Source organism: Fistularia commersonii, chromosome 20 (assembly GCF_037954325.1).
Source record: "Fistularia commersonii isolate RoL2024-O1a breed Wild chromosome 20, RoL_Fcom_v1.0, whole genome shotgun sequence".
In the NCBI taxonomy this organism is placed as follows: domain Eukaryota; kingdom Metazoa; phylum Chordata; class Actinopteri; order Syngnathiformes; family Fistulariidae; genus Fistularia; species Fistularia commersonii.
Window position 1 is genome coordinate 11,976,860 of NC_141303.1, and position 237,949 is coordinate 12,214,808.

General features: G+C 39.5%; 2 protein-coding genes across 11 annotated transcripts; one reads left to right on the top strand and one right to left on the bottom strand.

Annotated features, from left to right (window-relative positions):
- The first annotated feature begins 10,874 nt into the window (after nt 1-10,874).
- On the top strand, nt 10,875-101,649 carry dlgap2b (discs, large (Drosophila) homolog-associated protein 2b). 3 transcript variants are annotated; one of them, XM_086167535.1, is made up of 14 exons: nt 10,883-11,244; nt 18,769-18,814; nt 46,171-47,324; nt 56,038-56,258; nt 61,578-61,734; nt 62,998-63,217; nt 71,610-71,654; nt 77,410-77,466; nt 85,161-85,522; nt 86,292-86,377; nt 86,519-86,925; nt 87,864-87,955; nt 89,306-89,458; nt 93,619-101,649. In XM_086167535.1, the coding sequence occupies exons 3-14, from the start codon at nt 46,242-46,244 to the stop codon at nt 93,832-93,834; spliced, it is 3,099 nt and encodes a 1,032-aa protein (XP_086023661.1). In that variant the 5' UTR covers nt 10,883-11,244; nt 18,769-18,814; nt 46,171-46,241; the 3' UTR covers nt 93,835-101,649. The 3 variants fall into 3 exon arrangements, with proteins under 3 accessions (XP_086023660.1, XP_086023662.1, XP_086023661.1); XM_086167534.1 differs by lacking the exon at nt 18,769-18,814 and having other exon boundaries at nt 10,875-11,244; XM_086167536.1 differs by lacking the exons at nt 18,769-18,814; nt 77,410-77,466; nt 85,161-85,522; ... (3 more) ...; nt 89,306-89,458; nt 93,619-101,649 and having other exon boundaries at nt 10,875-11,244; nt 66,327-74,332.
- A 650-nt stretch (nt 101,650-102,299) lies between these two features.
- ptprk (protein tyrosine phosphatase receptor type K) lies at nt 102,300-214,226 on the bottom strand. Of its 8 annotated transcripts, XM_086166863.1 has the most exons (41): nt 213,911-214,226; nt 207,964-207,987; nt 170,925-171,047; nt 165,425-165,585; nt 164,276-164,327; nt 164,131-164,189; nt 158,162-158,243; nt 156,701-156,816; nt 155,437-155,611; nt 147,690-147,802; nt 147,364-147,544; nt 136,008-136,190; nt 135,607-135,726; nt 135,137-135,246; nt 134,832-135,033; nt 134,564-134,669; nt 134,252-134,324; nt 133,903-134,025; nt 132,704-132,778; nt 132,329-132,365; nt 123,635-123,770; nt 120,745-120,774; nt 118,094-118,254; nt 117,534-117,569; nt 115,020-115,207; nt 114,552-114,639; nt 114,019-114,164; nt 112,333-112,350; nt 111,742-111,778; nt 111,567-111,664; nt 111,069-111,185; nt 110,777-110,931; nt 110,518-110,653; nt 109,550-109,699; nt 108,886-109,059; nt 107,294-107,311; nt 106,563-106,694; nt 106,328-106,453; nt 105,665-105,828; nt 105,286-105,421; nt 102,300-105,180 (listed from the first exon to the last, which is right to left on the bottom strand). In XM_086166863.1, exons 1-41 carry the CDS (start codon nt 213,987-213,989, stop codon nt 105,127-105,129), a joined length of 4,494 nt encoding a protein of 1,497 aa, XP_086022989.1. In that variant the 5' UTR covers nt 213,990-214,226; the 3' UTR covers nt 102,300-105,126. The 8 variants fall into 8 exon arrangements, with proteins under 8 accessions (XP_086022989.1, XP_086022991.1, XP_086022990.1 ...); XM_086166865.1 differs by lacking the exon at nt 112,333-112,350 and having other exon boundaries at nt 114,088-114,164; XM_086166864.1 differs by lacking the exon at nt 107,294-107,311 and having other exon boundaries at nt 114,088-114,164.
- Nucleotides 214,227-237,949: the final 23,723 nt, after the last annotated feature.

The window sequence follows — 237,949 nt, forward strand, 5'->3', positions numbered from 1 at the left end:
ATGATGTAAAAATGATGTAGTTCAAATCCATCGTATATTATTTCTAATGTGCATATCCATCTATATAATATGATCATAGAATCCTATCTGAAAAATCACCTAAATTATTATTAACATAATATACCATGTGTATATTGTTGATTTATTTATAATACCTGTACCTGCTGCTCTTTTTCTCTGTGGTGATTAAGTGATTCCAGATGACTGGACAACTGCGGCAAATGCGATCAGGGAAACAGCTGGGGGAGAATTTGGTGTATCATCTGGAAGGATAATAGATAATGGGACCTTTTTGTGGGATGGGGAAGTGCAGGAGTGTATACAGAGAAGGAGGTTAGCTAAGAAGGAGTGTTACACTGAGAGTAGAGATGAGAATAGTAAGATGCAGCTCGAAGTGTAGGTACAGGTGGAAGGCCAAACAAAGGGCATGTGATGACTCGTATGCTAGGTTGGACATCAGAGAATGATTTTTACATGCTAGTGAAGCTGAGATATGAGTGATCGGAAGGACATGCAGCAGATTCAGGTGATTAAGGATGGAGGGGAAAATGTATCGACGGGTGCCGGAGGTGTGATGGGATGGGAAGGTGGAAAGAATACTTTTAATTGAATCCTCAAAAAACTGATGAATGTTGAAAATGAGAAAGAAGGAAGAGTAGATAAGGTGAACATTGTGAACCACGAGGTATCAGGAATGAATAAAGGTGGAGGGTGTTTAGGAGGAGTCGAAAAGCAGTCGGTCCTGATGATATACCTGTCGGGAATTAGAAGTGTCTAGGAGAGGCAGCAGTAAAGTCTCTTTTTTTAATAGATTGTTCAACAGGACCTAGGGAGGGAAATGATGCTTGAGGAATGGAGAAGTGTGTTTGTGTCTATTTTTAAGAATAAGAGAGATGTGCAGAATTGCGGTAACTATACAGAAATAAAGTTGATGATCCATACAACGAAGTTATAGGAAAGAGTAGTGGAAGCTGGACTAAGTGACCATTTGTGAGCAGCAGTATAGTTTAATGCCAGAGAGAGTACAACAGATGCAGTATTTGCTTTGGAAGTGTCAACTGGGAAGTACAGAGAAGGTCAGAGGGAGGTGCATTGTATCTTTGTAGCTCTTTAAAAAAAGCATAGGGAGAGAGGAACTGTCGTACTGTATGAAGAATTCTGGAGTGGCATAGAAACATATTAGCAGCACATGTATGAGAGTTGTGAGACAGTGGAGGTGTGACAGAGGAGTTCAGGGTGGAGGAAGGACTCCCCTTTTTTGTTTGCAGTGGTGATGGACAGGCTGATAGATGATAAGATGATATTAGACAGGAATCAATGTGGACTATGATGTTTGCAGATGACAGTGTGATCTGTCGTAAGAACACGCAGAGGAAAACGTAGAGAGCTTGAGGTATGCCCGGGAAAGGAGGGGAATAAAGATAAACTGCAATAATAAAAATAGTAAAGAAAGTGTGTTTGTGTGAAAGAGAGGGACCCAGGTAGAATGGTGAGGCGACAGGGAGGCTCTACAAGAGATAAAGAAGGTGGAGCATTCCAAGTACTTGTGCTCAACAGTCAAGAGTAATGGAGATTGTTGAAAAGATGCAAAGAAATGTCAGCAAGCAGGTTGGAATGGATGGGAAAAAGTGTCATTTGTGATGTGCAATGAGTATTAGGATAAGAGGAAAAGTGTACGCGACAGTGCTGAGACCAGCACTGAAGACATGAAGTAGGGCCAAAGGTAACAGATATAATGATATTATGTTCTCTTGGGAGTGACAAGGATGGATAGGATTAGGAATGAGTCCACAAGGACAGCATATGTTAGGTGTTTTGGAGATAAAACCAGAGAGATCAGATGGTTTGGACATGTAAAGAGGAGAGATAGTGAATATATTGGTAGGAGAACTGAAATTTCCTCACTGTGGGATGATTAAGGGAATATTCTGATCTAACGCTGGAAGTTGGATGTGCCAGGCAGGAAAACTAGAGGAAGACAAAAAAGAGGATTTATGGATGGAGTGAAAAAGGACATGATGTTAGTTGGTTTGAGAAAAGAAGATGCAGATGAGAGGGTCGGATGATTTGCTATGGGAACAGACGAGAGGAAAAGAAGAAAAAACAGATCAAATTACTCGGCAGTTATCTGTAAAGTTTACAGCAATGAAACCTTTTATTTGTTATTTTTTATTCAATATTCACTCACTAAGAAATAATGAGATATCGAGATCGGCACAATAGTGTATTCAAATTATATATTTTGACCCCAAATAATGAAAACTGTTGAAAGACTGGGTAGATCTCAACGAAATGTAATTTTTCAGCACCATGGACAGCGACACGGTTACACTGTCGACCTCTAGTGTCTAACATCCACAGCAGCAGGGAAAATTCGGGTATGGAAAGATTCCTGACCTGTATTTGTAACTAATACAACAAATTGAGATATTAACCTTCCTCCTGTGTTAGTTTTCTAGAAGCATCCCCGGTGTTAATGGGTCGGTTTCGACCCGTGTCTTAAATCAGCTTTAAAATACACTAAAAATGAAAACTCCAATTTTTTTTCTCATCTCTTGGTTACCTTGTTAGGCTTCCTTATCCATGAAAATATTGGTCTTCAATATTTTTGTTGTGGTTCTCTGGGCCTTTTTATTGTTATTAGTATACCGCTAGATTTCAATAAAAAAAGGAAAAATTAACCTCAAGAGAATAATAATAATAAATTAAAGGATGTTGTGTTACCAGAATATTGGTCAGGGGTATAGAACACATCTCTGAAACGAATTTGTGGATTTATATTTTTCATTTTAAAATTAATCACTATAGTAACATCTATGGTGTTATGGGCCATTTTCGACCCATGTATATTTTCTTCAAGAAAATGCAAAAAAACAAAAAAAAAAATGTCAGCAATAGAACTTTAAAAGAATTTGGTGGAAAAACAATGCTGTTTGAGATATAAAATTAAAAGAAAAAGGTGTTATGATACATTGTAGTAGCTGTCTCTTTAAAACTATTAACAATCTGTAATTGCACACCAGTATAATAAAATGTTTTAAGAGTAAGCATCCTTTTTGTGTGTTTTTGGTGAAAACTTTTCACAAAAATGCTCCACATTTAGCATGTTTGATTCATGGACTTGCGAAGATTTTTTCCTCATGTATGCGAAATAGGTTATTGTGATAGTTAAGAACAGCTTGCGCTGTTTGTTTGACCTCACACAGACGCATCTTGACATCGAAAACATTCACTTTGTTTGGTTGGGATACAGCAGTGTAGACAATGGCAGTGTTTCATGCGTTGTATCCACAGTGACCCCCACACCTGACTGCGGAATACTTTAATCTCAGCAATAAATCCCATCACTAATCTGACTCTCTTTTATTACCGTATAATTATCTTAAGGCTCTATTAACCATCCTGAGGCTCTGGTCTTGTGGTCTTGACCTCACTGATAATGGTGCCCTTTGAAAAGTTATTAAAAGAACTCATGAAAATGACTAAAAAAAAAGGCTTTCGGGATTTTCAGTTAGAAGCACATGTTAGGTAGTGTTTGGTAAGATGCACAATTCAGAATTTAAAAGTTGACCTCCTGGGACAGAAGATTTGTTTCCCGATATGTCGGAATGGACAGACTGTGACTAATTCACTCCGAGTGTGTCCACCCCTCTCGCACACATTTATAGGCTAATTGGTCTTACAAAAAATTATTATTTTTTTTTTTTTCGGGAATGAAGGGATTTAGACCTGAGGAGATCTAGAACAGATTAGTTGGGATTTTTTTTTTTTTTTTTAATGCCATTACACATTTATTTAATACATATTTCTTGAGGGTCCAATCAGTCCGATTGCATGGTTCACATGCAATTGTCACATTGTGCCACATGTGTTGTGTGATGACAGTGAGAAAGCTTTTTTCAAGAATATCCATGTCTTGACCTGTTGCATTCCCTTGTTCAGATTATTTTGATTTCCTTGTCCTTCCTGTTTTATTTAATTAAACCTTGTTCTATCTTGTTACAGATTCCCATTTCCTGTTGAGTTCCCCTCATGTGTGATCAGCCGCTCCCACACTGATGTTCTTCATGGGTGCCAACTTATCTCCTCTTTCTCCTTTCCCTAGTGGGTGAGCTCTTGTTTTTGCCACTGGAGATCGATACGTGGTCCAGGTCCAATTAGGAGCAGCCGGGACCTTTTATTGACTCTCATCAGGGTAAAATTTACTTCAGCTTTACATTGAGTTTGGTGTTTGTTGCTGAGGATGTGTGCACCTGTGACAAGAGCTTCTGGAATTGATGCCTTCAGTCATGAGCTTTTTCTGTGCTACTTTGAATTTATTTTCACAATTTAAGATACAACATTATAACATAGTCTCTCCCGCCTCCCTGTATATGTATGTATATACTTATATTTGTGTGTATATATAAGAACACAGACAGAAACATGCAGTATATACTATTTTTTTTCATCTAAATTGGCCTCCAGTTTCTTTGCATGATAACTTTGTGATGTTTCAATCAATAACTGATCAATATGCTGTCAGTCAGGATCCCTGTGATCATTCAGCTCCCATTAACAGCGACGGCCTCAAATGAAGTGTTAGAAGAATGAAAACAACTACCTTTACCCCTTTTTACGTTTCAAATACATTTTGAAGTGTTTTAGTTGTAAAGGAGCATTTTACAAGTACTTCTTCAAGTATTTGTAAAACATTTATGCGGGGTTAAGTTTCTAGTAGGGCATATTTAGAATATATGACTTCATTCTCACTGTGGCGCGTCTATACTTCATTTGCAATTCGCATCCACTCATTTCTTGCGTGACGTCGCGCAAGTTATGTGTTTCCTGTGATTTTATGTGCACAAGTATTCCAGTGTTGTCGCAGACTTTGAAAAATGGCGTCTGATATAGACTCCCTTTGTAGGTGGAGCAGAGCGGACAAACATCAGGGCTCAGTAGCATGAAGTCCGCCGCCGCATCCGGACTTGCGTTGCGCAGGAAAACACACGCACGTCTCCCTCACCATGGCGAACTACAGCCGCTCCTCAGCGCAGGGACAAAGCGATGAATATTTCCACGGACACCGGGGAACGTGGTCGCCTTACACCCGCTCCTTTCTCGGTTGGATGAAGAAGAAGTGACCTCTTGAGACGGAAGATGTCAGCCCTGAAGAAGGTAGGAAAACGGTGTTGTTTGTGCGTGATAAGACCAATACGCGGGGTCGTGGAAGGGACGGGGGGAGAGGGAGGGGGATGTTTACGCATGAATTGGGGTCCGTGGAGAATGGAGAACGATTAACTGCCTGCACACACAAAGTTGTGCAAAGCATGAATCCATCACTCAGAGGGGGTTTGTTTCTAGGCTGATGTGAGTGCGGGGGGATGGGGGTGGGATGTATGAGGTGTATGCGGGGAGGAAGACTCGTGTTTTCACCCACTCTCTTCTCTTTCAAGTTTTCTTTTGGTTGAAATGTCCACATGTTACCACCATGCCCTCACTCACCCCTCCCATTCAGCCAGTGTGAGTGTGACTCAGCTGCATTGTATTATATCTACCATCCATCTTTTCCTCCTTCCGTCACAGGTGTTACCATGGCTCCTACAGACTCACTGCTGCCTTTTCTTTGAGAAGGACTCAGGTAAGAGGTGGGAGGGGGTGTTTTCGTTCTTGTGTGACTGAGCACGGAGGCTGGACAATAGCGTGGATTCTGCGGGGATGGCGGTGGCGGTTGTTGCAAAGGTTGGGACTCAAGTCATATCTGAGTCATGAATTTAATCCGATGAAACAGCGTCACACAATTGTGTATTATTGCCACTTCGAGCACTTTATTTGTGATTAGAACTTGGGAAAATCACACTCCCTTCCCCTTCTGCTTTTGCCCGTCTTGATTTAGGACACGAAGGTCCAAGACTTGGGATAAGCAAAACAATAACATTGTCCGACCTCTAGTTGCATCCTTGTGGGAATGAGGATAATTGGCGGCAGCAGGATGTAAAAACAAGGCTCGTGATCCATTTTTCTTTGTTTTTTGTTCCGATAAAGTTGACACAACTGACACATTCACCACCTTCAACGACACCCGAATCTATAGTTCATGAAGTACATGGAGTTTAGGGGGTTTCTTTTACCTGACTACTGTGACCTGTCCATCACTTACTGGAATGACAGTCCTCTTGTCAACAGGCCAAATATTTCCCATATTCTAATAATATGCTAGTATATCTCTCGAAATACGGCTCATTTTGAAGCCCTACTTTGTAATGCTAAAACAACATCACTTGGATCTTTGAATTGAACCAATATTTTAGTGACCTGCTCCTACGCCATGCTGATTTGTGGACAGTTTTCTTGACTCATTGAGACTCCAACACATACAAACAGAACTTTACCCTTCAAAACATTTCTCAAGCTACTCCACGTGTCTCCAAGATTTACAGTAGACAGTAATAAAGACAGTAGTAATTAATTGAGGGATATTAGTGAGCATTTAAAAGGATATTTTTGTAGATTATTTGGATCCAGTATGATAAATTCTCACTTGTATGCACCATATTTGGATGCATCCATCGTTAGATTCCAACAAATCCCCTGAGTCTAGTTACTAAACACAGTTACTAAAAAAAACAAAGCCTGGCAGGTTTTGAAAATGTATTTGCCTAAATTTATGACTTGATGTCTTTGAATTTGATCGCTATTTAATATTTATACATATTTAATGAACTAGCAAACGCTTGGGTATTTACACCCCCAGCATACACAAAGTACCATTGGCATTCATTTGAAGCTGTGTATGTTTATCTGTCTTCTTATCATTTCGGAGCCTTTTTTCTTCTCGAGGAAAATATATCTGGCTCTTGATGTAGACAAATTGGAAAGTTAATTTCAATGACAAAGAAAGAATAGTGTTAAATATTTCAGGGATATAGAGAGAGCGAGAGAGATCTCAGGTGGTGATCATTCTCCCCTTGTTTGTTAGTATGATTGATATTTTTCACAAAACACACAGATCTCACTTTAGTATACAGCTTCAGATCCCTAGTATTCATTTACCTGGTTATGAAGCAAATATTCTCAAAATATTTCCAAATGACATATCTATTAAAAAAAAAGCATATTCTCTGAGATTATAGAGTTGCTTAGACCATTTAGTAAATCACAGTTGCGAAATTTTGACACTACAAATCAAAGAATTCAATAGAATGTATTTGTCACCTTCAGTCCCATCCATTGATTTATTCTTTTGTCATGTAAATATACCAAATTTATTCTCATGACTTTGTGTCTTGGAGCATGCAAACCATCTACTTGACAATCTCTGAAACTGTCACAAATTTTCCGCACAAATCTTTCGGAAACCTAGAATTTAAATTTATAATTGAGTCCTCATTTTTATAGGTAATGAGACACATAAAACAAATAGGTCAAATTTATTTTGAACAAATCTCAAGAAAAAAACAAAATAATATTCTGTCATCAGACAATCACACAGCTGTCACTTTGATTTTTGAATTTTTAGATAATAACAAATAGTTTGCTGTAGTTCGCCTATGGCAAGGTTGATGAGGTATTACTTGCTCTTATTAAGTGTTGCTCATCCTCAGCACCTTATATTGATAACGTAGATGGATCCCCCGGTTAACCGCTATGCTAGAACTACAATCGTACGTATTATCGTCTTTTTAATCACATTAGAAAAAACCTTTCAAGCATTGCAAATAAGCTGACAGTGGTGTTTCTGCTCAACTACACACATCATAGATCATCAGGGAGTTAACCGTGTATAAGAACCCTGTGATTTTACAGCCTTTGTCAGCAAAAAGTCTCCTGGTGAATTGAGTATGGACGCAGGAAGATCTCACATTGTTTGATGTGCATAACCTCAAGAATTTGAGATTTTTCTTCTTCATCAGCCATCCCAGAACCTTCTCTTGATCTTTCTTGCTCATCATTTTCTCAAGGTTGAGGCAAGTGTGTGTGAAGTGGGTCGGTTTTTGAGGTGCACTAAGCGAGTCCAAATATTGGTAACGCTTTAGAAATTAATGTGATGTAGGTTTCTCTTATTTCCAAGGCAGTTTAATCTAGAACATATTTAAAGATAGTTATGTAAATGATGTATTGTTCATGCAGCACAAGAGCCTGACTTCAAACCACTAGGTGGAACTGTTTGCTTTCATAACATGTACCCTTATGTGAAACAGACTCCACATCAGTATTTATATTGGGCAGCTGTGGGTGGTGACATTTTAATTGTGGCCATCTGATTTTCACTTATCACTGTTGAATGCAGCTAAATTTGGAAGTGCTAAGCATACAGGTGGTATTGGAGTCTGAATACATTGTCTTTAAATACTGCCTTTCTTCAAATTTACTTGAAATGAAGAAAAAGGGAAAGCCTCCAGTTTGAAGTTGAAGTTTCCAGAATTAGCATTATCATCTCAGTTCTGATTTAAACACAATGGACACTTAACTTATTGCAGTCTCGCCATTAAAATGGCTAAATAGTGTAAGTAAATAAAACACAGTTTATGAATTATGTTTTCAACTTAAACTATTGAAGGTGTTTTGTGTAGATTTAGTTATTCTGTGCGATAGTGTGAGTGTATATGTGTGTGTGCGTGTGTCTTTGTGTATTCATTTATACACATTTATACACACACACACACACACACACACACACACACACACACACGCACACATACACAAACAAACAAGCCAACACTGTGGGACAGCTGATTGGGATAAAGTAAATTTTAAATAAGGAAGTTTGTTTGGCAAGCAGTAACAGGACATTTTTCAGTTGGCAAGAATACTGGCCGTGCTTTTAGCAAAGACTCTAGTCTCTAGCTACTTTACATTCCCTTCTATAATAGTTTTTTCCGTTGCAAAAGGCAACTTGAAATCCTTTTGTTAATTTTCGTCCTTTCATGTCATCCCTATGTACTTATTTTCATGAGCTGGTAAGCCCTTTCGTGACAAGACTAACTCTTCTGATGTGCTTTTGGGATCGAGTACTCGTTAATTTATTTTTTATTTTTTGTAAAAAAATAGCTATTTTCAGTTCTATTCTAGTGTTAAGGGGAGTGTTGTTTTTTTCTTGTTGACAATAAAGTCAGCACAAAAGCATTGCAAACATATATTCTGTGCCAGAATAACAACTTCAAATATCCACTGGCCTTTAGGACTTAGTAATAATGAATATAATGGCCAACTCTTCCAACTACTCTTTTTTACAAATTCCACTATATATGAGAAAGCAAATATTGTTTTCCCCTCAAGAAGTTGACTGCTGGAGATAAAATGACTCCTTCTTCACTAAAAGTCCATTAAGGTGTTTTGACCTAGAGGCTTAAAGTTGGCTCATCAAGCATGCTTGTGTGTGTGTGTGTGTGTGTGTGTGTGTGTGTGTGTGTGTGTGTGTTTGTGTGTGTGTGTATGTGTGTGTGTGCATTTGAGATGCACATATATATTAAAAAGTCCCGAAGATCTGTCAAGAAGTAGGATATAGATATCAATGCAGCACCAGTAGTGTGTGTGTGTGTGTGTGTGTGTGTGTATGTGTGTGTGTGTGTGTGTGTGTGTGTGTGTGCGAGCCCGCACGCCTGTGTGTGTTTCATGACATTTCGATGTAGCTAAGATATTGAAGATATCAGAAATGTACACAACCAGAGATATACCAACTGGGGCATTTTGGCAAATGAATATTTCTGCTTTTGATACTTTTGCCATTTTGTTTGTTTATTTATGTACAAAATTACGAGATACATTGATCAATATCGGAATTTGTTTTCCTCCAATTGGTATAGGTTGTTGCCCCAAAGACCCAGTATTGATCAGGATAGAGATGAATGAGTGCTGGTGAACTTCTAGTACTTTCCAAAGACGCGGCTTGAAAATGGGTATGAACAAACCCGGAGAAATGACTCATCATATCCTTTCATTTTTAAAATGATCAAGGCATCTACATTTGACCTCATCACATCTGTTTGCATTGGCTGTGTGTTGTTTCATTCTATTCACATAACCTATTGCTGATAGGACTTTTCCATTAAGAGAAATAGCAGTCCCATTTCTGTTGAGTTGTACCTATACTTCAACAGCATACCAATAAGGTGTACACATGGCCTGAAATCAATGTGGTCCTTCCCAGAATGGTATTTATTCTGGCCTGAGATTGTCTCTCAACCTGTGCTGTAGGACAGAGAAGACGCTGGTGAAGGAGGGAGGACGTGAGGGGAATGTGAGGGCAGTCAGACGTGAAGTTCTTTCTTTCGATGGTTCGAGTCTGGCAAACAAACATCGGTGGTGGAAAGAAAATGTTCGGACATTAAAATGCCATTTGTTGTTACTATATCATATTAGGCCCCTGTCCCTGTGCGTTCCGGTCAACTCGCAGGGGCTACGAGCCTTTTAGACACCTGCACATGGCCCGAGAAACGTGTACGAACCCAGTGACGTCAACGGGGTCTTGACAAGACCAAGAAACATCTCCCTCCCTCCGGGTGGGTGATGTCATCGCAGGGAGCGTGTGAGGTTGGCTGAGGCTTTATTGAGTTTGACGTTTTATTACAGAGAGCGCCAGACATATGACCACATGCGTCGACCAATGCAGGGATGGAGATCGAGAAAACGGTGAGAAAATAATCTGGGGGCACCTGTGTGACTCATAATAAGTCACCCACCTAAGGAGGGAGGAGGCATGTGAGGCAAATAAACAGAGAGACCAGGAGGGAAAGAGCGACAGCATGAGTGTGCATGCTGATGGGGAGAGGAGTGCGTGGTGCAACAGAGCTGCAGGATCCTGAATCCAGCAGATGGAGACTCCGTGTCCTTGTTTTGCGGCGTTCTGTGGGAGCCTGTGGAACATGCAGCTCGCGCCGCTGCCTTGCACTGCTGCAGTGGAGGAGTAAATGCGGAGCCCAACACTGCTCCAGGTGATCCACAGCAACCCAGCCCGGCAGACTGCTCCCTCCTCTGCCTTCCCTCTCCTCCTCCTCCTCCTCTTTTTCTCCCATCTCCTCCTCCTCCTCCTCTACCTCCTTCACCTCCTCTTCCTCTTCCTCTTCTTCCTCTGTCATTGCTCAGTTCCTGTGAGGGCTTTGAAAGAAAATAAACACAGGAAAGGAACATAAAATAGAAGAGAGATCCTACTCCACCAATCTCTGACGTGAAACACCACTGCATGACTATCCGCCACTTCCCTGTCATCGTGTGAAGACGCACCGCATGTGCTCCAATGTCTCCAGAACATAGACTCGCTGCAAGGTAAGAAGATCTCTCCGGAAAAAAACCCCCAATGTCTTTTGTCATTTTTTTTTTTTTTTTTTTACAAATCAACTTGTTTTCAATGCAGTCGAGTGTGCGTGAATTTAACAGGTAGATCAGAAGTTGCAACAGAAGATTAGGTAAGTCCCCGGAATGCATAGGAAATAAAAATAACCTTCCTGAGATCGAGCCTATGCTCTGTTTGAAAATTACATCTGTGTTCGGTTTTAAAGGAAAGGCACCTTTTCTCGCTCATTCACGGTGATATATGCAGGTGTGTGTTCATATGGTGTGTGTATGTGTTCATATGGTGTGTGTAACAGAATCCAGCTGGGTGGGAGGGATTGCTACTCATCCAGGCTTCTCGATGGGCAACAAGGGGATTTTTATCTTCACAATGTGGCCAAACAGCTTTTCATCGATCTTCTTACTGCCACTGATGCTGGCTTTAGAACAACTGACAGACTGTATGATTTAATGATTCCAGTAATTAATCATTATGTAATCATTTCCTATCTATTCAATTTGGCTGAAGAGGGAGAACAAACCCCTCTCGATTTTTTTTTTTTTTTTGTGCCTCAGTTTGTCATAGAATAGGAGGAATTTAAGATGTAAATGATGGGAGAAGAGAGCGGGGGGTTTAGGGTAACAACGGTGGATGGATGGGGACAGGGGGGAAATGGGGCAAGAGGAGTCCATCACTCTGAAAACCTGCTGGCGGACAGCTGAACAGTGCAAACCCTCAATCTCTCCTTCACATGTCTGACTCCAAGCCTGAACCCGCAAGTGACTCAATGAAGGTTCGGCACTCTAACCACACACACACACACACACACACACACACACACACTTACTTGCTGGTGCTGCAGTGATATTGAAATCCTGCATTCTTGATGGATCTTCAGGGGTTTTTGATATCTGTGAAATTCACGTCAGAGCGACAGCCTATGACAGTTTCATGCACTTGAATTATGCAACGGCAAGAAAAAAAAAAAAAGGACAGGCGTGAGTCATAAACCAAATTTTACCCACAGTGTGTGGAGGTTCAAGCTCATTCATGTCTTTAGATCATGTGGCATGCCCAGTTAATTTGTTTTAGGCATAGTTGTATTCAGTAGGTGATTTGTGGTTTCTCCCATAATGAGCTGCATTAATCCATGTGTCATGACATATTCAGGCACTGGCACACTTAAAGCCAAAACTATCTGTGAACCATCAAAGCATTTGACATAACATCATGCTCCATCTCATAAAATACCCCACACATACAGGCGTAGGCACATACATATTTGCGCACACATGGACAACCCCATCCAGCTGTGTGGACTGAATCAGGCTGCTCATATGTATAGCAAGGTGGAGAGTGAGGCGATTGTCATGCAGAGGAGAATCTCAGAAGGGATGTCCAAGGGTCTTTGGATCTCATGGCTGGATTTGTGTCATTTTGATCTAAAAGGCGATGGACACACATTCTACACACCTAATTTAGTTTATTACCTGCAAGAAGCTTGCATGGTTCAACAAGAATAAGCACCCCTTGGAGGCAAAGAGGTGTATTACACACAGCCACACATACATCTGATGATTGTGATGATACTAACTACATCTTTTTGCTTGAGTAGTTGGTTTGTTGCGTAGGTAGCGATCTACTTAATAGATCTATCTCATTGGTTGTATGAATGTAACAAGGGATATTGTGTTAACATGCCATCTGTAGTTATAAGATTATCATGGGAAACGTAATGTTAATAGTTCAATAAAACCAGCCAATTTCAAAGCAATCTGTTTTATCCGATTAGTGAAATTATTGTACATGCTCTACCAGTGTCTCACAATGAAAAGTGTGACTCCTTGATAAAGCACAGCAAATATTCACTACAATTGCCCTAGTCTGCCTAATTGTGTTGCAATACAGAGCTCAGTGTTGAGAGTTAATTTTGTACGTCCATAAAGACTGGATGTCTTATTTAAGTGACGGTCGAGGTATTGAAATTGTGCTTTAAGTGACCAAAAAAGCAGCTACCATTTTGTGTTGGATGTATGCTGATTAGGAGAAGGGGTTATTTCAACAGGTGGTAAAACATGGGCCATTGCAAAAATGTAAAATGTGTAGAGTGTAACTCTAAGGCTTTGTAAATTTGCAGAAATGCATGTTGATTTACATCGATGCTTGTTTTTTCTTACCCTGTCTTATCCCCAGCAGTTCTGCTAAAGTATTTTTGAGGACTGAGTTGTCGCCAGTCACTCAAAGCTGCAGAGGTTGGATGACCTCTCATTTGTGTTTACACCTGCGATAGGGTGGTTCGCTAATGGAGGCATTCTTCATTATAATGTTGGTTACGCTGCAAGGACACTACAGATTATAGTCTTACAATCATTGGCAAATATTTCTGTTGGTTGCATTCTCCGTGAAGCTATGCTACATGCAAGGTTCACCTTACTCAACAATGTGTTTCACCCAAGGTATTCTTGTCCTCAGTCTATACTGTTGCTTTGCTGATGCATTGACCCAAGAACTCCTGCAGTGCTAATTGCAGTTTCATCCAATCTCTATTACATTACAGTTTCCTGTTCACTGTGGGTGAAAAAAAAAAAGAAATTATTTAGTCGACTTTGCAACAATACCATGTTAGGTACTGAGCAAAGCTGTGTGGGTGGGTGTATGAGTGAGTGGAGGGGTGAGAGCTTTCAGGGGAGTGAGCTGAATATTGGCAGCCGGAAGGATGATTGATATCTTATTGTGTAGCACAGACATGTGTAAACACATATTCTCCATGTCTTCTTTGACCCAAGCAACTGGGAATGTCAGAGGATTCAGAGGGAAATGATATTCCAATTTCATTTCAGAAATTGTGTTCCTAGACCTCGTGATAATTTATAACAGAAAGCACCTGCGTGAATACGAGGTATCAAATATGATGTATCATATCAGTTATCGCTCACACTGGGGTTTCGCCTTGAATTTTTCTGCAGTGTCCTACCGAGGAGAAGCAAGCTCTAAATATTATGCGGATGCAACGTCTTGGAGCTTTTGATCTGCATTAAATGTAGCTTTACCCTCCCTCAAACATGTAAGACTAAAAAAAATATTTAGTGACAAAATACAAAATATCACAGTTTACTTTCAACTCTGGATCTGAAGGATACAAGACAAATTTTATCTCATGATTTGAAATAAAAAATTCAAGATTGCTTTTTGATTGAATGTGATTTTATAATAATTCCAGTTGCTCGTTGGAACTCAAAAATGCTACCTGAGCAAACATGAATATTATACACTTGCCCAATTAGTCCAGGAAGCCTGTTGGAGCGCTTCGACTGCATTCAGGAAATCCCCCCAACCCAGGTGTGTGTGTGTGTGTGTGTGTGTGTGTGTGTGTGTGTGTGTGTGAGTATTGTTTTGATTTTAGAGGAAAAAGCTGTTGCAATTAATAATGGAATCAACTGCCTGCTGTGTGGTGTGGTTTGGTTTCCCTAATGAGGACTGGATTCATCCTCAGTCTCTGACAGTGTGCTGAGCAGGATATGCTGCTCTCCAGCTTGTTTCCATGGAGATGTTCAGGAGCTGTAACGTTTTTTTTTCCCCCCCCTTCTGCTGTACATTCCACCAAACAGTGCTGCTTCATGAGAGGGAAGTGGGCCAGTGTGTGTTTGTGTCTGTGTGTGGGAGAGATGTAACGGAGTGTTAGAAGGAGCACATATTGATGGATTTTCTCATGCTATCAGTAGCATTAAGCTCTGTGACAGTGAATCTGCGGGTATCTTGTACAGTGTGTTTCTGCATTTTCTCTTTTTTTTTTTTTTTTACCAGGCAAGTTGTATCTGCTGATTTGGAAGCCATGCTGTTGAAATCCTGTTCATGTGTATGACTGAAAGCTGAATCATTAGACATTTTTGGTCACTGACAAGCAGTCAGTGTGAAAGTGTGGAGGATCAGGAGTCAGGGGGAACTGTGAAGAGAGAGCAACCTGAGAAGAAAGATGTGTGACAAGAGGAGGGTAAAAGAGTGAAGGAGGTCAGCAAAAAAGCCAGATAAATAAAAGGGTCGGGTCCAAACAATTTAACGTCACTGGAAAAAAAATGCAATGGGTTGTGCGTTCCTGCGCGTACGAAGTATGGTTTTAGGCGAGCAAGACAGACTACAGGGTTTCTTGTTTGCAAGGTGACAAAGGTGACAAGTGCTTCGTGGCCAGACAAAGAGGCCACCACAGGGGAAAAAGAGGGTCTAAAATAGCCGTGAAAAGAATCTTTCTGTCTTGGCAGAATGATGCACTGTAGATCTTAACAGGGAGTCCGTGCTGTATGGAGGTCAGGGCAATCCTTGAAGCGAAAAGCAGGATCGCCGGTAGGGTGAGTTAAGACGATTGAAAAGATTCGGTGGCCAGGCAGTGCTTTAACTGGAGATTTTCCATTTCTTTAACAGGGACTAAAAAAATCAGAAGGCCATCAGATCACAGCACTGGAGGCCATCCATTGTTAACAGCTGTGCCCCTCGTGCAAAAGTAGTGTATGCTGTGGGATTTCCTCCTGGTGAAGTGAGCGTTTTCAGGATCAGGAAATCCCATGATCACAGGATTGCCAAGATTTGATCACTTCCCCGGGAGAAATGTTCCCCCAATACAAAGCTCTGGCTGAAGGGCTAATTCCAGTCACCAATGTAGCCGTGAAGTCTAAAATCAGCCTTTAGAACAAAATAAACCGAGGTCACAGTAGCTAGTGTCAGTTCACACGGATGCGATGTCTGCTTTTTGCGGTATTAATATCATTGATTATTCCAATCTGATGGACAGAGAGACTACGTGTGATAAATCCATTCAGAGAAGCCTTTCTGTTGACCAGGGTTAGTTGAGAAAATATGCCAATTTGGATAAAAAAGAGAAGAACATTTTCTCAACGAAAGGCCCATTTGATGAAATAGAAAAAGTAATGGGTGGAAATTTGTAGATCACACAAAATAGAACCATTTTCCAATTCCCTGGCCCCAGATCCTGCAGATATCCAGGGTGGGTTTAAAGTGCCACTGGTTACATTTCCGCACAAGGTTGAGCTGCAAGTAACGGCACGATACTGTAAAAATTCTGGGTGTAAAAAGTAAGTGTTACCTTGAATTCGGTGAATTGATTTTCCTATGGGGCGGCACGGTGGCGCAGTGGTTAGCACGTCGGCCTCGCAGCACGAAGGACCCCGCTTCAATTCCGACAAGGGGGCCTTTCTGTGTGGAGTTTCTCCGGGTTCTCCAATTTCCTCCCGCAGTCTAAATACATGCAGAAGGTAAATCGGGAAAAATGAGTGAATGATAATGAATGAAATGAGTCTGTATATGTGGCCCCGCGATTGACTGGTGACCAGTCCAGGGTGCACCCCGCCTCTCGCCCAATGACAGCTGTGATAGGCTCCAGCATCCTCCGTGACCCTGAGTTCAGAATAAGCGGCAGGCGATAGATGCATGGATTTTCCTATGACGTCATGCATCGACAGAATAAAGTGTGACTAAATATTATTTATTACTTATTATTGTGCTATTATTATTTATTTATCTATTTGCAATCAGACCTGAAACTAGGTACATCTTGTTGTTTTGCCATTTACATACTTTTGGTATCATTGTTGCTGATTTATGTAATTTGATTGCCACAACAGTTTTCATTTTTCAACAGTTTTCATTTGCTCCGGCTGGATGATCACACACACACACACACACATACACACACACACACACACACACAAGCGCACATACAAGCTGTGAATCCACTGGAGGAATTGCTGCAGTGGTTTGATGGGCGATAACACAGACTTTGCACCAGGGAGCTGGTTGGTTAAAGAGCGTTTAATGTCTGATCTGACTTATTCTGACATTTGCTTTCAAACACACCCCATCTGGGTAAAGCCGAGATAATTTCAGGTTTGCAATGGATGTTAGACAAGGGGCTGTTCCTTTTTCTTGGTTGACATGAAAATGTTAAGGGTGCCTAGAATTTTTGGATGCTGATACTGATAAGTCTTACTGAGAACGACAGTTACTAGTAATTTTATTGATATTGCTCGTAATATTCATAATTCAACAACAGTGTTTCAGGATTTCATTTCACGTGCTTGCTGAAGTTAAATCCTTACACTCTGTTTTACCGAAACAGTACTGTTGCTTTAAAATGTGTGTAGAATTTACTGATCTCTCGGTTCCGCTTATTCATAGTTGCAAATAAAGGCCGCTATATGTCAACTTTGGAAATCACAAACTTCATTCTTCTCATCTGCATATCCAATCAAATGCATTTGACCAGACCGTTGGCGTGTCGCGATAAAAACATAACTGTCAAGTCTCTGTATGATATTCGATGAAATGTGAAGAATGATACAAAATTCAGACACACTTAAATATTGATATAAGAGAAAGTTGGGGAGGATTTTTGAAAACTGGCAGCAGTGAACAAGCTCAGATGCAAAGCCTGGTACTTTTTGCGTTTCACACCAAACAAGCTTAATCACGATAAACCTATTAGACACACAGCGGGTAATGGACTTGGATGAGTGGATAAGGGGTGGAACATGTCACTATAAACATTCACAACTGACAGATTGACCTACTATGCTTTATTCATAGGTATTACACCAGAAGATATGTACAATTTCAGAGCTGATACCTGGGATTTTTCATCAATGTGATTAAAGTTAATTCATTTTCCTGCCAATCCCTTTCAAACCATTTTTTCCCCTCATATTTCACTGCCAAATATTTTGACTAACTGTGCATAGAGTAACATTTTAAAATTTTCCCCTAAAAGCTTAATTAGAGCAGATAATGTGGAAAAAAGCCTGCATAACATCAAAGAGAGCAGGCCATTAAAAAGCTATGAGGTTGACTGCAGTGTACTAAGATTGTTAGTGCAGCTTCATATTTTGGGGGATTTTACACCTACCTTGTTTGTTTAGCTGGGACCACAACATCAGGTAACTCTAATCCCAGTGCAAACCAAATAGATTACTAGAGGTGCTCCCAGACCGGCTCAAACTAGACCTTGATGTGGTTTGTTTGCAGCGATATAATTTATTTGGGTGCTTTCGGACTATTGGGCTAATTATAAGAAGACTCAGGCAGGGCTATGGTCAGAGATTAATCAATAAGGGGAAAAGAAACAACCTGAAGAGAAGTGAAAACAAGCACAAGCGTGGAGGAGGGAACATAATATCTAATTTGGTCAGACTAAGACAAATCTTCTTGAAAACACCGTCTCTGCTGGAATTTAGACCTTTATGAAAGACCAATGAGTACTGCACCTGACATATTGGTGTTTGCAAGATGATAAGGCAAAGAAATAAATATGGTCATTCTATTGTCTGCATTAAAATAGATAGGCCGTTTAAATCAGTCAGTCATGTCTTTGGATAAGTAACTGTGCAGGTGTATATGAGATTTAGATTTTCTGTGGAAAGTTGTTTATTTTTATTGAAAAATTGCATTTTGTAAACCAAAACCAAAATTCTATACATAAAAATATGCTAACTTTAACCTTCCCTTCCCCCTAGCTGTATCTGGCCTGATGCTTCCTGCAGGAGGTGAAAATTCAGTAAAGTAAGTTGGACAAATGTGTCTGCGCCTCTCGAGCTTCAACAAATAAGCACAAAGTCTAAAAAAAAATTAAATTTCTATTTAAAAAATAGAAATTCCTCTTGTTATTTTAGGTAATTAATTGAGTTTGAGGCACTTTTCATTAGCATCACAAGATCCTGCAAGAAGGATAATATTTCCGAATTTGTTACATTTAACAGTGGCTATTTACATTAAATATTTTGGATTTAAATTTAGATATTACATTTTCATATTAAATCTTTGAAGAGATATTATGAAATTTCCCTCCGGCATCTTATACATGGACATGTGTGCCTTCATACACATTTTTTCACAATGGAAATTTGTACCAAAGAAAATGAGCACATCAGCATTAACTTCCATGACCTATGTCGTGTAATCGGTGTGCTGCCATGCATGAAATGAGTGTGTGTTCTTGCCCTGCAGCATCTACAGTGAATATCTCCGAGCGGGATAGGGGTTGAGATTTGTGCAGGGCAAGTCTGCTGAGAAGCATGTCGATAGCAGGCGGCGTTGACCATCATACCATGTAGGAAACTCAGCTCAGTATGGATCAGACCAGGAGAGGGGTTGTGTATGCGTGCGTGTGTGTTAGTGTGTAAACCATGGTACCTGCCGTGTGTTAATAACCAGAGTGTTCTGACTCACATAGGGTGGTGATACTTGGCAGGTGGTACATGTCCACACAGGGAAAACAGAGTGCTAATACTAATTTACTGAACGAGAGTCCAGTCAGGCAAGGGCATTGCATGGTGCAGTGCTTAGCTGCTCCCCCCCACTCATATTTTATTTATCCTGGGTATTTTCATCATCAGTGTAAACATGCAAAACAAACTAAACATGTCAGGCAAAAAGATACCCCCGAAAGTGCAAGAGTATCTATGCATTTCTGAAATGACAGTTGGCTTGGCTTTCAATTTTGACGCTTGCTGCTTTGGAGGATTGTATCAGGAAAATGCTGCTCCGCATTCTCCCACGAGGCTCCCATAGTGCCGTGTTCATGTCTACAGTGCTGCTGACTTCCTTTGTATTTGATTTCAAATAAAAACTTCCCATTCTTCAACTTTCAACTTCCAGATCACTTGGCAAGTGCCCATCTAGCCTTTAATTGGAAGCCTCTGCCCACTTGGAAAGAGCCTATGTAAGATTTTTGGAGTTGACTAGCATGCTGCTGGCAGGCGTAAGCTTGGCCTGGCCTGGACAGCAAACCTGTGGTTCACCAGCATGACTTCAACATGGAAGCTGACTATGTATCACCATTTACCAGGATCACTGAAAACTCACTACAGGCATTGAGCAAATTGGTGGAATAAAAAGGGTTGAAGTAGCTGTTACTGCTGCTTGGAAGAAGTTTGACAACAACAGATAAAGCATGTCACACCAAAAATCATGCAAAGAACAGGTTTCTTTCATATTTTGTGAACGACACACAGCAATTAAGGACCCGGATTGTTAGCAGCTCTGGCATTTGCTAATCATTTAATTGTGTGGGAAGAGATAGGTATGTTTGTCACTAGCGAAACACAAGCGGCTTAACGCTGGTGGGTTATACTCTGGGATGTCACAGCATGCAGAAAGAACTCAGAAAACACCCTGCAGGTGATAATTTGATGAGAGATGATGATTTCACTGATCCTAAGTTGCTTTTATTATTATTATTGCTTTAACATACCAGGGAGCATGTGTGTGATAAAAGCATTCAGCCCCTAATTCTCACAGTAATTCTTACAGAATGCTGAGGAAGCTGTGAAGGTTTAGTCATAGCATATCTATTCTTGGGACACACACTTTTAATGTCAGTTGGATGCTGGGTGAGTGTGTGGACTCTGTGGCGTCATGTATGCTGAAAGGGGTGGGGGCTGGTGAAATGATACACTTGCTCTACAAAAAATTATTTCCTCGGCCCAGTTAATGTAAAATTCAAGCTTTCTGGTGTCTTGAATCAACACACCATCAAGTGTTTTGATGCACAATCGCGGCATCCCGTGATTCTGTTTCGGGTTTTCACGTGTAACCAAGTTGGAAGGCGTCACACCTAGACGGTTAATCACACCCAGAGCCCTGCTGGTGTTGTCACTCTCTCTTATCAACCAGGAGTGAAACAAAGGGACTTTGTGCTGTTTCTGGTGAAGACAAGCTTATGGTGTGCGACAGGAAATTGTTGAAATTTCAACCCTTATTAATTTTATGATATTAATTCACAGAGGTAATAATCATTAAAGTTATGTTCTCATGGTGCCTCTAGATGACAAGTTAACTGATAACCGGTGTCCGACCCTGAACAGCAAATGTAGTAAATTCTACAGCGGTCCATTCGCTAGTTATTTGGATGCACAGCAAAGTACACCAACAACCTTGTTATGTTGGATTCTCTCTCTGGGGAACAGGAACGTCTGGATAAAATGACATTACAGTCCAACCCAACATTTGCCAAGATTTTATCTGGACTAAATTCGAAGAAGGATGAATCAGCTTTATGACGTTGTTTAAAGTAGGACTGGGTGATGTGCATGAAAACAGAGAAAACAATCTTATGATCCTGACATACATCACAATATTTGCCAAATCAAGTAGCAAATAATTGGGAATAATTTAATTACGCATCTTACTGACATTCAAAGCCATTTCAGACACATTTTCACCATATTCATAGTTGATTGATTTTTATTAGTTTTGGCTTTAGTTAATTCTTAAATATTTCTTATTTTTTCCACCAGCAAGTGGCTATGGTAAGCAATAAAAAGGCCTGAGAAATAAATAACCGAAAAAGTCCCATACATTATCACAATATGTGTTGGTTTACACGTCTAAAATAGTTGTATATAAATTTATCGATTGTTATAATTTTTTATAGTTTTTCAGGTTATTGTGCGCCACTGACCAATGAGACCTGCCACCCATACGTCCATCATCTACCGCTTATCCTGCACTTAGGGTCGCAGGGGTGCTGGAGCCTATTATCGCCAGTTGATCGCAGGGCCACATACAGAAACAAACAAACAAATTCACTCTCTCATTCACAAGTTTTTCCTATTAATCTTCTACATTCTTTTGGACTGTAGGTGCAAAGCCGAGATCCCAGGTGAACACGCAAACGTCACACACAAAGGCCCCCCTGTGGGAATCGAACTAGGGTCCCTCTTGCTGTAACCCAGCAGTCGGCTCGCCAGATATATGTGGCTCTTCCGGTGACGGCATATGGCTCCTAGACAATTTTGAGTTGAAAAAAAAACCAGTTTGGAACTGATTTTAAAATATACTTCATACTGTGTCATTTTACAGTAAGCAGAAATTAGATTTGAAGATAAATTTCACGGGTCAGCCGTTGGTCGGGTTGGGAACCGATGGCTTCCGAGCACGTTCAGGTCAATGTAAAGGGGAAAAAATCAATTTTATCAGATAGCCAACTAGTTAATTCTTGTAACGGAAAAGATGGCGAAAAGAAAAAAAGACAATGATTACCGTTCAGTCCAGGCTGCGTCGACAGAGGAATTTGCATTTGGATCTGCGGTATGTCTAATATGCAATGATAAAATTGCATTGATGAAACGGTCAAATGTAAAGCGGCACTTAGAACAAATTCATGCAGCACCAGAGGTCGCATTAAAAGTAAGACATATTTAGTTTATTATACGTTAAAATTACTATATGTCTCTCAATGAAATATATGCCACTGGCATATACCTGACATAACCCTTAAATACACTTGATGCAATTTTTTTACAGATCTTATGTACAAAGTTACAACCTTGCCAACATAATTGGAACAGAAAAGAAAGCATTTTCTGTCCACAGAGCAAATAAAAATATGACCAAAAACCCTTTAGACTTGGGGAAATCAAGACCACTACTCGTAAAATCAGCATGAAATTCATAGGCTGATTCAAAGGGGAAATGGAAGTACATACTCTCCAGTGCTCTATTTCTAGTAATTAACTGCTTACAAGAAGAACATTTCCAAGCTAGCTTGGTATTTATTTGTTAAAGGGGAAATTACACTCTAAAGGCAGATGATCCCTCATAAATTTGTTTGAGCTGCAATTTAATTTTGTCTACATTTACTGTAGCATATTACATTTTTTCCAAAACCTCTTTACCAAATACTTTTTATCCCGTATCCAGGAGAAAACATTTAAGTGAATGCTTTAACTCCTCAGCGGAACTGGATTCGTTTTCAGGTTGATAATGTATGCCTCTGGACTATTATTAATTCAATCCCTGCTGCGCCAAACGCTTCACAACAGTCAAACACCTCAGCCTGAAACTGGGACAACCACTCGCTATTTTGTCGGCAGACGGGCACAATAAGAAATTTCTATGTGAAGCACACAGTTTGTTCTTGTGTTATGTACCTCGGCAGACGTTGGAATATCAGACTGTTTTCGACAAATCCCCCTTGAGCGGGAACGCCACATTGGACCTTGTTTTTCGCAGGACAACCGAATGGATGAAACAAAGGAAGGCTACGTGAAGGTTTATTTTGTTGGAAATGACGTGTACTAGCACTAGACTGTCGCATCTAAAAACACCTCTCCATGCAGAGAGAAAGGATTTATGACAGTTGTCAGGTCTCCCCTTCAGTGCAACAGCCTGCCCTTTCAATATGAAGGAAAGGCAGCCCAGTGTCTTTATACAAGCGAGCATGTATCATCAGTTTTATTTTTTGGTTGGGGCCCAAAAATCATGACCGCAGTTCGGGGTTAAAAAGTAAACCTACTCCTGGATCAAGACATCCAGCCTCTTATTCATTCCAGGAAATCAACAAATTCTAGTTCTAGTCACTGGTTTCAATTGGCCTGGGAAATTCACCTTTTAAGAAGTATGCTGTTCCCTTTTGAGTCGGAGTGTGGAGCTGCTTAGTACTTGAACACATAAGTATGATGAAATCCAGAAATCCGGTACCCCAGTCTTCATATTTGGAGATTTTTAGTTTTATTTTCTCTTCAGAGGATATCTTCTATCATCTGCTAAAACCATTGCAGCATCTCATTCTAAGGAAATCATTTTTTTTTCCCCTAAAACACTTTGCTGGTTAAAATTACACTAGAAATTACACAGAATGCTTTTAGGCTCAATGTTAAGGAAGAGACTTGATATGTTCATAAGTGATAAGTCAGCAGAATTTCAATTTGTTTAGACGAAAGGAAAATAGAATAACATGTAACAGTGAACAAGACCACTTTTTGGCTTTGTTCGATGTCTCAGGATTTAAAGTTAATCAAATAAGCATCTTTATGGCAAAGAGCACATTCCATGTTTTATAACTGTTGACAATTATCGTTTTATTTTAGTTTTATTTTATTAAATGCTGTTGTTATAACATTTAAACAATTAGAACAATGGAATACTTGTAATAACAAGAAATTATGACAAAATAACATGTTCTCATTTCCTTAGACCAAATTGCCTTTTTTGGCTGCAGAAAAGAAATATACCTTATCATCATTTCTACTCTTTTAAATTATTTTGCTTTTTCTGAGGAAGAAAAATGGAAAATGTCCAACATGTCAGTTGACGTATATAATCATAGGAACATGTAAAGCTGTGAAATCCTTTTAAAGGTACGACCTGTAGAATCGTTCATCCATTACCACTCGCTCACCCCCTGCTGATCACAGGGGCAACATTTAGAGACCTTCACCCACTCACTCTCTCATTCACTCCTATGGATAATTTGGAGTCTGGCTCCAACCTACTGATCGTTTTTACATCATCGGAGAAAGCTGGTGGAAAGTACCTGAAAAATCCACAGTAAAAGGCCTCAGCAGTCTGGCAAATTCAAAAACAGAAGTTTCCTGTTGTACTTGCAGGCTCCTCCCTACCATCTTGGCTGAATGTTGACAGAAGCCATGGAGAATGTCAGTTATACTCTGTCAGACACTGGCTATCTCCTGGGTCTCTTATTTTTGATTGTTTTCTGCTTTTTTGTGCTCGGGACAATTCCAGTAAATAAGAGGAAAAATAACTCGATATTTTTAACGGCCAAAACTTAATTTTCAGCAAAGGCCGAAATGATTCTCGAAATAATGAATCACCTCCTTGGACCTTTTTTTCAAAGAGGATGTAAAACAAAATAAAAGAACAGAATTGTTTTCTCAGAGTTTACGGACAACAATGCAAATTCAATTCAATTGAAAGTTTATTGTCATATGTAGAGTGTGTAAACGTGTTTCCACATATAAAGAAATTCTTACTTTACTAGACAAAGCATGCAAATTATGTAAATTGAAAAAAAAAAAGAATCAAGACTATGTTCTTTTAAATAAATTAACTGCATCAAAGAACGTCAAAGAGGTACAGAGAAAAGACATGATTTATGTCTTTCTATGCACCTTTTCACGTAATTGCTGTGAATTTGATACTTATTGATAATCACATAGATATAACACAGACAAATCCTGTTTTGTTTTGCCTCTCACCTGACTATGACGGTGGTATTGACGGATTATTACAAAATTATCATTGCACTATTATTTAAGATAGACTTATTTTCTTATTTGGAGGACAATGTTTTTACAGAGAACACGCAAGCAGAGAGATTGTAGATTAACAATGAAAGAAGATTATATTCACCTCGTTGCCTTCAGTCAGGTAGAGTTTGCCGATTTTGAAGTGTCATTATTAGATTAGTGATTATGAAACTCACTGAATAGAGGATCTACAAAGAGTGGTTAGTATTGGGCTGAAACATAATATTTAAACATCAACATCAAGAAGTCTCAGAATGAAGATGTGATCATATCTGGATGTGGTCATATCTGGAAGGAGGAGAAATTGTGTGAGAACAAGAGAAACTAGTTTCTGGACACTGGTGAAGAATTGAGCAAACAGAGCTTGAAGTCACTGGCGGCATCACAAACATTTGATGCATTAAATGTATTATTCATACAGAGTGGTTAGTGGATGGATGCATGTGGAAGGACAGTGTATGGCATTCTGTTTGTCTGCCTTTTGCAGCTGCCCTAATAACATTGTTTAACTTTTTAAAATGTTTTTCCATCTAATAGAATGCTGGATTTTTTTTTTTCAAATTTTGTGTTAAACGCTAAAACAAATGGATGTCTCATCTCCAGGCTAGCTAAATATATATATATATATATTAACAAATCTCTGCCAGTAAAATGATATGAAGGTGTAAGTGTCATTAGAGCACAAACCACAAAAACATAAAATGCCCCAAATATTCCAGATATTTCAACGCTGCTCAAGTCACTCGATATGGTTGCGTTAATAGTAAATCAGTTCATCTTTGTGACAAATAAGTTCATTGTTTGCCTTGATTGTCTGCAACATTGCTGTTGTGACACCCAGACACAGCGTGCAGCAAAGATGGACAGACTTTTTTGCCCTTAAACAGCAGGCAGGTGGAGATTCTAGCTGCAACAGAAATATTTTCATCTGCAACAGCACAACAAATCAAAGACTCACATATTTAATTTATATCCGTGTCAAAATCAATTGCTCTGTGTGATTGCTCATGTTGGCATGCATCTGATGGATTTCTTAGTAAGACATGAAACATATCTGTCTGAATAACTTCATGAAGCAGTAGATGATTTGAGGATGTATTTGCATGTCTTCAACATGCCAACAGGATGAATTAATACATATTTAATTAGTCGAGGACTGTCATTTTAACCTATCACACATCCACAGTTTGTTTAATAAATATGTTGACATTTTTTAGGATTTCTTTGTCTCAAAGATTCAAAATTATAACAGCACCATATGATGGAGCAACAACTAACCCCACCAATAAGATTTACACTTCCTGCGGTTTTTCCGATACAACTGTCTCTAAACTCACATACCTACACACTAAGACCCCCGCCTGCTTTGACTCCCCTGCTCTTCCATCCATTACTCTCTCTCTAAATGTGAAGCATCCTTTCCTCATGCTCGCTGTTCACCAAGATCAGCTAAGTGCTGGTTTGAGATTAATACATGGGAGGCACACTCTGCCAGATGATGTAATAATCATGGTGGTTTGCTGTTGCCTAGATACGGGAGACAGTAGAGGAAACATTCAGCCAGGTCTTGTTGTCTCGGTCACCCTCAGGAACATTTGTATTAATCAGATGTGCTCCAGAAAAAAGCTGCTGAATCCAGTTTTAAGTGATACATACTGCTTTTAAATTTAACTTTGAAAGTCTTGTGTTGTATCTTGAAATTTAAGTAAAGATGACACTCATTAGTTGTTTCTAATTTTTGCATTCTTTAAAAATATTGCAATGTATCTTTCCTTCAACCTCTTGCAAAACACTAAGATTGGGTGAGGGATTCATTTTTTCACTGTATTCCTCTGCTCCAGTCAGCCAGCTGGGTTCAAGTAGTGCAGCTAGATGGGAAAACCCCACAGCCTGCTGAGATGCAGGTCACTGTGTATGTGTGTGTGTGTGCGTGCGTTTGAGTGTGCATGCATTTCTGTGTGTGTGAGTGCTTATGTGTGTGCGCATGCAAAAGTGAGTCAAGAAGGTGGTTACTCCGAAGACTATGCTTCTGTAACAGCCAAGCCAAATTAAGCCTGCAGGTTGCTATAGCAATCAAGTCTTCAACGCTGAATCTGTCCGTTCATTTATACTTGCATTAAATTTTAAAGGGGGGGCTCGTTATAGAGATTTCCCAGCTAACCAGATAAGGAAAGATTATCAAAATCTGATCCTTTTCTCGCTGTACTCAACTGTGTTTTATCCTCCTCAGCCTGATAGTGATGCTGCACTGCTCCCCTTCTCAACAGCACACAATGCAGCATTTTGCCAAGGATTAGGGCCATGAGCGTTTACTCCCACAGGTTATACAACTGTTATTTTGCTCTCCTGACTACTAAACTTGACACATCCTTAAAATATCACATTCTGCACGTTGATAGTACCGGTACTTACCTTTCTACCATTGATTTTAAGTTGCCAAGTCAAATGCGTTTAGGATGCATGCCCGAATGTGGCGGACATTATCTTGACTTTTGACCATCTTCAGTAACAGTCAGTGACATATCCCTTCATCAAATGAATGTGTTGGTCACTGACAGACTTTTTGAACATATTGTTCAGATGGTTGCATTTTCTCACAGAGGACAGGCATCTATTTTTTTCTGGATAAGTAATCATAGGCCATCACTTTGACACCATCTGCTGCTCTGGTGTAAGAGCTCTCTCAGAGCCTGGCCGTGACCTTGGGTGGCAGCCGACTGTCATGGACACTGACTGCCAGCTGTCCATTGATTTTGGACGAATGCTGTGATGAGTCAGTTCCCGCCTGTGCAGCGTCTAAGGTAGACCTAGTTGCTAGATTGGCTATTCATGATTTTCAGTGCAAAAAAATGGTCAGTTCCAGTGGTTTCTGGCTCATTAGGCATTGGTCGACACAGAACAGGGGATGGAGGAGCTCAGCTCTTTGAAAATGCACGGTTGAGGGCTTAGTATTCTGAATTTCCAATGGACTTTAAAAATGTAGCCATTTTCAGCGTGACAGCAGCCTTACATTTTTAACCCTGCCCTGTTAGCAGCAGTCACACTGTTTTTCACTATTTGGTGCCTGTTTTTATTAGCTCCCAAATAGAAATGGCTGAATTGTTCTCACTCCCGAACCTACGTCAGATACTGACACGTCAGGCATACCCATTCTCGTCATTTTTCGCCAAACCTGGAGAAGCATCTATTTCGGATGCAGCATCTGTGGAGGAATGAGATTTCTCATTTAGACATTTAGAACAGAAAGATGAGGAAAATACAAACACAAATACATTTGTAGAAAAGTATATATACTTTTATTTAAGTTCTATTGAGAGCTTTGACACCAAGTACAGTGAAATCATTTGAATCTATAGAATGAGAGATATTATCATAGGAGGAATAAACAATTAGGGTCTACAATGAAACAAGATATTACGGTAATATATTAATATATATAATATATTAAGATATATATTATCATATTACATTCTTATTAATTGTTATTATTGAGGGTAAATTATCCAGGCAGGAAATATAATTGGTAGCGTTTCTGTGAAGAAGTCAATGTCAGACATATGGTAAACAATGTGTCGGTGAATGTCAACCCTGCATCAGTGAACATATTTCATCCATCCATCCATCCACTTTGTTTTTTTCAATCCTATCTAAACCTAAACTGAAAATATCTTATTTAGTTTTTATGAAAAACACAGGCTGATCTTATCAATCTCTTTTTCTGCCATTGCTGTGGTGATACCAGCAAATCAGGGCTAACGTGCAGAACCTGTCACTCTTCACATTACCTGTTTCAGAGGGAAAAACAAAAAGCCTTAACTGCACACAGCTATCAAAAGAATGAACCAGAGAGTTTTAAGATGCATTTTATAGCATTGATTTAGTCGCTTTATTGGCTACACAAGGATAGTAGTCTGCCTGGATGGACTGGATGAGGAAGTAAAACTTGAATCATTTCCAGGCTGAACAGGTTAGAGAGGCATTAACAATTCCTGACCTCACACAAACCTTTGAGCACAGCAACACAACATTAATCTTGCTTGTGTCTTTTCTAAGCCTCTCTTTCAAGCCTAGCTTGCACAGCTACAGTTTCAAATACTTGACACAAACAATGGTCTGTGTCAGACAATGGAGGTTAACATGCTAATTATATACAGCTGATGGGGAAATTCATAAAGAAACACCTCGATAAAATATAATGCTACTCTGGAAGTCAATTTTATTGGAGTTATCAGCCCTTTCTTTTCTGTTGCACCGATGAGCAGCATGGTTTAGCTGATTAAAAGCCAACATTGACAGAAAAGGTGTCATGAGATGACAGAATTACAGCTTTAAAGGAGATTCTGAATTGTTTCTTGGCAACCGATTATTATTTCATGATCTCATTTTCACATGTTTTTAACGGTTAAGTTTTGTGTTTGGAAATATCACAAACTGCATGGCACAGAGGAGCAGGAATTCTTATAAATTTAGGGAAACATAGAATATAGAATATAAAAGTGGTATCTACACTACCTAAAACATTTACGAAATAATCATGAAATTATTTAAAGCCTTATTTTTAATAAGGAGTGCTCAGTCTGGACACCATGGACCTTAAGACGTGCAGCCTCTCTTCTTAATAACAGAAACCAGCATGAATGGAGATACAGATCGCTTTGCTGGGGGACAGACACAGATAATGATGACACAGTGCCCAAAGGCCTATTTATGACAAAAAGGGAGTCACTTCAGATTTATTTTTGCTTTGCTGTGAGAAGAGTCACTTGCTACGATTGCCCACATCATGAGAACTCTGGTGTCTAATAAAGCCAAACACCTCGAAAATAATAGGTAATACCTTAGAGTGTGTTGACAGTCAGTCATGTGTAACTATTCCAGGGTCAATCACTCTTGGCACAGAGTGACTGCCGTGTCTATCTCAACCTCCACGATTAAAGAGGAGGCCTGCTTGGCCGACAGCTGAGGTCATTGCACTTTATTTATTGGCACAAGTATTGTGACAGGATCGTACTTTCAAAGGTAAAGGTGAGGTCCTTCCGAGTAATTTACAACAGGAGCAAAAATACCCTAACCCCCGTTTGTCCTCTGAGAAAGGAGCAATCAAGTCCAAAACATTAAATTGAAAGGGGAATCATGTTTGAATGCAGATGGCAAAAGTCGAGGGCCATTTTGAGATTAATTGAAGACAGTGAAATGTGTATGTAGGTGTGTCTGTCATCCTTTAGGGTGCATTTAGCATGTTCTTATGGCTCATTAATTGGCCAGTCGGCTCAATGAACACAGCAGCCACATGTGGCTTAATTATTGTAAGGCAGGATAATGTGTCAAAATGACTGATTCGGGTGTGCCTTTCATAATGTTTTTTTTTTTCATTTTATTTTACATTTGCAAGCTGTGACACTTGCAGCAAATGTATAGTACTAATGTGGGTTTTTTCTCGTATTTATACTAATATCTCTTTAATTTGTGAGTGCTTAATTCAGCTCTTAGGTTGAGCATGAAGTATAAAGTGATCCCTACCTTGCAAATGCTTATATCCCACTGGAATATGTGGTGTTGCCTGGCAACCACTTAGCATTTTATGTGAAGGGTATCCTCGTACAGTTAAAAAAAAAACATGTAAAAGGCTAAGTTCCTTGAACTCTTGCTGTGGGTGGTTAAACACAGAATACAGTTTTGAACACCAAGCACAGCATTGCAAGCCCGTTCTTGAGTGAACACCTCTGGCCCTCATTGTATTCAGTTGCAGAGAAATGTGAAAGCGCAGAAAGAGAATAAACTCAACTAGAGCTATAGATATTCTTTGGTGAGAGATCAGTAAAAGTCTGTGCCTTGGGCTTATTTGATGTTAGAGTGTAAGACTAGCTACTTTCTGAGGGCGTGATTTACTCAGAGATATTTTAGAGGCCACTGGTCACACTTATATGTATGTATATATATATATATATATATATATATATGCTTATATTTATATCAGACATGCATTTTCAAATAAATGATGTAAAGCTGGACGTAAAAGATGTTTTTCAGATAGGGTGGCACAGTGGTTCGTACTTCTACCTAACAGCAAGAAGGTCCCTGGCTTGATTTTGATGGGGTTCTTTCTGTGTGGCGTTTGCATGTTCTCTTTTCTGCATGCCCAGGTTCTCCAGTTTGTCTCACAATCAAAAAAATAATAATTTAGTAATTTGATTGGAGAACCTATAATGCTGAGATGTGGGAATTTGGGAGTGGATGGTTGTAAGTCTATATGTGAGTGCCAACTGGTCCAGGGTGAACCTTGTGTAACACTTCCTACAAGTATAATTGGGTTTGGATTCGCAGGAAGAGCAGTTAAAATGGTTGAATAAAAAGAGACACCACAGACCAATAATTACTTTAAATGCTGGCTTGTTTATCAAAAGAATTTAAGTAGTTAGAAATAGTAGTAATTACAAATCTCTTCAATATAGATATTTACACAGACACTATTTATTTCATTTATACAATTTTATATCACTAATATGTCTTTCTTTAAAAAAAAAAAAAAGTGGAATTCTACTTAATATTTATTCTTATTCATTCAAGTATTTATAAACTTATGGCTATTTTCATGTGGGTTGCACTCGCTTCTCGTCCAATAAGAACCCGGATTGACTCCAACCCCCCGATAACCCTGAGTGCAGGGTAAGCAGTATGGATAATGAATGAATGTTTTTCTGATTTTTATTTTCATTTATGTATGTATATTTATGTATGTATATTATGTATATTTTTTTTCCAAAATTAAAAAGTAGTATAACAATGTTCAGAATTCATTTTGTGTTAAACGCATCATTTTCGGGGGCTGTCTGCCTTGTTGTCCTTCATTCTAAATGACAGACGTGCTAAAGAACATAGACTTTCAGATAACCCATAGTAAAGTTTAATATCTTTGGTAAATTTACAAAACACTGTGTAATAGACACGCTTTGTAGTCATTCAAATAGTGTAATATGATAGCAGTATGTTACTTTTACATCTTTATTGTAGATATACATGTATATTATATTGGAATGTATTCTGTGATCTGAAACATAGGTACTTACTTGATACTTACTTTGATACTTGATACTACTAACTTCTAAATATGTAGTACACTCCAAAAAACAAAAGAAACAATATCTAAAGGCTAGATGTGGATTTCCTGTTACACTGTCACTCTTTGCAGGCATCCTGTGTTTCTTCTTCTCATACTTGAACCCCATTATGTAATCCAAGTGTGCACGAATTCTCACTGCAGGAAACATATGGCTTCCATATTGATCATTTAATTTTTTTGTCATAAGGGAATTTTGCAAGGAGTCACCACCATAGCCAAATGACATGGTAATGGATTCAGAACAGCAGCTGATCAGCCTGTAATTGTAATTATCTCCACATCCTGCTTTTACTTTCATTAGCAGCCTGTCTCCATAGTGCACTAACCGTGAGACAGCCAAATGAGAACACATTAATAAGACTGGAACTGTCCCAACTCTTAGTGGAAAAACATCTCGCTTATTGTGGGGAAGCACAATCTAAACAGTGCAACTTTTTTCTGTCTTTACTCTGAGAAAAGACATGGAACACTTTCACCTTGGGTTATTAGTTAGAGCCGCTATGTTGTCAGATGCATTCAGATAACAAAATATTGTCAAAATGTAAATAAATGTTACTTGTCCTCTTTGACTAATAATGCAGAAAAATAATATCAATTTTTTTTTCTCAAGCTGAATAGCATTGTCTTCTCCTTCAGTAGTGTGAGTCTAAAAGCCATGGAAAAAAAAAAAAAACGAGAGCCAAGATACTTCAGTTTTTGCAAAGTGTGAATTTTGGGCTCATTGTCATAATCCATAAAACTAACTCAGCATTTACAAGGACATTGTTCCAACGGTGCCATTATAGAATAATGGTTGATATTCTTTTGGATTTCGACCAACGAAATTGCAGATGCTACTTCAGAGAACCCATTTGTCTCAACTATGACACATTTAACTGTTTGAAAAAAATCAAATAAATAGCAAATAAGCTAGCATTGTCTGGACTTCCCAAATATCAATCTGGCTGTTGTTCTTTTTAAGGATCTCTCCCTTCCCTAGTCATTTTGCATCACATAAATACCATTAGACATGTGACTGTTTTTTTAATCATTCCTTTTTGCTCTGCCTTTCTTTCATCACCCAAAATTCCTTATTGCAACTAGGTTGCAGGAAATCAACCTTTATTCGAGATGAGGTAGTTACTGTTTACAAATGCCCTCTCTCTTTCTCGGTGTGTTTAGGTGTGTGTGCATGTGTAATAAACCGTTGGAACAGAGAAATATGCTTCAGCATCACTTGTCTGTGAATGAGTGTGTAGTTGTAGGCAGACAGAGGAGATCTACCCAATTAAATCATGGCTGCGCTGCCTTTTTATTTATGCACATGGTGTCCAGCTTCCTTGAGTAATTCTGATAAATCACTCTCCCTGCGGTAAAATCAATATGTGTGGCACACACTTTTCCTCAGTCCAAATAAACCCAGATACTGCCCCAGATACGGAACCAATGTTTTCCCTTTTAAAACCTGATGTGGCATTGTCAATAATGCATATGAAAGAACAGGTTGTTTATTTTTGCAAGTAAATCACATTTAAGACTCTAAGGTGGCAGATAATCATTAAACGAAACACGAGTTTAGCTTACTTTGGTAAGCATAAGACTGTAGTGGAGGTTAGATCAGGGGATTAATAGGTTACAATTGAACGACAAAAATACCTGAGAACATATATTTAAAGAGGAGTATGCAGATTTATTATCCCAATAGACAGCCTGTAGTGGAAATCAAAAATTGGACAATAACAAAAGAATCAAAAGTGAAAGGTTGTGTCCTCTCTTACAGTACGCTACTGCTCAATCCCTTTCACATCCCATTTTTTGGATTTCCTGAATTTGTTCCCAAGACAATTCAACTGAGTGCACATCAGCTGTTTTGTTTCTTGTGGAACAAATCTGAAGCTAAAAATTGACCCGATATGGGAGCTGCCATCACGGTCTACTTCATAGGAACCAAGGGTTGGAGGCCGGGGAGCGTGATCCAATTACAGAATTGTATGTGAAAAGGTGATGCGCGACAAAGCAGTGAAACATGTTGGATCACATGAACTGAGGCTCACATGGAAGTTACTGGCACTGGTTCTGGTGGTGAATCTTTTCTGGTTGTTTGGAGGGTGCAGATCGGCCTGGTCTGTGTATGCAAACCTGTCTTGGTATTGATCTTGGTAAGGCATTAGACGTTTGAGAGAGGTTGTGTCATTGAGTCCTGTCTTTAAGTGGTGGCTCTCCTTGTGTTGGGTCACCCATTTGTGCTGAGGTTGTTGGGTCTCTCCAATGTAAACGTCATCACAATCATCAGTGCAATTGACACCATACACCATATTCTTGATCTTATAACTCGGTGTTTTGTCCTTGGGCTACACCACTTTATGTCTCAGGGTGTTGTGGGGTTTGAAATACACCGCGATATGGTGTTTGTTGAACACCCCTTTGGAGTTTCTCCGAAACACCAGCAACATATGCTTTGCAAAGGCTCCTTTTGTTTGTTGTTGGCTTCCTCCTGGTCTACGTTCCTGTGTCTGGTGGTTTCTGATTTGGCAAAGGCACAAATAAGGTAGCCACAGGATCTCAGGGCTTTCCTAATGTGTTGAACTTCGGTCTTGCTGCCTTTGGCAGTTAATGGAATGTTCTTGGCCTGGTGGTGTAGAGTTTTATCACCCGGTTTGTGCTCTAGGAGGTGGTGTGAGTCGAAAAGTAAATACTGGTCGGTGAGTGTTGGTTTCCTGCAAATCTTGATGTCCAGGCTTCTGTCTTGTTAGATGTGAAAGCAACAGTCCAAGAGGGGCAATTGGTCAGCAATGACGTCTACCCTTGTGAATTTCACGTTGAGGTGAGCGGCGAACACTTCTCCGTCATTCTTCTTGATCTTGACCCATGTGTCGTCTTCATACCTGAACCAGTGGCCTGGTGGTGTTCCCCTGAAAGAAGTGAGGGCTTTGCGCTCAACCTCCTACATGTGTAAGTTCGCCACTATGGAGCGAGGCCATGCTGCATCCATGGTTTTGCCGATGGAAACCGTAGTTGAACTAGAAATAGGTTGTCTTTAGACAGAGGTCCAGTGGGGGGTAGATGTGATCCCTGGTGAGTTTTTTTCTGTTTATTAAGGTCTTTAAAAAGGTTGTCCTTAAAAAGGCGTTCCCTCACTGCAAAATCTTTGCCAATGTTTGCCGATGTCGTATGTTACAGAGTTGATGCTTCTAACGATGGGCCTGAGAGGTCAATATATCATGAAATTTGACAAATGAGGACTGCGAGCTGCAGTGCATGAAGGACTCTCCTCAGCTGATAAAGTGACAATGGTGTTTCTCCCCAAGGATGTGTTCCTGTTGACTCCTCTGCGCTGCACAGGAGAAACTGTTAGCCTGGGGATTCCCCAGCATAATAACTGTATGGGAGGGAAACTGCAGGATTTCAGTATCATCACCTGCAGTATAATGGGACATGGGGAGATTTTCCAATCCCCAACGCCAACTCACCAATAAGAAGGTTTTTTTTTTTTTTTGAACACTCTCTTGCATCATAACCTGGAGAATTCAATGCAGGGAGGAAAAGAAAACTGTGATCAAAAAAGCTAAGCGTGAACTAAGCATAAAAGATTTTTTTTGCAATCATCATGTCTGCGAATTTCCTTTTGCTTTTTTTTTCCAGAGACAACTGGGAATTGTGGCATGACAAATAGGCATCTCTTTCAAATAATGCGCATTTTCTCATTGGAAATCTTTATGAAGGAAAGAAAAACAGCTGTTACTGTTGACGCTAAATTCATGTACAATAGATTCCATTGTAATAGTATGAACAGACAGTATGTGATTCACAGGGAAAACATAAATATGCTATTACATTAGAGAGAGTTGCCTGGGACAAAACTCCCAATCATTTAAGCTTCAGTTTGCAAATACTGACTTATAATGGCAATCATTTCTGAAACGTTTTGACATTGTATGGATGGAATGGTAATTTTGTGCTCACTGTGAATGAATAAGCATGCTGGCTACTTGAAAAGGAATATCTTAGCCAAGTCAAATGCAAAATACATGTTTTAATTTTTTGAATACATCTTGCCGAAGACTGAATTGGATTTTTCTCAGGTGCTGCCACACCCCCTTGAAAACAGACTCTGCGGTGAAAATGTAGCCAGTATTTGTCTTTTCTATTGTTGGTATATTACAGTGGAGCAGTTGCCCTGATTGGTGACCCTCCTGCAAAGGCTCATGAGGTTGTTTTGTTAAAGCTTACATAACCCTGTTGATGCCATATTATAGTGTAGTCATATGAGTTGTAGCATTTGTCCACGTGACAGAAGACAATTTTAGATCTTAGTTTACTAGTCAGGTGGTCACAGGGACCAAGACTCATCTGGCTTGGGTTAAGGTTATATGTGTTACACGTTGTGCAGATTATAGGATGCACGACTGATAAAATACAACCCCTATGAACCTGCTCAATTTACAATGCACTCTTCGCCAAAATGGTGTTGGTCTTAAATTGACCAATTAAAACCATTTACGAAAAAGAGGGTCACCTGGTGAAAAGGATTACTTTACTTTTATCTTGAAATATAAAAAAATATGGCCAGTGTGCGTGGAAATAATTATTATATTAGAATTTCTTGAGAAGTGTGGAACTGCTGAAAGTACTTCCTTATAGGCCACAGGACAAATGATTCTTGAAAAGCCCCATGTGAGCATACATGTCTGACTGAACAGGTGTTAATGAATATATGTCTGGCAAGCAGATGGTTGCTAATGCTGGCCTTTTTGGCATTTTGCATTACCTAGGTGAACATTTCTCTGTACTGTAGCCTGAACTGAGTTCCTTAGCAGTCTGGGGATCAATGACCGAACAACTGAGAATTGTCCATTGCAGCTGTGTCCTCTGGTATACATATTTGCATGGTAGTTGTACCACATGAAGGTCCATTGTAAAGGCCATCCCTTCTACCACCTCTGTCCAAACGGCACTGGTTTCACTCATATAGTCACAGGTGCAGCAACATAAGCTAAGCTACTTCTTTCAGTACCAAGGTACAGTAATGGAATGAACATTGTTCTTTGTCATTACTGAATGTGAACTTTGCATGCCATACTCATATTATTACAGTGCAAGAATAAAGTGCAGTATCGCCTAACATGATTCAATAAAATCATGTTAAGCTGTGTGAAATTAAATTGACTCAAGTTTTGTGTCACTGGTTAATATTTTGCTTAATCTGCTGTTAACCCTAAAATTCTGTGGTTTTACATTGTTTCAAGTCAATAGTGTATTAAATATATCATAGCACGATCAAATTGGGAGCTAAATAGTGTTACCTGTATCACAACACGTCTGCTCAACAACTGACAAATGCAAATCAAACTTAAAAGAAACAATATTTTTCAAACATCATTGGAATACGACTGGACTCAGATAGCAGGGGGGAGTCAAGATCCAGAGCCTCCACCTTCTTCTCAAGAGAGCAATAATGCTGTCTATCTTGATGAAGAGGTTATGGTCTGCATGTAACATGTGACGGCAATGCTAACAGAGTTCAAAGCATTTACCATACCGTCTTAATATGTTAGCTTTAAGCATTTCTCTGTATTGTAGTCTAATCTGAGTCACTTAGCAGTCTGGATAATTTATATATAATAATTAAAGTGATAAGTGTTACCACTATAATATATCGAACAAATGCTATAAAGTTATGGGGAGGAGTAAACCCCCCCCCCCCCCCCCCAACCCACCCAATGCTCCGCTCCACAGTTTCTCCCCTTCTTCTGTGTTCTCTCTGCTGCAGTAAGCACAAGACAGATGGAGCGGTACATGACTAAACAGCCTAATTAAGGGAGTGGTGTTTCTCTGAATTTCCACACATGGAAATCCTCCGCAGACCGGTGACAGGACATGGTAGGCAGCAAGGAAAGAAGAAAAACATTTTTGCAGCCTCCATCTTTGTCCATCTTTTTATTGCAAAGTCTTGCATGCTAGTAACGGGTCATTAAATATTGTGAATATTCCAAGACGCATTACCATTTACTTGTGATGCAGAATAACATGACAACACGATGTTCCAAATGAGGTTAATGGCTGAATGCTATTGAGAACTTCGAGTGATTAAGAAAAACACGAATAATAGTTAAAATAGCAACCTGTTCCGCTTCCACACTGGGCAATGTTGGAGTGATTAACTGACATTGGGGGGTTATACTGAAAATAAATTGCTTGTTTGTTGAGACCCTCTGCAAATGAAGTTAACTCATTTCTACACAGCCTCTTGCTCTCCCTGCTCTGCAGATGAAATAAGATATGCAGCGAGTCCAAATAAATGTATAAGTAGGCTTGGTCTGTGGGAATCACCTGTTGTGATAATTCCATATTTCAAGTAGGACTCCTGGTATTGTCTGTTAAAAGCTTTCTTTTTCTTGGAAGTTGTAGGCTCTTCTTCTGTCTCTTTACTTGGCCTTTTCCCCTTCGAAAAGAAACTTTCCAGAGATGTCTGTAGCTTTTGGGTTAAATTTTTGCCGCTCAAGCGACCGAGACGTAACCAAGAGAATCCGGTCATTTTTCATTCAGCCTCAGATAATAAATCCAATGGAAATAATGAATTATTTCTTGGGCGGCCCGGTTCCAATTGATCCATGGACTGTTACTGGTGTGCGGCACGGGGGTTGGGGACCACTGTCCTAAACTATTGTGTTTATCTTGTGTAGTTGTGCTAGCCTGTCAGTCTAAAAAGATTATTCTGACTATTGAAAATTCTAAAATAAAACAACTCCAAAAGTAAAATACACTGAGGTAATATATTCCTTAAAATCAGTGCAGTGCTGGACTCTTAATATTGACTCAGTAACCATGAGGAGTTTCTGTATTTCTGAAGTTTTTCTTATCTTGCCCAGAGCTGTATGCTTAGAGGGCTGGAGGCAGTGAGGTCGTCAGAGGCGCACTTACTTCCTAAATGGATATGACCAAGTTAGAAATCCTGAACAAACTTACTGAGTTTATGAGCTACTTCTAGGCCTAAATATTCCATATTTCCACATTTATTGTACCCACGTTTTTATTCTGACACTTAGTGGACATTGCGTGGGCGACATGCTGTCTCCTGCATGCTCTGTTGTTTTGCTCTTTCCTTAGAAACTGGCAGGACCTCTGAGGTCGCACGTGTTATCCCACTGATCTTGTGCATTGAACAGCAAGGATCTAAGTACGCACACATTAGATCACATTATTTTTAATCTTTTTTTTTCTAATCTGCAGCCTATTAATCTGCATCTGCTTTTAGGTCCAGAAAAAAAAAACAACTCTTCTCTTTGTCCCCAATCTGAACACTATGTCGGAAGAAGTGCTGTTGGATGAACTTGAGCCATTGTTATGTTTTTCTCGGCGCAACTCTGGGCATGTTTGTCTGAAGGTGAGGTTTTCTTTCTTTTTTTGATGCTTTCACAGTAAAGTGCTTTCTTGGGCATGTTCATTTCAGAGCAATCCGTATTTACCTCAGACCAGGTCAGTGTTTGTCTTGAGTGTAGAATCTGCGATGCTTGAGTGATATTTTAATTACATTAGGAGAAATACGAAGGAAGGGAGAGTGATGACGTAACTGTCACACCACTACTTTCATTTGTACAAAGTCTGTCCCCTCTGAAAAACATTTTGGGTTATTAACTACACATGTACATTCTAATTCAAACACAATTATTATGGAAGATGACACCAGTAATTAACAAAATACTAATCCCTAATAAGAGATGCAGGATGGAATTACAACTATCATGAATGTCTTGCCAGATCAGGATCTTGTGAGCAAAAACTAATATCAATACATAAAACAATAACAGTAAAATAATAATACTGGTTATAGTTAAAAATGTTTGGCACTGTAACGAATGATGCTGTCTGTGTTATGTGTCACCCACATTGGTTCTCTGTGTTGCTACCTTAAGTGTGTGTCATTTTTGTAAAACTTGTCTTAGTGCAAATAATTACACTAATTAACTGATATACTCATGAATACTTATGGGCTTTTCGGGAATTATTGATAAAATATTATTTTACAGCCAGTCAACCAAACATCTTATACAACTAAGGATAACTCATGCTCATGGAATTTGATACACTTTGCAACATATCTGTGAGCAGTTTACATGGAGATTTATCAACATTTGCCGAAATATCTGCATTGAAAGATGGAAAGAAAGACATTGAATATATGCCTCTTACACCTCAGTTTCATTTTTTTCCCAATATTCTCACCAATAGTGACATCTGGCATATAAATCACACTGACTCAAATGACTGAAAGGTTAGGATTAGTACTTAATCTTGATCAAACAGTGGAGGTGTGATGTGGGATGGCTGCCAAACATGTGAGATGACCATGTCTGGTCATCTGAGGAGGTTCTGTTTTCGGTCTTATACGTCTTTATTTATCTTTTGCGTGAAGCTTTACAGGCTACTGCACAATGAGCAGTGATGGATTAGAAGCTCCTTATTTGGCATTTTCTTCCGTTGAAGGACACAGAGAATAGACTGATGCGTTGTCCAGGGTCTGTGGCATCACTACAACATCAGTCAGTGTCTGCCTGGTGTAGAGTGAGCAGCAGCAGTGGGATGGAGTGGGTGGAAATCAAATGATGAATGCATCCTCTGCTGCAAAGCTACATCCAGTTGAATATGATTTTGTCTCAGTTGCAGGATGCACTCTGTCCTCTTATGTAATGTTCACTGCTATCTTTGCTGGCAAAATTTGATTGCTTTCTTGAGAAGTACTGTATCTCTTGTCCTTTTATAAATTTTTTGAAGAAACATTATTAATGTATTAATTCAAATCAATGAAGCATCGGCTGCATTGTTCCCGTTGCAAAACGGACACAGCTCTAACTTTTTAGTAAGAAACCGACAGTGTGTGTGTGAACGCGTTCAGGGACCATAAACACTCGATGACGAGATTATTATGTATGTATGGATGGATGTGTATGTATATACATATGATGTGTACACACACACACACACACACACACACACACACACACACACACACACACACACACAGAATCATAAAATACTTAAATTATAAAAGGCACATTTTAATGCACATCATGTCAGTGCTGTGAAACCAATATGTTGCTTTAGGCTACGTTACAAGGATATTGTGGGGGCATTTACTGACTTGATACCATACTGTGCAGCTGGCTAGAGATGGTTAAGTGTTGAAATGCACATTCATGTCAATAAGTGAAACCCATTATAGCTAGTCTTTAATATGACTTGAGCCTGGTTTTGTCCCAGAATGGGTTTCCTGTGCTTGTACCTACCTAGGCAAACTACAACATGAGGGAAATCACTAAGACTGTGGAAAATGACCAGATCTGTCAATCTAGGCAGAAAAGATTTCCTCTGCTTGTAGCAGAAAAGAGTCTATACACAAAAAAGTGTTAAAACCATTTGAGATGATAGCAGGAGTATTACGGTGGTTGGTTTATTGACCTGAGTAATGTGGCAGAGAAGAGCTCAGTGCTTCCCATGTATTTAAATTAGATCCCTGCTTGTTTTGACTCCGATATTAATGCGAAGATGACAGCGGCTAGCTGGTTTTACCATATACTCAAGTTTGGTGTCCGTTTAAGATGTAAAGGCCAGGTTAAGATTCAACCAGGGGTCCGATAAGATTTTTTTTTCCATGATAATCAATGCACTGTCTCACAGATATGATTTCCCAGTAGAGTGATCCATGTGTTACAGTTTGGCAGCTTGTTGCTTCACTCTTCCCTGTGCCATTAGCTCTCTGTGCATTGGTGTGGAGGAGGAAGGCCTTATCTATTCCAAGTTATGCAACTATCTTGGGGAATGCAGTTCAGGAGACGACTGTAGCATCACTACCCTCCTCCCCCTTCTCTGTCTGGGCTGCACTTGCCCTAATCCTGCCGCTTCATGTGTGGCATCCTTGTCAGGGAAAAATGGTTTACAGGCTACAAAAGCTGCTGACAAAAGCACATTTATGGTAGAGAGGAAATAGCCTATAGTTCAAGCACCACAAAAGTGGTTGCATAAGCTGTGGAACAGGAAACCTCTTGTCAGTGTTTTATATTCTCGCAATGTGGGGTCTCAATGAGTTGCAATTTAGAATGTCTAAACTTTCCTCTGTTGAAGAAAAAAAACACAAAAAAATATCCCTCTACATCCTCACGTATGGTCTAAAGTGAAACAATCTGCTCATTGAGATTAGTGGTTGAACAAAAGTACTTGTTATTTAATGAAAGAAGAGCAAATTTCCACAAGTCTTATTCCTTCTCTCTAGAATTTCAATATATAAATGAGTTGATAAAATGTTTACAGAGATGTGCCTATTAGTAGCAAATACACACAGAAACTGTATGCATTTGCAACACCATGGTTTTGTGGAGAACGCAAGCTTTATTTTACAGACAAGCCAGATACACGGGTTTTGTTTTTTTTTCCATGGATGCAATTGTTAAAAGTTAGTTATTTTATGACTACATGTAAGTCAGTCCCAACAAATACTAGAAATACTCTGCAGGTCACTTCAGGGAGATGTGCAAGTAGCTAAAGGTGCTTGAGAGTTGCATCGGCTCATGGCAGGAAGAGTGGGTGGTATTTGTCCAAGATAAAGCTGAGAAACTCATCATTCTCTCCGCTACTGCCCGCAGGGAATCAAGACTCAACCCTGTGACACAGCTAGCTAGCTTCTTCTTCCTTTTTTTTTTTTTTTTTTACTAGTTTGTTGAGCCTGCCGGCAACGCCTGCATTGATGTCACCTCCCCCGCATGCACGAAACGAACAAAAAAAAAAAACATACTCTGGTCATAGTGTATTAGCAGAAGTTGCAGAGCAGTCCGCTGCAAATCTAAAATGACCCAGACAGTCAGTATGTTTGTTTCGTAAGACCAGAAAAAGTTTTTTCTCATGAACTTCCTATAACTTGACTTCACTAACACTTTCAGAACCTCAGAATGCAATGATGACAGATGTTCACTTGCCTCCTGGACTGTCTTGAGGTGGCTGGCGTCTTATATTGAAATTACTTTTTTATTGGCACTAATGATTCACTAACTGTTGTCCCATGTTGCATAAAATTGTTTATGGAGAATGGATTGCTTCAAGTATCCCATATAAATAAAAATGAAATGGATACATAATAAGTATAGCTTTGGTGTATATATGAACAAACCAGAAACCATTACATCTATTTGATGGGACAAGGAGGAGGATTTTTAGGTTAAAACACATTAGCTAAAATCTACCACCGCTCAATAGGACATTAAAAAACTTTCAGCTCCATGAAATAGATGATATGTTAAGTCTACAGGAAACGTGACAGTTCCTTTTTCACATTTCATATATTTCTCTTTTGTACTTTGCTTTGGAATTTTTTGGTTCACAAAGCTTTTTGTCATATTGTCTGATCACAAAAGTTTGTGATCACACTTCCTTACTTCTAAATTATGAACATACAAAGTGGAAAAATTTCAGTATATCTCAGGAGTCTATTTTTTGTTTCCTTCAAATTGTGGTTGTGGTGTAAAACCAAATCTCCCGGAAACCAATTTGTCAAGGGAGGTAAACAGAGTGGAACCAGCAGTCCTTTTGCAACTGATTTATTTTATTTTATTTATCTCCTGAAAACCCAAGCCACGTGCTTACATGTCCACAGACAGGTTGCAGTTCCTCCTAAACAAAACATGTGATGACAAAAGGAGGCAAGACAGAAATAACGTGCAAGTCACACTCAAATAAAAGGATCAGATGGTGTGCACCTACTCAGATGATGACACAAAGAGGGCACATGGTTCTCCGCACAATCTGCTGGATGATGCCATGCACCACCTTCAGTTTGCTACATGGTGATTACATGGGAGGTGAGACCTGGGCATGACGACTGTCAGGAACATGCTAAAGTACGTGTAATGTCATTTGTGAGGACGTAGTTAGTGGTTTCACTATGAGCCAGTAGTAGTTACAGCAAGCCCAGAGTTATACATTTGATATATACAGTATTGTTTTTCAGTTGCATGAGTGTTTTCAATGTAGAAATACTTGAGATTTATTATTGTTATTAGATTTACTATTATTTCTTACTCAGATCGTGTAGGCCGATTCGGAAAATACTCCAGTGGAGGCCAATGCCCTAAACAATATGTTGTTCATGTTAATCTATTACAATGTAAACATATGGCTGATATCATCCACTTCATTGCGAAGAATGCAAGAGGTGAGGCAACACACACCAATAATGATGAAAATCACATAATAGTTGAAGAATTTAACATTGGAAAAATGATGGCCATCAGTACAATAAAAGAGAGGATTGAAGCATAAGAAGGAATTGAGTTCATGTGAGCCTGACTATCAGACTGACAGACTATTTAGCTGAGACTTGTTATCGGTTACGAAGAAATGGTCTTGCAAGTCTTGCCTGTTTGTGTGTGACAAACTATTTCACACCATTCCATATCTCTGAATCTTAGCTGCAGATTTATGATGCACCACACACAGTAACCAATAAAGCAAATCAAGCACAAGTGTCAAGCTTTTTCACATTATATACTGTTTCTTTTTTTTCCCATTTATGTGAGTCTAGGATCCACCCTAAACAACCTTGAAAATCCTATTACAGACCCTGGGTTTTTCAGCAGTGGTTGCCATGACAACTGTGCAATTTATTTCTGGCTCCTTTGAAATGGTGTGTGTGAGATCAGAGATCCCAAACATTATGTAAGACGATGTGCACTGTTCCAGACTGGGGTTTCCTGCCGCAGAGGAAGTAATTAATTACAGGGAATGGTAGATACTCAGGGTGGTTCAACTGTGGCTTCCAGTTTATACGATGATTTGTAAAGAGATAAATTGTTAGTGCATTTGACAACGGTAAATTAATAATTAGGAGGGTGGAAGAGTCATAGATCTGATTATAATATGGGTCTGACCTTGAGTTGGAATACAAGACAAACTATCGGCAGCTTATCACTTCTTCAACAAACACATTGAATCTGAACATACAATAGTACCTCTCACATGGGAAAAGATGTAATTTTTATGTCATCTTTCCTCTTTAAATCTTAAAACAGATGTGACACAACTGATAATGTGATTTTTATTTTTCGAGGAGATGAACTGATTTATAGTCAGCGATTGAGTATCAAGGCTATTGTGACACATATTTGAAATACTGGCTGGGAAATGTAGAACAAAAAAAGGGAGCTTTTCATTTGTAAATATCAAAGGAAAACAATCTTTACAATGCCACTGGCAGGCACTCAATATTTGTACTCCTCATCAAAGAGTAACATTGAGCAGAATAGATTGAAAGTGCATTTATACTAGTTCATTTCTATATCCCATCCAGTTATACACGAAGCCATTAAATTTATTATTTGCGTTTAATATAACTAAACTTCTCCATATATAGCATCTACATTTTCGATGAATAAAGCTTCCACAGAAATGTCTTCAACTCGGATCTACTGTAACCACTCTTATAGTTGTGAACGGTTCACCACAGGTGAATCAATCCCACTATTATCACCAGTTAATCCTAGCTATTTGTGAAAAATTATGTAAATGCTTTAATTTTCTACATACCTGCAGTTAGCCTGGTTTAATTTCTGCATGCCCGTATTCTGTGTGCTCTATTTTGTTTCTGCTAATGAACCTATTAAGTGCCTCTGAAATGCATAATTCTGACTACAGGTAGTAACGGCAAAGCAAGGGCTAAGCGTTCCTCTCCCAAACTCGAACCTTTCATAATCTTAATTTATTTTTTCTTCTTATCTTTAACACAGACCAGAAGTATTCACCTTGGTCCCCGTATCGAAAGTTCCATGAAGGCAGACAACTCCCCGTGGCCAGGAACATGAAGGGCTTATCAGGCAGCCGCTCCCAACACCAGATTCCTTTACCCCATGGCTTGGACTACGACCCTCACGTCCACGACCTCCATGCCCACCATGGTTCTGAGTCCCGCCACTCCTCCTACCTGCTCAGCCCAACCGAAAGCTGCCCGATGGATTTCCACCACCGCTATTCCCCTCGCAGTTCCATCCACTCTGACTGCATGATGATGTCCCCGGTCATGATGCCTCCTGCTGCTGCTTCTGACCACATCTCTAGTAGCACCTTCCCTAGAATGCACTACAGCTCTCAGTATTATGATTCAGTCACACGGGATGACTGCGCTGCCATCACAGCCTCTGCCACCTCCCCGGCTGTTGCCGCCGCCGCCGCAGCAGCGGCTGCCTCCTCTCACCATGCTGGCACTAAAGGCAACCGACTTCCTGCTAACCTATTAGACCAGTTTGAGAAACAACTGCCACTACACCGTGATGGTTTCCACACATTACAGTACCAGCGCACCTCCACCACCACTGAGCAACGCAGTGAAAGTCCCGGCCGCATCCGACACCTTGTTCATTCTGTCCAGAAGCTCTTCACCAAATCCCACTCCCTCGAAGGATCGTCCAAGATGAATGGCACTAAAGGAGACATGGTAGGAGGTGGAGGAGTGGGGAGTTATCATCATCATGGTCACCACTCCACCAAACATGGTAGCAAAAGGAGCAAAAGCAAAGAACGCAAGCATCGCTCTGGCGGTTGGTGGAGCTCTGATGACAACCTGGATAGTGACAGCACGTACCGAACACCCAGCGTCATGTCACGGCACCACGGGGAACATGTCGGCCACTGCTACCCCGATTCCATGCACAGCCACCACTTCGGAGACCTGTCACTTAAGACCTCTAAGAGTAACAATGATGTCAAGTGCTCAGCTTGTGAGAGCATGGCAATAGTGCCCGAAGGAAAATTCACAAAGAGGAGCTCTTGGTCAACACTGACAGTTAGCCAGGCCAAAGAGGCCTACAGGAAGTCATCGCTCAACCTTGAGAAAACCATGATGCACACAGACCTTAAGCCCTCAAGGACTTGTCACTACTTGCAGGTTAGTGTTTGCTCCTACTTTAATTTTCTTTTGAATTAAACACCATCAGGAACAAAACTGCTATAAATAACAGTTGATATAACCATGCTATGGCTATATAATTAAGATTTAGGGTTTTATTGTTTAATTGTGTGAGGAAAATATGTATTGCCCCGTGGCTTGTCATCAACAATTTTATATACTGTTCTCTATTTATATTCGAAAGAACATCTGTGAGTTTGTCATATATTAATGGCACCCAGGTCTCATCTGTGGAAGAAGTAAAAGGACTATCTCTAGTTCTTTATTTTTCCAGTTTACTTCCATATAACCATTCCATACAGACCAATATGTTTGTTTAAATTTAAAATTGGTAAGCCAAGCATTTCTGCTATACAGTATTGCTGTTAAGTTTGAACATCACTTGGGCTCAACTTCGTTAGTTAAAAAGTGCGAAGTCAGAGAAACCCGAACATCCCTCATTTGAAACTATAACAGACAATAATTCAAATCAATATCTACTCATCTCCGGGGAGTTTTCTCCTACGAAAATAATGTGATTGATGTATTGATTTGAAATCCTGCAAAACAGGCTTTTGGGATTCCATCCTTTCTCTGTTTCTCTCCTGAGGGTAATTACAGTGTCCATGAGCCTGAGAAGCCTATATTTTTAACCAGGATTCCCCTTTGTGTGGACGTTTTAGAGATCTATTGTCTATTAAGACATGGAGCTCAACTGAATGAATCAATGTCATGGCAGAAGACATCTTGAACAAAGAGCCACCTGAGTTAAATATCAAGATAAGGAACACTTTGTTACAAAAACGATATACTTTTGAAACTGAAATTCAATAGTGTGTTTTGCAAGCACACACCTCCACCGGAGTCCACTTGATAGAAACCCGTGAAATAGACATTTATTAAAAGCATGATGAGAACGTAATTTGAAGAAAAATAGAACATGCTTGCCTTATACATTCGGAAACCATTTTGTCTCAAATGAAAGCCGGGTTGGTATCTTAAATCCGATCAAAAGTTTGGTTCAGGCCGACCTTTTAAAGAACCGCAGGTGGCAACAGTGGAGAATGAGTTTGCACACGATACTCTGGAAGCTAATTTTAAGGCGGACTTGAAAGTGGTCAGCTCACTGGACACTGCCGCCAGATGTACAAGGCGTTTGAAGAGTATGTTCTGAGATTGTTTTCGGCAGCCCAAAAGAAAAACATAAAAACCCTTGAGCGACTTCGTACGCTGTCTCAAAATGCCTCACGTCCTTTCCATTAAAAAATGTATCCTTTTTCATGTTCAGTGCCAAAGGTGGGTTGACATCCCATCGTATTGTAGCTGCAGTCAGATTTAGGTGCGCACTCTCCAGAGGCTGAGCACATTTATCCCATCTTGTGCTTGTTCAACTAGGGAAACACTGAACAGGCATTTTTCTCATTTTCATTTCTTATTCATTTGATTCTGTTTGTTGCATTCCCTGCCTGAGATCATGGCGGTAATAAACCGTGCTTAAACCGACAAAACAAATGCCTTAATTTAGCTGCAGATTAACTACGCCTGAAGCAAATAAGACCATTATTTAAAGTAATTCAGGAAATGTTATTTTCACTTTTAAATGTTTTGATAAAATTTTTTACTTATTTCTTTTCATATGAAATAACTGCAACTATCATAGCCCTTCAGTACACGGACACTGTTAAGATGAGATAAATCCTGTTTTGAAGTTAGGAGAGGAAAGACCCACGTACTTGCATGACTAGTTAATTTTATTTCAGCTGAGGGTATAAGCACCTACTTAAAGTGGTGTATAATACTGTTCTGCCTATCCCATTACCATACACAGTTGTTTGACATGCTTAGTGAAAATTGGAAAAAAAAAAAGTATAGGAGATCAGTTGGTCGCCAGTCAGTCACAGGGCCATATATATAGAGACACACAACGATTCACTCTGTCACTCACACATAATTCAGGTCCTCCAATTAACCTGCTGCATTCTTTTGCACTGCGGGAGGAACCCTGAGGAAATCTCGGGAGAAACGGAGAGACCATGGAAACTCCCTAATCGCACAAAGGACCTTCTTCTTGTGAGGCTGAAGCACTAACCACTGCACCACTGTGCCTCCCGTATAATATCAAAGTGTGTTAGATCACAACATTCCTGCCCTACAGAAGACAACTTGAACGAGACTATTTCAAAGATGTACTTCCACTGTAGTTCTACTCAATGAGAAAGGCTATCGATCTAAATACAGCTTTGAATGGCAGACAGACCATGGATTAATCACTGCTCTTGGAGCTACTGATGTAGGGCAAACTGTAAAATTTTTCATTTAGCAATGACTGCTATTCACAGCAGACCGTCCTATAAGCAGAACACTTTCTTGTCCTCCTGGTTTCTTTGCATCTTTGCCAAATTTAGCCCAACTGTTTTTTTTGTAAGTTTGTCAATATTTAATTTATACTCCTGATTAAGTTCCAGATAAACAAACTAAAGAGAAAGGGATAGAGGTGGGGGTGGGGAGGTATTGTAAAGATTAACTTCCAATGCAAGTTTTACAAAATTCTATCCATCCAATAATAGGTGGTGGGATTGTATAGATGCAAATATTGCATAGGAAACATGCTTCACACTTAGTCCGTGGAATGACACATTGATTTTTTTGAGTTTAGATCAGTTTAGTTCTAAAATGAAGTGACTTTAAGCAAGTTTTCTGGAGTCATCGACTTTAGATAGTTCTGCCACAGGACATCTACCTTCACAATGGCTATCTTAGTTTATTTCAAATTTATGATCTGTACTGACTTAATATTTTACCCAGGTCCAAGAACTGTCACATAGTTTTTTTTTTCTTTGTGCAAATGCCCTTTCTTATTCTTGACTTGTGGCCTATTTTATATTGATCGTGCCATTAGCACAGAGAAATCTGCTACAGAAATTAATATACAAATTTTAATGGAGTGAAGGAAAACATGCCTTTGACTTAAGATCTCAGGGGTAAATTGTAATCAGTATTTGACGGACCCTTTAATTTGTTATCTTATTTGAATCCCCTTAAAATGAAAAACCGAACCCCTGTTTCAGACATGATACTGTTCCATAGATGTTTTCTAGACCCCATATATTTCTTGAGAAAATATTGCTTTAATACAAAAAACAGTAGGATGACATGCAGACTGTCAATATAGCAGCTCCCACCCTGGCATTTGGCAAGCTTATGTGTAAGCAGAGACCTTCCAGCAGCCACACGGCAACGTTATGCACAAAGCGTGCCCATGTTTAAAGCTTAATTCTGTAAATAAAAAAAGGAAAAAAGGAAAAAAGAAAAGAGAGAGCAGGAAACTGAACACAGGTGCCATGACTTGCATGATATGTGCCCATCAGATTTTATCTGTTTGCTGTGTGAGGGTGCTTTAAGTCTGTCATCCCTTGGGATGAGTAGGTCAGGCCTGTGTCACATAAGCTGTTGACTTGACGGTGTGAAACTAAATGACGGGTGAAACTAAATGATGATTTAAAACATAAGAAAATAGATAAAGGTATAGTTAATTCCTCAATGAATATTCAGTTGTTGTCATTTGGATAGAGATAGTTGTGCAAATATCATTAGCCAAGACAACACTTTTGGGGCTGTGTCCGTGCTAGTTTGAACTCTAACAATAGTCATTTTTTTCCTGTCATGCACCATCTCTGCAACCCACCACTGTGTTCACCAAAAGCCATTTTCACCCTAAAATTAGTTTTTTAAACAAATTACATGAGCAGTGCTTTTTGTAGCACAGCTCAAGTTAGACAGAAACCCCTTTTTCAGGTCAGAGGCACTCTATGTCGAAACTCCATAAAGCCTGTATGCATGTTGTTGCACACGTATACATTACATTACAGTCATTTAACAGATGCTTTTATCCAAAGCGACTTACAAAAATATACGTATACACAGCCACAGTCACAGGATGCTTTATATTACGTTAAGTTTCAGGCCAGTGCACCACATTATTCTCTTTCAGTGCTGATCAATATGACAATCTAAACACAGTTAGCGTGAGGGGGGGATTATCAATAGTGAGTAAAATCTGTGTGTAGTTAAGCTGCCGTATAGGGTCACAGTTGATATGAAGCATCAGAAATCATGAACATCTAACAGTCAGGTTTTGAAATAACTGGAGGCTGCAGATGATGTTATAACAAGCTGTAAAGGAAATGTTTATAATTGTCTATAATTCTGTTTTAATTCTAATTTTGTTGTGGAGGGATGTGTTGGGAAGGATAATTTGTAGTTCTTTCTTTCTTTCTTTCTTTCTTTCTTTCTTTCTTTCTTTCTTTCTTTCTTTCTTTCTTTCTTTCTTTCTTTCTTTCTATGTCAGCTGTTTAAGACTTTTGTGCTCTTCTGGTAAATATGTTGTCAGTTTCTCGTTGCAACTAGACCTCTACATAGATGGAGTAACTCCTTTGTCATTTCCACGAGAAGTGAACTTTGTTTTTTTTTTTGTCTCTGCTTTGCAAATCCATAAATGGGAAAAATATACTTTTTTTTCTATCCATTCATCCCTCCATCCATTTTCTACACCTTATCATACTCAGGGTTGCGGGGGATGCTGGAGCTTATCCCAGCTGCCATCGTGCGAGAGGCAGGGTACACCCTGGACTGGTCGCCAGTCCGTCACATGGCCACGTATACAGACAGACAACCATTCACTCTGTCATTCACACATCTGAGCAATTTCCCCCAATTTTGCTTGTTTCTATTTCGATTGCTATTGCTTTACATTTAATATCATCACTATCTCTGCCACAAGTTCCTGCTTTTATAAGTACTGCAGAGGGGGTCATATATAAGTACCATTTTTCACCAATTCTTATGTGTTCTCTTTTTATGGCCATTGAGTCCTGAGTAACATGTCTCGATCACAAATTCACTCGGAGTTTGAACAATGTCTTGGCCTCACCTAAAACCCACTCTGTTGGGCTATGCCTGGCAGACTGGCAGGTCTTATTTCACACTTTGGGGGGTGGTAATTATCGCCATGTTCCAAATTTAACATATACATACAAACGCTGAAAAGGGGTGTTTTTACATTATCTTTTTCTTTTCCTATTGGCTTTTCCCTTCAGGGGTCGCCACAGTGAATCAACCTCCTTCATCTAACCCTATTCTGTTTCCTCTTAATAGGACCCCGAACAATACTAAGAAAGCAATTTTGTGTGTAGAAAGCATATCTAAATTTGGCCTCAGGTTTGTTTGTCTGAAACACCTTCGGCCGATCTTTGTTTGACATGCGGGGGAAAAGAGAATGACAGATTAATTTCAGGTGAAATGGAAAAATCATTTATAATGAGCCTGCATGAAAACACAAGCACATTTTATGATTTTCACTCACCTGCTGTGGTGTTGTGTTCCAATACATTATGTTCAAAGCTGGACGTGCAGGAAAGATGTTCATTTATTTTGGATTTTATGGGAATTTCTGTATGGTGTAATAATGTAAGCCTTTTCACTCATTAATTCAGAAACACCTGGAAGAAGATCTGAGTGAAAAAAAAGAGTCAAGATTAATGATACGGGGGGAGATGGATGTCTTGATAGCTGCTTCTTCAATGTCGTTCCAACACACACAGAGGTCAGGCCATAAATTCCGTGTGAGTGCCCCATGCTGTCTGCACTGTTGCCTGCCTGCCCTGCTGAGCCAGATCAGCAAGTCACGGACAATATTTGGGGAGAAAAGCTCCAGGAAAGAAAATGCTACTCTAGTGAAAAAATATTGCATAATGAACCACTCTTGTGTGTGTGAAAGCAGAGAAGGTGAAACGAGTTGCTGGTAGAGCGCAAGGGACATCTCTTAACCTGTGAGCTGTTGTTCAGGAGCTGAGAATACAAGCACTCATTAGAACACAGTGATATACACAGTTACGCGACTATAATTATACTGGATTTCCTTCATTTTGGTTGTGATCCCACTAAAACCTATTCCAATTTAACTCTTTTTTTGCACATCAGCTTTTGATTATGTGTGAATATTTGTGGCTCTACACCGCATTGTGTTGGGTAATTAACACATAATCACTTGATGTTTACATTAATCCTGTAGCTTTTGTGTTAAAAACAAGTCACCGATTCCAATTAACCAAATAACACTCGAAGCTATTCATAATCGGCAATGTCAAAATTGTTTGTTATTTATGTATTTAAATGTCAGTTCTGAGAAGAACTGAATATAAAAAAAAAAACAAAAAAACCTGCATGCTTCCATTGCTGTCAAAGGATGATTTCAGCTGCCTCATATTTGCGATTTTGTTGTGCCAGTGCACAGCCGTGCACTCATTCACAAGTTAGCTAGCCTAAAGATAAACCAAGGTGATTTTAACTTAAATTATTCTTGGCCTACACCAAGACACACCCAAGGCACACCTTTCTCATCATTTTCGACAAACCGTCTATTTTCTGGTGCGGCATCAGTGGAGGAACGCAATTTCTCTCTTGAGAACAAAAAGATGTGGAAAATACAAACACTGCTTTTATTTAGGTTAGGTTTGGATATAAATTCAGATGAAGATGTAGACATGATGCTCGGTTAATCGAAAAAAGGCAAGAAAGGGGTACCTAAAACGTTGTGGAATGTGGAACCAGTCGCCAGCCTGACCCATTGGGATTGGGAACGTTCTCTTGGCTAACAATCCTTCGATTGTTGGATTTCTTTCTGGTATTTTGTCATTTTCTGTCATTCTCTAACTTGATTTCATCTTTGTTTGAGATTAGTTCTCCTCCAACCACAAAAATGGATTTCAGCAGTCCCTGGTAATTATTAATGAGTGACTTTATCGGTACCTTGAATATATTTCTGTAAGATTGCATATCACTAATAGATATTCAAACAGAAGGCCACCAAATCTTTCAGGGTCAAATTTCAAACATTTTGTTTAAATTCATCCTCTGCTTCGGACCTGGAATTTACTATTATGCTTAACAGTCAGCGGAAACCTATCAAATACAGTGAAAATATATCCATTGATTAGCTCTGCTACAGAGGCAACACTTATCACCAATTTAGCTCAAGGTCAATCAATTTTTTTTTACCAAATATTTTGTGAAGCTGGACTCAAACTACCATATTGGTGTTTATTCCCACAAGTCAAGATCCGAACTAGTACATCACCAGTGTGCAGCAAAAGAAAGGAAATCCATTCATGAGAGGAAAGCACAGACTAAAAGAATACTTTTTTGTTTATGACTTTTATTAATATTCTGTGCACGACCAAATCGACACCAGACACACGAGTTCCTCAGCAGACCAATGCAGGCTGTATGCGTTCATTCTCTGTGCCATCGTGATGGAGCGTTGTCCTTCATCCTCCCTCTATCTTTTTTTTGCATGAAAAACTCTCACCCTATCTTCATGAAATGAGTATTTAAAACTTATTCAAAAGCATTTTTGACATATCATATTTTACATGAGTCATTGCAGCTCAACAACTAAATGAACCGTAGCTCTTCTCGGTGAGAGAAGCGTGTCAATCTTTTTAGATGAGCTTTGGACCTGAGGATTTTCCTCAGGTTCACCTAAAGGTTGATAATGGGGTTTGTAAGAAATAGTTAAAAGTACGTTGAGTCTGTTTTTGGGTCTTATTTTACCTGTTTCATAGACACCAATGTCTTCCTCTTTCCTCCTGCTTCACAATGCTGCCATGTTACTAATGTGCATGCTGTTGGTGCAGCTGCCTACAAGGCACTGAGCGCCAAAAGTTTGATTGGTTTGCCCGTGATTTGCCCGAAGTCAACCCATGAAATGAAATGACAGAGAGCAACCCCTACAAACCAAGGGGTAAGGCATTGATGATATCGTGAATCTTCAGAAACAAACAAGATTTGGCCTGGCCTTGATAAAATGAAAGTTCAATGAAAATGTACGCCTTGGATACTGTGCTTCGGATTGTAAAAATAGCATTGACTTGACTTTGCGGACTTTGGAAAATTAGATTGAATTGCGCTGCATTGTACGGTCTTGGAGCAGTTGCAGGCAAATTTGGGATAGAGAAGCGCTTTAAGCAGCGTTTTCATTTGTAACATTGATGTCATATGTAAAAAACACTAGACATGATGCGCCTTTTTTAATAAAGGTTGTTGTTTTTAATTTCTATTTTATTAGACAAAACCTAAGTGGCTGCTTGAAAGTAGTTCCGACATATTGCTTTAAGTATTTCTCTGTCAGACACAATATAAAAACAATGTGCATGGTGTGCATTGTATAATTCAATTTCTAAGAACAGAAAAATATGGCAATGCTATTATTAAATGCCATGCTTTACAAACAGCCAGCACATTCATAATCCATATTATTCAGTTGTTTCTAAATCGTGTTTTTGCCAGAAAATAGTACAAAGTGATGTCTTTGATACAAATTGCGGCAACCTATGGTTTCCAACTGTTTCTAATTTCCATCGGTTGTGAAAGAAATTGCATAAGTGAGTACGCTTCTTTCTTCTGTTTGCTAAGAGAGCGAGAAATTATCCAGCTGCTGTCTGAAATAATAATTGCATCCATTTGGGTAATTGGGCCCCACTGTATTTGCAAGTAATATCTCTACTATGTGTGAGCAAAATGTGATATTTTCTTTTGGAGAAAACATGTTACAGCAAACGCTGTTTGTAATGTTTAAAGAAATCCCTACATGTGTCAATTGGAGTACTCTGGGTATCTTTGCTTTATTAAAAACAGGCTTAAATATCTTCCGCAGGTTCCCCAGGATGAGTGGGGGGGATACCCCGGGGAGAAGGATGAGGAGATTCCCTGTCGGCGGATGCGAAGCAGTAGCTATGTCAAAGCAATGGGGGAAGTGGATGATGATGAAAGTGGCGACTCCGATACAAGTCCCAAGACCTCCCCGCAGAGGGCCATTAGGCCCGACGCTCTCGTCCTCAAGTCAGCCATGCAGAGACCCCATTTAGAATCCCAAAGGTGAGTCTCTCTGCCTCTAGGTTAGTCCGTTCCAAAGTCAAGTGTCAATTAAGATCTATTGAAACATTTTCACAAATTTAAATTATAAATGGACTCTCAGAGGGTTTGCTGGACAACAAACCTGTCTTCATTATCTGCTATTGTTAACATGCAGGTATTTGCGCTACTGCGACTCTTGACTTAGGGATTGTCTAGCAGTAATGAAGACATTATTATAGCTATGCATTCAATTATAGAGTGTTCCGTCGCTTAGATGAAACAGAGATTTTCAAGGGATATACAGTATGATTGACACATGGGACATTTTGGCTGTCCTCTGAATAATAGATTCAGAAGGAAGATTTTTCCACTAAAATAATTCAGTAAAATAAAATCAGCAGAAATGTGGTATATTGGTGACTCATGCATTTGAAATACTTTTCAGATTTTGCCCTGTGAATGTGGACATTTGTAAAAGTATTGCATTTAATATCTGTAATTGTGGCAGTAAAAGAGTAAAAATAAATTACAATTAATTATTTCAACACAGAGGGCATTTGAGGTTCTCTTCAGTAACAGAGCATTGTCAATCAGCTAGTGAACAATGTTATATAGGCATGTATGCAAAATCAAATATTGGCCGTCCCTAAGGATTTCATCGTTACACTATTAAGTTTGGATTCAAAAAAAGAAAGAGAAAAAACAAGGAAAACATTTTTGCATGTATGTCACCAATCAAACCAAACACAGCCACCTAAAAAAGGAACAATGCAGATCGGAATGCAGGTCACTATTCACCAGAGTCCAATGGAACCTTAATTAGTCTGATGATTTTGTCTTTTTCTGAACAAGGTCTGAGGTAATGTTTCTCATAGATGTGTGAAGACTTACAAGAGCATGCATTTAATGACCTGAATATTTTCTCAAGATCATTTTTCCCATACAATGAAACTTGTATAATATCAATTGAATATATAAGACTTGCATGTATCATCAATATCATCCATTTACATGCATTTAACATTGAAGTAATATTTTTTCATTTATCACATTCTATCAATATGAGTTGCTCAGGGATTTGTGTTTTACCATGGAATGAACAAAATCAGCAGCTTTTTCCTTGTTTCTGCATTTGCTTATCTCTGTAATTACAGAGACTGGGTGTTGAGATTGTCATGTTCCTACCAGTCATGAATATTTACAGCCGTATTGTCAGATAACTGGACCTTTTTGATGAGTACACCGAGAGACTGCTTTCTGTTGTTGCCAGTGTTCTCAATTCTGTCGTTCAAATTATCATTGTAGTTGTAGTATCATGTTTAATTTGCATCCCAAAACCAACATATTGCATTAGAAATGGCAGTTATTGCCTCTGTGTAACAATGGCAGACTGCAGGATGTACTTAGTTTCTTAAACCTTCTCCAAGACTCATTTCTGCAGTGCATGCATTTTCACTTTTCTTTCAGGGATCTATCTTGACATATCTTGACAGTAATATGTGTCATGAACACTGTCAGGTGGGATGAACTACGCAAGTAACTGTTCATTCTTTGCAATCTGTAGAGATATGGAATGGTGTGTATGAGGAGACTGCATGTGGTCCAAACCATACAGTTTGGCCAAAAACCAGCAATTTATGTACTTTGCATTCTAACAGGTTGATTAGACAGTAGACGATTATGGACAGAGGCGTGAGAGACAAGGAGAGAGTGATCACATTTTTAGTTGTACATTTGAAAGCTGCAGTGGAAATATTTCGACTTCAGCGGTACAAGTACTGCATAGCGTAGGGATGGTGTGGAAATAGATAAAAATTACTTGACTCATTCATTTTTTGTTCTTCATTTGAAGCATATTAAAAGCACAATTAACTTTTTGGGGAGGATTTTGAGTCTCCTGGGCCCTTACACTTCATTTTCTTTTTCTGATGTCTGTTCTCTGTTCATTAAATCTTGATATTTATCATATGTAAAGTCACATCAGGGTTTTTTTTTTAAATACTCCTCTTAACTTGAGTGCAGCAACTGCAACTAACAAGGTGTCAACACTTCTCTGAAGACTCTGGTGTGACCAATTGCTCAGGTGTTATAACACCTCAAGAGAGGCCCCCAAGCAGGAGAGACTTAAATGATTTGCAGGACTTAAGTTTGCCCTCATTGACACACTTCTTTGAAGCCCATTTCAAATTTCAAGTCTTTCTCTCAGTCTTTTGTTTCAATATGAATATGAAAATCTAACAGTGACTCACTGTTTTCTCTTGATGCTCCGTCACTGTGACTGATACTTGCTAATGAGGTTTTACATTGTTGGGTAATGTCAAATGATGACTTTTGTAATCATTATATTTGTCATTCATTGTTCCTTTTCTCATTTAATGCATGCATGGGCAACTTTTTTAATAGAGAGCTTTGCCGCACCTATCTGTGACTTGTTTTATAATCACTGCATTAACTTGGTGTGTAGCATTGGTTAAGTAATCGTTCCACTGATGGTGTCATGGAATCAGACTAAGTAGAGTGCTCAGTGCCACTACTCTAAATTAATACAGAAGTGAATAATATACTGTTCATATACTTGTTGAGGTAATCCTCTACAATATAATGCAACCCCGGTAACAACTGTCCCATTATCTCTGGACATGCAAAGATTATACACTGCTTGCACAATTATTAGGCAAATTGTATTTTTTGAGGATTCATTTTGTTATTGTCCAACTACAGTGCTCTTGGTCAATCCAAAATTTTAACCCTCAAACCTGAACATTTAAGTAGTACAATTGAAGTTTTGGCTTTCTTAAGAAAATATCTATATGTACACTATCATTAGGTAACTATCAGGTCTAGAATTATCATTCGACCAAATAAAAAACAAAGATTTTCACTTGTTTATTTTCACCTGTTAAAGTGAGAATAATAAACAACCTCAAAATTTACAAATAGACATTTCTGGAAAAAACTAACAAAAAACCTCAGTGACCAATATAGCCACCCTTCTTTCCGATAACAGTCACAAGCCTTCCATTCACGGAGTCAGTCAGTTTTTTTGATCTAGTCAGAATCAACTTTTCGTGCAGCCGCAACCTCAGCTTCCTAGACACCGTTCAAAGATGTGTACTGTTTACTTTTGTTGTAAATTGCCTGCTTAAGAAGAGCCCAAAAGTTCTCAACAGGGTTTCAAGCGAGGTGAAGAGGGGGGCCATGTCATTAGTTTTTCATCTTTAAGGCCTTTACTGGCCAGCCATGCAGTGAAATACTTTGATGCATGTGATGGAGCGTTGTCTTGCATAAAAATCAAAGTCTTCTTAAAAGATGCAGACTTTTTCCTGTACCACTGCTTGAAGAAAGTGTCTTCTAAAAATTGGCAGTAGATCTGAGAGTTGATTGGGGTCAATTTTCAACCCAAAAAGCTCCAACTAGCTCATCTTTAATAGTACCTGCCCATATCAGTGCCCCACATCCACCTTGCTGGCGTCTCAGTCAAAGTAGAGCTCTGTGTCCGTCACTGATCCAGCCACGGGCCCATCCATCTGGTCCGTCTAGACTCACTATCATCTCATCAGTCCACAAGACCTTTGAAAAATCTGTCTTCAGATATTTCTCAACCCATTCTTGGTGTTTCAACTTATGTGTCTTGTTCAGATGTGGTTGGGTTTCAGCCTTACCTTGGCCATGTCTCCGAGAATTGAACACCTCATACTTTTTGACACTCCAGGTAGGCTGCAGTTGTGGAATATGGCAGAACTGGAGGATCATGGGTTCCTGGTAGCTTCATGTTTGATTCTTCTCAAATCTTTGGTGGTTAATTTGCGTCTTCTCGAAATGTTTCTTGCGACCCTGTTGACTTTTTGCAACAAAACGTTTGATCGTTCTGTAATCACGCCCTAATATCTTAGATATTTCTAGAGTGCTGCATCCCTTTGAAAGAGGGACTTTTCAGAGTCAGTTAAATCTCTTTTTTGGCCCCAAAAAACACCTAATAGTTATGCACATCTTGATATAGGTACTCATCTCTTTAGGCCACACCTTCCCTCATTACACAAAATACACATCATTGTCTATGCATCAAATCATTAAATGCATTATGCATTAAATAAGCATTCAAGTTTATACAGCTTGGAGTTGCAAATTATGGATAAAATGATGGTGTGGTCAAAATAATCACTTGCCAAATAATTGTGCACACAGTGTAAGGTCTTGTCTTGCTGACTGTATCCGAAAGGTAATTCCTCTTAATGCTCGTTACTGAGGTCATAGAGGGTTATGTATTGCAAAGGATTTCATAAAAAGACATTTTTCATATTTTACTCTTCCCATGTATATAGATGACATTTCTAGAATATCTGAAGCGTGACTCAATTAATGGCACAGCAAGATACAAATAAACTCTAAATAAAAACCCTCCATTGAATTTTGTATCTTGCATTTTACTTATTATTTTCTTATTTGAAATCTACAAAAGTAGCTCAATAGAACTTTGTATGTTTGTGTCAGGAAGGGTGGTACTACCTTATTCCTCCAATCTGCAGGCTTTTATTCTGCTCTCTATGGTTGCTTGCTTCCAGGCAGCATGGCTTTCTCACTGAGCCAAACTCCCTGAACCTGGGGAGGCGTCATGCATCTGCCACCCCTCCTGCCACTCAGTGTTTGCTGCTATTTTTATTTTATTTATTATCATCTCAGTGGGTATCTGATTACTTTTTGTCAGTTTTGTCTACAAACAAACCGTGGTTGTTTTCTCTGGCTTCTAGTTGAGCCTCAAGTTGTTGCTCTGTATTGATAGGCAGACCCAGAAACAAATGGCACATATGTTTTCAGTCATTTAAAAAAAAAAATGTTTTTTTCATATAAGATTGCCTGGAGCAGCGTGGCTCAGGGGTTTAGTCCGGCCTTCCCTGGAACTATACATTTCTGGTTTAATTTCAACGCTCCTCCTTGCCTGTCTAAGAAGTGTTGCTGGGCAAGACACTGAACCCCTGAACGCTCCCCCTGGTGCAATGGCTGCCTTCTGCTCATGGTTCATCCATGATGGGTGAAATATCGCGGTCAAATTTTGGTGATGTAGTGGACTATGTAGAGTTGAATGTGACAGATAAAGGGACTTTTATTCTAAGCTCAAATTGAAGACTTCTTACGAGTGTAATTTTTGCTATGGCTCCTATTTGGTTGTGGGAGATGATTAGCTCGTTCGCTCATTGGTTTGTCCATGAGAAAAAAACTCTGCCGTACATTTTATCAAACGGAAGAAACTATGGTATGGCCGTACATGCGAGCAAGTACATGCTGTATTGCCGGTTTAGATTTTAAATGTGTTTTTCTTTCCATCCCTGCTTCTTCCCTCAGCCACGGCTACCACTTCCAAACCACAAGAGATATACGACCACATCCTAGTGTCACCTTGGACCCTGCCACCACCTTTCACCCCCCACCCTTTCGGTCTCGCAACCAGAGTTACATGCGCGCTGTCAGCACCCTCAGTCAGGCTAGCTGCGTCAGCCAGGTGAGTGATGGTTGCGTGCATCATGCAGAGGAAATGCACTTATGAATACTTGTACGAGTTTCATACTTAAGTAAGCAAGAGAAATAGAACCGGTGCTTTGAGTCTATGTTAAAAATATACACATTAAGTCAAATGGTAAACTATTTTATGACTTTCAGGAAATAAATGTTGAAATTGTTACCTTCCTGTAAATTACCTACGGACCCTGTTCAATTTGCGTGCTTTGTTTCATTTTCAAAAAGTCATCAAGTAATTCAGGAATATATCAGATTCAAATCCGAGTGCTTGTTCCTGCGCTGTCTGTTTTAGACCACTGATACTTGATTCATCACCCTCCCGATGTCATGGGGCGCTGTCTAATTATAAAACTGACAATTTCAAAAGTATCTGTTTGGTTCTGGTTAACTGACCTGATTTTTGCCAACTGCACACATCTGAGGAGACAGATACCAAGTGAGATAAACTTGATTATTAGTTGCTTATAGATCAATAGTGCAAGTCTGTCTGGGGCCTCCAATGGTTGATACACTAAATAATTTGTGACTATTTAGATAGATAGATAGATAGATAGATAGATAGATAGATAGATAGATAGATAGATAGATAGATAGATAGATAGATAGATAGATAGATAGATAGATGGACCATTAAAACATGTAAAAAAAACAACACTTTTTTTCCTACAGTTGTCATCACCCAGTTTAACAGCTAAAAACAAGTCTGAAATTATGAAGCCCAGCTGATTTCTTTGATTTAAGTTTGTATGTTACACAGGTTACAAAAGAACGGGAGAGTTAAGTTACTCTTTTACATGCTTTTAAAGGCTGATAAATGGATAGAAGTTTTGGTAAATTTGTTGTGAGCTCTCTGAGAGATAATAACGCATATGTAGAAGAATAGTATTTTGAATATGACATAATAACACTGAATGGACAAAAGAAATCTGTATAGGTGCTTGCCAGTAGTACCAGAATTGGACAATATGGTATAGTTGGCTTATTTCCCATGTCGGGGCTGGGGGATGTGGGTCAATGGCATGTTGTTCAAAACAAAGTGAATATTTTTTCTAATTGTGTTTTGTTTTGATCTATTCTCCTTTCCCATTTGATCTTGACATTCATTCAGTTTAAGGTCGGAATTGACAGTGGCATTTCCTTATGCTAACACTCCTTCATATTTGCTGTGCAAAGGGGAAGAATCAAAGTGAGAAAGAGAAAGGAAGAGGAAAAATTAAGGACTGCTATTCCTGTTTTTGTCTCTCAGGTGAGTGAGACTGAGATCAATGGCCAGTTTGAGTCAGTTTGCGAGTCCGTTTTTAGTGAAGTAGAATCCCAGGCCATGGAGGCCTTGGACCTGCCTGGTTCGTTCCGCACTCGAAGCCACAGTTACCTCCGTGCAATACAGGCTGGTTATTCCCAGGATGACGACTGCTTGCCTTCAATGACATCCTCCACTGTCACTTCAACTCTCAGATCCACAACAGGTAACAATACCCCCCTAACTGAGAGAGGGCTTAGATTACATTTTCTCATACATCCTATACATGCGCACAAACTTGACATACCTACATATGTACAGTGGGGAACCCTTGAGTTTCCAAGATGCCGGCTGAATGATTCCAGTTATTTTCTTTGGAAGCTTTGCTGTGCGTGTGATTTTGTCTCTGCATCCTACCGATTCTTCAGAGGGATTTGCTGCGTTTTACTTTCATTTGATTCAAGCATTATTTGCCAAGCTTCTGGTTGGTTACTTGTGGTATTGCCAAGCTGTAGACAAGGATGCGGGTGGGAGGATTGCATTTTAAACACTCAGATGGCAACACATACCCACACGATATCACAACACGGCACAGCCACACGACATGGCATGTCTAAGAAGAACAGGCTCTACCCTAAGCATGTGAAAATGTGGTTTATATATGTGTTGTGAAAAGAGTTCGAGTCTTAGGGAGGGTGAACAAGAAAATTGGCCAGGGGCTGGGGAGTAACAGGTTGAAAATTAACTTTAGAGGACGAAGTGGACACACTGCCCTCCCCTGGTCTGTTGCACCACTAAATTTCTATATTTGTTGAACTTATTATAAGGTAAGTTAACAAGCTAACAGCATCAGAACACACACAAACATGCTGGTTGCACAAAGGAACTGTCACGTAAGTGATGGCCTAGTCATAAAATTTGCAAAGCACTGCCTTTGATTATTTGCAATATTTTTATACTGTGCTGATTGACGCTAGCTTTTGAGCAGCAAATTATGGCCACATCACAAGTGAATGATATGAAAATATGATTACACTATTTCTATTAGATTTTAAAAGGTTTCCTTTCCCACTGCAAGTTATCAGTTGATAGAACTCAGTGGCTTCATTCACACAGCACCTTGTGGACTCTTGTATTGCTATCTGATCTGCATGCTGCTCCTCAGGTACGAGTATCTCAAGGCTTTGGGCCTTACAGTATTACATGACATTTCATATAAAATACACTCCTACATTCATTGCAGATTCTTTGTGCAAGCAGAGCATTTGCAGTAACTCCCTCGATAAGTGCATTGGTATTTGCTTGCAAGAGTAAAGCTATGAACCCTATTGAAACATGTTTTTGTCTGATCGTGTGCACTTTTAAATATTATGATCTGAGTTGTTACTGTTTTTTGTACACTTTTCTGTCAATTCAATATTAGAGACATCTGACCTTTGCTTATTTTGTGGATTTTTTGTTGTCTTGTTCAATTTGGGTTTCGGTGTTTGGAATCCTACCGTCTTCAATTTGGTTTTCATCAGCAATTTCTTCAATGTGACAGAAGGACTGAAGACAAAGGAGTGTTCTCCAATCCCACCGTCTTATTTGCTGAACGCTAGCCCACTAGCCCTTTAGCTTTCCGCTCCAAATGGGCAAAAACAAGGAGTTAAATGTTCAAAATGTTGTAAAGTTGTATTTCAAGATTGGCATCAGTTACAAATCGGTAACATTATGTTGACCTAGAGGATGGGCTTTATGGATGGTGATTAGTTACATGCTTCCAACTCAAGCCATAATGTAAATATTATTTCTCTCTCGATTGTACTCTTTGCACTGTTTTGTAGAAATAGCGGCCTAAAAACGAAAGCAAGTCATCATGGCTGAGAAAACGCATTGATTCCTGCAAATATGATGATGCTAGGGGTCAGATGTAGCTTATAAATGAACTGTAAGCAGCTTATGTACCTTACTCCACATGAGACTAGAGGGCCCTTGAGTGGGGCAGGGATCCCTTGAAGCTCCATAGGGCAGATGAGCAGAAAACCCCTCTCCATTTGACCATCCGTCTCTTGAAGGATAACCAGGGGAAAGAACAACTGGAGGCATCAGTGATGATTGTTGCAGGTATTTTAATGTTGACACGCATACATATATCTATGTATATGTGTGTTTTTGCACTGCCTTCTCAGTAAATAAAATAGATTTATAGTGTTCATATTTATATTTCAACTATATACAGTATAGAAATAACTCCTTACCCTGAGCAGCGAACACGGTCACAAACAACTCACAATAACTCAGTCTTGAATCAGCAGTACTGCCAAGTACTGATTACAATTGTGAACTCCAAGCTGGCTTTTGTGAGTTGTTTGACGTGTCTCGATGCAAAGTGTGCTTAGACTGTCTTGAAAATGTAAATGTACAAGGGATGTTCCTCCCTAACTTGCGTATGTTTTCATGATGCAACCACAGGGTAGAATGAATGTTATTGCCACCGTTCTTATAACGCAAATCATTTATGAGCGCGGGAGCTGTCTGCCGTTCATGGATCTTTTGTTTTTTTCTTTCAATGGAATTTTGACTTCTTGCAAAAGGCCAAGTGTGGCAGCATCTACATCTTGGTGTTGAGTCTGTCAGCTGTCTTTGACTGTGGGATTGCAGCCTCTCCCTTGTGCAGCCCTCAAGTGGGAGGTCATGGTCTAAACTAGCCACATTGGACCTGATATGTTCAATAGGGTTCATAACTGCTTCTTGGCCCAGTGGGTTGTGAATCTCTCTTTACATCTTCTCTTTTGCACAAAACGGCACAAATTTCAAGTCATAGCCAAGCATTTTGAGATCAGGGCTACTGAGAAATTGATGATTTGATTGTGGTTAATGTATTTCATGTTTAATTCCACTCTTTACTGTGCTGTGCAGTGAAAAGATGGAAAGAAGCTTGGTGTACCTTGAGGCGACTGAGAAGGCAGTGTCAAAATGCATTATGAAAAGCCTACAGTATGTGAGTTTTTGGACGGAGAATTCGTTTGTGATAGAAGCCGGTCCATCCTTGAGTATACATGACAGTGTGTACACATGGCACGGAAACGGACAGTCGATCTTTGACAACATTTATAATTGGGTGACACTACTCAGTTGACTTGCTTTTACAGCACGAACATTAAAACTACATTATGCATATTTGGTGGTCTATTCCGAGGGTGGGTTCCCGGTGTTACACGCTACTCACATACTGTATGTTTTTCAAAGATATATGTAGATTGTTGTAGTTCAGACTCCAAATCAAATCACACTCCAGCTGCTCCTTTCACTTTAAATCTTCTTTTGTTTGCGTATTTAAATCTTTCTTCCAGAGGGATATGATGTTGTGGATGGGACCTCTTTACTAAATGACGACATGATAGAGGATGATGATGGTGCCAGCTCCTCTGCTTATGCAGAGCTAGAGAGGCTGGAGAGGGAGACAGCGGCTGCTCGCAGCCAGCACAGTACTAGCTCCACTGTTACAGCCATCTCTGTCCCACCGGCATCCCCGCCGTCATACAGGGTCCCCAGTGCCTCACCAATAGCTACTGCTGAGCCACCGGTCCCTCAGGCCATTCAGGCCTTTAAGGAGTCTGCCAACATGGTCGCTGCCTTCAACATGCAGTGGAAGGATGAAATTTCAGCAATGCGCTATGAGCTGGCGGAGCTGAGAAGAGATGTCTGCGGGGAACTGAAGACTTTCAACAGCAACTTCTTCAACTTCACTCAGTGCTACAATATGTGGACTTTGTGCAGAGAGCCTTGCAGCGACAGTACCACACAAACGGAAGACCGGGTGTCCATAGGAATTCAGGCAGGGTCTAGCTGGGCTATTCGGCAGAATACGGAGGACAAGTCAGTGATGTGCCAGCCAGAGCCGGCTTCCTTTAGCATCATGGATTTAATGGAACCACCCAGAATTGAGATTATAGAGGGTACCCCCGAGAGCACGCCCGAGGGATCGGGCAGCCCGGCGAGCCCACTTCCAATTGAAGACTTCCCGTGGGAAATAAACAAAAAACAGAAGACCACTAAGCAGGCGGATATAGGTGGCCACACAGGCGGTCACAGAAGCGCCAGTCTAGAACTGTGGAGCAGGAAGTACACCAGTGGGCCCATGTCATATCTGTCTATGTCATTCTAATCATTCCCATTCACATACTATTAAATGACAAGAGGGAGCCAGGAGGAAAAGAAAGGCCGGGCAGTACTGTTTTAGGATGTCCCTTTATTCTATGCAGACACAGAGTCTGACATCTCTTGAGCAGGTTACATTGTTCAAGCAATCTTTTAGCAAGTGTCTTGCTTAGCCATGGAATCAAAACTATTTTGTTTTACATCAGAATGAGGAGACATGTATTCGTGGAGAGAAGGAATCAGTGTGTTCAGACCCTCAAGTGCCAACAAGCGAAACAGTGTCTTTCCTTCGCTGTATTAAATACCCAACCTTCGGATGAAAATCTAATTTGAACAAATGATCTGGGGGTCTATTTACGTGAATTTAATTAACTCATGTTCATTCCAGTTTCTCTTCATGTAGAAACCATCTCTTCAGCACCTGAGTATACTGACGAATACTGTGATCAACTTTATTAACCCTAGTTTTTTAATGAAAGCATCAAAGATGAATACATTATTTATGGCGGATACATTACTATTTATTTATTTTGAATCAAGCATTCCTTTAGCATGGCCTTTATTTAATTTTGTAGCTGTTTGAAGTGGACCTTTGAAAAAATAAATAAATAAGGAACCCCCACAGTACTAACTATTAATTACATTTAAAGAGGTTAGGGATTAGAAATATGTTTAACAGCCCCTTAGAAGATTTTTAAAAAGCCTGTGGTTGGTTTTGGATTATGCTGTATCATGCCATCGCTTATTCAGTTCCTGGCAAAAACATTTTTTTCTTATAAATCATTTGTGAATTATTTCAGTCTAACGGTGTATTGAAAGACAGAGATAGGGATACGGATTCACAATAATGATTTAGGACGAATGTATCGGCTTTAATTCATTCCAGCACAAACTCCATTCATGTTCAGACAATGTATATAAATGTACCATTTTGTATATAGAGAAACTTATATTCAATACTTGTACTGTTTGCAGTTATAAACATACTGTGTTCGATCAGCCATGACGGGGTTAGAGCAGTAAATGTGGTTCTAAACCAAACACTGCACTTTTTTCTAGTCTTTAATATCTGTCTCCATTTACTTCATCTTCTCCATTTCCCAGATATTTGTGCTCTTCATACAGATTTTTGTAGTACATACCAGTGTTTCGCCTACTGACTTTTGTGCAGTTGTGACTGGAGGGTTGCATATGCTTCATAAAACATCTCAGCTTTAACTTCACATGTCTTCATTGAGACATACATATTCCCCAAAAATTCCAATTTGAGGGCTTTTAGGGCTAGGAAATTAAACCTATTCAACAATGACTCAGACATTCAAATACTTTAATGTTCTTGTTAACCCTGTTAGGGATGTGAAAGATAGATACCCAACACATAAGGTCATTGGATCAAGAACTCCACCCATTAAGTTTTTGTGGGGATACTAATGATTTTTTTCTTTTCTTTTTTTTTTTGGAGTCAAACAAAATGTCTGATTAGATTTGGCCATGTACCTCGACTTGTATCACCAGACCTTACCCTGAATCCATCTGGTCTCCCTTAGTTCTTTTCAGATTTCCACAGAGCGCTATTGTGAATCGTTTTGGTTAAAATAAACTGTCCAAGGTCCCTTTCAACACACTTTTCTAGCAGCAGCATCCATCCATGTGCCAACAAAAATACCCTAATAACCTTGCCCAAGATGAGATAAATAATTTTTAAACTACTGTAAATTACCATCGATATTTTCTTGCTAGGGGTTGTTCATCAGTACTGAAAGATATAAGAAGAAACATTGGTCCCTACAAGTAGACAATCACAGCCGCTGAAGGCCTCTACCTCTCTGAGTCCCCAGAGGTGCAGTACGATACCAGTGAATGTACTAACACCGCCCCACTAGTGATGGCTTATGAAGCTTCTTACAAACCGTAACGGCTGGGAGCCTTCAATTATCTGCTATATTTGTCCAACTGCTCATTTTGTCTGTTACAACTTTTGTCATAAATTTATACTTCCTCATTAGCCACTAACACGCTCTTCCCCATCATTCTTCTTCTCCATTGTCCTAACACGGTGTACCAAGGTTATTACAGAGGCCCCACGGAACTGAGGTCAACAATATCTCCGTATTCGACAGCACTTATCTGCAGAAAATCACTGCAGCGCAGGACCATCAGAACCCTGTTCGTATCAGACCCCTGACTGAAATGTGAACCTATCAGAAGGACATTCAATAAAGGGAAGGCTTCATCTCCACTGTTATAGAGAGTGGATCATCCTTCCCCTTTTGCATGACCTAAAGATTGACATCTACTTCAGTAAATCAGTCCAACTGGCATTTTTAAAGATGATATTTACACTAATATTGTATTGAGGTAATATCAGAGTGTCACTGCAGTAGCTCCTGCTTATAGAACAGTTAGTGACACATAAAGCTTAAATGCCTTCAAGCCAAACAAATACTTTTGCCTTGAAAATCCGATGTGCACAGCCAAACATTAAGACACGTTCTGCTGTTATTAATGGCATTCGAGACAAATATGAATTTAGGTTTTTTTAATACCTTTTTTTATCGATCAGGAACAATCTCAATTTCATTGCAGCCGTATAAAATAATACTTACCACATGATCCTGATCTGTTCATAATCCTAAATACACCATTTTTAAATGTATCGATTAATGTATTTATTTGTTTTTGTTTTTTGTTTTTTTTTCTAATGTAAATTGCCTAAAATCTGAGTTAGTGAAATTTACGAATGATTTTACTGAAGGCTAATGACTGTGGTAATATTTAGTGTCCTAACAGATATATGTGCTTGCATACATATTTTTGCCTTTGGAGTGATTATATAATAGGACATTGCAGTGGTATTCCTTACTTACATCCTATCCGCTGTTTGGGGAATTCAAACTAATTTTAAGGTGCTGAAGACTGCCCAATCATTGATGTCTACAAACTACATTCATTCATTCTATGCAAATCCTTTGTTTAATGATGTATTTTTTATGTTATCTCAATCAGAACAGCTATGAAAATGACTCTCATGACATTTTCAAAGTCATCAGTGCTGAAGACTGTATAGTGATTTGAGAAAACATTGTTTTTTAGTTACTTTGCTATTTTGTATGAGCCATGAGCAACATTGAATGTTGTTTTAATTTTTTTTTAAACTAACTAGTTACATTCTGATCCCATAAGTATGTTTTTCCTAATTTAATTTCCTATTTTGTAGCATTGATTTAGTTGTTGACATCATATGCAAAAGACAATAGCAATCTGTGCCATACATCTCTCCAATTAATAACAAAAGCAATTCATAACAAAGAATTCATGTAAAATCAATTGGAAGTTCTGTACAAACCTTTACAAAATCTCATTGTTCTGAAATAAGGGACTTCACCGATTATTCAAAGTATGTTTGATCCATCATCTCACCATCACGCCATCATTGATTCCAAAGAATTTGTCTTTCCCTTGAAATAACTTCAAATGTAGCAAAAATCCCAGAGACAAATCTAAATCTTATTTTGGAAATAGAAGTATGAAAGATATATACTCATCTGAAGCTGGAGACAATATAGAAAATGGACATATTCAGCTTATTTTTCAATCATTCAACCGTATTTTGTGTAATGAAATAGGAAAGCTATTGTTCATAAATTTCTAAATCTCTATTGAACATTTAACATAGATGTAATATTTGATCCCATGTATTCTGCTGATACTTTGCTGTCATCTGGAAATCAGATGAAGAAGTGTGGAAACTATGTGACACCCCTATATGATGAAGGGTTTTGGATGGAACGTTATCTGTTTAAAAGTGTAACATTGCTTGAATATAATACCCTGTTATCCCTGCATTCTCTTCCTGCACTTTATTTATGGTTTCCTGTTTTTTTATTTTTTTGTTTGTTGTTTTTAAAAAACACAAAAAAACCTGTTTACAGGTTTATATCGTTCACTCTGCAACTTTCAGGGATCTCAGACTGCGAAGTTCGTTGAATTAGATTTCGTCAAAGTTCTCCAACATCTTTTGAGCGCCATGATTTAGCCTGCATTTGTTAGCTTGTACTTATTTTGTAAATGAATGAAAACAACAAGAAAAAAAACATGTGATACTTTTTCTTTGAATTAATTTGCTTATTGTGGTGTGTCTTGTATATTTTATTTTAGGACTTTTACTGGGCTAATGTATTTTTCATAAAAGGATATAAAACATTGGATTAAACATGTTTTTTGATGTTTAATTTAAGAGGTACAATGGGGGTCATAGCTTTACAACAGCATTCAAACTCGTTAATTGTACATTTCTGTCCAAAATGAGAAACACACCCACTTAAACACACTGAGGACATACAGCATGGGCCGTCCGCAGTGTCTTTACTTTGAGTCTTTCTCTGCATTGCTTTTCAACTAAGCTATCATTTTTTTTGTTTTTGTTTGTTTTTTTTTTTTTTTTTTTTTGCTTTTTCCTTTTTTCCCCATTTCAGGCGCCCGTAGCTTAGCTGGGGGGCGTAGAGAGTACGGTAGGTCTGGTAGGGAAACATTTTATTATCTCTTTTTTTATGTGTTGTTACCTCATATTTTCACGTTATGTCTGTATCATTTACATTTTCCTCTTAGTAGAAATAAGATTTTTCATGAGTTGAAGACGTGTCATTTTCCCACCAAGTATGTATAATACATTTAATGTTGTTCATCTGTTAACACATTGGAATCAGTGGAAATTTGACTGAAAAGAGTTAAAAAAAAATCAGTAACAGAATTGATTATGAAACAAGAAAAACAAAAGGATGATTTTGTTTATTAAGCTGGTAACGGTGTTGGCCGTGTGCTACTACACTGCCACACAGAAGCATGGACTTCATTCAACATGAAAACCATAGAAGTTGCTACCGTGTTGCTGAAACACAGCTAATTAAAAAGATGAAATACAGCTTCTTTTTAGAATCCCCTATAACCCTTTATACTGCTATTGTTTTTCAAACCATTCAAAAAAAAAAAAAAATTTATATTCAAATCCATCGGTATCAGCCAGGTTTCTCAGTCTCTGTTTTACATTTTCAGTTTTTTTTTTTCTTTCTTTTCTTTTTTCATTTTTCACAAGGATGTAACCGAACCGGCACACAATACTCTATGACAATGTCACAGCTTTGCTCTACAAACCACCACAAATCAATGCTGCTTGAAGATAAAATCATTTCAGATCTTTCAACATCTACAAGGAAGTTTGTGACCTCCACAGCTGGAACTCTAAACAGGGGGTTAGTTCCCTAACATTAATATAAAAGTTACACAATCTAGAAAGTAGGTCAAGTTCTGAATTGAATCATTGTCATTGTCCTTTAAGTGCATTTGAAAGAAAGTCACGGATGTAAGATTATCTTGTATAGAATAGATTTTCCTTCATCTAATTCTATATACAGTAAAGACTATGTAATTGTAATTACTTGTACTTACTGTCTTATTTAGAGAGCCAGTTATCACTTTAATTAACATATTATTTGAATCTGGATCAGCTATTTAGATTATGCTTATACTCCTTAAAGCACACATTGCACTGTCACCAGACTGCGATCAGACCATTCCCAGAATTAGTTTGGCTCACATCACAAATAAACAACAACATTAATTTAAAATATATATATTATTTATACATACATTCGGTTTAATGACCTATAGATACGAGTGTCCAGGGTCTGTCTGGGTTTACAATAAGGTCAGAAAAAAAAAGGACTTGGTCAAAATTAGGAAAGTATTTTGACCTTTTATCTGCTTTGAAAAGCACTCTCAGTAGCGATGGAAGTGTTCGGTGTAGTCTAAAGAACAGAGGAGGCAATTGTGACAAATGAAGCGGCGGCAAGTGGAAGTGGAGCTTGCCTCTATCGTTGCAATCCAGATGTGTGTTTGATCCATTCACGTTCCCACGCCCACGCACACTTGCTCTTGGTGTCATCATGTTTTGTCTACGTCTAAAACTGAACTTTGAGGGGTTTCACTCGCACTGCAGTTTGATGTCAAGACCAACTGCTTGAGTGCTAGTCTTCGAGAGTTGGCTGGAGATTACATTTGATATCCAAACATGTTAATTTATCAGACAATCATATAATTCAAGTATGAAAGTAATGAATTTATCTTTAGAATCCATTACTTTTCCTGAAATGCCAAATTAACATCCATTCATGTATCCTGGATGGATTTGCTCGAAATACCATCAAAGAAAATGTTACCAGTAAATATTTGATGTTTTCTACACATCAGCTTGTAGGGGCGTTGGTGGCCGATCTATTGCTTGATCAACTGCTCATGTGTTTGGCAGAAATATGCTGGATTCCAAAAACTGTATCAGTGACGCAGTAGTGATAGAGGATATGAAAAACTGCTTTTTAGATGCTATGTGGCCATTGATTTGTACTGGTTTGTTGTGATATATCATAACATGAAAGGTAAATCCACCTTGCATCCATGGGGGCATCACCACTGTATGTATATATGTATGTGGCTATGAACAACATGCTTGTTTTTATTGTGAAAAAGCATCACGACTGCCAACTGGCCGAATCGGCTGGGCTTATTGACAAATACACACCTTGGAGTCCTGCTAGTTGTCCTCTGTCACCCATTCATTTGTCCATGCACAGATCGACCAGCCATCCATCTACATCTGGCCATCAGTGCCAATATATTCATGATTGGCCCCAGTATCACCTGTAGGAAACAATGAATTCATTCCTCTTTCGTTAATGAGCTCCATTTATAAAAAAAAAAAATGCTTTCAGACCTAATCTTGAGTGGCGCTGACATTTCTCAAGAAGTCAGAGATTCAGAAGGCCTTAAAGTTGAGTTTTGTAAACATCTACTGCGTTTGTACTAATTTTGGCATGAAAGTTCTTTTTCTTCTTTTTGATATATCTAGTTTCTTGATTTTTTCCCATTATGAATAATCCTGAAAGACATGAGTCATAAATATCCATGATAGTTCTTCTCTTGTTTTTTTTTTTTTCTCCCAATTTTGATTCTCTTTTTGGCTTATAATTAATCAGTTTTGAAGAATGAAACACTGACAACCAGATCTTGTTTTCGGTCCTACAAGGGAGAGATCCAGCATTTTACATATATATGTTTTTACAAACTCACTGGTGATTCTGAGTGCCAGTGATGATTTTTTTGGGGGAGAGGAGCGAGATAACTATCACACAAAATGTCTTAGATGACCACAATATGTTTCCCTAACCACTGAGATGTTGAGGTAAAGCCATTCAGTTTTTCTTTTTTTTTTTTTGTTCAGTCTAGCACAAAGGTTTCACCCAAAATGAGGTTTCTGAGAGATTTATCATTGACTCTGTCACATCTCCAGCCCCCATGCTCATGAACGCAGCGCTTCATTCATTGCATATCATTCAGCCACAATCCACTCCGAGCTGAGTAAGAGCGGCAGCTCACCCGGCTTCTGCCAATCCGAGCACCTTTTGACTAAGAAGGCCTATGAAACTTGTGGAGGGAGTAGACGGAGAGGAGAGGCTATCGGAACAGTTGCAACAAATATTATCAAATTGAAACCTCAGTCAAAAAGGAGACAAAGGTTTGACAAAGTCTTTAAATTAAACCAAAAAAAAAAAAATTACAGAATGTTAAAAGGCTGCTCTGTATTGTTTGCAACTTAAGTCACATGCATTGAATGAAAAATGTGACGAGATTTTCTAAAGTATTTCAAAAACGACCAAACTGTTAACTCAAGACTCATATGTGCTTTTACATCATAATGATAAAAAAAAAAACAGGCGATCCACGGTACAATACTTGCTGTTCATGTGTGGCTGAAGACCATACAATCAAATACAACATGATTTTGGGTTACTTAGCTGGTTTTATTAAAAAAAAGATGGGAACCTTAGCCATTCATTTTAAAGATTGGAAAAATGGAATGTGAAAAAACACCAAACGAAAGTGAAGTCTCACAGACTGCTAGGATGTATATATTTTCATCATGCATCACCAGAGGCAGTGCTGTGAAAAAGACTGAAGATATACATGAATATGTTTCTCAGATCCAAAAAGATAGACGGAGACGCTTTCTCAGCAAATTTATATATTTTTTTCATAATGACTGTCTATGTCTATTCCTCACATTTTCTCTGTACATTTTAAATGATCGTTTTTTTGACTATTCAAGTAACAATAGTCTGTTCCTCGCTGGGAAGAGACTATTACTGTTGGAAAACACACAATCTACCTCAGTATTTACAAAAAACATCTTTCAATTTGACTAATTCAATCAAGACTCAACCGATTTATATCCAATATCTAAATGTATTTTTTTCATATTTTGTAATGATTTGTACTTTTTGTCTTAAATGTGTTGATGTTAAAAATGTCTGTTTTAGATCAAAAAAACATGCAATCATTCTATGTCGTTACTGCGTTACTGACTTGGCAACTGTTGAGTCATGACAAGTATGGATTGTTGTATAAGCTCATTAAGCATCAATAACAAATTTTTGGACACAGGCAAAATTCCAATCACCTTTGGCTAAGTTCGATTAGGTGATCCCTCCCCCCTTTATTTATTTTATATGTTTCTAGTCCATTCCATTTTGGATCAGCTTTTCCCAACAGTCCCTTTTCCAGTCATACGTCAACTGTTTTTATAACGCATGAAGCGATTGTATTCATTCACTAAAAACATGAATGGATACAAATCAAGAGTCTTGAAGTACAGACTGATCAGCCATGACATTATGTACACCTGCCTAATAGCATATAGACCCCTGAAGCTCCAGTGGAGAACATGTGGTTTGTGTCACATAAACATTGGCAGCAGATCTTTTATATGCTTGAAGGTGCTAGGCAGGGGGGCCTCCTTGGAGTTGACCTGTCCATACAGCGTCCGCCCTCAGCAGAATGGAGTGAGATCTGGGGTATTTGGATTGAAAGTCACCTTGAAGCAACTGTTTTTGGCAGGTGTTGGACACTACCCTTCTGCTGGAACAGGACTCTACGTTGAGGGATTTTTTTGGTACTGTAAATGCCTGTGTCAAAGTAGCATCCACATAAATGGCACAAAGTTTCTCAGCAGAATGTCATCAACATGCACAGTACTTGCCAGCTGGCCTTCTTGCTATAATCTTGCAAACACACACACACACACACACACACACACACACACACACACACACACACACACACACACACACACACACACACACACACACACATACATATGTCTGACATTCCATATCCTGTAAAGGAAAAGGTGGCTCATCAGACCAGGCCTCCTTCTATTGTTCTGATGTTTTCGATATCCTTCGATGGGGCTTTTGCTGTTGGATGAAGGTCACTATGGACACCCTGACCATTCTGAGGCCCCAAAAACAGTAAACTGCAATCCGCTGTGTTTTCTGACCCCTTTCTACCACAACCAATTTCAACTGTTTCAACTACAAAAGCTTTTCTTTCGGCTCGGACCGCATGGGCCGTCGCTCGCTCGCTCCCCACTCACATTAATGAAGCATGGCCGCCAGCGATTCTGTCTGTTTCACAGATTTTACCTCCACTGACAACTTTTGGTAGGTACCGCCTGCTGCAACACACCCACGAGAGCAGTGTTGGGGATGGTCTGATCTGTGCAGCCGCAGCTTACAATCTCACACTTGCAGATTTCCCCTGTTTTTTCAAATGTTAACTGTGAGGACAAAACTGTTCACTTGCTGCCAAAACCTGATTTATCCCACCCACTGAGGGTGCTTTTCTAATCAGGTAATCAATATTTTTCATTCATCAGTTGTCCTGATGTTATGGCTGATCAGTGTACATTTTAAAATGTTCAAGGTAATTTGCTAGGGAATTGTTGCCTGCTGTAAAAGCATTGCCCATGAGGCCAGTTGTCAGTAAGATATTGGAATTTAAAGACAGAAACGCAGATTAACCTGGATAGTGAGTGCAATCACTAAGAACTCAGTTTGTCTTATTACAATATAATTGCATGTAGCTCACTAATACTGCTGCAAATGCAAAATTTTTCCGAGTAAATTCACTCACAAATGGTGTTCAATGCTTTTAAGGTTGTAATTCCAGAATGTCTGTGTTTCTCTCTCCTAACCTTTAAATGACATATTTGACAACTGTATCAGCATAAAGAAAAAAAAAAACACACACTTGTAATTTTCTGTGATGAGGTTTAAACATCTGGAAGTCAGTATTGGTAGGTATGAAGGAGTAAGTAACAGTAAGCATGTGTTTGCTCCCTTGTGGAATCTGCCTGCTTTAACTGTGGTTGCTTGATTTTTGCAGGGATTCAGTTTCGTCTCCCCTCTTCCTGCAGTGTGGATCGTGCTCAGCCTCCTCCAGGTACCAGACTGTCTTCATTGCTTCTCCTCTCCTCCATACCAGCTGATGCCTATTGCAAAGCACATTTCCGTTGCAGTCATACATTCATGTTTGTATCAGAGGGGGCTGTAAGATAGTCATAACACAATTTGACATTGAAATGACATGCCAGTTATGCATTTTTAAGCCAACAAGCATATAAGTTGATTATCATATAAATACCTGAAAGGCAAAAATGGTCACTTTTCGCCTTAGCTAAGTTTCACTGTCTTCCTTTTCTTTGCATTGGATGGAATATTTGTGAAATAGTGAAAGATGAGTTGAACTGTATCATCAAATCAATGAAAGAATGACATTCTCAGTTAAGAGTCTATTGATTTGGCAAATCAAAAGAAGAAGGATAGAGAAAATACAGCTTTTATTCGCCCTATGAGATCATCTGTGCATAAACCTGATTCAGGAGGTCTCAGTTCAGTTCAGAAACCTAGGTGACTGCACACAAGTTGACCAGACTAGTACGGAAGGATGACGAGTCAAAAGATATGAGAAGTTTGCTATTTTGTGTTTTGATTTCCTCTTGTCTGAGCTACTGGGCCAGGTGGTGGGTGTGTGTGAAAACAGGCGCAGCGCTGTTTCACTGTCTTCACCAAGACAGAAACCTTCTGTTCTGAAGGGTGTATAACACACAATGCATGTTTTGATGAACTACCATGGAGGGCTGGGACATGTTCTGAATACAATCCCCTTCACCTGGCTCTGTTTCGGATATAATTTGTGATTAATAGTCACTGGGCATAGCTTTGCAGTTTGGAAACCAATGTCCCAAGGAATCTGGAAATCTTTCACAACATGTATGCAAATCGACCATCCCTATATCCAGAGGAACCAAAATGTGATTTTTCAACAGCTATTCTTTTCGCTCAATCCAGATAAGTGAAGAGGGATCACAGTATTCTGCAATGTTACAGAATCAGTGTGCAGGAGAAATCAAGCTGACTCTCGAGCTGCCACTCAGGAAAAGTGCATGAGGAGAAGACACAAATGTTCAGCATTAATAACAGATAAACAAAGCTGAAATACACTGAAGTGTTCTCTGCTGTCATATCCACAGCAGTTTGCCTTGATCAGTTGGTCTCACTGAACCCTCTAGTGCCCGCTCCTTAAATTGCATGTGAGAATTTTAACATGATCCAGTATATGTTCTCCCATTTAATTCCCACATAATTCATATTTATTACATTGTGCTGTAATTCTATGTACAAAAAGGTTAAATTGATAATACGGTCCAGAAAATTAGCTCCCGTTGCCTTAGAGCCCATTCCGGATAAATTCAGCCATTCTACTTGGACCACCGCTGTGTGCGATGTAATATGACGGATACATTGCAGAAGAACTGCAGTTCAGTTTAATGGCACAACATTGAAATGATTTATTCCTGTTGCCACCTTCAGTGTCTGTTGACTTAACGGCACAGCAAACATACAAATTCAGACCCTGGCAGGCAGAGCTGACTACGCAGAGGACAGGCTAGATCATAATAGCTGGCCATTCAGATGACGACTTGTCTGAAATGTGCCAGGCTCGATACTGGGCTCCACTCTCACTGCTCTGTGTGGTTTGCATTTATCTGTTTCTTATTTTTTTTTAAAAGGGAAGACAGAAACTAAACTATCAAAATTATATTGATGATTTAGAGTCTTGAGTATGTTGTTCAGGCTCACTGTTGCAGAAGACAGTGCGCATAAAGATGAAGATTTCTTCTGCATTTTATCACAAAATAACCATAAAGGTTGTCATATAGATTGTCCTTTTTATAGAATTAATCATTCCCAAGTGATAACATTTTGATTTATCCTCCACTCCAAATAAAACTTGTCCTCTCAAAGCATCCCTAACAACATACTGGAGCTGAATCACTAGACCATTCCCTTTACATTCTTTATTTTCTGAACCTATTTTTCTTATGTGCATGCTTAAACTATACAGTTTAGAATAGGGCATTTAATTTGGGGAATTGCTTGTTTTTTTTGTCCCTGCATATATATATATATATATATATATATATACACACACACACACATACTTGGTATATATATACTTGGTGACAAAAATATACATATATGAATATAAATAAATAAATATATATATATATATATATAGATTAAATATACTTGTTAACATACTTTACAAATAATATTTATAATATTTATGTATAAATACACACACACACTTGGTATATATATACTTTGTGACATACATATACATATATAAATATCTATAAATATTTATATATATATGTGTGTATATATATGTATATATATATATACATATATATATATATATATATATACTTGGTCACATTCTTTACAAATAATGCAGGGAAAAAGCAAACAAACAATTTCCCCAAATTAAATGCCCTATTCTAAAGTGTATGGTTTAAGCATGCACATAAGAAAAATAGTTTAATCGTCAGAAAATAAAGAAAGTAAAGGGAATGGTCTAGTGATTCAGCTCCAGTATGTTAGTCAGGGATGCTTTGAGAGGACAAGCTTTATTTAATTTGAAGCAAGACAAACATCGATGAGCATCTTCCATGAAAGCCCCCATCCTTGAACTGCTACATTCGCACAGTCTACACACTGTATACAATTTAAAGTTGTTTTCAGCAAGATCTGGATACTCCCGTCCAGATCCAACAAGCGTAGGTGTATCAGCTGTGAATGGTGGCCAGTAGACTGCTGGATCAAATTCATTCACCCAGTTAGAATTTAATATGAACAAAAGAATATGATTCATCAATAAATCATAAACATCAAAATTATTTTCTGCTGTTTAACTTGTATCTGTTGGTGTCAATTTCAGATCTACCTAAAGTGAAAATAGACCTGACGTTGATTCTGGCTTCAATACTTTTGCGTACTGTTTTGAACTTTTAAGAGTTTTAGCAGTTCTTCTGATTGAGATGATTAAAACGAAAAGTGATATAATTGAAGGGTGTTGACACCTTTTTAAAACACAGTTTCATTTATATTTTCTCATTTAAGACGAACAATACATTTGTCCACATTGTTAAAATATAAGAATGTTTTTATCGCATATGTGTCCCCAAGGAAGGATGCTCAGCCTATTTCTTTTTCACAGAATTGTCTCTCTGCACACTTTTTGAACTGACTTTGATTTAACTGGTCTGATGAACAACACAGAACTCAAAACTGGCTTCCTTAAATGGGCTTAAACAGACCTTTTCCATTATTTTGTGATTATATATGATATTAAGCTGATGAGAGTGGATAAATAAGGAAAATTCCCGTTGTAGACTTAACTTCCACTGACAACATGAACCCGAGCACCACCTGTTCAATTTTTTATTGCCCCCGATTGGTTGGTTATTGCACCAATTAAAAAGCCTTAATGCCTGAATGGAAATATTTTAAAAGATAATATAGTTAAACAGCACCAACTGAATGTAAGCAGAGAAATTTCACAAATTCAAATGCTCAAACACCTAAACATATGGAAAAATCTTAATATGTAGACTCAAAACCAATGTCATGTCAGGATTCTAGCTCTACCCACAGTAAATGGAATATTTTCAACACCAGAAAAGTTCCAATATTTTGACTGATCTATAAAACTAAATGGCCAAACAATTACAAATTTGAATTTTGTGACTTGTTTGATTATTTCTCATTTGAAATGTGTTCACATAATCCAGTGATCTGCTCAACCATATAATACGACTGTTGTGTCATCTATTCACAAGCCTTGACCCTCAACCCACATGTTGGCTGGTATGTACTTATGGTTTGTAAACAACAGCAGCCTCAGGTAATAACTGAGTAATGATGCCCACCGTGACATCTGTAAAGTTGTAGGCATTTAAATGTGCTTCTAAATGTCAGTCCAGTTTATCAGGTACAAAGTAAGGGTGACGCATAGGCAATACTAATGATGCATATGCAGCCCATATTATGGCCATGCGGAGATTGTCACTTACATCTGGTACAATGTCATTCATGTCATACAGGAAATTGGATAATAAACAGGAAACAATACCAAATATAATGTCCAAAAGCAAGTATAAAGTAGGAAAGTAGGTTCAAAATGAATTCATCCATCCATCTTCCGCCGCTTATGCGCTTGGTTGCGGGGCAGTGGCCACAGGCAGTGAGGCCCAAACCTCCCTCTCCCCCACCATGTGGTCCAACTCCTCTGGGAGAACCCCGAGGTGTTCCCAGGCCAGCCTGGAGACGTAGTCTCTCCAGCGTGTCCTGGGTCTTTTCCGTGGTCTCCCCCTGGAATGCCGGGAGGCATCCAGAAGGCATCCGGACCAGAGACACCTCGTCTGAGACACCTCGTCTGAATCCTCTCTATGCAGAGGAGCAGGGGCTCTACTCCGAGCTCCTTCCAGATGACCAAACTTCTCACCCTATCTCTAAGGGAGAGTCTGGCAACCCTGTGGTGGAAACTCATTTGGCCACTTGTATCCACAATATCTTTCTTTTGGTCACTACCCAAAGGTGCCACAGGACCATAGGGTGGGAATGTAGATAGACCGGTGAATTGACAGCTTCACCACATCACTGCAGACACTGCACTGATCCGTCTGTCGATCACTCACTCCATCCTTCCCTCACTTGTGAACAAGACCCTGAGATACTTGAACTCCTCCACTTGGGGCAGGACCTCTTCTGTGAGCTGGAGGGGGCATTCCACCCATTTCCAGTTGAGCACCATGGTCTCAGATTTGGAGGTGCTGATCCTCATCCCGGCTGCTTCACACTCGGCTGCGAACCGTTCCAGTGGGAGCTGAAGATCATGGCCTGATGAAGCCAACAGAACCACATCATCTGCAAAAAGCAGAGACTCGATCCTGCGGCCAACAATCCGGATCCCCTCAACCCTCTGACTGCACCTAGAAATTCTGTCCATAAAACTTATGAACAGAATCAATGTCATAGGGCAGCCCTGGCGGAGTCCAACTCTCACCAAAAACGGGTCCAACTTACAACCGACAATGCAGACCAAGCTCTGGCACGGGGTCCGAATAGCCCATCTGACAGGGTTCAGTACCCCATATTCCCAGAGCAAACCGCACAGGGATGCCTGCGGGACATGCTCAAATGCCTTCTCCAGGTCCACAAAACACATGTAGATTGGTTGGGTTAACTCCCATGCCTCTGAGAGGACCCTGCCGAGGGTATAGAGCTGGTCCACTGGTCCACTGTTCCGCAGCCAGGACGAAAACCACACTGCTCCTCCTGGATCTGAGGTTCGACGACTCAGTGGACCTTCTCCAGCAATGCTGAATAGACCTTAACAGGGAGGCTGAGGAGTGTGATCCCCCACAGTTGGCGCACACCCTCCGATCCCCCTTTTGCCAGTCCAGCGGCACTGTCCCCCACATCCATGCAATGCGGCAGAAGCGTGTCCACCAGGACAGCCCTTTAGCATCCAGGACCTTGAGGATCCCAGGGCAGACCTTATCCACCCCCGGGACGCTGCTACCAAAGAGCTTTTTGACTGCTTCAGCAACTTCAGCCCCGGAAATAGGTGTGTCTGCTCCAGATTCCCCCAGCTCTGCTACCTCATTGGAAGGCATTTCAATGGGGTTGAGGAGGTCTCTGAAGTATTCCTGCCAACGATCTACAACGTCTCCAGTTGAGGTCAGCAGCGCCTTGCTCGCTCTGTACACAGTATTGACGGAGCACTGCTTCTCCCTTCTCCTTGACGCCCACCGGGAGTCATTTTCCATGGTCTCCGGAACTCCTCCCGTGAGTTTTTGTCTCAGCAACCACCAAAGCCAGTACCTGTCACCTGCCTCAGGAGCCCCACAGGCCAGCAAGGCCCGATAGGACTCCTTCAGTTTGACGGCATCCATCACTGCTGGAGTCCACCAGTGGGTTCGAAGGTGGCCACCCTGACAGCCGCTGACTGCCTCATGGCCACAGCTCCAGTCTGCTGACTCGACAATGGAAGTACAGAACATGGCCCATTCGGACTCAATGTCCCAAGATGTGGTTGTAGTTCTGGAGGTGTAGGTGGGAGTTGAAACTCCTTCTGACAGAGGACTCTGCTAAATGTTCCCAGCAGACCCTCACATTATGTTAGGGTCTGCCGGGTGTAACCAGCATCCTCCCCCACCATCAGATCTAGGTCACCACCAGGTGGCGACCAGTTGACAGCTTCGCCCCTCTCTTCATCCGAGTGTCCAGGACATGCAGCTGCAAGTCCGACGATACAACCACAAGGTCGATCAAAGAACTGCGGCCTAAGGTGTGTCAGTGCCAATTGCACATATGGACATCTTTATGCTTGAATATGGTGTTTGTTATGGACACATGGGGAGAACATGTAAACTCCTTGAAGAAAGGCCCCCCTGTCAGAATCAAACCATGTACCTTTGCTCTGTGAGACAGACGCACGGGGCCACTGCTTCTAAATCCTAAATGGATTAAAAAATGCTGCAGTATTAGTAGAAAAAAATACAGCCCATTCTGCGTGAAGATGTCTCAAGTGTGCAACACACAGACAGGCGGAACTCAACTTTCTATCAACGAACTCTACAAAGAGTTGGCGGTGTAATGCGAAGTAACCAGAGAGATGATGCAAACAACAATAACAGAAAAAGAAAAAAAAAAAAAACGGAAGTTTATCTCACTAAGTATTTAACTGATAGCAAGCGGGCTGTGACATTTCCAGCCCTGAATGGAAGTCAAATGGATAGAAGATGTAAAAATAGAAGGTGTGGAGCCACATTCCATCTGAGTCACTGTGCTCTTTTCATTTCGGCTTCCACCCACTGCGTCTTGTCGAACTGCAGTCCCTTCGAGTTGGAAGGTAGTCAAAGCTGTGACTGGATTTAGCTCCATGCGGTTCCATCACGCTTTCTTACCTAATATTTGCACTTATAACTTAAATAATCCTAGGTGGTTAACAGATATGTGTGTTGGTGCTATGTGGATCTGCTAGCAGAACAGTGCAGTGTGAATCAGCAGTGAAATTATATTATATATATTATTTCTTCATTACATATTGCAGGATAAGAGGTATGGACGATGAATACATGAATGGAATGCTAGATGAAGGAATGAATATTTAAATTAAATCAATCAATCAATTAATCATTCAAACAATCAAAATCAAAATCTCGGTTAATCATTTCAGACAAGCAAACAAGATAAATACAAGTATCATCGGCTCGTCTATGTAATGAGACTTTCAATAAATGTCTGTATGGGTGTGCATCTGTTACAATTCATGATTATTTAAACAAGCTTGACCTTGTGTGACATGTGACCCCAAGGTTTAATATTTTTGAAAGACATTCTTACTGATCTTAAGTAAATGGAAAGCCGTATGTCTATTCTGTCATCTCAGCTGTGAGGTCGGCAGATTGTTTACCATCCACATTTTATTTGCGCTTGAAAGAGGCTACCTTTACCATAATGCCTCATTGCACTTCCCCAATAATTGAAGACATACTGGAAAGCTTCTGCTTCTCACACAACTGACAAATCCCTTGCTTCAGTGTGCCACCGCCCCAACTCCCATGCTCCTCTATCACACCGTGTGTGATACTGGCATACAGCAGCTCTTGGCCCTTTTCAGCTTTTGACATTTTTTTTCCATAAATATATATTTTTTTTATTTTATTTATCCTCTACCCTTGTTTTGCCTTGTCTTCGTCTTGTCATCCTGCTTGTGCTATCCAGCGGTATCATATCCTCCTAGTTACAAGAAGACTCCACCTCCTGTGCCCCCGCGCACCACCACCAAGCCTCTTATCTCTGTGACAGCCCAGAGCAGCACAGAGTCCACCCAAGATGCCTACCAAGACCAGGGCAGGCATCCACGAGGCGGTCTGTGGACCACTGACAGCCTCGGCCGTCCGATCTACAGCTCCACAGACAGCCTGGACAGCACCAAGGCCGTCACCATGGCCATGGAGTCAGCGGCGGGCAAGAGGCACGCGTCGTTGGGCAGCCACACCTCTGTCCAGACGTGCGACAAAGCAGTGCTGGTGTCCAAGGCCGAGGAGTACCTCAAAACCCCACGTTCCTCTATTGGGATACAGGTAGAACCACGATTGCGTTCTCCTTATAGACATCATCTCGCTTTCACTGAAATGTCATGGTTGTCCTTTTTTTGATATAAGATTGTATATAAGATTATCTGCCGTGTTTATCTGGGGTGGTAATTTTGTCTTCTTTTTCATTTAATAGATTCAGCCCAACTAAGTAGGGTTGTTATAATACGGTAGGATTACTGACTCACACCAAACCATTGGAATTATTCCAAAAAGGTTCTAGGTTTGAAATGTTAATTTTGATGTTTGTTTCAATTTGTTTTCCTGGTCTTGAAGGATGAAAGAGTGAATAATTCAGAGTTTATTTAAGAGTAAGAGTGATTAGTGATACTGCAAAATATAGCATATAGCAGATACAGGTTTTCGACTAAATTAAAAATGACCTACTGAATCATGATATCTACACACATTGATGAAAGTATAAACAAAAAAGTGTTTTCCCGGTCATCAGCCAAATCCATCTCGGTTGATGCACACAAATTTCAGCCTGAATTTGACACATCACTTAAATGTACTAATAGTACTAAACCTACTCCAGATTGGACTTATAAGTGCAGGTTTGTGTCACTTTTAAGACTTTAGAACAAATGCCATGGACTTTAAAATATTGGATTTGACCTCATTTAAAAGTAATCTGCCTAAATTGTAATTTTTTTTTAAATTCAGACAAAACCGTAAAGAAACTTTGCAGTGCCCTGCTAGTGCGATAAATTTGTATGTTAACTTAATCATCTGCTGCGCTGCTTCTGTTTTCCAGGTTGAAACTGTAACGGACTCAGAGACTGAAAGTAAGGGCCTCCCTCAGTTTCATTCTATAGGTATCCAGGTGGAGGATCACAAACGGTATGTGGCTCAAACAGCAGAAGCACATTTTCAGTTAATCTACACATTATGTCTGCGGGTTGACTCACTTTAACCCAGTCTGACTATATGTCTATGTGTATTTTTGCAACTTGCATTAATTTGTTAACTTCTGTATTCCAGACATGGTAGGTTCAAGCGTTCCAACAGTGTGACCACTGCAGTTCAGGCAGATCTGGAGTTGGAAGGGTTTCCCTCCATGGAAGACAAGGGCTTGCAGTTTGGCGGTGGTTTTGGCCGCCACTCTGAGCCCAGCACTCCCACGCAGTACGGGGCCATCCGTACGGTGCGCACACAGGGGCTTTTCAGTTACAGGGAGGACTACCGGCCTTCCAGCGGGCCCTCCAGTCCACAGCCGGAACCCTGGCTGGTAGAACCCAGCCTGGAGACCAGCGAGACAGGCCGTGTGTCTCCCCTCCGCAGGGACGGCAGCTGGTTTATGCAGCTCCTTCACAACGAGACCAAACGGATGGAGGGCTGGTGCAAGGAGATGGAGAGAGAGGCAGAGGAGCATGACCTGTCAGAGGAGAGTGAGTGTCCCGAGTGACGATGCACAATTGTTAAAATAGAAGCGGCTGTTTGGTTTAAGATTGAAATTGATCCGGACATATAAAAGCACATCATTTAGTGCGATATTATGACAATAATTAGCCCAGGATTTGTGTGAGTGGAGAAGACGACACCTCTTTAAATGCAGGGTATTCAATGAAGAGCGGCGTGTTCTCTTCAAATTATTCTACTCCATACTTCATTACGTAACAGCGTTATTGGAATATATGCATTTTACAATAATCCCTGCCTTTTGTCATGAACTTCTTGAACAAAACTGATTGTTTTCCCCTGCATCCTGTAAAATATAACCACATAATTACAATGCTATATATAGCAAGTAATAGTGCCTATAGAGACTAATCACTCGGATTTCAAATTCTCCCTCAAGTATTTTCATTATCACATCTTCCCATAACCACTGCAATAAGAAAAATATGGCATAAAATGTGTGGAAATGTCTTATGCATTGCAATGCAGCTGTTTTTAGATAATACGGAGAAAAGTAGAAAAACATGGCTCATTATTATGAAGTGGTAAGTTATTGGTATGTTTTTAATCAATGTGAGAATAACAACAAGATATTACATCTTATTTAAGAATTGGAATGGAGTGTATTGACAATGGTCCCACTAATAGGGATCATAACATTTTCTCTTGTAACTATCCTCAAAATACATGATTCTTAAAGCTTAAAGCATTGCTGGTATAGCTTTTAAAAGCCTTTGCTTTTCAAACTGAACTGACTGGATTGAAGTGACGATAAAAGCGAGAGTATTAAATGTTGTGCTCGTGATGAAGAATCTGAATCGTGCGGGAAATTTTGCGAGCAGATTGGATCATTGCGCAAGACTTGAAGATGTTGCTCAACATGTTGGCTATTTCCAAGCTGTTAGTGTCCCTTTCTCTGTCCAAGCAGTCCTTGGAAAGATCCGGAGTGCGGTTGGAAGTGCTCAGCTTCTGATGTCTCAAAAGTTTCAGCAGTTTTACTGGTTGTGCCAGCAGAACCTGGTAAGTCTGATTTACATGTTTTCTATGCATGGTAGAAAAACGCTAGACGGAAAAAAATAGGAGGGGGGGGGATTGCTCTCTGATCTCGGTCTGACTCTGCACTTGTTCGCCTCCCAGGAATAGAGCACACAGATCAATAGTGAAATAGACCCCCCCATTGCTATTGAATCGGTGGCAAACGAAAGGGGAATTCCAATAGGAAGCAGCACCTTCACACTGGAGTTTTAGGCGATTCATTAATGCCCAAAGGCAGCAGTTTGAATGGGATCTCTGAGTTTGAGTAATGGACTGCCACTCCGTCTCACTGTTTAGTCCTCATGTCACATCAACTGGAAATTCACACCTTTTCTAATGCTAAGTGCTCAGAGAGTCAGCATATATTAGGAAAAAGGTAGCGTTAGAAGCATGAATGTTTGTGGAGATACAGGAGGAAAAGATGGGCAGGCGCTTAATCACACCTTTTCTGAAGCAAAGCTAATTTTCTTAATGAAATGCAAAACCTTGATGAGGTGGTTGAAAAAAAAGCCTGATCTTACTCCCTTTTGACTGCGCACGCATGTGTGCTTGTGTGTGTCTGTCTGTGTAAGTTTTTAAAGCGGGACGTTTCTCTCTTTTGAAAGATTCCGGGGCGCACGTTCACCCCTCGTTCCTCGCAGATAATGGAATGATGAATTAAGTCTCACATTGGTGGTGACAAGGCTTAGATTGCCCCGAGCTTTCAGACATGTTTTGAGGAGAGCGACTATGTTTCCCTGCCGGACTGCGGATGAACCGCTGGGTTCTTATAAAAGCTCTTAACTTGTTTGACTTTTATTGACCTCCTTAGTGATCGGCATTCAACTTACTCTCAAGCGTTTCCGGTGCGGCCCTCGATACTCGACGGACGTTTGTGGAATTTAATGCAAATCAAGTAAAATTACTGCATTAGACTGAAACTACAAGATCTGAAAGTTTGGTCGCTCACAACTTGCTCACTCGAGTCTATGTGAAGATACTTGAACAACTTGACCAATAATGGCAGAACACAGTGACAGACTGACACTAAATAAATAATGACAAATATACACTCGGAAAACTTTCATTTAAGTTGCATTATTTATATCCAGTATATACTTTACAAACAGTGGCGATGCTGCACTGCCACACAGTGGCAGGAGTGTGGAGTTGAAAATATTAATGTGACAGAATCAAATTTTCCCTCAAGTATTTTTGACATTCTTTTATGTTTTTGTTGCCTCGGATCAATCCGATGTTGTGCCGCAGCTTCAGGAGGGGGAAAATCAATCTGTCTTTTTTCCGCACTGTGTTTTTTGTGAGGTAAATAAGTAATTGGCCTTCTGGTGCCCTCAGGACCCGAGTGCCATGCCCCGACCCACATCCCAGGACCTGGCTGGATTCTGGGACCTCCTGCAGCTTTCCATTGATGACGTCACTGCCAAGTTTGATGAGCTCCAGCAGATAAAGACTAACCAGTGGCAGCTGGTTGAGAGCCCGGAGAAGAAGGTAGGACCGGAGGTGCCTTAATAACACTGACGTGGAAACTGCATGAGGTTGCAGGTTCACTTATAATGAAGAATCAGTTCAAATCAGAAAACAAGGAATGTTTCTTGCTTCCTGTGCACTCACTTTCTTATGATGGTAGTAGCAAAGTGATTTCGAGAAAAATAGAACAGAGTAGAAATGCTGTAACATTCCCAGGGTGGGAGATTTTGCTTTTAGCAAGCTACATTTGATAAAGAGTCAAGCTTGCAGAACAACCAGTTGGAGGTTCTCCGTTCTCATCCCATGTTGGAACTACTTTATCCGTCTCTTCACCACGGCTAATTAGCTGTTCCACACGTTGCACCAGGATCAAGTAATGTCAGAGCAGTTGTACGAAATGAAAATGTACACACAGACTCATTGGTAGGTGGTGGTGATGGTGGTGGGGTGGGGGTGTTTGCAGAGTTAATACACTGCTGCCTATTGTTTGATCAAATCAAGCACTTGACACTTCAGGGTAATTTTCACCAGCTTGCACTCTCAGCAGGAAGTTGAAGCTTTGCTGCGGCAGCACAGAGTTTCAAGGCCCCCCTGTCTTTCCCCTCATTGTCCATCTAACTTGAATGGATGAGTCCTTGCAGAATAACGCTTAGCATGGTGACAAGGGAATCATTTGGATTTGTAAACCAAAAAAATTGAAGAGGATGTTTGCTTGGTTTGAACAAGATGTAGCCCAAAAAAAAAAAAAAAACTTTTTGGGAGGTGTGTGTGTGTGTGTGGGATGTGGAGGTTAATTACTTGTTTTCAATACTATACGAAAATGGCTTGTACAAATTGAAAAAAAAAATCACCAAAAAAATCAGCAAAACAAAATTTGTAAAGAAAAAAACAAAAACAGTTTGTCTCCCTGCCTCCTAATTTACCACCTTTCCTTAAGTACCACAAAAGATACACAAATCTAGATAGTTTCTGACGGCTGCTCAAATATTTCGGAAAGCTTGTGACATTGGAATGAGTTTCATGGCCTGACTCATTTTGAGTTTTGGGCGAGGATTATAGAAAATTTAACCGACATGTATCTATTCAATACAAGGCGGCAATAAGCCGATTTAGACCAAATAGCTTTATTTGAGGTACAAATAAATTCTCCAGGGCTATTAGATTATTATCTGCATGCTACGGTTTCAGAGTCCCTAGGACGTCATTTACCTCTAGCAGGCTCGGCTCGAGATGCACAAAGCCCTAATGGTGACATAGATACTCCAGATTTGTCGTCTCTCCTATGAGGCTTTTATTCCAACACTGCCTATTTAGCATCCCAAAACACCTATTCTATCATTATGCTTCAATATGTATGTTTTCAAATTAGCAGAATTGACCTACTTTCACAGGTTCTTCACAGGATGTGCTGGTTGAGTCGACGGTTCCTGGAGCTCAGCAAGCAGTTTATATTCTTACACGTCTTCAGCTGTCGTGAAAGCTTTAATACCAGTGTTGAGGCAAAAAGGGCTCCCTCTGTACAAACTATAAGAGCTGATCTATTTAAAACCAAATACTGCCCCTCTCAGGCTGGCTGCAGGAACTGCATGAAGTACAGAACAGAAAAATGGCCTCGAACATAACTAAGCGCTTGAAGCAATTAGACACATGAGTGATATCGCACTTGTACGACATATATTACCGAGATCATTTTAATGAGGAACTACAAGAACTACAGAGGAATTGAACTTCCACCCCAGCATACTTGAATTTAAATTACCTTAAGTAGTTCCAAATGAATTGTAGATCCAACAGTTTTCTCTCTGCCATTATATTGTCTTTTCAGTATAATACACATGATTATAATTCAATGTTATCCAGAGCTTTCCACTAATTTGCTCTTTGAATGACCATAACACTGTTACTCTGCATACTGAGATCTGCCATGTGTTTGAATAAAATTCCCTATTATTTGTTTCTTTCTTTTTTTATTTTTAGTTTTTATGCCATATCAACCAACAGTTAAATTTTATCACACCATGAAGCAGATTCATCAGGATACTAATGAAAAAGGGGAAACAAATGAGGAAAACAATGTTTACCAAGCTCTCAAGTTTAAAATTAAACACCGACATACACTATATGGCCAAAAGTATTCACTCACCTGCCTGACTCACATATGAACTTAAGTGACATCCCATTCCTAATCCATAGGGTTTAATATGATGTTGGTCCATCCTTTGCAGCTTCAACTCTTCTGGAAAGGCTGTCCACAGGGTTCAGGAGTGTGTTTATGGGAATTTTTGACCATTCTTCCATTCTTCCACACACTGATGTTGGACGAGAAGGCCTGGCTCTCAGTCTCCACTCAATTTCATCCCGAAGGTGTTCTATCAGGTTGATCAGGTCTATCTGTGCAATTCTGTCATCCATGTCTTTCTGGACTTTGCTTTGTGCACTGGTCCATGGTCATGTTGGAAACGGAAGAGGCCAGCTCCAGCTTGGAATTGCCAAAAATGTCTTTGTATGTTGAAGCTTTCAGAGTTCCTTTCACTGGAACTCAGGGCCAAGCCCAGCTCCTGAAAAATAACCCCGCACCAACGATCCCCCCTCCATCAAACGTCACACTTGGCACCTTGCAGTCAGACCTGGCAACCGCCAAACCCAGACTCGTCCATCAGATTGCCAGATGGAGAAGTGCGATTCATCACTCTAGAGAACGTGTCTCCACTGCTCTAGAGTCTGGTTGCAGCGTGCTTTACACCACTGCATCCAACGCTTTGCATTGCACTTGGTGATGTGTGGCTTGGATGCAGCTGCTCGGCCATGGAAACTCATTTTATGAAGCTCTCTGCAAACTGTTCTTGAGCTAATCTGAAGGCCGCATGAAGTTTGGAGGTCTGTAGCTCTTGACTCTGCAGAAAGTTGGCGACCTCTTCACACTTCGCGTTTCAGCATTGGCTCCATCAGATTACGTGGCCTACCGCTTTGGGGCCCAGTTGCTGTGGTTCCCAAACACTTCTATGTTCTTAGTTGACAGTTGACTGTGGAATATTTAGGAGTGAGGAAATTTCACAACTGGATTGTTGCACAGGTGGGATCCGACCACAGTTCCACGCTGGAATTCACTGAGCTCCTGAGAGCGACCCATTCTTTCACAAATGTTTGTAAAAACAGTCTGCATGCCTAAGTGCTTGGTTTTATACACCTGTGGCCATCGAAGTGATCGGACCATCTGATTCGGATTATTCAGATTGGTGAGTGAATACTTATGGCCATATGATGTATATGGAAATATCTATGCACATTTCAATTCTCTCGTTCCAAGCAATTATCTTAAATGGTTAATTTCTTTTGTATTCTTTTCATTAAAAACATTGACCAACGATAATATCTGTTTTGAAAGATAAATGATCTAAGAAGGATTCTTAATGAATGGATTCCCTGTTGTTTGAATGAGCAGGCAGACAAGGATCACAGAATTACCACAGGTTGTCATTTGAACTCTATTATGATTTAAACTAAGGCACTAAATTTGTTGAAAACTTGTTCAGTGCGAGGTGAGAAAACGCTGCCTTTTACTGGGCGGAAACCATGGACAGATCCCAGCTCACCGTGGACGGCCTTCTGTCCCGACCAGTTAAGGCGGTGAGAGGAAAAGACAGAGAGAGAGAAGGGAAGCGTGTCATCGAGACAGAGGGGGATATTAGGGTGGGGAGGGACAGGCGCAAAGGATGTATTACAACTAATATTAGTAGTGCTGACAGCTACTTGGTAAAACCTGACATGATACAATAGTAACTTCAAAATGCGTAAAAGACACGACACAGGTGGACCCCTGGCAAGACAGCGGCAGTAGATCAAGCGATGGCCCCTGGGAGCCTGCAAAATGAGAAAGAGGCCCTGTATAACTTCCATGAGTTTCCTGTCGAACTCCAAGAACAAAATAAAATACCACTTAAAGTTTTGTTTTGCATTAAAATGAGCAATTACCATATCTGGAATGACCCTGAAGTTAACCGGTCTGCTCTCGGAGGCGAAAGCTAAAATACATACATATGCTTTTTAAGATAGAATTGAGTTTAAACAATAAGGAAGAAGAAACTTTGAGAACCAGAGAAATGGTTTCCAAAGACTCCTCATTAAATGCTTCGTAAACATGGTATGGTTTTAACTTCATGTCCCGCTCTGCACCCGTCTAGGAGCGAAAGTGGCCGCCACCTCTGTCAAGGCGGCCGTCCAGAGGACGTGGCAGCATGATGCGGGAGCGCTCTCTGGACCTCCAGGACCGCCAGCGTCAGGAAGCTCGCAGACGACTCATGGCCGCCAAGAGGGCAGCTTCTTTTAGACAAAACTCAGCCACGGAGAGGGCTGACAGCATCGAGATCTATATCCCCGAGGCCCAGACGAGGCTTTGAGGTCCACAGATTCATCCTTCACACCTCCACCCCACACCAGCCTCCCCCTGTTGTCTTCATCTGTCATCAGTCATCCACTTTATCATCCCTTGCCGTTCTCTGGTTGTTCCTGCTTAAACTGATCTGGGCAGCGTTTAGCTGAAAACGCATCCTCCATAATATCTCAAATGACGGTTGAGCACTGCCAAAGGGAGAGCATCCCAAGCAGCTGCGTTCAAGAAGCTTTATATTCTCCATCATAGGTGGATGCGGGGCACGACGTGATTGGACACCAGCCTTTTCAAGGTCAAAAACCTTTGTGATGACATGTCTTGAGAGGATGCCCGGTGTCGTTTTGGGCTGACTTTACGCCATAAGAACGAGCTGCTGCTTTCAGATACACATTTCCTTCAGTGTTAAAGCAGCTACCGGGACTTTTAGATTTGTAGCCACATCTGTTTTATTACGATGCCCTAAAATGATCTATTAAAGCAAACAAGACCATTAAGGAGAACCGTCTATATGTCCAAAAGAGCTCATTTACATTGAGATGAAAAGGACTGTGAGCAACAGGAAGCCAGGTATTATTAATAGACCTCATTGGTGTAAAACGCCATTCCTTAGATATTGCTTGAGAACTAAAATGCACATCACGGTTCCTCTATTATTAGATAAAATTTGAAAAAATAGAATCTAGCGTATTACAAAATCTGCTGCCCTGTTTTGTCTCTTACTTACAAAATGATGTGTTCTTAGTGATGGCAAGTTGCTACAGACCCTGGAGGTAGCAGTTTCAGAACTGCTGTGCAAGGACTGGATTTCCATGACCCTGTTTTTCGCTGGATGCGGCCCTTTTCTGGGCACGAGTTGTGTTGCTTTGTCAAGAAATGCTACCGTAGCTCCGTGCTATTATAGCCCCTATTGTGACATTTGGGCTAAAATAGTACAAACGTATCCTGCTGCCTAAACCAAACCAACTCGAGTGAAATCCTAAATAGTTGGGTTGCACAGAATTGCTATGTAGCATATAGCAATAGGTAGCATAACTTAACAGAAAACCGGTCTGTGCACTGAAGTCCTGAAACAGCAGTATTTGGGTCTACGAGCATCCCACAACCAGTCTAACATTGCCAATATTTCTGGCCGAAGTCAGCCGAAACTAAAAGTCTGTAATGGTTGCTTTAAGTCATGAATTCATCCACATTGACATCACGCCGCCTTGGCTTCCATTGTCCCATTCAAGCTACACTCTACCACATTCAAAGGGAAACACAAAGTGCAACTTTTCTAAAGCGTCTCACCAGCAACAGTGGTCTCGGGCTAACGCATCCTCTGTGAAGTCACAACAATGCGTTTCTGTGTTTTCCCCAGAAATGTATCTTGTTGACAGAACACCCAAAGGTGGATCAAACCTTGTATAGCTGATTTTTTTTTTTCCTGCTTTCTTGATGAAAATTCAAAAAATGAACCGTGTCGAGAGAATGTGTGACCGAATGGCTGACGTGCTGCATCAGCTGTGCTCCTTACTAATCTTTAAAACATACACCGGTACTATCAGTCCGTCTTAAGCGGGCCCGCAGCAGCTGTCGACCAGTGTTGCTGACCGAGATCTCGAAAACAAAGAAAACAAAGAAACAACTGAGAAATCCCAGATCATCATTTCATTTCATTTCTGTGATCCCATCCCTATTAGGACCAGACTCTTTTTAAAATATATATGTAACTTGCTGCAGGATACATTTCCATTGCAGAACAAATATGAATTATTAACTAGAGACAGTTGTCTGCAGCCTGGAAGAGGTGACTGTGTTGAACAATGCATTTTGCGCCTTATATTCATGTTTGTATTTCCAAGGGAAATGTAGTTTATGAAACTCATGTGATAATGTTGCAGTTGAATTGCAAGGACAGAAATGGAGAATTTACTACAGAATTCCATGTTACTATACCTAGTCTCATTTAAATATTTGCACCTTGTGTTTTATTTCCGTTACTTTCCAGAGGCATTCGAGCCGCTTGAAAATTAAAAATATTGTGATTCTAACACACTGAATAATAATTACGGCGTCATACGATCACAATCTACACGTGTAGTATTAACGGCTCGAACTACGGTGGATGGATTTGATGGCAATTTGGGTTGCTGATGACGGGGTGTATCTTAGCTAACAGAGAGCATTTCACGAAAAACATCCACATTTTGTTCCAAGTGGCATTTAATGAAAACACTTGTGTGTTCGATCTGCTCTTATAGTCTAGGGAAGACAGGTGCAAATGACACTTTAACAATATTCAGTTACTATAGTAAATGGTGCTGCTTTTTACTCTAAAACTGTTGTCCTTTACCCAGTCCTATGTGCACACACACATACATATACTCAAGGACTTTTTAAACAGAGATTTATTAATATGGTGCCCATTGTCTCTCCGGTGAAGTGTGGTAGATTGTGACTTTGTGAAAAGACCATCTTTGCAATGCGAAAATGAGGAGAAGGTTTAAGAACTGAGTCAGGGGGTGTTTCACGTGGAGCGCAGGAGACGGATACACTTTTCACACATTTTTAAAGCAGAAACGGTGCAGCGGCAACAGGAGGAAAACCACACACCACATGTCATTCAGCCATGTCCGAGAATAAATCTGCACCACCCCTATAAGAGGGATTTAGGCGGCATTGATAAGGATACAGCCCGTAATTTTCCAGCTGTGATCAGTCAAAATGTCCTCAATGAAATGGGCCTATTTTCGGCTTTGACATTCCACCAACCTTATAGTAAAATATGCCCAACCTGAGCCAAGGGCATCCTGCAGCAGTGTGTCAGAGCCACTCATATTGTGACTTTATGCGACTCTACCAGCTTCGCCCTGAGACTTGGAATGCAGGTGCCTTCCTCCCTGTTTAAATCTCACGCCTGCTAATTAAAACAAATGCTGATAAAGGGCCAATCGGATTACGCTACTGTTCAATGTTTAATGATTCCCGGTTTATTCAGGGAGGTGAGATCTGCTCTATAAACACTTGTGTGAGGCAGTGAGATGTGTCTGGGAGGAACTATTTCGCTGGTTTGTTCTGCTTGCATGTGTCTGACCAGTAATTTGCTTTGTGCACATCCGTGCAAAATTTGTAAATCTTATCTTTACCGGGCGGCCTTAAACGAAAACACTCAAGAATGTAAAGCCCCGAACGATGCAAAAATGACACCGAACAGCGGAGGCACGAAAAATGTTCCAAACACTGACAAGAGACCAGACACTCCCAGACATTTTATGCAAAATGTGTTCATGTCACTCTTGCTTTGTCATGCCATTGCCGCTGATTTGACACAGTGACACATGACAGAAAATGGAAATAATTGTGCTTTGGACCAAGTGAGCAGCGATTTAAAGGATTTCAGTTTCTCTTGATTTTAAAACAGTAGAGGAACATTTTGCGGAATTGGCTTATTAGTCAGAGAAACCTCTGCTCTACGTGTGTTCAGGAAGAAACCTGCTTCCTGCCAGTTACTAAACTGTATTTGATGGAAGCGCTAGTTTAGCATCATCACACGCTATAAACTACAAATCCCAATATGTCTTGTGTTATATTTGTATACAAGAAAACAATGGGACGACTCTGCACTGAATTGTTTTCTTTCGTTTGAACTGTCCGGAAGTTAACACTTGCTTTGTTATAAAATAGGGCTCCGTGTTTTGTGAGAATCAGCATCCGGATCTTGTTACTTCGGCATCATTTTGATTCGTTTATTTGAATTCTATCACTTACTGGGCCGACTTTTCCCCAGGTAAGCCCTCTGCTGACTAGATTAATAGTTTTGCCAGGAAAGCCTTTATTTTACTCCCACAATTAATCTCATATCAGTAGTTCCTTATGTAGTAAATATGCAACAACAATTACATACAAGTATTTTGTATACTGGAATCGGCTTACAAAGGAATGCAAACACACTAAGAATTGTGAAAAGCTAAATGGCCAGGGGCATTTCTCTGCAAGTGATGCGATTTTGGGTGTCCTATAGCAAGGAAGTTATGTGACCTCACAAGCACCCACTGACACACACACACACACACACACACACACACACAGTGGTGGCAACACGAAAACTCAAAACTTGAATCCAGCGTCTGACACCGGGAATCAGAAACTGTGAAGTGACAAGACACTGGGGTGGAGGAGGGGGTGCGTCTTCATCTCACCTCCACCTCCTTTCTTAAATTCGCTAAGAATGATATATTTTCATTCGAGGGATTTTTACTGCAAAAAATCGTCTGATTCCAACTAATTTCCCTTTTTTTCCCCAAATGATTCCCATTTATGAAAGACCGCCAGATCATTACAGCCATTTCAGCCCATGAATCCTTTTCATCTTTGTCTAAAGAGCAGGCTGGAAAATACATTTCTGTTCATGGCATTGCTTCAGTATTTTTTTAACTGTGGGCCATCTTTGCATTCTTACCCGAGAACAAAGTCTCCAGTGTCTCGCGAGTTCTTCGTCTTGTTGTTGAAGGAGCAGAGATCGTCTTATCGGTGTTCTTACTCGGCGCTGGCAGGAAATAAATTTCATTTAAGAATCAAAAGGATGTTTGAAGAAACAAAATTCTCATTTCATAAGTCTGGCTTTGCAGGACACGACAGTTCCAAAATGCACAAGCAGCATTGGTCATATCTCGGCACATCGCAGCTTTTCGGTTACTTACAAAGTACTTCAGCGGTGGAGTCCACGTGCGAGATACTGTCCTGTTATTCGTCCTCGCTCAGAGAACTACAAAAAGACAACTTTTTATGTTACGTCAGCCTTTCTGCCTGCCCGATCTTCTGAAAGTCTGCCTGGCTTTTTGTCGGAGAGCTGCTCCTGCTGTCAGCTCACCTCTCTGACAGGGTGTTTGCAAAAGGAAACATCTGAAAGCAGCTATAATAAGTCAAGCAGCTGGATTTATTCATAAAACCCCTATTTATTTCTCCTGCCCCTGTTAAGTCCTGACCAAAATTAAATGTAGGAAGAGGATTAATGCTGAGAATGCTGGATTATTATTGGCTGCAAACTCACCAACTCACAGTCCCCTGCCGTGAAATGTTAGCTGTTTCTGCACCATGTTTCTGCACCACGGGGGCATCGGCCGCTGCATTCCCGCCACATTGTTGAGTTCTACATGAGATACATGTAAGAAATGGAGGGCAGATGTTTTACCATCATGGTACCTTTTTTCTCCTGTCACCATCTCTGAAGAAGCCAGACAGACCAATTTGGGATTTTGCACCCATTCCACTTCACCCCACCCTCGCCCCGTTACTAGGAGCTCCAGAGTTTGGCTATTATGTACATGACAAATCCTTAGGTGCCTTAACTTGCGATGCGTATTAGGCGTGTGCGTGTCTTCGGGTTGAGGCATGTGAAAAGACAATGAGGTGTCTGTAATATCTTCACAAAGGGCTGGAAACCGGACCGGGTCAGTTTTCAGAATTTTCACAGCAACTTCTATTTGTTTCAGTGGTCCACATTGTAACAAAACCTCAGCACAAGGATGAACGTATGTTATTCAGTTTAATTTCTAATTGTATTTTCCATGATTACATTAATGGATTCGGATTCTTGTGTTCTGGCAGCTGGTGTTTCGTCATTTAGGACAAAAACAGCGTGAATGACATCATCTTAATGTCACATTCAGACCTCTCAAGTCATATACAACGTTAAGGCTATTTCTTTTTAATCCGCCTTTCTTCCCGGGTAAAATATTGTAATATTTTATGAATCAGACCAACCTGACCGGGCAAAAAAAGTGAATAAATAAGGGCAATAGTATTTCAGACAGGACAGGCAGGGTCATCTGCAGCGACTTACCTCACGGTTGGATGTTTTTTAAGCAAACATTTAATGGCTGGGAACTTTTGTCATACCTGTGTACTATGCAGCAGCACCTCGGAGGGGCTGCGGGCCACCTATTGTTTTCGAGGCACAAACTACAACAACAAAAAAACAATCAGTGGTTTTTAAGGTTTTGTGGTGTCGTGGATTTTCATTGATGAAATATTTACTCAGATGTGATCAACTCATTCAAACACACATACACAAACACACACACACACACACGCACATTCACAATGAAACATACATTGTCACATGACATCCCGGAAGCAGTTCCCTGAGTTTCAGGATCTCTTTACTCTTTGTTCCGAGTCAGACTTTTCTCCTTGTTTGTCTCACAGTTGCACTGCAAAGATGTCTTTCTATTCTTTACTCTCTCTTCCCATAAATGTAGCCACAGATTCTTCCCCCGCACCCCCGAACCTGAACTGAGTGTTTATCAGCCACATTCAACTTCACCTGTACATAAATCTGCCCTCCGAGCAATAAGGTGATTGTAGATGGTTGCCTTCATGGCGATGCTTCGAATTTTGTCAAATGCCAATCATCCAGATCTCTCTGCTTGAGGAGCCTCAGCTGAAAGTTTGATTATTTGATTTTTTTCAACCATCACACGCTCGTGTTTATTACTTTAACGTGACGTCAGATTAAAGTACACAGACTGGAAAGTCTTAAAGTCCAATGCAATCCAATCTCTACAATCAATTCACTGAATATTAATAACGGGACAGACCTGAGCTTAAATCAAAGAATTTAAAGAATTGAAAATTGAACATTACAAACCATTTCCGCCCATAATTTTCCAATTGCTTTTTAGAAATGTCCGTTAGATTTATTCTTTCTATTTCAACTCAATACGTGATCATTTTTGTGTTATTTCTTGTTGACAAAAATAGAGGTGATTAATTGTAAATGAGACAATACTCAAGGAAAATACTGGGAGAAACACAATTCTGAGAATACTCAGATGTTTTTACTGCTGAAAAAGCAGATTAAGTAATTAAGTCAATTCAATTAGAAAATCTGAGCGGATCTCATTTTGTAAAATGAGAAAGAACCCAGACTTAATGGTTTTCATCACAGTCCAGTTTGTGTACTTTTAATTTATTTGTGACCGCAGCGGAGTACCCCGGAACGAGACGGGCGCTTCAAATACATTCATGCAAACACTTGTCTCTGTTTGGCCTTTTATGAGGAGAGAGAGACACGTCACAATGTTGTTTGCCTTTGGTGGAGACGTGTGTCGTGTCGTGGCTGTGGCTAGAACTTACTAAAGGCCTCTTATGGGTTCTGGAATGTGACATGAGAAACATTTGATAGCATAAAAGGTTTGTGGTTATCTTAAAAAAAAAAAAAAAAAGAAAAAAAATATTTTGAAGTTAGATATATCAATCATGAGGATGAATATAATGCCAAATATTCAGTATTTGTACAGAAATATACATATATAAATATATAATATATGCCTAATTTAAATTGAACTATTTTCCGCGCTTAATCATGTTTTTGTTGGTTATCGTTCTTTTGTTGACATTATTTTTTAAGATCTTCAGATAGCATGCAGGATAGTGAAAATGAATGTATTATTTAGTGTTTCATTGCTGTTCAATATTACAGCATCCTACAGGTTGCTTTGTGTTTGTAAGATTCATTTAAACTGGATATTTCATTTCCTTATTTCTTTCTCTAGGGCAAATTTCAAACTTCCTTTTTTGAAGTTAAACGCTAAATGCAAGTTTTGAAATGATTTCAATCATTTATATATTATTTTATGATTTCCCCGCTTTATCAGTGTGGTCCAGTATATTTTGCCTTTTCTGAGTACTGCTGTAATTCATCTCTTGTAAATAATTATGCAAATTAAACTTTATAAGGAAAACAGGAAAATTGTTACTGATGACTTTTTTTCACCTCCTTGAGAGGGTTGGAATATGTGCAATGTTTCCCAGACCTAATAAATACTGTGGATTGATAAAAGATCAATTTTAAACTGTCTGAGTCCTAGTCCTACAACGTGAACTACTTGGATTTCGACTTACTGTAAAATCCCCGAGGGGCAGCGAGCTACAGTCAGGGTTTAATGCCCTGGTCCTTAATGGAATATTCAAACAAGCCAAAGCCACGGGTTTCTCTATTGAGAAAATGTCTGAAAAACTAAAATCCCATTTGCCTCTTCAGGCACTGGAGCCGACAAAATGGAATCTATCAAATTGTCGACTGTCTCGCAGGCGGTATTTTCAACTCCCCATCAGGCAAGGTCAGGGAAGTGGCGGACAGTACAGCGCAGGGCCCCGTGATTATTTCGCTTGTAACTGTTAAATGTTACTAGTGTGGCCATTTTTGATTCTGGGATTCCATTTAAAAATGTCAAACTTAATATTTTCACTTCAATTTTGTGGGTATTTGAACATCTCAAATACATGAACACCGATGTCATGATGACTAAACTTGTAAATGATGACATTTTAACTAACAACTTTATGACCGTAACGGATTTTATATCAAGCACAAAAGCAATGACGAAACTTACAATGTGAGTTGTATGAGTGTGAGACATGGCTTGTCATGCAGTTATTGTAGCACCCCCTTCGTCCTTTCAGCTGTCATACAATAGAGGAGTCTTTTAATTAAAGAAGTGGTCTTTATTACAGCAAAGAAGCCAAACATTACAGACAAGAATAATTATGGACTATGAAGATCAACTCTATTCAGACTGGGCTCTCACCCAGATACTGACTACATTTGCTGTTCTTCAGGCCCTTTATTTCAGATTCATTAAGGGAGGGATGGCGGGCATCTTATCTGGACTTTCTGCCTACTTTCCCTTTTGTGTGCAGAAAGGAGGCAGACTATTAAAATTCTGTGAATAGCCTCATCGCTGACTTTTTTCACTTTGTATTCTGCAAACTATAGTGATGGTCATCAATCATTATTGAGCCCATTAACTTTAACCGTTAACCATTAAGAATTGCGGCCTCCAACTCCCTTTTATGGGATCCGCCTGGAAATCTGGGGAAACAAATGAAATAAAAAATGTCGTTTCCGCCAACAGAATTAACATCAAATTACGGTTCAATACTGGTGGCAAAAAAGGGTTCTTAATATATATCATTTTGTTTTTTTTTCCCCCCAGGATTTTGTCCATCAGCTGAACCACGACTGTTTGTAAGACAATAGAGCCTTTAAATGTTTTCATGATAGTCTATTTACAATAACATCCTTTCCGGCAGACCTGGGCTATTGAGCTTCAAAACAAATGGATCCCCTGACATTTATATACAATATATATATATATTTTTTTTTTCTGAATAAGTTGTGCAAAACAGAAACATATCTGGTAAGCCTGTAAAGCCTCACGAAGAATTCATGAAGCATGCCGATTAATAAAACACCGAGTCATGGCCCAAACGGTTTTCAAAGCATCGATCGTCCATGAGAATGCATTCAACAAAGCCATGATGCAGTTAAAATGCTCGAAGTAACAAGGAAATCCAAATGATTAGGCACAATAAATGTTCCATTTCACAGTCCCACGTGTTTCACTCATGAAGCCTGTTTGCGTCACCATGCCAGTGTGTGTTCAGGGACAATGTTGAGCAGGATACAAGGATGATGGTAAACAGCGCTTCTGGCGTCGCTATCCAAAATTAGCCCCCATATAGATGCACTGATTTTCTACTGACCACAAACAAACAGAGCGATGGGCTTTTACACAAAGTAATCACAGTAACATCACAGAGATTCAATAAGTGAAAACAGGACAATACTACTTAATTCCACCAAAATACTGAAAAACTACTTCTAATGCTTCTAATATACAGCTTCGATCAGGGCTTCTTAAAGTTTTCTTCACTGACCCAAATGGAACAGATGGAGTCTCTCATCGCAGGACCCATTTTGGATCAGTTCCTCTAAACTTTCTCAGACACTCTGATATGGAGGGATCCGACTGAACAGGACTGTGGCTCGATTCTTGCCTAGGCCTACAAGAAACGATGCTGGTTGAGTAAACGTGGAGTGAAGAATGATTGTTCTTAAAAGCAATGCAAGTAAACAAACAATAAATACAAACAATGTGCTTTATCCTTATAGACATATTTACACAAAGTCTTTGGCTTATGAATAAACATCAGCTACAAAATAAAAAACAGAAAAAATAAAAAAGGGTTGGCCACCAGTGGACAAAAAAAAAAATAGACCTGGGGTCAGTTCACCTCCAATTCCATTCCGATTAGAAATGGAAAGCAACAGCATTGAATCCCAACGTCATACCCAAACTCTATGAAATATTCAGTTTGTCAACTGGCTTAATTGAAAGTGCATTGGGCCCAGCCCTGGATCAAACATGATTCAAGTGATTTCACATTGTTGAAAATAATCACGAGTGATCAATTACACAATCTGGGTAATAGAGACGACTTCAAAAGAGTAGATCAGTATGAGGCCCTTGCCACAGCAGCTCCCTGCTGTGTGAACACGGGGGTGCTAATTGAAATTTATAATGGCCTGGGGCCATCAGGTGGGTCGGTGCTCCGTCGCTGGTGGAAGTCTGTGACACACCAAACAGGCCTAGAGCACCAATTCCACCTGTACTGCTTTGTTAGATGGGGGCCGACAGATGCTACAAAATCTGCAGGTTGCAGAAGTCATGAACAATAATAACACACTTTGTATACATTTGACCAAAGATTCTACAAGTTGCCACTTCATGAGATCATAAAAAACAAACAAAAAAAAAGCCTAAAATGTCCCATGTAAACTATATCCGTGAATTCTGTTATGCACTGTATCTAACTAAGGTGGAATGGGTTCGGAGTGGCTTTTAAATACTCAAATACACTGTAATGTTCTCACTCGATGCCTGCTTGAATGACCAGAGAGGACCATGAGGATGAGGCTGCCGAAGTACGGAGCAAGAAGCAGAAGCGTCCACAGTTTGTCCAGGCTTTCTTAATTCTTGTACAAAAACTATTGGCCGTAAATATATTAAAACATCACCATGATGACCCAACGATGCTGTTACTCAGATAGTAGAATGGGTATGTTGCACTTTCAGCACACTATCAACTGCAGATGCAGCTTGCAAGGAGAGGAGAGACATCTGCAGTGCCTCGCCAGAACTGCAGCTCAACCATCAAGAGGCATTCCGTTCACAGAAGTGGTGAGAGACAAAAACATTTACTGTAAATGTGACCTAAAATATACAGGGGCCCAGCTGGCACTCGAAAAAGTTGTACAATCAGCATGAAGGAGTCAACGTTTGCTCCTGTACTGCACGCCTCCTCTAAAAGCTTCCGCATACAACCATTTTTGCTCAAGCCATTTGTGGGGAGGTTGTAGAACAGCCACCACAGAAGGGAGTTGGGACCAAGCGAAAGCAAAAGCATTAAGCGCATGGGAAGTGAAATAAATGTTCTCCTGCTCTCCTCCACTTCCTCCTTCTTTCCTCTTTGTTTAGGATGACTCGATGAACTCCAGCGCCAGGTCATAGCAAAACCTGTACTGCTCCTGCAGGCACACACAATGAATGCATGTCAATATTCTGGCCAGGCTTTGTTTTACCTCAGCACAAACATCACTATGTCATTGGTTAGGCTATGGTTATCAACTCACTGGAGTGTCCACCATGTTGGGCTTGCTGTTCCTCAAGGTCTTGACGGCGTGGAAAACGTCAACCACACTCTGCCTCTTGGCCATCTCACACACAATGCTGCTGGCACAGAACACTCCACTGCGCCCGCCTCCGTTTCTTCAAACACACAAAGATTGAGCAGTGCTTCCTTATTCTAACAATGTTCAGGTAAACAGGTCCTTGTCTTAGTCTGTGTTAATGCTTTCTCTTGTGGCACAGAATAAGTGCCATAAAGGGGTTGATGATTTTCATCCTAACTTTCATAACAGTATTTAACTCTCCTTTTTTCTTACTGCCAAACCCCCAAAGCACATGTTGATAATAGCTTATCTTCAAACTATATGTTTGGTTTGCACTTACAGGCAATGGACAATTGTTCTTCCTTCTCCCTCCTCCCCTTCACGCTGCCATTGGTCAACCTGGAGGATCAGTTTGAGGAAGGAGCGTTTTGAGGCTGGGACGTCTCTGTGTCCCGCCCAACCCAAGTACTGGAACTGACGAACCATCAAGTAGCCTTCCTGAGGCTGAGGAGTAAAAAATAACCACAACATTTTGACATTTGAAAATAATAACACAAATCTGTCTGTTCATGTTACACCTATTGAATCGAAAATAAATACCAACATTTATTACTGCGGATTGTAAGAAAGCAATTTTTAGGTTTGAGACTGTCTCAATCTACCTGCTATTATATACTCATTCGTAGTTTCTAAATCCGGTCTATGCAACAGAACTTCTTGATTAGATTAAGGGAAAATGATCTTGGCAAAAATACATATACTTGGCATGAACGGGGACCACAGAAGTACTCAATTTCAATATTGCACTGCTTTCTCCAGATCCACAACTACCTGGTATAAATAATAATACCTGATAAACAGGCAACTAGTTTAATTTTAGGAAACGTTAATGCAAACCTTCCAAGCATTTCTTAATAACCTCTGGTTATATTTCCTGATTACATTTCAAAGCGTTTGATGACTCTGCAGTAAGTTGAAAACAAATTTGAGTTTGTGCACTGACCCTTGTTAAGTTGCAGACTCTGAAGAGCCTGCTGATAACATCACAGTCCATTGAGCAGGACATACACTCCACCTGGACTGGGCCATAACGTAACATACCCTCCTCTGGCCAATACTGGGGGCAACCCTGTCAAGATACACCCAAACACATAATACATACAGTGTGAAAAGACAGAGACAACAAGTACTTCTTTTTCAAGCATCTTCCATCATCACAGAAAACAAATGTTAAATACCTGAGCGAGATCAATCTCATTCAGCATCACCAGACTGGTGCATCCGTAGTCATAAACCAGACGCCAGAAGTCTTTGACGGTGTTTGGCAGAGGATGCTGGGTGACGATGAAGGCAGCAGGCTGCCTGTAGCTCTGGAAAAAAAAGCAATGTTAGGTTTGAGTCGCTAATGTTCTCTGCTGATTTCAAACTAGCATTCAAACTCCTCTGCATATGCATTATCTCTCTCATACATAAAAACCCAAACAGCCAGGCATATCGGGAGACCTTGTGGAACATGACAATTGAACACACTTGGTACAAAATGACATTTGATCATGTGGTCATGCAGTGAGTTGAGGGGCATGCTTGTCTATATAGATACGTGACTAAACCTACATTGTGAGGGTCAATTCACTTCAGGTTCTATCAGCTCAGACAAGTAAATGTAAAGACAAACAAAATAAAAACCAAAGAACGTTCAAATTCAAAAGGAAAACTCTTTCTTTTTTCAATGAACTGATGGAACTGAGAGTAAACTGAGCTCAACTTGTGTGTGAGTGAAAATACACAGCCAAATGTGCGGCATGGATGTAAATGACATTGACTTGTGGACATGAAGAGCCTAGTATGAGGGTTTTGGGCAGGTTTCAGGGTCTGGAATGGTTTTTGCGAAACATGAAACTGGAGGCGGAAAGACACCGAAGCCATGAAACAAATCCAGTATTACAAATTTGAAGTAAAATCCCATTACCTGGAACTCTTCTGACAGCTTGATTAGAAAAAGGCCAAAGGAAAATTTAATTTCACTAAACTCTGAATGTGAATTTAAAAAAAATGGAGTGATATTATTCAGGTTCACCACCACCTAGTATCTTGTCATAGAAGAAACCAGGTAACTTTACCCATCATGCACATTACATGTTAGCAAGCTGCTATACAGCCCACCCCTCACTATATGTCCTCCTTCTCCTGTATAATCACTAAGAATACAGAAATGCTTGAAAACACAAGGTCGCAATTTAAACTGAGGATGGCAAAATATTTATGTTACCTTTAATACATCTCAAACTATCAAATGATAAATGACATGTTCTCAAATCATGGAACACATAAGACAATATGTCTAGGCCAAAATCAACGTTTGGATGGTGGCCAGAGTAGCAAGTGGCTGTTTTTCAAAACCTGGATTTGTCTCTAGCCTTCTGCTGCTAAAACCACAAACATAGCATCACACAAACAGGAAGGGGAGTCTGTGTGTTTATGTGTACATATGCATAAATATTCACATCCCTTTACCAGAACACCTCCATTTATTCAGTATTATGTGGATTTCTTTTCCAGCAGTAAGGCTTATCTTAACTTTATTTGAAAGTTTTGGAATGTGAAACCAAGACTTTTGTCGTTTATGTTGTATTCATTTTAAAAAAGGCAAGGTCTTCACATGATGGTTTCACAGTCAGATCAAGGAAATTTGAGTACTACCTACTTTTAATAAAGGTAGACTGCTTCCAAGGACTACCATTCATTTTGTAAAGCAGTGGCAATAAAGTCTCCTGTTTTATCAAATGTATCTGTCTTCCTGTCTTAATATTAGGATTCTGGCATATGTATAACTTTCTGAAAAATGGTGTGGCCTTTAAGGATTACAATGTTCTCTCTAAATTTTGTTAAAGGACACTTAGTTGAAATAAATGACTTCTGGCTGAGAAAATCATGTTTAAGGCCTGCGTAGTAACACAGGGCCTTAGAAAAATACTAACACGTTGAGTTGAATTTAAAGTCATCCAGAAGAATTGATCAACTACTAGAAAACTACTTCCTAATATGAAAAGTATATTTTTGTCTGTCAGTAGTGAAGCTGCAAGCTATTAACCCTCTGGTTGCTGAACATCATTTGCTCTAACTCTTTGCTATAATTATGTATTTTATCTTTTATTTTATTTATTCATTTTTTCAAGCTGTCTTGGACTTCATATTAACTACTATGATTGTACTAAAGACCTTGCACTAATGGACTATAATGGGGGTGTTCTAGAACAGTACACTGGACTATAAATCTCTGTGTCTTCATTAGCAAAAAGAGGTTTTAAGAATGTATCATTTTCAACAAATTTTGATTTTGAGTTTGGGACAACAGAAATTAATCATCTATTTGTTTCATGTTTCAATTGCATGGGCTCTGATTGTGTTGAAGGTAATGCATCTAAATAAACTACTATTTTAACAGGCTGAGACCGCATATACTGACACGGTGTTAAATGTCCCAAACTACTCTTGCATTATATGTTGAAAATAACACAAGCTAATTGGATGAATGTACATGTGAACATGGTGTAAACTTACATCCATCAGAGCAGCATTGATGTAATTGCTGCTTTCTCCATCTATTGTGATAAGGAAGGGTAGGCATCTATCAGGAGGAAGGCCATCCATAAAGCGATTCTTATCTTGGTTCCTGGGCAACAATGCAATGCTGCAGTCCTCAGGCTGAGGTTGTGGAGTCACTGAGTTTAATGTCTGGACAAAAAAGAAAGTTAAAATGTCAGAGCAGATATATAGTCCTCCACAAACAATGTCAATGATATTTGTTCAAATTTTAATGAAATATTTCTGCAAACAACTAGTGTGTCATTTAAACAGCCTAGGTTCTCAAGATCAGTAGCAAGTAAAAAAACAACAAAAAAAATAAAACCTTAAACAAACAAACAAACAAACAGAATTCCAGTTCCAGTCCATGATGTATACAGAGATTACTGATTAGGCCTACATACTGATAAAGTAACGGGGATGCGATAGAGCAGCAGAGAAGTGGAATAAGGGGCATGGAATGTGTTTTGTGCTATAAAATAAACAAATTCTTAAAACAGAACGAACTGCGAGAGCACAGCTGCTGCTATTCTTGAGAGAAAAACCTACAGCCTACTTTGCTTTATTGTCAGAAGATATATATTTTTGGAAGGAGTGTTTTCATTCAGGGGTGAAAGATGACGTTACAATAACTCATTACCTGGAACTCATCCTTTAGATGGGAGGAGTTGGTCTGCGAGTCAATGCGGATCAGCTCATAAAAGGCGGCTTTGAACTCACAGACGGGTATTGCCGTCTCTCCACAGAGACAAGCCTCTAATATGGCATCATGGATGAATATGTACTGCTCCTGAAGGCATATGTCAAGACACACATTTCATCCCATGTATCTAACAAACTGATAATACATTATTTTTCATTTAGACAACTTCCCACATAGTAAACACAAGCAACAAATACCAGAGTGATACCGGATGAAAGTGAGCAAGCAAAGGCAGTGATTGAACAGTGACTGATGAGAGGTGGGGTTATGAGGATGATGATGACTGTAATGTAGAGGTGCTCCGATTTCACATTGTCTTTGAGAGGTCTTTTGTAAAATATAAATAAATACCTACAGCAAATGATCTAGAACTTGGCTGCACGAATGTGGGTAGGCTTAGCATAGTTCAGATACAGAAATAACTGGAAAGAAGCTGTGTCCAGTCTTGTGTAATAATCACATGATATTATATAATTGTATTTTTTACACGCTGATATCATAATTCCAAATCTGACAGGAATATCTCCAATGCTTGTGAAGTTATCGGAACACCTCTATTGTGAAAGCTTGAAAGAAATGTCAACTACTGGGTTAAGCTAAGTGTGATGGTGCTTAAACTTTCCTTCAAACATTGTAAATTGTCTTCTGATGCTGCCCCCAGTTATATTTTCCATCTCAAACAGATTCAACGCCTTACAATAACGTTTCAATTAGAGAAGATGTATCTGCAAAGATTATTTTGTACCGAGTTTTTTCATTGAAATGACAGCTTAATGAATGAATGAATGAAAGAAAGTGGCTTGATGTTGTCCTTTCGACCTGTACCGTGTCCACCCCTAATAGTGAGGGAATTTAATTTGTCGTCAATCATGTTGATGCAGATGGATGATGGGTAATGCAGTCACCTCAGTCTGTACCATGTTGATCCTCCGTGAGCGCAGTGCTTTCACACAGTTGTAGATGTCGACCACTCCTTCTCTCTCTGCCATGTCCAGCATGATGTCAATAACTATGAAGCAGCCTGTGCGCCCTGCTCCGGCACTACGGAGACAGTGGACAGCATTGGGAATTTAGAAACCAAAGAGATGTAAATATATGATTAATGTTAGATGATACTGACTACTTTCTATCCGTGTGTGTGTTTGTGTCTGATTGCACTGTTACCTGCAGTGAACCACAATGGGTCCAGCAGAGGGTGGATTAGAGATCTTAACCCTGCGGATGAAGGAAAGCAGTCCTGTGGCATGATATGGAACTCCGTGATCAGGCCAGCCTGTGAAGTGAAACTGCTTGACCTCTCGTACTTCATTGAAACCACGCTGTGTAAAGATACAAGACATTTTTTTAATGTTTCATACATTTATACCAGTTCAGAAAAGCTGCAGTATTATCTGCACATAACAGAAAATATTGAAGCTTCGGTTTACATTTAAAGTGTAGAATAAAGATTACTTACCCTCTCCAAAGTAAAGGTGCGGACCACATATTCAGCAAGAGGTTCCACTTCAACAAAAGTCACTTTGAAGTCCCCATATACCTCAGCATCATCTGGCCAGTACTTATAGCACTTAACCTGTCAAACAAACAAGAGTACTATAATTTGAATTTGTATTTTAGGCATTGTGTATGATAGACAGCCCTTATTTATCAATATTGTTGAACAATGTATTCGTATGTCACAATGACCTTTCAACAATAATTGGCCACAATTCCGAGTAAACATTCTCCTTAGCCTACACTCACCAAAATACTAAAAATCTATATTTGTAGAGAATTTCATTGTCAATTAACTTACAGAATTTTAGCTCAATAAGCTGACATGCTTCAAGCTGGTCTTCCAATGGTTGAAAGAAACATTGATTTGAAAACATAAATTCAAACATACATACTGAAACATTCAAGCATATCAAGTAAAAAATGATGGCAGTAGAATACAATGAAAAGACTAACTTACCCTTCCGACCTCCACCAGATTTGTTACCATAACAATACAGGCTGATTGTTCCTGCCACACCATCCTCCAGAAGTCATAAACTGTCTCATGAACTGGGCCTACACATGAAACACCCAAATGTTCACTTATATGGCACAACTGTGACCTTACAGTGAGTCCCATCTCGTGTTCTTACCCTGAGTAGCAATGTAGTGACTTGGTCTCTGGTAGCCCTGAAAACACAACGCAACATTGAAGAATTTCATATATGTGTCTGCCAAACAATAACATTACCACAGTGCAACGGTTGTAAAAAACAATCTGCTAGCTCTCACTAGCAAGAAGAGACAGTTTAACCAGCATTGCCAAGATTTCTAAAAGACATTGAAGGAAACATCTGGATCCATTTCCTCATGTAACTTTTGATTATGTATCTTGTTTATTTTTTCTTGTATCAATTAGAAGACTAAAAATTTGTTATTATGTTTACATCTTGTTCCAGTTATATTAAGGGTTAATTGGGAACAGTACACTGTCAACAACCTGTTGAGATAACTTACTGTACAATTAAAAAAGAGGGGTACAGAGACGCAGTGTAAGCATATTGTGAGATGCAAGGCTGAACAGAGTTGGGTGAGGGAGTGAAATCTTTCATGCAGAAGATGCCCCAGCAACTCAAAATGGAAGAACAACCAGGCCTGATCCAGGCATGTACTGGTGTATGAATGGAGGTAAATGATTGTCAAACTTGAGGGGCATGAATGAAAGAATCCACAGTGATACTTACATCCCTGTACAGCCAAATCTATAGACCAAGCCACAGGCAGAAAGAACGGGTGGAAGAAAGAAAGAAAGCACAACAATGTCAGTGATTGTCAATCAGAAAAAAGAAAAGTTGCATTGACATAATGGAAGTCTGAACAAGACATGCAGAAAAAATGAGAGATAAATCTTAGAATTAGACTGAACAGAGAGGCACTTCCTGCAAACTTAAATTTTAGTGTAGTTTCAATAATTGATCAGGAAGCGCCATCTCTTTCTCCTAATTCAAAAATGATGTGAATGACAGCAAGCATTTACGATATCTACTGGCAGTAAATAATATCAAAGTAAGGCATGCATAAAGATTTGAAAAGCACAAAACGTGCAGGTGATTCTCATGAAGGTGACAACAGAGTGGAAAGGTGGAGAACAAAGTGAAAGATGAAAGGGTGAATAGACAGCTACATTCTGTTGGTGATGGATTGCTTGGTTGACCTATAGGCTCAAGGTTATGGTTAGCATAAGTGCATAATAATTAATAAAAAAAAAACCTTAGGTAGTTGCACACTGCTCAATTGTAATGAAATCTGCCTACCAGCAAATCCGCAGCTTGCAATTGATATAACCAAGCTGTCTTTCTTTCTTAGAACAACGCTGAAATCCAAAGTAAAACATACTGTTAACTTTTTTTCCCTTTCAGCTGTTCTCTTGAGGGGTCACCATAGCGAATAATCTACCTCAATTTAACCCTGTTCTCTGCATCTACTTTTCTCACACCAACTAACTTCATGTCATCTTCCACCTCCTCTTGTTTCTTCCTCTTAGCATTATGCTTGGCAGCTCCACCTTCAGAATACTTCTTTCAATATATTCACTATTCCACGCCTATACATGTCCAAACAATTCAGTCTGGCCTCACTGACTTTATCTCCAAAACATCGAACATTCGCTGTCCCTATCATTCCTGATCCTGTCCATCCTTGTCACTCCCAAAGAGGAGCTCAAAACTATCATCTCTATCACATCCTGCTCTGCTTCCAGTCTCTTGCTCAATGCCACTACTCTAAACCAGACAATATCCCTGGTCTCACCAACACAATCCTGTACATCTTTCTTTCATTCCGGCTAATACTCTTTTGCCACACATCACATCTGACACGTTGCTCGCACATGTTTCTTCATTCCTTTTCTGCACTCTCTGTAGCCCTAGACTACTAACAATCCTCCACCTTCTTTATCTCTACTCCTTGCAACCTCCCTTTTACACTGGAGTCCCTGATATAGGGTTATGATATTTGAATGAAAAAAGTCCATTGTTTTGATACAGATGTACGTGAACTACTATTTGGAGATATGCGGGCGCCTTTATATGGAGTGAGGTTGTGGATTTCCACTCTAAGCTGGGCTAAAAAGTTACTGACTTCAGATTACCTCAAATGTAATAATAACTGTTTCTTTTCTAAATATTTTCTACTAGTTTTCTGTTTTGAGGGAAAATTAGACAATGGAGATAGGAACTCTTTTCTTTTAGCTGTATATCAATGACCATAAATATGTATGTAAATTGATTAATGGCAAATCGATGAATGGGAATTGGAGAATACTGCAGGACAACTGAAAAAAAGGAGAAGTAATTTCAGTGTAAATGGATGTATAAAACGGTACGATGGATGACTAGTAGACGCAATTAAGGTATAGAGGCCAGACATACGAGCGAGGGAGTGTGGTTTCGTTGGTTTCGTTGAGAGCCAATAGTAGCATTCGATGCGTTTCCACTTACATCGATGTAGTTGGCGTTAATGTAGTCGGAGGAAGGGTCGTCTTCTATAGGCTGAAGAATAACCCTTGAGTGGTCATCTGATGAGAATAACAGGGGTAAAGAGGGGAAGAGAGCAACAGAAAAGGAGAAAAAAAAGCCAGAGACAAAGACATGATTAGACAGGGCAACAATACAGAGAAGTTAAGCTATATTGTTGGTTGGAAAATTGTAATTTGGAGTTAAAGTCTCATGCATAGTAACTCAAATCAGTGTGCATCAGTAAAGAAATCTTAGTATATTTTTTTTTGGACTTCCACTTGTTATAATGCTTTCTAATGACTTATATTTAATCCTTGTAGTGTTTGTAACTTTATACATCCATACTGCTAACATTTATCTTACTAAATTGAAACACATATCTTTGAAAAGGTTAAATACAACAATATCAACATATCAACATATATAAATAATTGATTTTAGCTTACATGCTATGATGTTTCCATAGCGGTTCTTGGTGCGATTCTGCTCCTTCTTAGCCACGTCCCAGGAGGCTGATTGGCCCTCAAAAAAACTCTGTATCACCAACAACAGAGAAGAAATGGAAAAGAAAATTACATAACGTAATTATATCCTATTCTTATTGTAACAGAAACTTGAATTTGCTTTTTGCTTGGGAGTAATAGTTCCATGGAACCATAAGGGATTAATATTTTTCAGGCAATACCGGGTCATAGAGCAGTATTTTGACTTTCAGAGATGAATGATGCTGAGATGTGATGCTTTTCTTTTACCTAACAGCTATTTTAAGTGATACCTGAGCCACTGAAAACTGTTCTGTGGATGTTTCACTTCATTTAATAATAACTTCTAACAACAACAAGAGGAAGATGACACTACAACAAGATTACAAAGCAGAAAAACATTGATAAAAGTAGTTACGATAATAAGCTTACTTCATACTCCTCTTTAAAGCCGTAGCTGTCAGATGTTTTCATTAAGTTAATATGCTGCAGCAGGTCAGCCACTCGGATAGCGGGGTGCAACTGTCCTGTCTGATATGGAGATTCAGTTCCTTCACAGTGATACCGAGGAACATCGAGAAGCCTGCTGTTCTCTGCTGCGGAGCCACTGTGGTTCTCATCTGTGTAAGTACAGGATTTTAATTTAAAAGTGTTGGAAAAAATAAAGTATACAGATGTATATTTTTCAGCAATATGTTAAGCACTTAGCTTGACAGAGATAAGCAATGGCAAAGTGCATTAAAAAGTGCAAAAAAATGAAAAAGACAGCTTTCATCTTCTTGTCGTGATACACTTCAACAAAAAAAAACCTTGTGTCTATTTTCTGTTTCTGTACTCACCTGTGATTGGAACTACATGCCAGAGAAGCGGAAAAAAGAAAGGAGTAATACTGTCAAACTACAGGATAAAGATTTCTTAGTTTGTTTCTTAGAACACAACACTAAACAGACTCAAGTGATCACTTAGATCAATGTACATGGAGCCCGAAGGTTTAAACATCAATATATATTATATATTATTATATATATAATACATATTATCTTCGCATATTATATGAATGTATAATGACAAACATATGAAGCCAGATTGCATAAAGATGTGTAATAAATAATAGTTGTTAGTTGTTACACTGATGCTGTTGTGTTTCAAACCATGCAGACATAAAAACCACATAACATCCAAACACACTAAAAATCTGCAGTACTCTTCCGCTGACTTCAAATCTATTTTACTAGTGGGATCACCTTTCTTGATCATATGCCTGATATGGTTACAGCTACATGAAACTCAATATTTTAATTTGGAAATCCCAAGCCTTCTCCATCTTACGAAGCTAATCTAAACAATGTTGATAGCGGCATGGACCGATAATGTTTGACGCTGAAAAAATAAATTAAAACAATTCATTCAGATTGAAAATCCAAATCCTTTTCAAGAGGCCCCAACCAGGGTTGCATTAAAATACACAAAGATTCTGACTAATTATTAATGCTGCATTTTGGAAGCTTGAAAAGCTTGGACGCAAACATTTCTGTAATGGTGGCGATTACTTAGGTGAGCACTTGTGAGGTTGTTACGTAGTGAAATAGAAATGACAGGGCACATGATAGACAAGGATAAATAGATAATAGGCTACAGATAACAGCCCAGGTTGCAGCACAACCTACTGATGTCATCTTCACCTCTGTTTATTAACCAATGCTGTATGTTTCTTCCAACTGATAGTTTTCTTTGCTCTGAGGACATGTTTGCTCATTAGTGACTGTTAAGGCTTGTTATGGCCTCGTCAAACCAATTAACAGTAAACTTGACCCGAAACTGCCTCTTAATTTACCACTTCCTCCAACTCCATGACATGATTGGCTGAGACAGATTATAACTGCAGCCTTCACTCCAAATTAGAGACTATGGAACAGTTAATTATCACAGTTTGGTGGATTGTGAAGCCTTAAGGGAATGTTAGAACTTCATGCTGCACTATTAAATCTCGATTAAACCTGAGATAAAAGCATTACAGAGTAAGACTTGATACACTTGGAATACTGGCATCGCTGACAAAAATAAATGGATAAATAAAAATGAATTAATAAAAAGAAAATAAACAAGCCTTGGAGGAGCATTGTTCCTGAGAGAGGAACGATACTGGAGTGGACTCGCATCACGAAGAAAAAAATGGCTCCACTGCCAAATACACAAAAACAGAACTACAGCCACTATGTTGATCTGAGTTATCGTTTGATCTCACTGTCTAAACATGTAGTCATTTGGCAGTGGCAATGTGGCAAGTTTGTTTTATTCCTTTAAGGAATCAGTTTCTGTTGCTGTCTGGAATAGGAAATGGCATGCCTTAAAACAGTTAAAAACTGTGGAAATAATTAGGTCTCTGAGGAAGAATAATGGTATTTACTGTGAATATCAGTAATACTAAGTAGGAAATAGAATCATGGCTGAGATTGGGAATCTCTGAAGTAAGAGAAATCAGTATGATAGTTAAAGGGCTGGGCCAATGAAGTTTTTAGTAGCAGGCTGGGATTTGAAAGAAATGAGAAGACTGAATTGCGTTTCTGTACTCAAACATTAGGACTGTATTGGTACAACAGACCAAAATGAAATTGGATTTTTTTCTGTTCCTTTGATATTGTCTGTTTTTTTTTTTTTAATGTGCACTTCTGCCAGAAATATATATATACCTCACATTAACCAAAGTATCCAAACCTGTTAAGTCAGATTTTTAATGTCAAAGCACAAGACGTCAGATGACAGAATGGAGATGTGATTTTGTCAAATATTTTTACTAGCCATACAAAATAAGGATTGCGATGACACAAAGGGGCATACAGGACGGGGCTACAAGCACATGGGCTCTGTGATGATGAAGATGGATGACGACTACAGGGTATTTATTGTTGGCAAGTGTGATATATTCATCCATATAGGAGATCTCACCTAACACAGCAGTAGGGACCAAAGGATCGTTGGGCACTGCAGGAGGAGACATTATAAGGAACTGTTCTAAATTTCAGTGCTACTCAATCAAAAATGAGAACTCAAATTTGAGGAAAAATAGGAAGACTTTGAAAAATTAAAAATACATGACTTTTCCCGCAAGCCCACCAATTATGACTTGGACAGAAAAAAATGCTTAAGTGAAAACTACTTTGTTTCAGAGAGGCATTTAGTTGTGTCTAACTTTGCTTTCTATAGTGTGGCAAAACAATGTTATTCAGTGCTTCTTATTTTGAGTCAAATACATTAAACTGAACAAAGAAACTATATAAATAAAACATAAAACAACAAAAACCCTTAACAATCCATCGTGATTTGCAAAAAGATGCTTTTCGAGAGTCACCCTGCGAAAATTTCTGTTCATCATGTTGGACCAATGGAATCATACGAAAATGTATATCTAAAACTGTAAAAATGAAAGATAATGATTGTAAAAGTAAACTTAATCATACATTTCGTAAGTAAAATTGTGACTGTGAAATGTGTATATGTGAACATACATCTGTTGTTGTGGTTGTGGGAGTCCATAAATGTCACAGCCATTGGGTCGTCTCCATGCAGAGTGCTCTGATCAGCATAGCTGCGGTCCATGGCATTCACCATGTGAGTCATTTCTTGGCGGGTCGTTCCAATGGCGTCTTTACGCTTTTTAGCAAGTTTCCTGTCAAAGGCGAATAAAACACAGTCCAACATCAAACTAACTCTCAAACAACAGCTCTCCAGCAGCCTGATGCCACTTTTTTTCTTATGTTGCAATTTAAGTTATCCACAAATCTTCAAAGCATTCAGTATAAAACACAAGTGACAGGCACTGCTGAAGAATGCAGGCGACTAATATCAGACATTTATTAAACAAATAAAGCAGTAACAAGAAAGGAGGAAAAGTGGAAAAGTGGGGAGAAAGAGAGGAGGGCAAAACAAAGAAAACAAGCAAGAATAGTAGAGGATAGGTTTGTTTGGAAATGCAGCATATACTTCTAGGACTATAGGCGCAAGGGAATATAGCCTCTAATACTGACTGGGGAAATATCCCATGACCTAGAAGTGAAAAGGAAATCCCTGCTCATGACTTGGGTAGCATATGATGACCTTTCAGACCAAACCCCAGATTCCAAACGTAAAGAATAAGGATCTAGTCAAACATTAGAAAATTACTTCTGTCCCATTACAAAAATAGGAAAACCCTTTCATAGCCGAGGGATTACAGTTGTCATGTGCGTTTATTTAAGCCAGTTCAGTGAAAAACATATGTCTTCATTCCTTTTATTTAATATTTTTCTTCACAGGCTAATGTCATACAATGTTTTGGAACCAGGGGGTTGTATCATACGCAACAATATCAATATAAGATTGAACTGGTTTTTGCAATGACACTGATACCTGGCGTAGAAACCTGTCACCTTTAATTCTGAACATGTAACTTTCCAAGGTGTAATATCTCAGAGTATGCAGTCCATAGTATCCATGGAAAAATAACTTTAGAGGACTTCATATTTCAAGCATGACAGAGCATGCAGGAAAATGATGTACCCAGAGCCATAAGAGCATCAGTTTGAACTAAATGAGACTCAGACCAAGAGAAGTGCTCAATTGTATAGAAATCTGAGTCTCAGTATTAATTTTTGGTGGGACTCAAAAATGGCAAAAGCTATAAGCCATGAAGGGGAATGATGAAAAAACTAATTAATTATGTTTCCAAACTGATATGACATATGGCTCTGACCTTCCAAGTCGACAGGCAGGAAGCATGCTGTGTTTTTTGTATATTTTACCTCTTGCCCCCCAAACACACCAACTCCTTCTCTGAGACCACGTACATACACAGCATAGACACACACCCACACACTTAGCAGAAACACAGTTTAAACTGCTGATCAGTAATAGCGGTGTATCTGTTTTTAGACAGAAATGGGGCAAGCGAAAAGACAGTTGTTTGTATACCAGCCCCCAACCAAAAATGCTGTACATTTGCATTTATGAGCGGTAAGAGAAGAGACCAAGAGAGTGGGGTGTGACCTGAAACTGAATTCATTGCAATATGAATTTATAAAATCCACAAAAATATTTTATATACATATTTGGTCATAAATTTGGCATGTAAACCTTAGTGTTTCTTTTTAATGAGTCCTAAAAACTGCAGTCTTTATAAAACAATTTCAAACACATTTGTTAGGAGCAGATAGATTGGAAAAGGGTCTAATAGATTATACAAGAAAGATTATTTCAATGTTTAACATAAATATTGCTTTTATGTAGTGTTTGTTTTTGTTTCTAATACAGAGAACATCACCAATTAATACCAAAAATTAAATCAATACCAATTAATAAAAAAAAACAAAAAAAAAAACAAACTGCAAGACTAACATTTTAATATCGCAGATCAGAAGGCCCTATTTTTAGTCACAACCAGAGAGACAAAAATAGAAGAAGGGGGAGGAAGAATCACCCTTATCAAGGAAAACCATCACTGAAAAAAGTACCCATAAAGGTCTTCCAAAAAAGAAGGTTACTGATTCAGATCTGCTGACAGGAAGGACAATAAGCAGGTTTTGAGCAGAGTTACCATGATACCTGTGACTTGATGGACAGATGGATGATCACATGACTACATGCACACAAAGAGCTACAAGTCAAAAGTGCAGCATTCTTTTTTCAAATAACACGCTTTGGCCTGTCGTCTTACTTTAGCCTGCTTCGTTCTAGTTTATGGCACACTTTGGCCTTTATATACCTTCTCCAGAGCAGCTTTGGAGCATGTAGAGGACACCAGGGCTGAGGTCAATTCAGTTCCATTTCAGTCCTATTTAACAAAATCTGACATTTATGGCTGATGATTCAGCACTGATTTCTTCGTCTCTATTTCAGAAAGGGTACCTGTATTTTCATCTAAAAACAGAGCAGGGAATCCAGATGTTTTACATATATAAACTTATTCCTATTACGAATCCAAAAACCCATCTTGACTGGTATGAATGGAAATTGACCCCCACCCTGGCAAGGTGTCAATGAGGATGGATTTGGCTGGTTGGTAAGAGCTGAAAATGTGTTTGTCTTGAAAAAAGTATACTGCATCTTTAAAAACAACTAGCCACTAACTTGCCCATTAAGATAAAAGCAGCTGGGTGAGCTGTTTTTTTTGTTGTTTACTTACAGGTAATAAGAGTATGAATAGTAGGTCCTCCTGGGGTTGTGAGCCAATCAGAATGCAAAGAATGAGACACAAGGGTCATGAATATACAAATTAGGACATTACTGTCCTGTCCCAACCAGAAACAAATAAAGAGAAAACGAAAAAAAAAAGAAATAAACATAAGAAAACATCCTTTGCTACAAGTTAATGGTCAAGCAAATACTGTAATTTCTGTTTTTTATTATTATCTATTTTTTTACTCAAATATAAACTCAACTTTTCTGCTCAAACTTTACTATAAAGCAAACTAAGAGACTTGAGTAAGTTAACTTTAGGACAAAAAAACTTTCCCCTCAGTCTAAAAACATGGCTGTCTTCCCTTTTTTGTATATAAAAAGTAGCTTTTTTTAACTCATAGCAATATTTAAAATCAATATCTATTATTTATATATCTATCAATCTATCTCGGTCAAGGATTTAGCTCTAATTAATTAATCTTTCGCTTGCTTTAACATTTTGTTCAACCGCATACAAATCTATTAAACCTGTGACACCAAGCAGTTTGACCACTGTAAAATGATAATGATGCCTTGGCCATGCCATAATGTCCCACCATTTTAAAGATGCAGTATTGTTCAAAGTTGTAGAGGTTCAATGACAATGGAAATTGATCTCCCCAGAAACCTTTATGGAAGAGGAACTACTGGACATTGTCAACAAAATGTCAGACACAAAAGTGTGACATACATTTGCCAAAATTGATGACCAAACTCCTTTTCTGAGAAGATGCATGTTAACTGGACTGTCACAGTGCAACACTTAATTTCAGAAACAAATAGACCTAAAAATATCAGTGTGAAGTTCTGTTTTGTCAAAGCATGAAAAACACTTGGCATAAATGAAACTGTGTTATTGGAACAAAGAGATATGCAAATGTGTTTTCTGCCAGTAACAGCTGTCATGAGTGGTGCACTATGTTTCTCACTACACAATCTAAAATGTAATCATAAGTCAAAGACAATTCCATCAGTCTGATGTAAATAAACAATTCCTACAAAAACTTATTGAACATATTCTTGGACCAAAAAGAATGAAAAGTCTTTCAGTAATTATCTGGATTAAGTGTTGCTGAAGCCTGTCAGAAAATACCATACAATGCATATTTACAATTTGACATGATTTTCAATTTCTAGGGGCCATTGACGGGACTGTGCAGTGAGGTTGATTGGAAATTGTCTTTGTATAAATGCATGACTGAAGGTTGAGCTGGACTTTAGTTCAGCGGCACAACGACAAAGACACTAGTCCCACCACAAGACGGTGTAGGAATAAACTACTGTTACCTACTGGAAATGCGGCAGATTTTATTCACATTTTCTGCCACAAAGAAGAACAAAATCCTCAGGGGGTGGAATGATTGCAAAAATACTTTAGTATTAAGGGCAATGAGGACAAATTTATTAACCTGTGGTCTAGTCTAGATAGAGTAAGGCAGTCCTGAGTCTAAAGCTGTATTTATCAACAGACAGGAGTTTTATGACCATGGACAGGTGAGAGGTCTTTTTGTGCTCCCCAGGACCCCTAATTGGAGTGTAGACCGACAAATTTTCAACTTGTGTAAATATCCTCAAAATCAAGGTCAAGCAAAAACCATCTGTGTTTTGTAATACATCCTCGGGTTACCTATGAAATATGTCAGGTTATTACAGGCTATCAGCTGGTAAATAAGGTTAAGTGAGGGGGCAAAGATGGCCAGTCTGCTGATAAATCACAGTCGCAAGCACATTAATCAGTAATGCTAATTTTGTGGCAATATTAGGTAGTTGGGGTGAAAAATTGAAAATATTGGGTATGAGATAACAGTTTTTTGATCCTTAATATCTTTTAAGGGGTAGCACATACATGAATAGATTTTTCACCTCTTGTGGGATCTATGGGGAAAAAGCTTTTCTACAGCCCTTAAGCTGGCATCATCACTTGAAGGCCACATGGTGGAGCCCTGCACCAACCCTGAGGCTAATCACTGATGACGGTTACACCAAGACCAAATTCATTTCATGCATTCTTTTCATTTCTAGTTCACATTTTTTGTCCATTAAGCCAAACAAGTTATTTTAAATATGTTATTCTTTTCATAACATTGGTAGAAACACACATAATGCATTCAGAGGAAGTGCCGTGCTCCCAGTACTTAGGTACAGTTCAAAGGCATGCTATCTCTCTGGTTAAACAAAGAAAAATAAAAATAAAGTAAAATAAAAGTCTCAGTAAACATCACAGGCTGTCCCAGTTCAAACTCTCCAACATTCAGCCATGTTTGGTCTAATATTTCCAAATTCTAACCCTTTGTCTCTCCTTTCAAAAATTCAACATCCTATAATTGATGTCTGTAATGATCAAAACAAATAAGGTTGTTTTTATGTGTGTAAGTTACTTGAGATAATTTGTTGGTATGTATATTTTTTCCACTGTGACTGACTTCAGGATGATGCTAAGTGTGGTAAACCTCAATAGAAAGAAAAAAAAAACAACTGATCTCTCTTGAGCTGTGGCACCTGGTGATGAGGGAGTATACACATGTCATAAAACGTCAGCAAAAAGCACACACCAAAAAAGACACAATTTTATCTATGTAGAGCCTCACAAAAAAAAAAAAAAACAATATATATATTTTTTTTCTCCTTAACTGTTTCGATGGGGAGATCAATGTTCATGGTAGATGGATGGAGGATGGTGTTATTACAGCAGATGTGGGACCAACACAAACACGAGAATGGATTTTAGTGCACAGGTACTTCTGTGCATCCTCGCATCCAGGTACATGTTGGTGTTCTCAAGTCGAGCATTCTGTTTTGTGGTCTCAACAGTTTCTGGGGGGCTTACTAAGCATGACTTAAGAGTCGTTACTCACCTTTTCTTGACCAATAAGATGGCTACCAGCACCAGAAGTATAAACACTAGAACACCAGCACTGATCCCGGCAATCTTCACCACTCGATCTGTCTGCTTAGCAGGGTCAGGGATGACTTCAGGCTCCTCAGTAGCACCTACAACCGAAAAAGTATCAGTTCTATAAAGGTCACTGAATACATGTTTTTTGTTTATCAAAATCTGGGAAATCTGGGAAAATGCAACATAACACAACTTTACTTTTGTAGATTATTTAGGAGACAAAAAGTATCCAAAGGGTGATTTTACATCATATTTAAAAAGGTGTATATATTTTAGCCATGTTCTTCTTCTTCTTCTTCTCCTTTCGGCTTTTCCCTTCAGGGGTCGCCACAGCAAATCAACCTTCTCCATCTAACCCTATTCCCTGTATCCTCCTCTCTCACACCAACTACCTTCATATTCTCTCTCATTAAGTCCATAAATCTTCTCTTTGGTCTTCCTCAAGAACACCTGCCTGGCAGCTCCAATTCCAGCATCCGTCTACCAATATATTCACTACCACTCCTTTGTACATGACCGAACCATCTCATTCTGGCTTCTCTGACCTTCTCTCCAAAACATCTTACATGTGCTGTTCCTCTGACAGACTCATTTCTGATCCTGTCCATCCTAGTCACTCCTAAAGAGAACCTCAGGATCTTCATCTCTGCGTCAACTAGCTCTGCCTCCTGTCATTTGGTCACTGTTTGTAGACCATACAGCATGGGTGGTCTAACTAATGTCTCCTCCAATTTCCCTTTCATTCTGGCTGATAGCCGTTTATCTCATAGTACCCCTGACATTTTTCTTTCCAACCTGCTCGAACTTGTTTCTCCACTTCTTCTGCACACTCTCCTACGCACTGGGCTGTTGATCCTAAGTACTTTAAATCCGCCTACTTCTTGATCTCCCCTCCCTTTGGGCTCACAGGTACATCCAGACACTTTTCTCCACCCATTCTAACCTGCTTGAACCCGTCTCGTCACCTCTTTTCCACACTCTCCGTTGCTCTGGTCTGTTGACCCTAAGTACTTGAAATCCTCCAACTTCTTGATCTCCACTCCCTGTAGCCTCACTGTTCCACTTGGGTTCCTCTCATTCACACACATATACTATGTCTTGATGCAACTAGTCTTCATTCCTCTCCCTACCACAGCATACCTCCACCTCTCAAGATTTTCATCAACCTGTTCACTGCTCTCACTACAGATCACAATGTCATCTGTGAACAATATGGTCCATGGAGATTCCTGTCTTACCTCATCTGTCAGCCTGTCCATCACCACTGCAAACAAGAAGGGGCTCAGAGGTGATCCATGATGGAGTCCCACCTCCACCTTGAACTTCTCTGTTACCCCTACAGCACACCGCACCACTGTCTCAGCTAGCATACATGTCCTGCACCAGTCTAACATACTTCTCTGCCACTCTAGACTTCCTCATACAATACCAGAGTTCCTCTCTTGGCACCCTGTCATATGCTTTTTCTAGGTCTACAAAAACACAATGCAGCTCCCTCTGGTATTCTCTGTACTTCTCTATTAGCATACTGAATCTGTAGTGCTCTTTTTACGCATGAAGCCATACAGCTGTTCAAAAATGCTGACTTCTGCTCTCAGTCCAGTTTCCCCTACTCTTTCCCATAACTTCATTGTATGCCTCATCAACTTCTATCCTTCTATAGTTGCCGCAATTCTACACATCCGCCTTATTCTTAAAAATGGGAACCATCACACTTTGTCTCCATTCTTCAGGCATCCTCTCACTCTCTAAGATCCTGTTGAATAATCTAGCCAGAAACTCTACCACTGCCTCTCCTAGACACTTCCATACCTCCACAGGTATATCACCAGGAGCAACTGCCTTTCCACTCTTAATCATCTTCAATACATTCCTTACTTCACTTTTACCAATCTCTGCTACTTTGTGGTCTTAAACAGTCACCTTTTCTACCCTTGCCTCTCTTTCATTTTCCACATTCATCAGATTTTCAAAGTATTCTTTCCATCTTCCCATCACTCTTCTAGCGTCTGTCAATACATTTCCCTCTCTACCCTTAATCACCCGGACCTGCTGTACACCCTTTCAATCTTTATCCCTGTTTCGCCAACCTGTATAGATCATTCTTTCCCTCCTTACTGTTCAACCAAGCTTACAAATCATGTATATATTTCAGCCATAAAAAGAAATAAAGGTTATCCTGTTTTTTAAATGTATCCAAAGTACATGGAGTGAAAGACATTGCTGAAATAGTAAGAAAGACTGTCTGCCCATTAATCTGCACTCTCTTAGATATAACTTGTGCAAGAAATGCTCTGACAGACTGAGGTTGTGTGGTAAATTTTCAGTTATTCCTTTGTTGTTAAGCAGAGGAAACATATTAATAGATGTGCCAACTCTACAGAAAATTAAAAAATGCAAACGAAAGTTGCCTTTTTATTATCTATCTTATTTTCTTGTAGTCTACAATCAACATCAGCCTTAGAGATAACCATCATCGCTTCACGTCACTTCAAATCAAAGAATGTAGACTATTGTGGCAAGAACATGTATGCCACTTTTGCCTGGAAAACACCACCATCAAACAGCGTCAAGAAAAATATGTATGTGTTTTCTTCATTTCATGTCTTCTCATATCAAGGTGATTGTATGTGATCTCCTCTCCGTAAGCTGCCACCTTACTGTGGTGGAGGGGTTTGCGTGTCCCAGTGATCCCGGGAGCTATGTTCCCGAGGGCTTTATGCCCCTGGATGGATCAAGGCAAACTGGTCCGAGGTGAGGGACCACACAAAGCATGGCTCAGAACACAATCATGAAGAAGAAAAAGTTTGGACCTAGTTTTCCCTTGCCCTGACACGGGTCACCCCGCTGGAGCCAGGCCTGGGGGCAGAGCTCGATGGCGATTGCCTGGTGGCTGCGCCTTCACCCATAGGGCTCAGCCAGACACAGCCCAATGGATTGACATGGGTCCCTCTTCCCCTCGGCTCACCACCCGCAGGAAGGGTCAAGCGGGTCGGGTGAAATGCGAGCCTGGTGGCGGCCGGAGCAGGGGACCTTGGCAGTCCAATCCTCAGCTGCAAAGGCTGGCTCTTGGGACATGGAATGTCACCTCTCTCGCGTAAAAGGAGCCCAAACTGGTGTGTGAGGGTGAGCGATTCCGACTCGATATAGTCTATAGTATATTTTTTACTCTGGAGTTGCCCCCGGTGAGAGGCGCCGGGCAGGTGTGGGCATATGGATTGCCCCCCAACTGAGCCCCTGTACAGTGGGGTTAAACCTGGTGGACGGGAGGGTAGCCTCCCTCTGCCTTCAGGTGGGGGGACAGGTTCTGACTGTTTGTGGGTATGTACCCAACAACATTTCGAGAGAGCAATCCTACCGGGTTCTACTGGTAGACTTCAACGCTCACATGGGCAGCGACAGTGCAACTTGGAAGGGCGATCTGAACCCGAGCCATGTTTGGTTATTGGACCTCTGCACTCGTCACGGATTGTCCATAACAAACACCACGTTGAGGCATAAAGATGTCTATATGTGCACCTAGCACCAACGCACATTAGGCCACAGTTCATTGATTGACCTTGTGGTAATGTTGTTGGACCTGCGACCCTCCACCGGGTCATTGAACCTTGGATCCAGGAGAAGCAGTGTGGTTTTAATCTTGGTCTTGGAACAGTGGACCGGCTCTATAACCTCGGCAGGGTCCTTGAGGCGGCATGGGAGCTTGCCCAACCAGTCTATCTATATGTGTTTTGTGGATCTGCAGAGGGCATTTGACCATGTCTGTTGGCCCCGTTATACAGGTGTTCGATCCCTGTATGATCATATTGGAGCTTGGCCTGTATTGCCAGTTGTAAGTCAAACCCGTTTCCAGTGAGAGTTGGACTCTACCAGGGCTTCCCTATGTCACTAATTCCGTTCATGACTTTTATGGACAGAATTTCTAGGTGCAGCCAGGGCATCGAGGGGATCCAGTTTGGTGGCCACAGGATCAAGTCCCTGCTTTTTGAAGATGATGTGGTTTTGTTGGCTTCATCAGGCCATGATCTCCAGGTCTCACTGGAGCGATTTGCTGCCAAGTCTGAAGCGGCTGGATTGAGGATCAGTACCTCCAAATTTGAGAATATGGGTGAAATGCCCCTTCTGGGTCGGAGAAGAGGTCCTGTCCCAAGTGGAGGAGTTCAAGTATCTCTGGGTCTTGTACACGATTGAGGGAAGGGTGGAGTGGGAGATTGACAGGAGGATTGGTGAGGTGTCTGCAGTGATGTGGACTCTGTGCTGGTCTGTCGTGGTGACGGGGGAGATGAGACAGAAGGCAAAGCTCTCAAATTACCAGTCAGTGTCATTCCCACCCTCACTTATGGTCACAAGCTGTGGGTAGTGACCGAAAGAAGTAGATCGCGGATACAAGCGGCCGAAATGAGTTTTGGCTGAACTCTCCTTTAAAGATAGGGTGAGGAGTACGGTCATTTGTGAAGAGCTCGGAGTAGAGCTGCTGCTCCTCCACATAGAGAGGAGTCAGACGAGGTGTCTCGAGCATCTGGTCAGGATGCCTCCTGGATGCCTCCCAGGGGAGATATTTTGGGCATGTCCATCTGGGAAGAGACCACGGGGAAGACCCAGGACATGCTTGAGAGACTATGTCTCCAGGCTGGCCTGGGAACGCCTTGGGGTCCCCAGTAGGAGCTGGACCATGTGGTGGAGAGGGAGGTCTGGGCCTCACTGCTCAGGCTGCTCTGGCTGCTCTGGCTGCTGCCCACGCGACCCATGCAACCTGTCTCCGGAAAAGCGGGGGAAGTTGGATGTGATCAGGAGACACACTGGGATGAGCCATTTCAATGGCAAGGTTTATAATCACTAATGCTAAATTAGGGGAAAATGGGGAAAATGGAGATCTTAAATTTCTTGAAAAAAATGAAGCCAAGTAAAATACAGGGTACAGATGCCCTGGTATGTTTAAGATGCAGGCCCAGCCTCTGAGAATTTTACTTAACATTGTGAAATATCTATATTGACATAGAGAAATATCTATATTAACGTTGAGATCTTCAGAGATTCGCTCTTGCAAAATAACAAATGATTTTACTATTAAATGCAACAAGTGCTTATCTCTTCATATTTCAAACCTAGAATTAAATGGATATTCTATGTGCAGGAAAATTGCCGGCTGTTTCCTTTACTTGTCTGAGAACAAGTAAAAATCATTTTAGCGGGCCAACAGCATAGCATCATGGGACAAAGAAAATGTTTATCCCTGGCATGTGCCAGGGCCACCTTAATTGAGAAAAAAAAAACACAATAGATTTCAGTCAGTCAGTCATTCTTTTTCTCCTAATTGTATGTCTTGAATAAGAGCTATCTCCCCCCACTCTCTGCTTCAGCGTAAGCAGTTGCAATCACTGAAAAGGCTTTAGAAATAGGAGCACTTTGTTTATGCGTAGATAAGCAAATAAATAAAGCTTGAGTTTTGCCATGCCCTTGTGCTCTTTGGAAAATGTTTTTAGAATGTTTTTTATAAGCTGTCTGTTTCCCAAACAATGTCATGTTTATTACTTGGAGTTGTAGTCTTTCGCCCTCTTGACTATTTGAGTGAACTGACTGAACGCCTTTTGTGTTGTTGATATAACAGAGATTCTTTTTCATGAGAGCAACATGCAGAGCTGTTTCCATCCTATTTATTGTGGACAGAGTCAACTGAAAGAGTAAACATCTGTTTTATTAATCTCTATCTAGTGATCTAGTAACACCAGAATAGTTTGTACTGTGAGATAAGAATATTAGTGTATTATAATAATCCAAATAATCCAGCATAGGCATTGACAAAAAAGCCCATAATACAACACACATCTATCAAACAATAATCCTATACTAATGTGAAATATCGGCATGGGAAAAATAATCTTTCTCTCTATCTGCCTCAAAATGTGTGTTTCCCCTTCTGAAAATGCCTTGTCCAGCAGGATTATTATGTAACAATGTATTTATGAGAACATAGGGCACACATATGATGCATGAATAACAATGTTTTAACCAATTTACCACCTTTAGAAGACAAGTTTTGAATTATTCCACCATATTTAAAATCGCAACAATAAAAATTTAGAAAGACCCGAGTCAATAATGCCCATTTCAGTTTTTTACCTTTCTGCTCGTTCACTGTTTTTAAGAAACCATAAGAATCTTACTATGGGGTGGGTTTTTTGCAATACAATTCCAAGTAAAGTAATTTGTTCTTTTAATGTGATTAAATATCAAATATGCAGTGAGATTAATGCATCCGTCCACATAAAGGAATTGAGGCAGCCTTTCTGTGTTAAAAAATATTTTTAGAATTATGAATATAAAATGTAACATTAAATAGCTAATTCTCATCTATCTAAAATAAATATGGTGTAAAGACTGTGACCATTATCTATCGAGCAGACGTTTTCAGTCTGAGGAGACAAAAAAACGTCAAGACTTGCTCTTATCTAACATTTACTTAATCACATGAAATAAAAAAAAAATCAAAATATTTTATGAATTTGTGAAAGTAGAGAGTGATTATATATGTACTAAACTTACAGTTTATGCCTTTGATTTTGAGGTCAAGTATTAATGTGGAAATGTTACAAAACATGACAAAACAAGAATGTAAAAACAATCTTTAAAAGGTTCTGAGTCTGACCTCATAATGTCCACCGTAGCTCTTAATGTCCGTAGAAATTATTCAGGTCAGTACACTAACACTAGGAAACTAGCCACACGCGCTTGCAAGCAAACACACAGAGACAACTGGCATACACATACAGTACCCACACACAAACAACTCCCTGAGGCAGCAATGACAATACACAATACTCAGGATGACCTAATAGGACCACCAACACTTTTTTCTCCCTCCTAGATGCTTGGTTGAATGCACATATACATGTGAAGAGGCAGAGAGAGAAAATTGAGGGACAGTTGTCTGACCTCTCTGTCCAATACTGCATCTTTCTCCCTTATTAGGAAAATCAACAATCCTATTTAATGTCTGTCAGCTCACTCTTACTGTCAACCATTCAACGACAAAGCTATTTTCCAGTTGCCTCCTAGTGCCCTCCTATTACAGCACACATAGCAAGCTTTTTGAAATATAATGGAACTGAAAACTGTTGGCTTTCACATGTTCCTTTTATTTCAGAAAGAGAAATGAAAAAACACAGTCATTTCGTGTATCTGTCTCACAGAACCAAAACTTTTGGCAACTTAAATGTTCAAAATGGTTTCTTGTATGCACTGAGGCCTATGGCCTTTCAAGATCACAAACAAAGCTACTGACCAGCATGCTTAGTTTAAGGAAATCAACCATTTTCATTTTAAATAAAAAATGTATGAGCATATTACTGTTTGTAAATGTAAAGATATGTGGTATATACTGCTTTCATGGTATTAATAGGCCAATTCATTTGGCATGCTTCCCGCCCAATTGGTCTCAGCAGTGATCTGTCCATAACCCTGTGGAAAACCTTGTCTTCATAGAACACACAAATAATACAGCTCTAATGATTTATTCTGCAGTCATTATGGCCTATTATAGTAAAAATAATGTAATTTTTACTGTCTACTTTTATGATCCCTCAGCATTACAAGGGCAAGGCAAGGTCTTTTAGTACAGTGAGAAGTAATTATAAACTATAACCAAGATGCCACCCACACAGCAGAGTAGCTGAGCTTTTATATATATAATCTGACATTAACCTTTCAGCTCAGATAGCTCATACACAATCTCTCACTTTGCAAATTTGAGTAAACAAAATAGGAAACTTTCCATATACAAGCATTAGGTTTTACCAGGTTAAAATCAAACATGCTTACACTTAAATCTACAAATGTTATCTTCAATAAACCAGAAATCTCTTCTGTACATTAGACCCAAGTAAGTTGTAAACAGTATGTTTTTACCCAGCCAAACTTTCCATCCATGCACCGAAAGAGACCAAGTGCAGAATAATCAGAATAGTATGAGAACGCAAGTTGGTATAATTAGGTTCGATTTAAGAAAAACTACTCAACACTTTCTTGTTTCATGGTATGAGTAAAACACACACTATGCTTCCACTGCTCTATTGAAATCAATGCCACCAGACAAATAACTGAATTTAACTGTTTATCCCCTTTGTCATGCCACACTGCTAAGCAACCCTGATACATAAGCTGCATTGCTAAAAATCATTCCTCAAAACAGCCTGTTTTTCTGTCTGCATAAGCACTTGTGGGCTATTGCCCAGGGATTAATCTACAACATATGGCCTTGAGTAAAAAAAAATGACATATACACAGTGCAGAGGTTCAGCGTGAACCTACACATGGAAATATAGTTTGTAAAAATGTTAATAATATGTTCTTCTTTCATTCTAATAATATATATATGCCCTCAAGTATATTGAACAATAATTAGAGATGGAATATATGTAATATTTTTAGTGGCAGCTTCTGTGAAAAATGTGTAAGAACAAACAACTAGAATATCAATTTTCAACAGTAGATAATTATTAATATACTGAATAAACTGACTGTGAAAAGTAGGAACTATAAATACATTTCTGCTGACATGCAGAACACAGTATGACACAACAATTTATTCAACTACAGTACTTATAAGGGACACTGATCTGATGTTATACATGCCCTTTTTTACACATGTTCTTACCTTTGGTAGCTAGCCTCAGACACTGGGTTTTAGTTTCCTGAGGGAAAAAGGCAAGAAAGTACAAATAAATGACGCGGATTAGCTTTAAACAGGACAGCGCGTTTTTCTCAACAAATTTTGTTGACCATATGAATAAGCAGTAGAGCTGTGAAAATATGAAATTAAGCATTCAGGAGATACTTATATTGATTATATCAAGTTTTGTCGCCGTTATAGTGATTAGTATAAACTACATCACCACTCGATCACAGAAACGTCTCTAAGTAGGTCTCTTGGCAAACGTTCATCCAGTCTGTTTCTACTTGCAGAAATAGCTGGCAGATAGAAGTTAAAAAAAAAATAAATCACTGTTTAGTCACTTGGAGAAATATTTACCCGCTCTGTGCTGCTAACAGCTTGAAGGTAGATGTTATAATTCTTTCGTGGAGCCAAGGGTGGATTCCAGAAACCCTGGGGATCAAGAGGCAATGATGATCAAAATGGAGAATGTTTATTTGTCATTCCAGTTTTCAAGTACACTGACATCAAATACCAAGGCTGGGATGTCCTGGTATAAATGATGAACATATTATAAGTTGATATATGATATGACACATAATCTCACATAAGAATAAAAAATCATATACATAATTTTTAAAATATTTGAAATAATGAACATACACACAAAAAATTTCAAGAGGCGAGACAATGCTTTTTTTTTTTAATCAACTGTGACTTGAACGTACTTCAGCTTGACATGACAGTTTTTTTTTAGTTGATTTTCAGTCTCAGTTATTAGTCTGCGTTTTGGACGGTTCTGTGCATATTCAAATTCAGTATTTCAATACATATTTAAGATATGATTCAAATTCAGATCTGATCTTAAAAGAGATATTGTGGTATGAGAAGGACGGATTGTGGAGACGAAGGTGAGTTCTAACTTTATTACTCAAACACCAACAACAACTCACTGTGAACGTCCAGGGGCAAATATGTCCCCGGCTTAAACCACACTCCCCAGCCCATAGTTCTGTAGAGTAAAAGGCCTCGCCCCTTATTGTCCACCACAATATTAACTTTAATAGAGATAATGACTGCACACATTGACATAACCCCATTCAACCAACTTGCTGCAAAAGAATTCACTCATTAACATAATGAGCCCTCTTAGCTTGAACCAACAACCAGCCCCAACACCAGGAGTTTCCCACAGTTTATTAGAACTGAAGAAGCCAAGCAGTGAAACTTCAAGATTAAAAACCCAGTCCATTTGGCACAATAACATTTGACAATTGACCATGACTTGGATCACTTGAAGAACATTCATAGACAAATGCTTAGATATATCATCAAATCAGACAAAATGGAAAATGTCTTTGAGATTCTCAGTCTATCTTACTGTAAGCCAAAGTATGTTTCTTATATATAACATATATTACCGTATCACAATAAATGAAAATAAATAACCAATCTACTTGTCTACTGGTTTGATGACTGTACTGCCCATGTATTAAAGTCAAATAATGCCGTTTCCTGCCATGTTGTTTTACTGCCTCATTTTAATACATCTTCTCAATTTTCAAAACCAGATTTACCTGGTATGTCTTGTTGTCTCCAACAGTAAAGGGCAGCGGCTCAGGGAGGTTGCTGGGTGAAAGCTGGGCAGCATAATAGTATGGAGATCCACCACTCGATGCGCTGTGGTAAGAAACTGGGACCTGAAAAATAGCATTCATGGGATACAGGTACTTATAAATTGAATGGGAACATTCTGTTATATGGTTAAACTGCATTCAAAAAACACTTTAATACACATAATATAATTTGGTAATTGATTTTTCTGCCATATTTCTCACATAATACTCAATTTGGCTGTTAGTAAACACATGTTATTCGTGGCTTGCAACTGCAAAAGTACTGTCTATGGTATAGATTCAAAATTACCTCATAACAATCAGAGGAGGCTTGACGGCGTGATCGTTGTGGATTCACTTCCTCTACAACAATCTGGTAAGCACTGTCAACCAAAACAATTTTCAATGTAATACTCCCCTTCAATGTAATATTCCTTTAGGTAGTATAATTGTGTAACTTGTAAGATGAGATACTATACATACTGGTTAATTCAACAATTGAATTAAGAGAGTTCACAAACAAAGTTATATCATTTAACTGGATTAATGACACATACAGAGCATATTTTTCAAATGTCATGCATTTCTAACCTGTACATGAATATCAGTCTGGATCCATTACCTTATAGGTGCTCCTTTAGCCTGAGCTGGTTTGAGCAGAACAGTGATAGTTGTTGCAGTTTCATTAAGAAAGGCCTCTGATCCATCATACTCATCTATTGTTGGGGCTTAAAAAAGAAAACGAGTCAATACATCATATATAAAAGTCCATAAATCATGAATACCAACATGTAAGCAGCGTGATTTTAACAACCACTGTCTTCTATAATAAGCGGTTTTGAATAAATAAATTGAAACTGCAGCAAAACTGATTACTATGTATTTTCTACCTGATATATTAGTAGTCACATTGAGTGTGGTTGCAGGACCAAATCCTTTTGAGGTGGATCCTCGAATAGAGAGCTGGTAAGTGACACCTGGGTGGAGCTGGGAGAACAAGTGATGGGTTGCATTCGAGGGCAAAGACACTGTGAGTCCCGGCCGCTGGAGGGGTACTGAAGGATCGAATGAACGCAGACCACTGTAACTGATCTGTATTGAAGCAGAGACAGAAACTAAGCATTTGAATTTTGTTCTACCTTTACAAGTTAAAAAACAGAAAGATTAAAGTTGCAACCACTTATAAAAACAGAACCTCATATTGGATAATGATTCCGTTGGGTTCAGATGGCTCTTTCCAGTAAAGGAGAATCTTGTCTTCAAATGGAGTGGCCCTGACAGACTGACTGGGAACTGGACCTGGAACTGTTAGTATACAAAGATAATTAACAGTAAAATATTTTTCTGAACAGTCAAATATATCTTATGCTAATTTAATGACGTGACTTTTCCAAGGTGTCTGAAAAATTATTTAAAAATTGCTGATGGCAGAGAGTTAATGACTAATAATATTAAATATATTTACACAAAATGCAATAAAGTAATATTAACCAACTGAGAGAGTTTTCTCAGTTGGAAACTGCCATGTAAAAGATGAAAAAAAACATGAAGAGTATAGTTATGGAGAATTTGATTTAAAAGCTGTTTTACCTTGAAACTGACCATAGAACAAATCAACTTATAAGGAAAAGCAGGGAATGCAAAAATGTGTCTTAATTTACATACCATCTTCATCAGTTTGGATTATGGTCTCATCGCTCTCTTTTCTGCCCTCAGGATTGGTTAGAATCATCTTCAGACTCACATTAGTGTATGGTGGTAAGTTTCCAACCAGGTGGCGTGGCGCTGAAAAGAGAAAGAGTTAGTGTATGCTAGCTAAAAGTAATCCACTCACCCATTGGTACAATTGACAGCAACAACATTTCACTGGGTAGAAAAGTTTCTGGGATTAATCATTTTACTTGTCTTACAAGACAGAGAACTTTGCAGATACCCAGAAAAATTGCTATCTTGGATTAAAAAAGAAAAAATAAACAAAACTTGTATCCCACAAACAGTGTCTTGTAATTACTCTAATATTATGGCCCCCTTTGTTTCATGTTCAGTGTGCTGTACTTCATGCCAACCTTTTGGGTCCATGTCCAAGCAGTCAGCCTTGCTGTGGTTACTTGAAGTCAGGTAATGGTAACAAATGGTGACGTTGAAAGTGTGACACCGAGTAATGTTGTAACCCAGGGATTCCCAGTCTACTGCTATCAGGCGAGACCTTGTCTCTGCAATCTTCAGATTCTTTGGTGTTCGCATAGGCTCTGAAGTGGAAAACAAAACAGAGGGTGGTTAAACTTGGGGAAGTAGGTTAAAGAGGATTTGATAAATTACAACAACACTTACAAAACAAAGACAAAAACTATCTTGTTCTTGTAGCTAATCCTAATGGTCCTTGAAATGAAAGAAATCTGAGCAATTGGTTGAAACTTTGGCCTTGACCGGAGTTGTCATTTCAACACACTGCACACAGTGGTCTGAGCAGAAACTGAAGAGGCTCAAAAGGGTTAAAAAAATTCTGTCAAGAGTAAAAAGCTATGTTAACAACCAGATACACAACACCTAAGTCTTGTGGTTTATCTGGTCGCATTATTTTGTCTTCATGGTCCAAATAATGACACACAACATATACCCATTCAGCACAGAGCTGGGAGAAGCATTGATTTATCATATCTGAGAAGCTTTTTAATTAAGGGGTATAAAATATTAACTCTCATTTGTAATACTTAAAGTCACTGTTCCTCATTGTGGAGAGCAGTCAGCTGATGTGGCTCAGGCATCTGGTTAGGATGCATCCTGGACGCCTCTCTGGTGAGGCATTCTGGGCATGTCCAACAGGGAGGAGGCCCAGAGGAAGACCAAGGACACACTGGAGGGACTATGTATCTAGGCTTGCCTGGGAACACCTCAAGATCCCTCCGGAAGAACTGGTCCAAGTGGCCAGGGAGAGGGAAGTCAGGGCCTCTCTGGGTTCGACCGAATCCCAGAAAAGCAGTTGACAATGGTTGGATGGAAAGCAATGCTTTAATTATACAGACTTTCTAATCGCGATTGTGTCTGTTCATTAATAAGCATTTAACTTCAGGAATAGTTATGAATGTTATGAAGACACTTAAAATTGGAATCAGTGTCATGATTTTGTAGAATAGATTCAAAGCATTTATTCAAAGATTGAAAGCTTTTATTGTCACAGGTACAGTGTAGAAATCTGTTTCCCTGTACAGTGAAATTCCTACTTTGCTGTTCGCAGAGCATTTGGATATTTACTGATAGGAAGAGTGTAAAAATTATTATAAATATGGTACAAGACAGGTACAAGATGCAGGTCTAAAAATTTAACCTCTGAGTTGAAAACTTGAGCAATTATTTGTACTCTGTGAGTTCAGTGGCCATAACAAACACTACCTTGAGGCATTTATGTTGCGGCCCGTAAATATTTGAATTTGTATGGAACACTGAGTCAATAAAATCTACTGTCTTTTGTTATTGCCCAGCCCTTTAATTACCTTAACTGGCTCATTTAACTAAATCAATAAGTTGGTAGACCACACCCACACTAAAAAAATCATTTGCAGGCCAGACATTTATCTAATACTGCTCTTTGCTCACCCTATAATATTAAAATCAGTATACTCGGTCAGGATTATTAACTTACATGTACTTCCCCAGCAATTTAGATGTAAGGATAGGCCTCCACATACAAGAGTGCTGCATCTCCATCTACCTAAAGGAGCTGTAATTCTGTATAGGAAAGCTATTATCGTGGCGACTACAAATCATCGTAAGCGAAGGAGTCATTCCTCTTAGTAGTTGAACTACCTCTCTAACTAAAGTAAATATCATTCCATCAAGAAAGCCGTTCCTACTCTCCCACTCTATTGAAGCGCCACTACCTCTCATACAGCAGTTACCCACTTGATCTAAAATTATTAAAAATGATTTATGGCTCTGCATCAGGTTGGAAGCTCTCACAAATAGGACTATGAAAGATTTACCTTGAAGACATACTGAATGTCGGAGAGCGACTTAATTTCTGACAATGTTTCATTGAAAATGCTAGTCAGCATTACATTGAAATTTAACATTGGTCTAAATATGAAAAACCTGAGGCTCATATTTAAATGTGTGAAATTAACTATCAAAGTGAAATGTTGAATTCTATTTCAAACTGACCTGGTATTAGATCCTGACATGACAGAGAGGTTCTGTCAATAAAGTCCACAAATTAAATGCATACAAACACATTTAAGATTCTTACAACAGAACAACCAGCTGCAAAAATGATGATTCAACAATAACTTCACTACTGTGATTGTTATTTTTGATTTACATACTAATGTATTAAACTGTTGGGAAAATAAGGAATCATCCAGAATTTAAGACTTTCAATGATTAATTTGTTGTTGTTTAGTGTCTTGCGAGCCCCCAGATCTCCCTGCATTGTACTGTTGAAGTAATCTCTGTTTTGACAACTCTCAATATAAGTCAGCAGTGCAAGAGTGTAACACAGGGATTTGCATATTACTGGGAACATCCCTAGACTTCAATGGACTCAATACTATAAAACTATAATTGATCAAAAGTTTTGTTATCTGTTCCTTGTCATAATATGTCATATCTTCAGTAGCTGTGATAACCTGTCTATCACCTATTTTTTCCCTTTTTATCTCTGTCTCTAGATATTATCCAAGAATTTAATAAAACAGAACACTTTAAATTGAGTTAAAAGTTGTGCCACCACTCAGTTTTCTCTTATCTCTGCTGTTCCTTGGATCTACAACTCTCAGGGGAGACAACAAAAGGACACAAACAAGTCACTACATCTCTGACAGCCCATTATGTCTGTCACTCAATACACGTGCACGGCAACTCACTAGCACAGACATTCAATCTGTTATTACCTGAAGGTGTGTACATATTCTTCAAGTTGAGACAGAATAAAGATTTAATCTGGGACCTGCATGTGAAAGTGCATGCTCACTAGAGCCATATATATTAAAGTTGTGGGAAATATACTGCATCAACACTACCACCATCTTATTGTGAACTCAAGAATGCATTGCCAAAGGCAAACGGGATTCTAATTCCTCCATCAAACACAAAGAAATAGCTAGAACGCTAGAATTTTTAAAAAGAATTTTGAACTTTAAAAAGTAATTGAGAGGTGCACATCTCAATAATGATAATTGACATTTGTAAGAACAACCTAAGAAGGAGGAAAGACGGTAAAGGAGACCATGGAGAAATCAGGGCAACTAAATGTCTGCAGTGCAAAAATGTTGTTCAATTCATGTGTCTTGATAGCAAAGAGGTCAGAGCATTTAATTATTGCTTCAATCCATTATTGGACAGTTGACATTTAAATTGAGTGAGAATAGAAGATGTGCTGTCCTGTCTCTCCGGCCATTTCTCTCTCTTCCTTGCTTGTCTTGGACTTTTCCTTTCTGTCTCTCAGTGTTCAAATCAATTCTTGTGATCCTCACCATAAAGCTGGCTTTTAGGATAGACACACACACACACACACACACACACACACACACACACACACACACACACACACACACACACACACACACACACACACACACATACGCGCACGCGCGTGCACGCAAACCTGCGCACACACGCACCTTGAAGCCAGTGTAATAAATGGTATTGATTTCGGTCTCTCCGAAAGCTAATGCTGCCTCTCTGTCTGAAAGTTTTTAACATGAATTAAAGAAAAATATGTGACTAGGTGTCCCATCAGTTCCAGAGACAGACAGACACACACTATAATGCTAAAATTCTTTTACAATCCATTTCAAAACCTCATTTCTCAACCTTATTCTTAACCATAGTGCACTGTTGCCTAAATTGTGGCAAAACAGGGATGAAGAGAATATGGACCTCAGAAGAAAAGGAAAACAAAGAGGAAAGAAAATGAAGGGAAGTTTTATGAAAAATATGTATAAACAAAGCAATATGTGAGAATGAAAATGGAGCTGGAATGAGCAAGGAAAGATAAAGCAGCAGAGCTAAAGATGAGAGTGGGGCAGTGAGAAAGACACAGGGAGGAGGAACAGGGGGAGAAGATAACTAGTCTGGAATGTGGCCATGCGGGACCTACTCCAACGGTAAACCACAGAGGCTGCCCTGTCCCTTTCCCCTCCTCTGGTAAATAGACAAACGGCTGGATTCATGTTGGAACTAAAAGGCTTTGTTCTCCACAGATGGAGCTTTGAAAACCACAACAATACCAATAAACACCAACAATAACACCAAGCAAAACAAGCTTCATATCAGCTGAATTCAGGGGTTGGAATTAAAGAATGGAACACAAAAGGAAAGGATATGAAACTAAATGGAATAAAATGAAGCAAAAAAAAAACTGTCCCTCAACTTAAACCATTAGGAGGAGCCAAGTAATATATAGTACAGACTAAATGGGATAGAGGCTCAGGGAAATAATAATAATAGAAAAGAAAAAGAAAGGATGACCAAAAGGGAGGGGGAACATGGAAAAGGTTGACAGGAGATGTATCCAAATCCAAGTTAATCTGTCCAATTAGTTCCTGGTAATCCCTCCACTGTTGTGAGGAAGAAAGACAAATGAAACTCCTCTCATTCAGTGTGTCTAGAACTCTCACTTGTCTGCATCTATCTCCCTCTCTGGGACAGATACAGTTAAGTACATGAAAGGTGCATATGTGTACTGCAGCAATTGAAACAACAAACAGGGAATAGCATGCATGTATTTAAAGGTTATGATTCAAGACAAACATGCTGAGAAAATCTGTATGTTAAACACACATTATATAAAGTAGCTACATAAATGTTTCGATGTTTTTATATGTGTGTATAATCATTATACTGAGAGGAAAGACAACCTCCCTATAATAAATAACGCATTCCCGAAGACAGTGACCACTGTGAATAGAGCAGTTGGAGTCCAGGGTAGACTGGAGGACAACCAGGAGAGACTGTTGGAGTGGCAAGTGAGTAACCCTACACTCTAGTTTTAAGAGGAAGACACTCAAAGCCTATGACTACGAAGAAACAAAGAAAACAACCTAAAGGCTCTCCATGAGGTAGGATGAAAGAGGGGCTAACAACAACGGAACACATGGTAAAGAATAAAAGACACCAGCAAAAAAGAAGATTCTAAGAGATGCAGGTGTGGCTGGGAAAAGACAACTGTGAGATGACTTCACATCTACATGGGAAAAGAGAAGTGCAGTAGTGGTAGCCTGATGCAACCTTGCACTATCCGAATATAGGCAGGTCACACAGATGGGATTCAAAGCCAGGTTGTCAACCATAGTGCCAACAGGCACAATATTGCAGAGGAAGAGCAGGAGGAAAAGGGGGTGGAGGAAAGGGATGTCGATGAACTCCACGAATTGAATCCAGGACCATCCAAAGTGACCCAAAAATGTAGTTGAGCCAAAGGGCCAGAAATCTTCAGGGGCAGCAAAGGAAGGAGGAGAAGGAGAAGAAGAAGGAGGAGGAGAAGGAGGAGAAGAAGAAGAACAGAGAACATCAGAGCCATGACCATCATGAACTGCTTCCAGGGAATGCAAACGTGCTTTGCACTGAAGGTCAACTTTGGCTGGCAAAAACTAGAGTTTGGGGTCGCAATGGGATGGTCCATTTCCCCCTTCCTCTTTGTGGCATCCCTTAAGCTCATCCTGACCCACAGGTAGTTAGGTAATGGGTGGGGTTTGGCTGCCTGCAACCAGAGACTCCCACCTCTATGGAGCTATATGGATGACATAACCTTCCTGTTAGAAATCACCTCATGCACATCCAGGCTGCTTAAGAGACTGAAGAGCCTAATCACCTGGGCCAGGATGAAGCCACAGAAGTCAAGGAGCCTCTCACTGCGAAAGCGGGAGCGAAATTATATAACAGTCACATTCATCATCATCATCTGGGATGACATCCCCCAGCTGATCATGGATTAGCCCATCTCCAGTATCTCAGACAAAGACGTGGGGAAAATAATCCTTTGGCAGCTGTCAGAGGGCCTGTCCAAGATTGAGGCAAGCCAGTTACCTGGACAGGACAAGGTGTGGTGTTATCGTTTCACCCTGTACCCAAGGGTGATGTGACTTCTGAAGCTATGTGAAGTCACCACATTAACTGTCAGCTGGATGGAGGCGAAGCCAACTCAGTCGTCCGCAAACTGCTCAGCCTACCAAGGTGCCTCTCAACTGCTGGCCTGTATGGAAAGAACTAAGTCCCACTACCCCTGCAATCCATCACCATGGGCTGCAGGCGTGAGGAGGTGAACCTGGCGATGGAGACTCCTCTAACAGGGCAGTGGCTAATACAAACACTAGGATTGAGACCGGAAGAAAATGGAGGGCCAGTGGGGCAGTGCAGAAGGTGAGAAGACTGGCTTAACAAAAGTTGTGGGCATAATCCAGACAGGGCTGGCAGACCTTGGTTGGAGCGACCCAACTGTCCTATACCCCAAGGCAAGCAGGACAGAGAGAAAAGAACCTGGTAAGTAACTAGAATTGAACAAAAGGAGCTCAGAGTGAGGTCTATGGGCAGCGAGATAACGTGGATTACATGGTAGGGTGTCGAGAATCGGGCAATCAGCAGGGGAGATCTCTGGAAACTGTCTCCGGCTTGGCTCAGATTTCTCATTAGGGCTTTGTCCATAAAGAGCCCTCAAAACCTTCACCAATGGCCCGGGACAGAGCAATGGAGTTATCTCTGCAGGACCATCAATGCCTCACTCTGGCAGGGAAAACAGTAGTGACATAGTGTAGGCTCAGACTGAGGCACAACCAAGTGTGCAGCAAGCTGAAGAGGTGCTGAGAAAGGGCCAAACGACCAGTGGTTATCAGACAGCCAATGCAGGCAGACCCACTTCCTAAGGCAGGGGGTGATCCACGATGCATACAAGCAAAAGACCACCCACCAAGCTATTAACATCAGGGGTGGAGTGGAAGATGGAAGTGGATCTGGATAGGCAGCACCACCATATTTGGGGGTGTGGTCTGCATCTGTGAAGTCAGCAATACTGATTGAGTTGACATGGGAGGGGGGACTGGAAGCTTTCCATGAAAGAAAGAAGGCAAAGAAAGAATGAAACACCTAGAAGCAGAGTGTAGAGAAAATGGATGGAACATGGATGGAGCACCCAATGTAGGTGGGAGCCTGAGACTTTGAGGGCAGGTCAACATTGAGCCTGCTCAAGGATCTGGGTCTACACACTTAGTAGATCCACCAAAGAACTGTCTAAGGACGTAGAGAAAACAAGCCACTGGCTCTGGCAGAAATGGCAAGACAAGGCAACATCCAATTACATTTTGCTGCAGGGGGTCTCAGGGAGACATCACTGTTCACTGGTCCCCACTAGGATATGTTCTGGGTTAAAGGATGAAATGTTAAGGAGCAGTGTTCCCCAGCTGAAGACCCTGCAGCAAAACCTTGCGGTACGCGGTCAGATTTAGGCGTGCCCCAGGGAAGACAACGCCCCTGCGATACATAGTCCACCACAGGCACCGTCAGACGTGCAACAGGCCTAACGCTCAGGAGGAAAGACCACCTTCCTGTGATGAATAATAAAGAGAAACATAAACATGCCAAATATGTACTATATTTGAATATTTTGGTGTCAGCAAAGCTTGTCAGCAAGTTCTGCAACATGGTTTTCTGTCGGAGCATTGATTTACACTTTTTACCCAAATCATAACATAATACTAAACCTTGTCATTGTCATTGTTAACTGAATCTACCCAACCCTACAAAAGACCAAAAGACATGTATTGTAACTGTGTAGAATCAATCTTTGTAAAAAAAGAATTGAATGTGAAAACACCTGACCACTTTTACTATGACATTAAGCACTTTCAAAGGCAATGAATCCAATGGCTCACTTGCCATCTTGAGGCAATTATAAGAAGTTCATCATAACTGTAACAGGTTCTATCACATGTGAGTTGGCTGTTAAGATATGTATTGGATAGGGTACAGATTCAATCTTTGAAACAAAAGTCAAAGAACTGACGAATATTCTTGTAAAGATTAACTTTTATTTCAGTCCTGCTTATCCTGCACAAAGGGTTGGGGGGGGGGGTTGTAGTCAATTCCAGCGGTCACATATATTATATACATATACTATCTACATATATTTGTTAATTAATTTAACCAAGTGAATGTTTTTGGACTGTGGGAGGAAAGTGAGGAAGTGGTGAAGTACTTGTGTAGGCATAGGGAGAGCATGAAAGTGTAATATTTAACAGCAAGGCAAAAACAATGGCTTAAGCAGAAATCTACCATCCAGTGTCTTCTTAGTTATTATTGTCCAGACGAGATGACAAAATGCAACATTACCCATTCAAAAATGACTTGAGCCTTTTGAAACCACAGAATAAAACAGTAATTATTATAATTCATCGTACAGAGACATGTATAGAATCAAACTGAACACCACTGTCCAAATATACTCACTCAAACACACATAGTGGAGTGTCTCTACATGTCTTCGTTGCTATTTCAAGGTCCTGACCCTCAAAGCCTTGCACTGCTGACGATGTGTGTGTGTGTGTGTGTGTGTATGTGTGTGTGTGTGTGTGTGTGTGTGTGTGTGTGTGTGTGTGCGAGAGAGAGAGAGAGAGAGAGAGACCGAGAGAGAGAGGGGTGGTGGGGTGGGGGTGGAAAAGGGAGTTTCTATTCTTCCATTAATCCAAGTGATGCTGAGTTTGTGCAGCAAACCAGAAATACTGTGAGTCCAATGAACTGTTTGTGTGGGTCTGTGTGTGGGTTCTTCTATCTCAATACCTCTTAGTGTGTTACTCCTCTATATGAACTCATGCCTGCATGGTCGAGGGTGTGACTAACCTCCTATGACCAAGAGGTTTTCAGCAGAAAATTCAGGATTTGGATTAAAAGCTACTTCATCACACTCTGTTCCACACGCACACTCACTCACACAATCACACACACACACACACACACACACACACACACACACACACACACACACACACACGCACAGGCACGCACACACAAACCAACACCTCACTTCAAGTTGATTATTTTTCAGCCTTCAGACAAGAGCAATAAATCACCACAGAAGAAAAACCAAGGAACAGGAAGAAGAGAAGAGACACAGGGAGAATGAGAAGGGAAAAGAAAGTGCAGAAGAGGAGATGAAAAGAGGAGCGATAAGAACAGAGGAGATGAAATCCTTCCCACAATTATATGAATTGCCCTGTGGATTTTTTAATGCTTGCTGTGTAACAGGTTTTTGAATCAAATTCTCTGAATAGTTAGATGTTTGTGTTTGTCTACCTGTGGGTAAGTGTTCCTATTATACCCATGTTGTCATTATCTTTTATTGAACTACATGTTCAGTAAACGACAGGAGGTCGGATAACACAAACCTAACCAAACACAAAAAGCCACGAAAGGAAAGGAAATTGGCATTTCAATAAAATGTCTTCGTTGGTGCATGTATCTCACAAAATAACAATGTATGTGCTTTCAAAGAGTTAGGGGATATCACTACATAAATATAATCAGAAATATCCCCCGGGACTATACCTGGTTTAATAATTTTGTGTGTATTTGGATCTAATTTACTCGCTTTTATTTGAATACATTTTGAGGTTTCTCTGAAATTGTGATGAGCATGTGATAAAAAAAAAAGAAAAAACAAACATCAGCAGCATTTATGCTTTTGTTTTATAATATTCAATGAAGCCTAAACATGCAACTCGATCATTGTATCAAAACTATGCCTGTGTCTCACTAACAATAATATGGTCTCATGATATCAGTTTATTTTGATTTATTAAAAAAAACTGACCACGTATAAAATGTTTTAGGCCAATGGCCCCATCATTAAGTTAACACACAAGTTACTAATCCATATTAATCACTTTTTTGTTGTTTAAGAAAACTCATCTGAAAATATCGGGCAACGACTTTTCTAATAATGTGATTTAGTGCATTCAGTTGTTAGATATATTCCATTTCATTATAACAGAGATTACATGACTTGTCATAAATGTCAAGAGACAATTATGCTTTTTTCTGAGAAATCTAATTTTAGAGACTGTAAAAATAGTTGGGTTTGATGAAAAAATTTTGCCATATGATATCTACCTACTATTTACTTGTCCCAATTACTGCCCTGTGATTGATTTCTCAGGCAACACAGTCTACAGTCTGCTTAATCCTTTCTGTGTCTGTATCCAATTTGGCATGGACACTTAAAAGCTCTACATAGCAATGACATGCAGTCACATGTACTGTATCTGCAAGCATTAAAGAGAATAGAAGGATAATTTATTACAAACAGCTATGCTGAATGACTCATAAGCCTATTGTTTTGTGATGATCTGATGCCAACACAATGTGTGGATACCAAAAAGTTAACATCTTTCAAACAAAATTGTTCCTGTGTGAGTGAGTGAGAAGAAGAATTAATTTCCTCTTCCTGTCAAACAGGACACTGTTCAATACATGGGTTGCCAGAAAATGTCCATTACTTTCTCTCCATCAACATACAAACTCAAGCAACAATACACACATTCACAGTTACACACAGACATGTACACTGTCACACACACACAAAAAAGGCGCAGGTTGGCAGACATCAGTCAAGCCTCATGGATATGAGTTTTCATCTCTTTAATTTTCATTCTCATGTTTCATCATGCTCCTGCCTCTTTCCCCATCTCTGTTTTCTGCTCTCTTTCTTTGAGGCCTTATTGTTTTTCATCATCTCTCCATCACTCCCTAATTCTTTTTCTCATTTAGGCCCGTTGCTTTTCTTTCCGTCTCTCTCTTTCTCATATCATCTGTGTCTGCCTCGCTCTGTCTCTCTCCTTCATGCTTGCTGTGTTTATATTTTGGACGCTTATTTCTACAAATGTCAGACATTGTTTCTGCCCTCCATCTATTGATCTGCAGAGAGTGAAAGATGGGGGGGAAGCAGGAGACAGTGGAGGAACAGTGAAAGCAAAGAAGTAGAGGAAAGGAAATGCAGATGGAGTAATTTAATAAAGGAGTGAAAACAGCAAAAGAACAGGAATAGAATTTTTTTTCCTGATTTTACCTGAACCGGACGCAAGACTGTCACACAGACATCCAACCATTCCCTCTTTCATTCAGACTCTTGAGAGTTTAGAGGCTTTAATCAATAAATTAAAATGTGAAGGAAACTTGAAAACCCAGACCCAGATCAAGGCATGAAGAGAACGTTTCAATTCCTCGCAGAAACAATCCAGTTGGAATAGAATAAGGAACATTCTTGCCTCTTCTCCTTCAAAGATGTCTTTAAAAAAAGTCTGGAAATATATTCCATAGTTTGAAGCTACATTGTTAAAAATATGAAGTTCGAACAATATGAAATTATAAAATTCAGTGCATTAAAGAAATCTAAATTTAGGCACATGAATTCATTATGTATGTGCACTACAATTGTCATACCAGCGCATTTGGTCCGGGTAATGAGTGGAGGTCCGGGTTTTCCTGTCCCTCCCTCTCCTGGTCTGGTGAGTAAGACTCTGATTTCATACTCCGTGTCTGGATCAAGATGCCATAACTTATAGTTGGGGGAGTTGACAGCATGGGTCTCTGTCCAGCTGCCAGATGTCATGCGGTACTCCACCTATAGAAAAAAAAAAAGCAATAAATTATTAAATGTAAGCAACATTTGCCAAATATTCTAATATTGAAATAAACGATATCATGTAAGTGCTTAAAATAACCAGGTTTGTGCATTATTATCTTGCGGAATTATTACGCAACCCTACCTCTTTCAGGATAATAGGTCCATCTCCAAATATGGAGTTAGCATTGAGCTGAATGAGAAGGTATGTCGGACCAACTCCTAGTAGTTGGGGTGGTGCTATGGGGTGCGGAGGTTCTACAGAGGCAAAAAAGAAAGATCATTAAAACATTAAAATGTGCTAAACTGTCTTAAGCAAAACATGATAGAGTAAAGCGAATTGAAACAGAGGATACAGAACAATAAAGACTGATCCTGGTAACAGGTAAACTGTGATATGAGTATAAGCAGGATTTCAAATATATTGCCCATCCATTAAACAATATTGATGGAAGAAAAGATCATGTTCAGACAGGTCATATGGAATGATTTGTCAACCATCGATGTGCGCAAGTAAGGGCCTGTAGGGTAAGAATTTTTCTACTTTCTTGATCACCATTTCATGTTCAATATTCTTGTCAGAGCTTTCATTCTTATTTCGTTTTAAAATTACAATCACCATATACTCCATTTTGTTAGGTGTTTACAAGTACTTTCCTAAATACGCATGCACACCTAAAGTTAAAAGTTTTGTACAGGTTATCCACACAGATGAGATTTTCAAAATTTTGCTGTGTGATAGTATTGAAACAATCTGACCATAATACTACACCAAATATACTTTGCAGGTCTATCACATTAAAAGATCCCCAATATCAAAACAAGACGCTAGAAGCCTTGAAAACAGCTTCTGAGAATATTGTCTAAGTCAATATTTTGGAGAATTTCATGGATGCAGAACGTAAAATTGTGTTTGTTTTTTTTTAGCATTCAGACATTACATTGCATTGCATTTGGCAGACGCTCTTGAAATTATCACTTGACGCTGAAAAACATTTATAGAAAAAGGATTGCTTGCAGAACAGATTATATCCTCAGGACAGGGCAGATGGAGAGATGCCTTGCAAAACCTTGACAGTTTAAACTTCATTTTTTTAAAGTTCTACTTCTCACCTGATAAAGTCTTCTCATCAGTTTGATCATCTATGAACATCTAATCAGCATTATTTAACTCTAAAATCTGCCTGTTTTATTAAGGGCATCATGACAATTTACCTTTATTTGTCATGATCATACTTCAAGGCTATGTTAATACTGACTGATTTTTTTTTTTATAAGTTGATTTTCTTTCTCTTTCAACAATAACCATTTGGTTCAGGCATGTATCATGTCTTTTATCATTCATGACTTTGAATAATGGGACTCTGACAGGAAAAGCTAGGGAGTTGGTTGACATGATGCAGAGAAGGAAAGTATATATACTGTGTGTCCAGGAGACCAGGTGGAAAGGTATAAAGGCTTGAAGCTTAGGAGCAGGCTTTAAGTTCTACAATGGCGATACTTGTATGCAAAGTTTTACTATGTTGTTAGTGGCTATGCCCAGCAGGTGGGAGGTGAGTTTGAGGAGAAGGTTCTGGAATGAGCTAGATGAAGTGATGCAGAACATCTCCAGAGATGAGAGAGTGGTAATTTGTGCAGACTTCAATGGTCATGTTGATGCAGGCAATAGAGGGGATGAAGAAGTGATGGGCAGATTAGGTATCCAGGATAGGAACTCAGAGGGACAGATGGTGTTAGACTTTGCAAAAAGGACTGAAATGGCAGTAGTGAACACCTTTTTCCAGAAAAGACAGGAACAAACCCAAATTCCTAGCTATTGGGAATCATCTGGTTGCATCTAGTTTCATGCGATATTAAGTTTTAAACTCAAGCTATCCCTCATTATGCCACAATTTTATCCCTGGTAGTTTCAGATAACATACACGTGACGGATGTTGTGATGGTTTAGGGCTAGTGAGATAAATCATAGAAAACTGTTGTACATATGATTGACAGGCCAGAATCAAGCACGTGCATGTTTGCACGCACACGCATAAAAAACATTAAGGCAACTGGAAAAATTATCAACTTTCTTGATCTTGATGATCTTGACAAATACAGACACAAACACAGAGTGTAATCCATCTCATATATAGTGAGGTCAGTTTCAAATGGATGTATCTGTGTCCCACTGCCTGCTTCTATCTGAATGAGAGTAAAAAGAAAATTCAGGATTTTTTTAGAACTGCCTGAAATAAAGCATTATTATTGTGTATGTGTGTGTGCGTGTATGTGTACGTGTTTGTGTGTGTGGCTTCATTTATAGGCTCTTCCTCTCGTTATCCCATTGAATGCATCGAAATCTGTGTGTTTATGTTTGCATTCTGTGGCAGTGTGTGTTGACTATTGCTGTCAGAGATATGGTTCGAAAGTGTCTTTCTTTCGCAACAGATGAAACACTGGATTTTGACAGTGCATGAACATGTGCAATCGAGACACACAAACACACACATACAGACAGGGATAAATCCAGATAATGAATGTTGAAGTGACTTCATAAAACCAACAACGTCAACAACTTGTCAGCTTGCTATACCATCAAAAACCAAAAGTATGAAAAGTTGATGATTAACAAATAAGATAAAAACAACAGCGCAAACATAAATCTACTCCACTAAAGAGTGGAGTATTAATCTGAATGCATGTTTGTGTATTCATTCAAATCACATTGAATATCTAAAACATAAATAATAGACTTAAAAATAAATCAGCAAAGAATGTAAGTGGGTCATTATATGACTCCAGAGAAAATAGACTGAAGTGGGCTCATGAATTTCATTTTCCTTATTTTTATGTTTTATCATTCATCATATATTCAGCCAAACTAAAATGTGAAAAAAAAACAGAAATATACATATATATATATATATATATATATATATATATGTATATGCGCACGCACGCACGCACGCACGCACGCACGCACACGCACACATACACACACGGTGTGCAGAAATATTTGATACACTGCTGATTTTTCAGCTTTTCCTACTTGAAAAGCACGTAGAGGTCTGTTATTTTTATCATAGGTACTCTTCAGCAGTGAGTGAAGGAATCTAAAACAAAATTCCAGAAAAACACATTGTATGATTTTTAAGTAATTAATTTGCATTTTATTGCATGACATAAGTATTTGATCACCTATCAACCAATAAGAATTGTGGCTCTCACAGACATATTAGTTCTTCTTTAAGAAGCCCTCCTGTTACCCAGTCATTACCTGTATTAACTGCACCCGTTTCAACTCATTTCCTGCATAAGACACCTGTCCACACACTCAATCAAACAAACTCCAACCTCTCCACGATGGCCAAGACCAGAGAGCTGTGTAAGGCCTTCAGGGATTAAATTGTAGAGCTGGACAAGGCTGGGATGGGTTACAGGACAATAGGCAAGTAACTGTTGGTTCAATTATTAAAAAAATGGAAGAGGTTCAAGATGACGGTCCCTGCTGCAGTGTGTGGGAACCTGGTCAACATCCGATCTCTGTAATTGCCAACAAAGGTTTTTGTGCAAAATACTAAGTTCGGTTTTTCTGATTTATCAAATACTTATGTTGCACAATAAAACGCAAATGAATTACTTAAAAATCATACAATGTGTTTTTCTGGATTTTTGTTTTAGATTCCATCACAGTTGAAAAGTACCTATGATAAAAACGACAGACCCTTCTACATGCTTTGCAAGTGGGAAAATCAGCAGTGTATCAAATACTTGTTCTCCCTTAGGTATATATATATATATATATATATATATATATATATATATATATATATATATATATAAATATACACATATATATATATATATATATATGTATGTGAGCGTGTGTGTATAAATATATATAGATACACATGTATGCATATATTCTCACAGACACACACACACGCGCGCACACACACACACACACACACACACACACACACACACACACACACACACACACACACACACACACACACACACACACACACACACACACACACACACACACACACACACACACACACCACATTTGTTGGAAAGGAAATTGAGGAAAGCAAGAGAAAGCAAACAAGACAGAGAAAGAAACTCAGGGAGAGAATGAGAAATGAGAAGGAGAAAACAGGACAGATATTCCATTGGTGACTGGGGCCCACAAGGCATGTTGTTCTTGTTGTCTGTGGTCAGCAGCCTTGTCAATAAAGTTTAGCTTTCACAAACCACTGTTGGCATCACTAAGGAACAAACACTCTGAAGGACATTTGACCTCCAGAAAGAGAAGGAGGGGGGAGCGGACCTCACATATTCAACCAGCATCATCGGCCAATAGTGGCGGTTCACCATACTTCCAAACACCTGAAGCTCTGCCTGTCACAATCACTCTAAATTACAAGTGTGACTGAGATGAAAAGAGAGAAAGGGACATCTTGGAAGTGGACTATTACAGGTTTAAGACAGTCGTATGAATATAAGAATGTTTGTGTGGATGAATGCATGTGACAGTAATATTGCTGGAGCTTTTCAGGCCATGGGTTGTGCGTAATGCAAGCTGGCACGGCTATGTCTGTTTGTGAGTCTGTGTGTGTGCCTGCGTGTGTTTATGAGCGATACGAGCTGGCGTGATGATGCATGCTGTCACTGTAGGAACCAGAGGGCAAGACTTTATCCATGTTCTTCTGACCAAACAACGACTGACAAACACACTCCTAGTACCCCACACACACACACACACACACACACACACACACACACACACACACACACACACACACACACACACACACACACACACACACACACACACACACACACACACACACAGTTATTCCAGCATTTTATCCGACTACATTTTTGACAGCAGAACCTGTCAAGCTGTAATTTTTGGTGCAAGCTTCTTTTAAAAAAAAGTGCAGAAGAAATTTGCTGTAAAACCTAAATAATGGAAATTATTATGTTGAAACTGCATGTAATATCTGACAGCTTCCATATCTCTTGATAGAAAGAAAAGAAAACTTTGTAAAAGCAAGACGCTGAAAAAGCAACATCAAAGTGTAGTGTTTCTTGGTCCCATTGTCTGTTCCAACATGCATGCATCACTCCTCTTATAACATCATCGCATTATATTCCAGAATTTCGCTGTGTCAGATACAAACCAAAATGAATAGTTCTGTAACCTAATTTTGGCCTTCTTCCAAAGAAAAAAACAGTTTGTTTATTTATGTATTTATTTAATTCACTAAATATGGACACTTGCTCAAATCTCATTTTTATCACTGGATAAAATTAATGATTGTGAAAATGATATAATTAATCACTGATAGTAATAACTTCTGGATTCATCCAAATGTAAAATACTTGTATTACGAGCTGGTGTTTGATATAGCATGCAAATTCCAGGACACAATATCGTGCCCAATGATCAGGATACATACACAAATACTTAATGAACAACTAAAAAATATCAACAAATTATGTGTGGGGGGGGAGGGGTTGGGGCATGGGGAGACCCAATTTCTCCTGACAAAAAAATCAACAGCAAGCAGGATATCCTACCTTCCAGGCACCCATGATAGACCTCTGCCTCCACCAAATGTGTTTTTTTCTGTGATCTTGACAGGTCAGGTACACACGGTGGAAGCAGATAATGGCACATTTTTGTCATCTGCATGTTATAAATATCAATAGACCTGTATGTATCTGCTGCAAGGCAATCTCATATCACCCACTGGACCCCTTTTTAGCCTTTGGCAGGAGGACAGAATCCCATGGTTCATTTTCAAACATTTTTCATGCGCTCGTCATATTTGGGTATAGACCTAATTTTTTTTCCTGATTGTCAAATTTTCTCTGATACATGATTCCTTCAGTACTATAGTGTTTGAGAAGCTTCCCCTTCTAACTTCCAGATAAATGAGTTCAAAAATGAATGGAATAATGAAGACCAGCTCTGTCTACATTCAGTATCATGGAGGTCCAACTGAAACTCAAGCACAGTTTTCAAGACGTAAAATAAATATATTCACTGCTCTTTTAATTTCTTTCTGCTTTTTATCTCCCAGGTGATATTTCCAATAAATAAACATGAGATTCCTCTGAAGTTCCACATTCACTTGTTGTAAAAACTTCCTCACATCAATATTCTTAATCATCAGTATTCCCCAGAGCTACAAAGGCATATTTTTACATGGTGTAAGACTTGATTTAAGGCTGATGTCTGTGTAATCCAGAATCTGTTTTCATGTACATAATGTATATTGGGTTCTCCGGTTTCTTCCCGCGGTCCAAAAACATGCAGCAGGTCAATTGGAAAAAACTGTGAAAACTGCTCTGAATGACTGAGTGAGTGAATGGTTGTCTGTATGTTTATGTGGCCCTGCAATTGACTGGCAACCTGTACAGGGTGTACCCTGCCTCTCGCACGATGACAGTTGGGATAGGCTCCAGCATACCCCACGACCCTGAGTGCAGGATAAGCGGCAGATGATGGATGGATGGATAATGTATATTGGTCCTTTTCATGGTTGAAGATGATCCTTCCATGGAGATCCTGTTATTCTGTCTTTATAGCTATCTCATATCTAAAAATATATTCAAAGGAAAACATCATGAGGTTCTTTCATATTCTCAATGTATCTGCATAGTAGAAAGAAATTCAAATTTGTAAGCTTTCCTTGGCCATAAAAAAAGAATCTTTCATCCATAGTGAGAGCTCTAACCATAAACATCATTGTTAGGATATTGCATGACACTGAATGACAGACATTTGAGCCATCAAACTGGACAGAATAAACACTTTATTATCAGTGCAAAACCAGCCAATACTCATATTCATGGTGCTCACTTCTGTTTTGATTCCTCGTTGCTTTTTTGCTCCCATCTCTTATGCAGAATAATAAACATGAGTCTACTCAGCTGTTTACATATTCAGACATATTCCTGATTCTGATATGGATATTCTGGAGATAATGAGCTGACTATTTGCATTTAACTTTTCGTTACTATCTCTTCTCTGTTTGCTTCAACTTATTTTCTGTCACTCTTGTATAACCCATCCCCCCCATCCTCCAAATCTCTTTTGCCTTTACCTTCCCTCAGTCTGCATCCCTTCTCTCCCTCACTCTGGGAGATGAATTGAATATGTAAGCTATTGGATGTGAATGAATAAAGCATCCCATCTCAAACACACACTGGTGACACCTTATTAACCACATGTCAACTGCACATGACAGCTAGTCTCCATTCTAACACACACACACACACACACACACGCACACACGCACACACGCACACACACACACACACACACACACACACACACGCGCACGCACGCACGCACGCACGCGCACACACACACACACACACAAACAACAAAAGAAAAAAATGTCCTCATTAGTCTATATTGTGTAACCTAGATTTTATGAGCCCAACAAAAGGGGGTATGAAATTGATTGGATAGACTTTTGGCAGTTGCGCATAAAATAAAGTTAGTCATAACAGAAAACAGAAAAAAAACCTCTCTTCTTTTCCTGGTCATAACTTTCCAAGTGGTCATTCATTTACACTGCTTATCCGTAGTTGTAAAAAGTTACTTGTTAAGTTTTTGCAACAGTTTTTCATGCTATGTGCTTGGGCTTAGAACAAGTGCTGTAAATGTCTCTTCATTCAGATTAAACATCCTATTTATTGCAACCACATTAGAAGAAAACTAGGCTTTACACTGGAAAATTGTTTTCCAAAAATATTTTATCCCGTTAAAAATGATTTACCATTGTAAAAAACAAAAACATTAAATCAACTCGTAAAACAAGAAAACCTAGTGGCGCTCTGAGGAGTTTCAAATACCTCAAACAATTTGTGTTAAATATCCTTACCTCTGACGATCAGACCTGCAAAGTTAGACACCCCTGATCCACGCTCTGACTGGGTGACGCAGCGATACAGATCTTGATCCTGATTAGTGACTTCTTTGAGATGGAACGAGGCAGCAAAACGTCTGTGGTTGATGTTTTTTGTGAGAGCCACTGGGATATCTTCTCCATTTCTCTTCTGAGGGGCAGACAGACAAAGACAGACATATCAGGTGTAGTTGAGGCTTGGAAAGGGTTTCCTGCCTTGCTTAAGACATTGATCTATCAAGAAACCTGGACCACTGATGGCATCCATGCAAATTTCCGGTGGTTGCAATGAGACTTACATGTAAAAGAGGCTACTGTGGAATGGTAAAACATGTTTTCGAGAGTTTTTGTGATTTTTTTCATCTTTTATAAATTTGATCAAATAGATCTGATAACATTTTAATAGGTTAAGATGCAAGATGACATAATTTCACTCAATGTAAACTGGGACAATACTGGCTGTTGGTGGTTCTGTGGGGGGAACAACCCAGATGACCAGGGCCAGATATCCAGTGATTTTTTCATCATGCATCCCTGAGTGGCTTTTCATCAAAATGATTACAGACCCCACTCAGAATGCTGTACCCACATTAAATTATTCGTCCATAGCTTACGGACACAAGACAGTAATGGAGCACATTGGAGCAGCCACACAAGCACTCACACCCCATCTGCCTCAGTGACAGCAGGTTTGAAGGTCATAACTACAATAGAGCCATAATGAAATCAGTAGCTATTAAACTCTTCATCATGTTAACTGCTAGGATATATGTCCTGGAGTGGGGTCTGACTCTGTGTGTATATATGTGTGTGTGTGTGTGTGTGTGTGTGTGTGTGTGTGTGTGTAACGATTTCTGATGTATCACATTTAGGAGTAAAGATCACGGTTCAATCACAGTCTATATCTATTTATTTACTACTGATTGTGGTTAAAAATTGTAATAAAACTAATAACATACAGCGAGGTTTAGGTAATGATTTTAATTCCACTGACCATTTTCCAAACATCTCTATCTTTGTAAGACAATTCAAACTGGTTGACATATATTTCTTTCTTGCACCACAGTTTTGGAACCGTGTCTATCACATTACATTACAGTCATTTAAGAGACACTTTTATCCAAAGTGACTTACAAAAATTGCAATTCATAACCGAAGATCCAAAGTACCAGTAGTCGTTATTCAGAAGTCACCTCTCTACCAAATAACTGTCTATGTGTGTGTGTTTGTGTGTGTTTACCTGAAGCCATAGTTTATTGTTCGATGTATCTCGGCCTGTGGCGATACACTGGAATGTAGCATTCTGTCCGGCATTCACCTCAACGTCTCCAAGACGGAGAAAATGGGGGGATTTATCTGAAGCAAATGGAAAGTAATGATTGGAATTGAACTAATATGCAACTATTCTTATTCTGTTAGAAGTGGAAACAAGGTAGGAGGGCCAGAAGGAAAAGCACACAGATTGGCTTATCACAAACACAGGATACATTACAGGACATTTTGTGACCTAAAGCAATATGTTCATTATTAGTGCGATTAGATTTTTGTGGAGTCAAATGAAGCCAGAGCCACACATTGCCACTGGGAGGTAATATCAATGTCATATCCAGTATAATACACATGGCCTCCAATTCTTAACGATCATAGAAAGACTTGAGGTAAGCTTTTTCAACCTTGAAGAAGCACCAACATTTTTATGCTACTCAGACGATTGCAATAAAAGATAGCAGCTACTGTGGTGACTGACAACACACACACCGGCACCAACAGATAAATTCATGCAAACTGGTCCACACACACACAAACCTGTGTGCCCAGCAACGCAGCTGTGAGAATGAATGCTTCCACTGTGAAGAGTAGGTACTAATACTGTTTCAAATACTTGAGCTTGTTAATAGTGCAGGCCCTCTGCCTTTAAAAAATACTTCATTCCCATGTCTCTATTGACAAATATTATTCCCAAATATTTCAGGCATAACAACAACCTCTTATATATATATGGCAACCAGAGTGGTACCAAGAGGACTGCATAATATTGTAGAAGGACACAGTTTATTTTCTATGACTTATAATCACCCTTGTTATGATTAAATAACCCATCTGGATAAGTACTTGCTTTTTTTTGAGAAGGGATATGCTCCAGGTGCCTGCATGTGGCTTGAGATGAACTAAGAACCGAATCTGAGGATGAGGCCTCTAACAGTGAGGAAACACTCAGGCAGAGAAGGGCACTTGAAACGTTGTGAGAATTTAAAAAGAATCACAGCCCTCATTTCTTTCATGTCAGCACCAGACAAGACAGCCCCTGTTCACTGTGTGTGTGTGTGAGAACGTGTAGTTGTGTAGTGTGTGTATGTGTGTTAAAGACAGAGAAGATGCTGAGTAGTCAGAATATTCTCTCTCCATGAGTGCCCTAATACTGCCTTACTCCCTGTACCAATCTCTCCTACTCCCCCTTTCTACCTGTTCTTCTGTTTCCTGCGCTTTCTCACCATTACTCTCTCTTTTTTATTTGTCTCATATTTCCTCTACAACCAGTCTTCCTCCTCTTGATGCATCCCTCCTCTTCTGTGTCACCTTCCCACTTATCTACCCATTCAACTGCAACAGAAACCATCCCAGGTACAGTCTAATTAGTGACTAAAGCTATCAGCTTCAACTCAGTGAACTAGGACTAATTGCTGGCATGCTAATGACTCACCGCATGGGTAACTGAGCACCTGAATGTCATCTATGGCGATGAAACCAGCTTTGCTGTCCGAAACTTCAGCTTCAAATATGACCTGCGAAAAAACAAACAAAACCGAACAGACAAAGAGATTAAACTGGAATTTGTTTTATGACAGATATTGGAAATTTCAGTGTATTTGTTGCCACTTATGGGAGTAGTTCTGAAAAGGTTTACTGACTTAACACATCATTATCGGAATGATCTGTCAACCAGAAAATCCCCATTAGAAGTAATTTCTGAACCTTAATTAGCCTATAAATTTAGGAGCTTGTGTTTTTTCAAATGTCCAAACATAAAACGCTTATTTAAAATATATTTTGCCAGAGCATCAAAAAACCTCTCTGGAAAAGTAATCAAAACATGAACCTCTCAAGTTTTGTTAGCCACCAATAGCACTGAACTTCAGCTATTTTCTGGCTAAACTGCTATCTGTTCAGAATACTGTCATTTAATTTTGCCTGCGGGACTGATGGATCCAATTTATCATGTCACAGGATAAGTAAAAAGTCAGTGACAGCCACTGGTGCTTTGCATAAACCTAAAGCTGCCATCCTGTTGGCTGCTGGATTCATAGGTTCTGGCACCAGACCCAGAGAGGATAAATGATACTTTCAGTTGGATCATAGTAATCGCCTTTGGTAAACACAAAATGGCTGTTGGAAAAATTATAATAATTTATGAAAATTACTGCAGTATGGTAGAGAATGAAGCGTCAAAGCCCACAGGTGTATATATACCAAGACATTTTTCTTAATCCACTCTCTCCAGTTTTAGTTTTCACTTCATTCTTCCCTTGACAAATAATAATAATAATTATTGTTATTATTATTAGTAATAGTATTGCTAGTCATAGTTTTATTAGCAGTATTAATATTTAACTTCTCTGTTTACCATTTACATTTGTATGGCTACACTGTAATGGAAGTATTGACTATCTGGACACTATAATGACATCTGTGCACATTACTCTGCTGAGAAGTTTCAGTTTGAAAATGAATGCAAATTTAGAAGGGGGGAAACCAAGTAAAAACAGGGATAATTAAGTGTCTGAATTAATAATTCAGTCACAGTTTCTGTACAATCAGGGTGAAAAGGGATGCTGTGTGCTATACAGTGTATGTGACAACCTTTAATGGTGTGGGAGGTGTAACACACAGACCTACAGTTAAATACCAAGCTGTTTTTTTCCAGCTGATGCAATGTCACTTAAAAATATCTGGTGTATATAATCTGATTGGTGGTCGTGTTAAGAAATAGAAATCAATTGGAATTTTGACCTCATAATCTGTATTGTGCTCCGGTTTTGTTTATACGGTGGATAATAAAGGCCATGCTGCTCCACTATGAGCAAAGGCAAAGACTATGACTATGTCTTTGCCTGGGGTCAAAATCAAAGAGAGAGACATTAGGGAAAGAGTGAATGACCAGCCGTTGTCATTCATCATCTGCAAAAGGAACTACGAAATGTTTACCCACAGATAGTCAAACTCACTCCTCCCTCACCAATCTATCCTGTCTCTGTCCGATCATCTTTCGTTCATAACTCAGTGCAGAGCACAGCAAGAGGACATCAGTTGACTTTTAATACCTCTATATCTATCCGTTGGTTGACCCCCTAGCTGGTGTGCCCTCCTAACCTGGGTGATCTTTATTGCTTGCCCAGCCCTGATTAGAATACTGAATCCCTGTATAATATCCAACAAGCTGTCCAACCAATTCAGTAAGCCTTTGATATTTATTAAGGGAAGTTAAACTTTTTTAAAAGCTAGACCTGAATAATTAAAATAAATCTTTATCACAAATCTTAAATCAGCTATAATTAATTTGCTTTTAAAAACAGAGCCATAATAATGGCATGGCATTCAAATAACATACCTGGAAGTACAGTCATAAAATCAGTTAACACATCATGGCATCTGATCAAGTGATACCAAATCAGTCATCGGCAAAAGAACCTGTGATAATATCATTCAGACCAAATAACAAACTAATAGTCATGTCTGCGTTTAATGGGGTGCAGGATTTTGCCTATTTTTGCCAAAGTAATTAATCTAAGATCAAAGTCTATTGGAGTGGGGTGTCTATGATGAGCAGTGAGTAGCAATGAGGCCACCTGTCTAAGAGTCTGAATCTGGATTATTAACAATATAATTTTATTAATTTGATGATGAAAAAATAAAATCTATGATGCTTGATACTGACACATCCAAATGGTGAATGTAACTTCAAATAATTGATCTTTAATGTCCTGTTAAAGATATATGATGTTCTTCTTCATGCTAAATTGGAGTCCTACTATAACTTTACAATGCCTGCTTCATAGATTTCAATATTTTCTGTGGCCAAAAGGGGAGATTCTAATTCTTTTGTTTTGCATTTTTGCTTTTGTAGATATTTTTAAAGCAATTCAACTGTGGTTTTCCATCCAGAGATAATCAAAGCTGATTTTTCTGTTTTCTTAAATCTCAAGTCTTTGTCACCAACACTTTGTCTTTCCCCACTGTGGGACAATTAAAGGAATATGCTATTCTATTCTATTCTATTCTATTCTATTCTATTCTATTCTAACCTGCATGGTATGATTCATGGATTTGCATGTGTTGATACAAGTCCAACACTCGGTGATAAACGCCCTGGTAGTGAAACTAGGCGACACAGATAGTTTTTCCTAGGTTTGACATTAGTAAAACACCAAGAGCTGAATAAAGTAGGTTGAAATTGGATGGGAGATAATGCACATCCATTTTTGAATGAAGAATTGGAATTAGTTTGACATACAAAAGACGAAGTAGTCATAGTTACAAGACAGGTTTGTTTTTTGACCACTTGTTCATAGCTTGAAACTTCACAAAAAACGACAAGCATCTGCAACAAAAACAGGCTGCAACTGTTAATTGATTTTAAAAAATGTGATGGTTTTAAAAACATCTAAGAATTTGTACCACCATTACATAGGTCCCTACTTGACAGTTCTGCCTTGCACTTGAAGGACTCAATGCTTTAGAAATTATTTACAGGAACAACATTTATTTAAGTTCATATGGGAGCAGTATCAAAAGTATAAATTGAAAAGTCTTCCTCAGTCTAATTTTTCATGCTACATAATTTCAGCAATTCATTTTACAAGTAAAAGGTATGCATGTTTTTTTTTTTTAAAGGCGTAATAGAGGCACAGTGCGGCTGTTTCTAGGCTCCCCTATGGAGCAGTCTTATTAGAACTCAACCTGAAGTGTAAATAGAGAAACATGTTCAAACATGAAAAAGGAGCATCATAACCTCAAGTCCAATAATCTGTTCCACAGCCTGAAAAACTATATTAGACTCAGCAAATAAAAACGATTATTTTCAATTAAAAGATGTTGACACAGGAATTTGACACTGGCTATCTCACCCAGCAGAGATTGAAAGAGCAAGGGGTCCAGATGGGCTGGTTGGATGATGCTTTCACACTAAGCATTACAGTGATATTATAAGGTCCCACAGTGTTAACATGATCAGTGCAAGCTTACCTTTCTGCAAGCACATTCATAGACAAACTAACCCGCAACATGGAGACATCTCCATGTATGGCTCATCAACTTCTATCCTGCTATAGTTACCACAATTATGCACATCCCCTTATTTTTAAAAAATTGGCACCCTTCTTCCTCACACTTCTTCCTCACAGTTCTCCATTCCTCAAGCATCTTCTCACTCCATATGATCCTTTTGAATAATCTAGCCAGAAACTGTGCCACTGCCTCTCCCAGACACTTCCATACCTTCACAGGTATATCATCAGGACCAACTCCCTTTCCACTCTTCATCTTCTTCAATGCCTCCTCATTTCACTGTAACAAACCTCTGCTACTTTGTGGTCTACAATAGTCACCTCTTCTACCCTTGCCTCTCTTTCATTTTCCAAATTCATCAGCTCTTCAAAGTACACCATGCCATCACTCTTCTATCATCTGCCGATACATTTCCCTCTCTATCCTTAATCACCCGGACCTGCTGTACATCCTTTACATCTCTCTGTTTTACCAACCTGTACAAATCATTCTCTCCCTCCTTACTGTCCAACAGAGCATACAAGTCATCGAACGCCCTTTGTTTTGCCTTTGCTACCTCAATCTTTACCTTACGCTGTATCTCCCTGTACTCCTATCTGTTCTCTTCAGTCCCCTCAGTGACCCACTTCATCTGTGCAAACCGTTTTCTCTGTATATATTCCTGCACTTCCTCAATCCACCACCAAGTCTCCTTATCTACTTTCCTTCCAGACGACACACCAAGTTCTCTCTTACCTGTCTCCCTGATCACATTAGCTGCAGTTGTCAAGCCATCTTGGAGCTCTCCCTGACCACCCAGAGCCTTTTTCAACTCCTCCCTGAAAACCATACAACACTCCTCCCTTTTCAGCTTCCACCACTTTGTCGTCTGCTCTGCCTTTGTCCTCTTGATCTTCCTTGTCACCAGAGCCAGCTACAAATCGCCATCCTATGCTGTCTGACCACACTCTCACCTCCAACTACTTTGCAGTAACTGATCTCTTTCAGATTACCTCGTCTATACAAGATGTAGTCTATCTGTGTGCTCCTTCCGCCACTCTTATAAGTTACCCTATATTCCTATCTTTTCTGGAAAAAGTATTCACCTCAGCTATTTCCATCCTTTTTGCAAAGTCTACCACCATCTGTTTCTAGCATTCCTACCCTGGATACCAAACCTGCCCATCACTTCTTCCTCCCCTCTATTGCTTGCACCAACATGTCTGCACCAATTACCACTCTCACATCTCTGGAGATGTTCTGCATCACTTCCTCTAACTCACTCCAGAACTTCTCCTCTAACTCACATCTCACCTGTGGGGCATAGCCACTTACGACATTGAGCATTACACCTTCAATTTCCAGTTTGAGATTCATAAGTCTATCTGACATTCTTTTCCCTTCCAGAACACTCTTCACAAACTCCTACAAAGATAACTCCTACTCCATTTCTTTTCCTGTCTGTACCACGATAGTACAACTTAAAACCTGCTCCTACGCTTCTAACCTTACTACCTTTTCACCTGGTCTCCTGGACACATAGTATATCCACCTTCCTTCTGTGCATCATGTCAACCAACTCTCTTTTTCCTGTCATCACTGTCCCAAAATTTACAGTTTCTACTCTCAGTCTCTGGCTGATAGTAATCTCCTCAATTACAAGTTAAGACTGGAGAGAACAGTATATTGCAGTTACATAACAATTTATGGGGTAAATCTTGCAATTTTTCAGGTTCCCAAAAAGGTTATGACAGTACATTTCAAGCTGATATTTCAAAACCATGTGAACTTAGAGGAACTTCAACCATTTGTGTTTCCAATGCAAATAAAAAGGAAAATGTGTTTATCCTACTAAAAATTTTTATTTGGATGAATTTGGTCAAGAATGATATAGCTTCATTATAATGAAGGGCAACTTCTGAAAAAGAGTGTCAAACCAATCTGCAATCTAAAATTATTAGAATAAATCAAGACTTGTAAACTTGCTTAGATATTTTTATTTATGTATCAGTCTTAAAGAGGTGCACCAAAACAAAAAAGCATCTTCTTTCTAAAGGCTGTAATTAAAAATAAACACAAGGGACAAAGGCAATGTCATTGCCCAGCATGACACATGCTGCACATACATGCGTGTCCCCCCTCTACGTCAGTGTTTGTATGATGTCTAATCATCACCTCCTAAGCCTCAGTCATTACAATTTAATCAGTTCCTGCCTTTAAGCATCTGTGTGTATCTTTCTATTTGTGGGTGAACTGGGGGGACGGGTCTCTCCAGTCACTGGACAGACCCTTAGAGGTAGAGAACAGGCATCACAGGACACCTTTAAACAGGCATCATGTGTCATTTATTTCAATAATTCTCCAGCTCAAAGAACCACATTTCAATGAGGCTGATATTTGCTGAGTTACCTGATATTCATTGGGCCAAAAGGTAGAGACAGCCAGCTCCGCTCGCAGCCAGTCTTTGCCTGAAAAATAATTTCATATCAACAAAACACATCCTAAAACAGGGAAAAATTGCATTCTGAAATGATGATTCAGAATTCTGGTTTACCAGTATAGGACGTTACATTCCAAATGGGGTTGGCCAAGGGGCCCTTGTTAACCTAGATAGGACACAGAACACAGAAGCATTTTACATTAATACAGATTTCATAAGACTGAGACAACTTTGAAATTTTTGGCTCTGGTATAGACCTAAAACATTCTTTCATAGATCATCTCAGCATTCAGTATTCATACTTTCCACTGCATGTTAAACTTGAAAACACATTCCATCATTTTGCTATTAACACATCACAGAGAGCTCTGTAGTAGCAGATGTGAGGTCAAAATCCATTTGGTCTTTGTCTTTTGTCTTGTTTTCACAATTAACAGTCCAACAACCCCTTATCTTTGTTTGAGAACACTTTTATGCAAGATCAAAAATGTAAAGTTCCTTGGATAAATTAATTCATACATCTATTATCGATACAGCTTATCCTGCACAAGGGCTCCCTGTAGGACTAAAGCCAGACCTACCTCATATCGTGATCATCCAGGTTAAATCCTGCTTGTCATCCTGTCAATCATAGGACTCCATAGAGAAAACCAACAATTTTCTCTCTTTGTAAAAACTACAGACAATTTAGAGAATCCAGCAAACCCACTACGTTCTTTTGTTTGCTGAAGAAACCAAAGTTGATACTTTAGATAGGTCTATGAAAGTTCTCAATCATCCAGATCGTGGCTAATTATCATTAAATCTTGTTGTGGCCCCCTGAAATGGACTGTTCTTTTTCTCGTGACGTTTCACCTCTCATCTGAGAGGCTTCTTCATTTTTGATGTGAAGCGACACATCTCCAAGGGTACCCAAGACAAGTTGCCGTAACAGGATTTGGCAACAATACAGTAGATGCTTCTAAATTTTAGATGCTGCTAAATCAGTAAGTGAAATAATGAACTATACCGAAATAGACTACATCATGTTAGTCATATTAATTATGGAAATGGTTGGCAACACCTTTTGGATATAACTGTCTTTTTGATATAGATCATAATCCCCTGAAATAAATAAATACATGAATAAATCAAAAGGGTCCTTTAATGGGTATCACTACATAGAATAGTTATAATTTCTGCCTCACAGCAACAGTAACCAGAAAAAACATAAAAATCAAAATACTTTTCTCCTGCACCACTGCATTGCAAGTTCTTCTTTACCTTCACTAAGACATTGAGTGTGCCCGGGCTGGAGCCATCAGTACTGGTGAGCAGGTAGTTGAAGTCTATACAGTGTGTATCATTCTCTTTCATGACAGGAAGCTGGAACCTGGCCTTTTCTCCAGCATCATACTGAGACACATCCACATACATGTAGGAACCTTGACACAGGGGGAGAAGCAAGAAGATTTTTATGCTTTAGTAAATGTAACAAAAGCTCAAGGTCTTCATGTTGTTTTGTTGACATAACCTGAGGGACAGGATGTTATGAAGACCCTTTTTGAGTGTATCAACATATGCTTGTTCTTGTTCATCCCATAGTTATTAAATCTCCTACTTGAAGAGATTTGAAATAGTTTCTAAAACAGAGATACTGAGTTCATAGACATAGAGTACTATAAATAGACTTGTCAGAGCTTCATCTGTGTGCCTCGATTACTGTGTTACATGTACCAACACGAAGGAACCAAAATCATTTTGCTATTATGCAGGAGACTTACCTTCACATGCACAATTATCTTAACCTTTTGAGGGATGCAAGGAAATTATCGGGAAAAAAATGAAATGGTATTTTCTTAAAGTGGAGGTGCTCTTTACGCTTTATGGTCTTTTCTATTTAACTATGAATTCACTTATTCTTAGAGGTACATCCATGAAGTACATTGTACATGGATAATGTAAATAATTATTTTCATTTATTTATTTTATTTTCAAACAAATATAAAGCTAGAACTACTTTCCTGATGAAACTGCTATGCTCAAGATCAAAAGAAAGAATGGGATAGGGAGAGATGGGAGGGCAGAGGAAGGAACAGGAAGGAACAGGAAGAGAAGAGAAGAGAAGAGAAGAGAAGAGAAGAGAAGAGAAGAGATTTTATAATCAAGGCTGTATGTCAAGGTGTTTGTAGGAAAGTGTTGGATAAGATGGATATGGGGCCATTACGCTTTTATGAGCACAATTATTGTTAGGATTGATATCATTATCATTTTCTCATTGATATTATTATCATAATAAATACTTCTATGTACTGTCAGGTCATAATAACTTGTTTTATCTTCTTCAAATAAAATAGTTACATAGGCAAAAATTCTTTAACATTTTTATTAGTAGTAGTAGTATTAATTATCATTAGCCATTATCATTAGTAGTATTAACCAATAAAATTGCTCCTCTTTCAGTAACTACAGCATGTTTATACCTACTTGTTTATACATGTAACATTATACTGAATCATCCAGGCATAAGTCAAACATCTATCAACAACAATGACTATCGAGCACTGTCAAAAAGCTACCACCATTCATCATACTTGTTCCAATTGCTGCCATAGACATCTTCCTTACCCTGCCTCCATAATCTCATTCCTTTTTAATTTCAAACACAATTTATAGAAAAAATACAAACTGACATGAATATATCAGATTTTGAAACATACTTCATAACTACAAAACATACCCAGGAAACTGTATTGGAAATAATTCACTGCCTGGTTTTACTGATGGGACATTCACTGAGTTCATCCAGATGTTTTAGTAATCGGCTCAGACCTGAACCAGATGTTGCAATGAAATATGATAAAACACAGCCATTTCTTCTTCTCACTGTAATCTGGCAATCTGGAATATCACATACTTTAACACATGATAGGACTAGAGACAATATGCCCAAAATTTCCAATCCTTTTTAGATATTTCACCGGCTATGGGATGCCAAAGTACACCAGAATGCAAAGGAATTGAAAACAAAAACGAGCAAAAATGAGGCTGAAAAACACTATTTAATGCCAGCGCTCATTTGTATAAACACAGGACACCATCCTAACCAGTTAATTCTATTATACTGTACACAATAAGTGCTTATACAATAGGCTGTATGGCAATGGTGATTGAGTTATTGTTTAGCTAATCTCCCGTGAAAACACTTTCCCCAGCAGAATAGAACCAAGAGGTTTTTAACTGATGCACACACAAACACGTACAAACCATGTTCCAGGACACACACACACACACACACACACACACATACACATACACATACACACACACACACACACACACACACACACACACACACACACACACACACACATACACACATACACACATACACACACACACACACACACACACACACACACACACACACACACACACAGACTCACTGTAGCATTATTGGATTGAGCCTTCTCCACTTATAATCTCCTCTCTGAAGTCTTTCTTTCATCGCTACCCTACTGCCCTTACACACACTAAACAGATAGTTCTAACCTTGCCGCAAGAGTATTAAAATAATCCTACTTATTGGATATGAGGGTCATTAACAAGACTCAAAATGACCAGATCCAACATGGACTACATTTACAGAGGCCAGATCCCGCTCTTCGTCTTTCTGTCTTTCTCTCTCTCTGGCTCTCTCTCTCAACGTCTCAATGTCTCAACGTCTCAATGTCTCTGTCTGTAACAGTCCTCTAATTCGCAATAGAAATGGAGATGATATTTCCCTACTTTTTGAAGTTGCAGTAATGCTGTTAGAATGTCTCTACTGTGTGTAAGAAAAAATGAATCTACTACCACTCATTGATCTAAACATGCCCCCCTAAAAACAATATGACAAAATACAGACTGGCACTTCAACTAATGATCCTTAACTGTAAGATTACCAGCCAACATCATATTAGGGGATGATTATTAAATGCTATAATATTAACAACAAATCAATCACAAAATGGCTATGGAAAATATGAGTAATTACTCTTTGATAGTCTATGAGGCTGACAGTAGAGTTGCACTGGCTCCTACATTTCTAAAATGGCTGATTTTGTCTAAAATGGAAACTCGTAGAAATGACAACACAGAGATTCTAGGATAAAAATACCCCAACGACCATCTTTAGGCCTAGGTATGTCAAATCAGTACACCAGCAGTTTTCAGGAAAATACTATTCTTTAGTAGAGCAATAACATCCCTGTGTTGTGATACCTGTTTAATATACTATTTGGCCTTCAATGGATAAGATAGTGCTTACTCAAAGAAAAAGTTGCTTTTAACTCTGAATTCTAAGCTCGCCTGGAACAAAGACTTATACCATACATAGCAGCATAATTGTTACTATGTATGGCAATTGTATCTACTAATCTATTTTTTTTTGTCATTAATTAAGAAATATACATTGGACCAAAAATATTGAGGAGTCCAACAGCACAATATTCCTTAAACATAAGGTAAAAGAAGAAAATTTAGAACATAATCTCTGGTTTCTTTATACAGTTTTAGAGCTAAGCAAACCCCAATGAGAGAGCTAAGCAAACCCAGAATCAGAGAATAGAACAGCAGAGCATTATAAATTGGGGATGGATAATTTAAAATTATTTGCACTTCAGAATTTGATGTATCACTGAGAGTGTTGTTAAAAGGATTTTTTCATTATTTTCTATTCATTGCCAGATTTATTGACGTATATTATAATTATATCACTATAATTTAGCAAAATATAGTGATAGCATATTTTATTTAGAATATATATATTTACTTATATATCCATTAATATTAACTTGACTTGACACATTTTTAATCCATTGTACTGAGGAAAGGCTGGCCTTTTGCAATGTTTTAGGCAGTATAGCATTTGGCACAAGTGGCGATGAGAAGGAAAACATCACTGGGAGGCGAAAGATCAGAAGAACAAAACTCAAAAATTAAGCAAAAAATGTTTTGCATTAAATAGTCCAGCACCTAAAATAAATTTGTAGTTGTGAACCCCCCCAAAGAGTGGGTCCTATATTTTGCAACCGAACTAGATGAAAAATCCTCCTAACATCGTACTCTATACAAAAGAAAAAAACCTGTGTCCCCTTGCTACTTGATATCAAAAGGCAAAAATGCATGCTGTCACTGCCTTTCAGAAGGATGGTCTGTCAGTACATACAAACTTAAAAATGCGAGATTACACTAAGTAATGATGATTGAAGACTATACTAATGTGTCCCTGGATAAGACATTTAAGCCTTCAATTCAACCCTGTCTATCCCTCTTTCGAATACAAAAAGCCAACCCAAAGACTGATTCTGAAATCCCCACTAGGAACCCAGTATCCCATCTAGGGCACCAGTGTTCCATTCCTTGCTGATATAATTAACTCATCAAATGTCAGTTCATGTTCCTGAGCCTTTAGGCAAGGCTCTGAACCCCTTTAGAAACCAGCATCTCCAAACCATTAACCTGCTCCACCATTGCTCTGCCCTGACTCAAATCACTAGCTTGTGCGGGTGTTAATGTTATGCTAATTCAAGGAATTACCTCTGCACTCTTGGGCAAGGTAGTTAACCTTTTCAAACTGCCAACTTTACCCTCTTTTCAAAGTGACAGAACTTCTGTTGGCATTCATGGCACTTAAATGTTAGCCTCTGGCGCAATACAAATGGGCAGCCTGTGCACAACCATACACCTTACATCGCAATACATAAAGGAGCTGAAGTGTGTTTTGTGTGTGTTAGTGTGCAAATTGTGAAGAGGTGGTTTTGAGCTAAACCTTTCTCTAAATGTCAGCAAGGCCAGGTTGTCATGATGATAAGCATGGTAGATAAATAACAGCATTACATCACCATGGTAACAAAGTCATAATCTTCCATGGCAGAGAGAAGGCAAAGCAGAAGATGAGACAAGAAGAGAGGGAAGATGACAGGGGAGAAAAACAGATGAGCGGGAAGGACTGGATGCAATGTGTCTGCGGGATTTCAACAAAATCAGTTCATTTAAGTATATAACATTCTTATTCTGCTCTTTAAGGACACTTACTACCCTTCACTTTTGCGCAACTACTAACATTTTGCTGTAAACATAGTAGGCGACCATCTCCATTCCCTGCTGTTGATTAATAACCTTTTATTGTGTTAATTAGAACTCCCATCCCGGAGGCAGAAAAATTTAATTCCTCTTCATCATCATCATAAAGAAACAGGAGATGAATGGAAACAAGAGAGGGGATGGTAGAAGAGAGGAGAGGAGAGGAGAGGAGAGGAGAGGAGAGGAGAGGAGAGGAGAGGAGAGGATTTCCTTCCACACAAAACAGTGATTTTGGTGATCTCTGAAGGCATGTATTGAAAAATGAATAGTTTCCACAGTACAAATTGTTTGCTTTTTAATTAGTCTTCAAAATAAAACAGACACTCAAACTGAATTAATTCGATGTTTACAATTTCATTAGTTATTCTTGAGGTCCATATATGTGCATGATTGATTAGACAATTGGCCGTTTCCATATTTATTAATTGAAGAAAAAACAACTTGAAACAAAAAAATAATAATATATAAATATCAGCTTTCACTCAGACATCCCTACAAAATCAAACACTAGAGACAGCAGATCAAAACTAGGTAGCACAGAAAACGTAAAATATTTCCTCTGAAACTATATGATTGCGTAAAATTCTTGTACAACTGTTCTGCTAAGGTATTTAAACACTAGGAGGAAAAGAGACTGAGTCAAAGACAAAGGCCTCACCTTGGGGCAGGTATGGTGATACATAGGGTAATTCCTGGGTGTTGATATGTGTCCAGTCAAAGTCATCATATGGATCTTGTTGGTAGTCACATTGAGAGAAGCCTTCATCAAACGTACAACTTCCTGCAAAAAAAGATAACACAAGACTTTAGTATGTAAAGCAGCAGAGGGAACAATACATATGTAGCTTGAAGAAAGTATAAAAGTGAATTGAGTTCATTTCAATGTTAGCTGGATGAATAAATAAAATCATTATGAAACAAAGACAAACACTATCAGTTCTCATTTAGGGAAACATTTGATGCAGTCCTGCATGATGTTTTTTTGTTTGTCTGTCTATGCTCATTAATGAACTACCAGGAGTCAAAGCTCTAACAGTCATCACTCAAGGCATGTCAGGATCACCTCTGACTCAAGCATTGGGGCATTCTAGCTGATCAGCTGAGCCCCACATCACAGCCTCCAGGGAAACATGTGTGAGATGGCCGCCTTTGGCCAAGCCAAAACAGGAAGTCGCTCTAATGCCAAGAGACGCTACTTGTCCCTGATGGCTGGTGGAACCAATCAACGTGCAATGATATGTGGCGTGTATAGGCAATTTTGCTGATAGGAATGACATGCTTGCAACTGAAAGCTATCTGATTCATTAACCTAGCAGCAGTGCATGACTTGCGTGAATAAATTGAATGAGAGACATGGCTTGGAAAACCCACATTGCCTTTTAGTTCAAGAAAGTAATTATTACTGATGTTGGAATAAAAAATATCAATCAGGCTGTTGTCAAGATAACATGCATATCACTTATCCCTTTATATGCCCTTTTTTAAACCCACACTTTTTAAAGTTAACTCAAATAGGAGAATACAAACAAGCATGCAGCGTCAACATGAACAATGGCAGTGCATTTTAATATTCTATAAAAGAACATAGGAGTAACAAGTATGAATGCCAACTTTCAAAGATGGCATACTGATTATATATCCACAAATAATCACAATGACGTAGGTACACCAGAGCACAATCTGCAACTAGTACTTCCAGCGACATAAATCTCCTCAAATCAGTTAGTGCCACAGTTTTGCTTCCTGTGTCCTAAAGCAAACTGCAGAGGCTGTGATGGAGAGCAAAACGACAGGCTTTCAGATACCCCACTGATCTGTGCTCGTGCTACAAAGGGGTATACCAAAAGGTGACAGCCACTGCTGGAGGAGAAACAAGTAAACATCAGGCTAAGCAACTATCTTCTGCTGCTGGCTATATGGCTGGCTATGACTCACAGCCTTAGAGATGCATTGGATCACATTCCTCTTGGCATCTTTCTTAAACCAGCTTATCTCCGTGCAATACAGTTCCGTTCTATTCAATTCAATTAGAGCTTTGTGACATAAGTTACCTCAGGACATAATGTGAAAAATGCAAATATATGAAGAGGGCACACAGTGCAGCATAATGACACACATTCAACTGCTTAAGACTGTCCCTTTACTTTACAATATATTTCACTCAAACGTAAAAAATTGTTTCACTAATGACCCTTGTTGGATTGTGTGTATGTGTGTGTGGATGTGTGTGTGTGTGCGTGTGAGCATCCAAGCGTGCTTGCGTGCATGCATGTGTATGTGAAGACCCCATGATAGTTGCCTCCAACAGTGTGAGTGTCACTTTACATCTTGCTGTCAGGTAGTTCTCTGCATGAGTTAAAATAACTAAGTGTATCACTATGACGGTTTTATGATAAGTAAAAAATTAGGACTCCATAAAAGAATAGAAGACCAAAATGCAAAAAGCAAGGAAAGGCGATTGTTAAATATATTCAGAGGTCGACATCTTGAACATGACTAAACCAAGACAGAATTGTCTTGAATTACAACAACTTAAGTACTGTAAATTGAAAAAAAGAAATATATATGTATGTGTTCTACAGTATCAAAAGACATACCTGTGTTTTTAATTGTCCAATAAGGGTGGTATCTGTTTAAAGTAAGATAAGTCATGTAAAAAAACTTACCATCTTTTTTGTGGAGTCTCTAATAAAGTAAATTGCTGTATGTTGCTTCATTACACAACCCTAACAAGCTCATCCCCCTACTTAGCTTGGCTTGGATATCATTCTAAGGATGTGATAGATATTGAAGCACTATTTAGTCTTGCTTTTCCTGTTCAAGCAATTATTTGGCCTTGTTTAACCTTGCTGAAAGAAAATGCAAAAGAAACTGGTAACATGTAACTGAACGATGACTTGATTAAGTACTTGAATTTCTTCTTCTGGAAGCAGTTTAAAGTGTAAAAGAAAATTGGACAGCCCCCATCAGAAACTGCTCAGGAACATGAACTGACAACCCCCATGTTTAAAATATGGCTTTAAGTTTTCACAAAAACACCCTATAGATTCCATCCAGCTTTGATATAGTGCATTTGAGAAGAAAAAAGTTTTTTTGTCTTGCCTTTGCAATGATAAAAAAACATATTCTTGTTTCAAAGTCCATTAAATCTACTGGTTTAAAAGACAATTTCATTGGCTCACCAATGGATTATTTCTCTCCTTTGGTCAACTCCTTTGAGAGATACTTTTTTCTGCCTTTTTCCTGCAAACATGTTAATCAGAGAAGCTGTGTGAGCATATGAACATGTGTGAGATGAACTGTAGGTCGGAGGAAACTATAAGTGTGAAACACTAAGTACAAAAACCTTAATGTCTTTGTGCTGCCAAAATACATAAGTAATCATGGATCAGCCAGTACATCGTCTTTTAGCCAATAAGACCTCTAACTATACTGCGTATCATACTTGTGATTCAGCCTGTAACTGCTGTAACTTGACATGTACCCAACACAGCAATATGATATTATGCAATTCAACTAAATATGCACAAGATGTTGGTCTACAAAAGTCTTTTCAGGCATCGGATACAATATTCACATTCATTCAAGTAAGCAAAGTTTCCACTCCAAAATGATGGCATGAAAAAGTGAAAGTATATTCAAAACTGCATATTAATGCTGAGGTAGAAGATAATAATTTACGGGTTTATCATTACAGGTCATCCCTCTATCTTCACACATAATCATGATCCATGATCCATTGCTTTGTTCATAGGTTATAAAAAAAAATGAAACAAAGAATGAACTAAAGCTTCAAGGCATGCCTGAAGAGTCTTTATTCAGTAGCCGTCCCCATGAATACATGTAGTCCATTAAATCACTAATACCAAAAACTATTTTTAAGTATTTGCACAAGTGTATCCCGATTGATCATAATAGACGCCCCTACCATCTATTGGCAAGGACATGGAGAAAGAGAGAGAAACTGACTGCATGCTAATTACTTCTTAATCGGCTTCTGTGATTGGCTGCCTTGCTAATGAAATAATGGTGACTCATTTGCATAATAAAATAATTAGAGGGACTTGATAAAGGCTCAAGGGCACCGAAGGGAAATCACATACACATGCACACACGAACACTCGCACGTGTGCAAAGGTGCATGCCTATATAGACACACATAGGGACAAAGGACAAACATTTTTTTTTTTCTTTTCAAAAAGGTGGTGAATGTTAGTAGAAACATCAACCACCAGCACTCAAAAATGTTTATTACTTGCAGTGACAAGCAATTCCAGGGGCTAAAATGTAGGCACTTTGACTGAAACAGGGGTCCGACATCCCCCCAAATGACTCATGAATGCAGCACCTCTCTCGTGCAGTTAGTTTTCATTAAGTATAGGCGTGCCCAAACACCTGCTATTTTTGGCACATTTTACCACATCAACATGCAGATACTGCTATTTGCTTTAAAGGGGTCAACCCAAGCCCCTTTTTCAATTAATGACAGTGTTTTGGAGTTTGGAGCTTTGGATCTCTGAAGCACTTGAAGTTTTTTCATCAAATGTAGTGTTAACATTGAGACATGTTGCAAGTCATCTTCATGTACATTAAGAAACAACTGGAAAAAACAACACCTGACCATAAAATCAACACGTCATTGGTTTGTTGTGCAGTGTGTATTGTACTGTGTTTTTCTCTTACTATGTCTATAAACACTCGACCAAAATATTAGTCTGTAGGCAGTGATATCGTCACTACCAGGCACATAAGATATGGGTTTGATTGAGGGTGAATCAGAGGGAACAAGTGTAAGGGGACATAGTGGGAAAACATATCTGGGTACAAAAGAAGAAAAAAAGGAAAACTTGGGGGATTATGGTAAGCTTCCTGATTAATTAACTGATAATAACTTGTTTAAAATTTTGAAATTCAGCTGTATTTTTATTTTAAAATCACTCATTCTTTTTGGGCATAAATAAAAATCATAGTAAAAAAAATAATCAGCTGCTTTTAAAAGAGGAGAGGAGAAGATAATCTATTATAGAGATATTTTTACAACACATATAACATGCAACAGAAAAATCCAATGTGAGTCCTTGTTATTGTACTTCCCCTGAAACATTGCCATTTTACTCAAGTTATGGTTATTACATTTTCTGAAAATCAAAGGGACTTTGCAGTACATTCAATGAAGAAGGATGAGAGGATGGATGAGGAAGGACCAGGAGGAGAAACAGAAAAAAATGACCATGTGCAGTAAATATTTAACGACTGTTTTATACTTTGTCTTTATATGGCCTCTTGACATTGCTGTGTACTGTGTACATATTTTGTACTGATTTATCCACATTTTTTCTTACCTCACCTGCATTACTAAAGAGCTATGGAGAGACACTGACCATGTAGGACACTGATAAAGTTGTATTTTATCATCTAGTTTGTCTGTCATCTTTACTTTTTGTTCTTTCAGTCTGCTTCTTGTTCTCTCTCTCCCTCATTGAGAATAGGTGAAATTAACCTGAAATGATACAAGGTGACATCACAGGGGGTCTATCACTCTTTCTCTCTCGTTCTCTTATTCTCCCTCCCTCCCGCACACGAACTAACTGTGTTGTCACGCTTCAGTGGCCCTTGCAGCGCACTGCAATGCTATCAAAGCTAAAACCCATGCACATACACCTTGCCTGTTAAACATACACATTGGCACACAGAATCAAAAAACCAAACACAAAAGATGGAAAGAGCAACACACAAAGTCACACATCTGCAATGCCACACATGCAGCACCATTTGTGTGCACATAGAGTGGTAGTTTAATTGGAAGTGCTGGAGGCTGAAGAATTTCTCCTTCATCTCACAATACTGTAATTGAATCTGAGACATTGTGTGTGTGTGTGTGTGTGTGTGTGTGTGTGTGTGTGTGTGCGCGCGCGCGTGCGTGCGTGCGTGTGTGTGAGTGTGTGTGTTCAGCTGATTCAGGTGTTTCCATTGAAAGTAAAACAGCAATGTGTTTTCCCTATTGAGGTGCCACTCTGTCCTTCCATCCCTGAATATATCCGCTACTCTCACCCCACTCCTCTTTTAGGGTTAATGCCCTTTTTCAATTCAAATTCAAGATCAAGCAGTTTTTAAGCAACACATTACTTTCAATAAACTGATGATTTAGCAGCACATGCACCACTGTAAACTGCAGTCAGGACCTCTATCAGCGGGTGTTGACTAACATACTGGTGTGGAATTCATTAAACCCGCAAATACTCCATGAACCCAATAGATTTTTGAGTGAGTATTTGTTGTTTCTTTGGGTAACAACATTTTGTTTGGGACTGTCATGCATCTGCAGCTAAATAGCCTCTAAGAGAAAATAATGAAAAGTCTGAAACATCAAAGGCCCCAGTAGCTCACTAAGAAGTTTGATTATTTTGCTAATGGCCTGCCATTTTGGCAGGGTAATACAAATGTGTAACGCTACAGTGAAAGTATACCCCCATTTCACTACAGAAACTTTTACCAGAGATTTTGAATAAACCGGAATTCTGAAAGGCCCTGGCGCTGTTCCAACAACATTACAAGAGTGAAACCTTTACCTACAACCCAAACTTTCGCTTGAAAAGTACCTGATCTGAGAGGAGTTTTCAGATTACATTAAGTAATACACAGGAAAACTTAACTAAGAAACAGCTTACAGTGTTTTGTGATGAACAACCCTACTTGTCAATCAAAAATGTGGGTTCATGCCCACTCCAAAACTAAGCAAAACTAAAATCATTACAATTATATTACATTTCTTTTTTGAAAGATTTCTGTGACCAAACACTGTCAGCACTTCAATTAATTGTTGATTTTTTAAGTCACCAAAAGGCTTAACACAGAAAGCAGCTAGTTACATTGAGAGTACTATAAGGCAAGATACACTGTATTAGGGAAAATCATTGCATTCAAAATTGTCAAGAATTTTTCAATTCCTTGGAGTGGCCATTAAATGAAGAAACGAATGGGTTGCTGACAGTAAACTCAACACATACATGTCAGATGCCTCTAGTCTTTGCCCTGATAATCATATTCTTTGTACTCTGCTTATTTTTTGAATCAAAATTATTTGAGCAATGTCTTTCTATGTTTTTGTGTTTTTGCAGCCATTTGCACACTGTGCAGGGGTTGAAATCTTTCATCGATATGATCTTTAGGGCATTCACCCCCCTTTGGTGTCTCTTCTCTCTCTCCTGCTTACGCTGACATTTAAACTTCATATGCTGGCCTGCCTGCTGATAAGACAGAAGTGGGGATAGGGAAGGACGCATTTGAGTAACAGCAGTTTGGGAAATAGTCTTAATCTCATCCTCAGCTGCCCTCCCACTGGGCAGCTCCCCACTGGAATGAGTTCACCTATCTTGGGAGCATTCGATTTTGCTTTTTTCATGGAAGCCTGACCTTCCTCTTTTTTGTGTTTGCAGATTTGCCTCTCCGTACAGTTGCTTCTCTGTTTACTGTCCACCCCTTTTCTGTTACGGACCATTTCAGATACAGTATGTATTGATACTGTAAGTGCCTTTCAAACAATACCAGAATGCAGAACTTTATGACAAATATCAGCTTTTGGTTAAAACCAGTCAGAAAGTTTTGCTGAAGTGGCAGTAACTAGAGAGCTGGTGAACATGGGCAGATACACTGGTAGAAAAGTTTTATCGCTAGCAACATTCCCATAAGTCTTACATGGAATCAAGTATGCATTTTACATCACCATAAGACAAAATCATAAAATGCTCTCTGGATCAGATCCTATCTAAATGTGTGTGTTTTTGGAATGAGTCAGTAGGGAGTAATTATAAAGCCCTTAGATGGCTCTTATCCGTACTTGAAACTGAGAGCACAGCTGGTATTTTTTTAAGTAAAATCCCCAAGCAACAAGTCTCAACTGGCTGCTTAGCTCCACCTTTCACAGCAAATCTGACCTCAAAAATGCTGACTGGCTGACTCACTGCAAACTCTTTGCATGTAAAAATGTTGATCATATAACTTGAAGAGGGAAAATATTTTTTGCAAAAACATTTATTGCAAACTTTTTTGCCAGACATTAAAATGGTAGGTAACTGAATTGTGAATCTATATGTGAACATGAAAAGTATCTGATAGCAAGTGATTATTTTCTAAACTCTGTAGTTAGGTAATACTTCGGTACTATCACTCAGTCAGTATGAAGGACAAGTCTTATTGAGTCATACAAAGGAAATCTGGAAAGGGATAAACAGGGGACAGAATGAGGGCAGAGAGATTTATAGCAATTTGTGGAGTGCATTTGGGTGGAACACTGAGCCATGCACCTGTACATACCTATATGGTGACATAGGCAATAATGCTACCCTGCATTTATCTAGCTCCTTTAAAATGCTGCACAAAATTGATCATCATATTCTGTGATATCTAACTGATAGATTACCACAGGAGTAAGCTGAAAATGTGTTGACCATTGTATAAGATTTGAATGAGCCAATCACAGAGAAGACAGGGTACAGTTTGTCTCCAAGCCAGTTGGGGCACAGCTGAGGTTTTGGACAGAAAAACAGGTCTGGTGTGGATGAGATAAGAGCAGAACAAACACACATTAAACACAAACCTCCACAGACCTGAACACAGTCAAATAGACTAACAGTGTAACTAAGGCTGAAGGGAAAGAGGAACAGGCAAAATTGAGGCTAAAACAAAAGACATGGAAGAAGAATGATGATGAAAGGAGGACGCAAATGTAAGGAGAGAAGAATATCTGAGCTTGAGTTCTGATGAAAATCTGGAATAAGAGCTGTAACACGGTTAAACCTGAAGCTGTTAGCTTAGCAAGTCTGTACAGAAGCTGGTGACACAAGCGGAGCTGACCTCTCTGATTGTCTAGCAAGTTGGTTCAAAAGCTGGCTGACTGGTTTACTGACAGACGGTGGTGTGCTGGATTTAGTCTAGCCTGTGTTTGTGCAGCAGTAGCATTTCTGTTGTTTAGCGTGTTGAACAAAAAGCATTTCTCCACACAGGCATACAAAGAACAACCTGAAACAGCACTAATACAACAGAGACACAGAAAGAGAAAAGACAGGGAAAACAAATAAACGCACATAGAAAATAACAAACAAAATGTCTAACTTCAGAGGGGAAAAGACTGCCTAAAATAACAATTGAAAATGTTTCTGGGACAGCTGGAGACAATAAAAATCAAAAAAACATCTCAAACTGAAAAAATTATGTGTGTAAAAAGCTCTTTTATCTGTGGTTGTGACACAGTTCTGTCGAACAACAAAAGATACCTAACAATATCATTTACTGTCCTAGAGGAAATTTTCTTTTCACTGGAAGCACAGAAAAAGAGCACATTACACAGCAGTGAAAACCTTAGGGACCCAAACAAAGAGAAAAATATGCAGGTGGGAATAACATGCAAGCAGGTCAGACAAATACCAAAGAACCATGTTCTGAGTCTGCAGCAAAACATACATGAACATACGCATTTTTATTAGTACGACAAGGTAGCAGCAATGTTGTGGGAATATATAAATAAAAAAATGAAACAATAAAGCAATAGATTTTAACAGACTGAAAAAAGACCTAGTGCCAAGAGTATATAAATGTAACCCAACATTAGCAATACAGGTGCTTGTATGCTCAGTCCTTTACTTCCAGAGATAGTCATATACCTAGTGATAACCCTCATTTCATATAAACTCAGTCATGTTTCAGCATTTTGTTTTGATCATTGATATTAATCCCTTTGCCAAGACGAGAATTTTGTGAATAATGACAGAAATAGAATGATGACTAACAAGGCAATTAACTGAGGCTGTCAAACATGTTTTTAATGTATTCCCACAGGCAGAGTTAGACAAAAAAAAAACATAAACTGCTTAACATTTTTGGGTTCAATTTTGGCCTTCTGTAGAGGTTTTTTGATACCTGGTTCAAATGTACTATAGTCCATTGTGATTGGTCTGATCATACAAAGCTCAACCTATAATTCCAACAAGACCCTATCAGTGTGTTGCTTTGTTACACAGACCAAAACAAAAGAATTATGTTGCCACACTAGGCGAATGTGACTTTATATATACTACTGGCATTCCAAACCAGCTGTGTTATGTGTTCACAGATTAGTTTATATCAGTTCAGCACTCAAGGAGTGATGTGGTGCTGCCATTCCACCTTTACACAGACAGCAGGGCAAAATAGCAGAGTAGTGTATGATGTTACATTAGTGTTTAAAGGCTTTCCTATTATCTTTTGCATTTGCAACAATTTGTTTTCTTTTCAAGTACATATGGCTGTATTCCACATAATGTGCTGCGATGAAGCAGTATCTCTTTCAGGCTTTTTTTTTCCTTTGGCCAGCCTACAACTCAAACCTACAACAATCCAGTTCTTCTGGAAGAAACATGGTAATTTATTGACGAATTAGGTTGAAGACAAAATGATGCACCCTATTTAAACACCTGCTCTATAAAAATGTGGGAAAATGGCCACTGTTAGTTGTAGTCTTATGTTACTTCTACCACCATTCTTTGCAGTCACACAGAGTGTGCTAGAGTGTGTATGTTTTAACCTTCAGCAATAATATGTAGTCAAACATCACCTGAGGGCAAAAAAAAGACACATAAAAGAAGGAGGGATAGAAAGACAATGAGAAAGAGATATAGAGGGAGGGAAAATGGCCATGCTTTGGGTTTTGCATGTCTGTGTGTGTGGACAAGGGTGATCGTGTGTGTGGTAAATGAGTATTGGGAGTTCTCGTCTCTTTACGGTGGCTATAACTGGCCTGAGGACAGCTGTTATTACACTTTACAACAGGGAAATACAGTACATGAGTGAGGCTGTGTGTGCATGTACCGGTATGTGTCCGTTTGTCTGTCTGTATTTGTGTGCATGTATGGGAGTATTGTGTATACTTTTATAATTTTGTATAAAATGTATTCTTGTTTCTTGTCAGTTGAATGAGTTGAAGGAAATTATACTTATTCAACTTGATAAAATGATGTTTTCAGTCTATTTGCAATAAGTTTCAGAGCACATGTTATTTGGAATTTGAGATGGCCTTGTGGGACTAAGAGGCTACAGTTACCTACAGGGTAGTGATTTTCGTTTGTTTGTGTGTGTGTGTGTGTGTGTGTGTGTGTGTGTGTGTGTGTGTGTGTGTGTGTGTGTGTGTGTGTGTGTGTGTGTGTGTGTGTGTGTGTGCGTTCATTGTGAAATCACAAAGCTCTTAGCAGGAAATGAGCTGAACCGGTTTCTGACTCACATTCAGGTTACAGAGCAGCGCTTCAGGCTCTCTCTGTCTTTTACTTTCTCTCTTTCGCTCTTCCCTCTTTCTCAGTCTCTTTCGATCTCTCTCTCCTTCCCTCCCACACTCATTCACTCCCTCCCTACCCACTTACTCCCTCACTCACACCAGACAGCATTGTTAAATGTGACCCTTCTCGTGTTTTTTTATCCGTCTGTAGTTATTGAGGTCAATAGACACATACATGGACTGGTCTGGGGCTACATGGGCTGGTCTGGGGCTTACTGATCAGACAAATAACTGGGGGGGTTTTCTAGCTTGAATCACTCCCTGCACACATACATTTACTGTATGCAGTTCCAGATGATCAGTGGCCTGTCCTTCAGTCACTGGCAACTATCTCTTTTGAGGGTTTGAGAACAGAATGAACTCTGCTCAGTGAGAGCCTTTTCTTTAGGAAGAATATTAAATGCAATAAAAAAAACCTTTGTCCATTTTTTTTTCCCGGCAAATAAAAATGAAGCCCTTGTGATTACTGGAATGCGTCGTACCAAAAGTTAATTGAAAGTTAGTTGTATTCCATCTATCAATAAACCAGGTAACAGTTCAACTGGTGACCTACAGACCAAGACCAACTAAAACATATTGTTAGGACCAATATTGATTCATACTAAATCAACAGATGCAAATGTATTTTTTGAAACCATATCTGGCTCACACATTAAAGAGAGAACAAGATAGGTATATCATGTGGGGGTAGCCCTACAACTAATCGAAGGTATACACAGACCAGGAAGAAGTTGTCTCAAGTGTGCTTATACCATTTCAAACATGAGCTGTTGGCCATATTTATAAAGTGTAAGCAAATGTGGTCAAAGAAAAAACAAAGATAGCCTGTAAACCATGTCTCCCACAAAAGATGTGGGTTAATACAAGCAGAACAACTATAATTCTCTATTTTGTGCATGATGACACCTTCAATGATAAGGGTAAACTAGCAACTGGTGGCTACATTGAAAATTTCCAATGGCATGCCACTTTCATTAAAAGGCAAGTACACCAGTGAAATTATCATGAAGTCTTCCGAAAACATAACCTCTTTTTTTCAGGTTTTTAGAAAACATGATAATTGATTTTGAAACAGTGGTGTATAAATATCTGAATGATACAATAAAATTTGAAAAATAAAATGTTCAAGAAAACTTATTGAAAAGGGGCCTTGCCTTGATCTTTCACCATTCAAATTCAAAGCTGAATTAAGTAATTCCATTAACTCTTACAGTAGAACTGTCTAAAAAGACTGTAAACCCTATTTTAGATTTTTATAGAAGTTCAGATAAAGAAACTATGTGTTCAAGAATGACATCCCTGAAACTAATTCTGAGTTGTGTGTGAAGATTTGGGGGCGTTGTGGCTTTTGCCCTGAGGTATCAGACCCTGTGTGAAGCTTTGGTTCAAAGGAAGAAGAATGCTTTAGTTAATACTTTCTGAACAAATTAATCAGAGCAAAAAATACCCACAAGAAGTAAAAAAAAATTAACATAAAAAATAAAATATTAAATGGTCCAGACCAGCAATACAGCTATTAGCAGAACAAAAATCTGAATGTTAATGTATTCATTGTTATTTTTATTATTATTACTAGTGCATTCATACATTCATTATTTATGTATTAAGTTACCCTGGAAAGATCACCAGTAAATCACAGGGCCATAAACGGTAAAGTGACGTACAACCATTCACTCCTTCATTCACACATCTGGGCAATTTGGGGGCGGAAATAAACCTACTGCATGTTTTTTATGGGGGGAAATCAAAGAACACAGAGGAAACCCACACCGACATGGGGCAAACGTTCTAATTCCACACAGAAGAGCCCTCTGTTGTGAGAGAGGAGTGTTAACTGCTACACATCTGTGCCACTGATTATTATTATTATTAGTAGTAGTAGTAGTAGTAGTAGTAGTAGTAGTAGTAGCAGCAGGAGGAGGAGGCGGGTGAAGCGAAGGCGTACTTGTAATATTTGAGGTTGATGGTTTTTTTATGAATCTAAATTTGCAGAAGTAGAAGTTTTGGTATGTCCATCGGCATATATATATGAAATAATGAATCATTTTCTGACCAGGATACCAACTGTTTTCTTGAAATTGCTTTCCAGATTCATATTCATTGATAGGACCAGGTGTAGGCATCCCTTCTAATGGGGAGGTCTTGAGATATGGTTGCTAGGCAGGGGAACATGGACAGAACCAATACAAGAGGACATGAAGGGTGAAGGAGAGGACCCAGGCAGGAGAAGGGAAGAACCCAGGCAGGAGAGTATGAAGACAGCACAGAAAACCCAGGCAGGAGAACATGGAGAACAGAGAGAGCACAGGAGAACACGAAGAGAGAGCCCATAGAGGAGAACATGGAGAAAACTCCAGTGGAAGAACAAGGAGAGAAAACAGGATCCAAGCAGGAGAACAGAGCAGTCCCAAGAGGACAGGTAGAGAACAATAAGAGAACCCAGGCAGGATAATATGGAGACAACACAGAGAACCCAGACTGGAGAACAGAGAGAACACAGGAGAACATAAAGAATTATTTGCTTTATTAATTCAAAGAGCACTCGACATTTTCAGGTGCTACAGTATTGCAGACAAATTATCACATCATAAACTAACACATTACCGTACCTTGTTCCATCAAGCATTGCAGAACTGTTGTCTTCTATTGTTGCAAATTGCATTTTTTGCATTATATTTACCCATGTTGCTTCTATTTATATTCCTCTTCCGCACGGAGGGATCTGATTTAAAAGGTGTGCATCCTACGGCTAGAGATTATCTCTGAAACAATCTCTTATTTTCTTGGAAATAATGGCAAATTTATCACTTACGGACCAACACTAGTGACAGTTTCTGGCAAAAAGTCATGATTTTTGTCTCTAGATGCTATTGAGGAGGAAAGTTAAATTCCTTATTGGGGTCCGAAAAAACAAATGGAAATACTGGGTAATAGGGCCGCTCTGAGATGGCATATAAAATTTCATTGGCTGTTACCGCCACGTATTTTGCTGCACCAACTTGTAACAGAGAAACGCTATGTCACTGTTGCCCATTGAAGACAAATCAACATGACGACATGAATGCACATAATTTTTAACCCATTCACATTCACATTCACTCATAAGGCAAAGAAGCAAAGGGACCGAACAATTCCTCAACTACTTGAGTTTTTCTTCTTGAATATTCATACATCAATATTCATTTTCTATATGTTTCCAATAACTACATAATTGGTCTATCTTTTTCCAGGTTTTCCAGGATGTTTGGGAGCCCTGTCTTACGTATGCATTGGTGCATTACACGGATTAAAAACTGCTAAAATGGTTTATTCAGTCATAACAATACTGTTAACTAAATCTCTTAATTACCCATTTCACATGCTTGTGCTATAGTGCTGCTGCAGACAATGGAAAATAAAGTTTCCACATTTTTCAAACTGGTCTCACAGCTTCCGTCTCATCAGGTTCAGGAATGTGTTGCCTTCCAAGATTTTTTATCCAGTTGCATCCCACCTCAGAGTATCTTTTGACTGACTTTTTCCTCTTCTGTTGGGTTTTTTTAATTAAATTCTGCATCTTTGAAAGCAAAAGAGGGTATGACTGAAAGATAGCACACTAATCCTAGAATCTTTGACATTTACATGAACACTCACTGGGAAAACATGACTTTTACGAGAGATATCACATATTCTCATCATATTGATATTGCTCTAGAGCATTCATGCTTTATTGTTTTTGTTGTTTGACACGCACAAACCTCCACCAAGCTCAATTACCTATCTTCAACTATCATCTCCTTCTTTTACTTCGACCTTTTCCCTTAAGGAACCCATACATCCATCCCTCCATCCATCCACGAGAAAACTATTTGAGAATTGAAGAAACAAATGATTATTAGAAAGGCTACAAATGCAAATAAGAGATCTTATATCCATCTGCCACTAGCATCTATTTCAAACATTATTCCATTGCTTCAAATCAGCTTTTTATTATTTTGCATAATCCTGATGATGGGGAAACAAACACCACCGAAAACATCCAGAGGCAATACACCTCATCCATCAAAGTTGATGATTGGTAACGTCACTGTCTGTGTCTTCACCTGAAGGTTTCCATTTCTTGGATCACAAGTCACAAGACCAGCAACAAATACCGGTTTCTGATATTTTGATATTATTGCTTCAAGCACCGTTCTAGTCTGTGGCGTGAATTAGATGTTTCTGGTTTACATGCAGCTACTTATGCCACTTTCTCATTGATTAAAGCTCACCAATTGTGAAACACATGAATCAATACATGAACATATGAACACATGAATACAATATTATGTGTATGTGCTCCTACTTTGTTTCTTTGATGAACATTCTACTTTTAAACGATGAAATATTGAGACAAATTCCACATTAATTGAAGTAATTGCCTACCCATTTCAATGCTTCCCTCAATGCTTTTAAATTTTCCCACGGCATTGCCCCTCCTATCCTTTTATCTGTCACACATACAAACTGTCTTCCTTTGTTGTCTATATGTACACACATATTTGCAAGCTCCCACTCTCATTATGGCACGTACACCACAATGTGCGCCAAGTAATTAATGTGGTGTTTGTTCTCTCTACTGTTAGGAATCTTGATAATGGAAAACAAGTACAGACGAGCCGAATTTTCATTTATCCCATCTATTTATCCGTGTCTATCTTTCAGTCATCCGCTCAAGCACAACAGACAAATATACCCAAACACACAACTTTATATTCCTTGGCCTCTTCTATCTCCAAGTAAATGCCATTCCTCACAGTAGCTAGGCTAAGCTAGGAAACCATTGGTTGTTATACAACATCGCAACAATTACTGCCCTGTTTGGTTGTTGACTTGTGCCTGGGTTGAACACCAACACACAAAAGCAAACTTGGTCACTTTTCCCTCTCTATAAAGCGCAGACTCAGGCAAATTCAGAGCACACTCTTTTTCTTGCTCACATTAATGTAAGTAATCGAAGTGGACAGGAGGCTTTGTTGTATGCTGAGAGAGTGAGATAGGGCTGTGCAGTTAGAGAGGCCCAGAGAAAGAGAGGGAATAAGAGACCGTCTCCTTTAACTGTCCACTCCTCTCTGTCTGTTGTCCTGCAGGCAAGGGGGAAGGGAAAGAGGAGACTGAAACTGGAAAACTGATAATGACACAGGCAGCAGCATAGAGTGGGAACAAGCAAGGGGAGGGGGGGGGGGTTAAGTATGATGACAGAAAAGATAAAATAGTTGTCTACCTTACCAACATAAACAGCAACCACTGGCCCAAAAGCAAGGTTTTGCAGCTATAAAAATGTTTTTCTTTTCAGAATAAACAATTCCGCTGGACCGATATTTTTTAACACAACTGCGGTCTGCTGTGTTCTATGACACTTGATAAATAGTGGCTGCTCATTTATATATCTATCCATCCATTATCTACTACTTTTCCTGCACTTGAGGTTGCAGGGATGCTGGAGCCTATCCCAGCTGTCATTGGGAGAGAGGCGGGGTTCACCACTGGACCGGCTGAACTAATCTTGCAACTAGTTTTACTCCCACCCCTTTTATAACTTATTTTTTAGGAAACATTGATTAGATGCTCTTATAGGAAGAGATGGGACAAGAAAATGGCTGTTGGTACTTCAATGAATGGCCCTGTGTTAATATGTCCACAGAATTAATGGTCCAAACAATTTGGCTTAGAATCTGCATGCTTGTTTTCTCATGTCTCTCTGAATGCATGTTGAGAGGGGGAGGGGGGTGTGTGAGAGAGAGAGAGGGAGAGATGGAGAGAGTGGAAAGAGAGAGTGAGAAAGAGATATGTTATGCCAAGGGCACTGTGTAAAATCCACTCAAAAAACAAACAACTTGTAGAGAAAAAAGCAGCTTCCTTGGACTGAATATGTAGCTATAGGCGATATGTGAACGGGAATGTGTGTGTTTGTGTGTGTGTGTGAGCTGGCCTGAGGCGGAGTGAGTGAGTGTGTAAGCAATGGATAGCTTTATGCCTGGACAGACATGAAAGGTAGACATGAGACAGACACCCAGAGAATGGAACAAAGAAAGGCAACATATTTTTTTTTGTCTTTCAGAGGAAACTTCATAATTCATTCACTTGCCCCTCAATGTAACACAAACCATCAAAACTAAATCTAACCCTTATCCTAAACTTCACTAACTTTGAAAACTAGTGCTGACCCCAAAGTTCTGGCAAGCAAAAGTAACTGAATAGAATAAAAGTGTCAGGGGTACTGTGTGATAAAAGACTATCGGCCAGAATAAAAGGAAAGGTGTACAAGACAGTGGTGAGACCAGCGATGTTGTATGGCCTAGAAACCGTTACAATGACCAAAAGACAGCAGGCAGAACTAGAGGTTGCAGAGATGAAGATGTTGAGGTTCTCCTTTGGAGTGATCCGGATGGATAGGATCAGGAATGAGTCTATCAGAGGAACAGCACATGTCAGATGTTTTGGAGAGAAGGTCAGAGAAGCCAGACTGAGATGGTTCGATCATGTACAGAGGAGGGATAGAGAATATACTGGTGGACGGATGCTGGATTTGGAGCTGCCAGGCAAGAGGTCTCGAGGAAGACCAAAGAGAAGATTTATGGACGTAGTGAGAGAGGATATGAAGGTAGTTGGTGCGAGAGAGGAGGATATGGAGAATAGGGTTAGATGGAAAAAGTTGATTTGCTGTGGCGACACCTGACTGGAAAAGAAGACAGACAGACAGACAGACAGACAGACAGACAGACAGACAGACAGACAGACAGAGTGGAATGTTCGTGGGCACACAAAAATAACAGGTACCATGTATCTAAAAATTCAGGAAAAAAATGCTTAGAATGTCTGCGTAAAGAGAATGAGAACATTTAAGTACTGTGGTACCAGACCTGAGAATACCATTTCAGACCTGCTAAATTTGAACCAACTGATGCTCAATGCAAAAGATTTATTTTTAGTTCAGCCCATCATATTTTTATCATCAAGCCCAGTGGGTTTTCAATTCCTACACACACCTGCAACTGTCCAACACCAGTCCTACAACTGCCAGAGCCTAAATCAGTGCGAGCTGGTCATTTTCACAATAACACATGTCATTACTATACTGTCATTTCAAATTTAGCTCCTCCTGGATTGCTGTTTCATTGATTTTGGTAGGTGTTTATCAACTTCAACAATGTGCTTTGTTTCAGCAATGACTTTTGTCAGCAGATGAATAAAAAAAAAAAAAAAATCAACATTTAACATGTAGTTTTTAAGCACTGTGAATAAAAGGCACATTCAAAGCACAACTGTTGGGATCAGGAACGTTGCATCAGGTACAGATTAATCCATCAGACTTTATGCCTGATTTTACCCACAGTTTACAGTCGGCCAGAGTCAGCACTAGTCAGCACTAATTAGGGACAGTTGGCACGGCTAGTCAGCAGAGAAATCTGTTTGCGTACGAAGGGTAAAGACCCTCAGTCGCGGTTAATCAAACATGTTTGAATTTTTGACCAGAAAGTGGAAGCAATCCACAGGCAGTGTGTGCTGATTACCAACCCCTACTGCAAAAACGTTAATAACAGCCGATGACAGAGAACAGGTGGGGCACAGGAAATAGTGTATGATTGTGACAGGAATTAATGGAAATATCAAATGAACGAATAGTGGGGGTTGGGGGTGGGGTTCCTCAGTCTTTCAGTCATTGTAAAGAAATCTCCTGAAAGCAGTCAGCTAGTATGTGCTTCAAGTCTTTTCAAAATCAGTAATGGGTTTGAAAGTTGTGAAATGTGTCCCCATTTTTAGCTAGAAAACAATACAGGAGGGTGAAGGGGAATAAATCAGCAATCAGGTGTTGACATGATCAACTAAAATTTTGTTTGTCTGTCCATCATTCATATCTGACTAAGTGAACTCGTCAACTCATTTGACATTAATATTGGTCAGTGGGAGTTTGCAAATTTAGGTTTACTAACTGTGACTGTGCTTCCATGCCAAAATTTGCTGCCATTGTGTAAAGGTGTACAGAGGCTGTCATCAATGGCATAGAAAAAAATTACATAAATCAAATAATTTCTTTGCTGTGTATTGATTTTGCTGTCGATCATTATTGAAAATACCTTGGTCTGAAGTATATTATCAGCTCCCTCTTAAAGAATTTAGTGCATTAGGCGTCTTGCAGTGCAAATATACACAGAAAAGTCGAACTATATTGAAAATAATGCTCAAAACAATTATTAAGAATAAATAATTCAATTAGTGTTGCCTACATTGATATGCTGATGTCTGGCTCTGTAAGCAATGACATACATTACGTTAGAATTTCAAGGAGCTCTAACCAGTTAGTTAACTCCCCTGAGCAGCCGGATGGACGACGTGTATCTCCAGTCACTGATTTTTGGAATATTAAAAGGGTAAATCTGTCTATAACAGCAGAAAGGCTGAATGGAGCACATTTCTCCATGCAGACTAAAGCTGATTTCATTATAGATAAATCAGATTTATCTATTCAATCGCTCTCACTCTATCTATCTGACTGTCCTCTTCTATTTCTCTCCCTTTATTCCCCCGGTTTCCCTTTTCTAATTCGCTCTCCCTCCCATCTTTTTGTAGACTTCCCTCTACTTTTTACACTCTGTCGTTCTCAATTTCTGTCAGTACCTCTATCAAGTTCATTATAATATAATTATAAATTTATGCAGCCAGATTAGGAGGAGGAGGGCACTGAATTGAGATGAGAAGAGACAAGAGCTAGAGTAAATCCCTTTGTTTTAAGACTGGAATTAAGAAGCAGTAGAGAAAGACAATAACTAAGCATAAAACTTAATAATAGTGAGACCCAAATGAAACAAGCACTTCAATTCAAAATGAAAACATCAGTTCTACTGGCTTAAAGAAATAAAATCTCTTAGGTGATCAATCAATGGAAAGTAACCAAATTTCAAATTTAAATATGTTGGATTCCCTTCCTTGGGTTTCCACCTTACCGTGGTGGAGGGGTTTGGATGCCCCAGTGACCCTGGGGGCTATGCTGTCGGGGGCTTTATACCCCTGGAAGGGTCACCCAAGGCAAATAGGTCCCAGGTGGGGGACCAGACAAAGAGCGGTTCAGAAGACATCCCATGAAGACAACATCATTGAAGCCAATTTTCCCCTGCCCCTGACATGGGTTACCGAGGCCACCCCCTGGAGCCAGGGGCCCAAGGACAGGGCATGATGGCGAGCGCCTGGTGTCCAAGCATGAAGGGATGACATGGGTCCCTCTTCCCCTGGGCTCACCACCCACAGGCGGGCCGGGGGGGGGGGGGGGTCGGTTGAAGATTGAACCGGGCAGTGGCCAGGGCGCGTGATTTTGGCAGTCCAGCCTTCAGCTACAGAAGCTGGCTCTTGGGACATGGAATGTCACCTCCCTGGCAGGGAATGAGCCTGAGCTGGTGTGCAAGGCTGAGAAACTGACTAGATAGTCGACTCACCTCGACTATCTAGTCGTGGTGAGTCATGGTGAGTCAGCGTGGTGTCTAGAACCTATCCTCTTGAGAGGGGCTGGACTCTTTTTTTTTCCTGAAGCTGCCCCTGGTGAGAGGCGCCGAGCAGGTGCGGGCATACTGATTTGGAGCTGGCCCCCAGGCCCCCCCCCCCCCCCCCGGAGCCTGCACGTTGGGGTTCAACAAGGTGGAAGAGAGGGTAGCCTACCTCTGCCTTCACATGGGGGCCAGGTGCTGCCTGTTGATTGTGGCTATGCACCCAACTGTAGTTCAGTTTACCCACCCTTCTTGGGGTTCCAAGAGGGGCTGCTAGAGAGAGCTCCTACTGGGGCCTGCCTCATTCTACTTGGAGAGGAGACTTCAACGCTCATGTGATCTGGAAGGGTGTGATTGGGAGGAACGCCCCCCGATCTGAACCCGAGCTGTGTTTTGTTATTGGAATTCTGTGCTCATTACGGATTGTCCGTAACAAAAACCATGTTCAGGTATAAAGGTTTCCATATCTGCATTTGGCACCAATGCCCCTTCAGCGATAGTTCTTTCATCAACCTTGTGGTTGTGTTGTCGGACTTGTGACCGCATGTCCTGGATGCTCAAGAGAAGACGGGGCGGACTATCAACTGGTCACCATCTGGTGGTGAGCTGGCTCTGATGGTGGAGCTGGTCAGGCATGGCAGACCCAAACATAACGTGAGGGTCTGCTGGGAACATCTGGCAGAGATCCTCTGTCAGAAGGAGTTTCAACTCCCACTTCTAGCAGAACTACAACTACAGCAAATGTTCTATGCCCAAAGACGGAGCTATCCTAAGATGGAACAGTCTTATCTTATTCCTTGCCCCAAACAGAAATTGGCCACCTCAGCCTTGTGAAAACTTTTACCAATCAATTGTGATAACGTAAATATATATAAAATATAAAACCACGTCATCAAATAGAAAACCCTTGAATAGTTGAAAATGAAAGAGGATGGTGCACTCTATCAAAAGCTTTTCTTGATCTAAAGTGAGGATTTTAGTATTCACATTATAACAGTAACACATATCAATTCCATCAATCCTAATAAAAAATATCATATTTTAACACATGATAGCTCTGTTCCATGTTTTTGATGTTGGCAAGTACCTCCTTTACTCTGTTCAAGGTATTACTGTACAGTATTCTATAGTTCTCCCCCCATAAGACAACAGGCCTCCAGTTTTCAAGGAGGGCCAAGACACCTGACCTTGAAAGAAACGAGTACTGCTCTTTGACATGTGCTAGGTTAGGAACAAGTTTGACTACACTCCATCAACACAGTCGATCATCATGACTTGCATAGTCACAGTTTTCAGCTCCAAAAACATGCATAAAAAGTTAATGCATAAGTCCTCCTTTCTGCAGGATTGGTGGTAACTCTGTCACCAGGAAATTTGAGGCAGTGCATTAGCTTCTACAGAGAAAGAGGTCTCAAGGTGAGAAAAAAACACAAGCAAAATTAAACCTTGGCCATTCATATTTTGAACTTCAGAAAACAAGATTGAATCAAGGCTCTCTTTACACTATATTAGAGGAATGCACTCATCTCAAGCCTCTTATCATTGAGCAAAGAAATAGTGATGGCATCTGTTCTTCCTCAATGTTTTTGATTTTATTTTCAAGGTCTTTAATTTCTATTTCTATTCCAGCAGAAGAATCTGAGGCATACCGCTAGCAGAACATCCAGGTCAGCCCTTTGCTAACTTCTCACCACTAGTCGCCACAAGATTGAACAAACCCGCTGATTAAAAAAACAATAAATAACTAAAGAAGATTTGATTGATAATGTATATTGGACCTGGAAAATTAAGCAAAATATAGTAACCTAAGAAAGAAACTTTCAACCTCTTCCTCACTCTGACACACCCACACCAAAAAAAAGGAGGAGAAGGGAAGACAAAAGGAGAAGAGGCAGCAGGAGATATGAAGAGAATAGCGAAAAAAATAAGTGCTATGTTGCTGCTGTGTATGTGAAAACCGAGTCCAATAGAAGTCCCAAAAAATGTCTCTCATTTGCAACATTCTTTCTTTTGCTTCCTCATCCTCCTACTGCTATGAACTGGCCTCAGTAATACAGTAAAGAGCTTGGTTCGTATCGAAGTATATGTGTGTGTGTGTATATGCGTACATTTGTTTAAGGTAGACGACACCTCCTCCTTCTAGCTCTCTGTCTCATCATTGCAGCTGTTTCACAGAGTTGTGTTTCAATATATCATCCAGTCGCACACACACACACACGCACGCACTCAAACGCGCACACACAAACACACTCAGACACACACTGCTTAATAAGCGGTATTCAGAGCTCCTGGGTTTTTAGGAGCTGAAACTGCACTCCTGCACAAAACTAGTCTTTCCTATGTTCCTTCTATTCTTTTTTTCTTTCCCTTTGTGCCATCTTCATTTCTTCTTACTTTTTCTTTTTCACATGTCTCTACTGGAATTGAACTTCTGCAATACATTTTCATTCTTTATTCCTACGTACCTGATTTTTCACATGTAACAGAAACTATTAATATTAGAATCAAACAAGTCTAACCTGACACATTAAGCGGAGTAGAAATAAAAACAGAGCCAAACTTCAACTACAAGATTTCTAGATTTATACATTGGATGAGAAAAAAAATCTAGAAGCACCTGATCGCTTCCATCCATCCATCGTCTGCCGCTTATCCTGCACTCAAGATCACAAAGGATGCTGGAGCCTATCCCAGCTGTCATCGGGAAAGAGGCGGAGTACACCCTGGACTGGTCGCCAGTCAATCACAGGGTCACATATACAGACAAATAACCATTCACACTCTCTTTGGGGCAATATTCCAATTTTTTCCAATTAAAAACTGCTGCATGGACTATGGGAAAAAACCATAGAACCCACAAAAGGAGAACATGCAAACTCCACACAGAGGGGGTCCTTTGTCAGATTCGAATCAGGGCCCTTCATGCTGTGGGGCTGAAGCCTTGTTTTGATTTTAAAATTTTGGGAAAATATTTCCTAGGTGAACAACAGACCAGGAATGATATTATATGTGGGAAATCCGTCACTGGTCAAATATTTGTAATACATGGATACAGTGCACAGAGAAAAAACACATAGGAGTGAAAAAAATCAGAAGCAAGGGAAGGAAAGTAGACACCTGGATGAGTCCGGAGGCTGGCTGTGGAGGAGGGGATATCAAGGGGGTGGGTGGGTGGGGAGCTGTTTTTTTCAGCTGTTCCTTCGTGTGTGTGTGTGTGTGTGTGTGTGTGTGTGTGTGTGTGTGTGTGTGTGTGTGTGTGTGTGTGTGTGTGTGTGTGTGTGTGTGTGTGTGTATGGTCCATATGTGCAGCAGAGCTGGAAGGGTTTGACCAGGGGGTCATAACAGATGGACATAGACAGACACACACAGAAATGACAGCTTCCACCCGCTAGCATCATGTAACCACAAACTTCAGTGATTTGGCACACAGGCAATATGAAACTGCGAGAATTATAAGAGAAGGCTTTTTAACAGGACAGTTTATTGTGTTTTCATACAGTGACCCATATTTCACTCTTGCCCTTTAAATTGCATAATTTTAAATTGGTATCTTAAGTGACAATTTGTAGGCATGTACCTTTGGGCCAGTGCCTTTGAGTTCAAATGAGAAAAAAAAAAATCCTGTGACATCACTGACTGGGCTATATAATGCTAATTTTCAACTAAGGAATTGATTCACTGTTGCTGGACAATATCTAAATTTATTCTGGGGCTATTTCTTAATGGATTCTTGTAATTAGGCCTTTTCCCCTCACAAAATGGTGGCTAAAGTCAACTAACTAAATCATAAATGCAAGAAATTCTCCTGTAACTGGAGTTTATGGAATTATGTGCCACAGCTCTGCTGCGATTTTTTTTTTCTCTAAGTAGAGCCTTCAACGCTTGCAGAGCCAAATTACATCTATTGACCCCGATCAAGCTCTTTCTCTCTTCACAAACAGCAATAAACACCCACAAACACAAATACAAAGCCCAATTGTCATGCATCCAAATGCTCCCAACACTTCAAAAACTACTGTTTATCAATATTTAGTTCTACATTTACGGCACATGTTTGTGTGCATAAATGTCTGTAAGGAGGGGAAAGGTTTAATGACAACTATTACAATTTATCTATGTTCAAAAAAAATAAAAGACACAACCACTACAGATTCAGATAAGGGTGGTCTCTCAAGCAAGTCAGGTGAGAGTACCGGTAATTGTCACACAACTGTCCTTTAGTCCCACTCAAATCACTTCATTAATACTTCAGTATCTGAAGCACTAAAGGAATGAGATCACAAAACACTTTTTTGGCTCAAGATTCACGCACTGTAAATTGATTAATTCAATACAGCAACAGCTTGTAGAGGACTTTTCTGACAAAGGGTTGAAAATGGTTACTGCCAGTGCAGAGACAGTAGTTGCTCAAACAACAGAACTGTAGATCAGATATCACCAATTAGCATTTTCTTTTTTTTTTTGACTGTAAACTTACTAAACAAGAATATGTCTTTGTGTAAGCATGTGCTCCAGTCTAAACTTAATAATAGATTCCACAGCATGGGGCCAGAACAGATTACGTGTCGATCCCAGCATGTCTCCCTACCCTGAAATGGGAAAGGCTGTCATCACCACAATCTTTTTAAGGACACATCATCAATAATCACAGTAATTAATTAAGACCTGTCATGCCTTTGGTAAATGGCGTAACTCCTAATGCGGTTTTAGGGCCTTGTGGAATGTGCCATTTGAAAATCACCTTGAGGGCATTAAAAACTTACTTTACAAAGCCAGAATATGTGTGTGGTGGCAGTATCTTTACCACAATTCCTCCAACAAGAACTATAACATGTCGCCCCCTTCCTAGCTGTTATTTCTGGTGATCTGAAAACCCTTGTAATTACTTTCCAATTGAATTCCCCCCAGGAGTTTGAATTTGTGGTCTGGTGTGCCTCAGTGCATATCTCCTCCCAGGTGTCCATTGGTATGTCAATGTTCGGGGCTATTTGATATTTGGTATGACGATGCTTTTGTTACATGGAGCAATTGGATATGCGGCAAAGCCAGTCTTGAATGTTTACCACTTTATGGCTCAAGAAGTAGATCCTAATTATAAATATGTGAGTAACCTTTACTTACAAAATCAAAATGAGCTGTTGACGTCTTTGAGATGTCATCCCAGTGTTGTCATTGTAAGCAGGACTGCTGGGGTTTGACCTGGCAAGGGGTTGGGATTCTGCTCTGATGTTTGTTCCTCAGCAGTTTCCTGACAGACCCGGCATTAACAGTTTAATTTCCTGACAAGGCAATAATGGGCTGTCTGTAAAATCACAACCATACAAAAAAGTTGCCACAAAAGTCTGGTAGACCTTCATTGCTGTCCAATTCTTACTGCCAAACCTTTTCAAAAATATGTGCTTAGAACTAGAGAGAGTACAGTATTTCCAAGGTGAGAAAAAGTCAGTGTCTGAAAGCTTTTGGTGGTTAACATTTTCTAGGAGGGGGCGTTATTATTCTAGATAAGCTCAATGCAGGCCTGTACATTTGGAAGGAAATACGTGGTCCGTGCATAACTGTAAAAACACCTTTTATTGCTTGTTTACCAGAAGTATTCATTTCATGACTTATATCTCCAGTGCACACAGCGAAAGAAATAGAAGAAATACCAGTGGTTTGATTTTAGACAGTATAGAATAACTTGCCTAATGTTTTTGACAAAAAAGTTCTTGCATATAGATACAGATACACACAAACACACACACATAGACACACACAAACACATCTATATATATATGCATATATTTTAATGCATATATATATATATATATATATATATATATATATACACAGAACTATTGTTTCAAATGAAAATCTTGCAATAGGTGTCAATGATTTACTGGTGCCTTACAGGTGAATTTCCTCTTTCCATCGCTATCATTCAAACCTAACTTTGCAAAGAACTTAATATATGCCATTCAGTTGGCTAAACAACATTATAATAATGTATTTGTTCCCCAGCTCTCTTGCACTGCCTGTGAGCATCCATATCCATCCACACCACATTACACAAAGATGCATATTTACAGACTGAAAACAGAGAGAGAGAAAGAGATGGTGTGTGTGTGTGTGTGTGTGTGTGTGTGGTCAGTAATGAGGTGTGACTCGTGTGTCGCAGTGAAAGTTGACTGATCGGCATAATGAGCAACAGAAGATAGAGAAAAAGAGAGTAGACATGAGAAGAAAGCGATGAGATGTAAAGAAAGAGTGAAGCAGGATGTGTTAAAACATTTCCCTTTTTTATAATGTTTGATTAAACATCTAAAGGAAGTTTGGGACTATGATTTTTACACTACTGACAGGCATTGGAATGATTCAAAGAACAAAGCCATGTTTGACGGATGTAAAAAAAAATTAAAATAAAAAAAGCTACTGGTAAATTCATCAAATTTATTCCACAAAATGTGTGTGATTTTACTTTGCTTGACATTAAATAGCACGGTAATAATAATAGGGTATTGCACTTTAATGGCCAGGTAAAAAGCATGCACCCTGGTGAGTGATATTGATACTGGATATCAGTCCAGTGAAAGTTATATAATCAAAATTGGTAACTTGACAACAGCAGTATGTTCTACATACTTTAAATCGATACAAACGAATTAAGTAGTAGAATAATCAACAACAGCACAGAAAAGCAACTTCAAACAATCACCAGCTCCTTGGTTTATTCTGGCAATGTCCAGTCATGGTCAGCAAAATTGTTAAGGCAGTCTTGTGAGCAATGTGATATCTCTGTAATGTCTCTGGTTACAGGCATGAATCAGTAAAAATATCACTCTTCACTCTTGTGCTGTTTCAAATCAAGAAATTGCAATCGTGATGTATGGTGATGGAGGTTACTGTACTGATTTTTACAAAGTATTATATCCATCCCTCCATCTTCTGACACTTATTCTTGCACTCAGGGTCAATGGGGTTGTTGGAGCCTATCCCCACTGTCATCAGGCAAGAGACCCTGGACTACCAGTCAATCACAGAGCCACATATATAGATTTTTCCAGTTAACCTGCTGTATGATTTGGACTGTGGGAGGAGGCTGGAGGAAACCCCCGCAGACAGCAGGCAAAGTCCCCTTGCCAGAATCAAACCAGGGTCCTTCATGCTGTAAGGCCAAAGCGCCAACCATTGCACCACCTCTAAAGCTGGAAAGGGCCTCTACCACTTTTGTCAAGTTTGACAGCACCTGAGATGTGTTTGTGCAAAACGTAACATCTCAACAAGCTAAAACATTCACTTAGTTACACTCAGAAAATAAATTTAGAAATAGCTGGAAAACAAACAAAATCTGAGTAATGGGTGTAAGTTGTTGGGACATGTGTGAAAATGAAGTAGGCTTACTGAAGAAGTATTCTATCTGCCTAGTTAACATTCTCTGCTGAAACTCAAGAATGTGAGGCGAAACAGATCACTCAATAACAAACTGGACTCTAAAATCAACCAATCTCTGCACAGGATTCTGGCTAGAAAGCAATGCAAATATACAGAACCACATAAGAATGTGGAAGCATACCGGTATGCTTGATGCAGGTGAGATGCAAAAGTGATGCAAAGGGTGTATGCCTCTTTACCTTAAGGAACAAGTACTTATAGTGTGTATTTTCTCCAACAAGTATACAGATACACAGGGGTTAAAAAGTACAACAGAGAGAGGTAAAAATGAGGCTTGCACCCTATCAAACCCGCATAACTTTCACCCTCTCCTTGTGTCTGTACTGTGTTGCTATCAGTAGATAAGAGAAGAAGAAGCTATGGAATGAAAGACCGCAGCTGGGAGTGTTTATTGTATCAGTCTGCACTGTTCTTGCATAGTTCCTTATCACACTTCAAACAACTATTGCTACCTCTCCCACACACTTTTCTCTGCCCAGTCCTTTTTCCAAATTAAATACTCCCATTTTATTCTCATCGATTCCTTACAGCATTAAAGCGCACATCTGTGTCAGTCGGGTAATGGCGTGAAATACTCACCTACATAGCCTCTTCACATCATAGTTTTGGATCATATTTTTCTACAACCGCATACTAAATCAAGGCAGATGGTTGGATAGAGACTTTCTTAATGCAGAATGTCATTTAGCTCAGCCATCTTAAACACACGAGAAAAAATAGTTTGCATACTGAGTTTCTCCCCTCATCAGTTCATTGTATCAACCAGTTTATTTTATTCTCTTGCATCAATGGGGGCAAAGACCACAATTACCAGCAGATACATGCTCCAGTCTAATTTACCGATCATATGCAAAAATATGTCATTTAGCTAAGAACTGATGACAATGCACCCAAAGAGACTGTTAAATGTAAATTGAAACTTTTCATTAAATAACATATTTGAACAATTAACATCTCAAACAAGGAAGCAAAATTAAACCCTGGTGGTTACAAAATGCCCAATGGTTTAATTTAGCATTGCAGTAGCAATGCTAATTATTTTACAGTGACCTTATGCAGTATATGGAAATTTTAAATTAACTGGCAGAGTGTAGAAATAGTACCAAAGACATTTAAATCTGAATCCCAGCTACTGTTTGGTGTTATATACAAAAAGTATCCTTCCTTTTGAACAAAGCACATTTCAACAAGGATAATTTTAGGGTCTGCAAGTCACTTTTGGAAACATTGCAGACATCTCAGTGAAAACAGGGGGAAAATACTGCTAGAACATGTTAAAAGAAATCAGCTGTTGTATCTTATGACATCTGGGTAAATTTAATGAAACCAAATTTTGTTTGGAGCATTATATCACCTATGTTTGACATTTGTTTATGACAGATTGACAGATAGACAGATAGCTAGATAGCAAGATAGCTAGATAGCTAGATAGCTAGATAGCTAGATCACAAGCCCAAACACAAGATACATGGTACAGACAAAATGCACTGAACTGAAATGCTACAGAATTTTTTTTTATTCTATTTTATGTCAATTCAGGGAGCAGTTAGTAGAAGTTGCACATCAGGCCCACTCACATCATCACGGCCCAATCATGTTAGATAACAATTTAAAGGCATTTTTGTTTTGTGTTTGTGGTAATTAATTTATTGTGTTGGTTTCCAAGTATTTATTACAATGCTACATTTTCCTTGACTCAGAGCTGAGTCAAAATAAAATTCAAGGACATCCCTATTTCCCTAAGTTAACACAGAATAATGTTAAATAACTCATACTGAATAATGAGTTCAGTATTGCCCAAAATAAACCACAAAAATTGCACTTCCACAAAGCTATAAACTTTGAGGAAACTTAAGTCCTTGTGGCCATCATAATGTTTTAATGAGTTTTTTTTCTGATTACTCACCATCTGGGAAAATAAAAGTTCAAAAGCTGATTCAAGTTAATGTATAATCTAATAAAAATTACGGTCTTCAACTTCAGACATTCCACATTTGCTGTTGAAATGCTGTCACTGCTCTGTGTACATCGAAGTTAATATTCTCTTTAGATGCAGTACATTGAGAGATCAGCTCAGCTTTGAGATCTCCATAAAGTCCGTTCCATGGTTCCTAAGACTGTGGTGAGTCATGACAACACCTTGTGGTAGAAAATTGATTTCTAATATGGAACATGAAGAAGTAATTACATTAGTCTGCTCTTCCAAACAGAGCCAGGTCAGTGTTTCTGTGAGTCAGTGCATTCTTTTGCAGTCCTACAAGAGCAGCAAAGCCCAATCTGCTTACATATTTAGCCAAAACAACAAAAGGAGAAACACCAAAATATGCTATAAAGTACATTTAAGCCTATTATTAGCAATGGAACATTGATCCTCTAACAGCAGATTACTTTGCCATAAGTCCACACAATTCTAAATCCCTTGCATGACCTCCTATAATATATCCACATTGATAACATTTAAAATCAACATCTCAACATTGTAACCTACTGATGAAAGAATAGTTCATACCCACAATGTCCTTACACAAAACATGCACTTATCCAACTTCTAATTCACTCCCCCTCCCACTTCTCTTGCCTCACTAAAAAACATACTTCTAAATTTTTCCTGTCTCTTTGTACCACTATCGTTAGTTCACATTTTATTTGACTCTGTCTCAAGAACATGTACAGCACATACATACACCCTGAGATACACTTGAGTATTCATAGTCTGATTTACAGCCACACAAAGCAGCATGGGGAGCTGAGGAGAGAATATACACATGTACTTGGCCATGGTGAAGTACAAGTGGTTAGTTTGGGGCCAGTGTTAGGGGAAAGTGTGGCTAACTGAAACCACATGTGGCTCACACTCGCATTCTCATTTAAAAGGTATGTGTACGTGTGTGTGTGTGTGTGTGTGTGTGTGTGTGTGTGGAGGGGGTTAAAGAGAATAAAAAACAAAAGGAAAAAATTAGATTGTTGATTGATATTTTTTTTTTGTTTGCCTTTCTTGTTCTGTTTTTTTTTTTTTTAAAAGATGATTTGTATTGGACGGATATGCTCTTTTCTAGACACACTGTAACATGGTTATACAGCCAGCATCTAAAACATTGTATTGCACTTGTCTGGCCCCTGAAGCTATTATAGTATTCAATAATCTAGTATTTATTCAGTTGGTGTGGGTCAATAATTTCACTTTATTGTATGTGATATTTGATATATTTGTGTTAGTGTTTCCCAGTAATGCGATGACCTGCACCCACAATACTGCTTTCAATGTGAAGTTTTCTATGTTCAACCATAACATGCATGGCTTCTCTGGTTTCTTGCTACAGACCCAAAAAATGAAGGAGGTTCTAAACTGTCCATAACTGTGAATGAGGTTCTCAGTCACCCAGGTCAAGGTCAATCCTTGCCCATTTCTTTGTGGCAACTGGACATAATTTCTTTCTAGAGAAATTTCTGGAATTTCTTTCTTGAAATTCAACTCCAGTTTCAACAAAGAAATTCTGACATTGTGTAAATGAGATCTGGAATTGTATGCCTGTATATGTGGGTCTTTGATCAACTAGTGACCAATCCAGGTCAAATCCCCACTCCAACTGAGTGTGGGATTGGCTTCAGTGACCCAGTGTGAGGCATAGGCAATGTAGACAACGAAGGAATGTATTACATTGCTCAATGTTGATTCCTCGCTTGCTGAAAAAAATGTACATTTTGAAAGTCATTCTATTAAGTGGGAATAACAACTTTATGGTGAGCCAGAGCATGTAAACATTTGGCTAAATAAAGCAGCAAGAAAGAAAAAAATCAATAAAAATACATATTCAATTAACAACTGCGCTGTCATTTAAGAGTTTTGTTTACATTTGCTCAGGTATGGTCAGCAATATTATAAACAAATTATAAAGATACAATTTAAAGAATAGTCAAAGTCATTTTAAATAAAGTAGCTTTGGATTATGATAATAGATCAAATAAACATGAACACAGATGATACACTTGAAGACACTTTTATAGAGGTATAGCTATAATGTGAATAACTTTGTTAATGATACATGAAATAGAAATATATTCTACACATTGTCTCTGATTTTTGTCAATATTCTCCATCAATACATCGAAATATGTTTTATTAGAACTAACAGATTCCAATAGTACAATTTAAAACCGGTACTTAACTTTATGTAGCTTGCTCTGAGGTGAAAATTTAACGCTACAGGACAGAGTGACGAAGTGAGTTAGGATAGTATTGTGTGGTTGTGTGTGTGTTCATATGTGTGATGCTGAGTCTAAGAGACAGTTTATGTCACGGGGAGGTATTGCTGTATCTGCTTACCGTTACTCTAACAAGACAGCTCCCTTTGTATGCACAGAAAAAACTAACACAGACAAAACAATCACGCACGGACATTGTATTTACCTTTGGCTCAATATAGACGAAGTGACACTTAGCCAAGCTACTAAATACAATGAGACAGTTTCTTCGACATTTATGTGTTGGGGGGGTTAAATCTGGTGGAACTAAAAAACACAGCAGAGCAAAAGCATTCCCCAATGACAATATCAACTGTTTTTGGGACAGCATTTGAAAAAGGAAAATGGACCTTGAAGCGAATAAGGAAGTCAAATTGAAGGGTAAACAGGATGTATAATTCTACACTATGGAATAAAAATGCATACATTAGCATTTCACTTAGCAGCTATAAACTGGGTCGCTATGGTCTTACGGTGCCACAGTGGTTAGCGCTCGCGTCCCACAGCACGAAGATAATTGTCCTGATGTGTGAATGAGAGAGTGAATGGTTGTTTGTCTCTATATGTGGCCCTGCAATTGAATGGCAACCAGCCCACAATGTAACCCACCTCTCGCACAATGACAGCTGGGATAGGCCTCAGCATCCCCTGTGAACTTAAGTGTAAGATAAGCAGTGGACAATGGACGGATGAGACGAATTACTTGTTTTCACACTGGTTTATGTTTCAGGTTACGTGTACCAAAATTCATATTTTAAGATTTGGTGTATTAATCAGAGTAATTTTCCAGCCCCATTCATGAGTACATGAAATTTGGTCCGTTACTTAGAAAAATATTTCTATGTCTTAGTTATTCATTTTTACACTTATATATAACTTTTTTGACCCACCACACACACACACACACGCGCGCACACACACAGTATCCCTGAAATATAACACTATGAGAGAAAGATTTGAGCGAAGGAAATTCGACCTCTGCTCGTAAGTCTTATGTAGGGAATTACAACAGCTCAACACTGAGGGAGGAGGAGATAGATGGGCAAGGAGAAACAGAGAGGGTAGAGATGGGAGGGATGGGGTTAAGCGGGCGAAAGGGAGACTGAGGGAGTGAGGAATATGTGAGAAGGGGGAGGGTCTGTGTTGCCTTGTTTGGGTTAGTAGGCCATAAATTCCAAGGAAAGAGAGTGGGTAGGACAGGAGTGAGGTAAACTAACTGGAGTGTCTTGGAGTAGAAAGATGACATTGAAAGGAAAGGAAAGGAAAGGAAAGGAAAGGAAAGGAAAGGAAAGGAAAGGAAAGGAAACAAGAGAAGATGAGAGGAGAGGAGATGAGATATTAGATTTCTTATGTAGCTATTTGTCTTTGTGACCTTAACATGATTTACAGCTGTACATCCTTGAGAATTCGACTGCATTGCCCTTTCTTTCTTATCACTTTCAGAAAGGACACACCATTCAAATAACTTCAGCAGTTTTGTGGCCATAGTCAGGGCTTCCCAGAAGGACTTACTGAGTGTTTCTGATGTAAAAAAACTGACATGCCTTGGAGAAATACAGGCTCTGTTGGAGTCTGAAACCCTAAAATTTATAGGAACCATGTAAATGCTATTGTTTAGGTTCATGAATGCATGGGAATAAATCTAAAATGCCAGCCGCTTGGAGGTAAGAGTTTACAGATCAGCAGGAGGTCCTGGACAGTCTTTGAGTTATAAGCATGCTGATGGCTGGTGATTTACTGATTTATGATACGATGATACAACAGTTATATTTTTGTCTTATCTGCAGGAACATAATTTATTAAACCAATTAGCACACTTAGAAACCATATACAAAGGATGGGAACATGCTATCAATCTGGAAAATGAATTCACTCTCATTTGAAGGTAATTTACAGCTATTTGCTGATCTCAGTAAACAGCAAACCATTTTCCCTTAAAGCGGACGTGATTGTAGCATGCTACTTTGATTCCCTTCATGCCTATGATATGATCATGTGCTAAACAACAGACACAGCCTTTATGACGTGTTTTTTTTTTTTTTAATTACTGACAAATTCTGGAATTCTAAGGTGTTATTTGTTAAAATGATAACACTGACACAATGCTTTATCAAAGATCGCCTCTAAAATACATGCAAGGCTAGAAATACAAGATCAGACCAACAAATGTTCAGTACTAAAATTCCTAAACAAACACAAGGTGTCTGTAGAAGTGATTGACTGTGTGTCCATGGACATACACAGGACCAATGTCAGGCTGACCATGTGTCTGCAGTCATCCAGATTTCTAAAGACAGGTGGGACACACAAGGACTGACAGGGTGACAGTAAGGCAGACAAACAGACTTAGAGATTAGGCTAACAGACAGATTAAAGAAAAAAAAGACTATCAAATACAATCATAAGGAAAAGACAAAGTGGCTCTGAAATTCTGTTGGAAGATTTAAATCTCTGCTAACACAAATGAACAGAAGACCAGCATCGTGGTGATATGAAGATTCAGTCATGATGGAGATGATAATCTTAATGGACTGGTCATCTGTCTGTAAGCCGCTGATTCTCTCTCTCTCTCTCTCACACACACACACAGACACACACACACACACACACACACACACACACACACACACACACACACACACACACACACACACACACACACACACACACACACACACACACACACACACACACACACACACACACAGAGTAAGGTTTATATATCTCGAAAGCTTTCTACTGCTCTTAAATTAAAATCCGCTTAAAAGAGAGAGAAGATGAGCGGAGAGGGGATGCGAGGTAAGGAGAGAAGAGTAAAGAAGTAAAAAGAGGATAAAAGAAGAGACGAGAATGGAACAGAAGTGTGAGGATAGTAGTAATTGTCTTATCCAAAACATGTTACATTTTTTCTGAATATAACACAGTAACTTAACATTTCTGTGCAAAACATAAAAAAATGATTGAAACTTTCCTTTTTTTTCTTTATTTATCTGAACTGCGATTGCCCTTGCTTAAGCATACAAGGTTGGGTACATGGACAGTGTAAGCCACAAATGCCATGCTCAGCATTTGCCACCTTTATCTGACAAGATCCATGGAAAACAGTACAATATACAGCTGAAAGTGATGCAGAACGTCCCCTGGGGGGTTTTACCATGCAGCTACATAGAGATCAGGAATTAGACTTACGGTGGTGAGCTGCACAAAGACTGCTTATGCCGACTTTTTATGTATATGTGTGGGATGCGGCTTCATGACAGATGTCCACATAACGGGACTGATGCAAACCACTACAGCCATGGCCCATGGCTACAAACGCAGACACATATGAAACCTTTAGAACTGTCTAAGAACCCAGGACACCAAAGCATTTGGCATGGTCAGGCTTCTATGTAAACAATTTTGTTGTCACATTTTCTAATCATACAAACAAAACTTCTGCCTCACATAAATAAAGATACAAAGAAAATCATATTTTCTTTGCAGTTAATTGATCTCTCTGGTAAAGAAATTGTGATGTTAAGAATTCCCTCTGATTGAAAAGTGAAGGAAGCTTTTTTGAAGACTTAGGGTGTGAGTAGATAGCTGGAGGAAGAGAAAAATAGGAGTATGGTAACGTTTGATGATGTGGCAGATGTCATGGGACAGATTAAAAGCCAAGGCAGTTAGTTACACTTTAACCACTGAGCCACCAGACTTCCCTGACCCTGATGCGCTTTTTTTCTCAATAGTTTGGCTCGACCCCAGTGTCTTCAAGCATTAGTCAAACCGAAACCATGATAATGCTTGTGCTACTGTTTTGGGGGAACAACCCCAAATTTGACAACTGATGTTCTGCTAATATGACCTTCTTTAAATAGAATAGACAATTTAAAATATTATGTGCTATTTTCTTGTATTAAGACTGAGACACTTCATTTCATTTGAATATGGTTTAATTTAAAATACAATGAACCATATCGGAGTAAAGATATTTCAAAAAAGAGAGCTTTAGCATGAATTTGTCACTGTCGCTTTGTATTTGTTTTAGAAATAGACGGAAATCTATTCAAAGCCAAAATAAATCATCTATTTTAAGTCAATGAAAAATGGAATAAGATAAACTTCTCCTTCATAAAACAGTATTACTGACCTTTCTGACTCAATTTCAAAGATAAATGAAATTGTAAGATGGGATCAAGTAATATCTTGTCTTGGGGACAAAGTTGAGATATATCAACAGAGAAGAGTGAGAACTGATGGAAAACCTGCCAAAAGCCCTTTCAGAAATGTGTCCTCCTTAATGTGAACTGACAGCCTTTCTGCCCTGCTGGGTTTTCATTAGGTTTGTATTATTTCTGTTAAATAATTTGTGTTTTAGAGAATAAAGGTGTGCAATTATGTGAATCACTCTCACTGTACTTACACACACATAAAGTCTCTGCAGTTGATGGTGTTTTAGTCACCTGTCACTGTCACAGCAAAAAGAGAACTACCAGTATCTCATTAACAACTAACTGCTGTGGTGTTTTTGTATAAAAGAGAGTAACAAAGGGAAGAAGGACAGAGGATATGTATAAGACAGATGACAAGATTTGCAGAGGAGAGGAGAGGAGAGGGGAGGAGAGGAGAGGAGAGGAGAGGAGAGGAGAGGAGAGGAGAGGAGAGGAGAGGAGAGGAGAGGAGAGGAGAGGAGAGGAGAGGAGAGGAAAGGAGAGAATGTAGTCCAGGCTCAACTAAACAAATAGCACCTGGAAATTTCAAATATCTTGACAGCTGTCTAACTACACACAGAGACATAAAAAGACACACAGACAAATGGCAAACAGATTCACCAAGAGCCACAGATGACAGCACCCAAGAACAAGGCAGCTCAAAAATATTTTACCAATTCAAGTTTGGTACAGGGGAAATGCTGTCGTCAGAACTTGATTATTGACTATTTGAGTAATAATCAAACAGATCATCGTCGTTCTTCTCATTTTTCATTTCACGAAAGCAATACAGGATCACAGCTTACATCATGTTTACCCAAACAAAAGTAAGTTATGAACAAACTGTGATGGTTAGTAGTGACCAACAGTAGGAAGATGGGATGACAAGTAAAGGAAAAGGCCATTAAAAGGATCTGCACACAACAAAACAATCCCAAAGTTAGGGTGAAACCATGAGCTAACGGTGATGACACTAACATTAAGTGTGACAATGACATAGATCTCAGCCTTGGCTGGTTGATCATAACTCACCCTTTTCAGCGCGTCCCATGTGAGCTGCATCCAATAGGAGCACAGAATAATGAGACAGAATTAGATCGAAAACAAGCATAGGCAAACAATCATTCATACAAAATAGATGTAGTACTTGAGAAGAAGTGTATTACACCAAAAGAATGTCATTTTTTACATCTTATCATTTAACTTAACGTCTTATCTTTCACCAGAGTACATATAAAACACCGCCCAATGCTACCCCCCAAAAAAACTTAAATTTTTGAAAATTCGAAAAAAAGAAAAGAATCACATGTAATTATTTTTAAATGGATGGAAAGTGTTGATGAGAAACAATCACTCTACTAAGATGAGTACACATATCGGTCTAATGTTGTTGTATCCTTCATTTACATAGCAATATATCTAACACTCTTCTAACCATCATTCTGAAAAAGGTGGAATTAAGATTAATTTCAACCAATAATGAAAAACAGCAATAATATTGATTTGCATCCTTTTTTATTTCATACGATCAGAAAACATATTGTCTACAACCATGTTGAATAAGCATACCAATCAACAGAAAGGGACCAGCAGCTTCGGAACCATGTTAAATTAAAAATAACATTGGCAATAACAATAGTAATGTATTATTACTGTAATTTTTATTATAACACCTACCATTTACAATAGATTTTCTTTGTTTGAAAAGCAGTGAGGACAATCTGATGTCTCTCACAAGTCCTAAAAGACAAACATAAACCAACAGCTGCCTGTCCTTCGCCCTTACCCTGTGCTTGATCTCTCACTAGTGGTAAGAACCCTAAAAACATTTTTTTATATTTTCTCAAGACTGTCTTTCGGCAGCTGCCATTTTCCTCAGCCTCACAATCCACACTCACCAGAAATGCCTCCCTTCCGATAATACTGTCACCATACATAAACCAACACAATATCTCTTTTATTAATCCCTCTCGGGGAAATTTGTTCTATGCAATTAACCCATCATGGATGAACCATGCCGTCCACCAGCGCCAGGGGAGCAGTTAGGGGTTCAGTGTCTTGCTCAACAACACTAGGAGGAGCTGGGAATCAAACCAGGAATGTTTGGTTCCAAAGACGATCACCATACCGCCCCTAAACGATGTCGAGCATTGGCAGGGAATTGTCACTAAAGCTGTGAGTGAGCAAGTGTGTATTTGTGCACACTGTAATGAAATTAATCGGCAGTGTTGATTACTTAATCTATCATTAACCAAGCATCTCAGCACTATGTGTGCATGTATGGTTGTGTGTGTGTGTGTGTGTGTGTGTGTGTGTGTGTGTCCGTATCCATGTCCATCCCTATACTGACAGCTGTGACCGGAGCCAAACAGGGCAGGGCAGAGATTGATGATACTAGAGAAACACCATCATTCATCAAGATGGGATCTTTCCTGGATTCTGAATTTGTTCTGGATGTACTTCCTCCCTTCATCTCCAGTGGGGCTAACACCTTCCTGGTTCACTTCCTGGCTGATTAATGGTTTACACTAATCACGAATGAGTGGCTATAACCTGATTTTGAGAGTAGCAGTACATAAGTATCCATCAACATGTTTACTGCACATTTCAATTTGTGTAAAATATCACAGCAATCAATAGATACAATAGTAATATATAGCATGAAAGGGGCAACAAAAAAGGTTGATTAACAAAAAAGCTATGGATAGATATTGCTGTGGTACCTTCAAAAAACTGAAAAATAAATCCAATCGTGAGGCCCTCGTTCCCAATTGCTCTCACTAGAATAACTGTTAAATACACCAAAAGGTGGATTGCAGTGGAAAAGAGAATTAGCCACCACAAATGAATACCACGAGGATCATAATAAATGGTCTAGTTTTTAATCAACATTACAAGTACAAGTAACTATTCTGACAACGAAATTTGATCATAATAATCCTTCCTTAAACAACTGTTCTCTGGCTGTTGCCCTAACCTTCCTTCAAAAATAGTTTTGTATTACTCTCATCAAATTCCATACGATTTGGATTGTTTGACAGGCATCTCAAGACTTTTAGCTAGGAGAGCATTCCCATGATTTTCTTGAATAATCATCGATTAAGGGTCTGAAGACATTCAAAATTGACTCGGAGTTAAACACGATAAAAGTGTTCATTAGTTGCAGTTCAATGTAATCAGTGGTTACACGACATGTTGTGTTACTCTGCTTGATCAAACAGAAAATCATTTAAATAGGTTGACTGTCACGATGGAAACATCACTGCATCATGTGATTTCCTCCACATTTTCAGTGTGGTATGTGAATAAAATTCCAACATCTATCATCCCTTTTTTGCACTATTGTCTTATACAAAATTACTTGATTTTTATAACCAAAACGCAAAAAATCATTCACGCACAGGGTCTAATAATGGATTAGTTAATTAATTCACTGAACAGATTAATTACATTTGACACACACACTCTTGTGCCTGCAGACTTCATCCACAAATGATTGAAGAAATGAGCCAAGACTTACAAAGAGTTCTTTTAAAATCTATCACTAAATTGAAAGCCACAGAAACAGACTGGCTCTGAGCAAAGTAGCGTTTGATTTGAGAAGATGACATTAAGAAGAATCTGCACTGCAGCAAACTGAAGCATCTCTTTAAACCAGAAAATAAATAAAGCAGCCTTTGATTTAGCGCCATTTTACATGGCATGACATGGCATAGAATGAGGAGGCATTTTAACATGAATCTAAATGAGACGAAACATTTCACATGCTATTCTTTGTAACACTGTACTCCGGAGGGCTCAAAAGCATCGGCCTCACTCTCTTTCTGTAAGTGACAGCAACACACATGAGTTGAGACACACATTTGCTCCACACATACACATGGAACATGACAGAAAGATACACACAAAAACACTCCCCCCTGCCGTTTTCACAGTCTCTTGAGTAGTGGAGATGCCCATAGCCAAAAGCCAATACTTGCATTCCCTGTTGTTTTTTCCCTCTTTTCCCCTCTCACCATCACTCACTTTCTCCCATCTTTCTCCCAAAAAAACATATTTTTATTTCATCTTCCAAATGGGGCTGAAAAGTAATTATAATTAAGCCAACATAGTTCTAATGTTGAAAAATAGGAAAATAATTTACAATTATAATTAAACTAGCTCAGATGTGGTGTTCAGTTGCTGCCGCAGCCGTCTAATTCGTTCTGGAGACACTAATGGAAAACAATTATTTCACTTCATTAAGATTAAATAAGTCTAGAATGTGTGTCACAACTCGATCAGAGAGGTGACAGATTTAGAGAGTAGTCAAATTAACATAAACTAAGGCATTGACTTTGCAAAGGCTGCAAGACAGGCGAGCTCATTCAAATGTATTTCACTGTCTCTGCAAGTGATAACCTAAAAACAAAATCCACTGCAAAGCAGTGTGATAAGCAAAGACAAGAGACAACCCAGTTTATAAAAATTACATTTAATGTGCCAACGCTATCAATTATACTTCTGAGTTTCTAATGGAAGTTTGTAGATAAAAGCTGGGAAATAAAGCAGATTTAGAGAGAGGACGTCTCAACAAAATTCAAAACGACAGACAGCTATAAATCCTGAGCTGATTTTTCTTGTACTTGTCTGAGATTTCAGTGTACAAGAACAAAACAACACATTTCTCCTATGATTTCATTCACTTGTAACCTCTGAAGTTAAGAGGCACCACTTTTAAATTAACATTAGTTATTGGTTGTCTGATAGAGCAACCCCTCTCATTTGCTCAACAGAACATTAGAAAAGTCTGGTATGTCTTCTTTTTGTACCTGACATTCGGATCTGTTGCACAAAGGATAATAATTCACAGGGCATGAAGAGGATGGCATTTTGGGCTGGTTCGCAAAATTAATCATTTTTCTCCTGCTGGTCTTTTAAAGGTATGGTCTTTCGGGGGGTATTTGGAGCAGACTTGACAGATTTTCGCCTTTTGCCCACTCCCCGCAGTAATGATAGCCCACCTCCTCTTTCTCCAGGCTATGTAAAGCAGCATCTAGTATTTACTTGCAAATTAAAAGCACTCAAATTCCCAAACAGGCCTCAAAGAAATTCCACACATGTATTACCCTGAGGACCAAATGGCCACGATGGAGGGAGGAGGGGTAGTAATGAGTTATAAGGGTGGGCTTTGAGGGGAAGGGCAGGCAATAATGCTCATGTAAGTCAGTAACATAAGTGGTAATGAAGGTGTATTTTTAAGCAGATCTTGAACAAGTCTAAGCGCATACTTGAAGCAGAATGGATGACATTTTAAATTGTATGCTCAACACATCAGTGAAGCTGGGATGACTTATACTGTGGGTTTACATGAGTTTACTATGATTTTGGAGGTCAACCTCTGGGCAGATAAGCACTGAATACGGACACAGAGTCCCATCGCAGACACAGGTACTGACTGCGAGCTGCAGAAAATGGAGAGTTCTCTCCGCGCAGCGTCCGCCCCTGCACCCGCGAGGCAGCTCCAGAAGGACAGATCAGAGCTGTAACGCCTGAGAGGAGTGAACCCAAGTAGTTCGGCTTTTTCTTCGCGGTACACTATGCATTTTGTACAGACAATCGCGAGGTGAGGACGTGTATTTGTGTAGTGGGGCGACAATTACAACGATTTCTCCCTCTGAACAATGATTGTGCACGTAGTTCTACTGTGACTCCGGACTTTACACAGCGTGTCTCTGACACAGCGCATAAAATCACACCGCGCATCCCGGAAAGACTTTGTCATCAGGATGACATTGTTCAAAATAGGAGTCCGAATCAAAGAAAAGCAACTGCATGGGTTTTTACGCGTTGGGTCTGATACGCATGCAGCGTGAATAAAGTTAGTTTTTCTGGAGGGGGGGGCAGATTGAGAAAACCTGATGACACTCGCGGAACGAATTTACCTTACTTGTCCGCTGAAACAATAAAAAGGGGGCGATGCTAAACACAGAGGAGACAGCGGAGGTCGCGTTGTGGAACACGCAGAGTACATGGGGGTATTCTTCGGTTAAAGTTAAATGTTAACGTTACGAGTCGAGATGAACGAGTCCGCTGGGACAATCAGTGATGGATCAAGAAAAGTGATATTCAATAATAATAATTATAATAGTAATTTAACCTTTATTCGCGATGTTACTGAAGATTCATAATGTTTATTCTCATGTGTACAGTTTGCAAATGTGTTTTCCTGTACAATAACATTTTAATTTGACGTCCGCAGTGCACCAAGGTGACTATTGGCAAATAGCTAATAATAATAACGATAATAATAATAATTATAATGCGGTTGTCACGGGCTGATCTCAGCGCTGCAATATTAACTTTTCCGCTGTGGATGCGCCTTTTCCGTGGCTCCGCGATGCCGCCGCGCTCCCCCACGTCCACAAATGAAAACAGAAAAGGTTGTCAATTTAGCCCACCGTAACCGGGATGCGCACATGATTCTTAACTGTGTGCGTATTTTTACGTGCACGTCGAGGACCATCGCCACTCCGCGCTAAAGCGCTGCGCACCAAAAGTATAACTTTGAAGTTCCGAGATGTTGAGAATCGCGCAGCCGATCCCCGGGCTTATTGGCTCAGTGTTGCACGGAAGGTGAGAGGAAAGCGCAGCCTACTTGGCAAACAGACCTAATTCAAACAAGGTCCGGTAATTTCACACCCATTTCGACTGAGACCAAAAGAAAATGATTTAAAATCCCCCAAAAAACAAGGCTCGCTTCTGACGACGTGCGCAGTGTATTAAAACACTCTACATGAATGCAAACGTTAGCGCGTCGGTTGATTTTTAACGAGGAGGCTAACTTTTGCCCTTTACCCCAAACGCACCTGCCTGAAATGTAATAATTTAAAAGGAAGGGCGTTCACGAAAAACTTGCCCTCGCCGACATAGCATGTTTATAAACTCAGAGAAGTAACCTCCCATTCTTCCATTTGTTGCGGATTTTGTCCGTCCTTACCTGTCGGTATCTGTCCGCGGGCGCTGCCAGTTGTCGAGAGAACGAGGAATCCCAGGAAAGCAGAGAAAAGTGTATCCATGTTTGAAAAGCGTTGCCTCAAACGACACTCAAACTGTTCCCAGGCGAAAGTTTGTTGTTCTGTCCAGTGTTGTTGTTTTTATTTTGTTCTCTCCCGACGACTTTCCACGTCTTCCGTCTTCCCCCTCGAGTGACTTTACGCTGTTATTCCTCCTGTGGTGGTGGAATCAACCGCTCCATTCTCTCCTTTCCCCGCTTCCTTTCCTCTCTCGCTTCCTGCGGGCTCGTGGACGCCGCACTTTTAGTTCCACGCGGAGTGAGCGAGCGCGAGCTGCCGGCGAGAGTGCGTGACGTCACACGGCAGGAATTATTCGAAAGACTCGAAAGGGGTGAAACGTGTGTATCGTCGTATGTGTCTAATTTCATTTTTTTTTTTTTTTCTAATTTCCCTTTTTTCTTTTAACTCAAATTAGCTCCACCTTGACGAGATTTGACATGCTGCTTTAGGTTCTTGTAAGAAAAGAAAATGCTACTTTATTTTCGAAAACCTAAATACACGTATTGGTTTTCGGCAGTGCCACGCATGATACTTATGTCAAGATTTTTATTTTGATTAGAGGATTGATTCTCTTAACATGCTCATATGTCCGACACACCCTGGCATCATGAACTGAAGAAGTTCTTCATGAACTGGAGAAGCCTCTCGGATGACCCGTGAAACATCTTTAAGTGAGGAAATTCAAGTTTCAACAAGAATTCTCATTGGGAGTGATGAGGATGGATAGGGTGAAGAATGAGTCTATCAGAGGGAAAACATGTTTCGGAGAGAAGGTCAGAGAGGCCGGGCTGAGATGGTTTGGTAATGTCACTGAGGAGGTATTGTGTGGCATAGAAGAAGATCAAGAGAGGATTTATGGATGTTGTGAAAGAAGACATGAAGTTAGTTGATGTGAGAGAGGAGGATACAGAGAATAGGGTGAGATGGAGGAGGTTGGTTTCGCTGTGGCGATCCCTGACGGGAGAAACCAAAAGGCAAACAAGATACATAAATACATCTAACTGCGATTGAACTCATTTCAAGGCAATATTAGACAATTGGTCTAATAAGTCAAGTTAGACTTTAGAGGAAACATTTTAATGGGCCTTTAAAATATAAAGGTGGTATGTTTAGTTTAATTTTTGTTTAGTCATATTGAAAGCTAAAACAAACAAACAAACAAAAAAATGAATAAAGATATTGAGAAATGTTGTAACACTTCCTCTTTTTATCCCTGACTGAAAGTTCATGAAACCCTGGCCACAAACACTGCATGTTATTGCTCTCTGTTACCCCATTCATCGAGTAAGCTTGGGTAATGCCTCTGTATTGGTGTTGCAAATGGAGGGGGCATTTGAACGTGCACTGTGGTGCGTGTCGGTATCAAGTCATTGTTGGTGGCGCATGAGTTGGCGGTGGAACTTAAATGTTGCTGTGGAGAAGTTCTTCATGTTCTCCCATCAGTCACTATTCAGAGTGGGCAGATTCCTCAGGAACTGAAGCTAATATGTGCTGAGAAATTACATAAACTGAAATCACTCAGGGACTAACAAAGAGCCCAGACCAGGGGAAGAGCTGATGTGAAAATTGGTGTAGAACAGTAGGAAAGAAATGTATTTTATTAGTCATTTCACACAGGGTCCCCCAGGCCCTGTACGTAGCTTTGAAGAGGTGCACATCTAGCCATGCTATAGGTTAATGTAAAGGGTAAGCCATAACCTGAAGCATTGTTATATTGAAGTGTTAATCAGGCATTAACTCATTCGCTCAACTGTTAGCTCTCAGCTCTACGCATGATAGGACTATGCTGCTGTTCTGAGCTTTAATGAATAATCTGCTGCAGCCACCAGTCTGCCGTGGTGATCTATACCCGGTGGACTATTCCATGTCCCACAGCAAAAGCTCAACTTAGCAAGAAAACAGTACCACAGTCTGCTCGTGGTGAGTGCACTTATGGAAGAAAACTATACTGCAGATGCTTCTCTCTCCGGAACTGAGCTGACAACAATATGCTATCCCATGGCAGTGCAGGTGGTGCTGCCCAGGTTAGACTTTTGGAGGAGAGCAGCCTGCGCTGTAGCTTGTAGACAGCAATTGACTTGCAAACCAAATGCAGACAGGAAAGGTCTGAACTTGAAACTCAAGCATTTTAGGGCATATTGAATACATTTTTGAGCTCAAGGAACCTTTGATATGGAAAAAGACACACACATGCAGACACACACTCACACACACTCACACACACATATACATACATATTTATATAAACAGCAGTGCATGTTGAGAAGAAGCCCTATGGTAAAAAAAAAAACATATTTCTAATTTCCTGGACATCCTAATTCCCCATCGAGATCTGGTATACTGTAATGAGACATCGACCCTCATCTCCACAGGAAACCCTGCTAATATGAAAGATGTAGAGAAGAAAAAAAAAAGGAATGAAGCAAGCAAATCCACATCATTGAGTGACATGGCTCACATTTGAGTACAGTCTTCTTGGAACTGAAAGTTCCTGGTTTGATTCCTGGGCTCTTCCTAGATTGTCCGAGGGTTCTTGAACAAGTAAAAATATTTCAAAATATCCAAAATACATATAGGTGAGATACCAAAGGAAAGAGTATCCAGAGTATACAGAAGCCTTTTAAAATCAAAAGGTCACATCAGTATATATAGAGAGAAATTTGGGGAAGTAAAAAACATGCAAACCCATACAATTTTCTTTGCTTTAAAAGTACTGTTCTTAATCATTTGCTCACATTTTATTATCGTCTAAAGGTGGTGACAGCAGCACATGTTAAAGTGGCATGATAATTAGAAAAAGGGTTTGTAGCTGAGTTCTCTCTTTCGCTCTCTCTCTCTCTCTCTCTGTATATATATACATGCATGTTTTTTTGTGTGGATGTACGGGGATGATAAAAATCAAAGAACAAGATGTTTATCTTTTATTTTGTCACTTTTTGTGGCACCTGTCAAGACCAAAGAATATTTTATACCTATATATCTAATGCCCAGGATATAGACATTGACAGACTTTACAGCAAGAGACAATATGTCATGGAGGGTGGCTGCGGCTGCTAGATGATTGGTTTTCTTTTATTTTGGAGTTTCCCTGATGTTTGAACAGCATATGACTGGCTTGACAGTGTCCTGAAAATAAACATGACTGAGCGTCCTGTCACCCAGTCGTCCTCTAGCACTACTTTCAGCTTCAAAAGCTCTTTTGTAGCCTACCATTATAGGCAGAAGCCTCTCTGTTGTTACAGGTTCTGATTAATAGTTTAATCTCAACTGCTGTCAAACTTCAGTTTTATGATCTGTAAGTCTGTCTAATGGAAATAATATACTGCATATTACAAAGAGAACATTTCTGGTTTTGAGATGAATTAAAGACTAAAAAGGATCTGCGTTTATTGAACCTTAACTAGAAGCATTAACTGAAAAAACTTGACATAGTCAGTGTATGTAAAAATGTATGAAAAGCAGTAAAATGATTCACCAGGTTCATCCATGTGAGTATTTAAGTAACGATATTAATATTCAAATATGGATTTAGCAAATTCCATTTCAGTGCACAGTTGTGACATTTTCTCTACCTTTATTATTTGTAGCTTTTGTTTCAAAATGTTATCCCCCTGTGTGCATTCTGCTGTACAATGATTTGAAGATGTTTGTGTGTTTCTCTTTTGTTTTTATCCCTCACATCAAACAAAACAATCATCCTGAAACTCTTATCTGACTTCATGAGGCAAAAGTCAGCGATGAAAACATGGCAGGTAGTCATTGCTGTGTAATTGCAGATATGGTTGACTGAAGGTTAGGTTACACAAAAAAATCCTTGCTGGAAATGGACTGCAAGCATAAGTACATTTCCATTTTGAACCTCCACATGAACACGTCCAATGGTACATTGTTCTTTTGCAGGCAATTTCCAGCAATCATACCTGTCGCTGTTCTAACTAGAACTCACCAGTACTTCAACATAGTCTTGAGAATAAAAGTGACATCCACTGTCTGTTGTATTGTACACTGCGGAAAAGGCTTTTCCAATGTTCAAGCTGTGTGCATGTATAAAGTGATAAAGACACTAACACCATTCCAGGTTCAGTTGGCTACGGTAAAATTGTTTCCTATTTTTGCTCATATGCTTATCTTTCACATCCATTAATAGCCACCTTCCTTGTTTTTTAAAAAGATAAGATTAGTTTATCCCATACTGAGGGCCAACAGGTCATATTTTGGTAATTGCAAAAACACACTGTATTACGTTGACATTCTTGAGTCTGTGTTTTACTCTTTTCCCTTGATGTACTAAAAGTCCGTATTTCTCCATTTCCTCCTTGTCTGAAACAATTTTGTGCGGGAAATATCAATGAAAATTGTCAGAGTAGTTTGCAGTGGTGCCTCTTACATTACCTCTGTCTTACAAACACCGTCATTGATTTTAATTCAGAGCAGAGTGTACTGGAAGTACCCCAGGTCTTATTACTTGCACCTATTTGGCCTAACCATCATCCAGCATTTCTGCTCTTTTAAATTATCCTCATTTCCATAAGATCTTTTTGTGAATACAGTAACAATAACCAAGCAAATGCGTTTTCAAGCAAACATGAAAAATACAAATGAAGAGACACTCAGTTCTCAGACTGGCTTAGAGCACCAATTAACTCATTACCAGAAAACACACTGCCTACAACTTTCAGTGACAGCGCTAAGTACATAGTGCCGAGCCTAACAACATTGGCATGACTCAGATCTGTGTAATCGCAAAAAATCAATATCTGATGCTGCCTTTTTATGGCACATGAGAACCGCCCATGGTGGAGGAGCAAGATGAAGTGACATCTGTGGAGGAGCTCAGCTAAAGCCATCAGCATGCACTGGGATGCCAAAACACCAAACAACGATAACGTTCCACCTGAGGTCATCAGAAGGAGGAAACATAGGAAAGTCCCCTAGGGCATTAGTGAGTTCCGCATCCTGACATAATCCAAGAACAAGGGCAGCTTCGTTTGTTGTGACAACAAGAGAGGCTTCTCCCTTTTTACATATCACTGGAAAAGCTTTCCAATGGATACACCCATTTCCATCTGCTGTCTTCGGAAGAAGAGCAGGCATCAAGGCCAGCTGCTCTGCATGTGTGCAGTCCTGATCAAGGCCTAATGACTTGACCAGCTGGAAGGGCAGATTCAAAGTAGTTGAAAGATTGATAACCCTGAAGAATTGTGACAATAGTCAGTCATGTAACCTTTAAAATGATTTAGAGAAAAAGTTGATCTGCCTGGGTTTGAGTGTCAGCATGGACCTCTGCACAAACACACGGACTGAACTCACATGAAAACAAAAAGAGTCAATAAAGCCTGTGCACCCAGTATCTTACTTTACAGAGGGAAGTCCGAGACCACCAATAGGATGCAGAAGAATCTGCCAAAGAATTTCCAAATGTGGTCTCCTAAGCACATCCTCAGAATCAACTGGTTGGACAACATGCCACACAACATTCCCCAAAGTGGCACGTACTGTCTGTTGGGTTCATGCCTTCTTGGATGGCGTGCGCATGACCAAAGAATAGAGGATTGTGAGCCACAAAACAGCAAGAACATAGTGCCTGCAGAATCTGTGTGGACAGCTGTGACACATACAGACCCCAAAACTTGATGCCTGGTTTCTCACTGAGACACAAAATATACACCGAGGGAACAAAATATATCAAACCCAAATTTCAGAACCCTCTCACCAATTCAGTCTGGCTCATGTCAGTAAAACACATCTAGTTGAATGCCTCCATCTTGTCCAACTGCACAAAGTCATGTTTCTCAAAGCAAAGCCACATCAAACAGTGAGTCAACAATAATCCTTAATTTAAGCATGTTCCAAAATAAAAACCTGAATAAAAAAAGTAGCATCCACCACTGAGACAGCTTTTGGCATCAGTAACGATGACACAAAATAGCATGGGTGGTTCCACATTATAAAATGAATGATTGCAACTTGCTTCCTCTCATTCTTCATTTATGATTTTCCAGTACACTAAATATAGATTTCATCTCCTCAGCTCCTAATATACTTCTTTTCCCTCCATGTGCAAATGTGAGTTAATATTTGCACATATTTCCTGACTGTGAAAAGAAAACACTGTTTTTACAAATGCAATGCAAATTCTTCACATATCTCTTTTATGCTTAAGTCTATATTATATACTCTATCCCATTTCTAGAATATAATATCAGCCTTTGTCTGTTAATCCTGCCACTTTGCTGTTGTTTTTTAACAATTTGTCTGATCTTTACTTTTTAAAGATGTTGAAGCACAGGATCCTGGCTGAAGGTGGACACACACGCACATTTGTGATAATTACATATTTGCAACTCAGATGCTAAATACTCGAGAGTTGTTTTGGCAGCAGAATGATTTAAAGGGGAACCTCAGAATTCAGTTATAATTCATAACCCTCTTGTATAAACTATGAAACCAGAAAACCAGGAAAACAATTGAAATTATATGATGCAATTGATTATCTTTTAAACTGAAGTCATTTTTTTGGCAACATCTATTCATCCATTTATTTATTTATTTATTTATTTACTTACTTATTTATTTATTTATTTATTTATTTATTTATTTATTTATTTATTTATTTATTTATTTATTTATTCATTCATTCATTCATTCATTCATTCATTCATTCATTCATTCTCTCAAATTGTTTTACTCTGGTTAGTACCTCAAAATAAAATCTTCCATGTAAGAACAACTAACATGAGGTACCTTTATAGTGACGTTATCTTACAGGCCAAAATATAGTATTATGCTGCATCAGTTTTCCCTTCTCCAAGCACAATATAATGTCCTTTTCACGTCAAAGGTGTCTATACAATCTTTTATAAAAGAAGAAAAATAGTAACCAAACCTAGAAATCTAACTAACCTGATTATGACAAACCTGATAAATAAGAACATGAGCTCTAAGTTATGAGAACAAGGAAACCACTCGAAATCAACAAACCAGGATGAAACAACCCTCACTAGAGGGATAAACACATTATATATCATATCGAGTACTTGCTGCAGTGGAAAGGAGAGCGGGTGGAGACAGTCAAGAAGTGTTGGAGGAGAGGGAAACAGATACATACAATCAACACAACCAACTTCAATGACCATGGTAAAGAAGGAGCTGAGCTGAAAAAGAAAGCTTTTAAGTCACCAGTCAATCTATGTTCCTATCAACACCATTGGTAATGAGCTATGGGTCATGACTGAAAGATCACTGATACAGGCAGCCAAAATGAATATCCTCTGTAGGGTGGCCAAGCTGTCCTTTTGAACTGAAGTGAGAAGATTGGCTATCTGGGAGGGTCTTAGAGTAGAGCCGCTGCTTCGGTGCAGATGGTCCAGGCATGTTGTCAGGAGGCCTCCTGGACACATTCCCTGGTGAGGTGTTTCCGTCATTTCCAACGGGGAGGAAGACACTTTGGAGGGACACTGTCCCTCAGCTGCCTCCGAATTTCCCTGGAAGAGCTAGACTATGTGGCCTGGCGAAGGAAAAGGAATTCTGGGCTTCACTGCTTAAGCTGCTGCCCCTGTGACCCAAACAGGGATAAGCAGCAGAAAATGAATGGATGGATAATTTTTCGCCCACCCAAAAGGACATTAATTTGAATTTTCAAGGGAAATTTCACAAGAAGTGTATACTCTATAAACTGGTCTGGTCAAGAAAAACAAAAGAAAAAACACTTTAAAAATACTGGCCAAAATAAAATTAACTGACCAGAGAGATAAAAATGACAGTTATTTGAATTCTTGTGGAATAAGAAGAGCGGAAAAAGAGGACTAGAGGTCATCTTATTTCATTTTTTTCTTCAGTCCATATACAGTCAGAATTGAAAGGACAGTTTTTGCTTTTTTGCTTTCTTTTTTTTCTACAGCACCATTCACTCAGTTATGATTAATATGGGTTTTGTCCAAGGGCAAATGTCTTTCAATGTTTCAATTACAGTGTAAAAGCAAACTCGCTAAATTAAACAGCTCTCTAAGGGAAGTTGACATTGAATTCACATGTTTCTGCGCAAGTATTTGTTAATTGTGTATGAAATTATGAAAAAAAAAAGAGGAAAAGCGATCAGAACAGGTGATAGAATGTTTGAAAGGGGTCCTAAATATCATTCAGAAAACAAATCATGCTGTTTATTAACAACTGTCCTAATGTATCTTGTGTCTTTAGTGCTTCCATGGAAATATGTGTTTCATTTAAAGCAAAAAATTGCCAGTCCTAAGAAACCATCAACACAAACTATAGACAATGGTGATAAAAAAACTAAAAATACACATTTTCCCATTGGTCCCTTTATTGGTATGTTTTATTTCATTTATGTGATTATTGCAGATTATTCCGAACACCTTTCTCATAATAGTAGTTTCTTACAAACAGTAGCTTGGTCCCAAATAATTTTGATTTCATAATTCATATTATTACCACAATGCTGTGTGTGTATGTGTGTGTGTAAGTGTGTGTGTGTGTAAGTGTGCGTAAGAGAGTGAGCGAGGGAGATAGAGCGTGAGTTTGTGTGTGTGTGTTTGCATGTGTGTGTGTGTGTGTGTGTGTGTGCGTTTGGTTGGGTGTGTCCCACTGCAGGCAGGTACAAATGGGCAAATCAAGCTTTGTTTGTAGTTATGAAACAGAATTAAATCAACATTTTCTTTCAAAGGGGTTTGAATATCACTGGGCTAACAGGAGGGTCTACCAATGGGCGTGGGGGACTTGATGAATAAATGAGGCCAAAGCGAAATGTTTTTAGAATTTCTGTGTTCCAAGGTGTACTGAGATATCTACAGGATTACATCCTGTGGGTGTAAACAAAGATGGACATGGAAACACACAGATGGGATTTTTCAGAGAAAGTAACAAAAATAAAACTGACGCATTACTTCTATCTGCCATTGCTGTTGTGTAGTCTTCACCATTTCAGAGTGCAGACAAAGCTACGCATGTACATCAGAGATTTTCCAGTTTATTAGTTGTGTCGGAGAAAATGTCGCATACCCTCAATTTTAAATGTGAACATGATAAACAGAGAAAAAATAATAACCCGTAGAATATATAGCTGCCACACGTTGCTAAGTCACAAATACGGGAAATAATGCAAAGCTGATAAGGAGTATGAAATAACATTGCTTAATGCAGTCCCACAAACATATATGACATCAATTTTAGTTCATAGGCAACATAAACGCCTCAAACACCTCTTGCTTTTCCAAGTATGGTCGGATTTAAGACCTCTTCCTTCTATTAGTCAGTAAGAAGTAACTATTCAGAGTGTGTTGGGGCCTGCAGTCAGATAACATAATGTGTATTGCAGCTGTGTTTGTAGACAGAGCTCGCACAGCTCGGTACATATGGTCAAGTTAGTCATCTAGACTGGATGCTTAAGCGTGTTTGTGTACAATTGTGTGAGAGAGAAAGATAGTCATGTTCATATTCTGTACCAAGGTCACAGCTGTGAAACAGAACTAGCTTGAGAGTTTATCTATGAAAAAAAGAGGTTTGTGCATTCACACATACCTAAATGTGTGGTATGGTACAACCTGGTGTGGGAGTGTGTAAAAACACATTTGTGCAAATATGCACTTTTGCATTCTTGACACACTCACATACTCCTACTAAGGAACAAGCCAGTTTTGCAGGTCATCATTCAACCACTTTAACACATGGGTTGTGTGTTGCAGACAGATGCAGCAAGGCTGTCGAACAACTATTGGCGAGGGAAGCTTGAATCAGAAGGAAGATTCAAATGAATAGACTGAGAAATTAAACATATGTTGAACAACAATGGCCATCAGAATTTTTAGAATAAAACTGTGATCATGTGACTCTCACTGAATCTAAACCAAATAATCAAAACAAGTTATGTCAGGCAATGTGTATAAGGGGGAAATTTGATACCAAAATTATTTTAAATATTTAATGAGTCGGCACTACCTTAAACAAAGCCATGTTTTTTCCCCCAAAGATTCAAACTACCTCTAATTAGCAAATTCTAACTAAAGGTGCATCACACACACACACACACACACACACACACACACACACACACACTCTCTCTCTCTTTCTCTCTCTCGGTGGTCCATTGTGTCCCATGATGACAATCCTGCCTCTGCCACTTGTGTGTCTTGCTGTTGTGGCAGAGTCCAATCCTTGATCCACATTGTCTGCCGCAGTCAGAGCAGGTGAATTCACAGGCTGGGGTAATAAATATGGTGCTGGCTTCATGTCTCCTTATACCTTTCTTCATCTGTCTATCATTTTGGTCTTCCTCAAGTCTGTGCACTCCTTGTTGCCCGGGCCTCTGCCAGGTGGAGCACTGGGTGGCAGCTCCTCCAGCCGGGTTTGCTATAGGCTGCACTTCTTCATCAGGATTTTCAGTCGGTCCTTGTATCACCTTTTCTGTCAACCAGCAAAGCCGCAGCCCAGATGGTCGGAGAGAACTTTCCGTGGCAGGTGATCTTTGGGCATCCTGATGACATGGCAAACCCAGTGGAGCTGGTGCTGGCTGACTGTGGCCTCGATACTGACGCACTTGGTCTTGCGGAGTTTCTCTGTGTCTGGGACACAGTCCCTCTGGGACATGCCCAGGATGCATCGTAGGCATCTGATGTGGAATGCCTTGAGCATTCCTTTGTGTCGTGCTGTGAGTCCAGCTTGAAGTGCTTCTGGTGTGTGGGCCACAACTGCACACTCGTCTGCATACTGCAGCTTCATGAGGTGTTCGGAGGGTACTTTCGTGACAGCCTGAAGCCTTCGGATGTTAAAAAGGTTTCCGTTGAGCCTGAAGTCCACTGTAATCCCACTGTCCTTGATTTTTTTCATGTAACAGCAATGTCCCAGATAGCAGGAAGATTTTAAAAAGTACTGGAGCAAGGACACATCCCTGACGCACACCAGTAAAGACCCTGAAAGTTTCAGATTCCTGGCCTGCAGTAGTGACACGTGCCATCATCCCAGTTTGGAACTTGTTGAAGGGGTGCAACACATTTTCTTGTGCACCCAAATTTCAGGAGGATGCTCCATAGGCGCTTCTTATTGGAGCTCCGATGTTGAAAGCCTTTGATAGGTCAGTGAAAATCATGAAGAGGTCCTAGTTTTGTTCTCTGGACTTCTCCTGAAGTTGCCTTCAGGTTTCCAAGCCATGGAACGGCGGAGCTTGTCCTGATCTATAGGGTTTCCAAGCTGGGCACAGTCAAGCCTCTTCCTCTGTGACTGCTGGGGATGTATGGTGGAGCGTATTTTCCCATGGAGCTTGATTATAATTAGTTGATGGTCTGTCCAGCATTCTGCACCTTTCATTGCACAGGTAAGTAAGTTGTCTTTTATATCAGATTGTCTCACATTGATGTAGCCCAACAAGTGCCAATGTTTGTAGTGTGGGTGTTTTGTGTTTATTTTTGAGCTGGGAGAGGGTGTTTGTGATGGTAAAGTCATGCTCCGCACAGAGACTTAACAGCTGCAGGCCACTGGTAATAACCTGACTGATACCATGACTCCCAATGACTCCCTTACACAGCTTGCTGTCCTTCCCCACTCTGGCATTGAAATCACCCAACAAGAAGACCTTGTCTTCCTTGGGTATGCAACAGAGAGTCCCATCTAATGCTCAGTAGATGTGGTCCTTCATGTCATCCTTCGATGGAAGTTGGAGCATAAACACTCAGGAGGGTGGCATATTGCTTCTTGGCCAGAGGGATCCTTGGTGAAGCCTTTCACTTATGCCAACTGGTGCTTCTTGGAGTATTGGTAGAAGTGTTTTTTTATTGCCAGTCCCACACCATGCTGATGCCACCCTTCTGTTGGGTTTCCCTTCCAGAAGAAGGTGTAACCCTGCTCTACTTCCTTCAGGGAGCCTTTATCTAGGAACCTGGATTCACTAAGAGCAGCGATGTCAACATCGTATCAGGTTAAGGTCTGCTTCGATGAGTGCAGTTCTCCTCTGTAGCCTGTCACTGACTCCATCAGTGTCCAGGAGGGTTCGTATGTTCCACATAGCTGTTTGAGAAGGATTATTTTCTTCTGTTTATTTCGACCACTGGGTGGAATGTCCTGATATGTGCGGTTGAGTGGACAATTTTTAGGCCACCTTTTCTAGGCCCCTCCCCAATCGGGGTAAGCAGTGTGGTTCCTAAATAGGGCAGCTTAGACGCACAGGGGTCTCCCGGGAGCAGCTTCCACTCAACCCCACCTGTGAACGACCATTGACAGCCCTGTGCCGCTGATGTGTGGCTTCCAACCAGGAGCTTCCAGCGCTTTCTGACCTGCTCCTGTCACCAGACACCCCGTCGACACCAGATTTTGACCATTTCTGGTCGCTGATCTCACTCAGGTAGAGGTGGATACCTCCGCAAGGAGATTATTTAGGGTGCAGCTGGGGGTGCACATATCCCAGCCGCACTTCTTCACTGCAGGAGGGTGTAATCCGGTGGCAAGGAGCGCCCAAGACTACTGGCCCTCTCTGGCGGATACAGGGGGCTGCAGGGGGCTGCTCCAGTTTTCAGGAGTACAGCCTACCTAGTTGCTTCTTCATTCACCACAAGGGCTAGCCAGTGGCATTTCTGAAAGCGAGAGGTAACACACACACACATACACACACAAACAATCCCAGCAAATTCAAGTGCGGTAAGCCTTCTCTGGACTTTTGACCGCATTGCAGTGATGACATCTGAATGAAGAAAAAAAGGAAATGATTCTGAGCAAATATGACCTTGTGGAGCCAGTTTTGCCCTAACATACTGTTGTGACCATGTGTGGAGCAGCTGACTTTATTTTTGCATCAGAAGATAGAGAGAAGATAACAGTGTGTCTGTAAAATATATGTCAGCCCATAACATATAGTTTTTATGTGATACTTTGAGTTTAACATTAGACCTCTGCTTTTTTAGAACTGATGGGCAACTGAAGCTGTACAACTGTGATCAGTCATCATCTCAAGATGGGAAAAATGAAAATAAAATGATTGCATATAATGATATACTGTACATTTCATAACTCTTCATATGTAGACAATTTCATGTTGTAAAATGAACTAATGCTCATGAAATCGCATGTGGTATGGTCTTTTTGAAGGAGAATTTTTCTGGAGCAAACAAAAACCGTTTTCACAAGAACCCCGTTATAAAAGGACATTAAACAATATCAAGTATACACATTTAGAAATACAAATTAAATTTTTCAGTCATCCGTGAAACACATGTGGACTGCATGAAGGTAAACCTTCTTCCGCATCAGCGCAGAGCGTGCAAGTTTTCGCCTGGAGACAGGACCTGGATCACCACACTGATGAAACAGGGATCATTTGTTGGGAGAAGATTTTCTCTGTTTCTTTCTTTTTCTCATATGCTCTGTTGGGGATTCCCCCTGAATTTGAAAGAAATACACTGAATGAACATTTGAAGTCTTTGGACATCTATGCACAATATATTGATGTGTTTTGGAGCTTTGTTAAAAAATGATACTGTTGCATTGAGTCATGCTTTTCTTGCCCAAATTATGATAGTTTGCGTAACGTAATTGCGTACTTGTTTCAAGGTTAACATAACCAGACAGACGAAATGCAGATACTCATTGAAAATACTATACAGCCCCTTCACTTTTATGTTAAGTGACTAACTTGATGATGAACTGGAATGGTACCAGACTATTCACACACTTGCAAATCATCCCTTTACCATCTTGGCTGCTTCACATGGATGATTCCCATGCATGTGAGTCCTCCCAGCCATCAGGACAAACTGTTGGTCCACACTTCAACTGTAGCACTTTTTTTCACATTGCCTGCAGTGCTCACACACTCAGCCAAGACAAACACATTTGGTTCTTTGTCAGTCAAGCCGCTGCCTTTGCGAGAAACACTGGTCTCCATATAAAATCATAATCTGCCACTTAAGTACACAGTTCTTTTTTTGCTGTTAATATATTTCTTACATCAATAACAGCAAAGAACGGCAATGAGAGCAAATGTTGATAACATTCAAGAGTGAGTGTACCCCAAACAGAAAGTGAACGACATACATTTGTGACAATTCGTAAGTGTGCGTGTATGTGTTCAGCTGGTGTTTCCATTACCGTGAACAGATACGTTTGTTTTTAACCTCTCTTTAAGCCATTCCATCCTTCCATCCTGAATTGTCCTGAAAACATTCCTCTCTTGTGAATAATAATAGTTAATTATTCAAATTCATACTGAAGAACTTTTATGACACCACATTATTTCAATTTTACATAGAGCACGGGCTCTTCTGAGAATGGATGCCAGATCACTGAAGGAAGGTAACAGTCCGGTGCACTGTGCGAATTGACAAAATATGAGTGCAGTGAAAATATAACCCTGTCAAGGATTCCTCCCACACCCCGGCATTATACTGAGGTGTTCTTGTAATACTTCCACAGTTGTCCTGTGTTTTGTTGTCCCTCTGACCATTTGGCTACATCGAGGCATCAAGTCGAGAAAGCCAATGGTTATTTGAAACCAATAATATAACAAATAAAAAAAAATACTGTTTATTCATGGATTTTTTTGGATTCTTTAAGACAATTATCCAGTTAATTTAGAGTGCATATTGGTTTATTTGAGTTTCAGACTTGTCCTTTCTTGGGGACAAACCTCCAAAGTGCTTGAATAGTTGTTGAAGGGGAGGGGCCTTACATCAATGAAGGTCCACATAAGCATGGAAGTACAAACTGTGTGTGCTACAACCCAGGCCCATAAGACTGGCACTACCCATTTGTCTGTTCTGCTGTTCCCATGACAATGCCCACAATACCAAGCTGACACCATATGGTTGCCATGGCAACATTCCCTGTTTTTGGCTGATGCCGGTGGGCCAGGTGTGTCTGCCAGCTGGTAACGACAGGTGGATAGTGGGAGTGAGTGTGTGTTGTGTCTGTTTTAGAGCAGATAATCAAAAACAGTGAGCCTCCAGCAGACAGAATAAACCAGGACAGAATTAAGCAGAGTTCCATAAAACAGAAAAGAGACAATTATGTTTTTACTGATTCTCAAAGACTGAGCTTTGGAAGCTCCCATTCATCACTTGTGAACCTCTAGATGGTTTTACAGACGTTTTACTGCAAGTGAATGTCACAAAGACTTATGCCTCTGTCGCTTTACGGTGTGCGAGTGCATCCTTCCATTCTCATTATCACTGAGCCACTGCTGTTGCCGGTGGAGCAAAAAGTTAGTTTCGAATTCCAAGGCCTGGTGTGGGGATAGTTTCTTCATTTGCTCTGACGAGGGATAAAAGGAAAATAAGTCTTATATTTTTGAATTTATGACTCGTCCTAAACCCCTTACATTAATTCTATGTTCTTCACAGTTCCTCGGCCTTGTCTATAAACCACTTTATGTTTTTTTTTGTCAGATATTAGCTCTCCTGAACCAGTATAAACCGGAGCAGCCCTCAGTGTGGCTGTTCTCAAAGACAAAACTAAACACAAGCAAAGTTACTTTCACTTCTATGCCACTCAAATATGAAACAAATTTGCACAAGCTAAGACTGGGTAAAACGCTGATGGCTTTTGAGTCTGAACTGCTTCACCAATGCTTTTGATTAATATTCTCTTCTTGTTTGCGTTAATTGCTTTATTTATTGTGCTTGCATTGGTTTGCATGCTTATAATGTTTCAGCCATTTGAACTTGCTAAAGCCCTCTGGATTGCCTTCAGGTATAAGAAGGGTTATATAAAACATTTGCCTTGCCAGAGAAAAGCGAAACATACCACTTACATAACACAAGAGTGGGGGTGTCTTTTGAAAATTAAAGGAATAATTTCTCTTAACATTGAAAGTGGAAAATTGTCCATAACCAGATAAACAGCAGTCATTTCATTCAACCTTTAATATGTAAAAGAGAGTAGAAAATAATTTAAATTTCAAAAATGGATGGATTATTGCTTAAAAAAGAATGTGAGAATGAGCAAAATATTTCATCAGAACAGGAACACAACTGCTCTTTGTCATTTTTGAATAACATTATGTTGGACGGATAGATGTTTACCATCCGGTAGTATCATCTCAAAACAATTAAAGGCATAAATCATTTATTCGAAGCAGCCGCATGAAACTTCATAATGACATTTTACTGAAGGACCTCATTCACTTTTGCACTTCCTCTGTTTTCGTCACCCTACCCTTGCTTCCTTTTTCATGCATTTTTCATCTTCACCAAATATCTGCCTCCATATCAGTGTAAATGTCATGATATTTCAGACTGTGGTATGAGAAATAAAATAAACACAAGGGACCCTCACACAATGATGCACATCAGAAGTGATTGGAATGCCGGCTGACTTGCTTGAGTCACCCTGCAATGACCTGTGTACTAGAGTTATGGCGTGTGTTTTTTGGAAAGCAGTAAAACTGCAGTTGTTACTGTCCTGTCACAGTTTGATAAACTACCTCAGTTCTTGCTTTGATGTTGAGCGGTTGAAAATAATATTAAGATATAATATAATAATAAAAATATCTTTGTGCCACAGTATTTTCTCTAATCTATGTAATCACCACCAACTGAAAAAGAATATGTGAATAAAGATGACAGTTCAATTAAACTAGTATTTTCTGATTTCATGGCTTTGTCGACTGCCTGTGAATGAAAGGTGTGTAATGATCCTGAGATGCAAGAGGTTTAGACGAACACAGAGAATTTTGAGGATGGAAGCTCAGGCTCTTGGACTGACAAGACAGCCAGTGTTTTGTTTTATCTGACTGAAAAATGGGGGAATCAGAAGAAATATGAGTATATTTTGCCGAGTGGATGGAAGTAGAATTAAGTTTATGAAATAAAAACATTTTTGTTGCATTCCTTGTGAAGATATTTTGTATATAAAATTTTCTTTATTCAAATTGTTTGTTATTTTTCTAAAAAGAAAGACTCTTCAGTGCCTGCGACTTAATACAAAAGTGTCTGTTGAAAGGAACAGGGGGGCCTTTCCAATTTGTGGAATAATCTTATTATTTTATCATTTCCATTTGAATGAATGCTTTGGTGTGGCATTGATGGTGAAACTCTTGTCATATCATTAACAGCTGGATGTTGCATGTAAAACAGCTCAGACACTTTGGGTCAGAGGCGTTATAACACACTCACAGCAGGCAAGAAAGGCTGGAGTACATGAAAAATGACATCAGGCCAGCAGACCTGGAAGAATTTGCTCTTGCCAGAGGAGAGGTGTGTATGTTGTGTGTCAGCCTGCGTGTCACCTTGGATGTGTACACTAACTGTACATGTTCACCATGTGAGTGTATTTGTGTGTGTGTGCATGTCATGCCTCCTGAGATGAGACGAGGTAAATTCATATCAGTGTTTCTGCTGAAGGCATGGTAATTATGGCAGCTTTTAATAACTATGCTTTATAATCATTTAGCTCTGATGATGCGCACACACACACACACACACACACACACACACACACACACACACGCACGCACACACACACACACACACACACACACATACACGCACACACACAAACACACACACACACACACTTCTTGAGGCCCTAATGAATTTAGATGTGATAGGCACCAAAGCGTGACTTGGAGGGGGGCGCCGAGATGGATGGATAAAGATCCAGTGAGACAAAAAGACAAAGAGGTGGGAAAATGTTTATTTTTGGTTTGTATAGATAATTTCTCATTGGCACAATTTGATAGTACTGTAAATTCCACCCTATAAGTTGCCACTTTTTTCACACGCTTTGAACAGTGTCACTTTATCAATGATGTGGCTAATTTATGGATTTTTTTGAGCTATCGAAATTCATGTCACCAAAACATTTAGCCTTGTCACATTGAACCAATGAAATTACCGTGGAATTCTGATTCTGCTCAATTCCGACACTGAAAAAGACGACTTCATTGGTTTTAGTGCGCGAGGGGAAGACCAAGATAGTGATAAGTTAGCCGGTGCAGCTAATATTCAGGTGTGCACAATAGCCCGGAAATTACGGTAAATGATTACTGGTTCAGTTGATGTGAGCTGATTCTCATATCTTGTAAAATATAAAACAAATCTCAGTGGCGCAATGGTTAGCGCTTTGGCCTTACAGCAAGAAGGACCCTGGCTCGATTCTGACAAGGGGACCTTTCTTTGTGGAGTTGGCATGTTCTCCCCATGTCTGCATGGGTTTCCTCCATGCATGTCTGCGTGGGTTTCCTCCGGTATCTTTGGTTTCCTCCCGCAGTCCAAAAACATGCAGGTTAATTGGAAAAAATTGGGAAAAATTGCCCAAAATGAGTGAGCGAGAAAATGTTTTTTTGTCTATGTATGTGGCCCTACGCTTGACTGGCGACTAGTCCAGGGTTGTACCCCGCCTCTCGCCAGATGACAGCTGGGGTAAGGCTCCAGGATCTCCTGTGACCCTATATGCAGGATAAGTGGCAAAAGATGGATGGATGGATCTTCAGATTGCTTTTTTTATAGGAACATATGAGTATAGATTATTTTAAAAAATGTGGAATATCTTTAGAACAAAGAAAACAAGTGTTCCCCCAATGCATACAAATAGCCTGGCTTTGGTCTCAATGGTGGGGGGGGGGGGGGGGGGGGGGGGGGGTCACAGGACAAATCAGACAGGACATTACAAATTGTTTTTTTCTTTTTTGAGCTACAGAGAGCTGAGGAAGAATGGAAGAGCCAGACACACTTGAGGGATTGTGGCTCTGATGATGGGTTACAGGCAGAAAAACTGCCCAGAAATGGTATCGGTCCAATAAGGATGTGCTGAAAAGTTACAATACTAAAATCTATTCTGCAAATCTCATCGCAGCTTTGCAGATTACAGTATTATCCACAGCAAAGGATCTGTGTAAAAACATACTTACTACCATGTTATTGAAATAGGCCTTATCATCTGAAGCAAAGTCTGACAGTAAATCTCAAAGAGAGCATTCCAAATGATACTCCTGTGCAGCCGTGGCAGGTTATATATTTGCTCCTTCCTCCTCGTAGATTAATCAATCTCTGGGGTCTCATATGTTTCACTGTCTCTGCTCTGATCCATTCAATACGGTTTGAGCTGGAGAGGGGAAGGAGAGAGCGTTGCTCATCACATTTCCTCTCCTCTCCTCTCCTCTCCTCTCCTCTCCTCTCCTCTCCTCTCCTCTCCTCTCCTCTCCTCTCCTCTCCTCTCCTCTCCTCATTGGCTTAGACAGATACCAAGTATGGCAGAGCTGAGTGAATTGGTTGCTGAGATGGGTCATTAGCTTTTCACCCTTGCCATTGATCTGTAGCAGAAGAGACGGGGAGGAGAATGAGAGCGAGTGACGGAGAGAGGCAGGAACATGACTGCGCCTTTAAATTTAGACTATCGGAGGGAATCAAACACTGAATGAATGGAGTGACCACAACAGGACTGGCCAGGTTAAATTGATTGAACTGTCGGGAATGCTTTGTTTTACCTTAATGTCACAGTAACAGAAAGTGGGCTTGATAAGTTGGCCGTTTTTTTTTCGCCTGGCTGTGTATCACTGAGTATTAGGATAATTTTTGAACATAAAATGGCATATATGAAAACCGGAGAACCAGAAAAGAGGATTATTTTGTCTCAGTTTTCCTGACCAGTGAAAAAAATTAATGCATTAATTCAGCGGAGGAAGTTGCCTGAATGTTATTCTAATTAATTCTGTGGAGCTGTGAAATTTTCTTGCCAATACATTAATGTAGAACTACTCAAACAGTGTTAGACTGAGAAAAGCACTTGAAAATTTAGGCATGGATGATTCCCTTGATCTCCCCACCATTTCTCTCTTCATTCTCCGATTTCATTTCATTAATCATGTCACATTGCAACCTCCTCTACTTTCTATTCTCTCCATCCACCTTCCATTCATCCACTTTCCTCTTTTGGCCCAAACTCATGTAATTATCATGGAAGATGTGCTGCGTTTGTGGTTCGCCTCACACTCCTATATGCAGCCTCACTTTGTTCGGCTCTGTTTGGTAAAGATCCTCGGAGTACGACACGATCCAACCCTCGAATTCCCGCCACCATCCTGTGACATCAACACTCATCCCTTCAGACTGCATGACATCACAGCGGTTGTATTTGTTGATTAAAACGCTGGAGGCCTTCAGGAAGTTGAAGTAAGATCTCAATCCAATCACGGCTCGACATAATGGCATTAGTCGCTGGTTGCCATTAGCTTGCCGGTCGCCCTGTAACCTGATTAGTACTAAAGGAGTTTGATGTTAATGAGATTTGCTCTTATTGGTGTCTGATCAAATCACATCACGTATGCATGCACACTCCACTTGCAAACACACACACCTTATACATGTAAAAGGGATGCACTTAGGTAGACCTGACTAAATGCACAAATGAGTAGGTGCTTGGACACACACACACACACATGCGCACACACACGCATAAGATATAGATAAATGCATGTTTTGTTGTTAGCTCAAATTTGAATGTAAATGCAACTTGATATTTCAACATCATTTGACATTAATACTTAGTTTTGAGTGCAAAGTTTGATTTTGACATTTCACATTTTTATAATTATACACATGTTTTTGGATATAAAATCAGACTGACATACACTGATTGTTGTACCAGGTTCAGTGGCATCATGAGGTGAAATACTAATTGGAATATTGAATGAGTCCTTTTACTTTTTATACCTTACACATTTTTCTCGCAGGAATTGTGTCCTTTGAATCAAATGGAATATCATATTTTGGATTTAGAACCACAAACAGTCCAGCCTTTGCAATATATCCCTGTCAATCTATAAAAAAATGGGATAAATTCGCGCAGAATTCACAATCATCCTGCGCTTCAACACATCCACTCAAACAACAGGCATGTGGCTATATCACCAATTTATGATGCGCAAGCTTTTTATTTCTCAGTCATTTGTCAAATGTTTATAATGTTTCAATACAATGGAGTGGATCAATCGCATTAGTTAATTACACAGTTACAAAAAGTAGAGAATCATGCTGTTTAATGAAAACTATCAACATCTTAGGGGGATTTTGAAATTATGTTCCCAAATTCGATTACTGCGCAGAAGTGAATCAAGTATGTGATTACAAAATAAATGGTAAACCACATGTGCCGAGTGAATCTACCTAATGCAATTCTATGATGATTAAGTTTTGGCGGTGATGACCAGCTTGGCAAATGGAGCATAACACATGTCAACCTGCCAACTGGCTGGGACAAGGATATGATTATTCAGTCGCAGACGTTCACACTTCCAGACCAGACTGAACTGGATAAACTTGAACTCTCCTTTTCTGCCTCTCTTCTCTGCCTTCGTTTTCACACCCATGGATTAGAGCCTTACTCCCCATCCTCTCCGCAACTGAAAATACATTGTGCTCTCCCATCGTTACCTGGAATGCAAAATGAGTTGTTTGAACGTTCACGTTTGATGAATCTATGCATAACAACACCGAAGTGGCTTATGTCAAAGTGCACCCACAGGTTGCGCAGAGACTTTTAGACTCAGAATTGGATTATGTGCTGTAGTATATGACAGAAAGTACTGTTGGATAAAGTGTGCTTCGCAACATTAATTTAGTGAGGGACAGGAACGGGCACTGTGTCTCTCCCAATTTTGTTAGAAGAGAGCTTGACTGCAAAGCTAAATGAAATAGATTCTTTTTTTTTTTTCTATTTTTGGTCTGGCAGTTGCGCACTCAGGGGGTACAACTTCATTTTTTTAGTGTATTTGTCACATGAAAACAGAATTTGATTTTTGTCAGCCTCATGAGGAAACCTATTTATGAAACATTGCCTGTAAAATAGATCAAGAAAGGTTCTTCTAACTCAATATTTACATGAATAAATGCAGGGAATAAACTGCAACTGAGTCAGTGGTAATTTGCGTCTACAGTTAGGGAATGGTTCCCTCCTCTTGGTGCTTTTCCAAATTGATACGTAAAATTTTGGGCCAAGAGACATTAAATGTCTATAATCCCGGAGTCATTTGCATCAATAATTCTGGTTGCAATCAGCATCTTCCATTAAACGGAAACTTTATAATTGCGCTTTCTTAAAAAAAAAAAATCAACTTGCATTACAATTGATGAGTAATTTTAAAATCTTGTAGTTTGCAGAAAAAAACAAACACACACAAAAAAATTACAACAACTTGTAATCACCACATTAAAACCCAAAGACTTTGCCTTGCTCTTACTCCTTCATAAAATAAAACAGTATATGATGCAAATATTTTGTTTTTCACAGGCTTGTGGCCCAAGATATGTCCCACATAACTATAAAGTTCCTCATCTGTGGTTGTAAAGAAAGAAAGCCCTTTATAGACCATTGGGTGAGGTTAAATTGTTCTTGTGCTGTCTATAACACTGTGTCCTGAGAAATCCTATGGAAATTATAACAAATCAAGTGTCACTTCATTGCACTCCATGTTCTGTTGCTTTTACTGTTATCCCGTAGCTTTTCATCAGCATTTAATGTAGCCTCTTTGAACCATCAGGCTTCCTTTCTGTTGGTGATCTGATTGGGTTTAACACTGAATTTAGATGAAACTGAGTGTTACATGGCATAGCTGTCATTTTTTTTTTCTCCACATGATCCTCAGCATGCTTTCGGTGTAAATCTGGATCTGCTCTGTATCAAAGGCAGCTGTGACAGAGTGCATATTTTAAATATGTGTGTGTGTGTGTGTGTGTGTGTGTCGGTGAAAATATTGGGTGCATCTGATGATTCTTCAGAAAACCTGAGGAAGTGAAAATTCAAGCCAAGCATTGAGTTTGTTTGTGCATGATTACATGTTGGAATAAAGTAACAACAACAAAAATGTGTGTGTGTGTGTGTGTGTGTGTGTGTGTGTGTGTGTGTGTGTGGCCGGGGGAGGGGGGGAGGGTTGCGGGGGTTGGGGGTTGGTGAACGTGGATCCTTTAAGGGATCCTTTTGTCTTTTCAGGTTCAAGAGCAAATGCCACAATTTCTGATTCCCTTATAATTTATCAGCGATGCAATTATACTACAGAACAGAGAGGAGAAAAAGAGAAAGTGTTAAAGAGACACCTGCAGGGAGCGAGCGAAACAAAGGGGGCGTAAAAAAACTTCTATTTGAATCTATTATAGGGGAAGAAATGTGAAGGAAGCAAGGGAGAGACAGAGAAAAAGAGGGCCTCACTTGAAAGGTGATCATAAAGAGCCCTGAAAAGAACAAATGAAAATGTCATTCCCCCACTTCACCTTGCCACCCTGTTCCCCTCCTCCATTCTGCAGAGGGATAATGAGAAGGATCAGCGGTAAGTGAGGGAGAACGAGTGTTTTTCAACATGTCCAAACACCTCTGCACTTCCTGCACTCCTCGACGCTTTCGCTGGAAGCCCCATGACTTTCCTCCCCTCTGGTTTCTGCTCTTCCTCAGTCGCCGTTACCCTTTGTTGTTTTTTTTTCTTCCCTTGATAAATACTACTCCTCCGCCTCCATGTCATCCTCGCCTCCCACTCGTCTTCTTCTTTCATCCCTACTTTATAACACAGAAAATGTATACCTACTTATTATGAAGTCAAAGGGTTAGATTTGGACACAGATTAATTTGTGTCCTCTTCTAAACCAATAGAAATGTCAACTAGTATGGTAATAGGACACGCTTCCGAACCAGAAAACATTTCTTTGTTCCAAGCTAAATTCATTATATTCTGGAAAATTTAATTATAGAATAAATAACTTTGTCATGAGGGCGACACAAGACCAGGGTGACCATGGTATCGCCGGTTGCCGAGGAGCTCCTGTCCAAGGCGGCTCACATGGGACTCCGATCTGGCTGCTTGGAACCCGCTGTGCACGAGTTTTGGATGATTTCTGTTTAATTTCAAGATAATTCCTCACTTTGGTCGCAGTGAGCTACTTTTTATGAACAGAATTTTATGGTCATTTTCCTTTGCACTTTTTTGTTTATTTTATAATTTAGCACAAATAATTGCAAAATAATTAGTAAGTAAAACAAAAAGG

Coding starts and splice junctions, on each gene's coding strand:
- dlgap2b (XM_086167534.1), top strand. CDS start 46,242: ATGAAGGGCTTATCAGGCAGCCGCTCCCAACACCAGATTCCTTTACCC. Junction 86,378..86,518: donor CAGGTGGAGGATCACAAACG/GTATGTGGCTCA, acceptor TCTGTATTCCAG/ACATGGTAGGTTCAAGCGTT. Junction 86,926..87,863: donor GCATGACCTGTCAGAGGAGA/GTGAGTGTCCCG, acceptor CTGTCCAAGCAG/TCCTTGGAAAGATCCGGAGT.
- ptprk (XM_086166863.1), bottom strand. CDS start 213,989: ATGGATACACTTTTCTCTGCTTTCCTGGGATTCCTCGTTCTCTCGACA. Junction 117,570..118,093: donor CCACAACCACAACAACAGAT/GTATGTTCACAT, acceptor CTCCTCCTGCAG/TGCCCAACGATCCTTTGGTC. Junction 106,454..106,562: donor ATGAGATTGATCTCGCTCAG/GTATTTAACATT, acceptor GTATCTTGACAG/GGTTGCCCCCAGTATTGGCC.